This window comes from Perca fluviatilis, chromosome 1, assembly GCF_010015445.1.
Source record: "Perca fluviatilis chromosome 1, GENO_Pfluv_1.0, whole genome shotgun sequence".
Lineage (NCBI taxonomy): Eukaryota > Metazoa > Chordata > Actinopteri > Perciformes > Percidae > Perca > Perca fluviatilis.
In genome coordinates this window covers 17,685,424-17,973,781 of record NC_053112.1, presented here as the reverse complement: position 1 = coordinate 17,973,781, position 288,358 = coordinate 17,685,424, and the positions used below count along the sequence as shown (strand labels likewise).

The 288,358-nt window shown below is 39.7% G+C and overlaps 14 protein-coding genes, 4 long non-coding RNA genes and 2 pseudogenes across 22 annotated transcripts; 14 read left to right on the top strand and 6 right to left on the bottom strand.

The window, feature by feature from the left end:
* Positions 1-6,733: 6,733 nt before the first annotated feature.
* gcgrb (glucagon receptor b) lies at positions 6,734-63,832 on the bottom strand. The gene is made up of 15 exons (XM_039817623.1): positions 63,725-63,832; positions 63,481-63,638; positions 20,198-20,348; positions 19,973-20,069; positions 19,759-19,866; positions 18,626-18,714; positions 18,251-18,357; positions 17,497-17,653; positions 15,598-15,757; positions 14,539-14,599; positions 14,260-14,329; positions 11,653-11,741; positions 11,407-11,551; positions 8,810-8,851; positions 6,734-8,425 (listed from the first exon to the last, which is right to left on the bottom strand). Exons 3-15 carry the CDS (start codon positions 20,252-20,254, stop codon positions 8,003-8,005), a joined length of 1,605 nt encoding a protein of 534 aa, XP_039673557.1. The 5' UTR covers positions 20,255-20,348; positions 63,481-63,638; positions 63,725-63,832; the 3' UTR covers positions 6,734-8,002.
* A 14,251-nt stretch (positions 63,833-78,083) lies between these two features.
* On the bottom strand, positions 78,084-92,878 carry LOC120556575 (solute carrier family 25 member 10). Its single transcript, XM_039796261.1, has 11 exons — positions 92,320-92,878; positions 85,148-85,267; positions 83,114-83,228; positions 82,743-82,791; positions 82,606-82,647; positions 82,473-82,516; positions 82,320-82,390; positions 81,332-81,424; positions 81,165-81,242; positions 80,979-81,035; positions 78,084-80,285 (listed from the first exon to the last, which is right to left on the bottom strand). Exons 1-11 carry the CDS (start codon positions 92,407-92,409, stop codon positions 80,184-80,186), a joined length of 861 nt encoding a protein of 286 aa, XP_039652195.1. The 5' UTR covers positions 92,410-92,878; the 3' UTR covers positions 78,084-80,183.
* LOC120556582 lies at positions 92,665-93,758 on the top strand. Its single transcript, XR_005638874.1, has 2 exons — positions 92,665-92,801; positions 93,636-93,758. It is a non-coding gene; the product is annotated as an uncharacterized LOC120556582 (long non-coding RNA).
* Positions 93,759-94,605: 847 nt separating this feature from the next.
* Positions 94,606-96,513, bottom strand: LOC120556570 (claudin-9-like). The gene is made up of 2 exons (XM_039796250.1): positions 96,410-96,513; positions 94,606-96,271 (listed from the first exon to the last, which is right to left on the bottom strand). Exon 2 carries the CDS (start codon positions 96,073-96,075, stop codon positions 95,413-95,415), a length of 663 nt encoding a protein of 220 aa, XP_039652184.1. The 5' UTR covers positions 96,076-96,271; positions 96,410-96,513; the 3' UTR covers positions 94,606-95,412.
* A 1,017-nt stretch (positions 96,514-97,530) lies between these two features.
* On the top strand, positions 97,531-104,023 carry LOC120556564 (annotated as a pseudogene).
* Positions 104,024-105,505: 1,482 nt separating this feature from the next.
* On the bottom strand, positions 105,506-109,170 carry LOC120556565 (GTPase IMAP family member 7-like). Its single transcript, XM_039796240.1, has 3 exons — positions 109,028-109,170; positions 108,759-108,830; positions 105,506-107,461 (listed from the first exon to the last, which is right to left on the bottom strand). Exons 1-3 carry the CDS (start codon positions 109,035-109,037, stop codon positions 106,530-106,532), a joined length of 1,014 nt encoding a protein of 337 aa, XP_039652174.1. The 5' UTR covers positions 109,038-109,170; the 3' UTR covers positions 105,506-106,529.
* Positions 109,171-110,115: 945 nt separating this feature from the next.
* Positions 110,116-116,985, bottom strand: LOC120556557 (GTPase IMAP family member 9-like). Its single transcript, XM_039796211.1, has 3 exons — positions 116,864-116,985; positions 116,558-116,668; positions 110,116-111,116 (listed from the first exon to the last, which is right to left on the bottom strand). The coding sequence occupies exons 2-3, from the start codon at positions 116,649-116,651 to the stop codon at positions 110,272-110,274; spliced, it is 939 nt and encodes a 312-aa protein (XP_039652145.1). The 5' UTR covers positions 116,652-116,668; positions 116,864-116,985; the 3' UTR covers positions 110,116-110,271.
* Positions 116,986-124,227: 7,242 nt separating this feature from the next.
* si:dkey-27j5.5 (GTP-binding protein Rhes) lies at positions 124,228-125,757 on the bottom strand. Its single transcript, XM_039816376.1, has 2 exons — positions 125,077-125,757; positions 124,228-124,890 (listed from the first exon to the last, which is right to left on the bottom strand). The coding sequence occupies exons 1-2, from the start codon at positions 125,684-125,686 to the stop codon at positions 124,346-124,348; spliced, it is 1,155 nt and encodes a 384-aa protein (XP_039672310.1). The 5' UTR covers positions 125,687-125,757; the 3' UTR covers positions 124,228-124,345.
* Positions 125,745-137,878, top strand: LOC120556682 (mycbp associated protein). The gene is made up of 19 exons (XM_039796386.1): positions 125,745-126,632; positions 127,828-127,949; positions 128,084-128,240; positions 128,380-128,486; positions 128,667-128,838; positions 129,194-129,309; positions 129,451-129,601; positions 129,825-129,856; positions 131,606-131,724; positions 132,285-132,393; positions 133,029-133,221; positions 133,358-133,545; positions 133,675-133,821; positions 134,752-134,850; positions 135,058-135,185; positions 135,325-135,452; positions 135,530-135,669; positions 137,043-137,222; positions 137,663-137,878. The coding sequence occupies exons 1-19, from the start codon at positions 126,581-126,583 to the stop codon at positions 137,735-137,737; spliced, it is 2,415 nt and encodes an 804-aa protein (XP_039652320.1). The 5' UTR covers positions 125,745-126,580; the 3' UTR covers positions 137,738-137,878.
* A 195-nt stretch (positions 137,879-138,073) lies between these two features.
* Positions 138,074-156,275, top strand: epn3b (epsin 3b). 2 transcript variants are annotated; one of them, XM_039817081.1, is made up of 12 exons: positions 138,074-138,405; positions 142,424-142,653; positions 142,931-143,089; positions 144,805-144,888; positions 145,140-145,461; positions 147,072-147,190; positions 148,947-149,033; positions 153,172-153,295; positions 153,392-153,562; positions 153,678-153,773; positions 154,258-154,545; positions 154,645-156,275. In XM_039817081.1, exons 2-12 carry the CDS (start codon positions 142,585-142,587, stop codon positions 154,935-154,937), a joined length of 1,812 nt encoding a protein of 603 aa, XP_039673015.1. In that variant the 5' UTR covers positions 138,074-138,405; positions 142,424-142,584; the 3' UTR covers positions 154,938-156,275. The 2 variants fall into 2 exon arrangements, with proteins under 2 accessions (XP_039673015.1, XP_039673008.1); XM_039817074.1 differs by having other exon boundaries at positions 153,675-153,773.
* A 4,931-nt stretch (positions 156,276-161,206) lies between these two features.
* Positions 161,207-179,430, top strand: b3gntl1 (UDP-GlcNAc:betaGal beta-1,3-N-acetylglucosaminyltransferase-like 1). The gene is made up of 13 exons (XM_039796273.1): positions 161,207-161,614; positions 161,768-161,884; positions 162,932-163,031; positions 164,247-164,311; positions 166,248-166,313; positions 168,138-168,233; positions 172,303-172,398; positions 173,846-173,901; positions 176,406-176,485; positions 176,967-177,121; positions 177,236-177,304; positions 177,491-177,565; positions 178,449-179,430. Exons 1-13 carry the CDS (start codon positions 161,549-161,551, stop codon positions 178,527-178,529), a joined length of 1,122 nt encoding a protein of 373 aa, XP_039652207.1. The 5' UTR covers positions 161,207-161,548; the 3' UTR covers positions 178,530-179,430.
* A 5,371-nt stretch (positions 179,431-184,801) lies between these two features.
* On the top strand, positions 184,802-191,193 carry LOC120563097 (meteorin-like protein). Its single transcript, XM_039807194.1, has 5 exons — positions 184,802-185,209; positions 186,410-186,593; positions 186,694-186,919; positions 189,402-189,461; positions 190,304-191,193. The coding sequence occupies exons 1-5, from the start codon at positions 185,115-185,117 to the stop codon at positions 190,618-190,620; spliced, it is 882 nt and encodes a 293-aa protein (XP_039663128.1). The 5' UTR covers positions 184,802-185,114; the 3' UTR covers positions 190,621-191,193.
* Positions 191,194-194,504: 3,311 nt separating this feature from the next.
* On the top strand, positions 194,505-200,498 carry LOC120560193 (polymeric immunoglobulin receptor-like). Of its 2 annotated transcripts, XM_039802441.1 has the most exons (8): positions 194,505-195,172; positions 195,479-195,805; positions 196,459-196,779; positions 197,024-197,323; positions 198,652-198,762; positions 198,894-198,998; positions 199,105-199,175; positions 199,893-200,498. In XM_039802441.1, the coding sequence occupies exons 1-8, from the start codon at positions 195,130-195,132 to the stop codon at positions 200,064-200,066; spliced, it is 1,452 nt and encodes a 483-aa protein (XP_039658375.1). In that variant the 5' UTR covers positions 194,505-195,129; the 3' UTR covers positions 200,067-200,498. The 2 variants fall into 2 exon arrangements, with proteins under 2 accessions (XP_039658375.1, XP_039658385.1); XM_039802451.1 differs by lacking the exon at positions 197,024-197,323.
* A 5,108-nt stretch (positions 200,499-205,606) lies between these two features.
* LOC120560200 (polymeric immunoglobulin receptor-like) lies at positions 205,607-206,859 on the top strand (the record flags this gene model as incomplete). The annotated part of the gene is made up of 2 exons (XM_039802464.1): positions 205,607-205,853; positions 206,402-206,859. Coding segments are annotated over 2 exons (705 nt in total), but the record flags the coding sequence as incomplete, so codon positions are not given.
* Positions 206,860-209,972: 3,113 nt separating this feature from the next.
* LOC120556506 (polymeric immunoglobulin receptor-like) lies at positions 209,973-216,113 on the top strand. The gene is made up of 9 exons (XM_039796182.1): positions 209,973-209,998; positions 210,537-210,628; positions 210,733-210,803; positions 211,571-211,900; positions 212,456-212,776; positions 214,294-214,389; positions 214,590-214,694; positions 215,350-215,420; positions 216,030-216,113. Exons 2-9 carry the CDS (start codon positions 210,612-210,614, stop codon positions 216,111-216,113), a joined length of 1,095 nt encoding a protein of 364 aa, XP_039652116.1. The 5' UTR covers positions 209,973-209,998; positions 210,537-210,611.
* Positions 216,114-219,299: 3,186 nt separating this feature from the next.
* LOC120560159 (polymeric immunoglobulin receptor-like) lies at positions 219,300-280,225 on the top strand. Of its 3 annotated transcripts, XM_039802377.1 has the most exons (13): positions 219,300-219,440; positions 219,749-220,075; positions 221,642-221,962; positions 243,055-243,095; positions 252,575-252,644; positions 263,476-263,546; positions 264,263-264,344; positions 275,279-275,608; positions 276,170-276,490; positions 277,792-277,902; positions 278,168-278,272; positions 278,382-278,452; positions 279,635-280,219. In XM_039802377.1, the coding sequence occupies exons 1-13, from the start codon at positions 219,398-219,400 to the stop codon at positions 279,773-279,775; spliced, it is 2,034 nt and encodes a 677-aa protein (XP_039658311.1). In that variant the 5' UTR covers positions 219,300-219,397; the 3' UTR covers positions 279,776-280,219. The 3 variants fall into 3 exon arrangements, with proteins under 3 accessions (XP_039658311.1, XP_039658321.1, XP_039658329.1); XM_039802387.1 differs by lacking the exons at positions 219,300-219,440; positions 219,749-220,075; positions 221,642-221,962; positions 243,055-243,095 and adding exons at positions 250,385-250,738; positions 250,981-251,280 and having other exon boundaries at positions 252,534-252,644; positions 279,635-280,222; XM_039802395.1 differs by lacking the exons at positions 219,300-219,440; positions 219,749-220,075; positions 221,642-221,962; positions 243,055-243,095 and adding an exon at positions 250,385-250,738 and having other exon boundaries at positions 252,534-252,644; positions 279,635-280,225.
* Positions 233,935-235,710, top strand: LOC120560178. Its single transcript, XR_005639433.1, has 3 exons — positions 233,935-233,999; positions 234,978-235,048; positions 235,658-235,710. It is a non-coding gene; the product is annotated as an uncharacterized LOC120560178 (long non-coding RNA).
* On the top strand, positions 261,594-263,143 carry LOC120560175. Its single transcript, XR_005639432.1, has 2 exons — positions 261,594-261,704; positions 263,037-263,143. It is a non-coding gene; the product is annotated as an uncharacterized LOC120560175 (long non-coding RNA).
* Positions 273,393-274,522, top strand: LOC120560186. The gene is made up of 3 exons (XR_005639436.1): positions 273,393-273,433; positions 274,255-274,346; positions 274,453-274,522. It is a non-coding gene; the product is annotated as an uncharacterized LOC120560186 (long non-coding RNA).
* An 817-nt stretch (positions 280,226-281,042) lies between the features above and the next one.
* LOC120562246 lies at positions 281,043-285,974 on the top strand (annotated as a pseudogene).
* The last annotated feature ends 2,384 nt before the right edge of the window (positions 285,975-288,358 follow it).

Below are 288,358 nucleotides of genomic sequence, written 5' to 3'. Positions count from 1 at the left end.
TCAAACTAAAACCCACATATCAAAAAATTGGCTGATTATTACAGACAACTAGTTTTTATTTAGTACTGAAAATGTTTTTTTTTTTAAACATAAACAAAAATGAGTAGTGGCCAAATAAAAGTTTAATTACAAATAAATCTGGGTTTACAGTGCCTTAGCCTGAGCTATATGTTATGTTTTGTGCTATTTAGCAAATGCAAGCATGCTAAACTAAGATGGTGAACATCATCATCCTAGCATTGTCACTAAAGGCAAGCTAACATGCTGATGTTAGCATTTAGCATCACTGTGCTTTAGTCTTGTTAGATGTTTAATTTTGTTACTTGAATGATGAGTTGACTAAGTGTCAACTAACTTATTAAATTTAGTTATAAAAAACATTGTATGCTTATTAATATATACTTCCCAGCATGCATTGCAGTTGGGTTGACATTCAACAGGATGGAGGCAGAAATCTGTCAGTACAGTTACAGTATCCTGATGTTGATGCTTTAAAGAAGTACAAGCAAACATTATCATAATGTCTGAAATTGTTCTGAGTACAGTATGTACCACTGCGAAGTATTGCAGTGGGAAAAGTATTCGATTCGTATTGCAGACCAAATTGCATTGTGCCCCTGAGGTGATTTTTATGCAATATCAACACTGCACCCACACCAACACCCACTATTCACACAGATGTTACACAGTGTTTTTTCCTCTTACTTCACTTTTGTTGGACTTTTAAGCCTCACCCAGTCTTTGCCTGTTCTTGGACTCAAGTGCTGTCCACAATAGACCTGTCACAGCTGATTGATTTCTACAACATGCTCCTCCTTTGTCATTACTATGTCATTGTTCTGAGGTGTTTTTGTCCTGATTCAAAAATAACTTCTTCTGGCTTTGTGCGGCGTGTGTTTACGACTTTCTTGCCTTTTATATCTCACAGGAAGTCGGGATTTCCAGCGACAGACTGCATGCGATTGCAACACACACACACACAAACACACACACACACACACACACACACACACACAAGCACAGGTGATGATGAAGCTGGTGATTTCAAACCAAATCCCAGTCACTAAAGGTCAGGGAACCATTGTGGGTAATTGGATTCAGCTATTCATTCAATATTAAATAAGTTATTCAATCATTCATCCAGTAATTCTAGTGGCCAATGGATTGAAGATGGCACCCAGTAATGATGATCTGCTCCATCTCTTAGAAGTGAAACTGAGAGAGAGAATCGGGACTGGATGGACTGTCAGGAACTCAAATCGACCAGAATTGAGAAAAAGCAGACACAACTCATTCTGTATATTTTCCATTGTGGTAGAGATTTAATACATACCTGGATTTTAAAATCCAGTTGGCTGTGGGTCTGGGCAGAAATTTACAATATTGCTGTAAACTGTTTCCCCAATTAGCTGAATCTACTACTCACAGATGGCTTTAACAGAGTGATCCTGAGGGGCAGTTTTACAGCGGATGTATGGAAGATTTTGACCACTGTAATATGTTTTGAGTGGCCCTCTGTTTACATAATGTATTTCCCACAATCCTCCCTGTAGACCTGCAACATCACAACTGCTCATCAGGAGCATTAGCTGGTCCCAGTAGTTAGAATAATAGGACAGTCCTTAAAATAGATGCTCCCTGCAAGGGCAGAGTCAACACAAAATCCACTATTTGTTCTGTTTTTGTAATAGCTTGGATTGGGTTTGTAATTTTGAGTCTTTTTCTTGTCTGAATATGAGGAAATTAGCTTCTGATTGCTCATTAAACATTAATCAGCTTCGGTAAGAATTAAAGGTCCAATATGTAATATATTTACTGTAATAAATCAAAAATGACACCAATGCCTCATCAGATATTAAGGAAACATGTTAAGCTGAAATACTATGTTTTCTTACAACAATGCTAATTTCAGTATTTTTTCTTTTTGAAATGTACATTCCGTAACGGAATTTCTGTTTGTGTTTTAGCCTGTGTGTTGTTATCAACTGCACAGTTTGACAGCCAGGCCGGGTTGCCAGATATACTTATAAAAAGGTAAACCCAGCGTGCTACAGCTGTAATGTTAGTACAGCCGTGAAAGCAGCAAACAAACGAACGGGATCAACGGAGATAGATTGTACCGGACTTAAAAAACAAACAAACGGCATGTTTCTAACAGTTGCGTGACTAGAGACATAACAAACCCTGGGTAAATATTGGAGATGTATTTGAAAGATGGAGACAGCTTAGAGCCCAAAAGGACGCAGAGTTGGCTAATTTCCTCCTGAACAGGTAAGCATTAGCTTCAGGCTAATTTATCACGGCTTCAAGGGAAGGGCATTTTATGCTTTGATTTTGTTAATTCAACATTTGTGTACTCACATTGAATTATATAGCTAGAGTACCCGAGTTGGTTACTCGCAAAAACAATTGAGACACAGCCAGTAAAGTGATCCTGGCTAGTCCTGGCTAACGCCGCCATACTAACCCTGCTAACTGCTAACGTCGGAGGACCAGGCAAGCAGCCCATGGCTGTTTACAACGTGTAGTTCAGCGGCTGGAGCCGACAACGGTAAGTTATTTTAAGCCACGAGAGGGGGCCTGTATATCGGGAAGAGAGGACTGTGAGTTTGCAGTGTGTTTAGCGATTGTTGCTGTAATTCAACGTCTGTCAGTTGGGTACAGAGCCCCGCTGAGAACGGGCTTCTATGACCGTCAATATAGCCAGCATCTAACGTTAGCTACTCCGCTGTGCTGTGAAGTAATGTCTGTCTATGTGAGACAAGCGTCTAGCAACATTGTTGTGAATGCTGTGGTCTCAGCCTGGCAACCTCCGTGAACTTCAAGTCTGGGCAGGAGGGGGCGGGGGAGACGACTCTCCAGTATTTTGAATTTGTATTGCAGTAACGTTTTTAAACACTAGCTGTCAGTATTACATATTGGACCTTTAATACACAACTCCTCTGGCTTTCAAAATTCCAGTGCTGCTAAAAGCAAGGAGGAAAATTGAGTTTCATTTGCCAAATAGTGTGGCAAAAATGTGCATGGCAACAAATTTAACTTAAATATACAGGCCAAGGGTTAAAATTGCATTTAGTGTCAACGCTGTGGGTTGCTGTTGTAGTTTTTTCCTGTTTTATTTTGTTTATTTATTCTCTGTTTCCTTGTTATTTTACATATCTTGTTTCTGTCTTCTGTGTTTTACCTTGCAGTGTATGTTTCATGCTTAGTTTCCTGTTTTATTTTGCAGTCTCTCTGTTTCTCCCATGTCATGTCTTGTTATACTTCCTGTCTTGTGTTTTCCCGCCTTTGAGATTTCCCCGCCCTGATGTCTTTCACTTGTTCCCCTGTCCCTTGTTTCACCCTCATTTACACGTGTATTTAGTCTGTGTGCTTTCTCTGTCTGTTGTTGGTTTGTCGTCATCTGTCTTTTGTGAAGAGTTCAGTCCTGTGAGTGTTTTTGTGCTCCTGGATTTTTCCCCATTCCTTCCGTGTTCCTGTTTCTTTTGGATTATTTTCTCCTGTTTACAAGTTTGTAAGTCTCTTTGTGCTTCATTAAATTATTATTTATTCAAACTTCTGCTCACTCCTCTTCTTCTTGCACTTGGGTCCAAGCCTCCGACCTGACATTTAGAGAACCCCCGCATGAAGTTATTAACTTAATTTGAACTAATTTAATTTCACATAGTCAAAGGGCTTAGTCATTCATGTCAATAACAGAGTCACACAAGTTCTATTGTAAAAATTAAGGAATAGCCTTAATTCACTTTGAAGACGTCACAAGACATAAACCATCATGATACATTTTATGTGAGTTTATTCGAGGGGCTGAGCGCTCTCTGCAATATAGGTCGTTCGACTTTGTGGAAAAACTCCAAAAAGCAAGTGCAAAACAACAGCAGAAGCTCTGTCTAAGGGGCCTCTAAGGGGTGGTGATAGACAACGACCGAATTATGCTTCTGGCAGTAGTAGGACAGTGGTACGGTACCTTCCCTGCCACGTCCAGGGTCCCATTGTCTCATAATCCACCTATGCATGCATACTGGACTGGAAATGTAGGGGCTATATGAGCAAAAGCAAGCTCATGAAAATAGTTAACACGAACCCAAGATTATGCAAACCCCCAAATAGCTGGTGGAGCTGAACACCACACAAACCAGGAGGAAAGCGACATTAATAGTTCAGGACCCTTCACATGCTTTGTTTAATGACAACAGTATTATGCCATGCACACTGATTATACACTTAGCCCTGAAATCCTTGTGATTTTAAGATAAAATAAGATAGACTTTATTAATCCCACACTGGGGATTGTTGGATCCAACTGCTTTTGTACAGTTTTTTTCATTTCATTTCTATTCTTTTTTTGTTATTCTTATTTCTTACCCTTTGTCTATTTATCTGTACTTGTAATCGGCACTTTAATCTGGGTTGCTGCAACAACTGGATTTCCTCCCTGGGGATCAATAAATTATATGATTGGTTATGATGCATTTGCAAACTATTTACATTAGCCTTTTGACTCCTATGAAGTCAAAAAGGTTGATGTTAGCTTTTGATACCAGAATTAAATCAGTTTAAAAGTAAAAGTTTGTTGTTACACTTTATCAGTTTTCACCTTTAAAAAACAAAAACAAAAAACATTTATATATTCATTAATTTGTATACTGGTGTATTTATTTTTATGTAATGAATGAATCCATTTTTTATTTATTTGTCTTGTTACAGACTTTCTAGATTTAATTTCCCCATTTAGCTTGGTGAGGGTATATTGGACCATAACACAAAAGAGACCAAACACAGTCATACAAGGAACTCCATAATTAAATACCGGCACAGAATCTTAACATTATGAATAATCACTCATGAATCTTGAATGAATCACACACTAATTTATTTCAAAATGGTTATTCTAGAAACAAAAATGTGCCAGAGACAAACTCCTGTCTATACTCTTACATTATGTCTCCGTTGCATACCAATCTCATTCTGTAGTCTCTACATATTGTGAAAGTCAGGCGATTCCCCTGAGAGACATTGGGAGCCGTGCTTAATAATATTCTCTGTGGGGTTTATCCTGCCACGCAGAGAGCTGCCTCCAGTGGTTTATGTTCTCTGTTATATGTAAATAAAAGGATAGGGAGGGAGGTGTTTTCAGCTAGATTTCTAGATCAATCACACACATGAACACACATGCACACACATTATTGGACATGTGTGCGCAACCAATACATAATTCATCCACTGACAACCTATTACCCGCTGCGCAACAAGACACAGAGGAGTTATTATAATTTCATGTTGCAGTCATCTCCAATGGAAACATGCGTTGATTGATAGTAAGTCCACTGATTGGCTTTGCAGTCAACCATGATGTGGAATAACTGCACTATGATATGCATGCACATGCAGAGAGGAGTTATTAATGTCTATCAAATTGAAGCCAATGTGAAACATGTTTTTCTACTCAGAAACATTTCTGCTGTGACAGCAGCCACAAAATGTCATTTAGGTATGCATTGTTACTCTACTTACTTTACTCTACTACACATTTGTCAAAAGTGCCAGCTCGTGTCATCTCATGATCAGCAGACAGTAAACTCACTGCGGAGGAATGACATGTCTCTCTCTCATATGTTGAATTCACACAATACACTGACACTTGATTGCTGACATAATTCAGTTTAATTGGATCCACAGAGACAAATGAGACACAACAATTTGGCTTTAATATAAAACTTTTTTTGCATCCTGTCATGACATTGTTTGCTTTGGGCCCCCACTTACAATTGCAACATCTAAATAAAAGGCAGGTACAATCATGTTTTGTGTCTTTATTCAATATAATTCTTCATGTCTATTCTCATTCTCAGCTGAACTGTTCCCTCCACCCACGTCTTTGTCTTTAGAATACCGGCATTCACATTTATCAATATTTACAGTGCTTACTTGTCGCTTTTACATTTCAAACTATATATTTGTTTACCATCCTTGATGAAAAGTTCATCAGAAATCCCTTTGTGAAAATCCTTGTTGGCTCTCGAGTGACTGAACTTGATCATATTTGGAAAATACCAAAATTTAAAAGTTTAAAAATGCCAATCCATTAATTTACCCATTTTCTTACTCCAAAATTATGAAAGTGGTTCTGTGTGTAGTATGAGCCCTGATCCGATCTGCAGAAGAAAATAACTAAATATATAATAAGAAATAAATATCAGGTGGTTACTCTTTTGTTAGTCTATATCATTGACGTTCCACTTCAGGAATTCGCTGATGTCCGTCTCCTTCCGCTTTCTTTGTGTTGGAATTTTAAACTCCGGTGGATTTATGAGGACTATGGTTAACTGCTCCTCAGATCTCTGCAGGGTAAATTGAGACAGCTAGCTAGACTTCTGTCCAATCTGAGTTTTCACTAGCACAACAATTTTGCACCGGCTCCGTGCGGAGCTTAGCACCACCCATGACGATTGTGATTGGTTTAAAGAAATGCCAATAAACCAGAACACGTTTTTCTCTCCCATCCCGGAATGCTGTGTGGACTAGCCAGACCTTCCTCCACAGCACTGTGGAGGAAGGTCTGGCAAAGCGAGACTAACATCAAAGTAGTCTCGCTTTGCCAGACCATCCACACGCTGCAGGGAGACAAACATGCTCTGGTTTATTGGCTTTTCTTTAAACCAATCACAATCGTCATGGGTGGCGCTAAGCTCCTCACGGAGCAACTGCAAAATAGCCTTGAAAATTAAAAATTCCAACACAAAGAAAGCAGAAGGAAACGGACATGAATCATCGTGAATATAGACTACTTTGTTGTAAACGTGGTGCTTGTTTCAGAATTTTTTTTTTTCATTCATAATGAAATGAAAAACCTTTCTGGCACATAAAATGAATTTTTTCTATTGTGTAGAAAATCACTTTATGTTCTGTGTTTGCCATATTCTACTGTATGATGTTATGAAATAATGTGAGGCTGTAAGGACAATGATTGGAGCAGTATGATGACCATGCTCTGGAGGTACTTCGGTTTATGTACAGCACTAAAAATCACATAAGCCAAATTGCTTTTCATCCAATAAACTATAGAATTTTCTGCATGAAGACAAATGCAAATGCAAATTAAGTCTCCTAAATGCAGGTGCTATGGGCATATTTCTTATTACATATATACACTTAAATATTGTTCCACCCTATATTTCTCCATTGTTCATATACATTCAGTCAGGAAAATCTGTTTCAAAAGGCGAAGGATGGGGTTATTATAGACAAAAAGGGAAGAAGGAATGTGCATGAAAAGGTAGATTGGATGCCTGGTTCGATCCAACTGATTTACTGTAAATCCTATCATGGCTTCTTAGTATTTCCTCGTTTGGCATTGGTCATTTAAAACCCAAATAACTTAAACATTATAGTCTCTCTGAAGATCAAAGCATCAATCCTCTGTCTCAACATTGCAAGCACTGCATGATGACAGTCAGTAATGTTCAATGAATCTTCTTTCATCTTGATATGAGAGACAAGACATCTCGAGTCATGCTTGCTGAAGTCCACATTCTTCTATTTCCTAAAACCACCCAAAAAAAATTCATCATTCAATCATCAAATTCGTCCATTGCTGATGCAAACTTACAAACAACACAAGCACAGCTCACAACGGCAGTAGCAGTACAGATGGAAAGATGTGAGCAGGGTCGGTGGCGAAATGGCAGTCCTCCATGTACGCACATACACACGCACACGCACACACACACACATATACACGCGCACATACACATACACACACGTTTCTTTTTAATTTATGTTATCATTCCTAATGTCTGAAATCAATAAGTGCTTTTTCGCTTAACGTCCCAAAACCAATAAATATTAATCTGCAGCTGGGCAGGTTAAAACATCATGTAGGCCTATGTGTGGGTTGCTCCCACTCAGGCTGTTTTGTTGGCGCATGATAAACACTGATCCGAAACATCGATAAGCACAAACAGTAAGAGTTTTCGTAAAGATGCCTCAGAGCAGTTTGTCTTCATACATTAGTCTCCTCTCCGTCCAGAGGGCATGTGCGGCACTGCACCTTCTCCTCCAGACACGCGTCCTCTGTGGTAGTGGTCACATTACTGCCAACGCCTCGGTGTGGCAGGAAAGACAACTGCAGGGTGTGTCTGCTCTTGGCGGGCCCGCCTTTCCTTGTCCCGTTGCTGTAGGAGACGACTAGTCGGCGGTTGTCCTCCAGTGTGGCGGAGCAGGAGGGGTCTCTGTCAGCCTTGTTGAGGCAAGGTGAGTCACCGCCGAGATCACTGACATTGTTGTCATGGAGATAGGGCAGATTGCCAGTGGCAATACTGCCGCTCTTGATGTGCGGAGTGTGGCTGTGGGTGTGGCGGTACTCCTCATCGATGTCCTTACCCAGCTTCCACCTCTTCCACTTTTTTAGCATCTCTGACTGCACCTGAGGGATGACGGGACAGCAGAGAGAGAGAGAGAGCAGATAGAGGACAGACACATGAAGATTTGTGATGAAGATTAAATAAGACGCTGAGCACTTACTTATGGACTTACTCTCTTGCCAAAGACTATGGCTATATGGACAGATGGATGATGTTGTGCATGTCCCACTTTGTAAACAAAAGTATAAAGTGGAACTTGAACAAAGATGGAGCTTTACGCGATATAAAAGGTCCGATAAAGGCTGGCAACAGGAACACTGATGATGAAAAATGTCTTTATTTAATGTCTTTTTATTTATTGTCTCTACAAAAGGAAAGGAAGGAACTGCCAGAAAGGCAGATATTAAATTAAGGTGGTGCTTGAAATGAAAGCACATCTGTCTCACCTCTTTGTTGACAAAGCAGTACAGGATGGCAACTAGCAAGCCCTGAAAAAGAAAGTGGATTTTAAAAATTTTAGTCACATCAGATACCGGAAAATAAAAAAAACATTTTTTTCATTATAACTCCATGCTATATAAATACTGGGAAATTATCAAAACTCACATCCACAGAGATTCACACAGCTCGTGTTTAGAAACGGTGCCTTTAAACAAGCCCTCAGGACTTCCGTATGTTGTTATCTCACAACTACTATATAGCATATAATTTTGCTAAATGATCACGTGCAGTGCATTCCCCGTCTGCAATGACGGTGCAAAAATGCAGAAAGTGCAGATGCGGAAGACCTGGAAACGTTGACCAATCAGAGCAGACTGGGCATTTTATTGGGGGCTTGAAGAGACATGTATACAGGCATAAAACAGTATGAGAAAAATAATGTTTTTGGAACATTAATGCTTTGTAAACATGTTCTAGAAGAAACCAAAAATACGAGTATAAACTAACAAAATATGAGAGCTTTAAAGGACACAGCTCTAAATATGTTTTCATTTTTTTAATATTATAAACATATATAAATATAACTTACAACCTTTGTGTCATAGAACTCCATTGTTGTCGAAAAAGCAGGTAATTAAAAACCTGTAAAAGAGCTGTACCATATTCCCCACTATGAATTTATGTTATTTGTCACCCAATGCATCAGTACGGGTCCGTTATACCTGTATGAGTTCTTTGGCACAAAGGCTAAGCAATACTTAGTAGTACTTTGTAAGATAAATGCATTGCTAGTTTAGGTCACAACTAATCTTCAGGTGGCGGTAACACACCAAAGAAGGCAGCGATGCACCAACAAAGGCAGGAAAGAAAAAGACTGGTAGCAAGTAAAAATGGATGGAAACAATTGAGGTTTCATATTTTTCTAAACAATTGGCTTTGCAGATGTTTAATGAGGAAGGACATATGTGTTAGACCTCCAGGATCAGGATACACACAGTGCATTTTGGTGAGTGACACTGGACGGTTTACAAGAAAAACTCCACAGGACACCTTTAAATATGTAAGATTTAAATATGCTACTGTTCATTCATCCATTTGTAGATTGGTTTACTCCAGGTCCATGTATTGCTTATTCTCAATGAAAAAGTGCTTTGTAAAACCTTTTACAAAAGAAGAATATGAAATGAATAAATACATTTTAACACTAAATCAGGATAAGTTTCCTTTAATGTACAATATTTCTTATAGATGAATCAAAAGAAATACTCATTTGAGTCAAAATCCCTTTTACAGTTTTTTCCGATTGCTAAACGACAGTGAGCACAACTGGAGTCACATGTGCAAAACTCTAACTACAGTCTGCACAGCAGCAGTTCATGTGGACCAAACTCTAGTTCATTTTTCATTGCTTGAACACAGTTTTCAAAACTCTACACACTTATCCCATGACTTTAACCACAACGTGCACAACACTGTAGATTTACAGCACTTTGTTCAAATGCTAACACACTGCTGTCAAAACTGTTAACCACACATTCAAAACAGAATAGATTTCAGTCTGGTGCCTATCAAACACTGCTGATTGCAATTTTAGCTGAAAGCCTAAGCAAGTGTCTTATTTTAGACTAGTTAGTGAACATATACGGTATTTATACAGAGAAAGCTCAGAAAGTCTTTTTTTGTATACAAACACCAAATAAGAATGAAACAATCATACACTGTACTGTTTGAGAGAAACAGGTAAAAGAGCAAAGATACCAATATTTCCAGGTAAGATGTCTGAGGTTATGTACGCAGCTATAAAAAAAAGTGAAAAACACTATATCTTTACAATAGTCAAACTGTGTTCTTACTGTTTTTCAGAAAGTAATGGAGGTGAAAGAAACACCACATTCATTTGTATTTAGAGATGATGCAGACATCTAATGTGATGAAGAAAACTTGCCACATGATGCTGGAGAGAGGCAGGATTAGTCACACTATTCTTTGTTACTGTTATGTACCTTTAGTTTTTTTTCCCCAGTAATTCCATAAATTACTAGAGACACTTTATTGAAGAAAACTGCTGATTTTCATTCCTTCTTGTTTACCTTATGTAAAAATTGGTATGCTATACAATCTATATTTTTTCCTTAAATAAACTGTTGAGTAGTGTCAAGTCACTCAAATTGTTCGAACTGTAAAGATGAGAAAGTTTGTAATTTCTGTATTGGTGTTTGATGCTAGTGTTTTTACCCTCAGTGTGTTCTGAGTGACAGTGTGTGTTATCTCAGTGAGGCCCGTGCATACTGTTTGAGACGGTGTGTTAAGAGTTGTGTTGCTTTGAATGAGTTTTGCAGGTGATGTGAACTGTTTAGCTCAGGTGACTGTAGGTAGTGCAGACTGTAGTTAGAGTTTTGCACATGTGACTCCAGTTGTGCCCACTGTCGTTTAGCAATCGAAAAAAACTGTAAAGAAACAACAAAAGGCTTACAATTGTTCATGTATGCCTCAGAAAAGAAAAGATAGAGGCATAAAGAGAAAAAACATGGAGAAACATACTAATATTCGAATGTTTGAGGATGTACATGTAAATAAGTTGAATGTTAAGTTGAGCTCTGACCTGGAAAGAGTTGAACAGCAGGTCACAGAAGAGGCGAATGAGGCGCAGCATGGAGCCTTTAGGGACAGACTCGTCAATGACGAAGGTGAAGAGGATGGCGTGAATCCCGAGCAGAGGAATGAGAGTCAGAGTGGATTTTGCTAATCTGGAGAGGAGGAATATTACAAGAAAGCAGAAAGGTTATCCACTGCTCATTTTAGTTACGACCTTTATCAGGTAAGATTCAAGAAACCAGTTAAGTCTCACCTGAACTTGTAGTCAGTGTATCTCATCTGATGAGCTCTGAGTTTAGACATCAGGATTTTGATAATTCGTATGAATATGAAGAAGTTAATCTAAAATGAAGAAGAGAGGGGGAGTTAAATGATCTAAAAAATGATTTTTAGATGACATAATGTGTAAGACAGAGACTCCCGAAAATGCCTTTCTGTGCCCTGTGGGATTTCAACACACACACACATACACATACACACACACACACACACACCACACACACACACACACACACACACACACACACACACACACACACACACACACACAGTGATCTAGTGCAGACCCTCTCCAGTGACAGAGAACATTAATTATTACAGCACTCAAGTTATTACCGAATATTACTTACCAAATTTGGTAACGTGTGTATGTTGTCTTGACAGATGTGTTTGTGTGAATGTGTGTGTGTGTGTGTGTGTGTGTTTGAGTGCACACAAATGCAGTTTATTTAGGTGTGAATATGTATGTGTGAACAATAGCTGAACTGCAGGGTTGTGTTTGGGATTGCTGGAGGATGACATATGAAGTTACACAACTGGAGAGCAACTATTTCAGAGATTAAGATAAAGAGATTTTTTCCACATGGAACAAACTGTGCGACTTAAACAGTCTAGGAAATGTACGGGTTTCAGAATAATTCAGTGTGTCTTTGTGTGTGTGTGTGTGTGTGTGTGTGTGTGTGTGTGTGTGTGTGTGTGTGTGTGTGTGTGTGCGCACGTGCACATGTACGCTTTTGCATGAGGTCACAAAGGTTACTACTGTTAGTGTTACTGTGCACTTGTGATCATAAGTGTTTCCATCCATAAAGTTGTTTGTATCTATGGGAACAAGAGGCAGGAAACACACACAAGGAATTCCACAACTTATTTCTGTGTGTGTGTGTGTGTGTGTGTGTGTGTGTGTGTGTGTGTGTGTGTGTGTGTGTGTGTGTGTGTGTGTGTGTGCGTGTGTGTGTGAGTGTCTGTGTGTGTGTGTCTGTGTGTGTGTGTGTTTGTAGAACACTGAAGATATAGAAATGATAGTTGACATACAATTTAGGGTGTGAATCATTGGGAATTAATTACTTCGATTTCAGTTTCTGAGGTCACATTTTCTCACTATTTTCACTATAATGAAGCTGTTACAAGTTTAAAAGTTAAAAGTTTTTTTTCATACTTTCATCTTTGTAGATTAATCTCCTCAGGCTTATAACTGTTAGTAGAACAAGAAAAACGTGCAAAAGAACAGAACAGGAACTTCAAGCACATTATTGACATAAATGTTTCACAAAAAAAGAGTGCATACTCCCAGCCCATTTTTTCTGATTTATTTGTAAATTAATCAGTGACTTTAATCACTAGGGAAAATTTTGGCTTTTTAACTTTTCAATCATTTTGGCCGTGTTAATAATATTGTCTACATTTTGACAATAACAAGTTGATAATGATTGCATAGCCAATAGACAGTTAGACCCTTAGGGACAAAAATGTCCATTGAAACTTCAAAGTTTTAGTTTTTACTATTTTCCACCAGATTGAGCCATTTTTTATGTTTCCCCTATGGGGCAACTACATGCTATTTTCCTGATTTCCACTCAGGTTATTGCTGCTGTATTATGGAGCATTGCAGTGTTTGATGCTATGCATCAAAATCAATGTTGTTGCCAAAGACATATGTGACACTGTGAAAAAATTAAACTTCCCCATAGCATTTGTACAGATAATAATTACATATTGTTGTTTTTTTTCATAAAAAAACAAACAAAAGTTGCATTATATAACCCAACTGGCATTTTAAAGGGTTACAATTCTGAAAATGGATACATTTGGCATTGGTTAAATATTTAACTTAGTGAAAGTGGAAAATAATAATATATTATTATATCAGCATCTTTTTTTTACAGGGATGCACAAGGGTTAATAGTGTGGTGGACTAAAACTATGAGTCATGTTTTGCTGTATCAGTGTATACTACACTGCAGTAGGAGCCTGAAAGAGTCACGTCACACTCCATCTTCCCCTGGAGATTTAAAATTAGACAAAACACTTGACTGAACATCTGGCTGATTTGATTTTTTTTTTTTTACTGCATAAAATCATAGTTAGATGCTACACTTGACTACACAGAGTTGCTTTCTGTCAACATCATCTAAAGTATTCAGTGGGAAGAGATCCTAATGTTGCAGATGTATAAAAAATGAAAACTTGGAAATTAGGTGTAATTTTAAGGTGAATCAATATGTTCTACATACTTTCACACATGCACCCAAACACAAGCATTTGGTATCTTTCGGTATCTCTATTCACAGCAACATCTGCAAAGACACATTTGGGGAATGTCAGCTGCTGTGTGTGTGTGTGTGTGTGTGTGTGTGTGTGTGTGTGTGTGTGTGTGTGTGTGTGTGTGTGTGTGTGTGTGTGTGTGTGTGTGTGTGTGTGTGTGTGTGTGTGTGTGTGTGTGTGTGTGTTATGTGCATCTGTAGCTCGATCACATGCCAGCACACTCTGGACTTGAACTTCCTTCATTAAATTGTTCAATTGTAGACTGCCAGACAGAGAATATGAGAGTAAGAGACAAACAGACAGATACAGACAGCCTTACCAGATAAGCAAACAGTATAGGAGAACGGATGATCCACCAATATCCCATGTTAATATTCCTCTCCCAGCACCTACACACAAACACACACACACACACACACACACACACACACACACACACACACACACACACACACACACACACACACACACATACGTTTGATTTTGATCTTTTCACTGTATCCAAAGAATCATCACACATTCATACACTATAGTATGAATGAACAGAGAAAAGCTGTTCCATCTAAACTGCCTTTCATGTGATAAAAAAGCAACTTACTCCTCGTTCTCATACAGATATTTCACTGTGATCCACGGCAACACAAATATGAGTGGTGCACCTGAGAATGACAAAGGTAAAAGAAGAAAGTGAACAGAGTCAAACTTTTTAGGACATAAAGTTGTCATTTTACCAGATTAGCGATGATATCATAGATGCTGTGCTCCTGGTAGATCAGTCACTCCAACACTTAATTACATTAATTATTTGCGCTATATATATTCTTTAACCAAGTGATTATGTTGACATGATTCTTTTGTATTATTTAGTATTATTTATGATGGTGACTTTACAATCTCATTATCTCAAGACAAAATATCTATTCTCCTTTAACACGATGACGACTTGATATGAAAATGCTTGCTGCGTGTGCAAAGCAGAATCTAATCCGTTCATGAACCTGGTCTCTTCTGCTGACATGAACTGTCCTGTCGGGCTAGAATGACTCACTAACATCCAATGGACAATCCAGTTAATATTTGTGGCAAGACCATGATTTGTTATCTCCGCTCAGTGAAGCATGAGGAAAACAATATTTACAATCTCAAGATAACTATATAATTAAATTGCTACATCAGAATAACAAGCTGAAAACTTAATATGAGCATCATAAAGTCATTCTTTATTTAGAGACAGACGTTTTCAAGAAAGCAGGTCTGAAATGATAAACCAAAGTGGCTCTTATGGGCTCATGATTGTTTTTTTTATTACATGTCCTGAAGGATTTATACATTTTGGAATTGTGCAAGATACCAATAAATGATAACTGCGCCATCTCCTACTTTTCCTGTCTCTACAATTGCCTGTCCAAACAGCTGCTCTGTATTTTATCATTAATCTGCATGTATGTACTGTACATACCTGTTAACCATATCTGAACTGCTTGACAGACTCTCTTTGCTACTAATGATTGATTTTGGGTCAGAATCCTGTTTACTCTTCTCACTAAATTGACCAATATTTGTCTGTCAGAAAAGCACAAAAAATACAGATTGTGTAATAAGTGTAGCATCATTACGATGTGATTGTCAATCACTGTGTGAGAGTTGTGGTTCTTACCCCAGCCAATGGCCAGATAAATGTAGAAGTACTTCCTCTCACTGAAGACGGTGATGACTAGCAGGCTGTGCAGGTAGATGCCCTCCACCAACAGCCAATAGTTATTGGCCATCACGCTGTACTGCATCATCACCATGGCACCACGGCACCACGTAACAGCCTGAGACACAACAATATGACAAGGGTGGTGGGGATACAAACAATAAGCCAAGGTGAAACTTTTTTTTCTGATGCAAAAGTCGAAAATGTCACCTTAAAGGAGAATTCTGTTCGATTTCAACACATAGATCTGTTGTTTGTAAATTTGGAGTGCTGTCAGTAGCGAGAAAAACGAAAACAATCTGTTTTGCCTACACCGTGTTATCCTCCAGCTAGCAAAAAATATTTTCAAAAATAGGCATATGCTTATTTTTTTAAAGTAAGTGCGGTAGTACAACTAGCAGGAGACAAGTTGTAATTGAGGTAAGTTTGGAGACACTACATTATGTAATCATTAAATTAATAAATATTTTTGTTGTATCTCTTTTCGGTGTTGTAGTTTATAGACGGTCCCTAAGTCTTTCCGTCTCAACACCAGAACTACACAGAGCTGAATTATTACAACTTTTATGCATTTCTTTCACATCTACTGCAGTCAGATTCACTGTGTTCACTCGGAAGGAATCACTTCACATGGGTAGGCACTTGTAATGACATCTCGAACATGTTAAGAGGCTAAAAGCACATTTAAAGTTTGCCCGGTTTCATTCTCCTGGGTTCTAACGCTAGCAGGAGGATAACACGGTGTAGGCAACATGTCTTTCTCGCTACTGACAGCACTCCAAATTTACAAACAACAGAGCTACGTGTTGAAATCGACCGGAATTCTCCTTTAAACCAGATCTCCAAAGGAGTCACAAGTATTCTGCTTTCAGCTCAGTTGAATTGACTCTGCGTTAGGCTGCAGCACAGTACAATGCTCAGCAGTTCAGAGGACAAGGACAGCTGTCCTTCACATGAACTTTTTGATTCTGGCATCCACATATATTTCTTTCTTTGTTCACAATCCTTCACAGCAGTTAAAGGTCCGATGACATGGTGCTCTTTGGATGCTTTTATATAGACCTTAGTGGTCCCCTAATACTGTACCTGAAGTCTCTTTCCCGAAATTCAGCCTTGGTGCAGAATTACAGCCACTAGAGCCAGTCCCACAATGAGCTTTCCTCAGAACATGCCATTTCTGTGTCTGTAGCTATTGAGGAGGAGAGAGGGAGGGGCAAGGTGGAGGGTGGGGGTGTGGCCTTGACCAACTGCCACTTTTCTCGTTTGAAAGCCATGATGTCTCTCTCTCTCATGGGTGGGCCAAATTCTCTGGGCGGGCAAAGCAGAGAAAGGGGAGGTAACCTTGCTCCTTATGACCTCATAACAAGCAAGATTCCAGAACAGCTCATCTGAGCTTTCATTTTCTCAAAGACAGAGCAGGATAACCAGGGCTCGGTTTACACCTATCACCATTTCAAGCCAATTGGGGACCATAGGCAGGCTGGGGGAACACATATTAATGTTAAAAAACCTCATAAAGTGAAATTTTCATGCCATGGGACCTTTAAAGTTTGCCACAGAAAAATACAGATATTCAAGAAATATGGAGTAGTCTTTAAATGTGTCGCAACCCTGTTCCTCATTACTGTTATTTTCATATGCACTTTTCTGCATTTACAATTTATGTTCAAGCAACAGTGCATGACGTAGTGTGATGTTTTACTGCAGTGGAAAGGAAGGGAGTTGCAGTTGAAGTATTGTATTAGAGTTTCTGTTTCCTCTTATGCAAGGAGTCACTTTGATACTTTATTATATTTAACATGTAATGAAAAAAAAATTAAATAATGTTTGTAGTGATTGTTGTGTGTTTGCTCTGACCGGTATGTTGACCCAGGCTTGTGTCTGGGTGTCACTGCTGCTCCTGGGGTCCAGTGTGAGGGTCAGCAGGGCGTCTTTGACCAGGATGGACACGGCTCTCAGGATGAAGGAGGAAAACAGGTTCATGTGGATGTTGTTCCTCATACAGTGGAGCTTCCTGGTGCAGAGGTGACAGTGTGTGATGGCTTTTGACTTGTATATGTTCTATTCATTACTTTGCATGCAGGAACATGACTAAAATGATTATTTTTTTTCCAGTCCTTGCATTTTTTTTGTCTTGCTTTCTTTTATTTTTTTTCAAACTTTTTTTCCACCTTTCATGCATGGCTTCTTTTTCTCTTCCTGTCTGTTCTCTCTTATTGACCCCCTTCCTTCTTATCTTCTTCCTTTCTTTATTTCTCCCTTCCTTCCCTCCTTATTTCCCTAGTTTCCCTCTTTTTCATTGTTCTCCCCCCTTCATTTATTTTCATTCTTCTATAATTTCTTCCTCCTTTGTTCCTTCCTTACTTTTATTATATTTTCCTCATTTCATTCATCACTATTTTTTTATTTCTTTTATTTTCTGTTATTTTTCCCATTGTCATCCCATTCATTCTCCTTTGTTCCTTTCTTCTTGCTTTCCTCAGTCATTTCCTGTATGTTATTGTTCTTCACCCCTTTATTGATAATTCATTTCTTCCTTCCTTCCTTCTTTCTTTTTTCTTCCTTCTTTTTCTTTCCACCCCCAACCGTTTACTCCTTGTACATGTTGTACCTGAAGGTGATGAGGATTCCAAGGGCCATTAGCAGAGCTCCCAGGGAGAGCGAGTAGCCCACTGTATACATGATCCGCAGCTGACTGAGGATGCGGCCATACTGGTGCTGCAGAACCAACATGAGGGGCTGAGTCAGTTACTTCCATGCATTGCCTTCATACACATCTACCTGCCTATCCACCCACACACTCAGTGTAGATTAAACCTGGCACAAAAATTTTCCTAAACAGTATTGAACAGATAGGAGGATTTTCACACGCTGAGTCACCACTCCAAGCAGCTTTCAAACATGGGAACTGTTATCTCACAAGCCAGGCCTGATCCACTTACACACACACACACACACACACAAACACTCTAATGTATACACACACCTCATCAGGGTCGGCCTCACATTCGCTGGTATTCTTTGGCGCCCATTGACCATCTTCACTGCAGACTCTGTAGACCACACCCTGCTGAACTGTTCATGCAGAGGCACAGATTATGAGATTGTATATTAGGATGACATGTGACATGGATCCTGAACTGTCCAGATACCGTATATACACAAATCTCAATCTACACACAACAATACAGTGAGAAATCTTATCCCATTTTGCTACAGTTTCCAGTTGAAACGGTGAGCCACGGGCTTTAAAGGTACTTTTTCTCTTGTTTGGTGGGTGTGTCAGAGGTGTTAAAAAGGCAGTGCGCTTGCAAACACGACAGGGTGCAGCAATGTTTCAGTTTAAATAAACATTTTGCTACGCTTTAGTTTTCACCCCAGGAAAGTCTCAAAAAGCTCCACAGGACAGGTGTGCTGCTCCCGGAGAAAGTGTGAAGTTTTGATACCACTCTTAAATTGATAGTATAGAGAGAGTGATAGCTGACTAATGACTAATATGTGGCATTCACACACAATAAATGCATCATGCACTCACTGAAACCACGGTACACACTATTCAGTACAGCATTCATCCAACAGATGGTTTCTTTCATCCCACTGAATGGCAAGGACATATACAGTATTAAGAGCTGCATTGCCATTGCAAAGCATTTTCCATTAAATCCACAACAACTTTAATGAAGCAATCTTCAAAAAAGCTCTTTCTCTGAAGTTTTACTCTCACATCATGAGGCACCGTATCCATGTATTTCTCAAACGAACTGACGTCAGTGCTTCAACTCAACAAGTGGGACGAGGCCTACCTACAGTAGCAGTTTAGAAAAACTCTAATATCCAGTACTGTACTTCTCATGAAGGTGTGTTGGAGAGGAGCTCCAATTTGGGAGAAAAAGGGATAGTTTCTGCACACAGCTCTGGGAAGTAATATCTATACTTATCGTTTACATTTCCGACATTGTGTATATTTGTTTTTTGCACCTTAACTGATAATCTTTATTGTTTAGATTTTGTTCATTTGCACTCCATATATTTGCAATCTTTCCCACTTTGTACTGACTGCTGCACAATAAGTTCCCCCTGGGATAAATACAGTTTATCTCATCTTATCATAACACACACCTTTATGGTACCATGGCAGGAACCATGGGCAGGAGACATTGACAATGGTTCCTGGGAGTCCATCAGGCCAGCAGGCGTACAGGTCAAAGGCCCTGTTACACACCAGCCCTGCAATAAAGATCAGATCTTTGAAATTTAGCTTTTGGCTTATAGTAGTTCAGGCTTCATTCTCCTGCATGCATCTCTCTTTCATCCTGGGAGAAGAGGGGCTCACCTGTGGCGGGGGGTGTGGCGTTGAGGTAGTCCAGGCATTGGTTTCTGAAGCTGCTCCACTGCTCCTTCACAAGCTCCAGGGAGTTAGTACAGGAGACCTGAAGAAGGACGAAACTTTCTGAAGCTTCATCGCAGCCCCATCATCTAGCTCAAAGACACGTGTGTGTGTGTGTGTGTGTGTGTGTGTGTGTGCATGTGAAAAAGAGAGTGAGGCCGTGAGTCGTACCTTTGTTGCAGAGTTGCAGAGCATAAGCAAGGCGAAGAGGAGACACACCTGGGACATCCCACTGATGCTGGGAGGATGGGGGTCAGTGGGGACCAAAACACAGAGGAGGTCTGACACATGAGGCGGTCTCGGCCCTATCTCACTGTGTGACCTACACACACAATATGAAGGAGCTTGTTAGTAGGAACAAAGTGTGTGTCTGTGTGTGTTGGGGATTGTTTCAACTGCAACTGAAAGAGAGATGGAGTGAAAAAATTAAGCTATAAAGAAACAATGGACAGACAAAACAAGCAACAATCAGTAATATAATGACAGCTTCTCTTTTTTTACACTCACAACACACATGTGCTTACACACATCACAGCTTTAAGATGAAAACCATGTACCTCCACAATGCCAGCCAATAATGAACAAATATCTTGAGCTCATCCAATTGGTTTAATTACTGTAACACAAGAGCCTATAGAAAAGCTCATAGGATGCCTCACAGCAATGAAAAAACAACATTGTCATTTATACAAGCTAACTGTATAGTTCACATATAGCACTTATCTCTAAACATTTACTGTGAAATTGCAGCACAAAAGCATTAATCATGTGATTGGATAATGGGATAATGGGATATGACAGCAAGGGGAAGTGGGTCAGAGGCAAAGATAGTGTCTTCCTGGAGACGAGATATGTCCTTTCAGTTACAGATGTTTGTATGTGTGCGTTTGTCTGCGCTTAGCCTTATGTCTAGAACACCTTATTGGGGGCAAAGTCCCCATAGTGATTCTACTTATTATACATCTTTCCTGTGCCATGGGAGTCTATGGCAGCCCATAGAACCATACAGTAAATAGTTGTGAAATTTGGCACATTGATTTGGGACAGTCGTTTTAGGTCTGCACCAAAGGCAGTCTAGCGCCACCAATGGGTCAAAGTTGGCTTTGCATCCATGCGATTAACACAGGTCACAGAATTTGTCCGATTTTCACGAAACTTGGCGCAGATGATCTTCAGACCGTACCTCACAAAAGTCAAACACAAAAGTGATATTCGGAAGTGTTTGCCTGTCACAGCCAATCAAAATCGACACCAAAAGGAAGTGAACTCATATCTCGGCAAGTCTTTCACGTATCAATACCAATCTTAGTACATAGGTACAGGGCCCAATTAGGAAGAGGCTCAAGACATTTGGTGACCTAGACCTATAGAGGGCGCTGTAATTAACTAAATTACGTTTTGGCCTATAACGTTTGATGTGTTTGGAATTAAAAAAGCCGCGCAAAAGTTAATCCATTGAGTATTGATATTAGAAAGTCTTTGCCCATCACAGCCAATCAAAATTGACGGCGAAGCCACTAAACAGGATGTAAACTCATATCTCGGGGAGGCTTTCACGTATCAAAACCAATCTCAATACTTGGACTCATGACCCAGGTAGGAGGAGGCTCAAAAAATTTTGTGACTTTTGACCACTATGGGGATGCTATAATTACAGGAAGTAGGCTCATATCTCAGCAACGCTTACACATATCGAAATCAAACTTGGTACAGGGACTTGGCACTTGATTGTGAGAACGCACAAGGGCACTGGTGTAATTTGGCCTCAAGGGGCACTGTAAGAAAGTAAATGAGCTGATATATCAGCCATTCTTTATCCAATTGCCATCAAAGTTGCTGTGAGTGCTTGCTCATGCGATGGCAACGCCATTCCTGCTAGTGTACTGCTTGGCCCCTTCATTGCTGCTTGCAGCTATATTTATTATTTGGAATACCTGTTAAATAATTGACAATAAAATCCACAACATTAGTGTGTGTGTGTGTGTGTGTGTGTGTGTGTGTGTGTGTGTGTGTGTGTGTGTGTGTGTGTGTGTTGGTTTTGATGGCCGGTGCATTTTGTGAGGCACCAGTTGACCGTTTTCATCCATGAAGTTGGAGAACAAAACGAAATCTGAAACGTTTCTGCAAAAAACACCTGGACAATGAAACCATTTTTGGCTAAAACGTTTCAAATTCCACTCTGTTCCAGTCTCTGTGCTTCTTTGAAGTGCTGCTGCTGCTGGTGCTGATGATGATGATGATCATGATGATGCATTTGCATCAAGCAATGTGTGTGAATGTGTTTCTGACCATGGTACTGACTTGCTGTACCTTAACAGATATCTAAGTCAAACATCAGTAGCCTGTCATGGTATCACAGCACACATTCGGACTTCACACAACAATACAGTAAGTTGCAGTTGTTTTCTCTCCCTGCTAAAGACCCTTTATCTTGTGGTGTTACAGTAACAACCATCCTCAGATCACATGCAGCTCTTATCGACTAAGCAGCAAAGCCAAGAGCAGAAGGACAGACAGACAGTTTACATGCTCCTGCAGGCAGATTTTCATGTTATCTCCATGTTTGGTACACAATCTGTAAGATTAATATTCTAAATTTTTCTTATTCTCAACAAATCCCATAAAAAGAGCACAACCAACAATGATTAGATTTAAGATTAAAGAAGTATTGTCTGTGTATCCAAAGCCTCTATTGTTGTCCAAAGTCACGTCAGTGATCCACATTGCAGGACTTTAAATGTTCTTTCATTATGATGAACACAGGCACTGCAGTTAATTTAGAGTCAATCCCACATACACCGCCACTCCTGCTGCTGTAAACACTTACTAGAGCATGTATTATGCAAGCATGTATTCATTGGCAGATAAATTCACTATTTACTTCTGTTTGAGTAACTTTTGGCAAGACCTACAGTGCCCAACTGTTTCAGGTAATTACTGAGCCTTTTTTTAAAAGTGACACTAAAAAAAATAAAAGTAGGAACTAATGGGCTTGGTGCTGAGAGCAACTACAGGCTGAAAAAGACAGAGAGTGTTGGGAGACACACATTGGCACACGACGAGGATCGGTAAGTTCCGGGGGTGAGTATTTTTTTTATAAACACTTCATTTCCTGCCTTCTGGTAAATTTGGCATTGGCATTGGTGTTTTTTTTATTTGATTTGACTAGTGCAGTGCCCATTTGGGAGCGCGAGACTGTTCGGAATGGGACGATTGCTTGCTTCCCAGTATTTATTTAAGATTTCACAAAATGCAGTTATAAAACGCTTGGTTCCCAGTATTGCTGCATGCAGCATTTTTGGATTGTTGGTTCAAAGTGTTCTCAAGAACAACTCATCCAATGGTAAATGGTAAATGTACTGCATTTATGTAAAGCCTTTCTACCTTACCGCACAAAGCGCTTTAAAATTTGCCTCTCATTCACCCATTCACATACACCGATGGTGGCGGAGCTGCCATACAAGGTGCTGGCCCACTACATGACGCACCCGTAGGCTCGCCCCTGCTTGTGACAGGGAGAGGTCCTTATGAATAAAATAATCAATTCTTAGTCGGGTCCTTTTGATCCAACATGTATTTTTGGGTTAAATAGTATCTTTGTGCTGGGCATATGAGAGCATTTGTGTGTGTGTGTGTCTGTGTGAAGATGTGTGCCGCTGGCAGCGTCTGTGTGTCGGTTTTTAGTTAACCACAATGCTGAGAAGAGGACAGCACATGATCACAGGATTGTCTCAAACTGAGCCTTATCGACCTCACAGGCAGGTTTTACATTACACACACACACACACAGAGACTCCAGCATGCTGTGGAATGAGGATATCCTTCTGCCTTTTCCAGCCTGTGTAAATCTCTGTTTCCAGGGTAGTAGCACCTCAGGTTTATAAGGCCAGTATTTAAATCCTCTTCCAAAAGTTTAGCAGTTTGCTTTTGGGTGAACTGTATCAAATGTATAAATGTAATCTTTATATGTTCAAAATGTCACCTTTGTCCAGAGGGGTTAGTAGTAGATTTTTTAAGGCCCGAGAGGCTGTGACTACGGTGGCCGACAGGGGCAAACGCACTGCAACTTAATGAAACACGCAAATAGACAAAACACAAGCAAATTAAGAAAACATTTTCATTTATTTGACAACACATGCGCAGCATTCAGCAAACACGCAGCAAATACACACAACACAACCAAATACACAAACGTGCTGCAAATACAGAAACAATGTAAAAGAAAAGCACACAATCCTGGAAAACAAATGCAACCAAAAGAAATGCTGCATATTACACAACGGAAGTTCTCCAGGCTTCTAAGGGGAGCGCTAAGTGGAACCGCTTGATTATCGACCCCACAGGGAGAGCGCGCTCTGCCTTCAGACACATCTTTGCTGATTGGGTATCACCTGTGACCTGAGCCAATAAACTAGAGACACACCCACCAAACGAGAGAAAACATATCTCACATAGACTTAATATTTAGTCTATGATCTCAAAGCAGTTGCACACCGTTTCACAACGGTGCACACCGTTCTGAGATTGAACGTGCCCCGGCTCGCTCGCTCACTCTCTCTCTCTCTCTCTCTCTCTCTCTTCTCTCTGTCTCTCTGTCTCTCTGTCTCTCTCTCAGCGGGGTCGAAAATCAAGCTGTTCCACTTAGCGCTGCCCCTAAAGGCCTGGAGAACTTCCGATGTGTAAACTGGATGCAGCGTTTTTTTTTTGTTGCATTGGTTTTCAGGGATTGTGTGCTTTTCTTTTGCATTGTTTCTGTTTTCAGAGTTTGTGTGCTTTTCTTTTTGCATAATTTCTATATTTGCAGCGCTTTCTGTATTTGGTTGTGTTGTGTGTATTTGCAGCGCGTTTGCTAAATGCTGCGCATGTGTTAAATAATGAAAATGTTTTCTTAATTTGCTTGTGTTTTGTCTATTTGCGTGTATTTCATTAAGTTGCAGTGCGTTTGCCCCTGTTGGCCACCGTATATGACACAACACAAATCTTTTGGTGGAAGTAAAAACATTACTTAAAATCGGTGTTAGTTTTTACGCCAATAGTCATGCTACAATAGTAGATGTTTCTAGTGCTTTTCAAGCTGTGGTTTGAATAATGTATAATAATAATAATAATAATAATAATATACTTTTTTATTTATACTCACCTTTCTTTGAACTTTACTGAGCCAATTCTAACATCCTTCTTCTAAATATTTTTCATGACAATTCAGTGGAAAATCCTCTGTCTCCGTGCCCTATAATCATATGATAAATATACAGAGCTGTGTATTTGTGTGTGTGTTATCAAGAAGAAACACAAAGCTAGAGATAAGTCTGTGTGAGTCACAGCTTTTTCCTTTGAAATATTACTGTATATTGCGCTGTTCATGTAAATCAAAATACATGACCGTCATACACAGGTCACTCTCTTTCTAGGTATTTTTTTTTTTTTTTTGTGTGTTGTGTTGTGTGTGTGTGTGTGTGTGTGTTTTATTTTATTTTTATTATTAATGTCACTGTAACATTTACATCTCCCAAGAGATATTTGCTTAAACGGACTGAGTGTAAGCTATTGTTTGCATTGTACATACACATACATACACACACACACACACACACACACACACACACACACACACACACACACACACACACACACACACACACACATATACATGTGTTTTCCCTTCTTTCTCTAGGGAAGAAAGAGGTGGCACTTTAAGCTCATAATGCATATTATCAACAGATGAGGCTGCGGCAGCCTTCTGCTCTCCTCCATAAACTAATGAATGAAACATTCCTGACAACAATACTGCACTTGAGTCATTAGCACCCTGCGGAGTGCATCAACAATGTCAGTCTGTCAGTCTCTTTCATTCATATTTGTCATCCTCTTCACAAGCTCAGAGTATACCTCCTTTTATTTTCTCTGGCAGCTCGTATCCGTGTGTCAGAAGTAAGACCGTGCCTCTCTCCTCCCACACATTTCATTTGCAGTAAGTGCACAATATGTATGTATGTTCTGGGGGAAAACAGGGGGACAGAGCAGGAAGGAGAGGCAGAAGGAAGTAGAGTGGAAATGTGTGACACAAAATCATTATAAGTATGTAAGTAAAACTACTTATCACACATAATGGGTCCTCAAATGATCAAATGGCCGATAATTAAGATTATCAGGAAAACAAACCTTTCCCCATTATCAGTAAGGTTATCATTAAGGTTATGATCATGCCACCCATTACGAGCGCCTCCCAATTGTGTTGTTTAAATTAATAAGCCTCTATGTGATGAGGAGTGGGTAATTAGGCAAAGTATGGAGGGTATGTAGGTGGTAACAGAGACAGGAGTGCAGTGCTGTTATGGAGCTAAACAGAGCTGTAATTATGTTGTTTCTGCCTCGGTGAGCCGCTCTACCCACATGGAGACTGACAGCCAACTGCTCTGAAGCACCAATATCATGACGTCTTCTCTCTTACTTTATTTTAATTTGTTTCTTTATTGCTTAGGCCGGCTACACACTGGCTGCGTGGCGTGAGCATGTCAGCTGCGTGGCGTGTCCGTTTATATTTCGGCTTCCATGTTAACAGGTTAGAGCTTACACACTGCCTGCGTGACACGCGCGTCTCGAGTCGTGCCGAAAACGTGTGCATGCTAGAAATAGAACGACGCCTATTTTTCACGCGACACGCAAGCGTGTTGGAAGCGTTTCCAGGCAAAATAGAATAGGAAAAGATGTTTACATGCCATTTTGACACAAATACATATTAATAAATGACATGTTGATGTTTGAAAGTCTCTAGGTTTTGATATAAATGCAGATTTACATTTAATTTAAATATTGTAATTGTAATAATGCTTTCTAATATTGCACCTGTCAATACAGAACGAAATATTCTGTAGCCTATTTTGCCGTCAATGCTGCCGACATTGTCTTTGCTGTAATCAAATCAGTATATATTCATGTTTAACATGGTATTTCATTTTATCAATGGGAAACATACATGTGTACAGACAAGGCTAGCAGCAACAGCAGGGCTGCGTCAGACATGTTTCTGGTGTGCAAAGACACAGAAAAATCCACGCAGCCGCCATGCAGCTGACACGCAACAGAAACACCACAGAAACGCCACGCAACCAGTGTGTAGCCGGTCTTACTGTTACGACCCCTCCCTTTTCTGCCTGCTGTTGGCTAATTGGTGGACACCTGGGTAGGCCTCAACCAAGACTATTTATACAAGTCATGTCTCATTGTTCCCTCTCTGCATTCTCCTTCTCTTAGGCTCCACATCTCCTGGTTTGGATTTGTTTCACCTGTTCTGTTGCAGTCTTCATTTATCTTTCACTCACCCACACACCACGCACATTACTGATACCATTGATTCCACACCTGTTATGATTCTTTTGTTATTAGTTATCTTGTTTATTTAACAATAAACAATTAATTGGCACTTTAACCTGTCTGGTCTCCACTTTTTGTCACATGCGTTGAGCCGGTTTGTTTGACACACTTTCTGGCCGCCCATTTTAAACTATATGCTGTTTGGACATAATTCAACTTTTAAAGGGTTTGTTCACCCAAATTACTTATTATACTAAATTTGTGTTTTTTTTTTATATGTTTACTAGTTGTATAGGTATTTGCCACATGGGTAAGGCTTTGCCATTATTTTTCCCTTTAGTTATTATTAAGGTTGGAGCTCTTATTTTGAAGGTGAAATGTCAATGTGTCTTCCAAGTGAAGAACATTACTGTGTTTGTTGCTAATAAAGGCACTTGATTAGTCAGTATTTAGCTTCATATTGAGTGAACTGACCCTTAAAATATATCACTCACAGACACACACACACACATTGATGAAGCCATGTACACACATATGTTTTTATGTTGTTAAAGGTCCCCCATACAGCTTTTTGTTCAGGTTTCTGTCCTCTTGATTGACAGTAGTTTAGGCAGATCAGGTGTACTTGGCTAGTGACAGTCACAAGAGTGTGCGTTTGTGTGTTCATGCATGCATGCATGCAAGCAAGCATGTGAAGCTCTGTGTTATGATTAACTGAGGTAGGTGATGGAGGTGACCCCAGAATCTGCTCCTTCAGCAGTTGTTATGCTTCACAAACTGAGCAAGAGCCATCAATTGTTTTCTTTTCATCTCTCTCTGTCTCTCTTCCTCTCATGATAGGTTCTCCTTGTCCTTTCCCCACTCTTCAATGTTATACCTCTCCAACCATTCAGAAGCAAACTGGCTTGTCAGAAGTGGAAGAAAAATACCATCAGAAAAAGCAGAGAATGCAGCCCTATTCCCTTCCTTATTTATTTTGTCTTCTCGAGGGAGAATTGTCTGACCATCTTGTTTCCTGTCTCATATGGGAAGGTCAGTTTAGTGGGAAACACACAGAGATAGTAGATGAGGGTCTGACAGAGAAAAGCTTCAGTCCTATGTCTTTTAGAAGTGCCTCAGATAGCTGATTAATAGTTCATGCAAAGCTGCTCTCCTGTTCCATACGTCCCTTGACTCTGCAAACTCATAGTGGTACTTCGGCACCATGCAAGAACTCTGTGACCTGCACTGTTTTGTGTGTCAGCCTGTAACATCCAATTGAGAGGTTTAAGTGTTTTCACTGCATGTAGAAAACACATCAGCTTGCTGCTTCATAGTTCTCATATTAAAATAGTGGAGAAAGTTTGGCTACCAGCACTGATATAATTCGCAAATCATCACCACTTTCACTTAGGAGACATCTGGGTTGGAATGAAGTTTGAATGCTGCCGAGCTGACTGGCAGATGGTCCAAGCAGTTTTGAGCTGACTACTTCCAGGCGGTATTTCTGTCCGATAAGATGAAATCATGGCAACGCTGCAACTGAAGTGTCCAGCGGTGGGTGTGGATGAACCCAGCGGCGTCCAGATGAGCGTCGTAAAAGTTGTGTGTGAACGTGAGAAGTGTGCGAAGGAAGGAGAGAGGGAGATAGAGAGAGAGAGAGGGACAGCACATGGGAAGAAGAAGGCTTGGCCAGTACATACCATTCTCAGTGTCCCATGGAGAATGCCAAGAGCCAGACCCTAAATTCTCAGCCATGTGCTCCCTGGACTCCTCCATAAAAAATGCTTCACTTATACCACTGATATCCTGCTCACTATATATTGTCCTTCAGCCTCGCATTGTCCCACACACACCCTCTCTCCTATGGAAACAAATGACACCACATTCCGCTGCCAGCTTACACTCAAACAATACTTACACAACCATCAGCAAGAAAACGAATAAGCTTGTTATCCAAAATATATTCATCAGCATCTGAGATATTGTACTTGACAATGGTGGCCAAGTTACTTGAAAAATGTAATCAATTACTCATACTTATAAAAACAAATTATGCTACTTTGGTAAGTACGCACCACAGTGACCAAACATTGAGGAAAACGGTGCACAAAACTACACGTCAGCTATTACCAAAATAAGAAAGCAAACAGCATGAAGCTAATAAAACTGTACCACTGTTCCTGATCCATAGCTCGGTTTCCATAACTCGGCTGTGCATGTGTGCACCTGCATACATACCTGCATGTGTGGTGTTTAAAGGAATAACTAAAGACAATCATGGCATCACAATTGTGGCCATTCTCTGGTTCGCCTGACCAACAGAAAGAAACTGAAAAATGCTGAGTCAATATTTGGAAAAGTGTAATCAGTAATATAATCATAGCAATTCATAATAAAGGTTCCATTTAGTGCATAGATTTTCTTTATTGTGTTTCATTAAAATGTCTGATATCCATTCAAATATGTCTTTTGGAAATTATTGTGATATTGCCATCTCAATTGTGTGCAATTATTCTGAGTTGTGAAAATTACAGTGGCCAGGGCAAACGTGATACAATGGCCCAAAACACTTTCATTAGTAAAAACATTTAGAAACCAGCTTTAGAAACCATAAAAAAATCAAAAACACATACAACTAAATTGTGCTGCAATTGAAAAAACATGCTACAGAAAGCCAAAACAAGCTGCAAATACAGAAAAAAAATGCAAAGTAAAAAACCACACAGACCACAAAAACACATGCACAAGAGAAACGCTGCAAATACAGAAATGATTCAAAGAAAACACAGTATGCAGGCATGAGTTTCTCTGTTCTGAACTCCAGCGGCTTATCATCTGCTTCTATTAGCCTACTGCTTTAATGAGGGTTGACTTAATAGCTCCTACTTATTTATTTATTTTTATTTAACCTTTATTTATTCAGGGGAGGTTCACTGAGAGGCAGCCTCTCTTTTTCAGGAACGCCCTGATCACATTCACACAGTTGCACACATTCACACCTGGAAGCTGCCCAGCACAACCACAGTCTGATCTGCTGGCCACTGAGCAGCTCCACTGGAGCGGTTGGGGTTAAGGGCCTTGCTCAAGGGCACCTCAGTGGTATTAATGAGGGAGGGACAAGCGCTGCTCTTTCACTTTCCCCACCCAGATTTGATCCTGTTGGTCTGGGGATTGAACCGACGACCTCCCGGTCACAAGCTCTCTTCTCATAAGCGCAATGTTCTATTATGTAGTCCATCTACTATTTGAAGTGATGTCTTCACTGCTGCTGCACACCCACAATCTATTCTTGACCTCATATCGCTCCATAAGTGTCAATTTATGTCTTTTTTGGCATTTCATTGCTAAGTGTTTGATATGTTCTTTCCATATATATTTCAGGTAGGCCTACTTAAATTCAGATATCCTCTCCATGGGCTGACCATATAGGCCTGTTTTTAGGGCCATCCACACCAAAACACTATAACGATGTGAGCATCCAAACTGATGAACAATTATTGGCAGCAAGCACATACATAATATACACTAAAACAGCAGACGTAAGATTACAGGAATGTCAGTAGTAATATCCTACATATTCATGAACTCTGGTCCATTTTATCAACCTAAACATAAGGTCATTATCTACTGGCAGACCTGTATGCTGCCGACACTGATGAGGGTGAATGCAACCTGCACCCTCCAATCAATCCCCTCAAAATAAACTGGCAAAAAACACACAAACAAACAGCCTAAAACAGCAGATGCATTACCCTGACTGGAAAAAAAATCGGCCAGTTTTCTTTTATTGTCATGAAGCTATAGAACATGGTTTCAAGGCAAGCTTCACATTTCTCCATGCCTTCGCAACCATGGCTTCGTTACCCTGCAGATTTGAGCTAACTGCATTCAAACTCCGGGAAATTTCACAGAAATGAAACTGAACAAAACCTTTGCCTTGAAATATAATTGTATTGTTCGAGGTTGACGTGAGTGCCTTCGCCATAGTTACCATGACTCACACACCTCTTTATGGGATTGAAAACATTCAGTGGATGACTTTGTAAGCATGTTAAAGTTCAGAATCCATTGGAAATGTTTTAAATGTGTATTCTGAGCAGTCACTGTCATATCCTGTTTCATATTGCAGTCTCTATACATACTATATTTTGATCTACTTTTACCAGTACTGTATTGCCCTTGTTTTTGTTTTGTTTTTACTTGCATTTGCTATTATTTTTATTGCTTTTTATTTTCCTTGGAAAGCACTTTGTGACTTTCTTGAAAAGTGCTATACGAATATATATGTTTTGCAATATTATTATTATTGTTATTATTATTATTACTACAATAAACAAGCTAATATTCCACATTTGAGAATCCCGATCACTATGGTACTGAAACACTGTCGCTGCAATCACTTTTATGTTTCAGGAAAGATTGTTGTTTGAGTATTTTAACTCAAACAACAATTAACATTAGTCAACATTAGGAGACCTTTTTGTTGTCATCTTAAAACAATACCACATGGTTAAAGTTAGGGAACAGCCGTGGTCTTGGTTTAAAGAAACCAATGTCAACTGTCGGAGGGAAACAGAAACCGAATAGTGGTGTACCCCAGTCCAACAGTTTTGTTTGGGATTCTTTAATAATGTCACTCAACTTCCTCCTTTACTTTTGACAATAATCATAATTCCTACAGCTGCTAGACAGCTTTGTCACTTCGATGTAAACATTTATTGTTTTGAGGTATTTGCTGAGATGACTGATGCTGACATTTTTCTCGGAAGGACAGTCTCAGATTAACATTGTTATGCAGATTAATCCAGCAACAAAAGCATTGTATAACTATAAACAAACGTCATAAATGTGTTACCACCTCACTTCACTGCACTTCACTCTACCGGCCGTCAATGGTCTTTATTCTTCTCAAACGTGTCAATATATTTGATTTACAGTTCAGATTGGTCTCTGACTGAAGCTTGACTGAATCTTTAAATCTTTCATTCTGCAAGAAATCTGTGGCAAATTTTGACTGATGCTTGGAAATGGGACTCTTGACAGTCAGGATGTTCAAAGATTATGTTATCTGCCTCAAATGTGTGGGTACCTGTGCATCACAAAACTGCTCCATGTTAGGGCTTGGGCTAAACCAGACAAATTAAATATCAGTGACTGTTAGTATCAATAGCATTTCTTACTGAGTGCCTAGGTTTGATAGAGAGTTTTTCATTTGAGACAGAGCAATCTAACTTTGCTATTTCCTGGTATAATACCGCTGCATCAGCGACTGACAGTTGAGATCTAAATTACAAAGTAGTGAAGGATTGAGGGTGCACATTGTTTTCTTCACCTTTTTCTTAATATATATAAGAGATTTACATGTTGATTTTCTCTTCCATTCTACTTCATCTTGAGTAAATACAGTAATTGCTGTAATTAACTAACTATTAAAAAGATGAATAGGAACGTATTCCTCTCTTTTCTCATTTCTGTCTGATGGGCTCTATTTGTAACAGGGAATCTGTGTAAGTATGAAAAGTAAACAGAGTAAAAAGAGGAGGGAGAATTTGGCTCCAATCTTCTCTGTCAGATGAGATACATTTCAGATTTAGTGAAGAAACATAATTAGATAATTCTGTTAAAGCTAAATAGACCCATATGTGGCCTCTGGAGACACAGAGCTTTATCTTTCTCTGTGTGTGTGTGTGTGTGTGTGAGAGAGATAGATACACAAGAGTGTGTGTACATGTGTTTGCATCCTGAAGGGCCTGGGTCATAACTCAACTGAGTAGGTTTTGCAGTATTACTCCCTTTAAATCATATCACAGATAATTACATGTATTATGCTGTCTTCAGAGAAGCTCAAAAGGGTAGAACTACATCAAGTACTCAACTATGTGTCCTATTACATTAAAGACACTAATTTAAAGATTTAATAAGTGTCCTGCAAAGAAATGATCTTTGTGTGCAAAAATGATTAAATGTAAAATTACTACAGGACACGTGGAACAACCAGTATCTAACTAAAATGGAAATAGTATGTCTGTGTGTTTGTCTGTCTTTTCTCCACAACCGCTCATGGATGGACCCAATGAAATGTTGAGCGCGAGCTCTTGAGATCTACAGGACATATTTATTAGTAGTGCACTTTTGTAGTGTATTGAGAGGGAACCCCTATTAAGTGTTATACCACCGAAAGGGAAGCTGGGTACAGCTCCATCTCCGTCACACAGATGAAGAAAAGATATTGGATATGTTACATTGTAGCAAACATCAGCGGTGTGACTTTCAGAATGAACACCTTTGTTCCCGGAAATAGCCTAGTCCCAAATAGCTAGCTAGCAAGTAAAAGTCTTGCATAACGATTTATTCTCTTAATAAAAAAAGAAAGTTGGTTAGTTAGTTACAGGGATGTCGTTAGGCCTATTTTAGAGAGGCTGAAGCTACCCCAAAATGTTCCTAAGCCCCCCTAAATAATAATAAGCACAACAATAACAATTCGATTTATCCTCATTCATATTTAGACGCAACAAATGATATATATATATATATATAAACCAATATATAAATATATTCAGACCAAAGAGTAGCGATGAGACGAGATGAATCCTCCAGTTAATCGCAACGCTCCGGTCTGCAACGCTCTGAAAGCTTCCAGTTCACACCGATGCAACGAGACGGTGCGATGCATCATCTTGGTAGCACAACTCTCTGTACTTCTGTCTAACTTCCGACTTTTCATCTATTATTTTGTAGCTGAAAATTAGGCTAACATAAATACAATGCTACATACTATCGCGTGTGAACTGGCAGCTTTCAGAGCGTTGCAGACCGGAGCGTTGCGATTAACTGGAGGATTCATCTCGTCTCATCGCTACTCTTTGGTCTGAACTCTATGCACTCTCCCCCCCACACATACACACACCGATACACACGTTAATGGTGAAAGGAAGATTGATTACACATAGTGATACAGAGTGAAATTGTAAGTTCTTTTTAATGACCTGCTTACCTTTTGCTACATTTTCTTGAGGTAAAGGAAAGGGGATATTTTGGTTTGCTATGGAAAACTATAGTCTAGCTAGAGTGAATGAGGGAAATACAAGAAATAGTTAACTTAGCAAGCTAATCAAAACTCTTTATTCATTTCCAATAATATAGCCGATCTCTATAGTAGGCATATTATAAAACAATATCAATCCCCATACAATGTTGATGTTACTGAAAACTAAAGTCATAGGGTCCCTGTTAATGCTATTGTACCATTGTATCCTTCAGTTCATTGAGCAGATGAGATGGATATTGGAAGATATTTCAGCAGAGAGAAAGAGAAGCAGGAGATTGGCAGAGCAGTTGATTCTGAGGGAGCCGGTAAGATTGAGGTCAGTAGTGGTCAATAGGTCTAAGGATTGTTTTGTTTTATTCTAACTATAAGCATTTGTACTAATACAGTGAAAGATGCGAAGATTTTGCAAACGCAAGTTACAAATACCTTGGGGCTAACAACCCCCCCCCCCCCCGTCTTTCAATCCTAGTGACGTCCCTGGTTAGTTAGTTTGCACATTGGTCACTGTGTCTAGCGACCTGTGATTTACAAAGGGGGGAGGGGGCTTCAGTTATTTTGATGCTGAGCTTCGAACAGTATCCATACTGTCCACTACCACGAACAAGGACTTGCTTTTAAAAAAAGTTCCTATCCTAACCAGCATAAAACGGAAATATGTTGTTAGAATCGCAATGCGGTTGGTTTTATTCATGGATGTATTTTGGTTTTATTTCCTTTAACCATGGGAGCGTAAGCAAATAAAGTGTGTGAAGCAGCGGGAATGGGGAGGTGGATGTGAAGAAGTCCAGCCAAATAAATAAGATATGAATGTGTCTTACGCAGCCTAGCGGAGAAGTAAACGACGCTGTGGAGACAAATTTTCATTTTCAAAAATCTTCAAATGTACGCAATGTAATTTTAATGAGCTTAAATATTTATTTTTTTACATTAAAAGCTTTAATAAAAGTAAAACGAATACATTCTATTTTGTATGCATCGAAGATTCAAGTGAAGACAAATAAGCTACCTTCTCAGATTTGCAGGTTGGAGGAATCCTAAGCAGTGTTTACAACAACCAGGTGGCTCTGCTCAGGGAAGTGACAGTGCAGCTTCACGCCTTCCCAGGCTAGAAAGGAATCAAATCTTAAAATGATTAAAGGCACTGCACACCAACCCAGGTGTTTTCAATCATTCTGGCTGACTAAAGCTGAGGTGGACAGCAGCGGGCTAAATGTGCAAAAAGCTCAAGTACCATGAGTGAGCATGGACAGTGATTTTCCGAACGTTGCTAGGAAACAGCCCCTTTTCATGTTAGAACTCTCCCAAGCTTGAAGAGCAGGGGTCCCCATCCACCAGACCACGGACCGGTAACGGGCCGCAAAGCGTTTACTACTGGGTCGAGAGAAAACGATATGATTATGCAAAAAATAAATAAAAACTGAATAATAAATATACTATTATAGACTAATTTATGTCTTGTTATAACATTGAACTTGCCTCGTTCCGTTTGTGCGGTCATCAGTCGGTCATCACCTGCTGACCTACTAAATGTGCGTGTTGCTGCAGAGATATCCTATCCACAAAAGCACTGAAAACATTGCTTGCATTTCTAACATCATATGCAAAGTGGGGTTTTCTGCAATGAATGCAACAAAGCACACATATCCAGGAAAAATGGCCAAATCCAACTAAATCTGCAAGCAAAACACTCTGAAACACTCCCGGTGTGGTATGACGCACGGCGAAGAACAGAACAAAACCATGCCACAGCTGCACTGCGGGTGGAATCCGCAGTGCTAGCCACCTCCGCCCGACTCACAGGTCAGAATTCACTTTTATTCGAAACATTGATACACTGTGTTTTGGAAATTAAAGGCCATTATTACAGTGATGTGTTATCACCGTGTTTTGTACAATATTTACACTACCAGACTACAAATGGCAGCATCCCTGCCACGGTCTGTTTACAGTCTATAATGTCTCTGCTCTATATTTATTTATTAATTACCCATGTCAGAGCTGAATGTGTGGCAATGTCGTTGGACAGAAGACTAATATGATCATACCTTGAGTTAAGGTCAATCAAGCACTGACTGAAGAGGTCTAATCAGTGAAATAATTGAAAACACCTGTGTGTGTGTGTGTGTGTGTGTGTGTGTGTGTGTGTGTGTGTGTGTGTGTGTGTGTGTGTGTGTGTGTGTGTGTGTGTGTGTGTGTGTGTGTGTGTGTGTGTGTGTGTGTGTGTGTGTGTGTGTGTGTGTGTATAAACCATAAATGTGTAGGGCCTTGGTCAATGTATTCTCCAACCATGTTACATGCTGCATTCATTTGCCATTTTTCTATTTACTGTGAAGTGCTGGCAAGTGGGTTAAGGTTAAGGAGATGTCTTACACTGAAAAATTGTATATGCCTCCACTATAGAGAAAGAAATTGTGGACACAGATATGTTGTTCCATTTGTTTGTTTTTTACTTTGAATTAGGTCTTTTACAAACCCAATTAGGAGGCTGAATGAACTGACACTGAGCCTTGAAAGCAGCTCTACAGGACATTCAGTTGTGTCATGCAATAAATGTACCTGTGGTCCAGATGCCACACACCACTGCTTTATGATGACACACAGAAGATACAGTAAAACAGGCCAAAATGATTCTATACACGTTGGCATATATGCTGCTGACTGTGTAACATCACATCCAACAGCTTTAGTGCACCAATAGGTGCCTTGTATCCCCATCCCAAAACCAAACCATTTTAAGAAATTGTGGTTCTAATATGCTTGTTACATTTACATTTGTTACAAGGTGAAGAAAGTTTAGCTAAAACTTTTTTGATAAATTAAGATGAATTTAGCCAGGGTTTGAACCCAGAATACACATCTTTATTGAACCATAAGTGATCTCATTTCCATTTTGAACATTATGGCTCATCTGACAGTAACACATGTGCCTATTGCACTAGATTACCAACTGTTATTTCTTATTACCAACTGTTATTTCTGATCTCATGCTACTGGGGGTGTCTGGAGTGGAACGACAGACGTAATTAGAAATTTAAAAAAGCATCTTTCCACCCACTGGCCAGATCAGCCAATGTATGTGGAGGCTCTCGGAGCTGCTGCTAACATGAGGTGTGTGATGATAGGATGTCACCAAAGAGAGTCAGGGCGTTCATCTGGTGTAGCCAACTGTTCATATTTCTTAATGTAATGTTTAATTTTCTCTCTGATCAACATCAGTAATGCATAAGCCCATGGACCACGGCCACACAGGCACACAATTGTGCACTCACATATTTTCCTGCAAGACCCTCTAGACATGTTCTATAGATATAAATGTAACCATGCACGCAACACAGAAATTAACAACCTGGCACAAACACAAATACAAAACCCAACTTACAGTACTGTATCAACCTTTGGAACGACCTGCCGGAGGGTATAAGGCTTGCTGAATCAGTGACTTCTTTTAAATCTCTTCTTAGAAGAAAAAACATTTTTAGACTTGCTTTTATGTAATGCCGTCCTTTTATTATCTTTCTCTTTGTCTTTTTACCCTAGCACCTGTCAATTTAATTTAGTTTATTTGTCATTTTTTTCTATCCTTTAAAGCTGCCCCATCTTTTGTTTTCACTATTACAATGATGTGTAAATATCTGTATGTGCATTGATTTGTGTGTGCTTTTGTTTCCTCTGTCTTTAAAAGGTGCTATATAAATAAAGCAATTATTATTATTATTATTATTATTATTATTATAGTATCTTTTTAATGGCATATGTAGCATTGTAATACAATGTGTGACAGCGCATATACCACAGTATATATGAGATGTGGAGAGTTGGTTGACAGGGAAATGTGGGTCTTCTGGTATGTAGAAAAGCCCCAGAGGAAGCAGGAGGGGAAGGCCATATGTTTTCTGTCATCTGAAGGAGAAAATCATTGCACAGCACACTATTGAATGAGAACTCAAAGGGAAAACCAGGTGCATTATGGGTTCCATGTTATGTGGTGTGTTGTAGAGTAGGCCTTTAGTAAACCGGTGTTCACAATGCACGTATTTTATAAAAAAATAAAATAAAATAAAAAAAGGATTGACAGTTCATTAAACCCCAGCCCCTCCCAGCGATTGTCTAGTTACAACTTAGCAACCATAACTAGGCATGGACAGTGTTACCAACTTGGCGTCTTTCTCGCTAGATTTAGCAACTTTTCAGACCCTCTAAGTCACTTTATTTCTAAAAAAGTGACTAGAAAGCCACTTTAGACCATCGGCGGTAAGAGAGATGTATAATATTGTAATTCATGCCCATGCATGCTGCTCAGAGTACTCACAGTCCACTGCTCTTCTGCCCACAGCAAAGGGTCAGTCAGGCAGTCAATTGACGCAACCACTAAGCTTTATGCAAATGATATGTGATTATGTCAGAAATATGCAAATGACCGCTGGTGACTTTTTTGTGACTTTTGAGCTAGTGCTAGCTACTTTCATTAGAAAAGAGTTGGCAATACTGGGCAGGGAAGGCCTGTCAGACTTTGGGTTTATGACATACTTCAGTGGTGTGCATGGGGCTGTAAGAGCATATAGAGTATACAAGGACTATTTACAACTCTTTTACAAGGTTTATTTTAAAATGAGTCAGACAAAGACAGTGTTTCTAACTCACATAGTTAACCCTAATTAGCTAGCTTTAGCTGATAAATTCTTCTCCCGACAGTCATTGGTTTGGTAGGCCAGAGAAATTAAATCCCTGTTTTTGTCTGTCAAAGACCCACTGTTTCAATAATTAGCAAGCGGTAAATCTGCCACCTTTATCAAACAAATTGGAATTGATGCTAGAATGGAAAGCTTGAAAATAGCAAATAGCAACAGTAAGTAGCGGGGCAGGGATTATTGGACAGTCAATGGTCTCTTTCTGTGCCTCTGCATCAGTGTTTCACAGCAAATTTATATATTTCCACCCAACTGTTTGTGTGTACACCCACATGATCGCTGAATCCCCGTCCATACAGAGTCACAGTCCATGTAACCTGAGTGTCAGAGCTGGTATGTTCAATCTTACCGTTCCTTCCATAATCCCCTCTTTGCGGCTCGCTCACTCCTGTCCTAACCCTTCATCCCACTGTCCATTATTAGTGGAGTCGACTCTGCTCTGCAGAGAGTCAGCAGCTATGACAAACCTGCTGCTACACACAAATATTTACACTCCTCAGGCTTAGTGTGTGTCTGCATGAATGTGTGCCTCAAACACCTAAGTATCAAGACAAGTGTTGGGCAAGTTACTTCCAAAAGGTAATACATTATATGTTCCTATTTACTGTCACTTTAGGAGTAATTAGTTATATAACAATATTACTGTCTCTGAATTGAAATGCTTTACATTACTTTTGCGTCACTTTTGAGTTACTTTCACCAAAATAACTGTGGAAGCATGACTTGGCAGGTAGCTTGTGAATTTAACCATGGGATCAACAAAGTCTCATCTTTATCCAATACATCATAATTTTGTATTTATAATATTTTTAATAATTAATCTGAATCTGCAAATTAACTAAATCTATAAAATAAATAGTGAAGTAAAATGTACAATACTTGACTCTGAATTGTAGTGGAGTAGAAGTATAAAGTAGGACAAAAATGGAAATACTCAATTAAAAGTAGGCTACCTAACAACTGTATTGAAGAATGGTATACAGTAGTTACCTTCCACCCCTGATAAAATGTAATATTAAAATGTACGTGTAGTAGGCCTAAATGTTAATTCACAATATGTTTATATCTGTCAGTTGCTCGGACACACTTCTGTCTGTGCTGACTTACCGTTACCTGTTGGGAGACAGATGTCCGTACCGTCTCTGGTTCTGGCTCTGACCACGGAAACAGTGACGGGACAGCAGCTCGCTTCAACGCAGCGTAATAACTCCTGAAAATGCTGGGAGTATGTCCATCTCGCAAATGTAGAATCAGAGTGCCTTTGACTTCTGAGGAAACTTACTGCTAGACAGCTAGATATTGAGATAAGTACTTACTTTATTAGGCTTCTCTGCCCACTGTCATTGGATCTGCTGCCTTAAGGTTAAATTGACTGCGTTTGTTCTGCTGATTTTGCTCATTCTGCTGCTTTTTGTTTGCTACTTGGTTTTGCTGCTTTTGTTGCTTGCCTCTTGTCTTTGCTGCTTTTACTGTGGGCTCTGCTGCTTCTTGTACTTCTGCTGTGTGTTTTGCTGGATTTGCTGTGTTTTTTGGCCAGAATTTTGTGGTCTTAGTAAAGGTGAACTGCTTAGGGTAATCAGACTAGCTTAGTGTGAAGTTGGGAAAGTGGTGCTTAATGACTGTCCAGGTGCTGTGTTGAGTGATTAGCTAGGGTGGGGCCTCTTCAGATGTAGCCAACACCAATCACCTCCTTATATTTAATATTGGCATTTGTGTGAAGCAGCAGCTTCAGCGGCAGTCTCATCAGACGAAGACTTGGAGGACAAAGACAAAGGAGTCTATGCAGGAGTCTTCATGGGAGGTTAAGTGGGCTTGATATCTTCTTGATATCTGATATCTTACTTGCACTGCACGGTGTCTTTATCTGGAAATGTGGTGCTTTTCCATTCCTGTTAGTGTATCCTAGTGTATCCTTGCATAAGTTTGCAACATTTCTGCAACCCGACCTCTCTTACCTATCCTACCCGCTCCACGAACACTCAACACCTTGTCGCAGGTGGCCTGGAACTGCCAGTCTGCCACTCGCAAGACTGAGTTCCTTGCTTTCACTGAGACCTGGATTACACCGACCAACACATCCACCCCTGCTGCTCTCTCTTCCGCCTACTCTTTCACCCACACACCCAGACCCACTGGTAGAGGTGGGGTACAGGCCTACTCATTAACCCCAAGTGGAGATTGTCTCTCTACCCACTGCCACAGTTCACTCCACTGTCTTTTGAACTTCATGCTGTTACCATAACGCATCCGGTAAAACTCATCTTTGTTGTTATCTACCGCCCACTAGGTCCTCTGGGAGAGTTTTTGAAGGAGCTGGATGTACTTCTTTCAAACATACCTGAAACTGGCCCTCCGCTGGTACTGGGCAACTTCAATATCCAGACAGACTTACATCTTCTCTCCTCTTTTGCACTCTCACTCTCACCTTCCCCACCCACTCACAAAGCTGGAAACCACCTAGATCTCATGTTCACCAGAAACTGCTCTACATCCAAACTCACTGTTACCCCACTCCATACCTCCCATACCTCCCTCCTTACCATTTCTTCATCTCTTACTCTCTCCCACTCTCCCAAGCTCACAACCATATCTCAAGAGACACTATACCTGTCCGCCGTAACATTCGTTCATTCTCTCCTTCTCTCCTTCTTCTCTGGCGTTATGTACTTTATAAACCCTCCATCTGACTCTTCCTCACTCATGCCTCCCAACGCCGCCACAGACACTCTCCTCTCTACTCTATCCTCCTCTCTTGACTCTCTCTGTCCTCTTACTTCACAGCAGGCTCGCAAGTCCTCCCCAGCTCTGTGGTCATCTGACTCAGTGCGTGCTGAAAGATCAACTATACGGACAGCGGAAAGGAAATGGCAGAAATCTAAACACCCAGATGATCTGCTTACCTGTCAGTCTCTTCTTTCCTCCTTCGCTGCCTCTATTTCTGCAGCAAAAAACTCTTTTTATCAAACCAAAATTGAATCCTCTTTCTCCAAACCCAAAACACTTTTCTCCATCTTCTCTAACCTCCTAGATTCCCCCAGTCCACCTCCTCCCTCACACTTTGTCAACTACTTTGTAAAAAAGATAGATGACATACGCTCTTCATTCTCCAGCACACTTCCTGAAATTATCTTTCCATTCATCACATCCAGTACTCTTTCCTCTTTCACCCCTCTATCTCCAAATCAAATTCTTACTTCTATTACCTCCGCCCGCCCAACCACCTGCACCCTTAATCCTAACCCTTCTCAACTTCAACAGTCTATTGCTCCAGACCTTCTTCCTTTCTTCACCCATCTAATCAACATCTCCTTGTCAACTGGCTGTTTCCCCAACGCCCTCAAAGAGGCAAGAGTGACCCCACTACTCAAAAAAACAACACTTGACGTCAAATGTGGGGGAAACCACCCCCCCCTTTTTTTTTTTTTCTTTTTTTTCCAAAACTCTTGAGGGAAAAAAAAAACAGCCGTTTTTTTTTTTTTTTTTTTTTTCAAAACTCTTGAGCATGCCATTTATAGTCAACTCTCTACTTATCTCCACCAGAACAACCTTCTTGATCCCCACCAGTTTGGCTTCAAGGCTGGCCATTTAACAGAAACTGCCCTCCTTTCTGCCACTGAGCAGCTTTACATCGCAAGAATAACCTCTCTCTCTTCCATTGTCATCCTTCTGGACCTTTCTGCTGCCTTTGACACAGTGAACCACCAGATCCTCATTTCGACACTCAGGCTCAGGCTCTGCGCTCACCTTGCTCACATCTTACCTGGCAGACCATAACTTGCAGAGGATCTATCTCAGACCTTTGCCCACTCAAACCTGGGGTTACTCAGGGATCAGTCCTGGGTCCCCTCCTCTTTTCTCTGTACACCAACTCTCTCAGGTCTGTCATTCACTCGAACAGCTTTTCTCATTACAGCTACGCAGATGACACCCAATTAATTCTCTCCTAGAAGTGACCTAGAAGGATAGGTCCCTTCTAACACAGAAGGCGGGTCAGGTTCTGCAGTGTTTCCCACACATAGACTAATGTGTGGCAGTGCGCCACACTATCAACACCGGACACCGCACATTGCGTTATACTTTCTTTTTTTTAAACGCTATTTAAAACACATTCCTCTGCATTTCTTTTCCCTGCTCTCCTCCGTCTCTCTGTTACTTGTGTCTCGCTCACATACACACACACACAAAGTTCCTCCCACCGTGCTGTGTTTGGTGTTTTTAGCCCCCAACGTCACCTTCCAGGCAGCGCGGCAATGGTTATAGTTAGGGTTAAGGTGAGGGTTAGCTGCCTGTAAGGCGACATTGGAGGCTTAAAACACCATCAAGCCCACCGTGCACACAGCGTCTGTCTCCATAAAGGAGAGAAGATGGCTGGCGAAATTCACAAGTTGACGAAAGGCTGGTATCTATCTACCTTTACACAATCCCACATTCATAATCACCGACATGACTCTTAGCAAACAAGTGATTGTGCCTGCTTTAGAAAGTCGCAAGTTTGTCGTAAAGTGCAGTTGGGTTGTCGAGGTCAAAACACTTTAAGTAGCAGCTGTGAATCAAATAAACGTATTATAAACAATGTTAGGTTATGAACCCCGAAAGCCAACGCATCTTCCGCTGAAGGCTAAAAACACATCTTCCGACTGCACCTTGGTTAAAAATATATACAGTATATATATATATATATTCTTAAAGCTGCACTTTCATATGGCTCTTTGTAGTTTTGCTTATTAAAGCTAATGTACTTGCAATTACTACTTGTTGTCTGGAGTTTGCACCTTCAAGGTTGAAAACACTTAATTGGAAGTCGCTTTGGATAAAAGTGTCAGCTAAATGACATGTAATGTAATGTAGAATCAGTCTCTGTAGTCATCTCAACCATTGAATTCCAGCAACAGGAAATAACTTTACTCTTTTACTCACAGTTTGTCTGGTGCCAAAACGTTTCGCGGTGTTGCTGAATTCTTAAAAAAACAAAACACCACTTAATTTCGGGTTAAATGCGTTGTAACTTGCGTTACTGAGATTGTAATAGGTATAATATTACAGAAATGTTAGTAATGCATTATTTTACTGTGTTATAGCGAAAAGCAAGACCAAGACTAGGTCAAAAACTAATATATGGCTAGACCGTGTATGGTCAATATGATTAATTGTTTCAGGGATAGTCAGCAGTGTTAATGTTACATGGACTTCTATAATGTGAATATAGATATTAAATGGTCATCTGTAGTAGTGCCGACCAATGGTATTTTCAAACTCATCGTGATATGAACATGCACAATGAACACATTGCAAAGGACTGTAACACAACGAATAAGGGATGGGTACCGAAACCTGGTATTAAACTGGCGCTGGGGCTTAAATTGTAGTATTTATCATCATGCTGCAGCCTCTCACCTGTTCTGTGTTGGGGCTAAGCTCCTCCACATACACACAGAGAGCAAAGTCAGCGGACAGCAGATCAGAGAGGCTGTAGTTTAGCCTAAGTAAGAGTAATAAAAACTTTGAGTATAAAAAGCCATTACTTAGCATACACATGCAAACATACACATGTAAACAATTGGAAAGCGACATTTTAATCTGCTCTGCAGCAGTCTTTCATCCACTGCCATTTTGTTTTACACAAGCACATTGCTAGCTAAGCTAATAGCAAATTGGACAAGCTAAAACAAAAGCTGTCTGTATGAAGTCTTACTGTTTATCTTAGGTTGCCACGTATCTTAAAATTTTCAAATTCTTGTAAACAGCCCCTCCTCCCTCTTTCAATAGTAATCCACATGGCTAATTATTATGCATGGTAATGACGTCATCGGACCTCAGCAGAGGGAGGAAAATAGGACAGGATGACAGGATGAATGACTGATGTCTTTGACAGATAAATCTCTAGAATTGTATTTCTCTCTAAACTTCACTCAGTATGAGTTTGTATAGTGACTTTGCTGTTTTAGTGTTGCTGAGCTACAAACATTTAGTTTTCTTGTGCTACTTGCAGATGGTTCTATTTTAGAGATGAGTCCTCCTTTGTTCATGATGTGTAGGCATACTCCTATTTATTATTTGAGTAGTTTATCTTTCAACTGTCTGCTTAAGCACTGCTCGCTTCTTTTTGGCGTGTAGTGAGTAAGTTAATCAGCTGATTGATAGGCGAAAGCGGAGGTAAAGGTTTGCAAGGGCAATAGGCAATAGCTAATAGCTAATAGTAAAAAAAAAAACACCAACGTTATCACACTCAGTCTGACCAATAGTTGAACTTCATCACTCAGTATCAGAACGACTCAGTAACAGAGCGACAGAGTTTAGAGGTTATAGGCCTCGCCCTAGGCCCTGCAAACCCGGCCCAGAAGCAGGGCTTTATGTGTGTGCATTAGAGTCCGGATCGGGCCGAATTTTTCTGTCCGAGCCCGGCCCGCGTCCGACACAGCCATGATCGAACCCGGCCCGAGACCGACAGGCATTGAGAAATTTGTGTACGAGCCCGACCCGAGCCCGACCCGAGCCCGACACAGTTAAAATCTCATTTTTTTTCTCATACTAATGACACATGTAGGCTACGTTTTTGTGTGGAAAGCCCACTTTTATTAAGCAACTGTAGGAAGGCATTCGGAAATGTTAACAGATGAGCGCATCAGCGCAAACGGCGCAACAAGCAGCGCACGTTAATAAGCTGTTAAAATGTTCAATGTGTTAGCCTTTCCTGCTCGCTTCGTTTCCGACCGTGATCAGAAAACTAGGGGAGACTCGTTACCTCCAGGGCCGACGTTATAAAATGAATAATCATTGGGGTTAAAATCCCATTTCTGGTGAGCAAATGAATGAACTTGGCTTTCAGTCTGGGGTTTATTTCGACCCCCCCCCCCCCCCCCCTCCCCCCCCTTTTGTTTTTTTTTTTTTTTTTTTTTTTTTTTTTTTTTTTTTTCCCCCCCCCCCCCCCCCCCCCCCAGGGGTCTCTTAAAGGGGGCGAGCCCCATTTTATCAATAAATACCTTATCCGTGATGTGGGAATACACGACCATAATTTCTAAATATCTGTCCGAACCCGGCCTGGCCCGTCGGGTACCGTCGGGACCCGTCTAGCTCGGGTCAGGTATCCATGCCTTAGTGTGTGTCTACGCCACAAAAAACTCAGCAGGAATATTGCATTGTCAACAACACCAATCAGGGTGGATCAAAAACACCTCTGACACCTAACAATCACCAACATTTACTGCCGTGTGTGTGTGTGTGTGTGTGTGTGTGTGTGTGTGTGTGTGTGTGTGTGTGTGTGTGTGTGTGTGTGTGTGTGTGTGTGTGTGTGTGTGTGTGTGTGTGTGAAAAAAGGAGATGTAAGATAGAAAGAAGTGTTACTGATACTGATCAGATCTGGCAGGTGTAAATAACAGTACTCTCCCTCACTGCCTTTCTGCTTCAAAGCAAAATGACAGAAAAAGGTGAAAAAGATACATTATTAAAAATGAAAAATAACCAGACTGGAGCGCTCTGCAGGGACCAGTTGGCACACTGTAATAGTTATCACTGTAAGTATGTGAGTGTGTGTGTGTGTGTGTGTGTGTGTGTGTGTGTGTGTGTGTGTGTGTGTGTGTGTGTGTGTGTGTGTGTGTGTGTGTGTGTTTGTGTGCGTGTGTGCCCAGTGTCAGTGTTAGAACAGAAGCGATTGGCTTCATTAGGATATCAACATGACGCCTCGGCCGTCAATCCAACAGCCTCAGTCTCTTCCTGTCACAAGATGAAGAAGCAAGAAAATATGAAGGAAAATCAATCATGGGGAGGTTGCTGCTGAGAGCTGAGTTTACACAAAAACATAAAATGACTGACAAAGTAAAGAGACTGACTGGCAATTTGCACCGGTTGCGGAACAGTTGCGGAACAGCTGCAGAACGGCTCCGGAACGGCTGCAGAGTCAATAGGTTTCCATTAAAGTCAATGTGTGTATTTCCACTGACTGCGGAACAGCTGCGTTCCAACTGCGTCCCAGCTCCGGCAGTCCGCAGCCCTCCGGAGCAGATACGCAGAGCTTCTATTTTTGCCCGACGCCGGAGAGCTCCACAGCAATTCAAAACAATTCAGATTGTGCGGGACAGGAAGTCGAGCACAGAAATAAAATAAAACATCCGGTTCATTTTCAAAATAAAATACACAGTTCTCACAGCAGATCATATTTCCCTGCACTACACCTTGAAAACACAGCACAGACTTGTTTCCCCTCTACTCCTATGGATGGAAACAAACTGTTGTTGGTTTTGTGGTTCTATTCTATGTGAATTCGCGAGATCTCGTGGATCCTCGTGACTTCAGCTGTCAGTCATGGCTGCAGCCATTCCGCAACAAATCCGGACCTGGTGGGTATTGACGGACGGCAGAGCACGGAGCCGTTCCGCAACCAGTGGAAATTAGGAATGATCCTCAGTCAGCAGAGGAGGTTTTTTACCCACACATTAACTGTTGAAGCATGTCTTATACACAGCAAAGTTCCAAATTGTCGCCATTAATTTTACATATAAGAAGCATGTACTCCTGTAATTTTACAATTTGATCATCTGGGTCATCTGGGAAGAAGCAAGAACTTATGGGCCTGTGGGAAAAATACTGCCTCAACCCCATCCTGTTTTTTTGTCTTATAAATGAAGAAAACAAAATAATGTATTAAGGTATTTTTATGGGCCATCAGTAGCTGTGTGCACCTTGAAACTATATTTATTTAACTTATTTAAATTGTAATATCAAGTTTTATGTCACTGTTGTCTCTATCATGGGACAAAGGGACAAAATAATGAAGAACATCCACCAAGATAAAAATACCTTCCAATTCAAAAAAGGAGACTGAAAGTGTGTGTTTGTGTGTCACATATTACTTTATGAGTCAAAGTCACACTCATGGCTGTGAATAAGTTTTACTGTGAGGACACATCCAAACTAATTTATGTTCAGACAGACAACAATGCTGCATTTATTTTAATGAGGCCCTTGTGTTGGCACAGTTAAGGTGCCGACTAAGGGGGATGGAGGGAAAAACAAACGTTGAACCTTGTTTAACATTTACAGCAACAGCACAACATCACCCAGCAAGGCCACTCAAATATGAGCAAGCAGTAAAGCAATTTGAGGGGGGATAAGGGGGAATGCCATAACTCTTGTCTTAACCTGTCGTCCCCCATCTCAATCTGCAAGTAGCAGAGAGAGTTCAGGGGCAGAGGGGTTGTTTAGTTGAAAATGTTAGTCTAGCCTGCCTGACTCATTGATTCCTTATCGGTATAAGGTTTGAGCAAGTTTGAAGCTATGGCCCCAACCATGGCTCTGAAATATCCGTAGCCCGCAACCTTTGCTGTGTCGATAAGTCCATGGCGCTGTCCGTGGTGCTGAAGAAGCAGACAGATTTGTACAGTGATTGCGCCTTTTTCTCTCAGTCCCACCCTTCTGTCAGTTTGGGCTTGGATCTATAATATTTTCTAAGCTATAGCTTCTATGGCGGCTTAATTAAAAGAACCGGTCTTCTAATCACTAGGGTGCTCCCATTGCACCACCCCCCTTTTTAACCATTAACAAATAGCCTACTGTGTGTAAAGGTGTAGACACATTTAGCCGACGGCTGACCGTTGACAGAAAACCCCGTCGATATGATCAGTCGCGTCCCCGAGGTCCAAAAAACACAGAACAGACCAAAAAGACGAGACGTAATACATCTCTATAACAGCAGGCGGCGCTAATCTGTAATGTTGCCCAAGAAATGAAAACCGGCAGCTGATTGGACGAACGCGTCACATGGGTTTGTTTTCTACGGAAATTCAAAGCCAGACTGTCATGGCGGCCGTTCTCATACTGTACTAAAATAGTTCACTGAAACATGTTTCTGAAAACATTTTAAGTGAGGAAATAGGCCGTGATGCAGTTGCTGAATTGTCTTCATTTCAGCTCAACAAAGGTCAGTTTAAAAGATTTTCGTCAGATTTTGAGAGACTGTAGTCACCTCATTCTGCTCGCCATTTCCAGGTGAGTCCCGACGGCCCTGCCGCCGACCGAACATGTCAGGTCGGCCAAAATGAACACCGACAGCCCCTCAGACGGACGACGGCACGGGACACACCGAACAGATTTGTGTCACTGACCTCGCCAGACTGTCCCACGGCCGATAATCGGCCTGATGTGTCAGCGCCCGAAGTGTACATAAATTACTTAGTGAAATGAACAGCGTCATAATTATGCTGTTTGCTGTTTTGTATGCTGTGATCGTTGTGTGGGTGTGATCACTTTAAAGTTATAAAATCCTTTTATAAACCGTGTGCAGGCATCTGATAGGCCCTATGAACTCATGAATCCGTCATTCAAATCAGCTTTTTATCTTTAGCCCTTTTCATACATTCAACGAGCTATTCTTCTAGCGTAAAATATCATTGTATGGCAGCGGTTTGTGGTATTTTACATCCATACAGCAGAATAATAGTAAATACATAAGTAGAAGAATGGCGTTGAGCTAAAAAGCAATGACACCAAAGACAAAGAGCCTTTTTTCTTTTGCTCATAGCTTGCTGTGCCTAGATGATGAGTTTTCAGACTTTTGGAATAGGATTGTTTCTTCTCATAGCTTGATGTGACCATGTGGTCTATGCTGTACGGAGGCTTCTTCTGTCCGTTTTACAGTTTTTGCAGAGTGAGAGCACCAAAGGCATTTGTTAAAACAGGCTATATTTTTTCTTAAAAAAAAAAAAAAAATAAATACAGCACATTTGTGCTGTAAATGTGTGTGATAATAAATGTCCTGGTATTGTCAGATTGGCATGGAGCCAGGGAGCTATCATGAAAAAAATAACTTATTTCCTTTCATGCTGTTTTGTCTTGTGCGCACCTTTCACGCTATCAGTATGGATAGCTATAATTTAGTACCATTTTATGTTGTTTGGATTGAGATCGGTGGATATACTTTAGGTTTTGGTTGTTGAACACAATATTGTAATATCTTTGACATCCTAAGAGCATTAATTAAGTCATTTGTGTGTATTAATTAATAAATCAGGAGCACAATTTAGTTTTTCTCCATGACACCTACTGGGCTCTGTAGGCTCTGGAAGACACATGATTTTTTTTTTTACTTTTAGATAAGTGGATTAATTGTTTGGTCACTGCGGGGTCTTGTTGGTCTTGTGTTGTCATTTTTTAGTAGGATGTTAAAACTGTAGGACGAATGTCTTGGGACGCTGTGTATGTCTGCATTTTTCTGTTGTGGTGGTTGTAGTGACAGTAGAGGTGAATGGGTCCCAGCGGTGAATGTGTGCTAAGACCCTGTGAAACATGCGGGAGGCCCTGAGAGATCTTAATCAGCCTCTTAATCCATCATGTTTAGGGTCTACAGCATATTGATCTGGGCTTGGCAGGCATTCTAAACGCTAATGTTCGACAATGGTCAGCTGTGCGGCCGAGGCTGATCGTTCGGCTGATCTGAGTGAGATAGTTTTTTAGGTTTTGACCTAGTGGGTTAAACCAACACAAATAATTCACAATAGACCTAAACTGAGATTAAGTGTTTTAATTAGATGACTTGTTGCTACTGAAGGATAGTTATCCTCGTTGCGCTTTGTGTTGCTGTCCCTGACTGCTCACTATGGACCAGGATCTGTGACGAGTGATATCATACTATGTTTACGTGATGAAAACCAAACCTGAGCACCCGGCAGCAGCTACAGTTGGGATCATAATTGAATCGGCTTAATTCTGTCAAGCTTTTGGTAGCAAGGACATTACAAATACATTTCAGGTATTCAGCAGAAACTTGAAACACTTAAGACACTTCTAAAAGGTGTATTAACTGCATCCCAAAGTATTCCACTCTGTCATCCATCCCTGTTTATCTTAACATGTGTTCCAATAGATACCAAATATAATCCACTTCCTCTAACTAATATTGGCTCTTCCTTTTTCCAACTCCCTGTCCTTGTTTGGCCCCAGTTGACTAATCCTGGAAACCATCAGGATGGATTAGAAAACAAGCCCAAATTCTGTCAAAATAACTTAAATTATGACTGAAAATCGACTGCAATTAATACAGTTGTTACAAATGCACAGCAAAAAGACACCAATGATCAGTAATTATACAAGTTTTACTGGTACATTTCAGTGATGTATGTTTGTGGTCTATAATCTTCTGAGAGCACTATAAAGAGCACTCCATTGATTACGAGATGCACTCCTAATGTATAACATTGTCGAAGCTCACAATGGACAGCTCCAAACTGATGCAGCAGAACCAGAGATATCATCGTTTGTGTTCCACACACTCTTCTTCCTTGACAAAACCCGGCTCCTACATTACCCACAATGCAACTCAACCACCCACAGTTCAGTTGGAGATTCTAGTGGGTTATGCTAGTAGCGGATAGCATTGAGATGCTAGCCTCAAGCAGAGATGAGGAGCTGGCTACAGAGGTCTGGTAAACTCAATGCTTTTTAATTCTACATTCCATTTTTTATTTTTGCAAACTTGTAGTCTTCAGACCCGACTGACACTGACTCAAGTGACATCACTTATCAGATTTTACACAGCTCTGGAGCCAAAAAAGGCTTCATACAACTTATTTCCCATAAAGATTAGTACCTTCCAAATGCTGTAAACAGACTTTGATGTGTAAAACCGGTGGGGTCATATTTTCATTTGAATTATTGTAGTCATAGTCACTGAATAACTTGTATCGCATATTTTTGATGTAAGCTTTTGTTCACACATTAGTTTGAAAAATGGTGACAAAAGTGTATATACAGCAGTCCGTAACTGAGAAATCATTCATAAATTTCCTGTAGTGCCATAGGCCTGACTGTGAACAGCACAGCCTGCCTCCACTTGCCTCAGTGTTTTCTCTCAATGTCACACTCAGAGCTGAATAAATCACAGTGTTGCCGCTTTGATGACATGCTGCATTAAATAACCCACATGTTCTTCAATCAGAGGATCACCGCAATCACCCAGAATCTTATGTTGTCTTCTTGTGATCAATATGATTTGGGTAAGACTGAAGGACAATCTGTCAATCTTAAGTGAAAAAAGCCTGTTACTATTTTAATATTACTGCTTGAGTCTACAGTCATGTTGGCAGCTTTGTGTGTCTGTACTCAAGCTCAGCGATGCTTTTATCTACATGCTATTGCAACATGCTGATATTTAGCAGGTATACAGTTTAACATTACCACCATCTTCATTTGTTGATAGCACTTCACATAAAATACAGCTGATGCTGATGGGATTGTCAATAGTTTTGCAGGTATTTGGTAATTAACCAAAGTAAAATTTTGACTTGATGATGCTAGAAAAAGTCATTATAATTCATCCTGAGAGGCTCATGAATGTATTTACAAAATGTCATTGCAATCCGCACAATAGATGTTGAGATATTGAGTTGTGGGCCAACCCACCGACAGATCGACAATGCCATCCCTAGTCATGCTGCTAACATGGCTAAAAAGTAAAATGAATCATTTCTAACTGCTGCAATTACTGGGTACTGTTTGTGTTTAGTGTTGCCACTGTATATTTCTTATGATAAAGAAAGTTTGCACCTCTCATCCTTGTTGGCTACTCAGCAGAATTCATCCATTTAAATCTAAATAAAAGTTTTAAATGATTTTTCCACATCTCCGAATTCCCTGTTGTGCTTAAAAAACAGCTGAGTGTGCAGAAAGTGTGCTGTTGTTAGACTTTATACCTTTTAAATGTATTGTTAATTCACCAATAATTTTTCCCAGCCAACATTAGCTCATTGAGACGATGGACGGGAAGTTTTTTGCGCCGGAGTGGACTAACTTCAGGATAAATTTCAGTCGTCCTGTAGAGAGCTAGGATAATGGTTGTCCCAACAACGGGAGTCATGACGACAGACGAGCAGCATGACTTCAACAATTGTTGGGTGTCACTGAAAGACATACTGTAGAGGGGTAAGTGATATCCTAGAGGGTAAATGTTCACCTGACTAATAATAATAATAAATCCTGTACCCACAAGCACTGTCTTTCCCGTAACAGCACACACACACAAGCGCTCACTACAAAGTACGCATGGACTTCCTCACCGGCCAGACAAAACCTCATTCAGTTAAGCTCAGAAGGACATCACCGGTATGCCAGTGTTGATCTCAACACTGACAAGCCTGAATGTATCCTCAGTAATGTTTTCCATTCCTTAAATTGTGGGCATGTGTGTGTGCATATAAGAGATAGAGTTAGCTAAATGTATGTACAGTAATTAATGAGTCAGTGGAGTAGCGAGTGGGTCAGTTGGGATTTATCCATGTCGATAGCAGATATGTGTTGATGGTGTCAAAATGTCGGATTTGACTGATCAGACAGACATCACAGACAAACCCTTTTTATATTACTTCTCTCTCTCTCTCTCTCTCTCTCTCTCTCTCTCTCTCTCTCTCCCTCCTCTTGCTCTGTCTCCCCTCTCAGCTGTGTATCCTAGATCACATTATATATTAGAACTTCATGTATAATAGATAGGGTTGGGTATCGTTTGTTTTTTTTCCGATACCGCTGCTCAAGCGATACTTTTAAAATGGTGCCGGTGCCTAAACAGTGCCTGAACCTGATACTTTTTAATAAAGTAAAAAAAAAGAAGGGTACTAAACAACAGACGGCGACATTAAAGAACGGCTTGTTTATTGCTAAGGCCATATGGTCAAAATTAAAGATTTAATAATAATGTAATAACTATAACTTAGCTGTCAGCATTTTAACCATGTTTTATCCAGCTGCTAGCTAAAGGTAGGCTAACGTTACCTGCTGTCAAGTGTAGTGTAAAGTCAGTCTTATTCAGTCTCGTTACAACCGTTTATGTCGGCACTGGTGCCCTATTGGCACCGCGTTTCGGTACCCAACCCTAATAATAGATCAGCTCAGAGGCAGTGGATCTCTCGCCATCTTCACTGTGCTTTGCTGGCAGCATGCCAAATGGTTCATTTGCTGCACTTAGTAAAAACCAAGAGCGCTAAGGGAAAAGCTTAGCCTAGGAACCCGACGAATCTACAAGCTCATGTTTTATTTGCTCTGGCAAATATGTCTGGTCTCCCTCCCGTTCAGACAGATTTTCAGCCGACTAGATCCTGGCCGGGCCAGTCACAACCATTTATCTCATTAGGGGCATGTTTGATACAATGACACAACTTTCTGTTAAAGTACTATTTTCAAATTCTGATGTCAAAAACGACAACACTCGTTCACAGACATATTAATGCTACACCATCACAGCTCAGCACTGCACGCTGTAGTCTGTTTACATTTCGCTCAGCACTAGGTCTCATGTTTCGTTGTAGGTCTATGCCGTTGGGTCCAGAAGCATTTTGGTCCTGGGCCGTTGCTAACGCAATCAAAAATGAGCTGAGAGGTTCTAGACTAACTTGCATTTGTGATATGGTCATGGCGATATACTCTTGCTTTCTGTCACATTTAGAGCAGGAAACAACTTTATCCTCTGTTGAATTCAAAATGTTCTCAGCCACTCTAGACTTGGGTCAAAGGTCATGTGCAGCCCAAAGGTTGTTGACACCCATAAACATTTATTTCAATGACATGTTATGATCCAGCACCCATTCTATTGGGCACAGGGATGTGCCTGTTTTATTATCATTTCACAATGCTAACATACTGATGTTAAGCAAAGTCAATGTTAATGGAAAAATAAGTTAAAATGTTCACTGGGAACATGAATGTGTGTATCAAATTTCATAGTCATCCATGTAGTTACTGAGATATTTCAACCCGTTCTCATTCCGAACTCGTAAAATAAGTATATTTGGTCAGTGGCCTTCAGCGTCTGATGCGACGAAAAAGGCACCCTTCGGCGTATTTGTGTAACGTACTGGGGAGAGCCGCAGTTGGATGAGATTTAGCGAGTGGTATGTAAGGGGAAATGGATGGGTAAAACACCGGACTTTCACTCAGGAGACTCGGGTTTGCGTCCCGCGTGTGGCGTTTTGTTTCCCCGTCTCCGGCGTGTGTTTCCCGGCTTTTGAGGCGTCCTTTCCCCGTTGTTTTTCTCCTAAACCCAACCTGCGCGATTCCGTTATTGTTGCGCTTCACCCGCAGCCGTCTCCCGGCGTGTGAGGCGTCCTCCCCCGCTTGCTGGAGTGGCTTTATAGAGTCGCTTTTTTCTTTCCTCCCGCGTGTCACAGAACCGTACGCCCACCCACGACCTTTTCCTAAACCCAACCGTCCCGACCATGCGCGTCAAAAGGGACGCCAATACTGGCGACCAAGCACGTTTACATGAGACGCTAAAGGAGACTTTTGACGTCAATAAGAATGAGAAAGGCTCCTGACCGAACGTCCTTATTTTACGAGTTGGGTGTGAGAATGTGTTGGATATTTCCCTAAAAAACTAAAATGTCAGTTTGATGGTGGCGCTCAAGTCAGGGGTGAATGAATGTCTGCACAAAATGAGAGCCATGCTGCCAGTGTGGATAAAAGTTACCTGGCTGTCTTTAAAGGTCTCATGGCATGAAAATTTCACTTTCTGAGGTTTTTTGACATTACAGTTTTTTTCGATTGCTAAACGACAGTGGGCACAACTGGAGTCACATGTGCAAAACTCAAACTACAGTCTGCACTACCTACAGTCACCTGAGCTAAACAGTTCACATCACCTGCAAAACTCATTCAAAGCAACACAACTCTTAACACACGTCTCAAACAGTATGCACAGGCCTCACTGAGTTAACACACACTGTCACTCAGAACACACTGAGAGTAAAAACACTAGCATCAAACACCAATACAGAAATTACAAACTTTCTCATCTTTACAGTTTGAACAACTTGAGTGACTTGACACTACTCAACAGTTTATTTAAGGAAAAAATATAGATTGTATAGCATACCAATTTTTACATAAGGTAAACAAGAAGGAATGAAAATCATCAGTTTTCTTCAATAAAGTATTTTGTCTCTAGTAATTTATGGAATTACTGGGGGGAAAAAACTAAAGGTACATAACAGTACCAACGAATAGTGTGACTAATCCTGCCTCTCTCCAGCATCATGTGGCAAGTTCATCACAATGGATGTATGCATTATCTCTAAATACAAATTACTGTAATGTGGTGTTTCTATTGCTTTCACCTCCATTACTTTCTGAAAAACAGTAAGAACACAGTTTTATTATTGTAAAGATATAGTGTTTTTCACTTTTTTTATAGCTCGTAACTAACCTCAGACATCTTACCTGGACATATTGGTATCTTTGCTCTTTTACCCGTTTCTCTCAAACAGTACAGTGTAGAATTGTTTCATTCTTATTTGGTGTTTGTATACAAAAAAAGACTTTCTGAGCTTTCTCTGTATAAATACCATATATGTTCACTAACTAGTCTAAAACAAGACACCTGCTTAGGCTTTCAGCTAAAATTGCAATCAGCAGTGTTTGATAGGCACCAGACTGAAATCTATTCTGTTTTGAATGTGTGGTTTACAGTTTTGACAGCAGTGTGTTAGCATTTGAACAAAGTGCTGTAGATCTACAGTGTTGTGCACGTTGTGGTTAAACTCATGGGATAAGTGTGTAGAGTTTTGAAAACTGTGTTCAAGCAATGAAAAATGAACTAGAGTTTGGTCCACATGAACTGCTGCTGTGCAGACTGTAGTTAGAGTTTTGCACATGTGACTCCAGTTGTGCCCACTGTCGTTTAGCAATCGAAAAAAACTGTAATATGCGTTCCCCCAGCCTGTCTATGGTCCCCCAGTGGCTAGAAATGGCGATAGGTGTAAACCGAGCCCTGGGTATCCTGCTCTGCCTTTGAGAAAATGAAAGCTCAGATGGGCCGATCTGGAATCTTGCTCCTTATGATGTCATAAGGGAGCAAGGTTACCTCCCCTTTCTCTGCTCTCCCCCCCGCCACACTCTCCTCCTCAATAGCTACAGACACAGAAATGGCACATACTAAGGAAAGCTCATTGTGGGACTGGCTCTAGTGGCTGTAATTCTGCCCCAAGGCTGAATTTTGGGAAAGAGACTTCAGATACAGTATTAGGGGACCACTAAGGTCTATATAAAAGCATCCAAAGAGCACCATGTCATAGGACCTTTAAATATTACGTTGATTCAACCAGATAGCTGGAGCGACTTAAAGAACTGGGAGCTTTAGCATAAATCACTCAAGATATCTGGTTACTTGCGGAACTTTGTAGCCAGTGTCAAATTAACTCACCTTTTGTTTCTGGTGGGTATATTTTTTTGTCCAGCACTTGTCTCACTTGTCTACATATTGCTCTTCTCTTTTCTGTTTTATCATTCTCCTCTCTCCTCACACATTTTTTATTCATTATGAAGCTCATCAGACATCATTTGTCTTTCAGTGTAGAAAGAATACTAATTTGTCCATACATACCTTAACGCAACATTATGCCACTGTGGAACTTCCAAGTGGGGGATCAAATGAAAGACAAGGGTGCGGGTGAGGGCTCAGGGGAGAGAAGATGAGCTGATCACACACATAGACACACACATACAATGCATTGATGGGCAGAGGTGGGAGAGTTTCAATTTTACGCTTCAAGAATGAGAGTGAGGAAATTTAGGGAGATTCATCAGACTGTGGCTATTTGAGAGCGAGCATTGCAGATGGAATGGAAGTGTTTAGGGAGTAGAGATGTCGAGGAGGATACAGCAATGGTTAATGTACAGTGTTGTGGAGATAGTAAAATAAAAGGGAAGGGTAGGGAAGGGAAGGAGGAAAGACATACAGCATAAAAACAAAGGGAGTGTGTTTAACTGACTCCCTTATTTTATTACCATTAATGGGTGAGATAAGAGATTTAGATACGGGTCAAGAACACTGAAAGCCAGAGAGAGAAAGAGGGACTGGAGGAGTGAAGGGATAATGCAGGTTTATAAATCAATGTGATGGACTGATGGTTTTCAATTTCAACTTCAGTCAGATAAACTCAAAGAGCAGCGTGATGATTAGATTCGTCCTGGGGTCCGTTTCAGAAAGCAGGTTTAGTGAAAACTCAGAGTTTGTTAACCCTGAGATGAGGGGAACTCTGGGCTTTCTGTTTCAGAAAGAGAGGTTAATCAAACCTGGGAGGGGGGGAACTCCAGCCCGAGCAGGTTTTCTTCAAGAAACCTTGAGTTTCTCTCAGTCTCCTCCCTCTGACACAGCGCTCTTTCATTTCCTCATTCATCATTCAGTCTGTATCAGGCGCATTTTAGCGCAGTTTTTTATCTGCATGAATAAAAAAATTTAAGTTTTTTTTAGTTTAATTAACCATTTTAGGCAGACTATAAAACGTTTTTCTTTTCTCAAAAAATGGCATTTTCTTTTGTTGACGATCCCGTTGATGAAGAAGCTGTATTACTTTGCAGGGAGTTAAACATACTGTACGTCGGGAGATGATATTGAGGCCCCGACTATAGATGCATTTTCATCTCCAGATACTAGCCTACCTATTTGAGCGGTATCATATTTCTTCCCTGTAGGGCTGTCCTAAACGATTATTTTTTAAACGATTAATCTAGCGATTATTTTTTCGATTAGTCGATTAATCTAACGATACATTTTTCGATTAATCTAATGATTAATTTTTCAATTAGCGATTATTTTCCCATTGCTCAATTATTAACAATTTACACATAACAAATTTCAATAAGGTTCAAATCTCTATTTATTAAAATTGTGCAATTGTTCAGATACAGTATTAGGGGACCACTAAGGTATATATAAAACATCCAAAAAGCTGCATGTCATGGGACCTTTAAAAGTTTTTGTAGTGTTCCCTGGACACAAACCAGTAAGAGCCATTTCTGTTAATGATGGTGCTGCAGCCTCAGAATGGGAATAGTAAGCCTAAGACTTTTTTGCCCACAGGATTGCACCTAAATGAAATATATTGTAGGTTAAATACCATTTCACTAGTAATATTATGCTTATGATTAAATATGATATTATTACACTATATCAGAACTTACACATTTACTCTAGCAGCAATTTTCTCCTATGCAAATTCTCTTTCTTTTGCAGCAACCGCTGTGTTGCTTTTTTGACGAAATACATGTTCAAACTCGCTGTATGTGCGCATGATCATGATATACTTCTGTGTCTAATGTATAGAAGTGTGTTTAGTGTTTTGCAGACACAGTGTGTAGTGTTTTGCAAAAAGTGTGAGGCTGACATTGTGCTTATTAGTGGTGCACATCTGGGTCAATGTTTTGCTCCTTGAGTGTAAGGTTTTGATAATTGTGTAATACTTTTGATTTCAATGTGTAAGCAATCGGCAAAAACTGTAATTAATGTGATTTTCCCTGACACATAAAATGTGTCTGTTTAACCAGGCAGGGGCAATCTGCTCCTAATGTGCTGTGTGTGTGTGTGTGTGTGTGTGTGTGTGTGTGTGTGTGTGTGTGTGTGTGTGTGTGTGTGTGTGTGTGTGTGTGTGTGTGTGTGTGTGTGTGTGTGTGTGTGTGTGTGTGTGTGTTTGTGTGACCACAGCATGCGTCAGAAACCAGTCTGGGTAAATGTTGATTAAATCAACAATTGTTTTTTTATAGAGCAGACCTTCTCTCAACACACGTGCGTGTTAATGATATGTATAGTGTGCAGGACAGAGAGACTAATGTGAGGCTTCTTGTGTAATCACTCATCCCGTACCTCAACCCACCTTAATGAATAAATAACACAGAGATCAAATGGAGGAGTCCACAAAAGAAAATACACAGAACATGAAATATGCAAGACTTTCTTTTACAAAAAGCTCCTTCTCTCACTGAGTGTGTTAACAGCGGTCCGAAACTTTGAAGTTCTTGCAAGAAGCACAAACCATTCTATTAGCGTTTTAGATGTATCATGGCTGTAGACTGTTAGGCTTGTTTCACAGTAATAGTTAAAAATGAAGAGACTAAACCAAATTCTCATGGCAATTTTTATACCCCTGCATTACAATATGACGTGGCTGTTGTTTCATTTTGTGCTTGTCTGTCTCCTACACGCACCAAGCTCCAATTCACCTACTCATTCTTGGCTCCATCGATTGCATCAATGTCAACTCCAAGAAATGGCAACATGGTAGCAATCAACAATGTCTGTAACAAAGAATCCCTGCGCTGTCATTTTTACCAGGAAGATAACAAGCACCAAATCAGTGTAACACACACCGGCTGCGTCGGCGAGCATCACATCATTTAACATGCGTCATTGACAACCATAGCACACATTGTACGTGTCATGCAGACAGAGCATATAGTCAAGATACAGCATTCCAGGGAGAAAATGTGAAAAACTGCTTCTTTTTTTTGTGGAGAGTTGGCATGTGTTGACAGTGAGAAATAGGACAATGGCGTATCTTAACAAGTTGATGTGTGCCAGCCTCCACTGTATATTGACATCTGAATTTTAGTTTGAAACTGTTTCATAATCAATATGAGGAGACACAGGAGGGGCAGGGTGTGATACTGCATCACTTACTAGCACAAGTAGTAGTAAATGTAAACAGTATGAAGTCAAATTTAAGTATATTCTAATGTATATGTTCAAGCCTCACTTTATGCCAAACACTGAAAATGTGACTCATTGAGTAAGAAGTAACTCCTAGAAGTAATCCAATATACTGCAATATGGACTCCTGAGTCAAAGCAATCACCTTCTTCCAACAATGGCCCCAACAGGCTCCATCCACAGTCCGGCTGAATTAGACTTGCCAAGTTTCACAACAACCCTCTTTGTCAGTGTATTGATTGAAAAAACGTTTACCCCGTGAAAGCTCCAGCTTTTTGACAATAGTGTCATCAGAAAGAAGTTAATGGAAAAAAGACTTCGGCCTAGTTTGTCTGCTTTGATGTTTGAAGACAATATCTATCTTTTATAAATGTTCCCTGTCTGACGAGGCAAATCAAATCTGCAGCCATCATATATACAAAAGAGTGGTCTGATATCGGAGGAAACCACGGAGCCCGCGGGCAGGACATCTTAAGATATTACTTTTTGGAGAGTAAACGCAAGCACAGAAGGGGGCAAAAGGACACAGAGGGAGAGAAAGGGCTGTGGTGCAAACACAAGCACCTTCTTGGGGCAGGTTTTGCATACCAGGTGTACCGGAGCACAATTTAATCCGGAGGGATGGGATATATTGTTCAATCACTTCAGCCTTTCTCATCCCCTTTAAAAAAAAAAAAAAAAAAAAAAATTTTTTAAAAAAAAAATTTTTTTTTTAAAAAAATTTTTTTTCGCAAAAAAAAAAAAAAATAATATATAATTTTAAAAACTCTTTTTGATTTAAAAAAAGGCATAGAAGGCATGTGTGTAACAGTTTTTTTTTTCTACATAGAGCTGCAAGTAACACTTATTTTTATTCACAAATAATCTGCTGATTTTTTACTGGATTAGTTGTTTCACAGCCGAAGGTGATATGTTTAGATCGCTTGTTTTATTTGATTGTCAGTCCAAAACTCAAATATATTCAGTGTATTATTACATTGCAGCAAAGCAGCACGTTTACAAAGTTGGAACCAGTAAATACTTGACATTTTTTCTTAAGATATGACTAAAATGATTAATTGATTATCAAATTGGTTTGTATTCATTTCCTGTCAATCAACTGAATAAATTGCTAATTGAGTAATTGTTGCAGCTCTACGATCACAGAATAATAACTGTATGTAATAAGATTTGCCTTATTACTATCACCACATGCACACAATTAGTCCCTTTATGGATATAACATTGATTTATGTCTAATGTGGCCTCTATGGGCTACCATAAACTAATGGTTGATGACTGCAGGGACACTCTCAGCCCCTAAAGGCATATAACAGGGACTCGGGTTCCAGCTGCATCAGGACATAATGATTCTTCTGTGCAGATATTGACTGTAAGCAGCAAAATAACTAGCAGAGATTGCCTAATGTCTGCTGATTAGATGATTACCCACGTCTTTACAAAATATTTGTTGCATGCAGTTTCAGATGACATCAGCGCCTGTTGTGTCATAATCACAAAATAATCATTCAGCAATCACCTTAGAATCAAGCAAAATATAATATTTACACCCATTGTGTGACCGGCTTTGTGTAGCACTTCATATCACACAACCTGCCCCTTTTTTTTGAGCCACAATAATACCAAAGTGGTATACCAATATCAATAAGCATCTGCACTTTCGTATTCATGGATTTGTAGGAAAAAACACACAGAGAGAGAATGATGGATAGAGGGGGGCAAAGAGAAAATATATTTATCATACTCTAAACTTTTCATAATTGCATTCCAAGTGACCATATGCCTCTCGTTAACCATGAGCAAAGAAGCTGCAACACGCAATAGGCCTCCGATATCCATGGATTCATATTCTGTGCTTTGTCTTTCTTATCACTTCAGCCGATGTCTCAAACAACTACAACTATAGGTTTCCAATACTTTACAATAAGGGCCACACAGTTTGAGTAGTCACCAGGGAACAAATGAGGAACAATGAGGAAGCAGGAAGCAGGAATGACTCATGAAGAAGGTGGTCAGTATTGGATTGATTCACAGATATTCATTAACTAATTATTACTTAATAATTCATTAATATAGGATCTCCCAGTCTGTTCTCTGTAACTCATCATTATTATAGTGCTCCATTAAAGTACTTATTAACGATTATTCAATTATACAGTCGTTCCTGATACGTTCATCACTTGTTTTTTAATCAACTAATCATGAACTTATTTTTAGCTACTCTATAAAATTTCATTAGGAGTTACTCATTAACTAATGGTTCACTTGAAGTTAGTTCCTCATTCGTTGCCTGGTAACTTCTCAAATTTTGTGTCCTCGACATTAAGCAAAATCCAGTCCAATCATGTTTAGGCTATTTGTCACAATCATACACTGTACAACTTGTAGCGGAATCTGTTTGTGCTATAGCTCCAGAAAACACTTACAAATAGAAACAAACAGAATAGATTATAATACTATAGAAAACCGATATATAGTTCAAAAATAAACTATAGCAGTAGGTTACGATTTAGAGTGAAACAGTATAACCTGTGCATATGCAATGACAGGTAATGGTGAATTATATGTGTAATGGTTAGTTAGATCACCAAGTCAAGATGAGGACAAGCAGATAATGAATTAAAACACATTGGACTTGGTTTGCTCTTCATACAGATTAAAATACGACAGACCAGTTGCTTGTTGAAAGAGGAAAAGGTTATTTTATCTAAGTCCTCTAATTCCCTCATTGCGATAAGAAGACCACGCACTCGCGCGCGCACAAACGCACAGACACACGCACGCACACACACACACACACACACACACACACAACACACACACACACACACACACACACACACACACACTAAAGCTCTCCTAAGGCAACCTTAAAAAGTTGAGGCCGCCCCTCTCTTCCAGAATACAACAGTTTGGACCACAGGGAGAAGCAAACGTAACCCCTAAAACCAACAAACTGAGTTTTTACCTTAGCGTCCAGACCTCCTCGTGCGCCCCTGGCACCCCCACACCGCCCGCTGCTCATCTCGCGGCCCGGCCCATCACCGCAGGTAGAGTGCAGAGAGGACAGCCAGCACGCATCACCGTGTCCAAAGGTGGAGTAACAAATAGGCTAAAACAAAGGCGCTGAGGATGAAAATAAAGAAATAAGAAAGAAAGACTGGACTTGTGAGTTCTCAACTTTTCCCTTGTCCAGTTCTGTCCAGTCTTACTTTTGTTTCTATAAATCACTTTCCTAAATGAAATCTCGCTCCTGTTGCAGTGGACCGAAGTGCATCGGACTGAAAGAGGCTGAATGGTCCGCTGTTAGTGCTCTGCGCTCCCGATATCTGTCACACAAGTCAGAATGTAGAGGGTAACTTCCGGTGAAAAGTTTCAAAATACAACTCAAAAGGATGAACGTGTTGGATCGTTTGTAGATTAAGCACTTTCAAAATGTGTGCGCGTGTGTGTGTGTGTGTGTGTGTGTTTTATTAAGAAATCAGACACAGCAAACAAAAAAATGGAGTATAGGTGATTTTTATGATTTGAGGCCATATACTGTAAAACAGAATGTTTCAAGGTTATATTGTCATGTAAATGTGAGTAATTTTTTGACAAAAGACTGCCAAAATGCAGCTGAAGAAAAAGTAGTAATGAATCAAAGAATACTGTAAAATATGTGAAATTCAATAGAGACCTAGCCTACAAGTGCAATAATGCACATAATTGTAGACGTATATATGTGTGTTTGTGTGTGTGTTTGTGTGTGTGACTGTGACTGGGTGTAGACATGCATTTTAAAAGCTCTATATGTTTAGTTAAATTGAAACTCCAAAATGAAGTAATCATTACCAGCATTGTTATAGCACATGTAGCCTATTAATGAATGAGGAAAACACACAAGCAAACAAGATATTTAACACTAGTAATGATGAAGCACAAACCAGGAAGAGAGCGAATCAGATGCTGAACAGATTAATCCAGAGCACAGGATTGGACACATCCTTGAAATGGCCTCTGAAGGCTAAATGCCACAGCATGATATGATAAAAGTTGGATCTAACGCATTAATTAACTGAAAGTAAAACTGCATCTAGTCTGTCAAATTGGTGTTTAATTTAGGAAGTTATCATGTCAGGCAGTTTCTTTTGGACCAGTGTGCGTCTATGCTTTTATTTTGAAAAGTCACCTTTTAGTTCCGGTAAGATTATTCCTAAATACGGTTAACTTTATCCAGGTCTGTTCCCGGCCGGTGTTCCTTATTGAATGTGGATCAGTCATTGTATATTTGTCCTTTCTGACTCATGGAAAAGTGTTAGCCTCCTCACAGTCCAAAGGAATTTCAAAGGAAGTGATCATAGTGTGAGCTTTTAATTTGGATATTTCTTGGTGTTTAAAAGAAATACTATATTGCTCCACGATGAACTACCACACCATAGTGTCTGTATGGGAAAAGATGAAAAGGTAGGAGGAAGGGCAGTGGGGCATTGAAAGGTTACACTCAAGCAGGTGTGGGCTGAAAAAAAGCAACAGGTAGGCACAATCCCCCTCAGAATATACATCATTAAAAAAATAACAATAATATTTCAATAATGTTTTCATTTTTCAAAACAATTTCCTTGTATAATTCTACATTATGAGGTCGAATATTAGCCTGTGGACAGAAGAGGGGTGCGTCAGAAAACCCACATTTTCACGATTGGCTGCCTTCTGTCCCTCACTTCTCACTCAGTCCTTTTGCGTGTATAAACATGCCTGTGAAACACATGCTGATGAAGCAATGAGGCTTGTGAAGGAAACGATAGTGGAGACTCTGTTCGTTATCTATTCTCTGACTAACAGTCCCATGACTTTCAGCTGCATGTCTCAGTATCATAGGATGCTCAAAAAGGAATAAAAAGGTTACAATGTATGGAAGTGCAGGGATGCCAAGATTAAAGGTGCAGTAGATAAGACTTATAAAACTAACTTTCTGTCATATTTGCCGAAACTGACCCTATGTTCGTTCGAGTAGAACTACATGAAGCAGGTAATTAAAAAAAAATCTGGCTCCTCTGGCACCACCGCCTGTAGTGCGATTTGCAAAAATCCACAGCTCCCTGTTCAGATGCACCAATCATGGCCAGGGGGGGTGTCTAACTGTATGTCAATCACTGCTCATGCACACGCATTCATTCTCCCTTGTGGGGGGAGGGGCTTAGGAGACGGTTTTGGGCTTTAGCAGAAAGGGGGGATGGACTGAGAAGTTGTTGATGTTCACATTTTTTGGCTAAATCCTGGATCTTCCCAATCCTACCTACAGCTCCTTTAAAATTAAAATCACTAAGTTAAATAGAAAACGAACTTGCCAACTTTTGTGCAACAAAATATTATTATTTAAAAAATAATGTTTATTTTATTTTTATTTCATGCTTGGAAAATGTCCTTGTATATTAAAACTCCACTGACAAGTGTTTTTTAGTATTCTATTGAAAATTAGTGGATTATTTCCATATATATTTTTTGTCATACATGATTTGCACACAAATGACAAATTAAATTTCAATTTGACAGAATAATTTTATTTTAATACTGCCAGTCCTTGACTGTCATACACACAGTTATAAACATTAATTGTACAAGAACACAGATGGCAGTAGCAGTAGTGTCTTGATATTTGACCTGTTCATTGCTTATAACTGGCATAAGTGTTTAACATGTGTGTAGGAGCCACATATTGGCTGTTGTTTATGGTCTTATTCATGTGGTTTGTTGATTATTGTGTTGTGCCCTGATGTTGTAGGTGGTGGGCGTTTTCATCGCAGTTTGAGCGGAACTGATAGTCTGTTTGTTTGCTTCACCTATGCACCTGGGTTTTTTGGGCATTGACAGAGAGGGGGTGAGCCTGGGAGCGAACACTTTCTGTTGACCGCATCACGCATCACACTGCATTAACACAATTATTCTACTCACCAGGTAAGAATTACATTTGGTAACTGCAGTGCTAAGTGTATTTTACGTGTGGAAGAAGAAGAATAAAATCATTGCAATACAATCTTGAGCGCGTCACAGTGTGTATCTCTCAGTGTTTAACCCCTCGGCAGCACTTTTTTGAACTGCTTACAGCTGCAACTATGTGCTTATTTGTATGTTATATATATATATATCTTTTTTTTTTTTGCATAACCAATTGCCATATGTCTTGTTGGTCGGTTTTTATTTTGATGAAGGAGTTGAGTTGAGTTCTTTTAATATTTAGCAAGCATCCCTGTCCCTTATGAATTTCCATTTGTTATGCTACTCTGCATTAATAAGACAATGTGATTCATCATTGCTCAGAGAGATTTCATTCAGGGTCAGTGCCCTAATTAGCAGCACAACCTCACTAATCATCAGTAATCTGAGTTGAAGTCTTAATGTTGGGTGGAGGGTAGAGGGTGGAGGTCGTATGTTGGCATCAGCAATGTTGACCAGGAGGAACTGATGGGATGAATAGAAGGATGCAGCTAAATATGAATGGATAAGAGTCATGAGGCTTGACTGGAGTAATGAATGAAGCAATAGGGGAGAGGGAATGAAGCCGTCCTCCTGAGTTAACTTACCAAACGGCTTTTTAAAGTAAAATCATTATGCAAACTGTACTGTCTTGGTCTTAGTTGACTAAGATTTCTTTAGTCGTTTAGTCATAGTTTATGCTTTTTTTCATGCTGAGTGACTTATTTCCACATCTCTGTTAAACACAAAATACAAACTAGTGCTATTGCATAATTTTGTGGAGAAACTCAGTTTTACAGTTCTGTCGATTAAATCAATCGGTAAGTCAACATATCATATGAGTGTTAGTCAATCAAGAATTTTTCTTTAGTCGAGGACAGCCCTACCAAGTAAGTGGTTCTGATTACCCATTTCGAATGTTATCACTCCATTGAATGGCTGCTATCACTTGGCATTTGAACTCTTTTGGCTTCATACACCACTGAACAACTCTATAGGAATGAACGGGGACGCTTTATATAGTTCTCTTTATACATCAATGGTTTCACACAGGACACAAACGCTGGTCTCCGGGGTGAATGTTCTGTGTTTGTTTGACCAATCCACCACCACAACCCTATGCAGAATTTCAGCCTTTTAATACTACTCCCTACCATTGTCGCTCTTTCTTATTACATTATCTTACAGCGCCACAGTCAAGCCGTTGCTCTTAGGGGTCTAATGACATGGATGGTGGATGCAGCTTACTAATAGATGATAGCAGCCTACTGAGAGTGTATGCCCTCCAGCGTCTGCAAAGCAGACAATTGCGGGCATGTTGTGGCAGCTATGTGCGCATTATGCTTAGGTTTATACACGCAGGTGCCATTCTTTGCCTCTCCCTATATTTTCTTTCACACTCACAGCTGCCTGTATAACCCTTGATTGTTGAATTGGTGCGCGAAGAGTTATGTAGCTCAGCGTAAATTCAGTCAGGTAGACTCCTCTTACGTTGTCTCTCTTCTCTTCAACTGATCAGCTGGGCCGTGGGTGTTTCGGTTCTGTATACCAATTAGAATCGGGCACTTATGTTCTAACCAATCACAGCAGTCTACCTTGTTTTAACTCTGTTCTCTCTCCTGCTTCTGTCAGTTGTGTTTTCAGACGAGTGCGACCCGCCTCCTCCCCTTCCACCTCCGGGCCTTTTCGGCCGTGTTCTCGGTCTTCTCCCGGCTGGCGGCTCGTGTTCCGTCTTTGGATTCTTCTCACCACCACTAGTGTCTAGTTTCCATTGGGGGATGTGTTTGGTTTTCCTAGATTTGTATAGATACCCCTTTACAATGGAGACTAATCTCCAAATAATTGTTTGTACCTACGTGGTTATATCTTAGTAGTAAATGTTGCATATCTGCAACGGAGTCTCTCCTGATTGAAATATCTGTGCGTGTGAAATGATATAACTTGCTCATGAGCATGTTTTATAACACTCTCAACATATGACATAATCCTGACGCCATAGAGTAGGGCCATACCACCTCATATCTACAGACTACAGCATGGTAGTGATCAACAACTGATAACGCCCATTCAATTGGCTGACAACATTCAAAGCGTGTGGATCTGATACTGGTGTTAAAGGTGGCGGTTCATTTAAAACCAGCTCAAATTGTTTGTTTGGACTCATGATGAAAGCGTGTCTAATGTTATTTCTGCATAACTGGAATGAAAGTGGTTGTGAAAACCTAGACTTGTTTGTGGAGACCCTCAACCTTGATCAGACTTGGAGAGAGTCTGACCTTAGTGAAAATAACACCTCGCACCATAATCATTATTCTGAAAAGGGTGTGACTAGTGAGGCTATTTTGCTTATAGCAAGACCATATGCAGACAATCATGGCTGGCGCACCCTTTGAATAAGAATTACAAAAAGCTTCAGGATTCTCTGAATCACATTTTTGCCAGGACCTGGAGATGTAAATGAGAATCCATTAATCTGAGTCCTGGCTCAGCATTCTCAGATGAAATTTGAACGCAGGTCTCAGTATGCATTATTGTTTTTCTACCTCTGCCTCACTCTCTGTCATATTGCAGGTGGTCTTTATGAAAAATGCAATTCAATATGAGAGTGGCCTCTGAACTTGGGCTGTTGCAGCCTCGTAGGTACTTACAGTAACACAGAACAGAGAGCCTTTAAAGGATGATCCTCTAATGTATACAGTACAGTATGACACGGAAACATGGCCACAACATTCACATGTCTACCATCATCTGAAAATGTCTTTTTCCTGTCAGCTGACAGTCCTTTGTTGAATTAATCTTTTTTAAGATTATTTTTTGGGCATTTTAGACCTTTATTTGGATATGACAGACTTAAATGTACACGTTTAAATATGTTAAATGTCAGAAAGTATAATTGGTGTACTTTATGAGCCTGAATGAGGAAAAAAAGAAAAGGCCCATTGACATCAGAGCTTTATGCCTTACAAATTGTATCAATTGTAATTTATTCATTAAGTTGTCAATCCAAAACTCTCCCACAGTTCTACACTCCCCGTGACTTCATAAAAATGTATCTGCGCAATTCATTTTTAAACATTGTGCAGATGGCAACTGCAGATCTTCATGATAATAAGACACTTTGTTACCATCTGCTCCATCCAATTAACTTCAATTCAACTTTAATTTCCCTCACTAATTGTGATTTAACATCCTTTAAATTTGTGTGTGTGTGTGTGTGTGTGTGTGTGTGTGTGTGTGTGTGTGTGTGTGTGTGTGTGTGTGTGTGTGTGTGCGTATGTGTGCGTGTGTGTGTGAGAGAGAGCGAGAAAGAGAGAGAGAGTTGGGTTAATAAAGAAAAATAAATTGTCATCTTAGTCCCGGTACTGTTTATTAAATTAAATCTTGATCAGAATTATCTGACAAATACAAATTCACAGTTTCCTCTGAAAATAGTTTTGAAACTCATTCAAAACCCATTACACACGAGAATAAAAAATTAAAAAATTAAAAAAAACTGGTTATCTGAAAAACTGACCTGCTGTAGGGTGTCCGGTAATACATTCTAAGAATCTTGATAACCTCTCTGTGCTGTACTTGAATAACAGTTCAGTGTAGCCTCACAAACAAAGATGTTTACTATGTTTCCTACAGTTAAAACCATCTCCAAATATAGATCTCGCCTCCTCCTGGCTGATCTTAAGTCATCATTGGTATTATTGTGATTATTGTCATTAAATCATCATCATTATAGTTATTTCTATATGAGTGTGCATGTGTGGATGTATTTTCGTCTAGTAGTGAACAGATATATTTTCTCAGGCAAAGAAAATGGTTAGTGCGCTTGCTTTATTGTAGCACACAATCCAATAACCTTATATCCAATATATACTAACCTTGTATGAATGACTTTCAGGTAATATGCACCTTTTAAATAGTCTGGCTATCACCAGACCAAGCTCAATCTTTTAAGACTGAACATTATTCTGGAGAGTCTGCTCTGTATTTTCTACTGCACAAGAGCTGTGATCAGCGGGCATAGTTCAAATGACTCTGTACGCAATTGGATAGTCCTTCAACCAATCAGACCAACGATCCGGGTGACGTTGCAGCGTCAGCAGCATCAAGGGGTTGCTGCGCTTCGGTGGCCGAATGTAAACAAGAAGCTGCTTGGTCGCTTCTCTATCGTCATCGTGTTAAACCTGCCAATAGCGCGCCAGGTGGATAAGCCAGTTTGTGATTGGTCCCTGCAAAATTGTAAGGGAAGCAGGATAGATAAACGTACAGGTTTCCAGCCTGAGCTGCAGGGCGAAATCAAATCGCCTAAATGTTTTGATGTTTTTCACCGCTGATGTTTTGACTCTTTCTATCGGTCATTGATAATCAGGATGGTAATGTGCAATACAAATGCAATATAACTATGCGGCAATAAGAAACCCTGATGCTATAACGCAACTTGTACACTTTTGGTTGGCTCCTATTTATATAAGGTTAGCTCTCATTCAAATATAAATCATATATACATTTTATTACTCAACTATTAATTATATTTTAGCTTATTTCATTTTATATTATTATCTTATGTTGTTATTTTATAGTATATGTTATTTTAGATACTCTTACAGATTTATTTATATTTATTTAATTGTTCCAGTACTATCGAACATGCATTTTATCACTTTTTAGTGCACCCTCGGGCTGTCACAAAGTAATCTTGTTGTGCTACACAATGACAATAAAGTCCTTGAGCTTGAACTTGATTGTTGGTTGTCTGGCTTTAAACATTGTTCTCGTATGTTGTGTGGTTATTTGAACATGAATGTCTGAATAAACAATTCATTATAGATTAATGTTATAACCACAACAGATGCCTGTGTTTACTTGTTGATTTAGGTATTTGTACACGTGTGACAATGGATGAAAGGGGGTGTAGGGGGCCCATTGAGTGTATGTACAGAGCCCAGATGTATGTGCTGCGCCACTGGATGTGGTCACAGGAGTTGGAGTTAGTGAGAAAACAGGATTCAAAAGAACTGTGATCTGCATATCAATCGATATCCCTAAAGCTTGAAAAACATCCTGCCTCCTACATCCAAGGCCTCCCCTGGGAAGTAAAATTGGGTCGTTTCAGGCTATTGCCATGACGTTCAATTTAATTTTTTTAAAGCAACTGAATATGAAACATAACAGCTATGAATGGGAATCATTTTATGCACATATGTAAATGATCCGTGCTTGTCTTTTTCCGGCTGCCGTATATTTCCCCCCTCTCCTGACATTTCTAAGACATTTGCTGTTTCCTGTAGTGCTTTAATGGCCTGAGACAATGTGGCAACAATCTGCTAGTCCAAATTTCCCAGAACACACTTGCTTTACTTTTACACCGTCAAGTAAATAATAACAAAAAGTGGAACTGCAAAGCTAAAGAAAATGTTAGTAAAATAGAGGAGGAAGGGAGAGGAAAGCATGACGTTGTTTGATGGACATTTCACAGACACATCACTTCAATTACACTTAAGACAGAAACCAAATTGAAATCAGCTTGCATTCATAGACCAGGCCTTTCACGCAACTACAGACATGTGTGCCCATATATTTAACATGCCCCCAGAGACATAAATTTGCTTTTGTTCCCAATCCCTCTAATCCTTCCTGACACTCTCCCTCACCCACACCTACAACGCACTAATTCACCACAAACAAACACACACACACTCAGGGTTAAATGTGTCACACAAGAGGAAACAGGTAATTACGCCACACAAAGGCTATATGTCTCTAAACCCCTTGTCAGTTGTTTTTGATTTGGTGACAGGCAGGGGCAATTCCAGGATTTCTTAAGTGGGGTGGCACAGGGGGGGGCCAATAATCAGTCAGGGGGGGTCGAGGGGGGGAACATTTTATCAGAATATAGCACAGAAAATCTTCTTAGAAATATAGGAAATATTGAATGAGATAAAACAACACAATTTAATTCTGCTAAATAAAACATCACATCTATCTATAAATTACAGGAATGTCTGTCTGTGTGTGTGTGTGTGTGTGTGTGTGTGTGTGTGTGTGTGTGTGTGTGTGTGTGTGTGTCTGTGTGTGTGTCTGTGTGTGTGTGTTATGCACATATCTCTCGAACCGTTTGTCCGATGGATTTCAAACTTGACAGGTGTCTTGCTACAGGCACGAGTAAGTGCGGTGCCAAGTTTATCGTTGTTTGGATTAGAAAGATATCGTTAAATATATAATTATAATAATAATTAATTATAATTAATAATAATTATAATTATACTGTTTATTGATCCCCAGTTGGGAAATTACAATTTACACTCTGTTAGAAATAACTACACACAGGTATAAGGTATATATATCGGTAAAAGAAGCTAAGAGGAAACTCAACAAAAAGCCATTCAGTATAACCAACACTAAATATCAAACAAAAGCCAGACACTATATAGTAATAAGTTGCTGTGAGCTGTAGCCTACATTCACCACTTCTAACCAGAGGCAGAATATAAAGTAATCTGGGAGATTATTCCTTCACAGCGCTGTGCAATGCGAGAAAATCTCAGAGATGAACCGGGCAAACACATCAGACTCACCCCGGATTAATTAACCCTTGTGTGGTCCTTCGGGTCCCAGTGACCCGAAGGACAACACAAGGATTATGTACTTCCCTTTACTTTGTTGAGAATTGCTCTCTAAACCCTGTTTCTTGTAAAGTAAGTAAGTAAAGTTTATTTCTAGAACACATTTAAACACAGTTTAAGCTGACCAAAATGCTGTACAAACAAGAACTAAGATGCTGTATTAACCCTTGTTTTGAGAGCAATTCTCAACAAAGTAAACGGAAGTACATAATCATTGTGTTGTCCTTCGGGTCACTGGGACCCGAAGGACAACACAAGGGTTAAGTATACTGCTAACTAATAACATTACCGTCACCAAAATACCCCGCAAATCAAATCCCCTACTTCACTGTTAACTGTCAAGCCACTAAACATGTATGGAAATTAACACCTCTGCTGAAATGTTAAATTTGTTGATGATCCAACACAAGACAACACACTCTCTCTTTCTCTCTCTCTCTCTCTCTCTCTCTCTCTCTCTCTCTCTCTGCACACACACACACGGGTGGGTAGCACAATGCCATGAGTCCATGACGGTAATGTCTGATTACTCCACATTGTCATTGTGATATTTTGTGATTACATTCTGAATCTGCAACGTTCTCTGTCAGGTAAATCATTAAGTTAGTAGTAGGCTATACAGGGGAGTTGCATATGAAGTGGTTTGGGGTCCTTCTGTAAGTAATTTTGTTTCAACGGGCACTGCACTAGTTCATTATTAATTTCACTTGTTTTCATTTGAATCAAATGTTATATCCGAATACAATACACATTTTCTATAGGCTCAGTCTGCCACTTTTTTAAAAAACAATTCATGCAAACATGAATTGGTCATGCAAGTGCTGGGAAAATTGGCGGAACAGGCAGCCAAGTGACAGTACTCTGATCCAATGGAAATCGCAATTGTCAAGTTGACAGCACTCTAGCCCAATGGAATGGGGGGCACCAGGGGGCAATCATATTTCAGGGGGTGCTTGTGCCACCCCGTGCCCCCCAGGAGAGTGTGTGTGAGGCTGCGAGTCAAGAGGGATTATCTCTCAGGTCATAAACCACAAAAGCCTGATACATCGCAGATAAGAGAAGAACTCATTCTCATTCTCATTCTGCCTGCCTGCCTACACACACACAACACACACTCTGGGTCGGCAAACATCTGCAGCTCCCCCCTTTTTTGTCCCACAGTCAGGCAGAGGGTGAGTTATGATCATTCACATATTCCTCCCAGCAGAAATGTAATGCGAGTGTGTCAGAGAGAAAAAGAATGTCCCTATTGTACTCCCAATTTATAACGCTGTTTTTTGGCAGAGGCATTAGTCTTATTGGTTCTGATGAAATCATAAAAGTGTGAGGGGATGTATGTGTTCTGGTTTGTTTTGTGTGAGAGAAAAAGAGAGAAACTCAGTCACACACTGCCCTCTGGCATTTCTCATATACTCTTTTCTAACAATTATTACCTCTGATACACCCCCATTCCAGTAGTGTTATATCTGTTATTTAGTTTTCTTCATCTGATCCTGCTCATTTCTTATCACTGTAACAAGGGTCCCACATGAATGTGCATTTTCAGTTTCGTGAATAGCGTATTCCAGCCCTCTATCATTGATAATCATAAAAGATATCATCTTATATTCAAAAATATAAAAGGCTCCAATTTGTTGCAATTGTTTTGGCAACAATTGCTAGGATTACAATTTAATTGAAGTTTTACGTCCTCTTTTCAAATTGCTGGTTGTCTAAACAATGCGCTGAGTGGGCCGCGAGGACCTGGTTGCATGAGATGAACTGACAGCAGGTATTGAACTTCCGTCTCCACAAGTGTCGTTGAGATACGTGTGTGTGTGTGTGTGTGTGTGTGGGTGGGTGGGTGGGTGGGTGGATGGGTGGTGTCTGAGTGAAAGAGAGCGAGAAAACGATCAAAAATTGATTTATTTACTCTGATGAACTAAAATAATCTACACCAATTAAACATGTTGGATGAAACTTTTGGAGCCACATTAAACATTATCAACAAAATATTTAGGATTTTACTTCTGAAAAACAAAAAAACACATCAGTTCTTAATAACAGTTGTCTACAAGGGTACCTTTGACATTTGTCAAAGTTATCCTTTGACAAATGTCACGCACACACACAGTAAACAGCGATTCAATGTTTTTTTAAAGCCACTTTTGATCTCCATAATTCTCCAAAGTCCGCTTTTTCTCTTGCTGAAAACTTGTGCTCAAGTAGTAAGTCTTTCAATCAGAACACAATAAAATCACTTACTGTGACTGATGGCTGGCAGCCGAAAGAATCAGGTCAATCATACATGACCTTTTACAGAAAATCCAGTGGACTGACAATTACATGAATAGTCTTTGCAGATGCAAATAGATTTGGGAGGTTCTCAGTGTGTGAGTCATGATATTATTTCCTCGTTGTGTCTCATTTTCACACCTGTTTTATCTAACCTTCTGCACATATGCTATAATTGATTTCTTTCTCGATTTTTGGCCACTTGGGGGGGAGCGCAACAAGCTGTGAACGCAACAATATATCATCACCTTTTAAGAAGATACAGCTGTTAGCAAACAGTTTCCTATTTACACATACAGTAGACAAATATCAACATTAGCATCTAGGTTTGGGTCGATTTCCGGGTTTGCCGGTCCGGTGTACGCTCTTAAATCGGTTTGATTTTATGCAAACCGGCTAAACCGGCATTTGTCATTATGACACTGCTGAGGATCAGTGATGCCAGGGACCAGTGGTGTAGTCTAGTTTTTTTGTAGTGAGTATACTCATTTTTTCCTTCCCAGCATTAGACTCGCCCGTCCCAGAGCGACAACCCCATAGGTTTTGTTGTAACGTTACCATGTAAAGCATCAGCCTCATCCGGCTCATTTTCTATAGTTTCTGTAGGCTAACGTAACGAAGTGGCAGTAGCTTCAGGAGCAGGCTTACCAAAACAGTGAAAGAGTGTAGTTTAAATGTGCTTTGGTTTCATATATCTACTTTAGTGATTCATATTAGTTCATTTCAAATTTGCGCTGAGAATGACCGCCAAACAACTGTGTTGTAGTTCCTAGGCTACTACTTGCAACACAGATGGGGTGAATTCATGAAAGTGTGAAAGTTCTTTCATAAAACAATCATCTTTACGTAACGTTATCCTTGCATCCTTGACCTTTCCTAGTGGGTATATTCCATATACCTGCGTATCACGTAGACTACACCAGATGCCACCATCATACACTGACTCGTATTTGTAGTGTACATGGATGTAATAAAATTAGTTTTGATGTAGTAAACCATGTTGCCACGGCTTAGATTGCTACATTTCTTTGAGAGCTAACGTACTGCAGGATACTAGACACAGAATGATAAAATGCTCACAATGACCATGCCAGCATGTTGATGTCAGCAGATATAATGTTGGTGGCCACAGCTGGGAATGAGCCATTGGTTGTGAAGTCAAATCATAACAGATGTTATCTGAGGACATTTTACAGATTACAGAGTCTAGACCACATTCTAAAATTTACAAAGACCCCAAATTCCTCCAAGAGCAAGCCTTCGGAGCGACAGCGGCAAATTATATTTGAAACCGCTAATGCCGATCAGCCAATACAAGCCTGACTTCAGTGAACTAATGCTTAATTTCTGCCGCAAATATTTTTATACAATATTTTTTTCCAGTTTTGCTTGTGTTATTTTATGCTCAAGGTAGTGGGTAATTTTAAAAACACATTCACAACTGCTCTCACCAGCACTCCATTTCACCTTTTTACACCCACTCACACAAACTGAAGGCTGAAGGCTGTGGTCAAAACCTTGAGGAGATCATTCATTTTGCTTCTTTGCTTTGTCTGTTAGTAACATGAATGGAACAAATGCTCGTGTTTGAAACTCAAAACGTTATAAAGTCGATGATTTTTACCTCTTCTTTTCACTCTTTATTCTCATTGTCTTGTTGGGTGAAGGGTGAACTGGAATTAAAACATTTGGAGATGTGATGTTCCTTTAGGCAGAACATATAGAATAAAAATGGGGACATCATAGATTAAAATAGACTTTATGAACAGAGCTTAATTAGTAATTCAACAGTCAAAATGAGGAAAACTCTTTTCTGATCCCTGCCAAGTACAAATCGCAAGCACAGTTATAATACAACCTTGACCTGAAGAAATTCAGTTTTATTTTCTAACCTTCTTTACAGATATTGAACTCAGCCTATTTGTCTGTATTTGTGCTCTTTAATATAAACATTGTACCTCCAGCATATCTTTTTTGTGTATCATTGATATGATACTGACAATGGTATTTTGTCATCCCATAAGGGAATATTTCTGTAATACTAGGTACTTGCATACATAAAAAAGCAGCAGTACAACAAATTGTGCAGATTTCAAGTCAGAAAACAAATTAGTGTTGGCATTTTTGAATATACAGCATTATTCATAATAATATGAAAAAAGTAAAGGAGAAATAGCTGTAGGAATAAACTGGTCCCTGTTAAATGTAATTGCTGCTGGTTCCTCCTTAAAGTCAAAGTATCACAATATGTCTACAGCCTGATTCTCTTTTTCCCTGCACACAAAGGCAGCATATGCCTTGACTGTGCAAAAATAGCAGTCCACACAGAGACATTAGGCTCACAAATTCCCACACATGCATGTGATGGTAGAGGTGAGTGCTCACAATCATTAACACTTTGCCTGTGATGGATAGTATTAATAAAGCATTCAACAGTAATGTTCATCTAGGTGGCGGAACAGAGTCACACTGCCACCATTCATCATTACAGCTGAATATCACCACTTAACTGTGGATGGTCCTGCCACATGGTGCATGCTGGGAGGCTGTAATTCTTCAAATTAAGAACTGACCAAAAGGTCTGCGGGCTGGTGTGAAAGACCAGCCGAGAGCTAACATTGAAGTATGTCCTTGTTCTGATGAGGGCAAATCCCAGAGGGTGAAGCTTGATTCAGCATCATCATACTACGAGCCTGTGGCAGCAGAAAACACCAAGATCACCCGGTTTGCTTTATGACGTGGATTTATGGAGAAACGACACAAATTATAATTACAAAAAATGTGGTGTGATTTAAAGCAATCTGATTTACTACTAAAAGTTCATAGAGGATGAAACAACACAAAAAACACACATTTCCCATTAGTATTTTAATTCCAAAATTATTAGTTAGTAATCTACAAAATACAAATTCACAACACCCGGAACTGTGGGTCCCTCCAGTTTAATTTCTGTGCATATGAATAAAGCTGGGCTTAACATTTCTTACTATGGCCAATAGTGTACAGTACCTCACATTATGGAGGGATTCTTGAGCATAAGAACATGCAGAATACAGTCATTATCTGAGGTTGCTCTAAGCTTGTGGCGCTACTTTTCTTTTTTATTATGCATCCTTGAATGAAAGTGCAGGGCCACACAGGATGCCCAAGAGAAGATCATTTTAAGTTGTTAGAATCAATATCATTCACACATTACTATACTGCCTCCTGGAGGACACATATTGTAAGGCAACATGACTTGACGAGGTCTGTCAACAGCGCAGGCACAGCACAGAGAATTCATTATTTCACTGACTCAAGGCCAAATGAATCATCAGACAATACCTGGCAAGAGTCTGCAGCATGTGTTTTTACGCAGCGTTTAGTCAGTATGAGTCCAGGGATTTTAATAAAGTGCCTTGTTAAACAGAGTAGCATCCTGAGTCATAAAGTCTGACATGCATTCAGCTAAACAAAACAGTAACATTACGGATGGAAATGCTACAGTACAGCAGTCCTCTACGTGCAGCTCTATTCAAACAGCAAGAACTTTTAAGAGATCAAGTGGTCATACAGAATTTCACTGGAACTGGGAAACTAAAACGAGCCACTGCCAAGAGTGTCTTCATCAGGAAGTCTGCTCTCTCCATTTCACAGTTTCCCTAAAAACTCCCTCCTTACTTAAAAACACGAAACAAACAAGCTTGGTCCTCTTCTCTAAAGATTTGACAGAGGAATGAAGGAAAGGAGAATCAGGTCAAAGTTAACAACATTTTAACCTACTAGTAGTTGATTTCCAGTTATAAAACATTAAATGAGTTAAGTAAAAGCAAACAAATGAACTGTTAAATCCAGGGTGCATCACATTTGGTCACCACTGTTGGGAATGATTACTACAGCATGTGTAATTACATAACGGTTTTGTTCATGTTTTAGTTACGGCTTTTGTGAAATATAGATTGGAAAGATTGGCACTGATGAGAAGGCTACACTGCGTTTGTTTGCATTTTGTACTTCTGCTATATCATAAACAGGGTCTAAAAGTAACTTGTTTTGTCCACTGGCCAAATGCCTAGTGAATGTTCAAATTTTACCAGCCACTAAATAGATAACCATCGTTTTTTGGCTGGTGAGCGAAGCAGATCTATCAGCCACTTGCATATTTTACCAGCATTTGGCTAGTAGATGGTGGTAATTTGGGACCCTGATCATAAACTCTGTCATGGCCTAATATGACACATCTTGCAGGAAACATCTTTTTAGGCCACAATCGTCGCACATTAGTTTGAGCTCTGAAGACACCGAACTATACTGGTAAACTGGGCTTAAGTACTGCTGAAAGTAAAAGATAAATTACAAAATCTGATCTGGAATTAGATCAAATCAACATTTAGTCGGTCTGTGAACGTCACAGATGAATTCTCAATCTCTGTACTTCTCATTCGGTCACGTAACTAACTCCGCCTGAAATTACACTAAACAACTACATTAAACATCTGCTAGAGCCAATTTGAATATTCTATGTCATTCTAATAACCCCATTTGAAGCACCATCACCATATTGATTAATCTATGCTGATAGAAGATAGTGTCCGTTAGTTCTAGGATTTGTCCCTTGTAGAAGTTGGTGCTCATGATAATCAAAGCCATTGCTAGCTGTGAGATGGAGTTAGAGCAAAAGTAAAAGGAAAACATACAGACGCCCAAAATAAACTACATGAGTCCCTTTCTCTCCTTCTTTTCTTGTAAATGCCAGGAGTAAGTAGAGTGATGCTAGGGTGTGGTGTGGCTGTGTTGGGGTGGGGGGGGGGGTCTTGAAGAGCGGCTGGTTGGTCACACAGCGTGCTCAGGAGATGATGCGGATGCCGAAGTTTTTCTTGAGCTGCTCTAGGAAGATGAAGGTGAGCACTGTGTGAGGAATCAAGCGGATCCCTGCAGGGACCAGACCCTGCAACAACAACAAACAAAAAAATCTATGTTAGATCACAGTTTGTAGTTTTGTAGTTTCCTACAATTACATCTATCAATTTAAAGCCATTATAATAAGTACTTTTGTATAAAACAGGTACTTTGTCATTAAGGTAGACTGCCAGTGAGCTTTTAATGTCAAGTACAATGTTGTACAACGTAGGAAAGCTTTTCTGCACACCTCTTTTGTCGGGCAGGTGCGTAGGATATGATCAAAAGTAGCAGATCAAAATTTTTAGGTAGTACTAAGTACAATGTTGTCAAATATCTTTTTGAAGTGATTTGACAGATTTACTGTTAATACTTTTTCATTGTTTAAAAGGAAGAATAAAGTTATTTGGAGCTACATCAGAAATGCTCCTCCTTCATGCCTCTGACTGGGAAGGTCTGAATATGTTTTGGATTAACAGCTGAGCTGGCAGAAGCATTGTAGGACAAAGTAAAGACATTTGCTCTAGCTTGCAAACCACAGGTAGACGGTTTTGTTAGCAGTGGTGTTGGAGAAAAAGGACCACATCAGTTATCATCACAAACATCCAAACCTGACCATTGCAACTAAGTTTATAAACTGCACAAAGTGCTACAGCTAACTGGCTGCTGTATAGCACAGAAGAGACGTGTCCATGCTTGTAGATATCGCTGATTAAAACGAGTGTAGGACCGGTTTTTTTACCTTGTAAAATGCCAGCGGACCAAGCTTGGCAGTTTCTCGTAAGCAATGCGTCACCCCCTAAAGAGAGAGACACCCTGGATTAGAATGAACACTTAGGACTGAAGAAGCTGGTCAACAGAACGGACAGAGGAATAAAAGGATTAAAGGAGAATATGAAGAGGGCTGGGGGGTCGGGGGTACACTCACTGTGTACTCTCCCTTTGAACTCATCAGCCTTGTCTTTAGAACATCCAGAGGTTGGCACAATAATGTGGCACAGCCTCCCTGCAGAGGAACACATCATCAGTTCACTAAAGAGTCCTATAATATTCACACCGTCTCAATCGAGCACAGAAATAAAACCTGATACTTACAGCGATGAAGCTGGAAAGAAAGTGTGTGAGTATGTTATCTCCCATGATGCCTGTTCCCAGAACGAGTTGCTTGGCCTGGTCATAACACGCCAACTAAAAAGGTAGGAAAAGATAAGGAGAGACATTTGTTTTGTTATTTTAATGACCAATCTAATCTGTGCTGATGTTACTCTTTACTACCTGAAGCCCCATTCTCAATACAGCGTGTCTTCCACATACCGGTGTGTAATGAGCTACAGAAAATAAAGCAAACAGCTGGCCTCTTATTACACATGGGGTCAGCTCTCAGACTGAATAAATTACCTCACTTTGTGGCACCCCTATGTCATAATAATTAACAATGACTCAAAAATCCACAATCCTTTACTCCTTCACGTTGCACTTGTATTGTAACTGTAAAATCATGGGAGACTCTTCAAAGTTATAGGTTTAGTGTGCAAGCAGCCTTCAACAATCTACTTCTAGTATATTTAGAGCATGCCCAGCGTTGTGCTAAGATACAATGTATTCTGTACCTTATTGTGTGGTCTACGGATAAATACTCTTTGACATTTGTGAACTAATTGGATGTGAGCAGTTGTATTAATACTACAGTCTGAAGTAAATTTCCTCCCGATATGCTTGCCAACACAGATTTTACAAAGTTAAGTGAGGCGGAGGTTATATGGATTAATGCATAATGCATTGTTTAAATAGAACCATGTGAACAAGCAGCATATTCATCTAGGAGATTGATTCAGCATTGATACATTAATCTACCTTTATTTAACTCAATTTCATTCTATTATCTTATTAAAAAGGACTTACAAATGGACTGGAGAGAGGAAATGATCTAAATTGTGATTGTGTTAGCTCAGATAGAATAAAGCACAATACAAATATAAAGTAACAGCCCCCCCACTGGCCTGATGATCCCTGGAGTCTCTTGAATACCTGCAGGCATTTAAAAGGACGTTTTAAAGTTACGCATTGTATATCTGGGACTTGCCTGTCCCACAGTGACCATCGCTCCTCTGCTGGACGCCATGGTGGCTCCTGAGAACAGTCTCCTCACACCCTCTGTGGGACAGGACACAGGTCAGACATGATGCCACTGTGTGCTTTACATTTAGTTACATACACTATATTGCTTTGGACTGACCTTCTCTGAAGACTCTGAAGAGCCCATCGATGGCATGTTTGTAGCTGAAAGGGGGGGAAAAAAAGGTTTCAATTACAATAAGATATTTACATCTAAACTGAAAGTTTTTAGCTACAGAAGTAACAACACTCACTTTCTCCTCAGTTCTGGAGGTAGTTTCATGTCATTCTGCATCCTAGAAGCAAAATCAAGTACAGATTGGTTTGCTTGTTTGAAATCATTTGAATTGTGTACATATTACTGAGAGTCTGAATTGTCAATTCATGTTACCTGACATTCACCATGTCTGCCGGCGTGCCAACAAACCCACCAGTGAAACCTGTTGGCAGAGAAACACAATCCTGTATGGGTGTCTGTGTGGGCGTTGAGAGAGAAGAAGCAGAATGTGTGTGTGTGTGTGTGTGTGTGTGTGTGTGTGTGTGTGTGTGTGTGTGTGTGTGTGTGTGTGTGTGTGTGTGTGTGTGTGTGTGTGCATTGAGAGAGAGAGAGAGAGAGAGAGAGAGAGAGAGAGAGAGAGAGAGAGAAAGAAAATGGGGAAGTAATATGAATAGGGTTTGTCTGTGATGTCTGTCTGATCAGTCAAACGCGACATTTTGACACCTTCAACACATATCAGAGAGAGTGTGTGTGTGTTTTCCCACCTCCAAAGGCTCCCAGCAGGACCTTCTGGTAAAAGGGCATGGGGCCCTGGCTTGTGCTGCCCATCATGTCCCTTACTGTCTCATAGATGGCAAATCTGGTGAGGGAATAGGACATCTGAGAGGAGAGGAAAAAAAGAATGAGTACTATTTAACATTTTCTTTTTTCAAACCACTAGGAGGAGACTTTGGCAATTAATTTATACTTTTTATTGATCCCCAGTTGGGAAATTACAATTTTACACTCTAGAACACACTACACACAGGCCTGAAATACACACACATGCTCAGGTCCTATACATGCACAAATGGAGAGATGTCAGAGTGAGGGGGCTGCGAGTGCTGGAAAGGCCCCCCCGAGCAGTCAGAGGTTCGTTGCCTTGCTCAAGAACACCTTGGCAATGCCCAGGAGGTGAACTGGCACTTCTCCAGCTACCAGTCCGCACTCCGTATTTCGGTCCGTATGGGGACTTGAAACAGCGACCCTTCGGCTCCCAACCCAAACACAACCAATATAAAAAAAGAAACTAAACCGGATGCATCGTTTACAGGATAAAACTTATCCTACTCTACTTCATCATCCAGTGGCTGTCTTTCATCTTTTCTTTCTCCCTGAAATCGTATATTGAATCTAATGCAACATTAACAGCCCTGCTGAACACACTGCTACCCTCCGATGCTTTATTCGGGTTTTATGGGTTAGCTTTATTGATTATTGATTTATTGATTATATAGCATTGACCTATTTATAGTATCCTGCAGCCACAAACCAACATTTTGGTGTGAGCCAATGGTGACGTCACACGGCCAGTATTACCACCAGGGTTGGGTATCGTTTGTTTTTTTTTCGATTCCGGTGCTAAATCGATACTTTTAAAACGGTGCCGGTGCCTAAACGGTGCCTGAACCGGTACTTTTCAATAAAGTTAAAAAAAAAGAAGAAGAAAAAAAATAAGGGTAGTAAACAACAGTCAGTTACTTGTTTATTGCTAAGGCCATGGTCAAAATTAAAGATTTAATAATAATGTAATAACTATAACAATAACTTATTTCACCAGTAAATTGCTGTTGAACCCCAGATGGGAAAGGGGTATTTTACAATTACTGTGAATGCACCACGAGGCAACCTGTTTTAAGTGAATGCACCGTCTGTGTTGTTTATATTCGGACAACGGGCAGCTGCAAGTGAACACACCGTCTGTGTTGTTTAATTCCGACAACGGCAGCTGCGAGAGTGAACGCACCGTCTGTGTTGTTTAATTCGACAACGGCAGCTGCGAGTGAACGCACCGGCTTTTGTTAGTGTGCTAATTCGACGGCGCAGCTGCAAGTGAACGCACCCTCTGTGTTGTTTAATCGACCCACCGGCGCAGCTGCAAGTGAACGCACCGTCTGTGTTGTTTAATTCCGACCATATAAACATACTGTATATCTATGAATTGCGACAACGGCAGCTGCTGCGGCTGCAGAGCGGACTGTTACATCCGCGGTTCGTTGAGTCCTCCACAGTGAATTACAGTCACACTTGACACTGTTTTAACGTTGCGGTTAGCATTTTCGGGTGTTTAATCCAGCTGCTAGCTAAAGGTAGGCTAACGTTACATGCTGTCAGGTGTAGTGTAAAGTCAAGCAACCGAAATGAGGCAACGAAACTTTCGTTCTTATTCGGTCCTGTATTACCGTCTACGTCGGCACCGGTTCCCCATTGGCACCGAAGTTCGGTACCCAACCCTATTTATAAATAAAGATTATAAAAAATTTTTTTAATTTTATATATATATATATATATAAATAACGGAGTTTCAAAACTAAAAAGAAAAGGGAAACATTTTTTCTTAAAGTGCTTATGAAACCCTCCAAATCGTTATGTCTGCAACTTTTTATTGCTAACATCTTGGCAAGGTCTCCCTTGCAAAAGAGGTTTCCACCCTCAGTGTGACTTAGATACAGTTTTAAACAACATAAAATAGAAATGACAAACTATTGAAAACATTAGCATACACAGGCTCGGGAACAGTTTTAGGCATGCACACATACCTGTCTACAAAGGGAGGCAGAGAGGCCATTGTAAAGAGCCAGCACACCATCGTTCTTCACCACATGAACGGCCATCCCCATCATCCTCTTCTTCACCTCCTGCTGTGTCTGCAGGTGTACCTGGAAAGACAGTCATGTATTAGCATTGGTGTCATTTTTAATACCAAGTTGGGCACTATCGTGACATAATAAAGAAAAAAATGCGACAGAACACAGACACATTTCTTGTGGTGTTATACCTTACCCAGCAGTTCACAGATTTGGGCAACGAAATGTGTCAAACAGCTACACGTGTCACCTCTTTAATACTGTTGTTGTGTTCATTTATAGCCTCAGAGGCCTAGTGGCAGATTGGTAGAGAGTGCACTTGGGGACAAAAAGTTTTTGTTTTAAAAGTTCAAATCTAATAATGGAGACCTTTTGATGCTGCTGCAGTGTTTATTGATGTTTATCAATAACATCTTAAGTGTTAGTGTTGTATGTTTGTACCTAACAAACGTAGCTTTATAGCAGTTATGTCTCGTAATATATGATAAAGGGTTTGGATTACCAATCCCTTCCTTATTTTAATTATTCTGTCCATTTTCTGTACAGTGAGTACAGAACGTTCCTCGTCAGAGGTGATCGGCAGCTCTCCAGCGTGGCCTTTGTCCTCTTTTCCAAATACTGTAAGTACTTGAGTTTGAAGGCCACTAGGTTTTTTTTTGTTTTTTTACATTCACATTACAAGCCTTTCTTAAATTTACATAAACTTTACCCTCACTTTGTACTGCGAGTCATAGCTCATTAAATATTTGTAACAATTATCTTTTCATAATTTTGAACATACAAACATTTGAGTGTCAAACTATAGCTTAAAATGATGCCTCAGTTCCCAGTGAATGGAAGTGATACAATATTACATTAGTTATCACATTAGTTATGAAAGGAAGACCACATAGAATAGCCAAAATGTATGTTATCTGGTCAAAGATAGTTCTGAGATACAGTAGTTTTGGGAAATTGTAGTGTTTTTCCACAGGTTCTGCCATGTAATTACTCACAAATGCTTAAAGTGCCCATATTATGAAAAAAACACTTTTTCTGGGATTTGGGGAGGTCTTTTGTGTCTCTGGTGCTTCCACACACATACAAACTTTGAAAAAAATCCATCCATGCTGTTTTGAGTGAGATACGGTTTCTGAATGTGTCCTGCTTTCAGTCTCCTAGTGAGCTGTTCAAAATCGGCCTCGGACTGTGACGTCACAGTCCGAAATGAGCTGGCTAACCACAACTGTTAGCTCGTAGCGTTAGCGTTAGCATGCTACGTTGTTCTCAATAGCAAAGCACTGCTACAACACACACAAGTTCACCATAATCTACAAAAGAACTACTTACATGTGCGCCCTCATTTAGAAGTCTCCCAGCTAATCCTGCCTTGTAACTGACCAAAGTTGGAGAAACAGCCTTTCTTTTACTGTCTCTAGAGTTAGCTAGCTGACATGCTCTACATCTGAGCTACTGCGGTGAGCGCGAAAGTGCAACCAAAGATAGTAGTGAAGAAGAAGATGAAAAGAGGTCTCAAGGCCCGTTCACATTGTGCAGCGCAAGAACGGCGCAGCGCGCGCTTATGAAACCCATTATTGTCAATTGGCTTGCGTGGCGCAAAATCATTCAGGTTTGTTTTAGCTATGTGAAATCAACATGGACATGTCTTCACTAAAAACAGTGAGTGCATTTCTTAAAACAATTGGTGTTAATGGCACCGCATAGTGACTGACCTGCAAAAGCGTGTATTTAGATTGAAATCTTTTATGTGTCCAAAGCAAGTATTTATACCCATGACCCAATCAAACTGACCAGTCCTTACGCCATCGTTTATACCAATATAGTGAAACTGCTTTGTGTTGTTGTCCATATTTAACAGTTCACTCTGTAAGAATAGTGTAATGAACAATGCACATGAAAGGGAGCACTATTCCCTATGTGACACATTATTGTCATCTCTGATCTGAGAAATGTGCCAAAGCAACTGGGAAGAAGTGTACTGTTTTGAGCTGCGAAAACCAAATACCAAGTTGATATACAGCTCCAAACAGGTATTTGTAGGATATATTTGTATGTTTATATGAAGTAAAATATGTTTGGACTGATTGACACAAGTTATGTTCGTTTTCATTGTAGTTCACATATAGGTATTTAGGTATATGGCCGTTACACAGAATAACTACCCATTTACAAGTTGTGTAAGCTCCAGTTTTGGAGGAATTAATTGCACATATGCATTAAACAGTGTTTTCCAGAGTATGAATGAATGATGATGAATGTATGAATTCAGGCTCATGGCTTACCTTTATTATACCCAACTGCAATAACTGCAGACATCTCGTATGTTAACATGCAATGACACAGTGTTGACATGCAACATTTTATTTAGAAATGAAAACCCATTCATAACCCATCCGCAAATCGTGAGGCCCGACTCTCGACCGCAGACTGTCTGCTCCCTGTTGAGCCAAAACTACCCCTGGAACCGGTCACAGCGAAAGTAGAGCTCCTGCAGTCGGATTCCCCCAAAAAGCGCTCTCTGGACCTGAGGGTCTTGCGTGCCCCACAACCTTCTTGCTGCTGCTGCTGCGGGTGCCTTCCTCTGTCTTCTCCTCACACCCAGGACAAGTGCCAAGGCTTTCTTTTGGTTCAAAGACACAAATCTCTACTGTGTATCCTACATAATGTTGCATACTGCTCATCTGATGTAAACACCGGACGCAGACGTGACGTGCATTCAAATATTGGCGCATGTATGACGTAAATTTCACGCCCGGCGGCAAGCACAACAAATATATTTGGGAATAGGACAACCTAGCAGCACATGCCGCGCATTACGTGAACGGGCCCTCACTCTGTAGCTAAAACAGAAACCAGGTGAAAAGAGGATCTGCAGCAGTGAGAGAGCTGTGCAGTACAACAAAAATATGGTGTTTTTTGAAAATTAAACCATGTAAACCTATTCTGGTAAAACCTTAAAATACAGTTATGAACCTGAAAATGAGCATAATATGGGCGCTTTAATACTACTAAACAAAGTACTCAGTGTTGATGGGAATGTCAGTTTTGCAGGTGTTGAAATATTGACCTGGATGGACTGAAAACGTTCAGTCAGTGGGATTCATCCTTGGGCGGAAAATAATAAAAATCATTTTATTTTAAAAAAAAGCTACACTTTTCAAGCATTTGGCACAAAGTGATTTCCAGATTAAAAGATTTAGAGGATATGAATTAGGGATCAGAAACCCACGTAAACACGTTGCACAATAACATCAGGGAATTTAATCCAGACGTATTGAGTGCTTTGGTATTTTCTCTAAAGCTCTGATAAAGGGAACCACAAAGTAAGTACTGCAAGCATGTAAAGCCATCAGCAAGCTAATGTGTAACAATCGCGCACACACATCGTGGAGAAATATTACACCCAGATGAGTTGATTGAGAAGTGTCTGGCTACAAGATAGTTTTTTAGGTGAGGTCAGAAAGATGCTGTTGAGGACAACAATAGAGCAGCCTATCTGGTGGTGTAATGGATGACTGGGTTTACACAAACAAGGAACATGTGATATGTGTTTGGTCAGGCCCCATTTCCCTGCTGATAACCACATTCACTTATTCTCTTCTCTATACTACATCCTGCTAAATGTAGATGCCCTGCTGTTAGCTTTAACAGGAATGTGCTAAGGGTGCATCATTATGAAGCTATTCACTTTTTAAGTTTCCATGTGTGTTTTTTACACAATGAGGGTAAAACTATTTTAAAATGTCCTTCATGAGTGAGGAAAGATCTTTGTCTTGATCATCATACATATGGTCTGTTTGCTCATAGATTCATTTCATGCTACAATGGTAGCTCTTAGGGGAATCTGAGTAAAATAGTTGCCAGGAGGAGGTGTAGTGGAAGTTTCCTTTGCAGCAGGGGGGGAAATTTCAGAGTTTAGTAAATTGAAACAAATAAGATAGACTGAGACTAAAATTAAAAAGGATATATTTGCAAATATAGGAGCAACATGATTTCACAAAATGCCGCAGCCCAGTGTGGAGTCAGTGTCTCAAATGAGTGAACAAGAACACTAGGCTTATATGAATCTTCAGAGTGACAGCACACACGCACTTGGCTTGGTATGACCCTACAATTTGTACATGCCATCTGATACACATGCAGACAATCAGAAAAAACACAAGAGACATCTCAGAGCCATTTCGCCTCCTCCTCCCTGTACGATAGTTTTAGGGTGACCTTGTAGCCCCTATCTGTTCAGACAAACAGTGCTCACATTATGTTCCAGACTGGACGTCTCAGCAGTTAGAATCAAAATCTGCATGTGGGAAATGATATCAACTCTTTCAGCATTTGTGAGAGAAGTAAAGTACGAATTAAACATAAAAATATAAGGAATTAGGCTTAAATGTAATTTTCCCATTACAGAGGTTATATTACAAAAGACTAAAAAACAAATGTGCTATTTAGTCTGCAGAGTACAACTGGGTTGAAGGGTGGGGGGATGGAGAGAAACGGCCTTCAGTGATCCCTCTATATTTCTGAAAATCCTAGACATGGTTGTGATCGTTACTGCTTTCTGATTAGCCTGTGTTTGTATTGAAATAAGAGGGTGCTGCGGCCCGTCGTACGGGTTGAGCAGAGGCTGCACAGTTTGACCAGCGGGCAGCGGCCGGGCAGCGGATGGTGTTGCTAAGAACTTGCAATGTAGAACTATTATAGACCGGCCCTCGCGGCCTCAAAACACTACCGGCCCACCGGGAAAAGTCCCGACTCTCCCGATTGCCACTCCGCCTCTGACTGACACATAAGTGCTAATAGCATCTACTTTGATCAAACATCAACTGCAGTGTTTCCCACACATAGACTCATTTCTGGCAGTGCGCCACAAGAATCAACACCAGCTGCCACATATTGCGTTTTGTTTTTCAATTTAATTTTTTATTTTATTTTTTTTTTAAACGCTATTTAAAACATACAGCGTATTCGTGATAATAGTTATACATGCTCAACCCGTACGGCGGGCCTCAGCAGCCTCTTATTTCAATACAAACAAGTAACACAAGATACTACTTTTTTTTTTTCAGTCACCAACAGAACGGACAGCTAACAGACTGTGAGGGGATATTCGTTAAATTTGACAAAAAGTGTATTGGATTAAAATCGCATAGTCCACATTAAGGTACCTTAAAAACCTTCCCACTCAAATGCCACAACTGCATCAAAAAACTGAACATGGACATGATAAACATATTCTTAAATTTAGTGTGACTTTCTGAGGATATCATTATCTCTGATGACCCAGTATTTCCCACAGATTAGAAGGCAATTTGTGGCAGGGGGAGGAGCTGTGTGTGTGTGTGTGTGTGTGTGTGTGTGTGTGTGTGTGTGTGTGTGTGTGTGTGTGTGTGTGTGTGTGTGTGTGTGTGGCAGGTGTTGATAGACCAATTTGTGGCAGTGCGCCACACTATGTGTGGGAAACACTGTGACCATCAGTAATAAACAGTCATAAATACATTTGGAAATTATAGAAAAGAGACGCTCCTTATATAAGCTGCAGTTGTCTTAATTTCAACATTTTCTATAAATCAATTTGAGTCTCTTAGATTTAAAAGAAAATCCTCAGTGTTGCAAATGAAAACTTTTCATCCCACCCAAGGATGGAAACCATAAACCAAGAGCCCCACTCAGAAACAAGATCCAAGGAATGTTAAACAGTAGGTCCACTCCACTGTCATTTAAGATGCTGACAGTGGGTTTGCATTTGTTATTGTCATGTACGGTATAAATCAGATTATGAGAATGTCCACGGACAACTTCAGAACAGTAATATTTATGAAAAGTTCACAATGGAAAATGCTTACTGCTCAGACAGGTTGTTCTTGTCGTTGAAGGATTTTACTTTTTTTATCTTTTAATAGATTTTGTCAAAACTCCAGGGAATCCACCAAGTACTGGAGGCGAAAATCAAGTTTTGTGGTTTTGTAGATAAATGAAAATGAGTCTCACCCTCGTTTTAAAGTCAGACTGTTTGACCCAGATCACGTGCACCCAATCTGGATTTCTAGTCATCTTAAAGGCCTGGTCACAATAAAGAGGTTGCTCAGTCAACATTTAACCAGAATTTACTTTCCAAATCAAGTGGGGGGGGAATTAATATGTTTAACAGCCATGATGCTGGCCTCTTTCCTCTGGATAATCAGAATATAGAAAGAAACACACTTATGTTAATTGTGCTTTACTACTACTACACGTGTAGATAAAAAATGATATATGCAGTAAATGGAAAAGAAATTACTTTACAAAAGGACTTTATGAGCATCAAAGCAACTAAATCACCAGAGGACAGTTTTACTGTAATGTAACTATTCCGGCCTTGTCCACATAATTACACATCGCATGACTGCCTGAGGAGCAGTTTGTGTTATGAGGGTCATGTGCTGCTGTCAATGCAACCGAAAGAGAGGTGCAAGTAAAGCGAAGGATTGTGGCATTAGTTAGAGATGTAGCCTACTAATTAACTCCTCTGTGCAGCACAGCGAGGCAAAGATTAACAAGACTGAACATGCATGATCCCACTGACACACAAACACATATTATGACAGGCTGCTTATGAAAGGTAAATCACATATTCCCTCTGGGTCAGTGTGACCTAACAATTACCATCTATTTACCTCAAAAAAACATGACTACTAATTGTAAAATGAAAGCTACATTGGGCCATTCCGTGTACTTTAAAATGAATCCAACAATGACTTTATATTATTTGTCCTACATCACAGGCAGTTTAATAGTTAGGCGAACCAGCTTGGACTTGTCCTAACCTGTGCCCTAGATATTTGAACAGCCTTACACATCCTGATAGACATGACAGTGATGCCATAGAAGACATGTGATACCTCAGAGCATGGCATGCCCGCTAAAAGCTCACTGCAGCTACTGCACGTACACAGGGAAATCTGATACAGTAATGTGATGAGTGGCCCGGAGATAAATAACTGTAATGTAGCCTGTCTTGTAGGACTGCTGCTGGAAACAGCTGTAGGGCTCCGGGCCTGCTCTCCTAAATTACACAACAGCGGAGGGTTACACACACACACACACACACACACACACTGCCTGCCTGTTCCCTTCAGCTCACCGACCTTGAGCAGATCCAGGGGATGTGTGCAGCATGCTGCTCCGCAAGACGCCAGCCCACCGAAATACCACCGCGACATCCGTTTCTCCGTCATGGTTCCGTTCTCTGACGTTGTCCGATGCAGCTACAGCGGTGACTTCCTTCTTCCCAGTCCGCCTTCGACACGCTGCGCGCCTGCTCTGTCCGCTTCCTGGCCCGCACGGTGTACCGCTGGCAGTAGCTTGTGGTCTACAGGACGCGGATAACCTCGTTAATCTTCAAACATTCCGATAAGAGACTGCACCACGGACCGGGGGACTTTGGGCTCCTGTAGCATCGCGCACACACACGCCACATTACGTGTGTGTGTATGTGTGTGTGTACACGTGCGTGCGCGCGCGCGCTGTCTGCTGTGTTTGGGCCACGCGGAGAAAAGCGTAGAAGAGAGCAGCCAATTGTCTCTGTGAACGGCGGAGCTGCCTACCCGCCCGCCCCGGGTTTCGAGATGTAAGGTCGAAAGCCCCGAACAGTACAAACTTACACACGGCCCACTTTCACCTCGACCAACTGTCATGCGGGTTTTAAAGTGATACGCATCCTTCCTGCAGCTGCAGAGAGTGAAAATATACACTACTGTCTCTTTAACGGGATTATAGAGTGGGCTACTTTCTCAAACGTGCAGGAACTTCAGTCAGTCAAGATTATTTTTTTAAATGTGCTCTAGAAATAAACTTCGCTTATTTCTATTCGCTGTTACAGCGAATAGAAATGATTGAAGATAATCAAGTCTACAGCGTTAATTAACACATATGGGACACCAAGTTTGTTTTATATCGCCTCAAGAAACCGCGTCATTTGAAAGATTAAAGAAGAAATTTAACACGAAAAAAATGGATCTTACATACTCATTTCAGGTTATTTAAAGAAAGTTAATAAAATCATGAAAAACAAGTTATTGGTAATAGCCTAAAACAGAGGTTTGAACATGGGCCTATTTTATTTTAGATTATTTTATCTCGTTGAAGAATAAAAACAGATTTATACAACTGGTTGTTTTATTATTGTATCTGAGGCAGATGTCATTTCTCCCATTAGCAGATTTGTTGGTAAGAAATATGTTTCACTTCATCTAAAAAAAAAAAGGAGAAAATTTCCACACCCTGAAAATATACTTAGTGTTTAAATTCCAAAGCAAGGTCTTCATCAGGAAAGTTACAGACTTGTTTGTTCTTTTCCAAGATAGAGGAACTTTTAGCACAGTCCAGAGAGCAGCAGGTCTTTTCATGCAGTCCTTTTGCCTTTAAAACAAGTCTTAATCTGTACTTCTGTGTTGTGTTTTAGCAGGGCAGCAGAGACTACATAAAGACACTGTTGGATTTATATCTTTTCTTTTTCCTGGCTGGCTGTTGGCACCATGCTGTGTCCGTTTCTGTAATAATGTCTCCAATAAAGTTGTCTATTAAATCAAGTGTATGTTTTTGAACAAAAAACAGGTTATACAACACTGTTGTAACACCTCAACCAAAGCAACTACAAAGTAAATAAGGGCTTATCTTATAGGTGTAACATTTTGTACATTTTTAGATGAGCACCGATTTTAGCAGAAAGATTAACAGTCATAATATCACATATAACAAACATACATGATAAGAGGTTGACACTAGCTGCAAACTGCAGGCGTTGCTGATTTCCAATAGCCTCGTACTTACAACTGACCTCCGTATAACTATAATTTATTGTTTTTGTTAGGGAAATTATGATACATACTTTTTCTCTAGTTATTTAGTAGACTGTTTGCATAGAATAATATTATATTGATTACTATTTCTCTCTCTCTCTCTGTTAAATTAAACTATTTGCATAGTAAGAAAACATAACACTATTTATTCCCACAAGATAACATGGAGTCATTGTCTTGACTGGGGCTCGAGGACAAAACATGCGTCTCTCTAACCAGATAGAGGGGACGCTATGGAGTCTGACCAGATAGAGGAGACAACATCTAAACTGACAAGATGGACAATTGACAACATCAAATTCTGTTATGATTGTATTTCACACATAAATAAGCTACTGTTTGAGGCTTACAGCAGTCACTTTCTGTACTTGTGCTGTGAGTACTGTAAACTGATTCTACTTGCAAGTAAACTAAACTTTATTATAACTTCAGTGGTCCCTGTCTATTCTTGATAATGTATTTATTCTAACAGTTTTCCATTTTTGTGGCAACCACTTTTCTAACCTTACAAAAAGATAGTAGGAAACACATCTCTGATATATACTGTTTTTGATATCTAAAAGAAAAACAAGGTAATAATCCTGTGTTTTATTGTCCTTGAAAACATGACAGGGGGGATTAAAATGTATAATGAAAAACAGACAACATGCACATTTATTGTGCATAAGTGGTTATAAATGATACAATGGCAGTAAATACAAAAAGATTAAAGATGGATAATGCAGTGCCACACTTACAGTATGTACTCAATAATATAAACTGTATGATGTTATTAAGTTAATTGTTGCAAAAGCTAGATAAAACATAACAATTTCTACATCTCAAGACTATGTTAGACAATGTATGAACAAGAGTAAATGTGCTCAAAACATTCATAAAAAGTAAATAAACAATCCTCGCTCTGACTGCCCACGTATTTTCACTGAACACACCAGCATACACAGATATACTACACTGGCCTTCTGTACACAGACCGCCCACACACATACACACACAAACACACACAAGCACTGGCATAGTGGAATTTGAGAAATGTAAATCACACACATTAGTAAACCTCTAAACATTCAATTCCTCCCACAGTTGCTATCAACTCCCACTCTGACAGAAAGCTATTAAATAATGTCAATTCTATTAAAACCTCTTTGCAATGTAGTTTATCGTGTACATTTATTAATAATGTAAAACAATCATTTACCAAAGTGTAATCAAATCTGCATTATAATTTAAAGAAACATGTACCAACTCTGCTTTATAAGATATAAAACACAACATAGGCTGAATATCCTCTAATAGATGAACTTGTAGTTTCCAAAAGGTTGCCTGACGAGGTTGTGACCTCTGTGTTCGTTCGTACCTCACATGTCCAATAAAATCATCTCATACAAACGATTTTTCCTGTTGCTTCACGTCTCTTGCTGGATGTGGGTTGTCCTTAGCTGCTCCTCCAAAAATAGGCAGCGCTCTTCCGCCCGGTGGAGAGGAGCCCACATTCAGCAGGGAGCCCCCCACCAGGAGTAGCACACTGGCCCCCCAGCCCAGGTACAGCGCGGGCCCCAGCTCTCTCTTAAAAGGTGCTGCAACATTCGGATCATAGAAGTCCCTGATGGTTGTATAGGCAGTCCAACAGATGGGTATCAAGAAGGCCAAGCCAGACACGAGGAAGAGCAGCCCTGCTATCCTACCCAGCCGAGCCTTGGCGGCCTGGTTTCCGTCACCCATGCAGTGAGTACCTTTGGCCCCTGCCACCCCGAGCATGAGGGCCAGAAGGCAGAGGAGCAGAGAGAGAACAGTGAGGCCCCGGGCGGCTTGGGCAGACGTAGGCAGGGCCAGGGTGGAGTCATAGGTCTTGCACTGGATCTGGCCTGTGGTCTGAGACAGGCAGTTCATCCACAGTCCCTCCCACAACACCTGGGCAATCACCAGCTCTCCACCCACGAAGGCAGACACACGCCACAGAGGAGCCGCACACACCAGCGCCCCGCACACCCAACCCACCACAGCCAGCACCAAACCCAGCAGCTGAAGACCTGATGATGCCATGGCCGCTGAAGAAACTTTATAGCACTCTCAATGTAAGAAAAATTCTCCTTAGAACAGTCTCAGTCCAGATTATTTGCTGTCTTTCTCACGTCGCTGAGCACTCAGTAGACTAAAGTCAACTCTTCCCACAATTTATTCTCAGTCATTCAGTGATTGTGAGTTTTTCTTCTCCTCAGAACCCTTTCTTGTTTAACACCTGCAGTTAAATGAGTGAGAAAATGAGTTTTCAACAAATTTACATAGAAGTAAATTTTAAATGAACTTGTTATTTAAAATTATTTTAGATCTGAGCTAATGGTATGATAATTACTTTAAAAAACTCTATAAAACTTACCTTTTAATCACCAATCAAGCAAAGATGTCCACAGCCAACGTGATTATGAGCCCTTGTGTGTTTCTTGGTGGTATAGTCGTGTGATGTGAGTAGTTGGTGTCTTTCTTCTGTAATGACTGGCCAGCTTGTCTCTCTGGATCTCATACACGGGGGTGGGAGGGCAGCAGTGTGTAATTCTGCATACTAAATATACACACACACACACGGCTAGTTATGCAAAAAAATGACAGCACAAGGACCCTTTGTTACAGATATTGTTGTATGCTACCATGTTCTCATTTCTTGGAGTTGGAGTGGCCATATTGAGGCAATGGATGGAGCTGAGGAGGGGGAGATGAAAGCAGATTGGACCCTGAGGCATTTAGGAGACCTGACAAACATGATAAAAGAACTGGAAATGGCCTCCCAGATTCTAACTCACAGATTTTTTGGGGGGTGAAAAAATGCAGTGAATATAATGATAATTGTAGTGACACTTGAGTCGTTCGGACATGTTGACAGCATGCAAGTGTCTAAATTAAAATGTTGCTCTGTAGAGCCACTAGATGGCAATAGAGTGACTGCCACCATTCCCACACAGGCTTCAGCATCCCCTCGTTTCAGGCGCTGGGGTGCAGGGTGCTCATTATTTGCATTTTGCAGAAAGATGCGTGCTGGTAAATAGCTGCCTGGTAAGATGCCTGACAGTACTGAAGCTCGCAGCCGAGTTTGGAATCAAAGTGCATTTAGCTTTGATTGTTGCAATGCATGTCATCGGGCCAAATTTGTTGACATTTTTTGCATGCCATGTTTGTTTCCCCTTACCCCAAGGTGACCAAAAAAACAGTTATTTGCAGGTTTGATTCTTTTCTATTCCATTGTCTCTGTCTCATTTATACAATTTCTCTATGTTACACGGAGGGGTGAAAACTGCATTTCATTGTGCATTTCGGTATTGTGTAATGCCAATAAAGATGAACCTTGAACTGTTATTATCAATGAACGGGGCTCAATTGAAAAATAAGTAGATTAGATCTCTGGTTTCTTTCTACAAAAAGGCGATGCCACGTCTCCTTTAAGAGTTTGTGCCAAAGCTGAGATGTGGGCGTAACCTGCTTCAGCATGTAAGAAGTTTCCATCTAAGCTTTCTGGAATTTTGAGTTTCACTTTCTGCGAAACCCCTGATGTGGAGACAGAGAGATAAAGGGAGGGAGAGAGGGAGGAATAACTAGCACACAGAAGTGCAGATGTACTTTGATCTGGAAAAAAAAGGTTAATGAAAACACAGACCAATTTTGTTGTTCGAAGGCAGGTTTGACTTGTGTTTTTTTCTCTGCAACAAGATGGGTTTAAACTCAACTGCAGGTTAGTGTCTTTACTTGTGTGTAGGCATATTTGCAGGCTTTTTGCACTCCTTAAATGAGCTGACACAAAACCCAAGAATTCAAATGAACTGTGTCTGTATTTTTGTCCACAGACTCCTCCATTGCTCCAGTTGTCAGAGAGCTGAGGATTGTCCTGCTGGGGAAGACTGGATCAGGAAAGAGTGCAACAGGGAACACCATCCTGGGACGACAAGCTTTTACCTCAGTGATATCTCCGTCTTCTGTGACAGAGACATGTCAAAAAGAAACCGCCCACTTTGATAAAAGAACCGTGAGTGTGGTCGACACCCCTGGTGTCTTTGACACATTGATTAAAGAAACCAGTGAAAAGTAGACCAGTGAAAAATAGAGAAATGTATCACGCTGTCTGACCCAGGACCCCACATATTACTGCTAGTGCTCAGACTGGATGCACGGTTCACAGAGGAGGAGAAGAATGCCGTCAAATGGATCAAGGACAACTTTGGTGAAGAAGCCTCCAGTTATACACTGGTGCTTTTCACTAGAGGAGATGAGCTCAAAGAGATGTCCATTGAGGATTATATAAACAGAAGTCCTGAACTCAAGGAGTTCATCTGTGACTGTAAAGCTGGGTACATTGTGTTTGAAAACACATGCAGGGGAAATCGCACTCAGGTGGCTGATCTTTTTGAAAAGATAGACAAGACAGTGCAGTTAAATGGTAACCATTATATCAGAAGTATGTATGAAGAGGCCCAGAGAAAGAAGATTTCGAAGGAACGGTGGAGCAAGTTGGGAGGCTATGTGAACACTGCAGGTAATAACTTGATTGGGGCAGCAGTATTCACAGCTGCCCCTGCTGCTGGTACTGCTATAATGGCAGAGGAAGTAGGTGTAGCTACTGCTGTTGTTGCAGCAGCTACATCCATAAGAGTGATTTCAATGGTTGCAGGTGCAGGGATTTCTAAAGCCATCGGGTGGTGGATGAAACGTAAAGGCCCTGACACTCCAAGTTCGGCCGACGGTGAGTAGGTTAGGGTTAAATCAGAAGACAGCCCGGGAGAGGGACAGTCTAGTTAGCCATCTCCCGGTGTCCGCTGTCATCCTTCGGGTAGTGAAGCAGAGGGACCGTAGGCTCTGTTCCCTTCTGCTGCTGCTGATTCGACAACCCGTTCTCACTCCAAACTCGTAAAATACGGATGCTTGGGCAGTGGATGTCAGATACAATTCAAAAAGCACCCTTCAGCGTGTGTGTAGATCTCACCAGGCAGAGCAGCAGCTATGCAGTGCTTGAAGATGACGTAGTATTAAGAGATGGTAGCGAGTAGTATGAAAGCCTGAAATTCTGCATAGGGAGGTTGGTTGGGGTGGTGGATGGGTCAAACAACACATGACTTTCCCCCTGGAGACAGGGGTTCGTGTCCCGCGTGTCACTTTTCCTAAACCCAACTGTCGTGTCACGGAAACGTACCTTTTCTAAGCCAACCCACAATCTTTTCCTTAACCTAACTGCGTCAAAAGTGACGGCAATAGTCCCGACCAAGTGCATTTAGATAAAGCGCATTTAGATAAAGCGCATTTAGATATGACGCTAAAGGAGATTTTTAGTGTCAATAACAACGCAAGAGGCACCTGACCAAGCGTCCGTATTTTACACAATGGGAGTGAGAATGTGTTGAATTCGAGCAAACGCTGTTTGTTGTGGGTATCATAGCAACATTTTTATCCGGTTTCCCTTTTTGAATGGCGAATAGATTACCACCGCCTTCTGGTATGGAGAGTTATTTCTCTCATGCAGGCGCAGAACATGCGTGGTACTTGGCCGTCGGCTTTAGTCTGTGTGGTGTGTTCCAGTGCTAATTTTTGACCAAGACAAAGGCGACGTGGGCCAACGTGAGGCCAGGGGCGGGGCTAGAAGGGCTGCACGGGCACCAGCCCCCCCTGAAATATGATTGTCCCCTCCTTGTGGGACAACTTTATTGCATTCCTTCATTTCATTAAAGCGCCCATATTATGCTCATTTTCAGCTTCATAACTGTATTTTAAGGTTGTACCAGAATAGGTTTACATGGTTTAATTTTCAAAAAACACCATATTTTTGTTGTACTGCACAGCTCTCTCTCACTGCTGCAGCTCTTCTTTTCACCTTGTCTCTGTTTTAGCTACAGAGTTAGACCTCTTTTCTTCTGTACTCTCTTTGATTGCACTCGCACATGCGCAGTAGCTCAGATTGTAGATCATGTCAGCTAGCTAGCTCCATAGACAGTAAAAGAAAGCCTGTTTCTCCAACTTCGGTCAGTTACAAGGCAGGATTAGCTGCAAGACTTCTAAACGAGGGCGCACACACGTAAGTAGTTCTTTGGTAGATTATGGTGAACTTGTGTGTGTTGTAGCAGTGCTTTGCCATTGAGAACGAGGTAGCATGCTCGCGTTAGCATGCTAGTGCTCGGCTAGTGACGTAGAAAGCCGTGCACATTTTGAAGAGCTCACCCGGAGACTGAAGGCAGGACACATTCAGAAACCGTATCTCACTCAAAACAGCATGGATGGATTTTTTTCAAAGTTTGTATGCCTGTGGAAGCACCAGAGACACAAAATAACAAGAATCCCAAATCCCAGAAAAAGTGTTTTTTTCATAATATGGGCACTTTAATGTACATTTATACATATTAATCACAATTTGCATACCATGAATGATTGTTGATCCTTTTATTACAAATCTTTTAAATGTTGATGCTGTAAACTCTTATCCTGAATATCATTTTGTGTGGAGAACACCATTGTAACATCTTTGTTTGATTTGTAAGAATGAAATAAAACAATGTGACAGCAATTTCAGAAAGTGTTGTTTGATGTTGTACCAAAATCTGCATTTCATGAAAATCCCAGTTAAAAAAGCAAGAATTCCAACAAGTTTCCAGGGCTCCACACTTTAGCTCATTACAAGCAGTTTATAATACTTTAACAGGTTTGTTTTACATGACAGGTCATATGGGTTTCTGAACATCATGGTACTCTCTGTAAGCTTCATTGGAAATTAGCTATAGCTGCCAAAATGCCTGAATGATGGCTCATAGTTTGATTCAAGCAAAGGGAACATTCAGATCACAGTTGATCTTGGAACCACATCTACATTCAATACACTTTGTATGTAAAGATATCTAAAAATAGAGATGTTTAGCAAAGAGGAAACAGATCCACAGCCTTGTTAAAAGAAAATATCAAAGTGGGAAACTGGTTCTACGGTAACACAGGCTGCAGTCACTTCCTGTATACTTTTTTTTTTTAAATAGAGCTTTATTCAAGTTTTACAAAATACAAGTAATAACTAGACAAACAGCAGGCTACATATCATACCAGAAAAACAAACAAACAAAAATAATTAATAAAACAATAACAAACTTAACTAATGAACAAACCAGTGCTAATGTGCAAAATGAGCTAATAAAGTGCATCCAGTGCATAGAGTGCTGTAGATCACAAGATCAGTATGTTCCACTTCCTGACCACCACAACTGTCATTCTAATCACATCTCATACTCAACTCTTTTCATGGAGACGATTACTTAAGTAGAAAGTAGTTCCATAGAAAACTGTTAACAGAACATTGTGTTAAAGTGCTCATATTATGCTTTTTGGCTTTTACCCTCTCCTTTATAGTGTTATATATCTTTTTTGTGCATGTTATAGGTTTACAAAGTGAAAAAGCCCAAAGTCCACCCCAAAGAAATCTCCAACAGAAAACACTGTTCACAAACTGCTCCAAACAGCTCTATTGTAGTCCAGCCTTTACTTCCGTGACGAACGTGCGTCACTTTGTAACGCACACGTTATAATGCTCGCCTAGCTGCTAGCATGGCACGCCCTCATACTTTGCTTCTGATTAGCTAGTAGTCCTTACCTAGCTACTGCGCATGTGCGACTCCCAACAAAGATGGAACAGAAGTGCGATGCCTCACTCGGTAGCTAAAACATAGAGCTCAACACACAGGGTGAAAAGAGGAGCTGCAGCAATGTGCAGTACAACTAAAATATGTTTTTTGAAAATGTAACCATATAAACCGATTCGGGGACAACCTCTAAATACAATTATGAACCTGAAAATGAGCATAATATGAGCACTTTAACTAGACGCAGAAACTACAACGTTGTTTACAAAGAAAAGACACCCAATGGTGCAGCATTTGTTTAAATGTCTTGTTTTCAATGCAGGGAGCATTATGCATAACATTACAGATATTACAATATTTCATAATAATTACATCTTTCTTTGGCACATCCTCATATGACTCCCTTTGCACTAATACCTCACTTCACTACTACCTTGTTTATTTGCATTATAATTTTACAGTTTACAGTAAATATAGTAAAGTTTGTGTTGTATCTTTGTATTACTTTATTCCACCTTATTCTGTTTCTTTTTATACTTATCTTTTCAAATGTTATCCTAATTTAATGTCTGTCGCTTATTTACACAATTTCTCTGCATGCAACTTGGTGGGGCAACAATTGTTTTTCATTGTGCCATCCTGTATTGTGTATTGTCAATAAAGCTGTTGAACATTGCACCTTGATTATCAGTGAAAGGGGCATATCTGAGGCCCTTTCCTGCATGTCCTTCCCCCTCTCTATCCCCTTAAAATCTAAATTGTCACAAAAGTAAAGACCTAAATGCTACAAAAGGGCAATGCAAATGAGTTATGATGCCACATCTCCTTTAAGAGTGTGTGCCAAAACTGAGATGAGAGAGTAACCTGCTTCAGCATGTAAGAAGTCTCTATCTAAACTATTTTAATAACGTTATAAACCTCATAACAACTAATAACTCTAACTAATAACAGCTTTCTGAAAGTTGTTGTTTCACTTTCCGAGAAACCACTGAGGTGGAGAGAGAAAGGGAGAGAGTTTCACTTTCCGAGAAACTACTGATGTGGAGGCAGAGAGATAAACGGAGGGAGGGAGGGAGGAATAACTTGCACAGAGAAGTGTAGAAGTACTTTGATCTGAAAGAAAAGATTTGAAAACGCACAGACAGATTTGCTTGTTCAAAGTCAGGTTTGACTTGTGTTTCCCTGGTATTTCTTCTCTGCAACAATATGAGTTTAAGCTCAACTGAAGGTGATATATGCAGACTTTTTGTACTACTTATGTGAGCTGACCCAAACACAAGAATTCAAATGAACTGTCTATCTGTCTTTTTGTCCACAGACTCCTCCATTGCTCCAGTTGTCAGAGAGCTGAGGATTGTCCTGCTGGGGAAGACTGGATCAGGAAAGAGTGCAACAGGGAACACCATCCTGGGACGACAAGCTTTTACCTCAGCGATATCTCCATCTTCTGTGACAGAGACATGTCAAAAAGAAACCGCCCACTTTGATAAAAGAACCGTGAGTGTGGTCGACACCCCTGGTGTCTTTGACACATTGATTAAAGAAGACCAGTTGAAAAGTGAAATAGAGAAATGTATCACGCTGTCTGACCCAGGACCCCACATATTACTGCTAGTGCTCAGACTGGATGCACGGTTCACAGAGGAGGAGAAGAATGCCGTCAAATGGATCAAGGACAACTTTGGTGAAGAAGCCTCCAGTTATACACTGGTGCTTTTCACTAGAGGAGATGAGCTCAAAGGGATGTCCATCGAGGATTATTTAGACCAACGTTCTGAATTCAGGGAGTTCATCAGTGGTTATACAGCTGGGTACATTGTGTTTGACAACACATGCAGGGGAAATCGCACGCAGGTGGCTGATCTGTTTAAAAAGATAGACAAGACAGTGCAGTTAAATGGTAACCATTATACCAGAAGTATGTACGAAGAGGCCCAGAGAAAGAAGAATTCGAAGGAATGGTGGAGCAAGTGGGGAGACACTATGAACACTGTAGGTAATCACTTGATTGTGGCAGCAGTAGTCACAGCTGCAGTTAACGCCCCTGTAGCTGCTGGTGCTGCTGCGGCAGCTACAGCCATGAGACCCATTTTAATAGTTGTAGGTGCCGGGATTTCGAAAGCCATCGGAAGGTGGATGAAACCTAAAACAAACAGCTGAGTAAAGCCATGGTCCTTTGAGCAAACTTGTGAAGTCATTCTGTTATTTTTCTTTTGACACATTTATTTTTTGGCAAGATGTTATTGCACTTCATCAATGTACATTCATCACAGTTTGACTTATTTGAACGATAAAGTGGCTCGATGGTGTTTTAATACATTTTTTAAATGTTGATGCTGTACACCTATCCTGAATACGTTTTTGTGTGAACACTATTGTAATGTTCCTCTTTGATTTGTAAGAATAAAACAAAACAATATGACAACAACCTCAAAAAAGTTTCATTTGGTATTGTACCATATTCTTTCTTTATTAACTGAAAATCCCAGTTATGAGAGCAGGAATTCCCATGAAAGCTTCCTTCACATTGTTGCTTGTTTGGCATTACAGTAAGCGCACCCACATTCAAAATACTTAATATGTTAAGATATTTAAAAAGAGATATGCTGCAAAGAGGAAACAGAACCACAGGCAACACATCAGAAAAGTATTCTTTTGTCTACCACCCTGTCACACTGTCATTATCTCTGCATGGTTAACCCAATATGAAAACATGAAAAAATGTGTTGTTTTGGAATTTGTCTGAACTCACGTTTGACGTCACATTTTTTTAGCAACTGAGATGGCATATATGGTGTACATATGGTGTATCTTTTGCATTGAATTTAAAAATCCTAAATCGTACAGTGACAATATAGATGAATTATAATCCTTTATGCATTTGACAGTTGCAGTTAATTTGCTCAAGGGCACCTCAGGGGTTGTAATATAGGAGGAACAAGCCACTTCCTATCCTGTCAGTCTGGGTATTGAACCAATGACCTATAGGTCACAAGCTCGCTTTACTTTGGGCCTTTGGGCCACCACTGCCCACAGCCTGTAGGCATCAAGAAATTAACCTGAGGTGGGTTTTTTTTCTTTTAGATATGAAGCCACAAAGAGGAAACATTGTCTGTCTTGGGTTAAAATCTTGATGTGGTGGATGCAAATCTGAATATTTTTTTTACATAAAGAAAATATACTACTTAACTTGTACAGAAAAGCTTAGAATGGACAGCTTGAAACTATGTGGAAACTTTAAATCTTAGTTTTCTAATTAATTTTTCATTTTAAAATGTGTTAATGCATGAAGACTTAATATGACAGACCTGCAAAATGTCTGCAACAAACATAGCAAGCAAACCACTGATTAGTGCATTTTAAGTGCTACACTCATTTCACTGAACAACTATTTCACATTATTGAAAGGCATCAGCGGTTAAGTTTTGAAACTAGGTAAGTCTTGAAATCAGCAAATGGAAGTCTGTCATAGTTTTTTCATTGTACAGTTTGTGAAGAAATGGGATTCAGCTCATCACTACATTTAAAAGCTAAAAGTACCCTTACTTTGATAAATGTGTGGCTGACGTTGACTGGGCTACAGTTCACTATTTTAAGGCCTTTCTTGGTCATGTGGCTGCAGATGGAATGGGCTGGCAGGGATGTGGTGGCTGTATAGTGAGGGTTTGCTCTGTTAAGAATGCTTCCTCACTGAAATGTGATTGGCCGGGCAGATGTTTACCATTGTCTCTCATTTCCTTCAGGGAAGTGAGCTCGTAATGTTACTAATAATAAATCAGGAGGGACAGCATATCAGTTTAAAAAGGGAACAGTTAAACTTCTATGAACATTTTATTTGAGCAATTATCACAAAAGTTATGAAAGTAGAAATTGTGCAAAAATGTATTTACAAACTTTATTAGTTCTATAGCTCAACATGTCAATATGTTCTAACAGTATCTGTTATGATTCAGGTTGTGTTTCTCATAAGCCAGAAAATATCTGTTCAAGTATAACTCATGATGCGAGTTTCATCTGAACGGTAAGCTCCAAACTAAGGATGCACTGAGACTGATACCAGTATAGCTTAAACACTCTAAAGTGTGGATATATTTCACTGGAAAGGAATCCAGCAACATGTGTTTCAAATTGAGCACGTCCGTACTTACACTTGATAATTTGAGTACATAGTGCATTCACTCTGACAAACTACCCGGAGGCTGCACTCAAACCGGCAAAACGTTAAATGTAAAACGTGCAAAAGTGAAAATCAATCGCCATCATTGCTACAGAGCGGAAGGCATGGGACCAACAACATATTTTCAAACTTGTGAAAATGACGCGTGAGGAAGGTGCAGCGGTTGTGATTAAAACAGTGAGCGCCGAACTATAACATTTTTATTTATACACAGCACAGGAGTCCCAGTCCAGGACATGAAACAGCCTGTAGAAGTAGCATGAAGCTTCACTTTTACAGACACCATGGCTGCTGCCGGGGTCGGAGATGCCATATTTTGCCTTCCCTGTGAGTTATGTAAACTAACCACACACAGTAAAGCCTAAGGGCTCCCCACGGCAAGGACCCAAATCAATGTAAGTAGCCCATTTTTACTTGTAGCCTACTTGTACTTGAAAGTATGTGCATCCCTACTCCAAACAATAAATGAGAAGGAAAGGAAACAAACAAAAAGAAAACAAGTATTGCATTTCATACCGTTTGTTTACTGTTTTCATTCAATTCACATACTTTTGTTATTGCAAAGTCGTGTCAAAACTTAATAATTCTGGAAGCAGAATGCAGCAAAGGCCAAGACAAGCTCATTCACTAACAAGTCCCGAACAGTAAATAGTAAGGTGTGCAATACTTCTACTGATTGGTGTCACATGCTGCAGATGGATCAACATGTCCTTGTCACTAAACCCTAGTTATACTGGAACATTTGCTTTGGCTTTGCATCTTATACCCTTCCACATGACGAAGGCAGCTAGACCACACAGCACTCCCAGGACGAGCGCCGGACCTCCGAGGGCCAAAGCCACCGTGGTGTTGGCTCCCACTGCTATAACCACCCCAGCTATCACCAACACAACAGCCGCGGCCGACACGACGCGTATAGTCTTTCTTTTCACCTTTTTCTCCTTTTCTCTCTCTTTCTCTTTCTTCTCCCTCTCGGCATCCCACATCTTCCTCTCCTCCTCTTTCTTCTCTTCCTCCTCTTGTTTCTTCCGCTCCTCCTCCTCTCTCAGCCTCCTCTGGGCTTTCTCGTACATCTCATTGGTGTAGTGTTTCCCCCCGTTATCCTGTATCATTTCCTTGATCATGGTGATTAGCTCCTTGACCTGTACTTGGTCCTCGGCGTCGTTGTTGTTGAAGGCATGGTACCTGCGTCCAAATGTTATAGAGAGTCTCCGCAGCTCCTTGCACTCCTTCAGAGCATTGTCAGCTTTGGCCTGATCTTTGCATGTAAACAGCATGATAGTGTACATGGAGGCATCATCTCCAAAGTTATCCTGGATCCACTTCACAGCGTTTCTTTCCTCCTCCGTGAACCTTACTCCGAGCCTGATCACCAGCAGGAAGGCGTGAGGGCCGGGCACCGACATCTTAACGCACTCCTCTATTCTGGTTTTTAATTCTTCCTCTGTGATGGCTGTATCAAACAGACCTGGAGTGTCAATCACCTGGACCACAGTCCCGTCCACTTCCCCGCTCTGTGTCTCACAGTGTTTGGTCACAGACACAGGGCTTGGGTCCTCTTTAAAGGCAGCTCTCCCAAGGATGGTGTTTCCTGTCGCACTCTTCCCTGATCCAGTCTTGCCCACCAGGACTATCCTCAACCCTCCAGACAAATCCACAGCTGCAACAGCAGAAGCAAAATTAATGTTGAGCACAAGGCAAAAGTGAATCCATTGTTGTTGTTTTTTGCCATGTTAGTATGTGAGTAGGTTCATGAGAACCTTCCGATTCTGTATATAACCTTCAATTATAACTTTCTTTATCTATTTAGTTCTCTTTAAAAGGCAACCTGTTAAGTTTTTGACCACTAGTATCACTATAAAGCAACGTTTTACAAGTGTTAATTCTTTTTGCATTGCATTGCATATACTTCTTGCATACAGCCAAAAGAGGCAGAGAAAAGAATGCTACATGTATGTAGCCAACATGGATGTAGTAAGAGAGATGGATATGGTGCATGTAGTCAGCTTTAATGCCAATTTGCCCCTGATGGCCAACGGATATTGCAAAATAAGAAAAAAAAACCTGTGCCCCCCAATATTATGACACCTCAAACAGCAAATAAAGTTGATTAGTACTCTATTCCCGATTTTACTTTAGCCTAGAAAAGGTATTTTTATGTTTGTGACATCATCCAAAGTCTATTGGTGGAGTAATCCAATGCAGGCGGGGCCAGCAGTTGAAAAACTAAAGCACATATGCTTGGCTTAGTGATTCTCATTCAAATGACTAGGTGCCATCCTGCAGCCTGGTATTCAGTTCTTATAATACATGTATTGCGTAAACATTGCACAATTAAAAAATATTATAAAAATCAGCATTGCGAGTGATTTATGAGTAAGGAAAAATATTCAACACATCTGTTGGACCTCAAGGATACATACAGTGTGTTTTGGTGAGAAACACTGAATGTAGATAGAGCATGCAACCACTCACAGAGCAACTGGACCTGAAATCATTTATTTACAATCGCAGACTCTTACTGTATGTTTCATTGTAGTGGAAGAACACTTTTATTGACTTGGTAACATTGATGACTCCACTCCGATTAATAGGTGCAAAACTCATAAGTTGTTAATAAGTGATTAATAAGAAATTACGTCTATACAGTTGTAGATAGTTAAAAAGTCATTAATAAAAGATTGCGCATTTTTCCTGATAGCCATCAAAATAGAGAAGCTACAAAGATGGAGCTAGTAATACTCAAGAAGAATTAACACCAGACAAAGGGATTTTTCACAACCTGGCAATCCCAAATATGTAACTGATCTGAAAGCAATAATAAACCATACATTAATAAAGCCATTTGTTTAAGCCATTATAAAGTGATCCTTGTTAGAAGGCAGTATACAGATATATGTAGGCCTATGTCTAATCATACTAAGAGGTTTCATGAGAAAGACAATGAATGAGCATACCGTCAAAGTTATTCAGACCACACCCATCTGTCCGAGGTAGAGTTTTCTGCTTCTTTTCTCGCAGTGGTATTGCTGTGATATTGAATTATTCCATTGAGACAAAAAGAAAATAGACTATTACTCACTGACATCATTATCAAGGTCTTTGTTTTTACGATTTCCCTTCTGTGCTCCATATCACAGTATCACAGTAAGTGTTACATCTTACAGTAATCAAAAGATCAACGCTGTTTTGTGTTTGTTTATATAAGTCAGATAGATTGTCTTACCTTCAGCCATTATTTCAGAATTACAATTTCTAGTTCCCAGGTGGCCAAATGCGTTGTTTCAGGCCTGAGTTGTGATCTCAGACAAACTCTGTGGCTTGACTTTAGACATTGGTTTTCTGGGAAACTTCTGGAAGCCTGGCCTATGCACTGGGGGCTTCCTATTTCCTTGTATTGTCTTTAGTTTACATCTGAAAACGTGCATCCCCAAAGAGGCTGTCCACAGCTCTGTGAATATGCTGAACAGGTTTGAGTATGGGCATGGCTAGTATGTTTAAGAAAGTGTAACCACAATACAAGAATAGCATTCAAGCTCTTAAATTGACCAACATTAGGTTATCTTACTATAACTAATATTGTGGCCTAGTTTGTTAAAACCTCTGAGGAAAACCATCACATCCTTCCATTCATCTCCCATGAAACCTAAATATTGTAAATATACCTGTACAGTTCCAACTATGCCTGTAAAAGTATTACATAATTGTCTAAATGTCAATTTCTCTACAAAATCACTGTTTCTTTGTTTAATCGCAATTAATTGCTAACATTATCCAAGGTCTTAAGGCGTATTCATTGTTGATTTTGTTTGGATATGCCAAATTGTAATTATATAAGTAATTATTGGTGACAAGGGATACAGTTAGAATTTTTTTTATGATAATAAGGAGGCGTGGTTTACTTCATAAGCTGTGTACTTGAGTTATTACATCATCTGGGTCACATAACGGTGATATATAACCAAAAGATGTATCCTGAAATTCAATCAAAACTTTAATTTGTTTTAAAAGTATAAACAAATAAATATTTTTAAATTTGACGAAAAGAGACAATTATATTGTTAATCGTCAATTATTTCTCAGACAATTAATTGTACAGGGAAATTTGGAACTGTTACAGCTCTAGTTCCAACAAACATGGAAAGCCTTTTAAACTAGGTGGGCATATTTTCCATCACTAATACAGATGTGTATTTCTCTGTCTAAAACACAGATGTTTCTAATGTGGTTAATACTTGGTGTTCTAAGTGAGTCCTGCATACAGTATAGCTGCAAACAGAAAATGAAATGAAGGATCAGCAGTGAATGCAGGGAGAAGTAAACTGACAATCAGACTTTATTGAGAAATGTTTTTAGCCCGCACAATCACATAAAGCACGGACACTGATATTTCAATGTAAGATTTAGTTAACAGGATTTATAATCATTAATTCCCTCTTCAATGTTTTCTTTTGGTCACAGGTCACACAGCTAAAAAATCACATCTGTGCAATTATAACCCTGAGTCATAACTGCTCCACCTAGTGACATAAGAACATTTGATGACATTAACATTCCTCGGAGAAACGATGTCAGGGAAGCCATAGCCGTCATTTTACACCAAGCAATCTTTTTCTCCTCCTCTCTGATCCGCTCTTCCTCTTCCTTTATTCTTCGTTTTTCCTCCTCTTCCCTCTTTTTCCTCTCTTCTTCAAGTTTCTTCTGTGCTCTCTGGTACATCTCATTGGTGTAGTGTTTTCCTCCATTGGAATTCACCATTGTCTCTATCTTACCTAGAAGTTCTTTGACCTGGATTCTGCTTTGTCTCTTGTCATTGATGAGTGAATGGTATCTTCCTCCACACTGGTTTATCAGTCTTCGTAGATTTTCGCTCTCTGCCACATAGTTAGCCACAGATTTACCTTCCAGTAAGTCAGCATGTGTGAACAGGACAATGGTATACATGGAAGAATCAAAGCCAAAATTATCCTGGATCCACTTCACAGCCTCCTTCTCCTCATCAGTGAATCTTGCCTTCAGACTGATCACTAACAGAAAAGCATGGGGCCCAGGAACTGACAGGTCAATACACTCCTCAATTTTTACTTTCACTTCTTCTGGTGTTTTGTTAGTGTCAAACAGCCCTGGGGTGTCAATGACAACAATGTTCCTCTCACCATCCTTTACCTCTTCTCTGTGACAGCCTCTAGTCACAGATTCAGGTGACATTTCCTTTTTAAAGGCATTTTCTCTCCTCAGGATGGTGTTTCGAGAAGCACTCTTTCCTGATCCAGTTTTTCCAACCAGAATGAGTCTCAGGTCTTCCACATGTGCGTCTGTGGATAATGAATAAAACATGGTGTCAATAATTATTATAGTATTATATCAAATTCACGGAGTGCGCTATGCATGTATAAAGGTGTGTTTGTTTTATGTTAAAATATTTCGTCATGCGTTTGTTGTTTGAGTTTGAAACATCTTATTAAGAAGTATTGATAAAATCACACTTAATAACATTAAATGTGTGGTTGCATCCAGAAACTCTGGGACAATATATTCCCATTCACAGTCATGAGGAGCCCTGAGACATTGCTAGCTTTAAATGTTCAAACACTGGTTACTAGAATACCAGCCTAGCTGAAGCTAACTTCTACACTACACCAGCCAGGGAATGTTATTCATACATAATTATCTGCATAGACTACTGCTGTAGCATCCAAAGTATGGTAACAGTAGCCTATCTAAAGCATTTTAGCTGGCAATCAAAGGCTAACAAAGTTAGTAAGCTAACATAGCTGTGGAGATAGGTCTGGCAATGTGAGACTATGAGAAACGTGAGATTAAATCACACATACCCAGGGAATGTTACAAAGCTAACTTTGTTTGTGTTGGTGGTGTTAGTGCTTTACTGTAACATTAGTTTATCCAGTGATGCTACAGCAGTAGGACTAGGTATGCAGTAGCCTACATGGGCGGCTGTGGTTTAGGAGGTAGCATGGGTCTCTGGTTCATTATTTTCCTTCTATGATTAAGATTGTGCATTAAATGAGTAGCTTGCAATGCACTTTCTGCAATAAAATTGTCTGCAATTATAGGTATTTTCCTTTGTGGAGGTGAGAAAAACCTGGTCTCTTGAATTTACAGGGATCAGACGGGATTTAAGGCCGCTCACGCTCACACAGACAGCCTTTCAGCAATTGTTTCAAGTGGCCCAAAAAAGGATTTTCCCCAAAAGCCACCATTGTAAATGAGATGCTGTAAAACTGTTGAAAGGACACCTCAAACTGCAAACAAGAGTTAATAATGACTCTTTCTATTTCTATGGACTTTTTATTTTCTTTAAACTTTCCTCAAGCCAAGAAAAGTGATTTTCAAAACCTGTGACATCCTTAAAATGTAAAGTCTATAGGCGGAGCTGGAATGAGCTTTTGCTATTGCTTTTATCCTCTATTTATTCTTGTTGTGAAAAATTTTACCTTTTATAGTGTGATTATCTGTGTGTCCTGTTATATAATTGTATTTTTTGACAGTATGATTTTGTTTTTATCCCTCATGTATTTTTCTACAATTATTTAATATTTTTTTACCAGCCTATCTGATAGGATCAGAAATAATGTTTGTATATTTTTGATTTTTATGTGTATCCCACAATATTTACTATATATTATGTGTATCCCACAATATAATATATACTGTTCATGACTGTCAAATCTCTCAAACAAATCTGTTTGAGGAAAGATCAGATAAGCTTGTTGTCAAACAACTTGGACCGGATCAGCATGACGTTACAAATGACAGAGTAAAGAATCCAATTTATCGTTTTGGTTTGTAAAAATGTCATAGCTAACTGTGTTATGGTTGTGTATGTGTTTCAGTTTCCTGTTTTATTTTGTAGTCTGTTTTTTTCTCCCTTGTCATGTCTTGTTTTACTTCCTGCCTTGTGTTTTACCGCCTTTGTTATTGTCTGCCCCACCCATTGACATATATATAGTGGACCAACAGATCCCGTTGCTCTGGACGGAGACCAGTGAAGGATATTAGAAGCACTTTTCCGGTGATGGCCAGCTTTACTGCGCAGCCTCCAACTGAGCTTGAAGACGTAAATGTGACGTGAGCAACGTGTCTGAAAGTTGTAAGTCTTCTGGTAGCTGTGCCAAGAGAAATCTCAATCATTCCCAATCTTACAGAGACGGAGAGCGTAGGTATATGTAAGGAGATAACATAAGCACAGGCTAATTATTGCTAACTAAAATGCTAGTTAACATTAGTAATTAAACTTAAACAGCTCATGTAAGTCCAAACTGCCTGTGAGCTTCTCCTGTACTATACAGTAATTCCTCTACTGTGAGACAGTAAGTCTCGTGGTTATGACACAATCGTTAGCCTATTTTTACAAAAACGGCTGCTACGGAGCCATAACGTGAGGTACAAGGTAATGGAGCCTTTTATACATTGTCGTGTTAGAAATAAACAATGGACAAATAGAGTCTTTAAACGCTTCAGATGTAAAGTTATTCGCTGTCCAAGTGACGTCAAAATGAATGGCAGTCAATGGAATGCTAACGGCGGGTGATCACTTGTTAGCATCAAAATGGCGCCATAGGAGCTACGCATTACAGACGCTCGCTTACCCCCTTGGCCCCACCCTGATGTGTTTCACCTGTTCCTGAGTCCTCGTGTCACCTGTTCCTTGTTTTACCTCGTTACCTCTTGTATTTGTGTTGTCTTTTGCTACGTTTACACGTGGCCGGCTATTTTCTTAACCCTTGTGTGGTCCTTTGGGTCACCGGGACCCGAAGGACCACACAAGGATGATGTACTTCCGTTTATTTTGTTGAGAATTGCTCTCTAAACCCTGTCTCTTGTAAAGTAAGTAAGTAAAGTTTGTTTCCTAGCACATTTAAACACAGTTTAAGCTGACCAAAATGCTGTACAAACGAGCACCAAGGTGCTGCATTAACCTTTGTTTTGTCCTTCGGGTCCCGGTGACCCGAAGGACAAAACAAGGGTTAAACAGAAATTTCAACCTCTCCGTTTTCAAAAATAACATCGTGCACAACTGTCAGTTTTCAGAAAAGTGTTTGTTTACATGTACCGGTGTATATATGCCATCAATGCCGTCAAGAGCATGCCAAACCTGTAGGTGGCAGTGTAATGTAGAGTTTTTACGTGTTTCTGAATCTCTGAAGAAGGAGAGGCTTGGTCCAATTGAAAGGTTAACACAAAGATTTATTAATAAAAATGATAAGTCAAAATACAGAGAATTACGCTGCAGCGGGCCTGGAAAATAGTTGCTTAACCCTAAAGTTCCCGCATCTATTTCGCCCCGAATCACGGTTGCCCCCCTGCTTTATTCCTCCAATCCCAGGGGCGGTTACTTTTCTCCTTCGTGAGTAAGAGCCTTCCTCATAGGCTCTTTGTTGGCATGGTGACAGGTTAGACGCATCTCGTTGGTTTCTTCGCTGTCCAATTAGGAAGAACATGCTCTAAATTCTGCCCCCTAGGGGTCATTTGCACCCACAGATCAATAGGCTCTATCATGCAGATGTAAAGTCTTTACAAGTTTACAGGAATTAACATTCTATTGTCCTAACCCAGACTAAAGTACCAGGGGGTTGGAGACTGATACAGGCAGACGATTATTTCCTGCTGTGTGGCAAAAGGTTTCTCTTTATATGATAATGGTTGCTTTTAACCTAATCTATGCATCCAAAGACAGGAAGAGAGGGGTGAGGAAGGGTCTGTCTTTACCTATTGTTTACAGTGACAAAAGGTGGTGATTGTGATAACCAGATCAGTCTGGAACTATTCTTTACAGTCAAATACATTCATTCCTATTTTCATAACCCGGTTGCAGCATACAACTTATTACTGAAAACATAAAACAAACATGGTTATAAAAAGCAGCACTGTTACAACTTTATTTTACTCAACAGTAACGAGAAGCTCAAGCCCACGTAAGCCAATCAGAATCCCGAAAATAGCAACAACAGCAACAAATCTTTCTCTCTCTCAGCTGCCTAAACCTCCATTTGTCTCAGTTTACATGCAAACGTGCAAACGAAGTTTTCCAAAATATCCACTCTGGCCGGAGGTTTTAGAAAGAATCCTTTTCAGAGGCGAATTCTGTCTAATGTCAGATCATTGTACTGTATTGGATTTTGTGTGTGTGTGTGTGTGTGTGTGTGTGTGTGTGTGTGTGTGTGTGTGTGTGTGTGTGTGTGTGTGTGTGTGTGTGTGTGTGTGTTTTGACTTCCACTACGTTTTGGACTACTTTTGCCTGCTGTATCCAAGACTCCTTTGTTGTATGGATTTTATTCACCACTGCCTGCTGTCTCTGCATTTGGGTCCGCCATTCTCTGAATCCTGTTACAAACTGCCTGCTTTCCTTGCCTCATCCAAATCAAAGGTACAGACCAAGACTTAATACATACTGTTAAATGGCCTTATGCACCTTTCTGAAATAATAATGTATTAAAAACAAAAACAAAAAAAACATGAAAAAACTGAATCCCAAATTGAAAATATAGGCCATTATTTAAAGGGTGAGGCTATTTGCACCCCTGGTACAATTAGCAGTGTATGCTATTTGCACCCTGGTGCAATTAGAAGTGCTATTCGTACCCTGGTGCAATTAGAAATGAATGCTATTCGTACCCGCCGGTGCACACAGCAATGTGTTCTATTAATACCCCATCTGGTACAAATATCAATGTATGCTATTTGCACCCCTGTGCATTTACAGTACCTTGGCATATAGTTACACACAGTTATCCATACTACTCATGTATTACACCTTTTTGGAATATTATCGCCCTGACATTCTTACCCTAACCATAACCAATCCCACTCCTGTTGCCTAAACCTAACCAACCCAACCAGAGCAGGCATATTCATGAGTCTTCCCCTACCACCCTGCAAAAAAAACAAAAACAATTCGCGTTCGCGGGCCCTGACTTGCGCAATTGCATGCAAATTATCCAATCCAAAATTAAAAAAACAAGATCGCCTCACAGTGGATTCGAACTCCAAACTCCCATACCAAAAGTAAGCGCACTAACCACTCACCTAGCAGTTCTTACGGTAGGTTGTATAACTGTTTACCACTTGGTTTCTTCAAGCCTCGGTTGCTAGGTAACGGTACTGTATACAAAAAATAGGTACTAGCTAACAAACTAACGTTTGTATGCTTTCACTGAAGACAGAAAGCGCAACTGTAGTATCCATTTTCCGCTAGAAATTAAATTGTTATAAACTTTAGGGACAAAACTTTGCCAGTTTCTGCGGTCATGGAAGATGAACGTCCGCCATGATTTCGGTGCACGCGAGCAACGTGTTTTTGTTGTTACGTCACAGGGTGTGAATAGCTCAGCTGTGTGGCCGAGGCTATTCGTACCGGGGGTGCAAATAGACACTCCGTTATTTTAATTATTGTATACAATACACAAATACAACCATTAGATAGATAGATAGATAGATAGATAGATAGATAGATAGATAGATAGATAGATAGATAGATAGATAGATAGATAGATAGATAGATAGATAGATAGAGATAGGGAAGGAGAGAGAGAGAGAGAGCTAGATAGATCTGAATTGTACTGTCTGTCCCAAAGCAGTGACAATGACAGAAATTCTCCTTCGACAAGGCTCATTAAAAAAAGATTTATAGATGTGTTCAGTAATATTTATGACTTTTCTTTTACTATATGTTAACAGTTTAAGGGCTCCCTTTTACCTGCAGTGCACTGACACAGTTTCATTTTCGATCACATACCTTTGTGTTCATGTTGACAGTGAGCAGTTTCACAACATAATGTGACCAGCACTAGCAGAGTGAAACCTGGGATCCAAGCTTTTCCTCGCAACATATCTGTAACTGTGATCCCTGGCAAAAACCCAACAAAATAATAAAAAAAGTTTAAAAGTAAATCTATCAAAGCAAGTTTAATTGAATGTTTTCATTACAGTAAAACAGAAATGATGAATAAATGGTGGCCTAAATGGTTTGGTTTTATTATCAACCAATGTAGGCAAAGCGCTCTTCTTACATTACAAAAAATATATTTTTAACATAGCCTACCTGTTCAAAGAGTGTCTCCTCAGTTGTCTAATAGTTGACATATAGAGAGGTGGAGAGATTATTTTGTAGCACGACAATGAGATTACACCCACTTTTCAAACGTCATGCTGAACCAGTTAAACCGCCCTCGGCTGAGGTCAAATAGTAAAAAAAAATAGGTTCAGGTTACAAGTGTGTGTGTGTGTGTGTGTGTGTGTGTGTGTATGCTCAGTGGCGATTTCTTTAAGACTGCAAGGGAAGCTCAGCTTCCCCTAAAATGTCTAAAATTTAAATGGTCAAATATGTACTATTGTGTTAACATTTTATTAACTAAAATGCGTTAGAATACGTTCATCTCGAAGACGAGTTGGTTCAGAATTGGCTGACTCGATTTCCTTCTCATGCATTCCGTAGCGTCTCAGTGCATTTCCCCGTTTCAGTGCTTCGAAACTAGACGGTCATTGGATAAATGCTGCGATTATGTCCTGCCCACGGACGCTCAGCGTCTCTGGGGGTCAATGGAGCAGGGGGCTGGCCTGGACGCTGGGCTTCTGCGTGATGATTGGAGGGTCTGTCGAAGGACTGTATCTCCTTTTGATTGACAGCGATTTTGTAGTAACCTATAAAAAGTCGCCGAAGCTGTTCAACTTCAAGCAGAGCTCAGCTCATCAGACCCAGAGCCATGAGCCATAGAGATATAAGAGTTGCGACACTCGTTGATCTCGCTAGCGGGGTGGTCACGTCAGGATGGGTTTTTGAAAATAGAAGCTTTGTGCAATGTGTAGGGGGGTTAGCTGAGTTCACCAAAAGTGGTTTGACATGAATGGGTCAAAAGGACAGGCCACATAATAGATTTATGGCATTTTTTAATATTTCAAAAATATTTAAAAATTAAAGGATGGGTTTTTTTGAAAAAGGAAGCTTTGTGCAGTGTGTATGGGGATTAGCTGAGTTCATCACAAGTGGTTTGACATGAATAGGTTGAAAGGGTAAGCTGCATAATAGATTTTTCGAATGTGTCGAATATCCAACGTCCAGTATAAAACCAACTTTACCACGGTGGGTTAGAGCAACACTTAAGATTGATTTAGTGCAAAAGTAGGTCAGGGTACAGGTCTGTTCAGCTCTCCTGGTATGACAAAGTTAGCTGGCTGTGCTGTGACAAAGAAAATGTACTGCTGGCCATTCCTCTTGATGAAACCTTCCCATGGATATTATAAATTATTATAATAATTATATTATTATTTATTATTATATAATTAAATTATTGCATTACTATTATATATATATATATATATATATATATATATATATATATATATATATATATATATATAATATTAACATAAATAAATGGACAATTTGTATGATGTAGGCCAAAAATGAGCTTCCCCTCTTTGAATGACCAGCAGCCGCCACTGTGTGTGTTGCTTTGGTGCTTAGGCTACTAGCTTTTTTCTCTTCATTAGCCTACATAACACAACCAATAAACAACTAATAGGCCTACATATAGTACTACAACTGAATGTTAAACGCAACACATTCTCACGCCCAACTCGTAAAACGCTTGGTCAGGTGCCTTTGTCGTTGTTATTGACGCTAAAAGTCTCCTTTAGCGTCCGCTGCACGGTGTGGTAGGATCCCCTGCCTCTCCCCGTTGCTGGCAGCCCCTCGACCGGCTGCGGGTCGGCTTGGAAACAACGGGATGGTTGGGTTCAGGAAAACAAAAACTGGGTTGGGTTTAGGAAAAGAACAACGGGATGGTAAACATTAAACATAACGGGGTTTTCAAACATTACACGCAGAAAACAAGCCCTGGTCTCCTGGGTGGAAGTCATGGTTTTGACCCGTCCACCACCCCGACCAACGTCCCACGCGGCCCTTCGGGCTTTCATACTACTCGCGACCACGTCATCTTCAAATCCCGTGTAGCTGCTGCTCTCCCCGGTACGTTCTACAAACACGCTGAAGGTCGCTTTTTTCGTCTCTTCAGACGCTGACAGCCACTGTCCAAACGTCAGTATTTTACGAGTGAGAACGGGTTAAACCAGGACTTTTCTGGACTCTTTTAATGCATCTCAAAGATTTGTGGAATGTACCATTTGCATTAGCCTAATAAGTAGTCCTAAGAGAATAATACATTTAATTTAATAATACAAATTATAATAAAAAATGAAATTGTTTATATGAAATTCATCAAAACATCACTATTCTTAAAAAGCAATGGAAACTTTACATTTTCTACTTGGCGGTTTTAGTTAGGAAACACATTCATAGTAGGCCTAGGCCTACAAGGAGATGATGATGTTGATGATGAATGATTTTTTTGGGCTATTTGTCCATTATTTACATGATAGATCAAGCCATAAAGATCACAATGTTAGGGGGAACTGTGTGTGTGTGTGTGTGTGTGTGTGTGTGTGTGTGTGTGTGTGTGTGTGTGCGCGTGCTTGTTCCATCTCTATCATTTAATTTCCCTGTCATCTTTGCGTGACAAGCCGACTGCCTCCCTACATTTTATCTCTGTGGCATGATCTTGCACCAGCGGCTGTGAACTAGTGACTGATTGGACTGTTGACAAACACAGCTCTCCATACACTACGTGTAGACATGCTTCCATTCGCACCTCATGTTTGAAGTCATAGAAAGTCAGGGATTGATGTGATGACGACAGCAGTAGTGGATGTTATGCGCATCAGGAGATCATAGTAGAGGCCTTGACCCCACGTGAGCCAGACAACTCAGGGATATGTGTCTCACTTTCCAACCCAGTCCAAGGAAAATACCTTAGAACATCTGTGAAAAGGAAAGATAAGAGAAATATAGATGTAGATTATTTCACATTTACAAAAACTGAACAGAAATATATAACATAGTAAAAAATGCAATAGCCGGTCATTTAATCTTCCCCCTGATCCAAACTCTGCTGTCAGACCAACTTGCAATGGATCGGGATTATAGAACTGGGGGCTTGCGATTGTAAACTGCCTCAGCAGAACAACAATTTTTCCAGTGAAGGCCGAGTAAAAAAACAGAACGTTTAAGTACTCCATGCTTAGAAGCAAGCCTGTTATTCTGTGTGTAGCCTACCTGTATAGTATGTGTCATGAAACCGACAGACAGACCTACGTGCAGTCAAAAACAGGAGTGTGTGTGTGGGGGACTGTGTGTGTGTGTGTGTGTGTGTGTGTGTGTGTGTGTGTGTGTGTGTGTGTGTGTGTGTGTGTGTGTGTGTGCAATGATTGCTCTAACTTAAGCTTCAGTTGTTTGCATGTTTAGCTAAATAGCCATATGCTTAGGTTATTATATTATTATTATTGGGACATCCACTGTCAAAACAGCCAAACATTTTCCTTAATTCGCAGCACTAGCTATAGCCTATACAGTGCAATGTATCAACTAATGCTCTTACTGTATTCCCATGTTTTCTATATGGATTGTTAACTGGTGAGGATGCTAACTTTTGGCCTTGGATATGTAGTTTTTAGCCTCAGTGTTTTAGCACGATATCATGCATGAAGCCATCAAGAGCATATTTTAGACCACTTTAAGAGTTTTCTCATTTTAAAACAGCGTTTTAACCATTTCATGCAGCTAACATTAGCATAATTAGCTTATATATATCCGAAATAATAAGCACTATCAGTTATCATCTCAGCCGTCAAAATTAAGGGCGTCCTGATAGTAGTGTAACGTGACGGTTCGATATGTGGTGGTTGTAGCCTATCACTCTAAATAAGAAGGAACAGCTGGATGGAGACGGACAACTTAAAGGTCCCATGGCATGAAAATTTCACTTTATGAGGTTTTTTAACATTAATATGAGTTCCCCCAGCCTGTCTATGGTCCCCCAGTGGCTAGAAATGGTGATAGGTGTAAACCGAACCCTGGGTATCCTGCTCTGCCTTTGAGAAAATGAAAGCTCAGATGAGCCGTTTTGTAATCTGCTTGTTATGAGGTCATAACAAGCAAGGTTACCTCCCCTTTCTCTGCTTTGCCCGCCCAGAGAATTTGGCCAACCCATGAGAGAGAGACATCATGGCTTTCAAATGAGAAAAGTGGCAGTTGGTCAAGGCCACACCCCCACCCTCCACCTTGCCCCCCCTCTCTCCTCCTCAATAGCTTCAGACACAGAAATGGCACATACTAAGGAAAGCTCATTGTGGGACTGGCTCTAGTGGCTGTAATTCTGCACCAAAGCTGAATTTCGGGAAAGAGACTTCAGATACAGTATTAGGGGACCACTAAGGTCTATATAAAAGCATCCAAAGAGCACCATGTCATCGGACCTTTAAGCAGCACTTTACTGCTCTTCTTAACACTTCATCAGCTCCACAACAACCACACTTCCTCGTTTTTATTTAATCACATGTAGCTGAACTAACCAATCAGATGCTTGCAGAACTTAGGCTATGTTTACACTGAAACGATCTGAAGAGAAAACGCAAAAGTGGCGTTGCGTTATCACTTTTTATTCTGCGTTTAGACGAGCGTTATGGAGGGGAAATCTGCGTGCATAACGCAGGTAGTGTGTGAAATTCGATGTAGTATGCACTCCAGGTGACTAGGTGGCACTGCCACGCAACACCACCAAGGCACCCACCTGCGTAGAACATTCATTCTACTTCTCTCCTTAGTAGCACGAAACCAAAACATGCTGAAGCGAACAACAAAAGCTCGTCTGGAAAGACGAGGAGGTGGAGTTGCATGTTTGTCTGATAATGACCGGCACAATTGACCGTGATAAGCCACAACACAGCACCCACGGGAGCACTACCAATACCCTGAGCCTCGCGGCCCTTCAGCCGCTGCTTGAGAGCGAGAGGCAGCGGCCTGAGGAGGCTGAAGCAGACCCTCCTCTGCCCGCTGACCTCTGACCGCTGCCACTCGCTCGCTCGCTCTCTCTCTCTCTTCATCCGTAACGTTGTCGCCTGCTCTGGCTCAAATGAATAGCCTGCATATCGTCATCGAACTATAACAACCTTATCCACATTGTTGAAATCATTTAAATATTGAGCCATTACATTGAAATTCTAACAGGAGCCTATAATTTCTGTAGCCTACTCCGTAACAACAGACGCATTTTTCTCGTCTCTCTCCACACCTCTGTCTTCAAACTTTTGCGTTTTTACCCTTTAGACGGTAACGCGACGGTGGAGCGTTTTTAAGATTTCCACTCTGGAGGGTGCACTTTTTTGCGTTTTTAAGCCCCAAAAACGCCGTCGCTGTATAAACGAAAGGCACATCCGATAAAATATTTTTTCGTTTTCACCCGAGAGCGTCATCGTGTAAACAGGGCCTTAGACTCAGGTGTGAGGAAATCCACAGAGGTAGATTCTTACTGCTGATGTAAATAATGAAACAAGTATTGCCTGTTTAAAAACAAATATGTAAATAGTTAGGTGTATTAACATTTTAAATACCTTTTAGTAAATTAACTATAATAGATAGAATAAATAGAATAGATTAAACCTGTAAAACGTACAGAACCAAGAAACCTATTTTTTTCTATCTTGGTCTTAAATCAAGAACTACAAGTTGTAAATCATTGTTATATGCTGCTTAGCCAGAGCGCTTGATAGGCATAGCAGTAACTGTATGGGGCCAGGGCCTGGAAATACATGTTTTTTGGAGCAGATGATGAGTGAGTTGCAACCAATACTACTGCTCATCCATTGAATGGCATAGAGGGGAGGAAATTGTCACAGGTCTTAAGGTGATTATACATTTCACCAGTCTACTACATATGACATTTTAGTGAATAACAGCCTGATTCTTCCCTACATGCGTTATCAGGAACAATTCTTTTAACTAAAAAAAATAATTTTGTGTGTGGTCCCCAAATCTCTCTGAGCCTTTGCCTCACCTTGGAAGAGCCAATATTATTCTGTGGCTTTCAGACATCACCACTATCTATACAGACCACGCATCAATGGCACCCAATTAGAGCGCTATGGGTAAAGAAACTGCTCTCACTGATTTTCTTTTTTTGAGTAAAATACATATTGTATCTCGGTGACATGGTGTGATTATAGCTTGGTGTTAATGACAAATACACCTTACACACATGTATGCCTTTGTAGTTGTGAACAAGCTGGATGTTTTTGCTGTGTGCTGCACTAAGTGAAGGTTGTTCGCTCCAAGCGCCGGAGGTACAGGAGATGTGTTTCCATGGCCACTGCTTTCAAGTTCATGTTCAGAATCATTTGTGCAGCAGACAATAGCCGACTCAGGGTTTATACATTTACAACAGACCTCACGATTCTTATGAGCAGCATTTGTAACAAGCACATAACACAGCGCAGTGATAAATAAATTAATAACAACACACACCCACTCCATCACCTAAAAATAAGTTTTAAATCTCTTCTTTACGCGTTAAACCTGATCGTTCAATGGATGAGCAGTAGTATTGGTTTCTGCTCACTCATCATCTGCTCCAAATTTTTTTATTTCCAGCTATCATTCATCAGTGTGTTATCATCTTGATGAACCTGATTAAACTGTATTGCGGCAACAGTCATTACAATGCAACTTTGTAGCTTTTATTTCTTACACAATATCTCATGGAGTTGGAGTTGCATCCTAGTTGTCATGTGTTGGTGCGACAATGCTTCACTTTGGGAGATGATATGTAAGCAGACCAAAACCCTGTCTCACATCCAATAATAATCTTGTTAAATGCCTTTTACAGAGGCCTCTTAAGCTTTCTAAAATTAAAAGTAAGCTGGCAGTTAAGAGGCAGCCATTAAGGGCCCAGTGAATAACTGAGTGGTCATTTATAGTGTGTAGAGTAGGATGGAAAAGTATAGCCTACGCCAACTGGAAACCTCGGCTTTAATCTGATTGTTCAAGATGTGTGGGATTCGGGGTTGTGGACCTTTGGCAATCATGACTCCACGATAACACACACACACGCACGCACGCACGCACACACACACACAAACACAAATGCACACAGGAAGATAAAAGGAAGAGTGGGCGAGAGAAAGAGTTGCTATCTAATAGGTTTCTGAATATTATGCAATAGTCATACATTAATAATCAAGTTCCTGACTCAACATCCTCCTACCCTCTCCTCCATGGGTAGCACGTATACATGCAGATAGATAGATATATAGATAGATAGATATATAGATAGATAGATAGATAGATAGATAGATAGATAGATAGATAGATAGATAGATAGATAGATAGATAGATAGATTGATAGATAGATAGATAGATAGATAGATAGATAGATAGATAAGCAATTTAAGAAGTAAATATATAAATAAAACGTATTGCATTTCACACACGTGATAATTGCTTTTACTGAAGTTAGACCAAATGAACCGCAGCGAGTCATCGAAGGAGCTAAGCAATTAAAAATAATTTATTTTGAAAACATCATCTCAAGTGCGTGTTACTAAACAACAACAACAATGCATTATAGAATCGCAGTGCTTAATTCGTTGTTTTATTCGCTCTGTAACACTTCCTCTCATAGTTATCTTATTGTCCTTACTGAATCGGACATTTGTCCAGTGCTTTGCCGGGCTTTCTTGCCGTACTTGGCCCAATGACTTGTCGAAGATCTGTATTAAAACTCGGCCTACGGGCTAGTGGGTACAGGGCGCCGCAGGCATCATCGCGCCCCTGGGTCTGTCTGCCCCTCTCCGGCACACGGCTTACCCGCATTGCCTGGTACGAACAGAGGGAGACTTTGCGGTGCTGAGACGGGCTAGTTTCAGTCGGAAGCCCGCCTCGCTTTGCCAAAGTCTCGAAGACTTTCTCTAGATTCGTGCTTTCCTTTGCAGACGTTTCAAAATAGGCACAGTCATCACTGAAGGCTTGGAGCACCTCTGCATTAGATATTTCTCTCTCAGTCTCCAGGAGATCAACCTTGTTGGCGCAGACCACTAGGGGAACTTGCAGCTGTGCGCACTGCCCTGGCACAGAGGATTTGGTAAGCTTGGATTTAGCGGCCAGAATCTCCTTTCGCAGGGCGCACACCTCTTCGAAAGAGCTCCGGTCATCTAGACTGAATACTAGAAGAAAAATGTCTCCTGCAAAAAAAAAGAAAATCAATTATTTTCCTTTAATAGTTGCACAGCATTAAGAGATATAGTTAAGCATTTACGCATGTAGGCCTACCTAACTTACAATTATTTTTCTGTCATGAACAAATACAGAAACTGACAAACAATTCTTAGTATTTGCAGGACCGAGATTATAACTGATCCAACACGCACCAGTGAGGATAGAGAGCCTGCGCTTGGCTGGGAAATCCCGTTCCCTGGACGCGTCCAGGACGTCAATTTGGTAGGTCTCTCCGCGGATACGAAACAGTTTCCTGAGGAAATCCTCGGAGGTGGGATTGTACTCCTCCACAAATCCGTCCCGGAGGTATCTTCTTAGGATGGAGGTCTTGCCGACCCGTGGCGCACCAAGAACCACGATGCGTTTACAGTTCTGCGGTTTGGTCGGTGCTTGCTCCTGGCCAATCTGGCGCTGCCGGGTTTGACCGTGGAGAAACAGAGATGCCAGCTGATCCAGTGGGGATCCCTTGCAGAGATGGCTGCTGTTGGGAGTGGATAGTTGCCTTACGGCTGCCCCTGAGAACGTCTTTTTTTCCTGTTTCCACTGAGACGAGGCCACTTTAAGTATCCCCAAGCCCGCTTTAATTCCCGATGAACTAAGGTGCTGCGACGCGTTTTTGTAAGCCAGTAGGACTTTGGAGGACCCGGCGCACTGTCCGTCCATATCACCATGAAACTGGGGAACATCCATGTTGGAGCTGAGCTGGTGCGCAACAGGGATGGATGTGGTCTGTGAGCCGGTGGAGATGCTGCCTCTTTCCATCGTTTATTTGGGGATGGCCCGTGGTAACGCGCCACAAAGGGCAAAATCTGTGATGTGACGTTTATGCCTGCTCACGCTAGTCTGTGTAGTCTGATGTCAGTTTTCTTTATATAAGCCTCAACCCCCTGATTCATCCACGTCATGCTGACTGACAGAAAGGGTTGTTCTTCAGGAGAACACCGTGTGTTGAGGAAAACATAATGGGGGCTATGCAGCTGAGCATAGGTCATATTTTGACATGATTTCAATCGATCGATCAAGCAATCAATAAATCAATCAATCAGTCAATTAGCCTGTTTGTCACATATGAAATCGTACAAGATGGTGAAATGTAATCCCACCAGGCCCTTTCAACTTGTGCATTATCCCTCGACATGGTTGAAACTGATAACAATTGAAGTGTGCATCCAATAAGATCCGTATCTGCAATACATTATTTTCATTATTACTTATAGCCATATAAGCCTACATTTAGTAAACTATTAGGCCTACATATGCATGTTTTTATTCCCAATACTCGCACACTTTTGCTTTGATATAGAGCCTAAAAGAAAGAATGAAAGAAAGGAAGGACATAGCCTGTGTTTTCTTTCTGTCATGTTATCGATGACCCTAAATATAGCAAGACATTTTGGACTTGGGCCAAGTCCAAATTTCTTTTTAACTGTCTCTTGCTCTTGTTAACCTTTATTTTTACTTTTCAGCAACGTTATACGCTCATGCCTCATTTTGTCTTTTTGCTGTTGTTCCATTTCTCACTGTCCGTGGTGTTGAGTCTTTCGTTGCCATGGTTACCACTTGACGCCGAAGTACAGCGCTAGCTTGATTAGCACTGCTAGCCACCATTAGTTGTCCGTGACAATTGCTTTTACTGTAGTTAGCTAGCTAGACCAAATGAACCGCAGCGAGACACCGAAGATGGAGTTAAGACCTCTAAGTCACTCAGGTCAGCCAACAGCTTTCTGTCTCTCCTTCGCCTCTGTCCGTCTCTTTGCTCCCATTCTTTTGTAGGCTAACGTTAGCTAGCGTTACCTGTGACCTCTTCACCTGTTTTAAGAGCTTCACTGATTACAATGAACAGAATACGCTAGCTAGCTACCCCTGCGTGTACGAAACCCGACCTGTTCTTATGCAGTGTTGGAAGAAGTAGGACTCAGACCTTTTACTTCAGTGTTAACGTTAAAGGTAAACAGTCCTCCCTTCATAAATGTAACGTTACTCAAGTGAAAGTACAACTAGCGTCAAAATATAGCCCACGTAAAGTTTCCAACTCAGACTCTTGTTTGTTTTATAACGGCCCATGTTTGGCAAATTATGGAATTATGATCATTGATGCATTAACGTCACTTTAATGCTGCAACCATAGACTATAAAATAGGCTGCAGGCTACTTGTAACTTATTCATATGCTCCTGGGTAGCTCGTTGTAGTATAGTATAGTCATAGTTGTATCTGACCTAATCAAAACGCATTTCTGATTATATTTCGTTTTAATCTTAATCTGCAAAGTAACTAGTTAAATCATAATGGTATCACATGCAGCATTTGTGGAGTATTTGGGAAAAGGTAACGTTGGAATTTCCCCACTGTTTTTATTGAGTTACATTGCAGTCTGCAGATCTGATGCCTTAAATAAGAGGAAAAATACATGGGTCAGTTTCATTGGCTTTTGTACGTCCATACTTTAGATAGATTATTTGCAAAAAACAAATAAAAGCACTGGAAAAATTGCTTTACTTAAGGGCCAAGGGCATCTTTAGCAAAGCAACGCTTTCATTCGAAAACCTGTACTGAGTCTGTGACGGACAACATGGAGGAAGCAAAGTGAAACACTTGCAAAAACGAAGGATTAATCATTGTTGTTGTGGCCATGGAAACTATAATCAGGCATAGCTGGATAAAGAGAAATTAACAGAATTACATAATCATGTCATTGTTCCAGAGTAATCTCTTTATGTGTGTGTGTGTGTGTGTGTGTGTGTGTGTGTGTGTGTGTGTGTGTGTGTGTGTGTGTGTGTGTGTTGATATTACAGAGGGACTTTTAAGTATTGTAGCACCCACTTTCAGCTAACATGGCATTACTCAAACACACACAAACTGTTGCCATTTTACAGTCTATTTCTTTACTCTCCTTTCCTCCAGAGAACAAGAAGCTAAGAACATCAGAAGAGTTGGACATCTTGGGTGATGACCAGTCCAGGAGCTCTACTCTTTCAGGCAGTGATATCCAGGCTCTGGCCATTCACCCACGGGACCTCAATAAAGTAAACCTGCCCCCCACCCCATATAAAGTTTTAGCATTAGTTGGACATTAAAATACAAATCATGTGTGTGTGACACCAATGTACTTTTATTTTAAAGCACTTATATGTAACTGAGAATGTGATCATGACTGCAGCTTCATACACCAAAGCCACCCAAGAGCCGTCAACAACCAGTGCTCATGGCTTATGTGCGTAAGACACAGTCAGCTGATGAAGTTAGAAATGCTGTGCGAGGGCCGGTGGCTCATCTAGTGAATCTGGACCCTGGTTCTCAAAATCTGGACTACACAGGTTAGTTGTATTCCTTTGCCCTCATGGACAATAACATACCGTGCAGTAGCCGGTAGTTCATAAGAAATGTTATCAGAATCATAATATGCATTCATAAGGCTAAAATTATGTTTTTCTGTCCATTTATTTTTCGTTTCAGGACCGGAAGGGCTTCGGTTTGATGAACAGGGAAGGGTTCTACCACACAGCATCTTGGGTAGTTTAGAGGATTTCAGAAGTTATCTGGAGGCCAAAGGGGAGACAGAGGTAAATTCAGAACAAATATAATGCGAACACAAGAAACAAAAATCTTTCTTTACATACAGTATTTAAAACCTGCCAACCAAAAGCAGCTTGCATTCTTTTAAACTACTATTAAATGCAATAGAAATATGTTGACTGTCACTGTAAGTCATGTCTTCTTTCTATCCTCCCTCCACCATCCAGTTGGTGAAGCGAATACCAAAATCCCAGAGATATGCTCCATCTGAGGCCCCAGAGAGGCATCACTCTGAGCCTGTGGAGAATGGGCATGGCAACAAAAACATCCAGAGTAATGCCCTGCAGCATTGGCATACACATATGACGCAGCGCAGACAGCAGCAGGACTTCTTATCTGGTGAGCTGATCAGAGAGTACAGCAGTCTGGACCAAAAAGACATCAATTTTGCATCATCATTATTTACAGCCTTAACTTGTATACAACTACAGGGACGTGAGGGGAGCCACAATAAACTCACTTACCTGCATTTTTATTAACATTAACTAAAGACCAGTACGACAGGCATTTTATAATGGAAGAGAACATACTTTATGCATAATCTCAAATGAGGTTTCTCATTGTAAGCAAATTAAGGAGCAAGATATTTGCTCATTTAAAAACAACTATTTGATATCATAAGTATGCATTCATTTCTTATCTCTGTCTCTGTCTATTTCTCTATTCATCTGCTGCTCTTTTCAACTCTTTAAAGAGTTGCTCTACCGGCCAGTCGGAAACCTGCTGATGAACCAAGCTAACCGTTTCAGAGAAACTCAGGAGCAGAGGGAGCTTCTAAACCAAGTGATGCCACTCATCCACTCTGGATATGTATGACACATATTTGCTTTCTCTGTTCTACTGTGTTTTTAGTTGGCTGTCAGAATCATGTCTTATATTTGTTATATTTCTACAGTAAAAATGTTCTCTGTAGCTTCGTCATTCATGTGTTTCTTTACTTCTATGTCTTAGGGTTACCGTGTGGGAAGTGAGTTTTGGAGTGTCCCCCAGCGTTATGGAGATGAAATGAGTGGCATCACAGCCACTCTGACTCAGACAGAGCAGGGCAGACGGGAGCCTGTCACACATGTAGGACAACCAGGCAGCATACTCCAGGAATCAGGTACACGCTGTGTTCCAATTTTACCTCTCCGCCTTGTTCTCGAAACCTTGTCCTTCTCATTGTGTTTTCTTTTTTTTTTAGTTCACCTGAAACCCAGTGGTCTCCCAAATAAAAAAAAAAAGCTCTTTGACATTTAAACTATCCACTTTTCCATCTATTTAGGGGGACTACAATATACCGAGTGTAACTGTATTCTTTCTGTGGGAACTTTTTCTTCCTCTAGGAATAACTTTTACTGAGACTCTCGCGTCCACAGCATGTACTTGGTGACCACCCGGGGGGGGGGGGGGGGGGGTGTAGGGGGGAAAAAAAATATTTATTATTGTGCCATTGCTGTCCCAGGCCCGCAGTCTGATTTGCTGTTTTTTTCCACATAACATTTCCTTATGAGGAAAATATGACAGGTTGAAAAGATCAAATGTTTTTAACTACAGCTAGACCAATACATGGGCCCAGCCAATCGCAGATACATCAGTATCAGAGTATATGTTGGATGATAAGTAACAAGAAATTGCTGTACAGAATTGCGACAGATAATGTATGTTTAAGGTAAGTCCACCAGAGACACTTTTCAATTTTGTTTTTCAATTGTCTTTCATCAGGCAACATAACACAATCCAAATTATTCACATTACACTTTCATTTTGTTCTCTAACAATACACAAGAACCTAATTTCATGTACACACCACAGATCTAGATTGCGCATCAACCACTTGTCCAACCACGCAGCCCACTGAAGCTGCTCATGTCCACAGGACATTCTGTCTCTGGCTGCTAGAGCTGCTCGCTGCTCCTGATCACTCTGTATCTTTACAAACAGCCTGTGATCATCCAGCCATGGGCACACTGTTCTGGGTTTTATGTACAAATACTGCCAATATGTGATTTATTTTATTAAAATGTACATTCAGTACACACATGTGTAATGAGATCAATGAGGCACTGAGCCCTTCCATAAACATTCATGTTCACATAAATTACAGTTGTGAAATCTGGAGCGTGTCCAGTCATAGAGTAGCAGTGTTGAGATCTGTGAGGTAACAGAGCCCAAGGAAATTGACTAAACTTGCCTTTCTGCTCTCTCTCTGCATTACAATGATTATCAGCAGGGGCAGGAGGTTCTGGGATAAACACTTTGCACACCCAGTTTTCATTAAAACCTATTAACTCCCTAAGTAACAGGTGCTGATTTTGGGAAGGTTTAGTCAAATTATATTTTGTTATCTGGTTGCATTTAGTATCCTCTTTCTCACACACACACACACACACACACACACACACACACACACACACACACACACACACACACACACGCGTCTGTGACATAAAAGAAAATGGTAGCAGCGGGTTCTCTCGTGCTGGTGGCTAATGTGATGCTGAGGTGATTTGGGGTCTGAAGTACCTCCTGACCAACACACAGACAGTAACAAACCGTCCTGCCAGCAGCTGACTTGTCCATGCCTTTGTGAGATCTGTGTAACAGTAGAGAGAGAGATGGTGGGGACAGGGAGCGGTTATTAAGTGAGAAAAGAAGAGAGAGGAAGGCTCAAGTCTCCAGTGTTACTTAAAATGTGTAAAGGTTTGAACTACGGGGGGGGGGGGACAATAGATTGCATTTGTATTTGTTTGTTTTACTCTGACTATCACGCAATGTAGTGGTAGAGCTAAGTTCATGTCAACATTCAGATGTGTAATGAAGGGAGGTAAAGCAAAAACAATATAGTATAAAGCAAATATCAATATGTAATATTGAAGGTCTATCTATTGTGCGAGTGGACAGGACATACGTACGACGGAGCATTAGGGCCACATCAAGGAGGATTTTGCATTTCGAGAATAAAGTCGAAATGTCGAGAAAAAACTTGATATTTCAACAATCAAGTCATACGTATCCTGAAAAAGACTTTTACTTTTCAAAAGTAGGAATCAGACTATTGAATGGACATACAGAGCTGACCACTTCCTTCATAACCACCACTATGTGTCACTTTGATTACTTACAGGATATCAATGCACTGGAGGTTATTGGCTCTGGCAAGCCATTTACTTTTGTCACAGTGTGTCGTAGTCCCTTACTGGAGAAGGAAGAAGAGGAGACAGAGGAGATAAAGAAGGAGAACCTGTAAGTTGTGCTAATTTATTAGATATTTGCAATCCTTCCAAACCAAAGTCCAACTTTTTCTAGGCTGAATATGTCAATATCAGGCCAACGATGCTGCCCTATTTCACTTTAAAACACAATTGTGTATTCACAAGCCATTCATTCAGTGGTGATGGGAAATGCCATGAGACCACGTTGATGTATTTGCGCACTGCTAAATATGTCATTCAAACTATAATGGAAATAATAAAAACAAAGCACAAAATATTTGTTCTTATAAGCAACCTCGATATTTATATACTGTATATAAAGACTATTATATGGGTCTATTTTCCATTAATGTGGGATTCAGTTGTATTGTAGTGTTGAGGTTAAATGTCCCAGTATGTACTACTACGTGTCATAAAAATAGTTTCTGTTTATCCCGTTTGAGGACAGCTTTCTGATGCAACGCTTTAAAAATTAAAGTTAAACAGAAACAATTGAATGCATCATGGAATCTAACGGCCAGACCGACTCATTCACTAATTGTCCAACTCATGGACTAAGTGGTACTACTGCTGTGTCACTATCTTCCACAGTGATCCTCTGGCACAGTATGATGATGTTCGGTCAGATGCTCTGCTCATTCCTGCCTTGAGGTTCTGTGGTCAGCTTGCTAGCTGGACTGGAAACTCCACCACTAACCAGGTACAGAATGGCCTTTACACAGTAGGTTGGTTGGCATCGAACTAGGACTTAGGTAAATTCTCAAATGGTATTACCTACCTCAGAGAAAACCAGGCCTATAGTAGAGACATGCTTTTATTTTTTTCATCCCGAGTTAATGCAACCTCCTTGTTTACCTGTCATCTTGATAAATTAATTATGTAATCAATTTCCACAACATCAGTACTTTCCCCCCCGAACAACATTAAGCTACCATGAATGAAACCTGCAGCCGTCCCATTTTAGGTAGGCTTTTAATGTGAAAAGACATCGGTCGGTTTGTTGACCGTAGCTTAACATTGATCAGGAGTACGCCAATAAAGAAACGACTGGAATTAATTATTGAAAACATTATTTGTATAAACAAAATTGAAACTGAGAGCAGCAGAGTGCTGAATATAACATGACTCTGCTGTTGTATTCATTGAATTAGTGCTGTAGAGACATTATTCTACCTTTTACCATGTGAGCAGTTGTAGTAGGCTACAGGTCATTTAAATCTCAATCTTTTCTACCTGCTTTTACAGTATTAGCGGCAAGCCTTCATTTGCACGTCCTGGCTATTATTTGAAATTATTTAGAAAACACTTTCTCACTCTCCAACACTCATTGATAAGGGAGAAGTAGGAATCAGTGCCACGGTAATCTTTGAAGCTCCGACTGGAGAAAGAGCCTCTTCCCACCTGGAGCTGCACAATGAAGGCAGCACAGCCATCTTCTACAGCTGGCAGCAGCTTCCCGTGCCGCACAGCTTTCCTAACCTGCGGTCACGAACAAAGAAGCTGCACTTCTACTTCAACTCCTCCTCTGGTACACACAAACATAATCAGACACCTGCTGCCACGTCATACGCTGTTTGTCCCTGTGTCGACCTTATCATACTGTGTCTTTCAATCAGTACTCAGTGCGCCTTACTGCTTTCAATTTTGCTTCCCCTCCCGTCTAGGTGTGATCCGTCCAGGTGACACCCAGCGGGTGGAGTTCATATTTAAGTCAGAGGAGCCAGGCATCAGTACTGAACGATGGCAGCTCAACACCCACCCTGTGCTGCTGCAAGGAGCCTCCATGCAGGTCACATTAAGGGGAGTGGCTCTGTACCAGGACAAAACCGCAGACCAGAGGCTTTTCATAGAGGTGATGTACAATTAAACTGTGTGTCGTAAAATGTGAGACACAAAAACCTGATGGCACTAAGGTTTTCACGAACAGAAACCAATATGTTGTTTTTTTTTGTCTGTGTTTCTGTTGTCTGTGCACGAGCAGACAAAGCTGGAAAAGATAGTGAAGGTAAAAATGTGTCTGTCGATTGTGCACGAGGTGGTGCTGGGGGTCCGCACCCCAGAGAGACCCAGCTCTCCTGCAGAACTTTACGTCACTGAAGAGCAAGAGTTTTTCAGGAAAAACCCCAATGTAAGTCCTACAAGTGGAAGAATGTTACTTAACACATCTCACACGTTTCTTAGTCACCAGTGAAGTTGATCTTTTTGTACAAACCTTAAACCTCCTTAGGATTCAGTGTTGCCTACAGAGAATGGTGACTTGTTATTTTTCTTTCATATATAGTTTGAGACACATTGGTCATCATACATAAGGGTGGCCTGAGTCTGTGTATCATTTTTATTTTTCAGAGTGTTTTTTTTTTTTAGTCTGAGCCTTAGTCACACCACCTCATGCACTGTGAGATGACCCGTTAATGGGCCTATTCATTGCGTTGTTTTTTACATTTCACTGGCTGTAGGCAAGAGTGTGATCAGCCCATTATGGCTGCCCTTTCCTAACCTGGATTTTGTGTTAGTCCACAATTATAGTATTGCCATCACATTTCATGGTAGCTCATTAACTAATAATTAGGGCTGGGACGATATGCTTTTGTCCCGATTCGATTCTTTCATGATACATGGGTGCAGATTCGATTTGTATTGCAATTTTCATGTATTGCGATTCTAGGAGTATCGCAATTCGATAGTATTGAGAATTGTGATTTTCTTTTCCTTCTTTAACAAAAACAAAAGTAAAATAATACACTTCTAGAGACAATATACAGGTATCATGAGATATTTCTAATATATATACAGTGGCACTCATAAGTTTATGAACCCATGCTAAAGTTGACTAAAAAGAGGAATAAAAAAATAAAAATCATCTCTCAATGCAAATCAAACCAGCTATTAGGCTAACTGAAATAAAACCATGCCAATCTCTAGGTATGGTGAAGGGTATGTGACGATGTGGGGCTATTTTAATTCCAAAGTTTCAATTCATTTTCATTCATTTTTCTTAATAGGAGTCTTGTGGTTGCATGTTTACTCATGTAAATTACTGCTCCATACATTGTTTTAGTTGCAGTACCTTCATGAGCCAGTGGAGGACCTAAAGAGACTGTGGCAAGAAGTGCATCCAGGACGCACCTGGGACTTCTCTGTCGATACACTCCGACAGGTAGAGCCATTCTGTGCTGTTATAGAGCATGAGAACACTTGGTTGGTACAAAGAAAGTACATGTAGCAGTATATATAGCAGGTTGGTCTAAGGTTATAGTTCCAAGGGTCTCTTTGAATGCACTGTGCACCCTTCTGTAAAATGTTATACCATGATGATGCATCAAAAACATAACATATTGGTCCATTCACCTGTTCTCAACTTCAGGTTGTGCTGTCTCTGCCTGAGCTAGAAGCAGATCAGGAAAAGAGCCTGGCCCAGCTCAACTCCCTGTTTCTGCAGCTTTCTGAGCCTTCTCAACTGAAACACAACCAGCTAACAGTAGAAGCTATAGGGTGAGGCATGAACACACATGATTCACATAGCATCTCTATCAAAGCACCCTGGCTCTGTCATACAAACACCCATGAGCCACACCTGCACACTCGGTGTAGTAAGCCTACAGGTTACAGTGGTGTGTGGTGCCCCCTGCAGGCAGCAGCTGTGGATGAAACTGCTGGACACTATGGCTGGTGAGGCCATGTGGCTCAGAAACCTGCTGGGCCTTCCAGAGAGAGACACAAGGATCGATAAAAAGGAGGAATCCCCCATCTTGGAAGCTGGTGAGACTCACAGACTTTCATTTGGACATAGATTGGTGACGATTCACGCTGCCTACTATTCTGTTATCACATTGCAGATATAGCTGATAACAAAAATGAGAAGAGTGAGAAAAAGGGAGGAGCAGCTGCTAAAGAGGAGAGAAGTGGGGCAAGGTCCAAAATTAAAGATGACAACAAAGGGGAGTCCAAGTCAGCAACTACTGAAAAATCATTGGAGGTGAGGGAAACAAAAAGTAAATGTGTTTGTGGAGCTGATGGGCTGTTTTGCCACTGAGTGGCAGCAGATTCAAACGTGTTTTAATTATTAGCGTGAATAAAGTATCAAGACACATCACTTCAGCAGACTTTCAGCTGATCCAATCACGAGTCACCTTCTGCACTTCAAACAAGCTGTCAGTTCATCATTCTTTCATTCATTTTCTTGTTTCTACTGACTGCCTCCACACAACCCGGCCACCTACTGCCTGGTTCTCAGTAATGCATATACCTGCAACATTATGTTCTGTTGGCTAGTTTTCTAATACACTGTATTATATGTCATGTTGTGTGCATGCTGGGTTCTGTTCTCCATAACACTAAAGGGTTGGTTTACTTTATAGGAGGAGCACCTGTGCCACCAAATACAACTGTATAACCATTTGTGTAATAATACATGTTTGTGTTCTTGACTAATTTAAGCCTCTGTATGTCTGCACGTTTGTGGGCACATGTTTTTGTTCCTTTATGTGTGTGTACAGGAAGCTAATGCTCTCCATCATTCTCTTTTGTCCACCAGAGATGTTGTTATAGTAGCTTAGCAATAGAATATGGTCATGGCCATCATGTTTTTACATTGTGACTGGTCGGGTGAGATAACGAGCTAAACAGTTCACTTAGTTCCCATCCATTTTAATGTAATTTTTTGTTCTCCTGCCCCCATCCTCATTAGGCCCCACCACTTTGCATCGTCCTATTCACAAATCTGGATTTCAGAAACTTTTCTTCGTCAGCACTGGGATTGAGAGCCTTAATGAGGACGCTGACATGTTTTTCAAATATAAACGAGATGCTGCGTCATTGTTGCTCAGACTCGTCACTTAAACGATGTTCTGGGTGTGAATCTGCCCTGGGACCTGTTACATCTCTCTCCTAATGGTTTGTGTCTCCATTATCAGCCATCAAAGGCACAAAAAAAGACGTAATATTAAAATTAGAAGTTGACTAAAGATGCAGTCTGGTCTGAATGTCTCTGTGTGATTTCTCCTCTGTGTGATGGTTGAGTCATAGGTAAGGTACAGCCTATTACTTACAGGGTACCATGGTAACAGGACATTGCGCGCAAATGTGCACCTGCTTTCCAACTGTGTGCCCAGGCTGTGAATTAATAGCACCTGGACCAGTTCAAGCCATCTGTGGCGCACGCACACAGCTAAACGTTAACCTTAAACAGTGCACATCCAATGTTAAACACCATGACTATGTGGGAGGTGGTTTTTCAGGATGCAAGATGCACACAACCACTTACCAGCCAACTCGTTGTGGAAATTCATTCACATCAAATCATTCATCACTAACTTGTGTCTGTCTTTTATGTGTCCGCCCTGTGTGCAGGACAGCAAAAAGAAGGGGAAAAAAAAGGAGGAAACGGTGAAACGCACAATGGAAAAGCAAGGGAAGGAATCGGCTCCACTGACAGATACCCCTCCAGACAGCGTCAGTCAACAACCTCCTGGTGACCAAAATGTAGAGGCAGAGGTGATGGACATTTACAGGAGGCTCCTGCACAAAAAGGCAAGTATTTTAATTGTCAAGTTCAGTCATGAGGAATTCTACTCAACCTGTGAAAATACTTGTATAATATCGGCTATGGCTCTGGAGGACTTTTCTTAAGTTTTGAAAAAGTAACCCTGATTAGGTCGTCAAGGTTCTCTCAGGTCTCAGGTGTGGCTTTTAAAGAAGTGGACATTTAGGAGGGGGGTTTCTAATGAAAGGTGCAATCCGGTTGCATTATGGGAAATGTAGGAACTTGTGTGCCCTCCTGTGGAGCTTCCTAGAATTTAAAAAGTCAGGTTGTCTCGGGCTCTGCTTCTTACATGTTTACCTCTCTTGTTCAAAAATCTATTTCTCATGAGCCCCCCAACTTTAAGGAAGTGCAACACCAAATCACTTGAGTAGCCTTTTAGAGTCTTATACCCTATGAATACATTCGTCTATGTGTATCTATCTGTCAGGTGTATGCTCTGATGGAAGACCTGGTGGACAACCTGTGTGACCTGATGGATGATCTTAATGAGGGAGATGAATAGGAGGAACACACTACTAACACGTGAGAGGCAGGCACAGGAGCCCACTGAACATATGCAACCAAATGTGATAAAACATATCACATATTCTGAAACTGTTTTTCTACCTTAATTTGTTGTGAAAATGAATAAACTTTTTGGCGTTCTGGCACAGCAGATGTGGAGTAATATTCATTCTGTCTCATTCACTTATTAACACTCACATAAGCGGATGATAGTAGGTTAACAGTACCGCTGACTCTGCAAACGGCGCGCCCCCGTCCCTGCCTCTCTTTCTCTCGCCGCTGTGATTGTGTATGCTGTGCGTGCGTGGCCTGCCGGTGCTGTATGCGTGTGTGGGGCTGCCTGAGTGAGAGAGCAGAGAGGGAGTGAGTGAGCCGTGTGCTCTGGCTTATCCTTGTCCTATGCGGATTTCACCACTGACTGCCGGCCCCGAGCGACTCGCATCATCCAGGTTAGGCCTGGGTTTAGACGCGTTTAGACAACATTCCCATTCAAGGGAACACTCACTGTTCGGCTCCTCTCTAGGAGCGGAGGGAGATCATTGTGGTTGCACTGCTGCTTAGCCGATCCCAGCGGTGGGCATAGCATATTATCGGGACTTGGAGAGAGGAGATAGCGGAGAGGCGAGGATGCTCAGTGGACAAGGCGAGAGATGAGTAATGGGCAAGGTAAGCGACATGTAGAAATGACCGTTGGAGGATGGGGGCGGGGTTGGGGGGTCTTTTGGCTTTTTTTTGTGCAAATAATTCTCATTTTAAGTGAGTATGTAGTATATACAGTGTAGCCTATTGAGCTGCCGACCTACATGTAACAGACAACTCCAGTGGCAATTGGCCTTGCACAGGAATCTGTGCTACACATGGCAGCCTGCACAGGGAATCCACCGCAAGAGTGTGTGTGTGTGTGTATGCGTGTGTGTGTGAATGTATGGGGGTGTCGGTGGGGCGGTTGGGTAATGCATTATGCAGACCCAGCATGAGCGCCATCCTCCTCTCCATCGCCACCTGAAATACACAGTTCACCTGCTGTCACAGCACGCATGCGCATCTATAAATGTGGACGACGGGATGACGTAGGTTCTCTGAGTTTGAGCATTTTGGCGCATCAGACAGACCATATCAGTTAAAAAAACTTAATCACTTGTATGTATTGTTGTAGTAGTATATGTAGTATTTGAAGCGAAAGCATATCATTTGCATTATTCAATTGGGCCTAGAGACAACTGTCCCTGGAGTTGAGCATCACGCTTCAGTTAATAATTTAATCAAGTGACTCTTCCTGGAGGTGGTCCATCTTGACGTAGTGACTGTGGCTCAGAGTGAATGTTTTAAAGTTAGTACACCCAGATGAGTCATTTGAATAGAGCAGCTCATAGCTGTGAATCAGAAAATATTCCAGTACAACCACCATGGGTTGTACCATTCATTCGTTGCATTACTCACAGAGCAGCTCCACTGTCTGTCTCTGTGTTGCATGAGACTTTATGAAATACACAATGGAGCTGTACAATATTTCATATTTCAGGATGGATTTTACTCCTGTACTTCTGGTTAAAGAACACATGTTGGTGTTTGTGGAACTGTGCACATTCATCTTTGAACGCCGATAATTTATCATAATATCTTAACCTTTCCTAAGTAACTTATTGGCATCTCAAATATTCTTATTAAAATTATAAATATGTAAATATGATTTATAATTTGTAGTGTGGATCCTGATGGCATGTGGCGTGGACATTCTGTTGCCAGTTCTTCTACACTAAATTCTATAAGTAAACTTTTGTAATATATGGGGCTGGGTATCGCTCAAAAATATTTGATACTGATACCAATACTGTGACCTCGATACCGGTTCCTAACCTTTTTTCCAATACCAATTTTATAAAATGAAAATGAATTACAACATTACACAATATAGTATAAATCTCTTTTATTTTAATTTTCAGCCCTACGTGATCCCCATCTTTGTGCACAACTTAGTTTTTCCTGCGTGCCTCTACGACATGTAACGTTAGACAGCCAATCACAAACATAATTAGATGTTGGTAAAAGTATGCTGCCTAATTATAGGCTCACTGACACTCATGAGATTTACTCCTAAGGTATTGAAATTTTGTATTGAATGACGAGGCATTTTTCGATACTCGATACTTTAGAGGCAATTCGGTCGGTGCCTAAAAAGTATTGAATTGTCAATTTGATTTGTATTGCGATTTTCATTTATTGTGATTCTAGAAGTATTGTGATTCCAAAGTATTTAGTATTGCGATTTTCTTTTCCTTCTTTAACAAAAACAAAAGTTGAATAATACACTTCTAGAAACAATATATCATGAGACATTTCTAAAAACTAATTTTCTTCTAAGAAGAATGCATATCACGTCAGTCAGTCAGTCTGACATTTAAACGGATAACGGAAACGGATATGATGTAGTCGCCGTCGGCGGTAGTGTATCAACTCCAAAATATTTAGGTGAATCATTGGTAAAAAATAAATAAATAGAAAATATTGATTCTAGGGAAAAGAATCAATTTTAAAAATAGTTGCAAGAGAATCACGATACATACAATTTTCAGATTTTTTCCGCACCCCTAGTAGACATAGTGTGGGATTGCTTTTACTGAGATAGATGATTTGAATCTGTTGTGGTGTGAGGGTCAGACAAAGGAATGAAAAGAGCAATAGTTTCAAACACCTCATGCAGTAGACCACACTAGCCTTTGATTACCTTTGTGCACGTGTGTGTGTGTGTGTGTGTGTGTGTGTGTGTGTGTGTGTGTGTGTGTGTGTGTGTGTGTGTGTGTGTGTGTGTGTGTGTGTGTGTGTGTGTCAGAACACAAAGCTAAAGATGATTTTGCAGAAAAGTGATACTGGTTGAAGTTGCTGAGCTTCACTTTCTTCTTTATGCCCTTCATTCTCTCTCTCTCTCTCTTTCTCTCTTTCTCTCTATCTCTATCTCTCTTGCACATGTACAAACACTCTCAGGCTCGTCCTCAGACATTTCTGTCTCCGTGTCCCTGCTGTGTGCATCTCAGTTCCTCTGTGCTTCTGCTGATGTTTGCTTTTCAGCAGGATGAGGCATCCTATGACTTGTTTCATTGTGACAGTCTTTGCGAACTGTTGTGGGGCAGCAGTGGACAGTGGCCTTAATGAAATCAATTAAAAAATAATGCAAAATAATAGGTCTTTTAAAAAGTCAATAATTAATATAATAATTATTGTAAGTTGTCGTGAGCCAAATGCATGGTCAAGTTACTGAACGGGCTTACTGGGCTGACAAAAAGCCTCCTGTGGACAGGTGTTGTACATTAGCGTTTCACACGTTTAACACGAAACACAGTGAATCTGGTATGAAATATTGATTTGTATAAAAAAAACTGTCTACTACTAGTACTATGTCATCAGTACTCAACCCATGTAGAGATGTTTCATTGTCTGGTAGAAATTATAACCAGACCAGTGCTGATTTAAGTGTATGTTTTTATTCGTATGCCTAATTGAAAAAATAATTATAATTCATACAGTAATTCGTACATACTGTAGGAAATGATCAGCAACACAGAAACAAGTGACTAATAGTATGTCCGTTTAAAAAAATCTCCTTGGTAATTTTGTTAGCTGCAGTTGTTTCCCTGAAGCACTGCAAGAAAAAAATCTAAGAAATGGAACACATCAGCTTTACTTTGTGATTCAAAATGTAACTTTGTTTAGTGAGCTGATGACTGATGAGGTCACCCTGGTTCAGCTTTTGGTTTAGTGAGTAAAGTGTGTTCTGTCAGTGAAGGCTTAGTCGCAGGCAGAGGGAAAAGTATCACAGGAACCCTTAATGATCGATTCCCTTGTGTCCTCTCTGAAATATGAATTTGGAAGAGAAAATTGAGGTGTGTGTGTGTGTGTGTGTGTGTGTGTGCGTGCGTGCGTGCGCACACAGACAGCTGCATGTGTGTGTTGGCCTAAATAAATTAAGCCGCCAAGAAGCTTCATCAGACACCTGAGTGCCAGAGCTTTTTTATGACCTACTTCCTGAGCGGGCACCAATTGTGAGCCGCTCATTCAGTCATCAGTCATTGCTCTATTTGCTCAGTGTTTTCACATTGACATGAATAGCAAAGAAATAAATAAAGTGCAGACTTTAACTTGACGTGATGTTTTTCGCCATGCTATTGAGACGGCCCTGCAGATGGCAATGTCTTTGAAATTTAATAATGTAGCATCTATCAGCTGTGGTAGCATCAGGTCTTTGGTTTATAACCAATACCTGCAAAACTGTCATAGTATACCTGCTAAAAATCAGCATATTAGCAGTGTCATTATGAGTCACAGAAAAACAGATGTCCCTAATGGCTCCAGGTTTTCTTTATTATCAAATAATCTGGTGATCGTTGTCTTTACAAACAAGAACTGCCAATAGATAAATTGTTAGACTTTTAATGGTGCCAGTTTGCCAAAATGTAAATGTGTCAATATAGAGTAAAAAAACAGGGCTTAAGCTGTAGCCAACAGCATTACTCCATGAATCCATGGCAACATTATACTAACTTTTTACATCCCATAGCATTGAACTGTAGGTTCAGAATGTCTCATTAACGGGGTGGGGATTTGCTCATTAGATCAACCCTACAAGGGTGAGAATGACATAACGTACTAGATTTTATTTTTAGGCATTTATTGTGTCTGTTTCTTACAGGGGCGTCCTATAACTCCTGACAGAGAAGAGGAGCCTTCAATGCCATATACCTCTCCTCTCCTCCTCCAGTCCACGTTCCCCCTTTCACCCCTTCTCTTCACTTGTTGAGTGGTTTTTCTCCCCCACTTTCTATCCCTCCACATCCTCCATCACCCGTCACCATGACAACCTCAGCCCTGCGTCGGCAGGTGAAGAATATTGTGCACAACTATTCAGAAGCGGAGATCAAGGTATTATAAATGAGCTGCGTTCTCCTCAAGTGGCATTGTGCAGTAGCTTTCATGTGTCAGACTTTGAGGAAGGGTAAACTCCTTTAAATTAACACTGTTCTTGTCATGTCAGAACAAAACTCTCTACTGCCTGTTATTTTTTTCTTTGTTATAAATATGCTTTGACACTTTGTAATCTTCTTATTATATTGTTGTTGCTTTGGATGAGAAAGAACATTATATGCGTGCAAATATGAGAAGAAATGTACATCATTGTTCCTCTGATGGTGGCGGGTAGGTTCGCGAGGCCACCTCGAACGACCCCTGGGGCCCATCTTCGTCTCTCATGTCAGAGATCGCTGACTTGACATTCAATGTGGTGGCGTTTGCTGAGGTCATGGGCATGGTGTGGAAACGCCTCAATGACAGCGGCAAGAACTGGAGGCACGTCTACAAGGTGAACTCATGAAAGATTTCTGTCAGACTGCTCAGTTTAATCAGCTCAGCTCTCTGTTTGTGTCTCTCTTCCTTTCTGCTGGCTTACTTTAGCTTTACTGTTTCTTTAGCTTCCCTCTGACTGCTCACCATGACTTTCCTCCCTCCACCTTTTCCTTCTTTAATATTTGTTTTTAACTTTCTTCCTACATTTGTGGTTCAGAGAGAAATATAAACTTAACACAAAAAAAGTAAGGAAATTTGTGTTTGGTAGATTATTTCTCTGTGGTAACAATGCTTTTTGGCAATAAATCGTATACCGTTGGAAAGCCTGTTTAGTTCCCCCATTTGTAAGGAACATGCATTTGTGGAATGAGCAGCAGCGCTGAGTATGTAGGTTGCGCCCATGAAAAATTTGCCAAATCTTATCTGCCAGTGCCAAACAGTTTATTCTGCCATTGACTCGTTTGGTGAGGGAGATGCCGCCCCGCACCATCACACTGCCTCCACCAAAAGGTGTTACTCTATCGGTGCAGCAATCACCATAGCGTTCTCCGCATCTTCTCCACACTCACGTCACCAATATAGCAACCCCTTGGGTGCTCAAAAGACAAGTGTCAGTAGCAACAGCAAAGCGCTGCTGCTCATCCCACAAATGCATGGTCCTTACAAATCAGGCACCATTTGAAAGGGAACTAAACAGGCTTTCCAACGGTATAAGATTTATTGCCAAAAAGCATTAACACAGAGAAATAACTACCAAACACAAATTTCCTTATTTTTTGTGCTAAGTTTTGACAACTATTAGATGGATTGCCTTGAAATTTAGGCTACAGCAGATGTTCAAGGTCTTTAGAGGATATATTCTAATCAATGTGCTGATCCTCTGACCTTTCCTCTAGCGCCACCAGCATGTTAAAGTTTTCACACTGTCAAATATCTTATACTCTATGGGTTGGCACACAATTTGGTACCGATATCCATGGTGCTCAGAAGATGTATCTTGCTAATTTTTGTGATCCTCTGACTTTTCCTCTTGGGCCACCATTGTTAGGATTATTAGAATTTTTCTAACAACCAAGAAGTTGACTATTTAGTTTCATGAACAAACATCATTTTGAAATATAGTGGCAGTAAATTATTGCATGTCAAATTCATGACGAGAGATGAGGATCTTTGTTTTATCCATGTTGGTTTTTAAAAAGCAGCGTTTTCAGAATATAACAAATCACTTTTTAGATGCAAGGTTGACTATGTAAGGTTGACTATGTTATGTTGTATATCCTGAACAGCAGATGCTGTATGTGTATGTGTCCAAGACAAATTCCCTTCAGGACAATAAAGTCTATCTTATCTTATCTCAGTTCTGAATGACGTCCCTATCAACCTCAGCTGTACTTTGTTTTAAGTGCTAATTAGCAATTGTTAGAATGCTAACATGCTAAACCAACACATTGAACATGGTAAACATTATACCTGCTAAACATTGTCATCCTAGCATTTCCATTGTAAGCATGTTAGCATGCTGACATTAGCATTTAGCTGAAGTAAGCCCTCACAGAGCTGCTAGCATGGCTGTAGTGTCTTAGTCTTGTTATACTATTATTTCCTCTATCCATCTCATTGCACATATCCCTATACAGTAGATGCATTTAATAATAGTTATGTATTTTTTCTACAGTGTGTAGAATAGATTAATTTTGGAGTAGCAGTGTGATAATCAGCATTTGATTCCAGGCCCTGACTCTGTTGGATTACCTGCTGAAGACAGGATCAGAGAGAGTGGCCCAACAGTGCCGTGAAAATGCATTCACTATTCAGGTACTGGACTGCAACAACAGGAGAACCTCAGCAATCTGAACGCCTCAGGAACAGAGCTTCTTTATTGTTTATGTGGATTGTGTGTTTAATGTTTTTTTGCAATTTCTGACTAAACTGGAATCGTCACATTCCTGAGGATGAGATTATTGAAGTTTTCCAGCATCTTCTTAACCATAACTTGAATTGTACTACAAAAAGCTGTTCATCTTTAAAACATCATGAAAATGTATTTTTGTCCGTGTGGTGTCCAGACGCTACGCGACTTCCAGTACATGGACCGTGACGGCAGAGATCAGGGGGCCAACGTGAGAGAAAAGGCACGCCAACTGGTGTGTCTCCTCCGGGACGAGGAGCGGCTCCGCCAGGAGAGGAGTCAAGCCCTAAAGACCAAGGAGCGAATGGCTGGGGGAGGCAGTGGAGGGGGTGGGGGTGGCAGTGGGGGTGGGGGTGTGAGTGTGTACGGAGGTATACCCCCTTCTTACCACCCAGGCAGGCGAACAAGCCAGCCCAGCATGGCTGTGCTGTACGGGGAGGAGTTCAGCCGATCCAGAGGCTCTCCGTCCTCCTTCAACTGTGAGTATTAAAACGGGCAACAACTGATTTTTTTGGCCACTTGGGGGCAGCGGAAACAAGCTGTGAACACAACATCGACAGATCATCACCTTTTAAGTTGAAATAGCAAACTTGTTAGCAAACAGTTGCTTATTTACACACTTACACAGTTACTGTACAAAGCAACATTATCATTCATTTGGAGTTGTGTTTTTGTCCACCTGATGAAGGCTAGCGTTTTTAGGGCTTTTTCGTTGAAAACAGCAGCCTGCTGCGGCTGAAAACAACTCTATGAAAGAGGTGAAAATTAGTGCTGTCAAACAATTAAAATATTTAATCGCGATTAATCACATTAACTCGCAATTAATCGCAATTAATCGCATATTTTTATCTATTCTAAATGTCCCTTGATTTCTTTTTGTCCAATAATTTTTTCTCATTTTAATGCTCTTATCAACATGGAAAAGTGGATCAGCTTGCTTTGTGCTTTTGTCACCTGGCTTTGACAAAGTGGCAGAGAATTCGCATCAGCTGTGTGCTTGGCCATCAAGTGGTATTTCAGACTGGACGTGCTGCGATGATAGCTCAGTTCACAACGACAAAACACACAGATCACTTTGGTCTTGTCAGTGGAACCATTTGGCAACTTTTTAAAAGTAAACTTTCCATTCAGAATCTTATTGGCATCCATTTCCGCGTCTCGCGCTCAACATCCACTCAAAATGTAACGTTAGCCTACTACTCTTTGGCCGGTTCGCAAGCCCAAACAAGTGTGTGCGGCGTGCCTGTTGTTTTGTTTCCGGTCTAGCTAGATCCGTTGTGGTGTTGTAGTTTTTCTAATGTTACTAGTTGTTGCAACAGCATGTGAAAAAAACTACAAAGTTTGCTAGGCCAAAAAGAACATTAATTGCTAATAAAGTAAATGTTAACGCTGAGTATGCCAGCACTAGTGAAAATGAATCAAAACAGTAAAGTTTCCAGACAGCTTAACAATAGACCTTTTTCACGGCAGACATGTTGACATGTCATAGTAGGAAAAGCACAGGTGTATTCCAAACCATTAATGATGGGCTGCATTCCACTTAGGACCCTGGTATTGTGCATGCTGACTCACTGAAATAGCTTCCTGGGACACTTGATGGAACTGAGCCATTGTTAAGGTTATCAATTTCAGCTGTGCTTTTCCTACTATGACAAGTCAAAATGTCTGCTGTGAAAAAGGTCTATAAGCTGAAACTTGATATAAAGCTCTGTAAAGCTGAGGGGAGCTGAAGATTCTGGTGATAATTCTCTGTAGGTGTATCACTACCAGCTTATAGCCGCTTTAAAGTCTAAACTTACCTGGAGCACTAAACAGCTTATTTTGTGAGTTGGCAATTAATAAATAGATGAAGCAGTAAAAATATGCACTTCTTCATTGTATTAAGGCTGATCCCTGATGAAATGCATGTTGTGCTGTAGCCCAGCACTTTGGACAATCCACCACATAGATTATCAATACTGCAGCATAAGCCTAAAAATATTCAAATCAGCCAAGCACTTCCTGTGCTCCACGTCTCTATGCGTCTGCTCATGCATCCCCCGCGTCAATTGCACCCTCCCTCAAACTCCCTCACTTGTTCCCTCTGCAGCCTCGTCATCGTCGCCTCGCGCCGCCTCGGACCTGGAGCAGGCTCGGCCTCAGACCAGCGGCGAGGAGGAGCTGCAGCTCCAGCTGGCTTTAGCCATGAGCAGGGAGGAGAGTCAGAAGGTAAAACAACACATGCACACGTAATTGTGATAATGTGTAATCGCCTTAAGCTCCTCGAGTGTGACAGTACCCTTCCTCTAAACACACACACACACACACACACTCTGCATTCGAGCCACATGTCTCATTGCTAGGGGTGGGACGAGACACCCAGCTCACGAGACGAGACACGAGATTAGGTTCACAAGATCAAGACAAGATTTTTAAACTACTTTACAGAAAACTTCAATGAAGAAATAAGTCTGGAAAAATAGTCCTTCAATCCAAAGTCACAAAATGAAAACCGAGCACTGAATGGTTTTGCCACAAACTCAAGTAACTGGCTTCTCTCCTGTATAACTAAAAGTTACACCGTTACTTATTCCATATGTATGGTGCAGAGAGAGTCTCTTCACTCAGAGAACCAAGGTTACAACATAACCAAGCGTTTTCTGGCACTAGTTGAGACCAAATTTTTTGTACTTGAATTTGTCAGAGAAATAAGGCTCATTTTACTATTGTTTAACATTGATTATGTTCTAAAGCACAAATAAATGATCATCAAACACACAAAAGATGATTTTTGTGAAGACAGATGCTCTTTTCTCCTCATATTAATTGCAGCAGTAAACAAGGAAGTAGGCTACTCGTCTCTAGTATCAATTTATGACCATTACAGGACGAAAGGAGAACATTTCTCTTTGTTTATTATCATTAAAAGTAAAGTTAGGTTTTGCTGTCCGCTTCCCGACTCATTTTAACAGAGAAAGAGAGTTGTCTGCGCGAGACTGCAGCCGTTTGAACTGCACGCGCGCGGATGCATGTGGCCCGGGCCAAAGAGAGAGATGGAGAGAGAGAGATAGACAGGGAGGGAGAGAGAGGGAGAGACTGGGAGAGAGAGGGAGAGCAGCAGTACTCTCCTTCTAAAGCTGGGTTTTACAGGCAGTTTTTTTCTTCCGCTCACTCTGCAAAGTAAACTCAGAGTCAACTTTGGAGAACGGGCTGGGGGATTTTCTATGCTCATTATTTCAAGGCTGCTGCTCTGCACCTGTGTACTGATATCGCGAGACATGTTTTACCTTGACTAGAAACACATTTTAATCTCATGAGAGATCTCGTCACACCTCTACTCATTGCCTCTTGATGATTCCAATAATGAAAATGATGTTACAAATGTTCGGAACATTCGCCCACCTTCATCTAGCTAGCCCTTCCTTCCCCTGTTACCATAGAGATGGATGAAGACACACAACTACAGATTGCTTTGAGCCTTAGCCGAAAGGAATATGAGCAGATACACACACACACACACACACACACACACAGAAACAAAAACACACCTCATTTCTTACCATTTTAGCTGTGTGATATGGCTCTTATAGCTTAACTAAAATGCTTTTCTGTGGCCAGCCAATCACTTTACTTCCTAACTTTTTCCTTCCTCAGCCAGCTTAGGCCTACTCCTTTCCAGGACATCGGCTGTATCTCCCACTGGATCTCAAACATACATCTCCCTTTTCTCACACAAGAAATGTTTAAACATCTACATATAAAACATCCTCTACATTCTTCCTCTCCGTGTTGCTCTAAACCAGCCTCTGCTCTTCGTCAGCTAAATATTTCAACAGCGCTGCATTCGTTTTGCTGGGCTAAACCAAAGGCTGTTTCACTAACGCTGGTGTGTATGTGCCCGTGTGTGTGTGTGTGTGTGTGTGTGTGCGTCCACGCTCATGGCCGTGGCGATAATGTTGATGATGTCACGATGCCGCCCCTGCAGGAGCAGTGCTGTCGCCAAGGAGACGAGTCTCTGTTACAGAAGGCTCTGGATGAGAGCAGGAGAGAGAGTCAGTCGGGTACGCAGGAGGTGAGTTTTTAAAAATGTGTGTGCGCTGTACAGTGTGTGCATGCTTGCTACATGAGTGTGTGTTTGCATGGAGAGGTGGGCGGGTGCATTTGTAGGTGGTTTTTTGGCAGGCATAGAAAATGAAGTGGAGTTTAAAGTGCCTACTGTGGGATAGGGAGGGAAACGAGACAAAAAGACATAGATCAGCATAATGAGAGAGGTTTAAGAGAGAAACGGTAGAGAACTGAGAGAGAGAAGAAAGAATGACAATGACTTTGTCTTGTCTAACCTTGAGCTCAGCATGACATTTCCCTGAAAGCATACTTCTTATCTTGTAGCACACCAGCTCATTTATTCATTGGCCTGTCAACAAGCCAATCAGAGTCACCAGCTGTCTTATGTAAAGGTCCACATGGCTTGTAATTGCTCATATTATGCTGCTTATCATAGAAATACTGGTACTTTCATGTGCCCATATAGAAAAAGCAGCATGGCAATAAAGACATGGGGGGAAAACAGTGAAGTGAGCTTCCCAATGATTTTCTGACTGATGTAATTCCTGACATATTCACAAGGTCAGATACATGTCATACATCATCATGTCTTTCATCATCACACATCAAAATATGACATTTCATTTATGCCCTTTTATCTGAAGCTTTAATGTACAATTTGCAACAGGTGTAGCCAGATTAAGCTCTTAAAGATCCCTTTCAGATATGGTTTAAGAGCTATGAATAGAAATAAAAACTATATACTGTACATAAAAAATACTCCACTTTAAATAATAATATCTGTGTCAATTACATCTACTACTTTTCCCTCATTGAAACCCGAATTTTATGTATGAGCAAATATTCTTAGTTTCAAAAGTTTAACGGCTGGACACAAGATGTCTCGTACCTCAAAGAGAAGTCCATTCTTAGTGTATGAGACCTGGAGTCTTCAGGTTTCCACATCACACTTGCGTAAGCTGCATAGTAAACCACGATTGGCTTCCAGACTAGTAGTGATGTCATAAAATCTTGCTGATACGTGATATGTTAAACTCCGATTTAAGGTGAGCACAGAGAAACTTTCCCCTGTCAGCTGGATGTGAAAACGAACTCTACACATGCATCATTCTGCACAGTGAAGCTCAAACATCGGGAACAATAAGCAAAATACATTTTTGACTAGAGGGGGGCTTTAAATTGCTAACATTTACCACAATGTTGAGGAAAACTATTTTCACATGAGCAATTTTTATGCTATCACGTTTCCAAATACACACTTAACTCATTATAATGCACATACTGTAGTTTGTAGTATTGGGTTATATTTTTTTAGGATCACGTGATAATGTCAACACAACATAGTCAACAAATCATGCGATATTTGATAGATATTTTCTCATGTGAATGTTCTGGTTTGCTTTTAAATCACCGAAAGGCTTGTAATTTATAAGTTAAGGCTGCATGCCATTTCAAATGTTTTTAGTTATATCAACATTTTGTCTATACTGCACTTTACGTCAAAGTGTTGTTACAATGATACCATATATGCAGGGTATTTTAAAAGTGCCCAGTAAACAACATGTCAGCAGGCTGCACTGCTGCCTACTCTGCTGTGAGATGCTGCTCTGCCAACTGCTGCAGGGTAATCTAAACAGTGGAGTCCAGATGCAGCCTTACAAACTGTTTGTGAATCCCCTCAAGCTTTGCACTCTTTTCACTGCATTATGTCTTGTAGTCTCATTTCCAATATACACACAATACTAAACAAAACATAAAGTATATACAGTGCCTTGCGAAAGTATTCGGCCCCCTTGAACGTTTCGACCTTTTGCCACATTTCAGGCCTCAAACATAAAGATATAAAACTGTAATTTTTTGTGAAGAATCAACAACAAGTGGGTCCCAATTATGAAGTGGAACGAAATTCATTGGCTATTTCAAACTTTTTAACAAATAAAAACTGAAAAAGTGGTTGCAAAATTATTCAGCCCCTTTACTTTCAGTGCAGCAAACTCTCTCAGAAGTTCAGTGAGGATCTCTGAATGATCCAATGTTGACCTAAATGACTAATAATGATAAATAGAATCCACCTGTGTGTAATCAAGTCTCCTTATAAATGCACCTGCTCTGTGATAGTCTCAGAGGTCCGTGTAAAGCAGAGAGCATCATGAAGAACAAGGAACACACCAGGCTGGTCCGAGATACTGTTGTGGAAGTTTAAAGCGGTTGGTGACAAAAAGATTTCCCAAGCTTTAAACATCCCAAGGAGCACTGTGCAAGCGATAATATTGAAATGGAAGGAGTATCAGACCACTACAAATCTACGAAGACCCGCCGTCCCTCTAAACTTTCAGCTCATACAATGAGAAGACTGATCAGAGATGCAGCCAAGAGGCCCATGATCACTCTGGATGAACTGCAGAGATCTACAGCTGAGGTGGGAGACTCTGTCCATAGGACAACAATCAGTCGTATACTGCACAAATCTGGCCTTTATGGAAGAGTGGCAAGAAGAAAGCCATTTCTTAAGATATCCATAAAAGTGTCGTTTAAAGTTTGCCAAAAGCCACCTGGGAGACACACCAAACATGTGGAAGAAGGTGCTGTGGTCAGATGAAACCAAAATCGAACTTTTTGGCAACAATGCAAAACGTTATGTTTGGCGTAAAAGCAACACAGCTCATCACCCTGAACCCACCATCCCCACTGTCAAACATGGTGGTGGCAGCATCATGGTTTGGGCCTGCTTTTCTTCAGCAGGGACAGGGAAGATGGTTAAAATTGATGGGAAGATGGATGGAGCCAAATACAGGACCATTCTGGAAAGAAAACCTGATGGAGTCTGCAAAGACCTGAGACTGGGACGGAGATTTGTCTTCCAACAAGACAATGATCCAAAACATAAAGCAAAATCTACAATGGAATGGTTCACAAATAAACATATCCAGGTGTTAGAATGGCCAAGTCAAAGTCCAGACCTGAATCAATCGAGAATCTGTGGAAAGAACTGAAAACTGCTGTTCACAAACGCTCCATCCAACCTCACTGAGCTCGAGCTGTTTTGCAAGGGAGGAATGGGCAAAAATGTCAGTCTCCGATGTGCAAAACTGATAGAGACATACCAAGCGACTTACAGCTGTAATGCGCAGCAAAGGTGGCTACAAAGTATTAACTTAAGGGGCTGAATAATTTTGCACGCCAATATTTCAGTTTTTATTTGTTTAAAAGGTTTGAAATATCCAATAAATTTCGTTCCACTTCATGATTGTGTCCCACTTGTTGTTGATTCTTCACAAAAAATTACAGTTTATATCTTTATGTTTGAGGCCTGAAATGTGGCAAAAGGTCAAAAAGTTCAAGGGGGCCGAATACTTTCGTAAGGCACTGTATATGTTTACAAAGCATATCTGATGTCTGGTATTGACCTTCTAATAAATTAATCAGACTCTACAATAACGGACCAGTGAATAATTATAAAACTCACAATGACACTTAAACTGCTCTGCTGTTCTAAATGTGTTTTCACTACATTGGCTCTAAAACATTGTGCATATTCATGCTCAAAGGAAACAACTTACATTTTCCTAGGTAAGTGCACAAAGACAGCACTGTCAGTGTGACTTAAGTAGATTGTCGCTGTCAAAACCATGTACCTCCAAATCATCCACTTTTCGTGAGTTGGGACAATGCCTTTTTTCAGGAAATCATTTGGATTTTTTAAATGATTCATTTAGCTTAAGAAGTATGATAATTTCCTAAACCTATATAGAAACACTATCCATCAGGGTATCTGAAAAATTCAAATGTATCAAGATACATGGTTTTAATTAAACAGTGATACAGTTTTAACTGACACAGCATGAGGAAAACATTCCAGCATAGTTTCCTCATTTACACCACAAAGTCTGTCTCAGCTACTTCATTTAACTCAGATCTGCCAAGCTGAACGCCTCAATAGCGTTTTAAAGTAATTGTTGTGTTTAAATCACACAATCACAGTAACTGTATCAGCATCTGGATTCTCTCCTCCACAGATCTCAACAGGGTTGGATACATTTCGTCCTGCTCTTATTAAGAGTATTGCTGCTTCAAAAACCCATCCAGGAACACCGGCATGAGAATGTTTGGCACAGATTTAAGAAAGATTTTGTCTCCCTCTGCAGTCGGCTATGCTGGACTTGGTGGACATATTTGGCCCCTCATCTGAGGCCCCACCTCAGCCTAGAGACCCTTGGAACTCTGCCCAACCCCCCGGTGACATCACCTCTGACCCCTGGGACTCTGTAGGTGGGTGGCTCAGACACACCCATTCTGTGAGTTTGGATGTTTTTAACGCTTCACAATGAGTTTTGTGTTGTTGTTTTTTTTTATCTCTCGTTACAGCGGTTCACTCCAGCACTCCTGTGATTGGTAGCCCGTGGACGGCCCCTCCCTTATCCTCCAACGCGTCCAATCCTTGGGCTCCATGTGCGGACTCACGCATAGACCCCTGGGAAGCAGCGCCTCTCTCCCCCAGTCCTATCAATCATGACTGGGACAGCCCAACAGATGGAGGTGCCTTTTTAAGAACGCCAGCCTCATCAAAAATGCCTATACATTGTAATATATGTCAAAAGATGTAAGCACTGCACTCTGCCTAAGATTGTAATGTTTTCAATTTGACAAGCAGGTGGGGAAGAGACAGATCAGTTTGCTGCACAGGAAGAAGATAATCCTAAACAGGATGTCCCTCAAGTGTCCTCCCCTCAACCTGCTAGTCCCACAGGTAGTTCAGTACAAGGCAATCAGAAGTACTTTGGATTTTACTTTACATTTGTATCTTACCGAAGCAATAAGTCTCCTGCATTGACAGTGGTTGGAAAGTAAAAAAAATCTTCTTCCAGCATGAGCCCATTGACAGCAGGTAGACTGATAGTACACACAATATATGATGTACTTCACATACACAGTACAGTAAGAACAAAGGTAGCCTACTGTGTTTGATTATTTCACATGTAGCATCACATAGTATTGTACTGCAATGCATTAAACGTCCCAGGTAAGGTAACAGCAACAGGAACACTTGTATAATTTTAATGTAATCTAATACAATAGTGCAGTAACAAATCACCTTTGTGAAATTTATATTACATTATTGAAATTGGAGTATTGTGCGCAAGACACTTCATGTTAACTTCCTTTAATTGATCATCTATGCATCATATTGCATAATATCCCCTCAATAATAATTTTTTCTGTTCCTGATGCAGATGCAGAGCTGTTTGGGGTAATGGCAGACACTGACCCATTTGCAGATTCTAAGCCAAATCCATTTGGGGCTGACACTCCGGTAAAACCCCTGGTAAATGGACGAGAGTCGGCCAGCCCGGAGATGTTTGATCTGTCCCGGCTGGCACCCCCGCTCAGCGCCCCAACTCCACGTATGTGTCGAACCCCAGAGGCCTTCCTAGGAGCTACGGGGGCCTCGCTGGTCAATTTAGACGCTCTCATACCCTCCAACCCATCTAGCAAGATGCACAGCAATCCCTTCCTCTCAGGTAACAAACTACTATTACAGAGCTCATGTTCTGTACTTACAAAAACATAATTATGATATTATTAAAAGGTCTCCCACACATACAATTCTGTCTTCTCAGGTCTGAGTGCTCCGTCTCCCACCAACCCCTTCCACTGCGACCAGCCTCGCCTCACCCTCAACCAAATGCGACCATGCTCTACATCCCCACTGCCCCCACACATGCTCTCCTACAGCCCGTCGCTGCCCCTCCCTCTGCCCCACCAGCCACCCATCCTCCCCTCCTCTCTCACACAACCTCCCGCTGGACTCCTGGACCTTCCCTCCAACCTCCCACAGCCCCTGCTCCCCCTTTCTCCGCGACCACCGCAGCGCACTCAGTCACAGACACACAGCCACAACCCCTTCCTCTGAGACCTTCTGCATCTTTCCAGCTCTGGTCTGCAGAGGGAGACAACAGAATGAACTCTATTTGGATTAATCTATGCCGACTACAATAAAACTAGTTTAAATGAGCCTGAACTGGACTGCGGATCCTGGTCTGATGTCATCGTGCACACTTGAAGCGGATACAACTCGGACTGGATGTATTTGTGTCTGTCTGAAGACACATCAGCTGCTATATAACCTGAACTCTTGATTAAAAGCTAACTCACAGAAAAACACACACACGCACTCAGGCGCACTTAAAGGTGCATAGACACAAACATGCACACACCACCAAACTAACAGGGTGTGCCTCCACTGTCCCTTCGATGCCTTTTCCCCATCAACAGTGACAACTCCGAGCACCCTTTGACCACAGAGCCAGAACTGTTTCTTTAGGAGATCAGGATGAGGCCACATACTTTGATTTTCCACCAAGATTCACCAGGATCCTTACCCCTGCTGCTTCACCGACAAAAGCATGAATGCATCCCACCCCCAAGACTCGAAACTATTCTATTCTGCTGAGCACCTGAGACCAGTTCTTCAAACAAGTCCTCTTTTTCTGATGAGTCAAATATCTTGAGCTTTGTTGGCACAATTGAATCACCGGAGAAAGCCCAAAAGTGTGTTACTGTTAGGTTCAAGACAGCATTCAGCACTGTTCAAGAACAAATTGACTCAGGTATTCCTTCCCACATTTAAGTCATGACATATTTTGCATTGCCTTGTTACCTTGCAAGCTCAACAGCATCTGGTCCTAAGTTACTTATGTTATTTGTCCTAGTGGCCCCTAAAGAATCTAGGTGGATTCAAAACTGGATTAAACCAGCCTAAGCCAAACCTCATTGTCTCAATCTGGACCTAAACTGATCACTGATTGTACCCTATCGGACCCGTGTGCCTGACTCTACAGCTGACCCACAATGCATTCCCAGCTGGTTTATATTGATTGATATGAAGGAGGACCTCAGGAAGACCGCTCTGTCCCTCCTCCGGTGAAATTCAACCTTAGTCAATGGAAAAGCATTAGTCTACAGAAAAAAGAGGTGGGAGGAGTAAAAGAAATATGAATAGAAATAAGGTGAAAAGATTACAAAAGATAAAGTGATGTGTTGAGCAGTAGCTCCTCTATTGTGCTAAATATTTACTTCTGTGTTTGGAACAAGAGAGGAGTTGTTTGGTCGTCACTGCACTGAACCTGGACTGAATGTGAAATCCCTGCCTATAGATACACACAGGCTTAGTACATATGTATTTAACAGAAAGATACCTATAAAGTATTATAAAACATATACCAATAAATGAATGGTGTTTGCATTATAATTTTGAAAGTGTTCATATGATTGATTGATGAGTTATTCCTTAAAGGTCCCATATTATGCTAATTTTCAGCTCATATTTATATATATATATATATATATATATATATATATATATTCTATATACTTACATGCTTTAATGTTCAAAAAACAATATTTTTCTCTTACTGTCTGTGTGAATATACTTGTATTCCCCCCTCTGAAACACTCAGTTTTAGCACCTGTCTCTTTAAGCCCCCCTCCTGAAAAGCTCAGTCTGCTCTGATTGGTCAGCATTTCTGGGTCTTCCTCATCTGCACTTTCTGCATCTCTGCAGTACGCCTGGCAAACTCGATTCCTTTTAAGGATTCGGGTTATTCTGAGTCACTCACTAAACTGATCCGGGTTGTGCGAGTCACATGAGTCAGTATTGAGCTATAGGTGAGCCGAGGCGAGGTTGCAATGTTTCGGACTGTCTGCTCAACTTAATGCTCGCTTTACCCTGACTCGAATGAAGTTCACTCACTCGTCTGCTACAAATCCACCCACTCATGACAATGAAGCTGGCTGATTCGCACGACGCACTTCGTGACTGATTCGGGCGACTGACTGGGTCGTGGAGGACTCGTGAGTCATCGAGTGCTCTGCGACCTTGCAATGTTTCTGCTCACTCAGTCACTTGAGTTGACTTGTGGAGTGGTTGTCTACGAAATTGTAAGTTATACAGCTTTTGGCAGCTAAGATGGCTAGGACTAGTAGTAGCTAATGCTGCAAGAGGTTTGTGTGTGGCGCTGTTATCATTTTAGATTGAATTGTAGTAGGACTCAACTGATCCAAGTTAATGATACTCGTGACTCATGAGTTAATTTAAAGACTTGGGTTAAAGATCCGAGCGAGTCACGACTCAAACAGGTTTACTCTGCACTGCATTGCAGCCAGGGAATGACTGTAACAGCACTGTAGCAGCTCTTTCTACCTATATATAGGTAATGATCACACTGGCCGCTGTTCAGCAAAAGTTACATAGTCTCACTTTAAGGCCTAGTTAAAAGTTAGAATTGAACATCAGTTCAATTAAAGCATTAAAGCATTGTTTACCTGAAAGTGTCAGGTATGTATAAAGGAAAATAAAATGATTTAGGATTATTTTATTAACAATACAAAGTCATCACCTGTTGTCACCTGCTGTGGCCGAAAACGACATTATGAAAGCGGAGCGAGTGAACCAAAACACTAAAGTTTTAGGCTTAAACCACTATAAAGCGAAGAGGAGCTGCAGCTTCAGGTGATAATTCTGTGTAGGTTCATCACTACAAGCAATCCCTTTTCACATTGTCATTTGATACATTGTTATTAGCCGCTTTACATTTTCAATTTTCTGAGGGACATATTCATAATGCCACCCATGGTCAACATCTCTGTAAGGTTGGGACTGGAAGGGCTACTCTCTTTCTTTGACGACACACTAAACAACATCACAGGTCGAATGAACTTAAATTGCTATTAAATGTAGAGATCCACCACCATTTATCAAGAAAGCCACACACATGCACAGGAACCAAGGCAAAGGTTTTAATTGACACTGTTTGGTGCTGAAGAGAAGATGGAGTTGAAATGATAAATTTCACTCATTGGCCACTAGATGGTAGCATTGACACAATGTAAAACTGCTTTTGCAAGTTTCCTTTCTAGCTATTCAGTCATAAGTGATCATTTTACACCTGGGATACAAAATAGATACAATTACAAGTATGTTAGCGTAGCAGTCAGCACACTTTAGTTTCAAATAAGTTGTACTGTAAACAACAGCTGTACCACAGTAATTACTGTTGAGGTGTTGGACAGTAACAGTTGATATCCAGCCAAACACTACAGCAGCTGCTTTCACTTACGATGGCTACACCTAACATTCTCTAAAGAAAGGTGCATGATGAACTATGCTCATATTTTCACATCTAGCATTTCTGCAGTTACACCGAAGAGAAGCCCAGTGTCTTGTGTAAAAAAAAAAAAGGAAAAGAGAGTTACCTTACATTGCTCTTAAAACATATATTAAATCAACACATCAAACTAATGTTTCGGTCCCTGAAATCATGGTAATAGGGCTTGTGTTTTTCTAGATACCTTGTCATGGACTAAATGATGGCAGTATTGCCAGTTGCTGTGGAGTTTCCTGACAAATTATTGAAATTAAAGAAAAACTGATATTGCCATCCTTAGGCCCTGCTGCTGGTAAAACATGGCATCTCCATTTTTTTTATAATGGCCCCTTTCAACTTACTGTGTTTCCTATCTGTGAGTGTCAGCATGTGTTGCTGCACAGGATGAATTAAAACAACCACCAATTCTCTCAAAAGGTTAAATACGCACAATTCCTGATGCGAAACTAAATGAATCAAGGAAATCCAATCATGCCCGTACCCCCAGACACTCTCACACACTTCCTTTTCTCTTTAATGTCTGGCTTTTCTGTCCAAACAAAATCAAGTGCAGTCTGATCACAGATCTAAACAGCTGCAGTCTCGACCTCCAGATAGTACAGTAACTCAACTCGTGTGCACATTTGTTTTCCAACATGGCCATGTGGTGTTGATTTGCTGGAGAAAAGGATTGAATGATTGTGAGAACAGTTGTGCGAGTGAGAGCAGAATATGTTCTATTGCAAAAGTATATCAGAGACCCAGTGGACCTGCTGTGCAAGGAACTTGGCAAACTTTACATCCACCGTCAGAACAGACTCAGAGGGACTCATAACCTCAACCTGAACCTCTAAGAGTGAAACATATGAGTAGTATGATTGTCTTTTAGTTAATCATGCATGGCTGTCTGCAACAATCAATCTCTATTAGTCAGTGTTATGAAAGAAAGTAACACAGTTAAAGTTAGCTACTTCCATACAGTACAGCATTTCTCCTAACTACCCTGTTAACAGGTGTACACGCGCTGTTGCATCAGTACAAGTCAAGCCACATTTTCTCTTGATCCCATTTATCATGCGCTCAAGCATGAGAGAATAATTCCTGATCTTGGCCCTGGTCTGTTGCCCCCCTGGAGCTGTTGTTCCTGGCCTGCAGTGAGGCGTTCATCCAGTTTAAAGAAGCATTCAAAGTAATAAATTAAGCTTTAGTCCGTTCAAGATGCTGCTGCAATGTGGGAGCGATTACTCTCAAGCGTAATCTCTAAACTACATCCTGCCTGAGTGGTGCCCTAATTAAAGAGGATTGTGTGTCTGTGTGTAGTAAAATTCAGGACTTCATTAAAAATAACGTAGAAGTTAAGCAGCTTTTGTTCCTTCAGGCTTTTTATTGCCCATGAATCGATTTATCAGGACACAAACAAAAACAACAAATGAGGATTAATATGACAATAATAGGGGGCCATCTGTACTCTGAAAGTACTATCGATCTAATGGGTAACAGAGTTTGGAAATTTCATCATCCAGGGCTGATGTTGTTTGATTCCTGACTCAGATCATCCCTGCTTCAGTGCTGTGATGTTTATTCATTTTGTTGTTACAGTAACTATGGTTATAATTTAAATACATCTTAATCACTCAGAATGACTCACACAAATTGATATAACACCTGGAGCTGGTACAATAGTACAAAACATACTGTTAAACACATTGCACTGAATCTGCTGCTATTGGTTGGAAACGCACGCGCACACACACACACACACACACACACACACACACACACACACACACACACACACAAACAAAAGCCTCTCACTCATTATCAATTTACTTTCCTGAGAGAAAATGAAAACGATGTTCAAAAATAATATTTCAACCCATCCTGTTTTTCTGTCTGCTCACCAAGACAAACCTCCCATGCTGCAGCTGCCAACATTGGCATAAAGAAAACATAAAGCATAAAGAACCGATCTGGTTCCCTATTCAACACTCTATTCAAGCTGGAGAGAGCTGCTCTGTTACATGTTATCAAAAATGAGTCTGACCAAACAAAACAAGGGAAGACAGAAATAGATAAGTCTTTACTTCAATGAGCATTCATTTTTAAAATCCCAGCTGATCTGAATTTTACTTTTTTTCTTTTAAATACTACAAACATTACATCAGTGATGTTTGCAGATGAATTGACTCTCATCACAATGTAGTTGTCCTGTGTTTTGTAACTGTAGTTGCTTTTTACATGTGTTAAACTACAGTGAAAGCAATTTGTTTCTATATTTCATATAATACATTTCATACTTACTTTATTATGTTGTAAAAAGGCAAATGTTTTTTTTTTTTTCAATTTAATGAATTAAACCAATAATAATGAAAAAATAAGCATGAACGTTACTGATCTTGAAAATAACAGTTGTCGTGTTCGACCACCAGTTATCAGGTGAAAGAAATGCCATAAATAGGTCTTATAACAACTGAACAATTTCCTTGAGAGCTGAGCAAACTCCATGCACTGTTGAAGGCCAAAAGATGTGGATGAAAGCTGTGCAAAATCTCAGGTTGGTGGACCTTGTGCTAAGAATGACTTACAATTGAATACTGACTGATCAAAATACAAATGAAAGGATACATAATGGCCACACAAGGGGCCAGGGACACTTTCACGAAATTCACAACATAATATAAATAATGTTAAGCAATATATACAGTACCAGTCCAAAATTTGAATAGAGAAGACGTCTCCAAACTTGTGACTGGTACTGTAAATATATAAATTAATAAACATTAGTCAGTTTTGAAATGAGAATACTCCACATTCTGCTTGTTTGTCTTTTAAATGTCCCGTTTACACATATTTTAGGAGAAAATGTATTTGTAAAAGTAAGAGTTAATTTGGAGTTTCCCCTCCAGCTATTTATCTAACACACTACCGGTACGTCACTGTTCCAAATGATTGACAGTGAGTTACAGCGAATCAGGACTCTGTCCGTGTATTCCACGAGCCAATGAGCGTCTAGAAGTCATTGTTTGCGGAAGTTGTGAAGCTGTAACGCGCGCTGCGAATTAGGACTGCACGTTTTGCTAAAAGCGTTACTTTGAGCGTGTACAGAATGTACAGAACACTTTCAAGATATGTCATTTGTGGATGTGGATACATTTTACATTGAGAACAGTTACAAAATGAGTGCTTACGGACATTTGTATTCACGTGTAGCCCGCGTGGGTCACTCCTCTTCACCGTGACACGTCTTTCTAAAGGTCCGTTGACCACATTGTTTCCAGCCATTTCTTACATCCCACATTCAATCAGCTAAAACCGAGGTTTCGTTGCCAAGATAAGTAGCGGACTCTCCGGGCAGAGGGACGCGGGTTCAGAGGTTGACATGAACCCGCCGAAGAGGCTCCGCACCACAGACAATGAAGCAGAGGACAGGGGAGCAGTAGATGTGGTGGGTGATAGACTGGCACTCATACACTACTAAGCTAGGGGGGATGTGGCTGCTGCAGATTACGCCTAAAAGTGTGTAATTAGGACTTCTTAGGTGTTCATGCATTTATTAGTTGCATTGACTGTATAATATCTATGTGTTTTCTGTGCTCAGAGTGTTGTCGTGCCAATGTACAATGCATCCTGTTGGCTGGACGAATGTCTGCAGGCCATATTACACCAAGACTTCACTGGAACCATGGAGCTCTCTGTCTTTGACGACGCAAGCACTGTACGTGTGTTTGTTTGTTTGCATATTTACACCAGTGTTGCCAACTCCTCAGTAAGGAAAGTCGCTATTGGCTGTCCTAAAAGTCGCTAGAAGTCGCTAGATGACGTCATACGCTCATTTGCATACAGCTTAGTGGTTGTGTCAGCAAGGTAGATAGAAAAAAAATAGAAATCTTTAGCCAAATAATCACAAATTCAATACAGGAATTTATTTTACCTTATAATTATTACTTAGGTAGCCTATCTTTGAAGTGAAAAAAGAAAAAGAAAAAAAGAAATTCTACAATGGGATGGAGAAAGATTGATAAATAATTCTCAAAAAAGGCTGGGTTGCCCAGGGCCAGGCCAGCTCAGCGGCGACTTTCTCCCGTCACGTCCCGCTGTCTCTCCTACCTACACCGGCACCCGCACGCTGTCCCTTCTCCCCTTTTAATGCGCGCACTGTGCTGCTGCACAATGTGCACATGAGGAGAGAGCACAGAGGGGAGGGGCTGCTCCTCTGCTCCTCAGTCACAGAACAGAAGAGAGGTGAATGTTTTGGCGGCTACAGGGGAGAAATACCTTGCGTGCTCGCTGGACAATACTGGCGACTTTTTCTACCTAAAGTCGCCAGATTTGTCGCTAGTCGCTTTTGGGAAAAAAAGTCGCTAAGGGGGTCTGAAAAGTCGCTAAATCTAGCGACAAAGTCGCTAAGTTGGCAACACTGATTTACACTAGGGCTGGGCGATATGGAGAAAATCAAATATCACGATAATTTTTTTAATAGAACAGTTACAACAGGCTGGAAAGTTCAGAAAATGACATAACTTTACTGTAATGTAGCCTTAACAACCAGGAAAAGACAACACGTGTATATATATATATATAATATATATACATACATATCATGATATTACGATATCCAAAATCTAAGACGATATCTAGTCTCACATCATGATATCAATATAATATCGATATATATTGCCCAGCTCTAATTTACACATAGATATGTAATTTGTTTCAAAATATAAGATAATGTTCAATTTCTCTCTGTGTTTGTGTCCATTAGGATGACTCCAGGAACGTGGTGGAGCGTTGGAGGGAGAGGTTGGAGGCGAGGGGCATCTCAGTAGTGGTCTCCGGCCACAACTTTGCCCAACCCAGAGGAGGTCAGTAGTATTTTAGGTTATTGATCAGCAATCAATCCCTGTCAGTCATTGTATTTTCTTGTCAAACTATGACTATGAAGTTATTTTTTTAGGTGAAGCCAGATAGGCTGAATGAAGGAAAATAATTGATCAGACAGTTATTTTTAGGGAGGAATGTCCATAAAATCTGCCGATCTCTGTGAAACATGTCTATAATTTGATATGAAAGTTCATTCTACTAAAAATAACTCAAAAGTCCACTTAATAGCTTTTTCTGGAGCTTTCTCACGTTCTTCGGCTGATGACTCTCCACTACACCTTCCCAGTAGATCCTGTGACATCTGGTGTTCAGTTCACAGCTTTTGTCTGTTATTAGAGTTGATTTAGTATCTTGCTGTGAATGCAGTTAAATGAGGTTGAGAGCTCAATAAAAAGTAAGTGGATCTTGAGTCGTCTATATTGTCAAAAATACAGTGATTTGGTGAGGGAAATGATTAGTGTAGATAGGTGTCATGTGGCATGTTTGCATTGTCTTTTTGCAATGACTTCCAGTTGATTTTAGAATAGATTTGAAGGTTTTTCTCATTACTTTCAAAGCACACTTTAGTCTGGCTCCAGCATCCACTTGTGAGCTTTTGTGCACATACATACCTGGACCCAACCTCAAATCCTGCAACAAAACTCTGCTATCAGTCCGCCGATCTACACTTCAAACTAAAGAAGGTTGTGTGTTTGCTGTCAGCGCTCCCAAACTCTGGATTAGCATTCATGTTGAAATTCAACTCGCAAAATTCTACTAAAAACGTCTTCTTTTTTTACTTGCATTTCTACATCAATTGGTCCTTCTGTGTCATAACACCTTAAACCTTTTCTTTGTATTCTGCTATTTTTAATTTTAATCTTTAATCTATTTTTTTCTGTGAAGAAATTGGTAACTTTGTTGAAGTGAAGAAGCTTGCTGTTTAGCTTTAGTAGTTTACACTTTAGTTTTATACTCTTCTGATTAATCAGAGAACAGTAATGTTTGCCAGAAATGAAACAGCATGGTGGTCTCTGTGACGGACTACTGATCTCATGCATAATGTTTTGAAAATGTCACATTTAATGGTTGAACATGATAATTACTTACACATGGCAAAAATGAAAATAGTTAACACACAGAGGCATACACGTGCAAGAGCATACGCATGCACAGACACACAAAACATAAACATACACTGTTCTTTTGTCTTTAAGTGGGATATGCAAAGAATAAGGCAATATCCCAGAGTTGTGGACATTACTTCTGCTTTCAAGATGCGGTAAGTGTTAGTGTGTGTGTGTGTGTGTGTGTGTGTGTGTGTGTGTGTGTGTGTGTGTGTGTGTGTGTGTGTGTGTGTGTGTGTGTGTGTGTGTGTGTGTGTGTGTGTGTGTGTGTGTGTGTGTGTGTGTGTGTGTCAGACAGATCATGTTTTATTTCACTGTCCAGAGGTCTTCCATAACACATACAGTAATGAGTCAAAACTAATTAGATGATATTGGTTTGTCCAAAAATACACACTGTACTAGGGCTGCACGATATGACCTAAAATTAAAATCACAATTAATTGCACATTTTACCTCGATAACGATAAATGAACGATAATTAATCACGTTGTTCTAAATCATCTTTTCTGAAGCCAAAATGTATCCAGACGACAGACACAAGTTGCTCAGTTGACTCGGACTCGGTGTTTGAGCTGTCCTCCATTATGCTTTCCATGCGGCTGACTGGTCCGGGCGAAGTCACGTGACTACACACGCGGTAGAATGTTTTTAAGGAGAAAGTAGGCCTGTTAACAGGAATACATTATCGAAATTATCGTCATGGAAAAAATAGGTCGGTAACAGCTTGAGAATTTCGATGGCGATACGTTTTCGATTAATCGTCCAGCCCTACGCTGTACATAGACACATTTACACACAGACCCAGTGTTTCCTCTATGCTGACCCTGCAGTGGCGGCACAATGCAGTCGCGGCTGCGGTTGTAAGTGCACTAGGGTTGGGTACCGAAGTCTGTACGTTTTTGGGTACCGACCGAATTACGTTGGTACTACCGAGGACCGATTCACGCTAAATCAAACTGTACCAAATTTCGGTAGCTGAGAGTGCGTAAGCGCAAGCTTATCTGTCCTCTCTGCATATTGACAGAGAGCGGGCTCCGGCACACATGCTCGCACGCAGGGGTGTGTACGGAGTAAACTCCTAACGTTGGCTCTGCAGTTTTGTTGAAGTCACAGTGAGTCACAGCAATGCCGATAAAGTGGTTACAGTTTATCAAACTTCACGCAGACACCGTTCAGTGCGATATGATATTAATGGCGAGCTGAAAGCTGTTGCGGTGCTGTTGACGTTACACTTCCTCTGAGACAAGCAGGCACAGCAGTGGTTTCTATGCCCTGGTGACTGACTGACAGGCTGAGGTTGTAAGGGAAGGCAAGGCGGGCAGACCTCTTTGACTGTTTGACAGTGAGAACACAAGACTAATGTGCTCAGAGCAGCGTTTGATACTGTATATGTGTTTTATATGTTTATGTTTATATAATTGGCAGCTCTGTCTTTGAAACAGTGCTTTGTAGTCACTCTGAAGGCAGAATTGTCAGAACTACAAATTAAAGGCTACACCATCTGAATTTGCGATGTCTGATCGAATTTAATTTTGAACTGCTTAAGTCTTACAGTATATCAAAGACTCTTTGCTGCATGTAGAGTAAAAGATTCAATGACAATAAGGTTGCGTTCTCAGAAGACATCCACCTTGTTTCCGCTCTACTGCTGGACACTGTTCATATCCTGGTTTGCCTTTTGCTCTTCAACCCCTTTTGTCTTCTATGTATGTATTTATATTGTATATAGTCGTATTGTATATTGTTTTAGTTATTGTATTACTGTTGTATTACTCTAATAGTTTCATGTAAACCTTTTTTTGACAAATCCTCAGATCTGTTCAAGTGTGCTCATAGAGCACAGTCACATACATAACCAATTTCAAAGTGATTTTAAAAATAATAAAAGGTATTCAGAGAGCTAGCGCACATACTGTACAATAAGCGAAAGAAGCCAAAGTAAATCCTGAACTAAACAGATATGATTTTAATTGTACACTTAAAGGGACCTAGTGTGTAGGCTACGTGTTACATGATGCTGAATACTTTCCTAATTTTTGCTTTCATTAACATGTATGTGTTTGAATTGATATTTTTTGTTTTGTTTTCCAGGATGACGTTATGTTACCGCAAAGAGTTCGTCTGCAGTATGAGGCATCCACCCTCCACCCAAACTCTGTAAGTTCTCCCTCAAGTATTTGCTTCCTCTTCCTCTCACTTCCTTCCCTCTCTGTCGCACTCTGCCTTCACCCTTTCTCCCCTTCTTTTCTCCTCACTTCTTTTCCTCCCCTTCCCTGTCCCTCTCTGACCAATCCCTTCCCTTCAAATAAAAACTATTCATGTTGTTTGTGAGTGCGTGTGCGTGTGCGTGTGTGTGTGTGTGTGTGTGGACTTTCATGCAGTTGGCATGCAGAACAGTGTGAGTATCCGGTGTTGATGCTTTATGTGGCCTACCAGGTCAGAGATCAGAGGTCGTGTGTGTGAGGGAAGTGAGGGAGACAGCATGGAGACAGCAGGCTTGCCGCCCTGCACAAACAACCTGCCTCTTTCTGTTATGGCTGTAATATGTTCTGGACCTGGATAAAAAAAATGTGGTCCTCTGTTTTGTTTTTCAGTTTTGTATAACCTCTCCCTTTTTTATGTCAACCCTCTTTACTTCTCATTGAGCTCCCTCTTCTGAGATTTGGCCTGTCTGTCACAATAAGCGTACAACACCTATGATATAGATAGGTAAAGTCTTAAAAAAGTTTTGTCAGGAAAACTGTTCAAAACCTAAAGATATTCAGATTACTGTCATACAAGATAAAGAGATGAAGATTGATTATAGTTGCAAATGAGTTTTCTGTCAGTCAACTAATTGATCAAGTGTTTAAGCATCATACAGACTTTTTAAAATGTTGAACAAGTTAAAAACTTGAATCCTAAATGTGTCTTTATTCTGAAGGCTGCATTCCCACCAGATCAGGCGTTCTTGCGATTAGCGCAGGGTTGTACGGCGGTGGGGGAGTGTCACTTAAATGACCCATGGTGCTAGCATGTATCCATGTTGCTAGTATACCGGTTAGGGCTGGGCAATATATCAACATTGATAAATGAGGCTACATATCGTCTTACATTTTGGATATTGTAATATCGTGATATGACACACGTGTCGTCTTTTCCTGGTTTTAAAGGCTGCATTACAGTAAAGTGATGTCATTTTCTGGACTTACCGGACTTACTGTTTTTATTATTTGCCTTTACCCACCTAGTCATGGTATCCACATTATTGATGATTATTTATCAAAAAATCTCTCTGTGTAAATATTTTGTGAAAGCACCAGTAGTCAACCCTTCAATATTGCCACAATATCGCCATTGAAGTATTTGCTCAAAAATATCGTGATATTTGAGTTTCTCCATATTGCCCAGTTCTAATACCAGGTCCTACGAGTGATTGTCTGTCCACATCGACAGAATAAACAGACGCATAAACACATTTACTTTGAATAACTTACCATTATGTGAGGCCTTTTATTACGGTGGGGTTTTAAACTGGTAATAAAAAGGCCAAATTAAGTGATGTATTTCAAAAATAACATTACACTCCATTGTGTTTTGTCTGATCCGCAGTTAAGTAATTGGCGACCGCAGTGTGACGTTGAGTTGCGTTTCTTAAAAAGTTGATTGTGTTTCAGCTTTTCGCGGCTGCAAACGCACTACCTACATTCAAATGACTGGGAAGACTGGTGTTTTCACCACAACGCCTGATTTGGTGCGAATGCAGCCTTACTACTGAAACCAGAAGGAATCTTTGCAGCCTAACACTAATCTATAACAACCAATCTATTTCCAAAATTGCTGAAAATGTTTTCAGTGGCTTCTGAAAGAAAAATATTTGTGTGTGTGTGTGTGTGTGTGTGTGTGTGTGTGTGTGTGTGTGTGTGTGTGTGTGTGTGTGTGTGTGTGTGTGTGTGTGTGTGTGTGTGTGTGTGTGTGTGTCTGCGCACGTTTCCATGATAGCTGATTGGTTGTAAAGTTCAGAGGGTTCCAGAGGGATCTACGGAGCGTTACACTCGCTGGATCAACACAATCACTCAGGATCAGCTCATCACACAGGTAAATACCATCAGCTTGGTACAGCATGTGCGTTTGGGTGCACATACTGTGTGTGTGTGTGTGTGTGTGTGTGTGTGTGTGTGTGTGTGTGTGTGTGTGTGTGTGTGTGTGTGTGTGTGTGTGTGTGTGTGTGTGTAAAAGAGGTCATGTGCCAGGCAGCAGCCAGGTCAGACAGAAACAGGATATGTACCTGCCGCCCGCTGTTTCCACGGAAATGTGGCAGTGGACTGGACGGAGGACGCAGCATTGCTCCTGACCTCTCTGCCCATCTCAGTCCCACCAAAGGAAACGGGTCACACTGCCAGCTGTCTGCTGAGGGTAGTCCATAGTGGAAACTGTTGGCAGTGGAAAAAAACAAAAGTACCATAATAGAAATGGTCCGATACAATTTTTTGCTTCCCGATACCTGAACTTGTGTATCGGCCGATACCGAGTACCGATCCGATACCAGTGTGTCATATATTTTATTATGTTTTAACAGCTGTATACTACCATCCCTGTATGGATGGGATATGATTTCTATCTTTGTTGTCTGTCTGGCTCAGGTTAAACTCTTTGTGAAACATGAACTAACACAAACAGTGAATGCCACAGAACTTTCTTTTGTTATCCAGTTTGACAGTCAGTTATAACGGGAAAAAGAACATAAATAAACTACTCTAACGTAGATTTTCTTTAGGGCTTTATTACTTGGTATCAGATCGTGCATAAACTCCAGTACTTCCCAATACCGATACCAGCGTTTTAGGCAGTATCGGAGGCGATACCGATACTGGTATCAGTATCAGAACATCTCTAAACCATAAGCTTACTATGCACAATGTTTCTGTTTCAACCGCTCCTGAAGTAGATGTTTTGAAATATAGTACTTTTTATACTATACTGTGTGAAAGTTGCCGCATAATAACATCACTAAAGACAACACCGGTCTTTAAAAGCTCACTATCAGCTTCTGCATTCCACCATTGGATTTCATAAGACATTCTTTTATGGTCAAAAACAGAAATATGACTGCTGTTCCTCCAGAGCATGTGGAGCTAAAGTTTCCTGCTGTGGCAGATGTTGAAATGAATAAAGGTGAAAAGTTGTGAACGGTCAGGATCCAGTGTGTCATTTGCCAAGTAACAGCAAACATTTTTGACTCTGTTAATGCCTAATCAAGACCATCTCGAATGGCGAACATAATGGCAGCATGACCCAGCACAAGCCATCCAAACTGATAACATTGTCCCTACATTGGCATAGTATTGGCTTGCTAACTTGGAACAATAACATTTTTGCAGTAATTGCACTGCAGTAACACAATGCATTTAGCAGTACTAGTGTTCGTTAAGGAAAAACTCAGGAGCAGCATAACTCGTCCGTAAAAATATCCGCAAGACTTTGATTAATTACACAGGAGCATTTAATGAACACTCAATTGAGGAGAATTTTGGATCACATAGTGCAGTATGGTGTCATCCCAACTCTCTGAAGGTCCTTTCTTCCGTAAGGTGTGTTTAAACTCATGCTGGAGGCGTTAAAGTTAGCTGAACTTTTAAGGTAAACAAAGATATTGCATCCACCTAAACCAAGATGCTGAAGCCTAGTTCATCTCTCTCTGGGAAGTATGCTAAAGTGTGGCGGGCCCACCAACCTCCAAAAGAAGACACAATGCATTCCCTTACGATGCAGCTGCCTAGACTCCCTGAATCTGTAGAGAGACAAACATAATTATACATGAATGGGTTTGGTTATTAAAGACTGAATATTCTTGTCCCCTGACCTGTGACCTATGAAGGACCTGATGTTGTCTAAGCCTTCCCTTTGTCTCATCATACCACAACATGGTGTTTCTGGAAATTCCACCACAGTGTTGATGACATTTTACACATCAGAAAAACCTAGATAAAAACTGGCAGGTTAGTGGCTACATAAAGATGGTATTGAGTTAAAAATATTTTCAACCAATACTTTCACCCTGTTAAATAGTCACATGAATCACTAAATGATAAGTGATATAAATGTGACACCACCAGCAGTATTTCTATTTATGTAGAGATCGAAGTCTGCTGTTGCTGTCTGAACAAAACACACTGTCACCTAGGCTACGAGACAACCTGGACCCACTCTCCTTCTAAAACACACACACACACACACACACACACACACACACAGTCTGCATAACTCCTTAGCAGGCATTCCTGGATATTTATGTGATATTAAGTTTCATGGAGCATGAGAATGAGCTCATACATTGATTCTGCAGGCTTAGAGGCAGCTCATTTTCCTTCCCATTTTCTTTATTCACTTTATCTGCCTTAACTTCCAGTTTCTGGGTGAAGAAACAGAATCTAACTGAGTTAAACCAGAGATTTACTCGGGGTGGGGCTCAATTTAACTTGATCCAGAGGCGAACCCAGAGTGTTCATCTGTAGGACATTAGGTATGGTTATCCCAAACCTTCCCTACCCCACTGACTTCTCACATCCACACCGACTCTCACTCTCTCTCACTCTCTCTCTCTCTCTCTCTCTCTCTCTCTCTCTCTCTCTCCTTCTCTCTCCTCTCTCTCTCTCTCTCTCTCTCTCCTTCTCTCTCACTCTCTCTCTCTCTCTCTCTCTCTCCTCTCTCTCTCTCTCTCTCTCTCTCTCTCTCTCTCTCTCTCCCTCTCTCTCTCTCTCTCTCTCTCCTTCTCTCTCTCTCTCTCTCTCTCTCTCACTCTCTCTCTCTCTCTCTCTCTCTCTCTCTCTCCTTCTCTCTCTGTCCCCTGATTTCCCAGAACTCATTCTTATTCCTCTTATTCATGCTTTTGGCCACAGCTTACATCTGCAAAATGTTGCAATATTACAACAGAAGGGAGAAAAGATGTACGTAGGTGGACATACGCACACACACACATTTTATTATTCTGTCCAGCTGTTCAACTGGCTGAATCCAGATGTTTTCACCAATTTTCTTTATCTGTGATGCATTTCAGCATGTGAAACACAGTGACATAGTTGGAGGAAGAAACAGCTCAACCTGGAATGACCCTCAGATTCAACACACAACAACACTACTCCACAAAACACATTCAGACGAAGGGACGAACAAGAAGTGGTGGGGGTCTGAAGGGAGGGGCGGGCAGCAGTGGAACAAATGGGTTGGGTAAATAGAGAAAGAAATATAGGTGCTGTAATGTGGTTCTGGTGTATGAAACAGGTTGTGGTTAGAAAGAGAAGGAGAGGCCAAAACAAAGTCAATAGTCAAAGGTCATGTGTGAGAGGATGGAAGTGTGTATCCTTCCCCTGCACACTTCAGGAAGCACATATTTCTGTAAGAGAGCATGCGACTGCACTCTAACCTATTTTGTTTGCAGGATGAGAAGTTTTACAGAGTCCTCTATTTGACTGTTTGTTCCTAAAAGCCAAATGGGAAATTTCCCCGAGCCATCCGCCAAATCCTCGTCAGGTTGCATCTGATATGGATGTTATGTTCTCTAACCACGACAAGAAGTTCCTTTATTTATGAAGTTGAGCTGAAACAAAATGCTGTTTCCTGCACTGCGTGTGCATTTGTGTGTGCGTGCGTACGTGCGTGTGTGTGACAGAGACAGCTTGTTGAGAGACAAACTGCAGGGGATGAATCTAATTATCCTGGTAACTCTTGCATTATGTGATTGTGGAAGCCCGGGTGCAGACTTGTTTGTATGTTTACATTAAACATGAAGAGATATTCATATAAATATAATAAAACTATATATATACTTCCAGCTACCAGTAGGTATTCAGGTTTACTGCTCACGCTGTTGTTTCACTTTATTCTCACTTCTACAACCTCATTTTAGAGTGGTGCATGCCATGTTTTTTGTTTCTAAGTGCACTTCTCAAAATTCACTGTAGAATCGCATATTGACTTTTATTCAACATCAGATCAGTTGCATAGTTTTCTAAATACATTTTCTTCTATCACTCATCTTCATCACTGATGGATAGACACTTACTGTGTGTCCACAAGTGACAGTATTATATGACCTACACTATGTGCTTTTTGAACTGTATATGCCCAAATGTACTTTGTTATAGTCTGAACTTTTCTTGTGTCTAAGGTGTACACGTCTCATGGGCCCACAGTCGTCATGCCGACATGGTTCTGCTCAAGGAACTGGTACCTAAAGGTGGGACCGTTTGATGAGGGAGGCAAGGTGAGAGTTCACACCCAAATATTTCCCTAAAGCCTTCTCCCTCTGCGTTTGTCTTTCTTTCTTGTGTCTCCCTGTCCTTATTTTATAGAATAGAATAGATTTTTATTGTCATTGGTGAGGTGATGCGTTATACAGTACATATGGGGTTATTGCACTTTCAGTTTTACTTTATTTCCACTCGAAATAAACATCCATCCATCCTTATTTCGGCTCCATTTTCTGTTCATGTTCTTAAATATTACTTTGAATATCTTAAATGGTAGCCTGGCTCCACACCTCAGATTTGTTTAGCAATTCAAACCGGTCTGCTGTTGTGTCCATTCATTGGCAGCTGTACCCCTCAGTTACATAAACAATTTACCGATCAGAGCTTGGTATGAATGTTTAAGAATGGTTACCTTATCTATCTACATAGATAGCTAGCTATAAAGCAAAAAAATGGCAACACATGGATTAGATCGATGCAGCTATTACAAGTTGCGATAAGTCGATTTAAAGTCAATTTTTGCTGCTTTTAATGTCTTTTGTATTCCTGTACAGTGTCCTTGAGTGCCGAGAAAGGCGCCTTTAAATAAAATGTATTATTATTATTATCCAGCACTCACCTGATCAAGAATTACACTCCTATAACTAGGGCTGGGCAATATATCGATATTATATCGATATTGTGATATGAGACTAGATATCATCTTAGATTTTGGATATTGTAATATCGTGATATGACAAGTGTTATCTTTTACTGGTTTTAAAAGCTGCATTACAGTAAAGTGTTGTACTTTTCTGAACTTGCCAGCCTGCTCTAGCTGTTCTGTTATTTGCCTTTTCCCCACTTAGGCATTATGTCCACATTACTGATGATTATTTATCTAAAATCTAAGTGTGAAGATATTTTGTTAAAGCACCAATAGTCAACCCTAGAATATCGCCACAATATCGATATCGAGGTATTTGGTCAAGAATATCGTGATATCTGATTTACTCCATATCGCCCAGCCCTACCTATAACATTGTCAGATCCACAGTGGACAGTGAAAAAACTGGTTCAAAAATTTATGCTGCAGAAGCATTGATATTGTCCTTTTTACTCCATGGATTCTTCTTCTTGTCAAAATCTGGCTCCTACAGTATGTTACCCACATTGCAACGCGACTGCCGACAGTTCTGTCGGAAATTTGGGTGTGTTATGCCTGTAGCGGCTAATGTAGCATTGAGCTGCTTCCTCTGGAGCCACAAAAGCCTTTATACACATTTTTGCAGATATGAAGTAGTTCTCCCCAAGACTTTGAAACCCCCTGCAAATTGTAAAATTGGTGGAGTTCCCCTTTAAAGCAACAACATTTTGATTTCCCTTCATTTATATCATGTCCTTGCCTAAATGGACCCAGCCACCATCACTGCATACAGTAGATCTTTAACCAGTATTTACACTCTGCTTCCACCTCTCCAGGGAGTCCCGGAGGACTTGCTCTTCTTCTACCAGAGTCTTCGTCAAGGCACTGAGTCGTACCCACACACACACACACACACACACACACACACACGCTCACTCACTCACTCACTCACTCGCTCGCTCACTGACTCACTCACTGTTGATCCTCCACTTACTCACAGCTGCCCTCTGGCATCCCAGATTTTCTCAAGGCTTGGTGCTCTCACACACAAATGTTTGTGATGCATGTTTTTTGAATTTGTCCATGGAATTTCAGACACTTTCCCAGGAATCAGGAATCTCAACCTGTTTTCTTCTCTCTGTGGAATGTTCAGTATCTCTGAGACAAGACGGGAGGGAATCGGATCTCTTCGTGAACCATGTTTGTGTGTGTGTGTGTGTGTGTGTGTGTGTGTGTGTGTGTGTGTGTGTGTGTGTGTGTGTGTGTGTGTGTGTGTGTGTGTGTGTGTGTGTTAGACACTCCTGCGCTTCAGCAAGGTCATGTAGTGTCTGCAGGTGATTGGGAGTGCCTCAAATGGTCAAACATACCAAAGGGGAAGGTCTTTCCTGCCTTCCCTCCCCCCACAACTCCCTCCCTTTCATCCACTCTCCTTCCTTCCTTCCTCCCCTTCATCTATCCACTGCTTGTATATCTGACCATGTTGACGCACTCCTTCACAGATCATCCTCCTCTCTGTCTTCATCTATCATCTGTCTATTTTTGGATGCCTATTTCAAGCTTGCCTTGCCTACTTTCCACTTTACCCCACTTCTTGTCGCCCCTTCCCATCCACATCCTACCTACTTCCTCTCTTAAGTTAAATGAAACCATCATCTTCTTTCTTTTTGTCTCTCTCTCTCTCTCTCTCTCTCTCTCTCTCTCTCTCACACACACACACACACACACACACACACACACTTCACAGACACACATTCACACACACACACACACACATGTAATTGCTCTGTCAGTGAGGTGGTGAAGTGTGTTTAAAAAAAAGTTCAGATAGTGCTAAAGAGTAAGTGAGATGAGAAGCTTCTTAACACAGAAAGGCTGTGTTTATAGATGTGAGTGCGTGTACCAGAGTGCATGAAAGTGTTTGCCTTTTGATCTGCAGGGTATTAGGAGGATGAGGGCTTCAGTATGTGTATACAGATACAGTTTAAAGTAAAGCTCTGCCATGTTACTGCCATGTCTTAGAATCCAAGCCCGTATAGAGAATGTATAGAAAAGAAAGCTGGAGACCACCCGCACTCCACAATGACGGTGGGTTTGTTTGTCAAATGAGGCCCACTGTTAGACCCAGTAAGACGCTCACATACTTTGTGCGTTACTTTTACTGCTCACATAAGGAGATGAGAGTGGATTACCTCCTGTGAATGTGTCCATACAATTACTCAACATCAGTGCATGCCTGTGTGTGTGAGAAAGTGAGTGAAGAGAAAGAGGTCAAGAACATGAATAGAGTGTGAAGACGCATATCTTAGTGTAAAGGGGTGTGTGTGTGTGTGTGTGTGTGTGTGTGTGTGTGTGTGTGTGTGTGTGTGTGTGTGTGTGACATGTGCACAGCTGTGCATATCAGTCAAAGTGCAGGCAACAGGAAAACAACAAATTTAAAACAGGCACACTTTTTCCATCCACTTGAAAAATCTGATGAATCTAATGCAGTGAAGGCTTTTGGAAATTAGTGTATTTGTTGTGAATGGTGAAAATGATTCAGATGTGTTACTGTAGTTTACTTTTTCATTTCTTACAGCAGTGACAACAACCTGCTGTAAACAAACCAACAATTTAACCAAATTATCTAAACCACTTAATTTGAACGACAAAGTTAAGTAAGTAAGTAAAGTTTATTGGTAAAGCACTTATCACAGACAGAGTCACAAAGTGCTTCACAGGCTAAATAAATACATACACTAAAACAGATCAATAGCCATAAAAAGCACAATAAATCACAATAAATCGTAGTAAAACACAAAAGCGTAAATACAAAATAATCATCAGTCAGTAATGTGGCTAAATGAACGCCTGACTAAAAAGATGTCTTTATCTGCTTTTTTTAAAGATCTCAACAGATGCAGTCATTCTTTAAACATGTGGCATGTAAAGTTAAGCTAAATTGAGTGCACCTAAAATGTCGATAATAAAAATGTATTGCAAGGAACAGTGTGTCCATACAACTATACCAAATATACTCAACGTTAAGACACAAATTTGGCAAAGTAAACTGATAAATGTTTAAAATTGACAGTTTGGGTAGTCATTTTAATGTTTGGCTTAATTTTCTCATCCAAATAAGTGTCTCTAACCTTTACTTAAAACTTGTCTTGGCATTTCACCACTCATGTTCCTTGCCTCATCAGACATCTTTTTAGCGATGCCATGTTCTCAGATTTCAGCTAATTCACTTGCTAAATTATTACTTTAAGAAAAAAGAAAATAATTTAATAAACTGCAATTATCCTTAAAGAAATAGTTTCACATGTTATTAAATTCGCTATTTACATTTTTGCAGAGAGTTAGATGAGAAGACACTACCAGATATTACCCGTTTCTGTACGCAGTAAGTCCCTGTAGTCTTGTTACCAACGAGAGGTTGCCAGGCAACCAGCAAAGACTCGAGGAACTCCCTGCTCCCATCCAAGAAACTGTCCAGGGTACAAGCCCTGTACTAGCCAGGCTAACTGTTTCTCCATTCTTTGCGGTCTTCATGCTAAGCTAAGGTAACTGGCTGCAGCTACACATTCACTGTGACAGGCATAGATGGTGACAAGCGTGTCAAGCTTCTTATCTAACTCTCGGCAACAAACAGCGAATATACTTATTTCCCAAAATGTCAAACAATTTAATCTTTATAAGTGTGCAGGACTTTTCTTCAATACCCCCATACAGTATGTGTTTATTTGATTAGTTTTAGACCCTTTGTAAATCCAAGTCACCTCAAAAAGCTGTTTATGATCTGGGGATGATTGCATGTTATACAGCACATACAGTATATCTATCAGTGTATCCCTTTTCAGACAAAATAAAACATTGTTTTCACACTAAATTAAACAATCTTGACTTAGGCCTACAGACAGCATCTCTAATTTTAAGCTTGTACGCTACCTGCTTCTGTGTCCATCCCTTAATCCTCAGTCATCTCCTCTGTTTCCAGGGAAACCATTTGGAAGCTGCGAGTGGACTTCCTGCAGGAGAGAGTTCTCAACCAGTGGGAGAGCTTCACCATATGGAACGCAGGGAAACAGGGCCGGAAGCTGTACCGAAGCTTGAGCCCGACCAATCAGAAGAAGGTATGCTACCTTCAGCTATGCAGTCGAATGTGAGACACATAGAACTGTTAGAAAAAGTCTTGGTGTGGGATGTGAGTGGGCCAGCTTTCATCGCCGTTCTGATTCATTTATCAGGTCAAGGCTTTCTGTGATGTCGATGATAACAAGATCCAGAAAGGCTTTTACACATACGAGGAATCCAAGGTGAGATCAGCCACTGTGGATCCTACGTACAACAGGTTTATTGTGATACAATGTCAGCAAGGCCAGGATATAAGCTATGATTCAAATGAATGGGCACCCAACCACTTTATTAGTGAATTAACTTAAAGCTGTGACCGACAATGATACGCCCTTTGTGTGTCTCTCTTTCTCTTGATATCCCTCCAGCAAAGACCTAAGCCAAAAATCCCAGTTCTACACTACAAAGACGCCTCCGCCCCCTTCATTATCTGTGTTAAACTGGTGAGTAGAAAACATGTTAGTGTGTTGTATGTTTGCTGTTTCTGACCGCCTGTCCCTCAGGTCTGTAATCTAAGTTAACAACATAATGATCAAGGGCGTGTGCTCAGCACAGGACATAACACACACACACACACACACACACACACACACACACACACACACACACACACAGAAGGCAGTCAGGAAATGGGTAGAGACACCAGCCTGATCTTTGATCACATGACGCTTACTCAAACATCTGATGTTTTTGCCACCATTTAATTTTGTACATTTTGTCCTCCAAGATTTTGCCAATATGTATAACTATTGCTTAGCCTTTTCCTGAAATAATGGCATTCTCTTTTTTTGGATTAATATACAATAACACACACATACACATAATGCTGTTTATGCAGCCAAATCACTGATTACCTATATATTACCTAATGACATTCAGACGCCAAATCTAAAGTGACCCCACCTACAGGGGCTACTAATTGCTCAATTATGGGAAATTTGGAGAAGTAATTATAGTCAGGGGACAACAAGAACTGGACTCAATCATTCTCCCTCACTCGTTCTCTATGAGACACACACAAACACACACACACATAAACACCTGGACTCAATCATACAATTTATTTTATACCCAGATGTCAAATAACCCTAATCAACAAATATACAAGTCATTTGAACTTTGAACATTTTCCACGGTTAAACCTAAGTTACTGTTGGTGAGTCTCAATCTCTTAAGCCTGTATCTAACCTTTGCCATTAGTTCAGTTCAGTTAACACACTGAAGACAGCAAGGGCCTTCATAATAAGACAAAGCAAACAATATTTTTTCTTATAAAGCTTATTTTGTGTTCCTGATGTTTCTCTCATTTTGTTGTTTCATGTGTAGGACATGACAGGAGGCGTTCTGGAGGAAAACCTTAACTCTCTGCAGCTAAAGGAAGGAAAGGATTACTACCATTTCAACTGACGCCTCAGTGTGACGGAGATAACAAAAGGAGCCCTGCAGCTTCAACAGGCTCAGAGGAACTGAGTAATAGGCAGGTGACAACAAGAGAAAAGCGAACTGAACACTGTAACAGAGTCAATGACAATACCGAAACCACAGAAAGATATGTTATAATGTATTTTAAGTGTTTGATGAAATTGAACATACTCAAAGGTTTGACTTGGCAAAGTTGACAAAACTGCACAACAGTACATCCCAGCCCTGTTTCCTCTGCCTCACAAAACAGCCCTGGGATAGTTATTAGCTATTGTTGTTAGATGAGAAAAACAATACCACTTCCATATCTGTTCATTAAATATGAAGCTACAGCCAGATTAGTTTAGCACAAAGACTGGAAACAGGGGGAAACAGCCAGCTTGACTCTGTCCAAAGGTAACAAAATGTGCTAGCACCTCTTAAGATCACATATCAACATGTTAAATCTTAATCTGTACAGAAAACATAGTGTATAAATTACTTTTTGAATTTGCTGATTTTCTTCAATGGTCTTTATGCTAAGCTAAGCTAACCTTCTCCTGGCTTTAGCTACATATTTAACTGACATATACATCATAAGAGGGGCATTGATCTTCTTCTCAAATACAGGCAAGAAAACTAATATGCTTATTTCCCAAAATGTCAAACTATTCCTTTGAAAGGTTTGAACATGGGTGTTTAGGCTCATACTGTAGAGTTAACTATAACCTGACCTAGAGTTAAAAGAGATGGAAAGAAAGAAAACATGTAGGGGTAATTTGGTAATTGAATTACAAAGAAGAGGCCCTTATGTATTTCTCTTCGGGGGACAGCTATTTATCGTGCAAGAGGAAATGACGATTGCCAGTGTTGACCATTGGAGGAATAAAATGTTGTCGTTTTTTAATTGGTGTGGATTGAGATTGGTATTTGCCAGCCTGTACACTTGAACTGGTGTTGAAGTTAAGGGAAGAGATCTGAGTCAGCACGTCATCCCAGAAGGTTTAACTTATAAAGGGTGGGATGTTTTATGACCGGATCCACACGGATTTCTCAACAGCTTTCTCTGATGCAAGCATGTCAAATCAGATACACACACACACACACACACACACAGCTGCTATAAATGTACAAAGATGGATACTGCACGTATTTGTTTTTTTGTCCCTCGGTCTCTTATGAAATCTAAAGAACAATAACCTCTTTATGAGGGCACAATTCTGATACATAAACACGCACAAAACGTTTATTTTACCTCACAGAGTGCAGAGTTTTTCTGCCCAAAGGTAAACAGACCTTTCCCCACAAAATCTCCCCCGGTGTTTCCTGGGTCGGCGACGTGGTCTGCCTTACTGTAAATCTGGCCACAGCAGTTTGTGGGGAGTGGTGGTAAAAACAGGGCTCTTCAACTCTGCCAAAAGTTTTGATTGCGCTGCCTTTGTTTATCATAAACTGAACATACAGTTACACAGTGGTGTGAATGCACAGACTCACTTTGTCATATTAGAAAGTAGGTTTGAATTCATTGGGTTTGATAAATTGCAGGACTATTTTGGCCTGATTCAGCCTGGGGTTAGAGGTGGAAACCCCAGGCCTCTGCTACCCACAGTATAGTGCTGTGTATGGGCTGAGAAAAATATCTCATCCATTTAGCACTCAGTGTCCACCTAGACTCCTCTTCCCTCCTTGCGTTTCTGCACACAAACACTTAAACATAAAGGTGCCTTCCTTTTATAGATGGGATTCTTTACATTAGGGCTGCAACTAGAGCTGCACGATATGAGGAAAACGTGCATTATGCGATAAGGTTGAATATCGCAATAACGATATTACTTGCGATAAATAAACAGATAACCACCCTGTATAAACACTTCAAGTGTACTCCGTTCTGCCTTTCTGCTGCTTTGAGTATTCTGCTAAAATACAACAAAATTAAAAAAACTGAAGGAAAATAATTGCCAACATTCTTTTATCAAACAAATTGAACATTGAATTGAATGTAAAATGCAGTATTAAAAAAAATAACAGTTACATTTTAAAGTGTAGTTTTCTCAACTAACTCAAAATCTCGAAGTGTCTTTCGCGATATATGTCTCAGCCTTTCGCAATGCCTGCTAAACTATTGACATTCCCATCAGCCTCCGCTGTACTGTGCTTGGTACTAATGAGCAAATGTTAGCATGTCAGCATATTAATTGGGATGCGAGATATGATCATAAAATGTACTTAAACAAAATGAACAGCCAACTCTTAAGAGTGTCTTTTAGTACAACCAAACACTGAACAAGATATATTTAGGCACACATTTTTTTACAATAAACTTTCATGCACAAAGTTCTAAGACAAACTTGTGGATATTTAAATGTACACAGTGCCATGAATACATATAGCTAAGCCTCTTATCATGATTAACAGGTCGCCGTAGTAGCGACTTCTCAATCACAAGGTAGCCGCGCCCTAAAACATCCTACACTTTAAACTAAATGGGACCATAATTTACAAAATGAACATCCTGCTGTATTGAAGAAGACTTGAAACTCGCGATTGAGACTATAAACTCATTCAAATGTTGGCTTCACTTTTCAGGGCCAGAATTTGCAGCTTAATGAAATGAAACGAAAATAAGATGGTAAACATGATAAACATAAAACATCAACACGTTAACATTGTCAATGTGAGCATGCTGACATTAGAATTGATCTCAAAGCACTACTGTCTTTTTACACACACTAAATACATTTATCACCTCTGCTCACCATGCCTGTGGGCAAATATTTGAGTGCAACAGAAGGCTTTACAGCTCTTAGCAACCACTAATATTCAAAGTGTATGCAGTGCATGGAGCTCTACGGTGCTTTGGATGAATGGACACCATATATTTTATAATGTAATGAACCAAAGTGATATGTTTAAGTAAGACCACGCTCTGTCTAAATACATCCTGTCTCCTTCACCCACTCTGCTGTCATGATAAAGTACTTGGTAGATGATCAGAGTGAGCTCTAATGGAGAATCTCTATAAGAGACTCGGAAAGAGAGTAAACAGAGCTTTACTCAGGGTTTACTCTCCATCTCTCTGCAGACATCAGACCTGATAACACAAACACACACACAATGAATGACCCTGACCCTGGAGCCTGCTTGCCCTTGCTGGTCAAATAAACCTGCACATGTGTAGACTAAATGCACACACACACATATGCACTTACACAGCTGTGTGTTCTCTGGCAGTGTAGCTGATAAGAGAAAGAGATAAAGAGTCGGTGTGTTTGGGTGAAGAGAGCTCACAGAGGTCTGACACTGAAGGCTTTTTTATTCACCTGGAACTTTACCACATTCCTTTGTTTCAACATCTCTCCCTTTTATAGTGGTGTGTGTGTGTGTGTGTGTGTGTATGTGTGCATGTGTGCATGCGTGCGTGTCAGACAAAGCATGTTTTATTTCACTGTCCAGATGTCTTCCATAACACATACAGTAGTGTGTCAAAACTAATTAGATGATATTGGTTTGTCCAAATATACACGTTGTACTAGGGAAGAACATTAATGGAGTGTGAAGACGCATATCTGAATAAAGGGGTGTGTGTGTGTGTGTGTGTGTGTGTGTGTGTGTGTGTGTGTGTGTGTGTGTGTGTGTGTGTGTGTGTGTGTGTGTGTGTGTGTGTGTGTGTATAATCTTGAAGATTTTCCTTTAAATGTCTGTTAAAGGGGCGCTATGCAGTTTTGGCAATTTTTTTGCTGGTTCGCCGGTCAGCCTGAAAACTGCCAACTATTTTTCTAAGTTTCTCTGCGTTTGCAGTCACTGATCTCTTCATGGTAGGACATTGTAAAGTTGTCAGTGCTGCGAGCTGAATGAGTGATGTTCTTCCCCTTTTTTTCAAGCTGCTCTTGAGCAAGGCACTCAACCTTCCAACAGATCCAGTGAAGCTGCTCAGTTGGCCCCCATGGGTAAATACAGTTTTTTTTGTAAAAAGTGTGTGTGCGAACAATGAGTAAATGAAGGCCATGAAGATTGTAACCAGAGATGCAGGAATGTGTGTGTGGCTCTGCGAGGAAGCAGTGTGTGGACAGACGGAGCGTTCCTTCTGTCAGGCCGCTTGAGAGGAGCCAGGTGACGGCAGGGGGGTAAGGGGAGCAGGTCAGAGGCTCTGCTGCTCTGTAAATACTTCACATGGTGAAGGAGCACATGAGGTCAAACAGCAAATCGGCAGCTCAGACTTCCTTTGCTGTGGTGACAGGATTAGACTAAGGTCAGACTCCCTCTGCAGCTCCCAGCTCTTTGGACTTCAGTCGTGTTTATGGTTGCATGTTTTTAAAATCCAGTCACTGGAGGGAAATGTGTTGGTGGTACAGTGATACCGTTGTGATTTGCTTTATGCAGAGTCAGAGGGGAAGTGTAGAAAATCAACCGTGGGGTCATTCAGTACAGGGATTGTTAGCACACCTGAGCTAGTAAAGTTGTCCTTCAGTCCATATTATTATTTTTTTAGTGGCACACATAGTAATCGTGTCATTGATTGAATTGCAGTAATGTACACTTGATGCATTTAAACAACATCCTTTTGGGTACCACTTTCGAAGATATCACATTTTATGATGGATTTATAAAAGAGTAATGGCTTTATTAATGGTTAATAAATTGTGTGTGTGTGTGTGGGGGGGTGGGGGGGGGGTTGGGGGGGATTAGTGATAGAGTTAGGTTATGGTTAGGGTAAGGGTTAAGTTTAGACATTTAGTTGTGATGGTTAAGGTTAGGGTAAGGGGCTAGGGAATGCATTATGTCAATGACGGGTCCCCACAAAGATAGTGCCACAAACTTGTGTGTGTGTGTGTGTGTGTGTGTGTGTGTGTGTGTGTGTGTGTGTGTGTGTGTGTGTGTGTGTGTGTGTGTGTGTGTGTGTGTGTGTGTGTGTGTGTGTGTGTGTGTGTGTGTGTGTCTGTGTGTGTGTTGCCATTAACTGCCAGCTTGTGACAAATCTCTTTTGCTGGTGTTCATCCTTTATGTGGTAGTGAAGCAGTATGACATGTTGGTAATCCATTTAAACGCTAAAGATTTATAGTTTGGTCCATTAACTCCAAGGGATTTAACCCAAATGTTGACCTAATTGCTTAAAACGTATCTATAACGCATTAGGAAATGGTTCATTAAATATGAATAAAGTAATTCTAAACCCTTGATAAATGGTTCCCTGTTAGAAAGTGGTACCTAATTTGACTCTGTAATTCCGTTTCCATTTATTCAGTTAAGTTTAAATGGCTTCTTGAATGAGTAGCTACAACTGCACTCTAGTAATATTGAAATTTTCCATTTCCACAGAGACAGAATGAAAGTTGGTTTGTGAGGGGAGTGGAGATGGCTGCGAGTCTGTGTTTCGGTATTTCTCGAAATGCGTTACATAGCTCTGGCTGTGTGGGGGAATGTGACGAGTCAGTAATATGCTTGCAGTTCCGACTGTTTTCTCACGGGAAAACCGCCCGAGAACCAAACAGGCGTTTAGAGCACATGTGTGACTTCTTGTTACGTCAGGGCCTTTCTTTTTCCAAGGAGGTCGACCAATGAAAGAACACAATAAGGATACATCAATATTAGTTATACTACCATTAAAATATGCTATGAAAGACAAGAGTCACACTTAAAGGTTATGTCGAAAAAAACATATTTCTACAATTAAATATCTTTAAAGTGTTAAAGAGTTTTTGCACACATTTGGTGGATGTTAGGGGAAGTCATTCTGTATGCTGCTGTTCCAGACCTGCATGCTGATCTAATTTTCACTGCGATAATATGATCCATCTGTTTAATAAAGCCAACATGCACACAACTCACACGGGTTTGTACTGGCATCTTAAGATTTGACGGACTACACGGAGCTGACATGCTGAAATTAGCCTATCCAAGAAAGCTTGGCAAAAAAAATGTGGACTTGGCTAAAAGGAATAAAACATTACTTAAAAGCAGGCAATTAGCTATTGTCTTTTGTGTTTGAATAGCATTATATTTGTGCATTTTGCAATTGTATACATCCATGGCCATTTGTGGGCCAAGAGTTTTTTTTTTGTTTAGTTTTTTTTTTTCTTTCTACGTTTAAAAACATGATGCTATTCCCTCACAACCAGTATCACGAGCTCTGGTGAATATATCAGTAGACTATATGTCCAATTTAATTTGTTTAAAAGTTCGATGGTATTGTTCATGCTAAAGTGAGAGCTCTGGGGCTTCTCTCTACACACATCTTTCAGGGGAATGTGTGGGAGTGGTTTGGAGCGAGCGCTCGCGTGTCACTCAAAGCAGAGTCAGCAGCTGGCACGCGCCCCCGGTGACGCGAAGCGGAGGGCAACAGAGCAAACGGTTTTTAAACAGTCTCTGGTCCTGCTGCGCGCGCTCACTGCTTCTTTTAAAAAACCTCTTGTCAAAATGTTTTTCTGCCACAGACGCGACCTCAGCCTCTACTGAACCCGCCATGTAGCGTGCGCGCGCGCCGAACGGAGCTCTGGGGGATATTTTACGGGATCTTGCGGTTCGGGAGCAGCAGAGCGCGCGGTGCTGGTCTGGTGTGCGGGATTCGGTGACCGCGGGGGCGGACAGGCCACCATGCACCGGCCGTGGGCTACGCATTGGATCACAGCTGTACTCCTGTGTCGGACGGTGGCACAGTACTCCAGCGACCAGTGTAGCTGGAGAGGAAGGTGAGGATGAAGCTGGGTAAAAATGACTTGTGGTCATCTCAGGAGCAAATTTCATACTCGATTTTAGCTAGCGATTGTTCTGTTATTATAGGCGACAAAACACACCTAGCACACAACTCAGTGAATGCCACCAGCATAAAAGTCCTAACTTATGAGGAAAAATAATTATTATTGTTTTGATCCTCCACTCTTATGTACTTTTGACTTTAATCCATGGAGATTACATTCTGGAAATGCAGGGGAGTCATGGAAGGAACTTCAGTCGTGTGTGAGAGGGAGGTTGTGTCTTTGAAGTGGCTCTGCTGTGCATACTTGGGCTTTAGAAGTAATCAGACGCAGGGATGTTTGATTAAGATTTAATGTAGTCCAGTGTTATTTGACCTTCCAGTAAATAACACTGGAAGGCCAGAGTCATATACGTGACTTTTATATTCTGCTGGAGATCCGCAATGGAAACCAGTAAAGGATGTTTTTAGCCTGTGAGCCGTTAGTTATGGGTACTACTCTGACACTTTGTGACTCAGATCTCAGTAATTCATATGAATATCTTGATTAAAATCGTTTACCACAATCACTCTTCTCAGAGAGGAAAATTACTCACGAGGACTACTAAAACCAATTATATGTGGACAGGAGGTGCTTTTTTTTATATAAAGTTTTCCATATAGTACATCTATAATATGCTCCCTTTAAGATTTTGGAAAAGTACTTAAGATTAGAGGAATGTCTCTGCTTCAGTTCCTATCTTAAGTAAATACAGCTATATGGCCCCTTTGATCACTCCTCCAAGTCCCCAAGTCATAAAATATGAAAGCCTGTGTTCCGCACTCTGTGTCGTAAAGTTCACTGGCATCAAGCTTCTAACAACCTAATGGCCCAATCAGTTCCTGGTGTTGAGGTAGCTTATGCACATCAGAGACAAGCAGCCACATCCGTCCAAAGTGAAAGATTTGTTGGCAGACAGCTGCACCAGAGTTGCAATTAATGAATGTTGCGATATCATTAAAAACCTTCCATATGTTTCTTTAACTCTGTTTCTCTAGCATGTCATTATAGATTGTTTTATTCGTTCACAGTCCCGAATCCCAAGGTTCCTTACTGTTGGTCATTTTGATGTTTTTAGGCGTTTTATCTTGTTCCTCACTCTGGATAAGAGAGTAAACTACATGCCTTATATGAAAGATGTCTTCTCATCTGCAGTGGTTTGAGCCATGAGTCTCATCGCAGAGATGTGGAGCAGGTCTACCTGCGCTGCTCTCAGGGGTCTCTGGAGTGGCTCTACCCCACAGGAGCCATCATTGTCAACCTGCGGCCAAACACAGAGCCCTCGTCACAGCACATGGCAGGTCTCCATGTGTGCATCAAACCCCACACTTACTCCCAGGTAGAGTATATACGACACCAGCATATTAAACACTGCAGCGTGATGGAATAGATGGAAAGGAGCTTACTGTACATGTGTCCCCCTCGCCGTCCGTGTTCAGGGTTCTCATGTGTTTCTGGAGCATAGCGGGGATCTGAGGATGCTGCTGGCAGAGAAGGACCAGGCTCAGAGCACAGTGCATTGTTTCAGCCTGGCAGAGGGAGCTCTCTTTGTGGAGGCTGTCCCTCAGATGGACATCAGCCGGAGGATCACAGCTTTCCAATATGAGCTGGTGTCCAGTCAGGGGCCCGGGGCACACATGTACCCATACTTGCACCCTGGTTTAGGTGAGAGAATGCATGCACCCATTCTTCAATATATGTTTTCTTACATGTAGGATAAAGAGATTTAAGTATTGAAGTATTGTACTTAACTTATACCACTATATTCCAGAGGTCAAGTATTGTACTTTGTATTCCATTACATTTATCTGACAGCATTTCTAGTTACTTTTCAGATAAAGATTTTACGCTCAAAACATATGATGAGTTTATAATGCGCTGGTATAGATTAAACTGCCACACAGTATGTGTGAAATAGTTCATATAAGCTCCACTTTGACCAACTACAGCATGAAAATACAGCTTACATATTAAGACATCAATAATAATGATTAAACTTATTAGGGGCCATTCTGCATAATGAGTACTTTTACGTTTGATATTTAAAGAACATTTTGTTGCTAATACTTATGTACTTTGATTCAAGTTAAATTATGAATGCAGGACTTTTACCTTTAACACTGAGGGCTAGATTTATCAAGCCGTTTGAGCCTGTTTCCAGGCGCATATATCGCAGTCTGCACTCAGCCATATCATAGCACAAGTACCGCTTTGCTACAACGCAATTTACGGTCTAGTGGGCGGGGAAAGACGCTGATTGCCTGATGGATGTCAGGGTTGATAAATACTACGCAAAATGTGGAAGCATAGCGTGCGCTATTACCGAACTCGCATAAACAGACGCAGCGCAAACTGCGCTAGTGTTAGTAAATCAGGCCCACAGTGTGGTATTGCTCCTTTCATGTAAGTAAATGATTTGAACACACCAACAAGCAAATGTTTCCACAACTGCTCAAGCTTACAACTTCATTATAACAAAAAGGACTAAAAGCATTGTAGAAAAGTCTAAGGCCCCGTCCACACGTACCAAAACGATCTTTTTTTTTACCCGTCTTCCCTGGATTCGTTTCAAGAAAAGTTGCATCCAAACGAATCCACTTGTAAATGACTCAACACGCTGTTTCTGCTACAGAAATTCACCAAAAACGGAGAAGAAGAGCATAGTCACTTCCACTTCCCATCATAACATGACTAGATTATAACGTTCTCTTAATACATCCGTGGACTATAATCACTTTCACCACTGCTCATTTTATAAAAGCTGCCGCAAGAAAACGTGTCTTTGTTTACATTGTATAATGTGCTGTTGGATTGCTTTTTATTTTGCATGATTGCAGCACCGGATAAGCGGACGAAGATGGATGCAGCGCGCTAGTAGCGCGCTAGTAGCGAGCTAACGTTAGCGCGCTAACGTTAGCTAGCTCTAACATCGGCAGTCAAACAAACATCAATGATCCATGAATGACGTTGGCTACATAACGTTAGCAATATATCTTGTGTAGAATCCAGAGGGAAGGGTCAGGGAGCAGAGACACAGTATTTAGATGAAGTGAGCTGGTTTGACCATGGAGATGGGATGTGCGCGCGCTTAACTGCGCGAGTTGTTGGCGTCAGCGGCTGTGGGAGAGGGTGTAAAAGAGGGGTGTGGCGATGACATCATCGATACGGATCCGTATTCACCATCCATACGAAGCCAAACGAGAGCCGTTTTCGGATTTTTTCACCCTGAGACCAGGTTTCAAAAAAGTGCGTTTTCAGGCAGTGCGTTTGCAGGATTCGTCTGGACGGTCGGCCCAAACGATGCAAAACATGTGCGTTTGCACAAAAAAACGTTTCCTTGTGGATGGCCCCTAAATATTCATGGCAATGGATTTTTTTTTTTGTGAAGTTGTTTTCAAACTTTTTTTTCTGTTTTTGTGTAAATTGATGTAATTAGTTTAAATGGTCTGTTAAACTCCTCATACCTGACATAGGCCGTCCTCTCACTGATATAAAGTGAAGGTGACAAAAGGCCACGTAAATGTTTCACCCCCGTTTCTTCATCTCTACATGCTGCTCCTCTCTGACACCCTGTCCTCCCCCACTTCCTCACTCCTATGTCTGAGTCAGACTTATGAAAACAAGCAGGCCAATCAAAAGGTCACGTTAGGGTCAAACACAAGGATCAGCCAATCGTCTCTAAAGTGTCAATCAAGAACAGGCCCCCCCCCCGCTCCCAAATCAGGGATTTTGGGTAGCCCACCAGTACGATTAAAGTGGTCTGGTAGAGTAAAGGGGACGGTGGGTGGAGAGGAGGGCTGGACTGCTCTCCTAATGAGACAGAATAAAAGCCTGTCCAAGCCTGTCTGTGTGTCTGGGCATTTTATAGCTGTTTTTATAGCTGACGGGGTCAAGGGGTAATTCTGTAATTACGTCTCTTCCCTCACCTGCTGTTCTCATTCAAATACTCTCTCGATGTCTCTTTCGACTCGTAAACACCCACCAATGCAGAGAAAAAGAGAGAACAGGAAACAGACACGAGGTGTAACAACTCTCAGGATGATTCAAAAGCTAACGAGGAAAGAAAGTGAATCCTGTAAGTAAGAACTTCTGTGGTTTCTAATGTTAAAGTATTTGTGTTTTCTTTTTTTCCTGTTTTCCATTTTAGTCACCTGTAAACCCTGTTCAGATGAAGAGGTCCTTATGGCTGTGTGTACCAGTGACTTTGGTAAATACGTACACACTAACGCACACGTCTCCATTGAAGGAGTAGTTTTACGCTTTGGAAAATACGCTTATTCTTGCCGAAGAGTTAGACGAGAAGATCGATACCACTCTCGCATCTGTGCGGTAAATATGAAGCTATAACCAGCAGCTTGTTAGCTTAGCTCATGATAAAGACTGGAAACAACTCGCCTGGCTCTGTCCCGAGGAAACAAAACCGCCCAACATGCAACTCTAAAGATCACTAATCAACACAATATATCTCGTTTGTTTAATGAAACCAAAGTGTAACAACAATATTCCATTTTGCAGGGGGTTATGTGCCAGACTATTTCTACTTTTTCCTTTGTCGATTTTCGGGACCAGTTGCCAGACAACCAGCAGAGACTTCAGGAAGTTACTGTTTTCAGTCTTTATACTAAAGCTAAGCTAACTGGTTCCAGCTACATATTTACCGTACAGACAAGAGAATGGTATCTTCTTGTCTAACTCTCGACAAGAAAGCAAATGTACTTTTAACAGTGGCCATTAGGGCAACAATTGGCAACAACAGGATAATGGAACATCTAATATTTCTACATTCCCAAATATTCTCTTGAGTCAGTTTTCTTTAAAGACATCATCATAATGTAATCTGAATGAGCTAAAACGTAGTATAACAGTTACACAAGTAGAGTTACACTGTCTTCGTTGCCCAACAGTAGCTATCTTAAGTTTGCTAACATTAGCATGTTATGTCCATTTTCTACAGTAAAACCGCCCCACGTTAATCCACACACTTTTATCTATCCTTGATTCATTGATGTAATGTCCTTCTCTTTATCTCTCCTGTTCCTGTCTCTCTAGCTGGCAGGGGCATCTTTCGAGGTGTGGCATCCGGTACTGTCGGCCACTCCCCTGTCGTGGTGACTCTGAGTCGGCTGTTTCGTCAGAAGAGCAGAGTGTTTGCTTGGGGTGGAGCCAGAGGGCGGGGTTGGGCTGGACGTATCAGTGTTCCCGCACAGTGCAGCGTGCATACTGGAGGGGATGAGTACCTTTTGACTGGCTCTGTCCATTTTGGCGAAGCCTGGCTTGGCTGCGCGCCTCGCTACAAGGACTTCCTGAAGCTGTACATCAGAGCACAGAAAGTGGAAACTAACCCCTGTGAAATAGACACAGATTGAGAGATCGCTTCATGGTTCTGGGTGAAACAGGGTGGAGTGCTACTCCAAAAAATGTCAGTGAGGAAGACGCAAAGAGGAACAGGCTAAGGCTTGGAACGTTATCTTTGACTCTGTCTGACAGATAAAGCATTATTACAGACCCCGCCCCCGGCCAGCATTCTTTTTAATGCTGTGCAATTTAGAGTTGCCTTGCAGCAGAAAGGCCTGTTGAACATTTTAGTAGCCAATCCCCATTTGACTGTACTTGTATATTGTGTGTGTAAATATGTTTGTGCATGAGTGAGACAGCGAATGATTGAATGATGAGCATAAATTCATTTTGTGCAGAACAGGTTAACGTTTTTATTCTCATGACGATACCGCTTGTGTGATCATTCTTGAAATGAATGTTTGCTTTGTAAAAAGCTTTCTGTAAAATGTAGGAGTCTTCTGACAGAAGTGTACAGTATGCAGCTCTGTGAGTCTTTATGTACCAAGTGTGTGAGTGTGTTTTTGCTAATGAGTTCAGAGGGTCTATATATTTACAAAAAAAATAAAAAGCAATCCTTTAGCTTCTCTTTCTGTTGAAAGGTATACATTTCATATTTCCATTCCTCCGTTTGTGAGTGAGCCTGTATGTCCTGATCTTGCATTATACTTTATTAACAAACCTGTCCCTATGCATCACTTGCTGTATGGCACACTGAGGCTGAGTGGGGTTGAGGTGCAGATAATTAAAAACAGATGGCAAGGGAAGTTGATAATAGGACCAAAAAAATGGTAACCGTTTCCAGTCTCTGCTGCAAACAAAAAGATATTATCCCCGAAAGTAAAAACCATTATGAGTGTGACTGTTATGACTGTGGAGCTTTGAGGAGCCACTGTTCTGGTTGGCATCCTCTTTGCCTGTGTGTGTGGGTGTGTGTGTATTTTCCAAGATAGCTAAGCGTGTCCTATTCAATAGCTAATCTTGTTTTTTTTTCCTTGAGTTTCATGAAAGCTGACTCCTGTGGCCTGAATTATCCTACAAGCTTAAATTATGAGCACAACTGAACTCAGACCGACATCCCACATTTATTTATTTTACTGAGGCATTTACAGCTGTCAAAATGAAAACTACTGTCAGATGTATGGATGTTTGAGACTAAGAGCTTGATGGGTGGAGAGACGAAAGAAGAGGCGGATGTGTGAATGACCTCAGTGTGCACCTCTCCCTCCGCCTGCTGTCAGCAGTTGTGTGTGTGTGATGCTTTCCCTCCTTACTCAGGAAGAGCAAGAATGGATGGAATGTCCCCTCCCACACACACACACACACACACACACACCTCCATCCCAAGAGTCAAACCATGTGTGGTGTACTACTGAGTAAAAAACAACCGTAAATGTTTTATGCCTGACAAGCATAATTTTTAGCAGGTGTTTTTGTCTCCAGTTTGTATTAATGCTACCACTAGCACAGGGAGTTAAAGTCAGACCGATTACGTAAAGAATGGTCAACATGGAAGCAGCAAAGGCTGAGATTTTACTGACTTTAAAGGTGTGTTCAGACAGAGCGCTTCCCATAATGCAACTAATTTGCAAATGTTATTAGACCCTCCCTGCCTGGTTAATATCTAACATCTTTCAAACTCCATGCGTCCAGTTTGTATCACAGGCTTTGTTAAAAAAAGAAAGAAAAAAAAGTGTAGCCGTAGATGTGGTCGTGAATTTGGTGAGGTAAAATGGTTTTCTCTTGTGCAAAATAAAGCTTTTGCAGATTGAATGAGAAAGAGAAGGCAGTAGATAAGACGTAGGGAGACATTAACACATAGCTTTAAGGTTTAAGATAGACCCTAAAGACTTGTGAGGGTCACCTATATATAACAGTCCCCTCTTCATACTGTGTGTGTGTGTGTGTGTGTGTGTGTGTGTGTGTGTGTGTGTGTGTGTGTGTGTGTGTGTGTGTGTGTGTGTGTGTGTGTGTGTGTGTGTGTGTGTGTGTGTGTGTGTGTGTGAGAGAGAGTCTTGGGTAGTTTGAGAAGACCACAACACACGCGTCCTGCGCGCTGCCGACATGCAAACAGGCCACACGGCAGAAACCCAACCCACCATAGCAGCACCCAACACCCCTTGGCAACCTAACCTGGCAACAGCTCAGCTTGCCTTGGCATCTTTGCTAATTCGGGACACACTTATCCCTCCGCACAGGGGTCTTAATGTTAACCTTTCGGTGTGAGAGTGTGTGAGATATGGAAACGGTTTGTGCTGCAGTATGGTAGAGGCACAGCTGAGTGGTCAGCTGGAGTCGAGGGAATGGCTGAGGTCAGGGAAAATATATGCATGCTTTCACCCACATATAGACCACCAATGGCACTTTATAATGCACTGGCCAGGGTGGGGTTGGTAGTTTTAAATGGTGGCACAATATTTTAGGTTGTAAGTATCTCTGGTTTCTACAGGGGGTCCAAAGTAAAAAAAAAAAAAAAATGATCAAGATGTCTTGACAGAGATTGATACACTCAATTAAGTTGACATATAAACATAAAATTAAAATAGATATTTTAATGGCAGATCAATTTTTATTGTATACTACTAGAATGACAACTATGTGCCACTGTAATAATTATTGTGTGTGTGTGTGTGTGTGTGTGTGTGTGTGTGTGTGTGTGTGTGTGTGTGTGTGTGTGTGTGTGTGTGTGTGTGTGTGTAGAGGGGGAGGAGGGGGGGGCAATTTCCCATAAACGGGAGTTTCAAAAACCTATTGTCTTCTTCACAAAGATGTTTGGTGAGACGTCACGTGAGTTATTTGGCCAATCACAATCACTGCCATTAGTTTTGAGGTAAGTGCTGTTATCTGCCAACTGTGATTTCCCTAACGTGTTAACATGTTTAACGTTAACATTATAATGGAAAGCAAGCTTGTCGGCTAGTCGGCTTGTCAGCTAAGATCAGCGAATTGTGTTATAGCCTATATACAATGTTAGTTCAATGTCAATGCTACCACGGCATCGGTATCTACCGGACCGAATAGCAAAGTGGATTCCGGTGCACTTCTCTTTGATGCTCCGAAACATAGAGGCAACCGAAACATCGCCGCATGTCACGCTGGTTAACACTACACTTAGCAGCAGGTAACGTTAGTTTACCGTTATCTAGCAGCTGGATTTTTAACACGGTTAAAATGCTGACCGCTAAACGGTGTAAAAGTTTGGTCACCTTTTTCAGCCCTTCTGAGTTTGCAGGTATGAAATATAAGTTTAGTTTTCAGTGCTACTGTAATTTCAGGAACACTATTTAAAAAAAAAAACAGATAAAAATCATCATTAGAGGTGCCATTTAATAATTGTAATCCATGATGGACATAACATTGTAAATGGATTTATAAAATTATATTTAAAGTTGACTTTTATTGCCACATTAATAAATTGAATAACACAATTTATATATGTATAAAGGAGTAACTTTACAAAACCATTGGCTGCGTGTTATGAAATATTAAAGAGAGTGTAATGAAAAATATGAATTTCCTTTGTCTCCTGCTTGGGGGTTAAAGAGGCACTCCACTGATTAGATCAGGTTACTCATTAAAAGGAGTCCTACTCAAGTATCGGCAGGTTTCTTGGAGAATGTGTGTTATTGACTTTTGTAGTTAATATTTGAATAAATCTGTTTTACGGTTGGTGTGATGTAATGATATATTAGTTAGTAGTTGATTTCAGAAATTAAAGGTGTACAACCCTAGAGAAGAGTGTTACTGCCACAAATAAGAATTAGTTAGTTATTTTAATATTAGTATATATTTGATTAATTAAAAAAAAAAAATTTTTTTTTATTAAAAATTAAAAAAAATTTTTAAAACGATATTTTTACCATTTTAATTTTTTTTTTTTTTTTTTTTTTTTTTTTTTTTTTTTTTTTTATTTATTTATGTGTACTATAATGCAGACTGATGTGTGCGGAATCTCTTTTATTTTGAAAGCGACATGCCTGTTATAGGAGTAAATGCTCAAAAAAGAACCAAGCGTCTCAAGCACCGTGAAAATTGTATCGGCCAACCAAGAAAATATATTGAATTATTTAATCACAGGGCATATTTCATATTATGAGTAATGTTAAATGTGGTGAACATTCATTAACTGTCCAATTGCACTCATGTACCATGTACCTTTATTAGTATATTGAGGTATGAGGTTGGATAAAGTGCCCCTTTGTGATTGAAATGATTGCACGTCTAATTTACTTTTGTGAATAACTATAAACTAAAGGGAACCGTTTGTACTTCATACAAATATTAAATCATACCCACCTAATTGGAGTGCAAGTGAATTTGTTTTCTTTGTACCCTCTTTTATAGATTCATAGCAGTTCATTGCAAGTTTGTACAAGACAGGAAATTCATTTGTGATAGTTCAAGGTTGATAAACATGTGATCTTAATGCAGAAGTGAAAGGGTTTGCATGGTATGCTGACACATAATGTGGGTGTAACATTTTCTATATTGGCAACATTGGTTTTGCAGTTTCTATTTCTTTGAAACTGTAATGCAATAAAATGAGGCGGTGGAGACTTCAAAACCTGCTGTTCACCCTGTGCAGTAAGTTCTTTCTTATTTCATTAGTAAATATATCTTTTTATTTTTCTAATTCAACATGGCAGATTACTACACCTTGATACTGGTGGTCTTTGCAATTTCATTATACAGCTATAACACAGCTAGCATTGATTTATGTCTACATGAAACAATAAAAATTATATCATAGACTTCTCATCACATTAAAATGCATGTTATATGTTCAGTGAAGCTGCCTAAGCCTAAAATGAAAAAAACAAACATGAAAAGTTGTAATGACGTCACGTTTCCAGGTTGTTGTTTTCATTTCATGTTGTCTTCTCTTTACAGTTGCTCTCAGCTGTGTGAGGAGTGCAGCAGAGTTAATCCGTGTGTCTGGGTATGAAGGGAGAGAAGTTCAAGTTTCTTGTCCCTATGGAGAGGGTTATGAGTCTTATGAGAAGTACCTGTGCAAGAATGACTGTGGGAGTGATGATGTTCTTATTAAGACGACAGAAGCAAAAAAGAACAGATACTCCATCCATGATGACGAACAGAATCGGGTCTTTACTGTGACCATCTCTGATTTGAGGCGTACGGATGCTGGGAAATACTGGTGTGGGGTGACCAGAACTGGAAAGGATCTCTACACTGAAGTCATGCTGGAAGTAGGAAGAGGTACGCCTCATTGCTAAATAGTAAAAAATGTATTATTGCATTACTTAGCTAGACCTTATTGTTGTTTAGTTACTAAGAGTTGTCACCATGTATTATGGCAGAACAAACAATTGGACACATTTACAGTAGTGGACTGTGGCAAAGTACAATTACCTAAGTACTGTACATTTAGAATTTTCAAGGTACTTATAATTTACTTGAGTATTTCCATTTTCTCGTACTTTACTCTTCTACTTAATTTCACTTCAGAGGCAAATATATTACTTTTGCTCTACTATATTTATCTGACAGAATGAGTTACTTTATTTTCATTTTTGTATACAAAACATAACAAAACATATGACATTCTATAAAATTGATTCAGGGTTTTAGTAATTTTGAGTAAATACAATATTTTTCAATAGCTCCATATTAACCACCTATGCTGCTTACACCTACATGAGAGGGGCAGTTCTGCCTTCATAATGAGCACTTTTACTTTTGATGCTTTCACTATGTTTAGCGAACCAGAGCTACCTTTCCATTTTACTTTAATACATTTTTTATAGCCAATACTTTTACATTGTGATATTACTTCTTTGACTCAAGTAAAACATCTGAATACTTATGTCTGTGCTGCTAAGAGTCTGTGATTTTGTTCATTTTACTGACAGACAGCTGCTGTGATCATTCCACCAAAGTCCAACGTTATGAGGAGAGTTCAGTGTCCTTCAGTTGTCCGTATGAGTCTGAGTACCAGAACAGCCTCAAGTACATCTGCAGAGGAAACCAGCCCTCCACATGTCTGCAGCACGCACTAATCTCCTCTGACACCAAACAAAAGGGACAGTTCACACTTACAGATGACATGGAATCCAGGAAATTCACAGTGACCATTACCAGTTTGACCCAAAACAATTCTGGGTCGTACCTTTGTGGTGTCCATGGAAACACTGGCCTGGATGTTTTCTCTGCTTTTGAGCTAGAAGTCAAAGGTAAAAGATCTACCTCATCATATTGTAGTAAACAGTTATTTTCACAGAATGTAAATGAGCTAGAATACACTTTCTGTAAATAGGTATTGAGAAAAAATTACAAAAGGTTTAAGAAACAAAGGTTTGATTTGACTCTTGGATGATTTGTCAAAATGTAACAAACAGTTAAAAGGAAAGCGGAAAAATTTCTATTCTGAGCTGAATACAGGCTGCAATGTTGGCTGATCTTCTTTCTGTTTGACAGAGTGGTGCTGTGTGATGTCACACAAACTGAGCGGCTTTGTGGGACGCCCAGTAACTATGCAGTGTCCCTATCCACCACATCACAAGGATAACAGGAAGTTCCTCTGTAAGGGAGATCACCGCAAAAACTGTAAAGACATGATGACGAGTCAAAGCAGGTTCATGCTGCAAGAAGATGTTGCATCCAGCTCTTTCTCAGTGACGATCACAGAGCTGAAAGCAGGGGATGCTGGGACATACTGGTGTGGTTCAGACTCACAGTGGAGTGCTGGTAATTACACCAAGATTCAGCTGTCACTAGGTAAGATATTGAAGAGTAAGAGAGACGGAGAACACAGCTCAATATATGACAGTGAAAATGACTCTAGCTGTAAGTTCTATCGAGGTTTGAGCTCCGCTTCATAAACTTGGTTCAGCTTAGGTATGCATCATGACACTATGGCATAATGGATTTAATCCCTCCTCCTTCCTTCTTGATTCCTGAAACTATAGACTATCAAATAATAGCAAACTTTATAGCCTTAAGCTTTTATATTCCATCAAAGAAAGGGTATATAGTCTTTTAAACATAGTTTGATGACTCAAAGCCTGATTTGCAGAGTGTGTAGTTCGCAGGTGTAATCTTTACATAGTTTACCACCATGTCAGCATGCTAATATTCACTAATTAACACTAAACATAAAATATGCTGCTTAAGTTTTGCAGTTATTTGGTCATACAATAAAGGATAATTGGAAAATTATACCTATTAATGGCACTGGATGAAAAGTCAGGGGTTTGCATTATTGAATTTTTATTCTCTGGGGAATATTAATCTCTATAGAAGAAAAAATGTAATCGTGATCCTTCCAACAGTTGTTGAGACAACCTCAAGGTGGGGAAGTTTCAGAAACAAACCTTTAATTTTACACTTTTTTGATTTGTCAAAATATATCAAATCCGTGAGCTACTCTGAGCTGAATGAATGTCTTTCTGTTGGTCTGTTTTTGACTTTCTTTGCCAACAAGAGATTTTCTTACACAAACTGCTTCTCTTTGAACTGAAAGTGTGATATATATACAGCATGTATTTCACATATGTAATATTAATGTTTATCACCATAGTTTAGCATGTCAGCAGGCTAATATCCGTTAATTAGCACTGACCATGAAATACGCTGAGGGACTCTGGAATCGGGAATTTGTTTTGCTAGAATCTGGAAAAATTGGACTTAATGATTAAGCTTGATGAAAAGTCAGGAGATAACATTATTATACACATACATTGTTTCCTCTGGGGAACATCAATGTCTTTATAAAAATGTATAGTGATCCTTCCAACAGTTGTTGAGACAAATTAAAGGTGGGCTGGAGGAAAAGTCAGGGAGATCACTAAAATCATTAGAATACATCATCTGAGAACCTGTATAGTTTGTGGTTTGTGCCAATCCATGCAGTAGTTTTTCATCCTCTGCTTGGGGAAAGTGAACATATGTACCAAGTTTCATGTCAATTTCCTTTTGTTGAGATATTTCACTTTGGACCATTTCACTTTGGACCAACTGACTGACAAACATTGCTATCCCCAGAGCCCCACTGCTACTAAAAGTAAGAATATATCCCAAGTGTAATAAGAACCTTTCTCTAACAGACTTTCAGCAGACCAGCACTGTGATGTCTACTATCAATGTGGTTCCTACCTTCACTGTGGTGGAACCTGTCAGATCACAAGCAACACCTATCCCTGGAAAAGAGATCAAAGGTGTGTGTGTGTGTGTGTGTGTGTGTGCATGCGTGCGTGCGTGCGTGCGTAGGTCATGTGCGTGTGCGTGTGTGTGGCTGTGTGTTTTCAGGAAGTGTATATTTTTACTCTGTTCTTTTTTTTTCCCCCAGATGCAACACTCTTTTACTCTGTGGTTTTCATTGTGCCCGCTCTGCTGCTCATACTGACATTTGCCCTGGTCATAATTTATAAATACAAATGTTACAAAGTGCGAGGTATGTTTCAACAAATGTATACACAGAACCGTGCACACAGACATACACATACACATATGCATGCACACAACTTGTTTAACCAGTTCTTATGCTGTGTGTTTTCAAGGAGCTGGAGGCAACATGAACAGAAACAAAACCAAGACAGCAGAAACAGAGGAAGTGATAAGTGTATCGGATGTAAGAAAACTAAAATTTAATAAAGTCTTGCTAATAGACACAAGAGGCTACAATATTCATTATGGTCCACATTAGAAACGTGTGGGACACAAAAAAGTAATGATTTGTTCTATTAGTGGGGCTCAATATGTAAAGTTAGTTTTTAGGGTGGGAAAGAAGTGGGATCATCAAAATCAAAAGGTGTATGTCCAAAAAAAAAAAATTACTCATTGTGTCTAAATAGTACACATGATAGTCTAATGATCTGACTATCTTAATACTGCTTAGACAAAATTGGCTCATGGGGTTGGTTGAGAAAAGATCGGGATCTAAAACTGAAGGGGTTCATCCTCTTGAGAGCATGAACGTGCTCTGAGAATTTGAGGATAATATGCCCATTAGATTTTGATATTTTTTGGGGCGCAAGTGGACATTCTGGCCGCATGACGGCATCAGAAGAAAGGTCAGGATGTGAAAATCATTTCTCTGGTTGTCATTTACAGGAAAATGAATACCCAAAATTATTAGTAATCATTTGGCCAATGAAAATTCACACCAAATTCCATAACAATCTGACCTTTAAATGGAAGTGTGTTTTGCTCTGAAACAAGTAACCTATTGAGCCAAAGCAATGACCAGCTTGCTGATTATTCAGCCATTTTCATGTGCATATTTTTTTTACTTTAATCTGAGTAACCTCACCCTCTTTTCTGTTTATTTTTGCTGATTCTCTTTTAGATTTATCAAAATCAAGACGTAGTGTACTCAAAGCAGCGGACCTCCGAACCACAGAGCGCCTGTCAACACCACGATGACGCAGGTGAAGCCGAACAAGATTCTGTGTACCAAAACGACACCACAACAGATGATATCTACTGTAATCAAATTTCCATTATAGCCAATAGGAGATGAACAGCATGCACATGTGTGATCAAACCTTGCATTTTCGGGTCACATCTGTACCCAAATGATCCTGTTTGTATCTCAATTAACAGTTGACCAGCAAATATTCACGTACCGCTATGGTCCAACCTTTCCATTGTCTTACTGAAAACTACAGTAACATAATTATTTGTACAGATTTGTTTTATAATTACCATCAGTTATATTAAGTACTTATTGTCATTGCTTATTTAATTTCTTCAACTTAGATTTTACATTTTAGCTTTTACTTTTATATTCATTATGATTGCTTATTGTTAATATAACTGTTGCACAACTGCAATATAAGAATTGTAGGCATGATAACCAGTTCACCTACAAGGTAAATACCCCAAATGTAAGTTACCTTCATGAATGCACCTTTACTTAAAGTGAATAAATAAACAAAATGAAACAACTGACCACTATTGGTTTTTTTTGCACTCTATAAATAGGATATAAAAACAACATCGACACATAGTTCCAAACATTTGATGAACTGAAATATTTAAGTGAGTCATTGTAGTAAATTAGAGCATGACACTATATTTCCAGTAATATTCACAGAGAGACAACCCAGTCTCACGGCAGTTCGTGAAATGTTCACCTAATTTAATCACCTAATTTAATCTATTGATTCGTATACAAGGACACGTTTATCTCTTTTTTTTGTGATGGTCAGCACGTTTTTTAAACTAATGTATTTCAATGGGAAGCATCTTTCGTGATCACAGCGCGATTCTTTCTGCCAGTCTGGCTGCGGCAGATTGGTATTTTTAGCCCTATAACCGCTGTTTTAATCAATGTTTTTAGTTTTTTTTAATAAACAGAATTTGACACTCACTTGATCTTACTGACAACCTGAGCTGTAGTTTTCTTCAGATTAACTCACAGATCAAGTCCATTTCCTATTACTAAACTCACAGTCAAACACTTCTGGTTAGTGTGTGTCACAGTGAGCCCTCTGCTGGTGCTGTTTGATTGTTACACTGAATTTACTATTAGACTTGATCCTACAGATGGAAGAACCAATCGGCAATATATTCCAGATTGCATAGCCCATCAATAACTATTTATCAGTCCATACATGCTGTTGACTTCATCTGTATTAATATTAGAATTTGAGAAAGAGAATTTCCCTTTGATGGTTGGTGGTTGAAGAGAATTTCCCTTTTTATCACTGCAGGATGTAGTACACCAAATAATAATGTATAGGCATATTAGTAAGAACAAATGCAAATTGTCATTTAGAGAATACATTATTTGAAGTAGTTAGGTTTCACCCTGTGATTGACTGCCGACCTGTCCAGGGTGTACCCCGCCTCTTGCCCAATGTCCACTGATGCCTTTATGGCCGTTTTTGACTTTCTTTGCCAACAAGATATTGCCTTAGACAAACTGTTTCTCTTTTTAGTAAATACATGTTTGCTTGATATTTTTAATCTAGTTGCATGTTTAAGACATTTTTCAACAACATTTGAAAGTAGTTGAAAAGTGGCAAAACAAACCTTAGGAGATGCAAATTGTAAAATATAAAATCATATTTAGAAAGTAATCACGGGGCGACCTCTAGCTCACTCAGTAAGAGCGTGCGCCCCATGTAGGCTGAGTCCTTTGCAGCGCCCTGGGTTGGGATACGACCCTGCGGCCCTTTGCTGTGTGTCATCCCCCATCTCTCTCCCACCTTTCATGTCTATCCACTGTCAATATAAAATAAAGGGAAAAGCCCAAAAAAAATAATCTTGAAAAAAAAAAAAAATGAAATGAAAGAATAGAACAAATGAACAATTTAAGTTAAAAAAGAAATCATGGAATCAATTTATAAACCAAAATGTATTCTACATTTTCTCATCAAAGTAGCCCCCTTTGGCAGATATAACAGCTGAACACACTCCTGGCATTCTTTCTACAATGGAAATCAAATATTCTTCAGAAAGTTCTTCCCAACTCTGTTGCAGAAGTTCCCATAAATGTGTGGCACTTGTAGGTTGCTTTGCTTTCACTTTTCTGTCCAGTTCATCCCAAACCAGCTCAATGGGGTTTAAGTCTGGTGACTGTGCTGGCCACTCCTTGTTTTTAAGCTTACCATCTTGTTCTTTTTTGCTAAGGTAGTTCTGGCATAGCTTGGACTTATGTTTTGGGTCATTATCTTGCTGTAGGATGAACCCCTGACCAACTAGGCGCATACCAGAGGGTACTGCATGGCGCTTCAGGGTGCCTTTCACTCTGTACAAATCACCGACCCTGGATCCAGCAAAACAGCCCCAGACCATCACGCTTCCTCCTCCATGTTTGACAGTTGATGTCACACACTGAGGAACCATCCTTTCGCCTACTCGACGACGTACAAAAATCCTGCGTTATGAACCGAAGATTTCAAATTTTGATTCATCAGTCCATAGCATCTTCTTCTAGTCTTCAGTAGTCCAGTGACAATGTTTCTTGGCCCAGGCAAGCCTCTTTTTCTTATTCTGACGTCTTAGAAATGGCTTTCTTGCTGCAACTCGACCTATCAAACCTGCAGCTCGAAGTCTTCTCTTTACAGTTGAAACTGAGACTTGCTTATTACGACCACTATTAAGCTGTGCTTGAAGCTAGTCCTGTGAGCCGCCTATCACGCAAGCTGTTGACAATCAGAAACTTGTCTTCTGATTCTGTTGTGGCTTTGGGTCTGCCAGACCTCTTCCTGTCAGAGTTTCCCCCAGTTTCTAAGTGCCTTTTGAGGGTGAAGAATACTGTACTCACTGACACTTTGACTTTCTTTGCAATTTCTCTGTAGGAAAGAACAACATTCTTAAGTGTTATTGAAGAAACTCTTATTCACTGATGGTGTTGGTTCACTGAACATCTGATGTGGTGTGCACATTCAAACACAGGATCCAGTGCCGTTCCAAGGTTTTATTTTTGTCAAGGCAGGGAAAGATTTACATTGGTTGCAGGTGAATAATGGATGGATGGATGCATGGATGAATGGATGAATGGATGTTTTTGTCTAAACAAATAAGCACATAAAGGAAATGTCACAGATCTAAACAGCCTTGAACAATCAATCATTACTAATTAGGTTGGATTCAGCTTGACTTACATCAGTAATGCATCCACAGTCTGCACTGCATCCACAATCTGTACTACGGTTTTCTCTTAACGTTAAGCAGGATGTCACCCTGAAATCTAGCATAAATCAGACAAGATACATTCAACTTCAAGGCATAACATTCAATGTGACCAAATAGTAAGTGTTATACAATGAAAAGGTCCATCAAACTCACATCACTCCTCTCTTTGTTCTGCCTGGTTTGTTTGGAGGGAAAAGAGGGCCACAGGCCTGAAGGGCGGAGTTATATAAGTTTGGAAACTTGATATTTAACCGTTATGATGGTCTGTCTCTTTTCCATTGTTAATTGCCTTTTTCCCATCATTTTTAAGGCAACACACTACTTTCTGCAGTACAATAATGTTCATATAATGCTAACGAGCGTATGGTACCACAGTGTATTCCAACAATACTTTTATACAAACAGAGGGGGTTGTAAGTAATCCAGACAAGTTGGAACACCTGTGGGAATTGGTAGCACCAACTTTCGAAGCTTGATCAACCTCCATTGCTGTAGAACAGCTTTACATTGTTAAGCCATTTCTTGTTCCCTGAAAAAGGCCTTTTTGTAAAATTCTGAAATGTACATGTACATGTACTGAGGTGTTCTAAAACTTTTGACCGGTAGTGTATGTAATAGGGGGTCCCTGTTTCGCTCTTTCAGTTAAGGGGTTCTAGGCTTAAAAAAGTGTTGAAGACCCTGTGCACTAGGCACACATGGATTAAGGATTCATCGGAAAAGGGCTGGGGTGGACAGGGAGAAAAAGACCCAAGGCAGGCAGCAGGAGAACATTCCAACTGAAATGAACACCTCTGTTGAAGTGTTAAATTTGTTAATGATAATAGGAGACGAGACAACACAGCCATCATTAAACGCTGACGATATCAACATGCAATACTGTGTTATCCTGCATAACGGGCAGGATTGGTAAGGCACTGCATGAGTCCATGAGGCAAATGTCTAATTATATCACATTATAATTGTGATATTTTATGATTAAATTCTCAATTTGCAATGTTATCTGTCAGGTAAATGTAGTACAATGTCTTCCTCTGATGTTGAAGTACACTGTAAGTCAGTAGTAGGCTATCCTTCTGTAAGTCATTTTGGGGTAGATTTTGGTTCTGGAGAATTCTACAAGCAGCAATACCACAGACCAAGCAATTGGTCCGTTCCAAACAGGCACATTTTGATCGGGCACTGTACTAGTTTAGACAATAATTATTACACGTTTTCTGAACTTTAATGTTTAATTTTGCAAATTAGGCATTGTCTAATTAAATATGTGCTAATTTGCCTAAATAATGCTGTTTCAAATGTGAAGCAAAATCTTTTGAAATCTTTTATAATCTGTAGTCCAGTATTGAGTGAGAACCCCGTAACCAGCAGCCATGAACCAGGCTGCAATGTAAAAGGCACACGGTCAATTTGCATCCACTAAAAGTGCTGGTTTTGCCACTGAAGGGCTCAGATTATTATTCTAATTAATTAAGTGTCTGACAACATTATGGAAAGGATCCCCACAGAGATAGACGTTTTTGTTAAAGAGTAAGATCCTTTTCGTTGAACATAAAACAGCCCCAAAATCACTATCACCAAACCCACCAGAATCCATGTATGTAAATTTCCTGATAATAGTCAGAATTTCTGTTGCAATTTGTGGGAGATTCACCTCTTTTTTTCTCACTAAATGCTTGTACTCCTATGCAGCATGTGTGCGTGCGAGTGTGTCTTGCTGTTATACAAGCCACAGCTAACCTCGTGACAGGGTTTGCAGGGTGTAAGAAACCTTTCCAATGATTGTTGATGTGAAATAGTTCATTGCAAAGTTTTCTGACACATTGTGGGTGTGACATTTACCCATATGATATTTTCAACACGTTATAAACTGCTGTTTGACACAAACAGTTCACACATTCACACAGTTTTCAACCCCATATGCTGTAGTTTATGTTTCTTTGCAATTGCATAAAGATGTTGAGCCTTAAAAACCTGCTGTTCATCCACTGCAATAAGTTTATTTGTTTTATGAAAATCATTTAAATGCTAATACAAGTGGTCGAGATTGCCTTGACTTGGCAATTCTCTATTATGATTAATTTCATTAACACAACTGGTGTTAATGTCTACATGTAAAAATAACAATAACAAACTTGCTATGAGAATGAAATGTAACTTATCTTATAAGTCAAACTCAAAAATAGTGAAAATCATCATGAATATAGACAACAGATGTGCTCCAACCATTAAACAAACATATCTGTGCACTCGGTTTAACTTAAAACAACTGCAAGATATATTACATAAAGATCTTTTTCAGCACTGTTTTTCATTTTATGTTGTCTTCTCTTTGCAGGTATCCTAAGCTGTGTGAAGAGTGCAGCAGGGTTAATCCGTGTGTCTGGGTATGAAGGGAGAGAAGTTCAAGTTTCTTGACCCTATGGAGAGGGTTATGAGTCTTATGAGAAGTACCTGTGCAAGAATGACTGTGAGAATGATGATGATGTTCTTATTACGACGACAGAAGCAAAGAAGAACAGATACTCCATCCATGATGACAGACAGGTATTTACTGTGACCATCTCTGATTTGAGGCGTATGGATGCTGGGAAATACCTGTGTGGGATTACCAGAACTGGTTATGATACCTACCCTGCGGAAGTAAACCTGGAAGTAAAACAAGGTAGGTGAATACATTAATAAACCCCAGTGCTGAATTTCCACATCGTCAAGTAACGTTAATTATTTCATGACTCATCTAGACCTTCTTCTTTAGTTGCTACAGGTTGTCACGATAATGTGTTCTGGGTATGACGCCAGAACATTAAACAATTGACACATTTACAGTGGTGGAATATGACTAAGCACAATTACTGAAGTACAGTTTTTGAGGTACTTATACGTTACTTGAAGATTTTCATTTTCTCCTACTTTACACTTTACACTTCTACTTTACTTCAGAAACACTTATTGTACTTGTTTCCACATAAATCAGCTATGCTGCTCCTACACCTACATGAGAGGGGTAGGTCTGCCTGCATAATGAGCACTTTTACTTTTGATGCTTTCACTACGTTTAGCGAACCAGAGCTACCTTTCCATTTTACTTTAATACATTTTTTATAGCCAATACTTTTTCATTGTGATATTACTTCTTTAACTAGAGTAAAACATCTGAATTCTCATATCTGTGCTTCTAACAGTCTGTGATTTTGTTCATTTTACTGACAGACAGCTGCTGTGATCATTCCACCAAAGTCCAACGTTATGAGGAGAGTTCAGTGTCCTTCAGTTGTCCGTATGAGTCTGAGTACCAGAACAGCCTCAAGTACATCTGCAGAGGAAACCAGCCCTCCACATGTCTGCAGCACGCACTAATCTCCTCTGACAACAAACAAAAGGGACAGTTCACACTTACAGATGACATGGCATCCAGGAAATTCACAGTGACCATTACCAGTTTGACCCAAAACAATTCTTGGTCGTACCTTTGTGGTGTCCATGGAAACACTGGCCTGGATGTTTTCTCTGCTTTTGAGCTAGAAGTCAAAGGTAAAAGATCTACCTCATCATATTGTAGTAAACTGTTATTTTCCACAGAATGTAAATCAGCCCAAAAACACGTTTCTGTAAAATTGATATTAAGAAAAAATGACAAAAGGTTTCAGAAGCAAACCTTTTATTTATGATTTGTCAACATATATCAAACAAGTTGAAAGAAAGCTGAATCATGTGATCCATTTCTAATCTAAGCTTAATACAGGCTGCAATGTTGGCTGAACGTATTCCCTTTGAACTGAAAGCTTGATTTGTAGAACATGTAGTTAGGCGTAATGTTTACATTGTTTGCCACCATAGTTTAGCATGCTAACATGCTAATATTCGCTAATAAACTCTAAACATAAAGGACGCTGAGGGAATCTCGTTTGTTTAGCTGGTATTTGTTCATAAAGCAAAAGACTGGAAAAATTGGACCTAATGATGGAGCTAGATGAAAAGACAGGAGATTACATTGTTATATACATATTATTATATACATTGTTTCTCCTGGGGAACATCAATAGCTATATATAAAAAAATGCATAGTGAGCTATCCAACAGTTGTTGCGACATGCTCAAGGTACAACAGTTTGTGTCATCCATGCAGTAGTTTTTTTTCCTCTGCATGGGGGCCGTGAACGTTTGTACCAAATTTCATGTGGATTCCTTAAATAGTTGTTGAGATATTTCATTCTAGACCAAGTTGGTGGACCGACCAACTGACCGACAAACATTGCTATCCCCAGAGCCCCACTGCTACTAAAAGTAAGAATATGTCCCAAGTGTATGTAAGATGTCAGATCACAAGAACAACCCCTTCCCTGGAAAAAGAGATTAAAGGTGTGTGTGTGTGTGTGTGTGTGTGTGTTTTGTGTGTGTGTGTGTGTGTGTGTGTGTGTGTGTGTGTCTGTGTGTGTGTGTGTGTGTGTGTGTGTCTGTAATGAACCAACAGTTATGTTTTAACACCAAATGGTGTGATGGCCATAGTTCTGATAGTTGGTGCCAATTCAAGGTGTGTGTGTGTGTGTGTGTGTGTGTGTGTGTGTGTGTGTGTGTGTGTGTGTGTGTGTGTGTGTGTGTGTGTGTGTGTGTGTGTGTGTGTGTGTGTGTGTGTGTGTGTGTGTCTGTAATGAACCAACAGTTATGTTTTAACACCAAATGGTGTGATGGCCATAGTTCTGATAGTTGGTGCCAATTCAAGGTGTGTGTGTGTGTGTGTGTGTGTGTGTGTGTGTGTGTGTGTGTGTGTGTGTGTGTGTGTCTGTAATGAACCAACAGTTATGTTTTAACACCAAATGGTGTGATGGCCATAGTTCTGATAGTTGGTGCCAATTCAAGGTGTGTGTGTGTGTGTGTGTCTGTAATGAACCAACAGTTATGTTTTAACACCAAATGGTGTGATGGCCATAGTTCTGATAGTTGGTGCCAATTCTGATGTTTTGTGCTTGAGATTACATCAGATACATGTATGTGAAGAGTGGGTGTATATTTATGAAGGTAAATATGGTGCAAAACGCGAGAGCTTGTAGAATACAATGTGAGAACTTGCAGAACAAAAAAATTTAACTTGTATGTTAAAATTTGCACTTGTAAAATAAAAATTTGCACTTGTAAAAATTTGCACTTGTAAAATAAAAATTTGCACTTGTAAAATAAAAATTTGCACTTGTAAAAATTATTCACATTTGAAGTCACAAAAAGAAAAAAAACATGAGAGCTTGTAAAAAAAATCTGAACTTGTAAATTGAAATTTGCACTTGTAGAAAAAATATTCACAAATGTGTAGATTGATATTTGCATGAACACAATGACAGCTGCAAACTTGTAATGCAACATTTACTCATGTACTTTTTTTTTTTACTCAGGTTGATTTTCCATCACAACCACAACTCAGTGATTACAACCTCTCGAATCTGTCACTGTATGCGCTCTCTCGCATCACAAAGAGGCGAATCTGCGCCTCGACTTTTGCAACACTTGTTGCGATACATTTGGTGCAAAACTAATTTGTACCTGTGGACTTAGGCTGTGGAGCTCTGATCCAACAGAACGGGGAAAGCAGGGTTTCTATCGCCAGATGAGGGACAACTCTGTCCGGCTTATTTAGCTATGTCGCATGGAAGCCTGGTTGAATAGCAAGCTAGCGTTAGCTAACTAACCAACCAGCCTGATTCTAAATAAATACCTTTTAATTATCTTAACACTTTTAACAGTCAAACTGAAACACTGGCGGTGAGCTCCAGGTCCTGCAGACGGACCGTCACCAGCGGGTATCGGCCAGCGGAGCAACATCGCTATTATTGCCAGAAAGCTTCGCTGCCGACCTCGACCTGCAGTCGGAGCTCCAGCGGGACACGGAGAGCCCCGCACCCGGTAGCAGCTCACCGCTAGTGTTGGTGGAATAGCAAGCTAGCGTTAGCTAACTAACCAGCTTCTAAATAAATACCTTTTAGTTATCTAAACACTTTAACAGTCAAACTGAAACACTGGCGGTGAGCTCCAGGTCCTGCAGCCGCGCAGACGGACCGTCATGCGGGTAACACGTGCCAAGTTCTGCATCCCTGCCAAGACTTCCATCCATAAGGGGAAATAATGATTTTATAAGGCAAAGTAGCTACTGTTTAATTAAAATGTAGGCTATATACATTCCTTTGTCATGTTCATCAATGATGATTATAATTTTACAACGTTTAGAGACATCAATGTTTTATCAGACTATCATTTCCTTGCTACCTGGGTGCAAATCTCGGCAGCAACGAGGGTTAAGAGATGACGCATTATTCGGCAAAAATAATTGCTGCTGCCCGCGAGGTGGATGTAATTCTGCAGAAGCTATTGTTGCTGCCCAAGCGGGTGCAATGATTGGCAGTGAGGCACAACATCAGCAAAGCAAGCTGTGGTCATGGCCGGGGATGTGCCGATGCTACCGGGTGCGGGGCTCTCCGTGTCCCGCTGGAGCTCCGACTGCAGGTCGAGGTCGGCAGCGAAGCTTTCTGGCAATAATAGCGATGTTGCTCCGCTGGCCGATACCCGCTGGTGACGGTCCGTCTGCAGGACCTGGAGCTCACCGCCAGTGTTTCAGTTTGACTGTTAAAAAGTGTTAAGATAATTAAAAGGTATTTATTTAGAATCAGGCTGGTTGGTTAGTTAGCTAACGCTAGCTTGCTATTCAACCAGGCTTCCATGCGACATAGCTAAATAAGCCGGACAGAGTTGTCCCTCATCTGGCGATAGAAACCCTGCTTTCCCCGTTCTGTTGGATCAGAGCTCCACAGCCTAAGTCCACAGGTACAAATTAGTTTTGCACCAAATGTATCGCAACAAGTGTTGCAAAAGTCGAGGCGCAGATTCGCCTCTTTGTGATGCGAGAGAGCGCATACAGTGACAGATTCGAGAGGTTGTAATCACTGAGTTGTGGTTGTGATGGAAAATCAACCTGAGTAAAAAAAAAAAGTACATGAGTAAATGTTGCATTACAAGTTTGCAGCTGTCATTGTGTTCATGCAAATATCAATCTACACATTTGTGAATATTTTTTCTACAAGTGCAAATTTCAATTTACAAGTTCAGATTTTTTTTACAAGCTCTCATGTTTTTTTTCTTTTTGTGACTTCAAATGTGAATAATTTTTACAAGTGCAAATTTTTATTTTACAAGTGCAAATTTTTATTTTACAAGTGCAAATTTTTATTTTACAAGTGCAAATTTTAACATACAAGTTAAATTTTTTTGTTCTGCAAGTTCTCACATTGTATTCTACAAGCTCTCACGTTTTGCACCATATTTACCTTCATATATATTTTTACTCTGTTGTTTTTTCCCCCAGATGCAACACTCTTTTACTCTGTGGTTTTCATTGTGCTGCTCATACTGACACCTGCCCTGGTCACGGTTTATACAAATGTTACAAAGTGTGAGGTATGTTTCAACAAATGCATGCACTGAACCATGCACACAAACATACACATACACATATGCATGCACACAAATTGTTTAACCAGTTCTTATCCTGTGTTTTCAAGGAGCTGGAGGCAACATGAAGAGAAAAAAAACCAAGACAGCAGAAACAGAGGAAGTGGCAGGTGTAGCACATGTAAGAAAACTAAAATACAAAGCCTGCTAATAGACACAAGAGGCTGCAATGTTCATTATGGTCCACATTAGAAACGTGTGGGACACAAAAAGTGATGATTTTTTTCTATTAGTGGGGCTCAATATGTAAAGTTTGTTTTTAGGGTGGGAAAGAAGTGGGATCATCAAAATCAAAAGGTGTATGTCCACAAAAAATGTGCTTAACAAATTTCACAGCAGACTGCAGTGAAATTTGCTAAGCACATTGTGTCTAAAGAGCACACATGATAGTCTAGTGATCTGAACATCTCAATACTGCTTAGACAAAATTGGCTCATGGTGGGCGGAGAAGAAGAAGACTCCTGTAGTTTCTGTTTCTTTGCAATTGAATGAAGATGTTGAGCCTTAAAAACCTGCTGTTCATCCACTGCAGTAAGTTTATTTGATTTATAAAAAATCATTTAGATGTTAATACAAGTGGTCTAGATTGCCTTGACTTGGCAATACTCTATTATGATTCATTTCATTAACACAGCTGGCGTTAATGTCTACATGTAAAAATAACAACAATAACAAACTTGCTATGAGAATCAAATGTAACTTATCTTATAAGTCAAACTCAAAGAATAGTGATAGTAATAGTAATCATCATGAATATAGACAGATGTGCTCCAAACATTAAATGCACATATCTGTGCACTTGGTTTAACTTAAAACAACTGCAAGATATATTACATAAAGATCTTTTATCAGCACTGTTTTTCATTTTATGTTGTCTTCTCTTTGCAGGTATCCTAAGCTGTGTGAAGAGTGCAGCAGGGTTAATCCGTGTGTCTGGGTATGAAGGGAGAGAAGTTAAAGTTTCTTGTCCCTACGGAAAGGGTTATGAGTCTTATAAGAAGTACCTGTGCAAGAATGACTGTGGGAGTGATGATGTTCTTATTAAGACGACAGAAGCAAAAAAGAACAGATACTCCATCCATGATGACAAACAGAATTGGGTCTTTACTGTGACAATCTCTGATTTGAGGCATATGGATGCTGGGAAATACTGGTGTGGGATTACCAGAACTGGTTATGATACCTACCCTGCGGAAGTAAATCTGGAAGTAAAACAAGGTAGGTGAATACATTAATAAACCCCAGTGCTGAATTTCCACATCGTCAAGTAATGTTAATTATTTCATGACTCATCTAGACCTTCTTCTTTAGTTGCTACAGGTTGTCACGATAATGTGTTCTGGGTATGAGGCCAGAACATTAAACAATTGACACATTTACAGTGGTGGAATGTGACTAAGCACAATTACTGAAGTACTGTACATAAGTACAGTTTTTGAGGTACTTAAGGTTAAGATTTTCATTTTCTCCTACTTTACATTTTACACTTCTACTTTACTTCAGAAACACATATTGTACTTGGTTCCACATAAATCAGCTATGCTGCTCCTACACCTAAATGAGAGGGGTAGTTCTGCCTGCATAATGAGCACTTTTACTTTTGATGCTTTCACTACGTTTAGCGAACCAGAGCTACCTTTCCATTTTACTTCAATACATTTTTTATAGCCAATACTTTTTCATTGTGATATTAATTCTTTAACTAGAGTAAAACATCTGAATACTTATGTCTGTGCTTCTCACAGTCTGTGATTTTGTTCATTTTACTGACAGACAGCTGCTGTGATCATTCCACCAAAGTCCAACGTTATGAGGAGAGTTCAGTGTCCTTCAGTTGTCCGTATGAGTCTGAGTACCAGAACAGCCTCAAGTACATCTGCAGAGGAAACCAGCCCTCCACATGTCTGCAGCACGCACTCATCTCCTCTGACAACAAACAAAAGGGACAGTTCACACTTACAGATGACATGGAATCCAGGAAATTCACAGTGACCATTACCAGCTTGACCCAAAACAATTCTGGGTCGTACCTTTGTGGTGTCCATGGAAACACTGGCCTGGATGTTTTCTCTGCTTTTGAGCTAGAAGTCAAAGGTAAAAGATCTACCTCATCATATTGTAGTAAACAGTTATTTTTCGAAGAATGTAAATGAGCTAGAAAACACTTTCTGTAAAATAGGTATTGAGAAAAAATTACAAAAGGTTTAAGAAACAAAGGTTTGATTTGACTCTTGGATGATTTGTCAAAATTTAACAAACAGTTGAAGGAAAGCGGAAAAATTTCTATTCTGAGCTGAATACAGGCTGCAATGTTGGCTGATCTTCTTTCTGTTTGACAGAGTGGTGCTGTGTGATGTCACATAATCTGAGCGGCATTGTGTGACTATACATAGTTTACCATCATGTCAGCATGCTAATATTCACTAACCAGCACTAAACATAAAATATGCTGCTTAAGTTTTGCAGTTATTTGGTCATACAATAAAGGATAATTGGAAAATTATACCTATTAATGGCACTGGATGAAAAAACAGGGGTTTGCATTATTGAATTTTTATTCTCTAGGGAACATTAATCTCTGTGGAAGAAAAAATTTAATTGGGGGTGGCAGTAGCTCTGGCAGTTCACTTCCTGGGCACTGCCAGGTGCTCTTGAGCAGGGCACCGTACCCCCCCCCCACCGCTCAGGGCGCTGGTCCAACACTGGCAGCCCACTCACTCTGACATCTCTCCATTTGTGCATGAATAGGTCCTGAGCATGTCTGTGTGTATTTCAGGTCTGTGTAGTGATTTCTAACAAACAGAGTGTAAATTTCCGCACTGGGGAACAATAAACATTATAAATTGTTAAATTATTAATTGTGAGCCTTCCAACAGTTGTTGAGACAACCTCAATGTATGGAAGTTTCAGAAACAAACTTTACACTTATTTGATTTGTCAAAATATATCAAATCCGTGAGCTACTCTGAGCTGAATGAATGTCTTTCTGTTGGTCTGTTTTTGACTTTCTTTGCCAACAAGAGATTTTCTTAAAAAACTGCTTCTCTTTGAACTGAAAGTGTGATATATATACAGCATGTATTTCACATATGTAATATTAATGTTGTTTACAACCATAGTTTAGCATGTCAGCAAGCTAATATCCGTTAATTAGCACTGACTATGAAATACGCTGAGGGACTCTGGAATCGGGAATTTGTTTTGCTAGAATCTGGAAAAATTGAAAATTGGACTTAATGATTAAGCTTGATGAAAAGTCAGGAGATGACATTATTATACACATACATTGTTTCCTCTGGGGAACATCAATGTCTATATAAAAATGCATAGTGATCCATCCAACAGTTGTTGAGACAAACTAAAGGTGGGCTGGAGGAAAAGTCAGGGAGATCACTAAAATCATTAGAATACATCATCTGAGAACCTGTATAGTATATGGTTTGTGCCAATCCATGCAGTAGTTTTTCATCATCTGCTTGGGGAAAGTGAACATATGTACCAAGTTTCATGTCAATTCCTTTTGTTGATATATTTCATTGCTATCCCAAGAGCCCCACTGCTACTAAAAGTAAGAATATGTCCCAAGTGTAATAAGAAACTTTCTCTAACAGACTTTCAGCAGACCAGCACTGTGATGTCTACTATCAATGTGGTTCCTATCTTCACTATGGTGGAGGCAACACCTATCCCTGGAAAAGAGATCAAAGGTGTGTAGGTGTGTAGGTGTGTGTGTGTGTGTGTGTGTGTGTGTGTGTGTGTGTGTGTGTGTGTGTGTGTGTGTGTGTGTGTGTGTGTGTGTGTGTGTGTGTGTGTGTGTGCGTGCGCGTGTGTGCGCGCGGGTCTGCGTGTGTGTGGCTGTGTGTTTTCAGGAAGTGTATATTTTTACTCTGTTCTGTTTTTTTCCCAGATTCAACACTCGTTTACTCTGTGATTTTAATCGTGCCCGCTGTGCTGCTCATACTGACATTTGCCCAGGTCATAGTTTATAAATACAAAGGTTACAAAGTGCGAGGTATGATTCAACAAATGCATGCACAGAACCATGCATACACAGGGAAACACATACACATATGCATGCACACAACTTGTTTTTTTTGGAATATTTTATTTTCAGTTTCATATATAATGCGTACAAACATGTCAGTACACCAACAGTATAGCGACATAACACAGGGCAAAACATGGCGGATAAACCCCCGTACCTTATAGCCCTCCCTGTAAAATTAAAGAAAAGAAAAGAAAGGAACAAAAAAAAAGAAAAAAAAGGGTCAGTGAGCAAGCTCAATACAAACGACTACATCATGTGCTTGGAGTAAGAGATGTACTGATATGGTCCAAATATGGCTGCCAAATTTTCAAAAAGGTGTCATATCGTTTCCTGAGACAGTAAGTGATTTTTTCCAGGGGAATGCAGCTATTCATCTCAACAGTCCATCTATCAATAAGAAGAGGGGAGTCAGATTTCCATGACACTGCAATACACTTCTTAGCCACACATAGAGCAATTTCAATGAATTTGAGTTGTGTATTGTTTAGAGAGCGGTGAATACTTGTAAAGTTCCCCAATAGACAAAATTCAGGGTCCACAGGAACATCAACTCCTATGATCCTGGTTAAAGTGGAGCACACAACTTGTTTAACCAGTTCTTATGCTGTGTGTTTTCAAGGAGATGGAGGCAACATGAACAGAAACAAAACCAAGACAGCAGAAACAGAGGAAGTGATAAGTGTATCAGATGTAAGAAAACTAAAATACAAAGCCTGCTAATAGACACAAGAGGCTGCAATGTTCATTATGGTCCACATTACAAATGTGTGGGACACAAAAAAAGTGATGATTTTTTCTATTAGTGGGGCTCAATATGTAAAGTTTGTTTTAGGGTGGGAAAGAAGTGGGATCATCGAAATCAAAAGAAATGTGACTAAATTGTACACATAATAACCTAATCTCATGGGGTTGGTTGAGAAAAGATCGGGATCTAAAACTGAAGGGGTTCATCCTCTTGAGAGCATGAACGTGCTCTGAGAATTTGAGGATAATATGCCCATTAGATTTTGATATTTCTTGGGTGCAAGTGGACATTCTGGCCGCATGACGGCATCAGAAGAAAGGTCAGGATGTGAAAATGATTTCTCTGGTTGTCATTTACAGGAAAATTAATACCCAAAATTACTAGTAATCTGACCTTTAAATGGAAGTGGGTTTTCCTCTGAAACAAGTAACCTATTGAGCCAAAGCAATGACCAGCTTGCTGATTATTCAGCCATTTTCATGTGCATATTTTTTTTACTTTAATCTGAGTAACCTCACCCTCTTTTCTGTTTATTTTTGCTGATTCTCTTTTAGATTTATCAAAATCAAGACTTAGTGTACTCAAAGCAGCGGACCTCCGAACCACAGAGCCTGTCAACACCACGACGATCGAGGTGAAGCCGAACAAGATTCTGTGTACCAAAACGACACCACAACAGATGATATCTACTGTAATCAAATTTCCATTATAGCCAATAGGAGATGAACAGCATGCACATCTGTGATCAAACCTTGCATTTTCGGGTCACATCTGTACCCAAATGATCCTGTTTGTATCTCAATTAACAGTTGACCAGCAAATATTCACGTACCGCTATGGTCCAACCTTTCCATTGTCTTACTGAAAACTACAGTAACATAATTATTTGTACAGATTTGTTTTATAATTACCATCAGTTATATTAAGTACTTATTGTCATTGCTTATTTAATTTCTTCAACTTAGATTTTACATTTTAGCTTTTACTTTTACATTCATTATGATTGCTTATTGTTAATATAACTGTTGCACAACTGCAATATAAGAATTGTAGGCATGATAACCAGTTCACCTACAAGGTAAATACACCAAATGTAAGTTACCTTCATGAATGCACCTTTACTTAAAGTGAATAAATAAACAAAATGAAACAACTGACCACTATTGGTTTTTGCACTTTATAAATAGGATATAAAAACAACATCGACACATAGTTCCAAACATTTGATGAACTGAAATATTCAAGTGAGTCATTTTAGTAAATTAGAGCATGACACTATATTCCAGTAATATTCACAGAGAGACAACCCAGTCTCACAGCAGTTTTTGAAATGTTCACCTAATTTAATCTATTGATTCATATACAAGGACACGTTTATCTCGTTTTTTTCGTGATGGTCAGCACGTTTTTTAAACTAATTTATTTCAATGGGAAACATCTTTCCTGAATACAGCGCGATTCTTTCTGCCAGTCGGGCTGCAGCAGATTGGTATTTTTTGTATTTTTAGCCCTATAACCGCTGTTTTAATCAACATTTATTCACCAGATCTTATCGTGGTTGATGGGCTATGTATTTCTTTTAATGTTATTATTTCTGTCTTATTACCAGGGACGCTGGATTGCTTTGTTGTTTATTGATATTTTTAAAACTATAATGCTATTCATTTCTTTATTTTAATAATATTATTTTTGTCTTATTACCGGTGAAATATTACAATAGGCCTATGCTGTAAGACAGAACACTACGATATGATCCGAGCTGTGGCGCATTCAAAGCCGATATCCCACAATGCAATGCGGGCATTCATATCAGATAATCGGACAGCGATCAACAGGTCTTTAACACGTTGCTCAGTTTTGTTCCAGTAAGTTATGCACCGTAATAACGAGAAACACACACACACACACACACACACAAAATTGTCCATGGTGGCTGAGCTCTAATGTTTTCTTGAATGTCTCTTATTTATCCTGACACACATAAAGACAAACTCACAATTCAGTGGATTCAGTTTTCTGAAGTTGTTGCATTAAACTCAATATGTTTTTTGTTTTATACTACAATGTAGTTTTAATAAACAGAATTTGACACTCACTTGATCTAACTGACAACCTGAGCTGTAGTTTTCTTCAGATTAACTCACAGATCAAGTCCATTTCCTATTACTAAACTCACAGTCAAACACTTCTGGTTAGTGTGTGTCACAGTGAGCCCTCTGCTGGTGCTGTTTGATTGTTACACTGAATTTACTATTAGACTTGATCCTACAGATTGAAGAACCAATCGGCAATATATTCCAGATTGCATTGCCCATCAATAACTATTTATCAGTCCATACATACTGTTGACTTCATCTGTATTAATTTGAAGAGAATTTCCCTTTGATGGTTGAAGAGAATTTCCCTTTTTATCACTGCAGGATGTAGTACACCAAATAATAATGTATAGGCATATTAGTAAGAACAAATGCAAATTGTTATTTAGAAAATACATTATTTGAAGTAGTTAGGTTTCACCCTGTTATTGACTGGCGACCTGTCCACGGTGTACCCCGCCTCTTGCCCAATCTCCACTGATGTCAGATAATGGATGGATGGATGGATAGTTATAGGTTTCACTCGCCTTTATGGCCGTTTTTGACTTTCTTTGCCAACAAGATATTGGCTTAGACAAACTGTTTCTCTTTTTAGTAAATAAATGTTTGCTTGACATGTTGAATCTACTTGCATGTTTAAGATATTTTTCAACAACATTTGAAAGTAGTTGAAAAGTGGCAAAACATACCTTAGGAGATGCAAATTGTAAAATATATAATCATATTTAGAAAGTAATCACGGGGCGACCTCTAGCTCACCCAGTAAGAGCGTGCGCCCCATGTAGGCTGAGTCCTTTGCAGCGCCCTGGGTTGGAGTACGACCTGCGGCCCTTTGCTGTGTGTCATCCCCCATCTCTCTCCCACCTTTCATGTCTATCCGCTGTCAATATAAAATAAAGGGAAAAGCCCCAAAAAAAAATCTTGAAAAAAGAAAAATCACATAATTAGTTTATTTAAGCCCCACAATTCTAATAAGTTTTCTCTGTTCTTGCCCAGTGAAAAGCTAAATAACACTAGGCCCCCTAATTAACATTAAAGATGATTTATAAAATCCTGCCAACAATTCACATTTTAATAGCTTATTATTCTATGCAAAAAAAATGTATAAAGGCTTTAGGCCGCCCTACACATTATTGTAGGCCCAGTTTATTATGCATCTTCATTTTATACAATATACACTACCCGTCAAAAGTTTTAGAACACCCCAATTTTTCCAGGTTTTTATTGAAATTCATGCAGTTCAATGTCTTATTGTACTCTGAAATGAAAGAATAGAACAAATGAACAATTTAAGTTAAAAAAGAAATCATGGAATCAATTTATAAACCAAAATGTATTCTACATTTTTTGACTCATCAAAGTAGCCCCCTTTGGCAGATATAACAGCTGAACACACTCCTGGCATTCTTTCTACAATGGAAATCAAATATTCTTCAGAACGTTCTTCCCAACTCTGTTGCAGAAGTTCCCATGAATGTGTTGCACTTGTCGGTTGCTTTGCTTTCACGTTTCTGTCCAGTTCAGTAACTATAAACTAAAGGGAACCGTTTGTACTTCATACAAATATTAAATCATACCCACCTAATTGGAGTGCAAGTGAATTTGTTTTCTTTGTACCCTCTTTTACAGATTCATAGCAGTTCATTGCAAGTTTGTACAAGACAGGAAATTCATTTGTGATAGTTCAAGGTTGATAAACATGTGATCTTAATGCAGAAGTGAAAGGGTTTGCATGGTATGCTGAAACATAATGTGGGTGTAACATTTTCTATATTGGCAACATTGCTTTTGCAGTTTCTATTTCTTTGAAACTGTAATGCAATAAAATGAGGCGGTGGAGACTTCAAAGCCTGCTGTTCACCCTGTGCAGTAAGTTCTTTCTTATTTCATTAGTAAATATATCAGTTTTTTTTCTAATTCAACATGGCAGATTACTACACCTTGATACTGGTGGTCTTTGCAATTTCATTTAACAGCTGTAACACAGCTAGCATTGATTTATGTCTACATGGAAATATACAAATTATATCATAGACTTCTCATCACATTAAAATGCATGTTATATGTTCAGTGAAGCTGCCTAACTCTAAAATTTAAAAAAAACAAAACATGAAAAGTTGTAATGACGGTCTTTGCCCAGGTTGTTGTTTTCATTTCATGTTGTCTTCTCTTTACAGTTGCTCTCAGCTGTGTGAGGAGTGCAGCAGGGTTAATCCGTGTGTCTGGGTATGAAGGGAGAGAAGTTCAAGTTTCTTGTCCCTATGGAGAGGGTTATGAGTCTTATGAGAAGTACCTGTGCAAGAATGACTGTGGGAGTGATGATGTTCTTATTACGACGACAGAAGCAAAGAAGAACAGATACTCCATCCATGATGACGAACAGAATCGGGTCTTTACTGTGACCATCTCTGATTTGAGGCGTACGGATGCTGGGAAATACTGGTGTGGGGTGACCAGAACTGGAAAGGATATCTACACTGAAGTCATGCTGGAAGTAGGAAGAGGTACGCCTCATTGCTAAATAGTAAAAAATGTATTATTGCATTACTTAGCTATACCTTATTGTTGTTTAGTTACTAAGAGTTGTCACCATGTATTATGGCAGAACAAACAATTGGACGCATTTACAGTAGTGGACTGTGGCAAAGTACAATTACCTAAGTACTGTACATAAGTAGAATTTTCAAGGTACTTATAATTTACTTGAGTATTTCCATTTTCTCGTACTTTACTCTTCTACTTAAAGTGATGGTTCGGAGTAATTTCACCCTAGGGTCCTTTGCACCATGACCTCGAGCCAAACACCCCCCCAGAAGCTTTTTTCACCTGGGTCGAACATTGGGAGAGTTAGCGTAGAGTAGCGTTAGCCGCTGAATAGCTTAGCGCAGAGGCTAATGGATCCGAAGTGTCTCTTAACATTACCCCACTAATAATGCCCGAAATGATACCAAAGGTCTACACTAGTATATATAGGTTATGCACTCATAAAACGATGGATTGTAAAGATTGTAAGTACACCAGAAGTTTATGTAAATAACACTTGCCTGCTGGCTTCTGCTCTCTGCTGTTGTTGTTGCTGCTGTAAGACGAGTGCTTAGGGACATCTACAAATTACAACACCGAAAAGAGATGCAACAAAAATATTTTTTAATTTAACTTATTTTTTAAAGTAAGTGCTGTAGTATAACTAGCAGGAGACAAGTAATAATTGAGGTAAGTTTGGAGACATTACCTTATTTAATCATTAAATTAATAAATATGTTTGTTGCATCTCTTTTCGGTGTTGTAATTTGTAGATGTCCCTAAGCGCTCTTACTGCCCGGTAGTAACAGCAGCAGCAGCAGCAGAGAGCAGAAGCCAGCAGGCAAGTGTTATTTACATAAACTTCTGGTGTACTTACAAATTTTACAATCCATCGTTTTATGAGTGCATAACCCATTTGTACTACTGTAGACGTTTGGTATCATTTCGGGCATTATTAGTGGGGTAATGTTAAGAGACACTTCGGATCCATTAGCCTCTGCGCCAAGCTATTCAGCTGATAACGCTACTCTACGCTAACGCTCCCAATGTTCGACCCAGGTGAAAAAAGCTTCTGGGGGGGTGTTTGGCTCGAGATCATGGTGCAAAGGACCCTAGGGTGAAATTACTCCGAACCATCACTTTAATTTCACTTCAGAGGCAAATATATTACTTTTACTCTACTGCATTTATCTGACAGAATTAGTTACTTCATTTTCATTTTTGTATACAAAACATATGACATTCCAAAAAATTGATTCAGGGTTTTAGTAATTTTGAGTAAATACAATATTTTTCAATAGCTCCATATTAACCAACTATGCTGCTTACACCTACATGAGAGGGGCAGTTCTGCCTGCATAATGAGCACTTATTCTTTTGATGCTTTCACTACATTTAGCAAACAATACTTCTCCATTTTACTTTAGTCAATGTTTTAAAAGCCAATGCTTTTATGTTGTGATATTGCATCTTTGACTCAAGTAAAGAATCTGAATTCTCATATCTGGGCTTCTAACAGTCTGTGATGTTGTTCATTTTACTGACAGACAGCTGCTGTGATCATTCCACCAAAGTCCAACGTTATGAGGAGAGTTCAGTGTCCTTCAGTTGTCCGTATGAGTCTGAGTACCAGAACAGCCTCAAGTACATCTGCAGAGGAAACCAGCCCTCCACATGTCTGCAGCACGCACTAATCTCCTCTGACAACAAACAAAAGGGACAGTTCACACTTACAGATGACATGGAATCCAGGAAATTCACAGTGACCATTACCAGCTTGACCCAAAACAATTCTGGGTCGTACCTTTGTGGTGTCCATGGAAACGCTGGCCTGGATGTTTTCTCTGCTTTTGAGCTAGAAGTCAAAGGTAAAAGATCTACCTCATCATATTGTAGTAAACAGTTATTTTTCACAGAATGTAAATGAGCTAGAAAACACTTTCTGTAAAATAGGTATTGAGAAAAAATTACAAAAGGTTTAAGAAACAAAGGTTTGATTTGACTCTTGGATGATTTGTCAAAATTTAACAAACAGTTGAAGGAAAGCGGAAAAATTTCTATTCTGAGCTGAATACAGGCTGCAATGTTGGCTGATCTTCTTTCTGTTTGACAGAGTGGTGCTGTGTGATGTCACATAATCTGAGCGGCATTGTGTGACTATACATAGTTTACCATCATGTCAGCATGCTAATATTCACTAACCAGCACTAAACATAAAATATGCTGCTTAAGTTTTGCAGTTATTTGGTCATACAATAAAGGATAATTGGAAAATTATACCTATTAATGGCACTGGATGAAAAAACAGGGGTTTGCATTATTGAATTTTTATTCTCTAGGGAACATTAATCTCTGTGGAAGAAAAAATTTAATTGGGGTGGCAGTAGCTCTGGCAGTTCACTTCCTGGGCACTGCCAGGTGCTCTTGAGCAGGGCACCGTACCCCCTACCGCTCAGGGCTTGGTCCAACACTGGCAGCCCACTCACTCTGACATCTCTCCATTTGTGCATGAATAGGTCCTGAGCATGTCTGTGTGTATTTCAGGTCTGTGTAGTGATTTCTAACAAACAGAGTGTAAATTTCCGCACTGGGGAACAATAAACATTATAAATGGTTAAATTATTAATTGTGAGCCTTCCAACAGTTGTTGAGACAACCTCAATGTATGGAAGTTTCAGAAACAAACTTTACACTTATTTGATTTGTCAAAATATATCAAATCCGTGAGCTACTCTGAGCTGAATGAATGTCTTTCTGTTGGTCTGTTTTTGACTTTCTTTGCCAACAAGAGATTTTCTTACACAAACTGCTTCTCTTTGAACTGAAAGTGTGATATATATACAGCATGTATTTCACATATGTAATATTAATGTTGTTTACAACCATAGTTTAGCATGTCAGCAAGCTAATATCCGTTAATTAGCACTGACTATGAAATACGCTGAGGGACTCTGAACTCGGGAATTTGTTTTGCTAGAATCTGTAAAAATTGAAAATTGGACTTAATGATTAGTTTAAAAAAAAAGAAGAAAATTTTTTTACACATACATTGTTTTCCTAAAAAAAAAAGGGATTATTTTTTTTTTTTTTTTTTTTTTTTTTTTCTGGGGAAAAAGGGACATCAATGTCTATATAAAAATGCATAGTGATCCATCCAACAGTTGTTGAGACAAACTAAAGGTGGGCTGGAGGAAAAGTCAGGGAGATCACTAAAATCATTAGAATACATCATCTGAGAACCTGTATAGTATATGGTTTGTGCCAATCCATGCAGTAGTTTTTCATCATCTGCTTGGGGAAAGTGAACATATGTACCAAGTTTCATGTCAATTCCTTTTGTTGATATATTTCATTGCTATCCCAAGAGCCCCACTGCTACTAAAAGTAAGAATATGTCCCAAGTGTAATAAGAAACTTTCTCTAACAGACTTTCAGCAGACCAGCGCTGTTATGTCTACTATCAATGTGGTTCCTACCTTCACTATGGTAGAGGCAACACCTATCCCTGGAAAAGAGATCAAAGGTGTGTAGGTGTGTAGGTGTGTGTGTGTGTGTGTGTGTGTGTGTGTGTGTGTGCTGCGTGTGTGTTTTGCGGGTCCTTGCGTGTGTGTGTTGTGGTGGTGTTTTTCAGGAAGTGTATATTTTTACTCTGTTCTGTTTTTTTCCCCAAAAGATACATCGCGTTTTACTCTGTGATTTTAATCGTGTCCGCTGTGCTGCTCATACTGACATTTGCCCAGGTCATAGTTTATAAATACAAAGGTTACAAAGCGAGGTATGATTCAACAAATGCATGCACAGAACCATGCATACACAGGGAAACACATACACATATGCATGCACACAACTTGTTTTTTGGAATATTTTATTTTCAGTTTCATATATACGCGTAAAACATATAACAAACATGTCAGTACACCAACAGTTAGCGACATAAGCGCAATATAAGGGCAAAACAAAATAGGGCGGATAAACCCCCGCACCTTATAGCCCTCCCTGTAAAATTAAAGAAAAAGAAAGGAAACAAAAAAAAAAAAAAAAAGGGTCAGTGGGCAAGCTCAATACAAACGACTACATCATGTGCTTGGAGTAAGAGATGTACTGATATGGTCCAAATATGGCTGCCAAATTTTCAAAAAGGTGTCATATCGTTTCCTGAGACAGTAAGTGATTTTTTCCAGGGGAATGCAGCTATTCATCTCAACAGTCCATCTATCAATAAGAAGAGGGGAGTCAGATTTCCGACACTGCAATACACTTCTTAGCCACACATAGAGCAATTTCAATGAATTTGAGTTGTGTATTGTTTAGAGAGCGGAAAATACTTGTAAAGTTCCCCAATAGACAAAATTCAGGGTCCACAGGAACATCAACTCCTATGATCCTGGTTAAAGTGGAGCACACAACTTGTTTAACCAGTTCTTATGCTGTGTGTTTTTAAGGAGATGGAGGCAACATGAACAGAAACAAAACCAAGACAGCAGAAACAGAGGAAGTGATAAGTGTATCAGATGTAAGAAAACTAAAATACAAAGCCTGCTAATAGACACAAGAGGCTGCAATGTTCATTATGGTCCACATTACAAATGTGTGGGACACAAAAAAAGTGATGATTTTTTTCTATTAGTGGGGCTCAATATGTAAAGTTTGTTTTTAGGGTGGGAAAGAAGTGGGATCATCGAAATCAAAAGAAATGTGACTAAATTGTACACATAATAATCTAATCTCATGGGGTTGGTTGAGAAAAGATCGGGATCTAAAACTGAAGGGGTTCATCCTCTTGAGAGCATGAACGTGCTCTGAGAATTTGAGGATAATATGCCCATTAGATTTTGATATTTCTTGGGTGCAAGTGGACATTCTGGCCGCATGTCGGCATCAGAAGAAAGGTCAGGATGTGAAAATGATTTCTCTGGTTGTCATTTACAGGAAAATTAATACCCAAAATTACTAGTAATCTGACCTTTAAATGGAAGTGTGTTTTGCTCTGAAACAAGTAACCTATTGAGCCAAAGCAATGACCAGCTTGCTGATTATTCAGCCATTTTCATGTGCATATTTTTTTTACTTTAATCTGAGTAACCTCACCCTCTTTTCTGTTTATTTTTGCTGATTCTCTTTTAGATTTATCAAAATCAAGACGTAGTGTACTCAAAGCAGTGGACCTCCAAACCACAGAGCGCCTGTCAACACCACGATGACGCAGGTGAAGCCGAACAAGATTCTGTGTACCAAAATGACACCACAACAGATGATATCTACTGTAATCAAATTTCCATTATAGCCAATAGGAGATGAACACATGTGTGATCAAACCTTGCATTTTCGGGTCACATCTATACCCAAATGATCCTGTTTGTATCTCAATTAACAGTTGATCAGCAAATATTCACGTACCGCTATGGTCCAACCTTTCCATTGTCTTACTGAAAACTACAGTAACATAATTATTTGTACATATTTGTTTTATAATTACCATCAGTTATATTAAGTACTTATTGTCATTGCTTATTTAATTACATTTTACATTTTTGCTTTTACTTTTACATTCATTATGATTGCTTATTGTTAATATAACTGTTGCACAACTGCAATATAAGAATTGTAGGCATGATAACCAGTTCACCTACAAGGTAAATACCCCAAATGTAAGTTACCTTCATGAATGCACCTTTACTTAAAGTGAATAAATAAACAAAATGAAACAACTGACCACTATTGTTTTTTTTTGCACTATATAAATGGATATAAAAACAACATCGACAAATAGTTCCAAACATTTGATGAACTGAAATATTCAAGTGAGTCATTGTAGTAAATTAGAGCATGACACTATATTTCCAGTAATATTCACAGAGAGACAACCCAGTCTCACAGCAGTTTGTGAAATGTTCACCTAATTTAATCTATTGATTCATATACAAGGACACCTTTATCTCTTTTTTTTGTGATGGTCACCATGTTTTTTAAACTGATGTATTTCAGTGGGAAGCATCTTTCGTGATCACAGCGCGATTCTTTCTGCCAGTCTGGCTGCAGCAGATTGGTATTTTTAGCCCTATAACCGCTGTTTTAATCAATGTTTTTTGTTTTTTTTAATAAACAGAATTTGACACTCACTTTATCTAACTGACAACCTGAGCTGTAGTTTTCTTCAGATTAACTCACTGATCAAGTCCATTTCCTATTACTAAACTCACAGTCAAACACTTCTGGTTAGTGTGTGTCACAGTGAGCCCTCTGCTGGTGCTGTTTGATTGTTACACTGAATTTACTATTAGACTTGATCCTACAGATGGAAGAACCAATCGGCAATATATTCCAGATTGCATAGCCCATCAATAACTATTTATCAGTCCATACATACTGTTGACTTCATCTGTATTAATATTAGAATTTGAGAAAGAGAATTTCCCTTTGATGGTTGGTGGTTGAAGAGAATTTCCCTTTTTATCACTGCAGGATGTAGTACACCAAATAATAATGTATAGGCATATTAGTAAGAACAAATGCAAATTGTTATTTAGAGAATAAATTATTTGAAGTAGTTAGGTTTCACCCTGTGATTGACTGGCGACCTGTCCAGGGTGTACCCCGCCTCTTGCCCAATGTCCACTGATGTCAGATAATGGATGGATGGATAGTTATAGGTTTCACTCGCCTTTATGGCAAGATATTGGCTTAGACAAACTGTTTCTCTTTTTAGTAAATAAATGTTTGCTTGACATTTTTAATCTAGTTGCATGTTTAAGACATTTTTCAACAACATTTGAAAGTAGTTGAAAAGTGGCAAAACAAACCTTAGGAGATGCAAATTGTAAAATATAAAATCATATTTAGAAAGTAATCACGGGGCGACCTCTAGCTCACTCAGTAAGAGCGTGCGCCCCATGTAGGCTGAGTCCTTTGCAGCGCCATGGGTTGGAGTACGACCTGCGGCCCTTTGCTGTGTGTCATCCCCCATCTCTCTCCCACCTTTCATGTCTATCCACTGTCAATATAAAATAAAGGGAAAAGCCCCAAAAAAATAATCTTGAAAAAAAAAAAAATGAAATGAAAGAATAGAACAAATGAACAATTTAAGTTAAAAAAGAAATCATGGAATCAATTTATAAACCAAAATGTATTCTACATTTTCTGACTCATCAAAGTAGCCCCCTTTGGCAGATATAACAGCTGAACAAACTCCTGGCATTCTTTCTACAATGGAAATCAAATATTCTTCAGAAAGTTCTTCCCAACTCTGTTGCAGAAGTTCCCATAAATGTGTGGCACTTGTAGGTTGCTTTGCTTTCACTTTTCTGTCCAGTTCATCCCAAACCTGCTCAATGGGGTTTAAGTCTGGTGACTGTGCTGGCCACTCCTTGTTTTTAAGCTTACCATCTTGTTCTTTTTTGCTAAGGTAGTTCTGGCATAGCTTGGACTTATGTTTTGGGTCATTATCTTGCTGTAGGATGAACCCCTGACCAACTAGGTGAATACCAGAGGGTACTGCATGGCGCTGCAAAATGCTGTGGTAGCCGTTTTGGTTTCACTCTGTACAAATCACCGACCCTGGATCCAGCAAAACAGCCCCAGACCATCACGCTTCCTCCTCCATGTTTGACAGTTGATGTCACACACTGAGGAACCATCCTTTCGCCTACTCGACGGCGTACAAAAATCCTGCGTTATGAACCGAAGATTTCAAATTTTGATTCATCAGTCCATAGCACCTTCTTCCAGTCTTCAGTGGTCCATTGACGATGTTTATTGGCCCAGGCAAGCCTCTTTTTCTTATTCTGACGTCTTAGAAATGGCTTTCTTGCTGCAACTCGACCTATCAAACCTGCAGCTCGAAGTCTTCTCTTTACAGTTGAAACTGAGACTTGCTTATTACGACCACTATTAAGCTGTGCTTGAAGCTGTTGTCCTGTGAGCCGCCTATCACGCAAGCTGTTGACAATCAGAAACTTGTCTTCTGATTCTGTTGTGGCTTTGGGTCTGCCAGACCTCTTCCTGTCAGAGTTTCCCCCAGTTTCTAAGTGCCTTTTGAGGGTGAAGAATACTGTACTCACTGACACTTTGACTTTCTTTGCAATTTCTCTGTAGGAAAGACCAACATTCTTAAGTGTTATTGAAGAAACTCTTATTCACTGCTGATGGTGTTGGTTCAGTGTGACATCTCATACAATCAACACAGGATCCAGTGCCGTTCCAAGGTTTTTATTTTTTCAAGGCAGGGAAAGATTTACATTGGTTGCGGGTGAATAATGGATGGATGCATGCATGGATGAATGGATGAATGGATGTTTTTGTCTAAACAAATAAGCACATAAAGGAAATTGTCTAAACAAATAAGCACATAAAGGAAATGTCACAGATCTAAACAGCCTTGAACAATCAATCATTATTAATTAGGTTGGATTCAGCTTGACTTACATCAGTAATGCATCCACAGTCTGCACTGCATCCACAATCTGTACACGGTTTTCTCTTAACGTTAAGCAGGATGTCACCCTGAAATCTAGCATAAATCAGACAAGATACATTCAACTTCAAGGCATAACATTCAATGTGACCAAATAGTAAGTGTTATACAATGAAAAGGTCCATCAAACTCACATCACTCTCTTTGTTCTGCCTGGTTTGTTTGGAAAGAAAGAGGGCCACAGGCCTGAAGGGCGGAGTTATATAAGTTTGGAAACTTGATATTTAACCGTTATGATGGTCTGTCTCTTTTCCATTGTTAATTGCCTTTTCCCCCCCGCCATTTTAAGCAGCACACACACACTACTTCCGCAATAATGTTCATATAATACTGCTCACGAGCGTATGGTACCACAGTGTGTTCCAACAATACTTTTATACAAACAGAGGGGGTTGTAAGTAATCCAGACAAGTTGGAACACCTGTGGGAATTGGTAGCACCAACTTTCGAAGCTTGATCAACCTTCATTGCTGCAGAACAGCTTTACATTGTTAAGCCATTTCTTGTTCCCTGAAAAAGGCCTTTTTGTAAAATTCTGAAATGTACATGTACATGTACTGAGGTGTTCTAAAACTTTTGACCGGTAGTGTATGTAATAGGGGGTCCCTGCTTCGTCTCTCTTTCAGTTAAGGGGTTCTAGGCTTAAAAAGCGTTGAAGACCCCTGCACTAGGCACACATGGATTAAGGATTCATCTGGACTAAAATTGGACTGGGGGAGGACAAAACCCAAGCAGGCACAGGAGAACATTCCAACTGAAATGAACACCTCTGTTGAAGTGTTAAATTTGTTAATGATAATAGGAGACGAGACCACACAGCCATCATTAAACGCTGACGATATCAACATGCAATACTGTGTTATCCTGCATAACGGGCAGGAAGGGTAGGGCACTGCATGAGTCCATGAGGCAAATGTCTAATTATTTGAAATTATAATTGTGATATTTTATGATTAAATTCTCTGTCAGGTAAATGTAGTACAATGTCTTCCTCTGATGTTGAAGTACACTGTAAGTCAGTAGTAGGCTATCCTTCTGTAAGTCATTTTGGGGTAGATTTTGGTTCTGGAGAATTCTACAAGCAGCAATACCACAGACCAAGCAATTGGTCCGTTCCAAACAGGCACATTTTAATTGGGCACTGTACTAGTTTAGACAATAATTATTACACGTTTTCTGGACTTTAATGTTTAATTTTGCAAATTAGGCATTGTCTAATTAAATATGTGCTAATTTGCCTAAATAATGCTGTTTCAGTATTTTTCAACTTCAATCCTATTTTCTCATGCATTGGTGTCTAAGTGACAAATGTGAAGCAAAATCTTTTGAAATCTTTTATCATCTGTAGTCCAGTATTGAGTGAGAACCCCGTAACCAGCAGCCATGAACCAGGCTGCAATGTAAAAGGCACACGGTCAGTTTGCATCCTATAAAAGTGCTGGTTTTGCCACTGATGGGCTCAGATTATTATTCTAATTAAGTGTCTGACAACATTATGGAAAGGATCCCCACAGAGATAGACCTTTTTGTTAAAGAGTAAGATCCTTTTCGTTGAACATAAAACAGACCCAAAATCACTATCACCAAACCCACCAGATTCCATGTACGTAAATTTCCTGATAATAGTCAGAATTTCTGTTGCAATTTGTGGGAGATTCACCTCTTTTTTTCTCACTAAATGCTTGTACTCCTATGCAGCATGTGTGCGTGCGAGTGTGTCTTGCTGTTATACAAGCCACAGCTAACCTCGTGATAGGGTTTGCAGGGTGTAGAAACCTTTCCAATGATTGTTGATGTGAAATAGTTTAATTCAAAGTTTGCTGACACATTGTGGGTGTGACATTTACCCATATGATATTCTCAACACTCTATAAACTGCTGTTTGAAACAAACAGTTCACACATTCACACAGTTTACAACCCCAAATGCTGTAGTTTCTGTTTCTTTGAAATTGCATGAAGATGTTGAGCCTTGAAAACCTGCTGTTCATCCTCTGCAGTAAGTTTGTTGTGTTTTTTTTTTATTATTTATTATTTATGTTTTATGAAAATCCTTTAAATGCTAATACAAGTGGTCGAGATTGCCTTGACTTGGCAATTCTCTATTATGATTCATTTCATTAACACAACTAGCGTTAATGTCTACATGTAAAAATAACCATAACAAACTTGCTATGAGAATGAAATGTAACTTATCTTATAAGTCAAACTCAAAAATAGTGAAAATCATCATGAATATAGACAGATGTGCTCCAAACATTAAACGAACATATCTGTGCACTCAGTTTAACAAGATATATTACATAAAGATCTTTTATCAGCACTGTTTTTCATTTTATGTTGTCTTCTCTTTGCAGAAGTTAAAGTTTCTTACATACTATGGAGAGGGGTTATGGAGTCTTATGAAGTACCGCAATGCAAGAATGACTGCGAGAATGATAGTGATGTTCTTATTAAGGCGACAACAGAAGCAAGAGAACAGATACTCCATCTGTGATGACAGACAGGTATTTACTGTGACCATCTCGAGGATTTGAAGTATGGATGCTGGGAAATACGCAATGTGGGATGGGAACTGGTTATGATACCTACCCTGCGAGTAAACCTAGGTAAAACAAGGTAGATTGAATACATTAATAAACCAGTGCTGAATTTCCACATGCGTCAAGTAACATTAATTATTTCATGACTCTCTCTAGACCTTCTTCTTTAGTTGCTACAGGTTGTCACGATAATGTGTTCTGGGTATGGCCTTAGAACATTAAACAATCGACATTTACAGTGGTGGAGATGTGACTAAGCACAGATACTGAAGTACTGTACATATGTAAAATTTTTGGGGAATTGCCTCGTTGGGGTTCACCATTTTTTCTCCTACTTTACTTTACACTTCTCTGGAGTAAAACAAAGGTAGGTGAATACATTAATAAACCCCAATGCTTTCCGAATTTCCACATAGTCAGGAGTAATGTTAATTATTTCATGACTCATCTGGATTTTCTTCTTTAGTTGCTACAGGTTGATCCGCGATAATGTGTGTTCTGGGTATCCAGGGGCCAGAACATTAGAAACAATTGACACATTTACAGTGGTGGAGTGTGACTAAGCGCAATTACTGGAAGTACTGTATAAGTACAGTTTTTGAAGTACTTAAGGTTAAGATTTTCATTTTTCTCCTACTTTACATTTTACACTTCTACTTTACTTCAAGAAACACATATTTGTACTTGGTTCCCACATACAAATCAGCTATGCTTCTTACACCTACATGAGAGGGGTAGTTCTGCCTGCATAATGAGCACTTTTTACTTTTGATGCTTTCACTACATTTAGCAAACAAGACTACCTTCCATTTTACTTTAGTATCATTGTTTTTAAAGCCAATGCTTTTTCATTGTGATATTGCTTCTTTAACTCAAGTAAAACATCTGAATTCTTATATCTGTGCTTCACAGTCTGTGATGTTGTTCATTTTACTGACAGACAGCTAGCTTGATCATTCCACCAAGGGTCCAACGTTATGAGGAGTTCAGTGTCCTTCAGTTGTCCGTATGAGTCTGAGTACCAGAACAGCCTCAAAGTTATTCATCTGCAGAGGAAACCAGCCCTCCCACATATCTTCGCACGCACTCATCTCCTCTGACAACAAAACAAAAGGGACAGTTCACACTTACAGATGACATGGAATCCAGGAAATTCACAGTGACCATTACCAGCTTGACCCAAAACAATTCTGGTGCATTACCTTTGTGGTGTCCATGGAAACGCTATCTGGCCTGGATGTTTTCTCTGCTTTTTGAGCTAGAAGTCAAAGGTTCAAAAGATCTACCTCATCATATTGTAGTAAACAGTTATTTTTTCGGCAGAATGTAAATGAGCTGAAACACTTTCTGTAAATATATGTATTGAGAAAAAATTACAAAAGGTTTAAGAAACAAAGGTTTGATTTGATGTTTGTCAAAATTTAACAAACAGTTGAAGGAAACCGCAAAAAAAATTTCTGTCACTTGAGCTGAATACAGGCTGCAATGTTGGCTGATCTTCTTTCTGTTTTGACAGAGGTGGTGCTGTGTGATGTCACATAATCTGGAGCGGCTGTGTGCTGCATAAAATAGTTTACCATCATGTCAGCATGCTAATATTCACTAACCAGCACTAAACATAAAATATGCTGCTTAAGTTTTGCAGTTATTTGGTCATACAATAAAGGATAATTGGAAAATTGTACCTATTAATGGCACTGGAAAAAACAGGGGGTTTGCATTATTGAATTTTTATTCTCAAGGGAACATTAATCTCTGTGGAAGAAAAAAATTTAATTGGGGTGGCAGTAGCTCTGGCAATTCCCACTTCCTGGGCACTGCCAGGTGCTCTTGAGCAGGGCACCGCTACCCCCGTCAGGAAGCTGGTCCAACACTGGCAGCCCACTCACTCTGACATCTCTCCATTTGTGCATGAATAGGTCCTGAGCATGTCTGTGTGTATTTCAGGTGTGTCTTTGAGTGATTTCTAACAAACAGAGTGTAAATTTCGCACTGGGGAACAATAAACATTATAAATTGTTAAATTATTAATTGTGAGCCTTCCAACAGTTGTTTGAGACAACCTCAATGTATGGAAGTTTCAGAAACAAACTTTACACTTATTTGATTTGTCAAAATATATCAAATCATTGAGCTACTCTGAGCCTGAATGAATGTCTTTCTGTTGGTCTGTTTTGACTTTCTTTGCCAACAAGAGATTTTCTTAAAAACTGCTTCTCTTTGAACTGAAAGTGTGATATATATACAGCATGTATTTCACATATGTAATATTAATGTTGTTTACAACCATAGTTTAGCATGTCAGCAAGCTAATATCCGTTAATTAGCACTGACTATGAAATCACCTTTGAGGGACTCTGGAATCGGGAATTTGTTTTGCTAGAATCTGGAAAAATTGAAAAATTGGACTTAATGATTAAGCTTGATGAAAAGTCAGAGGAGATGACATTATTATACACATACATTGTTTCCTCTGGGAACATCAATGTCTATATAAAAATGCATAGTGATCCATCCAACAGTTGTTGAGACAAACTAAAGGTGGGCTGGAGGAAAAGTCAGGTAGGTCACTAAAATCATTAGAATACATCATTCAGAGAACCTGTATAGTATATGGTTTGTGCCGAAATCCATGCGTTTTTATTTTTTTTCATCATCTGCTTGGGGAAAGTGAACATATGTACCAAGTTTCATGTCCAATTCCTTTTGTTGATATATTTCATTGCTATCCCAAGAGCCCACTGCTACTTAAAGTAAGAATATATCCCAAGTGTAATAAGAAACTTTTCTCTCTTGACATTTCAGCAGACCAGCACTGTGATGTCTACTATCAATGTGGTTCCTATCTTCACTATGGTGGAGGCAACATCTATCCCTGGAAAAGAGATCAAAGGTGTTGTAGGTGTGTAGGTGTGTGTGTGTGTGTGTGTGTGTGTGTGTGTGTGTGTGTGTGTGTGTGTGTGTGTGTGTGTGTGTGTGTGTGTGTGTGTGTGTGTGTGTGTGTGTGTGTGTGTGTGTGGTGATGCTGTGTCTTGTTTGGGTCTATGCGTGTGTGTGGCTGTGTGTTTTCAGGAAGTGTATATTTTTACTCTGTTCTGTGTGTTTTTTCCCACGATTCAACATTCGTTTACTCTGTGATTTTTATCGGCCCGCTGTGCTGCTCATGTCTGACATTTGCTCAGAGTCATAGTTTATAAATACAAAGGTTACAAAGTGCACGGTATGATTCAACAAATGCATGCACAGAACCATGCATACACAGGGAAACTTATACACATAACGCACACACTTGTTTTTGGGAATATTTTATTTTTGTTTCATATATAATGCGTACACTGTTCAATGTGTACCTAAATTATAAGGCGACATAACACAGGGCAAAACATGGGTATGGACCCCCGCCCCTTTATAGCCCTCCTGTAAAATTAAAGAAAAGAAAAAAAAAAAAAGAAAAAAAAAAGGGTCAGTGAGCAAGCTCAATACAAACGACTACATCATGTGCTTGGAGTAAGAGATGTACTGATATGGTCCAAATATGGCTGCCGAAATTTTTCAAAAAGGTGTCATATCGTTTCCTGAGACAGTAAGTGATTTTTTTTCAGGGAATGCAGCTATTCATCTCAACAGTCCATCTATCAATAAGAAGAGGAGTCAGATTTCCATGACACTGCAATACACTTCTTAGCCACACATAGAGCAATTTCAATGAATTTGAGTTGTGTATTGTTTAGAGAGCGGTGAATACTTGTAAAGTTCCCCAATAGACAAAATTTCAGGGTCCACAGGAACATCAACTCCTATGATCCTGGTTAAAGTGGAGCACACAACTTTTTTTTACTTGTTTCAGTTCTTATGCTGTGTGTTTTTCAAGGAGATGGAGGCAACATGAACAGAAACAAAACCAAGACAGCAGAAACAGAGGAAGTGATAAGTGTATCAGATGTAAGAAAACTAAAATACAAAGCCTGCTAATAGACACAAGAGGCTGCAATGTTCATTATGGTCCACATTACAAATGTGTGGGACACAAAAAAAGTGATGATTTTTTCTATTAGTGGGGCTCAATATGTAAAGTTTGTTTTAGGGTGGGAAAAGAAGTGGGATCATCGAAATCAAAAGAAATGTGACTAAATTGTACACATAATAACCTAATCTCATGGGGTTGGTTGAGAAAAGATCGGGATCTAAAACTGAAGGGGTTCATCCTCTTGAGAGCATGAACGTGCTCTGAGAATTTGAGGATAATATGCCCATTAGATTTTGATATTTCTTGGGTGCAAGTGGACATTCTGGCCGCATGACGGCATCAGAAGAAAGGTCAGGATGTGAAAATGATTTCTCTGGTTGTCATTTACAGGAAAATTAATACCCAAAATTACTAGTAATCTGACCTTTAAATGGAAGTGGGTTTTCTCTGAAACAAGTAACCTATTGAGCCAAAGCAATGACCAGCTTGCTGATTATTCAGCCATTTTTCATGTGCATATTTTTTTACTTTAATCTGAGTAACCTCACCCTCTTTTCTGTTTATTTTTGCTGATTCTCTTTTAGATTTATCAAAATCAAGACTTAGTGTACTCAAAGCAGCGGACCTCCGAACCACACAAGCCACCTGTCAACACCACGATGACGCTTAGGTGAAGCCCGAACAAGATTCTGTGTACCAAAACGACACCACAACAGATGATATCTACTGTAATCAAATTTCCATTATAGCCAATAGGAGATGAACAGCATGCACATCTGTGATCAAACCTTGCATTTTCGGGTCACATCTGTACCCAAATGATCCTGTTTGTATCTCAATTAACAGTTGACCAGCAAATATTCACGCACGCTATGGTCCAACCCTTTTCATTGTCTTACTGAAAACTACAGTAACATAATTATTTGTACAGATTTGTTTTATAATTACCATCAGTTATATTAAGTACTTATTGTCATTGCTTATTTAATTTCTTCAACTTAGATTTTACTTTTTAGCTTTTACTTTTACATTCATTATGATTGCTTATTGTTAATATAACTGTTGCACAACTGCAATATAAGAATTGTAGGCATGATAACCAGTTCACCTACAAGGTAAATACACCAAATGTAAGTTACCTTCATGAATGCACCTTTACTTAAAGTGAATAAATAAACAAAATGAAACAACTGACCACTATTGGTTTTGCACTTTATAAATAGGATATAAAAACAACATCGACACATAGTTCCAAACATTTGATGAACTGAAATATTCAAGTGAGTCATTTTAGTAAAATAGAGCATGACACTATATTTCCAGTAATATTCACAGAGGACAACCCAGTCTCACAGCAGTTTTGAAATGTTCACCTAATTTAATCTATTGATTCATATACAAGGAAACGTTTATCTCGTTTTTTTTTGATGGTCAGCACGCTTTTTAAACTAATTTATTTCAATGGGAAACATCTTTCCTGAATACAGCGCCAATTCTTTCTGCCAGTCGGGCTGCAGCAGATTGGTATTTTTGTATTTTTAGCCCTATAACCGCTGTTTTTAATCAACATTTATTCACCAGATCTTATCGTGGTTGATGGGCTATGTATTTCTTTTAATGTTATTATTTCTGTCTTATTACCAGGGACGCTGGATTGCTTTGTTGTTTATTGATATTTTTAAAACTATAATGCTATTCATTTCTTTATTTTAATAATATTATTTTTTGTCTTATTACCGGTGAAATATTACAATAGGCCGATGCTGTAAGACAGAACACTACGATATGATCCGAGCTGTAGGCATTCAAAGCCGATATCCCACAATGCAATGCGGGCATTCATATCAGATAATCGGACAGCGATCAACAGGTCTTTAACACGTTGCCCAGTTTTGTTCCAGTAAGTTATGCACCGTAATAACGAGAAACACACACACACACACACACACACAAACAAAATTGTCCATGGTGGCTGAGCTCTAATGTTTTCTTGAATGTCTCTTATTTATCCTGACACACATAAAGACAAACTCACAATTCAGTGGATTCAGTTTTCTGAAGTTGTTGCATTAAACTCAATATGTTTTTGTTTTATACTACAATGTAGTTTTAATAAACAGAATTTGACACTCACTTGATCTAACTGACAACCTGAGCTGTAGTTTTCTTCAGATTAACTCACAGATCAAGTCCATTTCCTATTACTAAACTCACAGTCAAACACTTCTGGTTAGTGTGTGTCACAGGAAGCCCTCTGCTGGTGCTGTTTGATTGTTACACTGAATTTACTATTAGACTTGATCCTACAGATTGAAGAACCAATCGGCAATATATTCCAGATTGCATTGCCCATCAATAACTATTTATCAGTCCATACATACTGTTGACTTCATCTGTATTAATTTGAAGAGAATTTCCCTTTGATGGTTGAAGAGAATTTCCCTTTTATCACTGCAGGATGCTAGTACACCAAATAATAATGTATAGGCATATTAGTAAGAACAAATGCAAATTGTTATTTAGAAAATACATTATTTGAAGTAGTTAGGTTTCACCCTGTTATTGACTGGCGACCTGTCCACGGTGTACCCCGCCTCTTGCCCAATCTCCACTGATGTCAGATAATGGATGGATGGATGGATAGTTATAGGTTTCACTCGCCTTTATGGCCATTTTTGACTTTCTTTGCCAACAAGATATTGGCTTAGACAAACTGTTTCTCTTTTTAGTAAATAAATGTTTGCTTGACATGTTGAATCTACTTGCATGTTTAAGATATTTTTCAACAACATTTGAAAGTAGTTGAAAAGTGGCAAACATACATAGGAGATGCAAATTGTAAAATATATAATCATATTTAGAAAGTAATCACGGGCTGACCTCTAGCTCACCCAGTAAGAGCCGCGCCCATGTAGGCTGAGTCCTTTGCAGCCCTGGGTTGGAGTACGACCTGGGGCCCTTTGCTGTGTGTCATCCCCATCTCTCTCCCACCTTTCATGTCTATCCGCTGTCAATATAAAATAAAGGGAAAAGCCCCAAAAAAAATCTTGAAAAAAGAAAAATCACATAATTAGTTTATTTAAGCCCCACAATTCTAATACGTTTTCTCTGTTCTTGCCCAGTGAAAAGCTAAATAACACTAGGCCCCCTAATTAACATTAAAGATGATTTATAAAATCCTGCCAACAATTCACATTTTAATAGCTTATTATTCTATGCAAAAAAAATGTATAAAGGCTTTAGGCCGCCCTACACATTATTGTAGGCCCAGTTTAATATGCATCTTCATTTTATACAATATACACTACCCGGTCAAAAGTTTTAGAACACCCCAATTTTTCCAGGTTTTTATTGAAATTCATGCAGTTCAATGTCTTATTGTACTCTGAAATGAAAGAATAGAACAAATGAACAATTTAAGTTAAAAAAGAAATCATGGAATCAATTTATAAACCAAAATGTATTCTACATTTTTTGACTCATCAAAGTAGCCCCCTTTGGCAGATATAACAGCTGAACACACTCCTGGCATTCTTTCTACAATGGAAATCAAATATTCTTCAGAACGTTCTTCCCAACTCTGTTGCAGAAGTTCCCATGAATGTGTTGCACTTGTCGGTTGCTTTGCTTTCACGTTTCTGTCCAGTTCAGTAACTATAAACTAAAGGGAACCGTTTGTACTTCATACAAATATTAAATCATACCCACCTAATTGGAGTGCAAGTGAATTTGTTTTCTTTGTACCCTCTTTTACAGATTCATAGCAGTTCATTGCAAGTTTGTACAAGACAGGAAATTCATTTGTGATAGTTCAAGGTTGATAAACATGTGATCTTAATGCAGAAGTGAAAGGGTTTGCATGGTATGCTGAAACATAATGTGGGTGTAACATTTTCTATATTGGCAACATTGCTTTTGCTGTTTCTATTTTCTTTGAAACTGTAATGCAATAAAATGGGCGGTGGAGACTTCAAAGCCTGCTGTTCACCCTGTGCAGTAAGTTCTTTCTTATTTCATTAGTAAATATATCAGTTTTTTTTCTAATTCAACATGGCAGATTACTACACCTTGATACTGGTGGTCTTTGCAATTTCATTTAACAGCTGTAACACAGCTAGCATTGATTTATGTCTACATGGAAATATACAAATTATATCATAGACTTCTCATCACATTAAAATGCATGTTATATGTTCAGTGAAGCTGCCTAACTCTAAAATTTAAAAAAAACAAAACATGAAAAGTTGTAATGACGTCGCGTTTCCAGGTTGTTGTTTTCATTTCATGTTGTCTTCTCTTTACAGTTGCTCTCAGCTGTGTGAGGAGTGCAGCAGGGTTAATCCGTGTGTCTGGGTATGAAGGGAGAGAAGTTCAAGTTTCTTGTCCCTATGGAGAGGGTTATGAGTCTTATGAGAAGTACCTGTGCAAGAATGACTGTGGGAGTGATGATGTTCTTATTACGACGACACAAGAAGAACAGATACTCCATCCATGATGGCCGAACAGAATCGGTCTTTACTGTGACCATCTCTGATTTGAGGCGCACGGATGCTGGGAAATACTGGTGTGGGGTGACCAGAACTGGAAAGGATATCTACACTGAAGTCATGCTGGAAGTAGGAAGAGTGCACGCCTCATTGCTAAATAGTTAAAAATGTATTATTGCATTACTTAGCTATACCTTATTGTTGTTTAGTTACTAAGAGTTGTCACCATGTATTATGGCAGAACAAACAATTGGACGGTTTTACAGTAGTGGACTGTGGCAAAGTACAATTACCTAAGTACTGTACATAAGTAGAATTTTCAAGGTACTTATAATTTACGTGTGTATTTCCATTTTTTCGTGCTTTACTCTTCTACTTAAAGTGATGGTTCGAGTAATTTCACTCTAGGGTCCTTTGCACCATGACCTCGGGCCAAACACCCCAGAAGCTTTTTTCACCTGGGTCGAACATTGGGAGAGTTAAGCGTGAAGTAGCGTTAGCCGCTGAATAGCTTAAGCGCAGGCTAATGGATCAGTGTCTCTTAACATTACCCCACTAATAATGCCCGAAATGATACCAAAGGTCTACACTAGTATATATAGGTTATGCACTCATAAAGCGATGGATTGTAAAGATTGTAAATTGACACCAGAAGTTTATGTAAATAACACTTGCCTGCTGGCTTCTGCTCTCTGCTGTTGCTGTTGCTGGTAAGAGCCGAGTGCTTAGGGACATCTACAAATTACAACACCGAAAAGAGATGCAACAAAAATATTTTTTATTTAACTTATTTTTAAAGTAAGTGCTGTAGTATAACTAGCAGGGAGACAAGTAATAATTGAGGTAAGTTTGGAGACATTACCTTATTTAATCATTAAATTAATAAATATGTTTGTTGCATCTCTTTCGGTGTTGTAATTTGTAGATGTCCCTAAGCGCTCTTACTGGTAGTAACAGCAGCAGCAGGCGCAGAGCAGAAGCCAGCAGGCAAGTGTTATTTACATAATTTGGTTAACTTGTACAAATTTTACAATCCATCGTTTTATGAGTGCTTAACTCTTTGTACTACTGTAGACGTTTGGTATCATTTGGGGAGGTGGGGTATGTAGTGGGGTTATTTTCAGATTAACCTCGATCAATGTATCAGCTGATAACGCTACTCTGCACGCTAAACTCCAATGTTCGACAAGGTGAAGAAGCTCGGTGTTTGTCGAGATCATGGTGCAAAGGACCCTAGGGTAAAATTACTCGAACCATCACTTTAATTTCACTTCAGAGGCAAATATATTACTTTTACTCTGCATTTATCTGACAGAATTAGTTACTTCATTTTCATTTTTGTATACAAAACATATGACATTCCAAAAATTGATTCAGGGTTTTAGTAATTTTGAGTAAATACAATATTTTTATAGCTCCATATTAACCAACTATGCCCTTACACCTACATGAGAGGGGCAGTTCTGCCTGCATAATGAGCACTTATTCTTTTGATGCTTTCACTACATTTAGCAAACAATACTTCTCCATTTTACTTTAGTCAATGTTTTAAAAGCCAATGCTTTTATGTTGTGATATTGCATCTTTGACTCCAAGTAAAGAATCTGAATTCTCATATCTGGGCTTCTAACAGTCTGTGATGTTGTTCATTTTACTGACAGACAGCTGCTGTGATCATTCCACCAAAGTCCAACGTTATGAGGAGAGTTCAGTGTCCTTCAGTTGTCCGTATGAGTCTGAGTACCAGAACAGCCTCAAGTACATCTGCAGAGGAAACCAGCCCTCCACATGTCTGCAGCACGCACTAATCTCCTCTGACAACAAACAAAAGGGACAGTTCACACTTACAGATGACATGGAATCCAGGAAATTCACAGTGACCATTACCAGCTTGACCCAAAACAATTCTGGGTCGTACCTTTGTGGTGTCCATGGAAAGCGCCGGCTGCCTGGATGTTTTCTCTGCTTTTGAGCTAGAAGTCAAAGGTAAAAGATCTACCTCATCATATTGTAGTAAACAGTTATTTTTCACAGAATGTAAATGAGCTAGAAAACACTTTCTGTAAAATAGGTATTGAGAAAAAATTACAAAAGGTTTAAGAAACAAAGGTTTGATTTGACTCTTCTCAAAATTTAACAAACAGTTGAAGGAAAGCGGAAAAATTTCTATTCTGAGCTGAATACAGGCTGCAATGTTGGCTGATCTTCTTTCTGTTTGACAGAGTGGTGCTGTGTGATGTCACATAATCTGAGCGGCATTGTGTGACTATACATAGTTTACCATCATGTCAGCATGCTAATATTCACTAACCAGCACTAAACATAAAATATGCTGCTTAAGTTTTGCAGTTATTTGGTCATACAATAAAGGATAATTGGAAAATTATACCTATTAATGGCACTGGATGAAAAAACAGGGGTTTGCATTATTGAATTTTTATTCTCTAGGGAACATTAATCTCTGTGGAAGAAAAAATTTAATTGGGGGTGGCAGTAGCTCTGGCAGTTCACTTCCTGGGCACTGCCAGGTGCTCTTGAGCAGGGCACCGTACCCCCCCCTACCGCTCAGGGCGCTGGTCCAACACTGGCAGCCCACTCACTCTGACATCTCTCCATTTGTGCATGAATAGGTCCTGAGCATGTCTGTGTGTATTTCAGGTCTGTGTAGTGATTTCTAACAAACAGAGTGTAAATTTCCGCACTGGGGAACAATAAACATTATAAATTGTTAAATTATTAATTGTGAGCCTTCCAACAGTTGTTGAGACAACCTCAATGTATGGAAGTTTCAGAAACAAACTTTACACTTATTTGATTTGTCAAAATATATCAAATCCGTGAGCTACTCTGAGCTGAATGAATGTCTTTCTGTTGGTCTGTTTTTGACTTTCTTTGCCAACAAGAGATTTTCTTACACAAACTGCTTCTCTTTGAACTGAAAGTGTGATATATATACAGCATGTATTTCACATATGTAATATTAATGTTGTTTACAACCATAGTTTAGCATGTCAGCAAGCTAATATCCGTTAATTAGCACTGACTATGAAATACGCTGAGGGATTCTGGAATCGGGAATTTGTTTTGCTAGAATCTGGAAAAATTGAAAATTGGACTTAATGATTAAGCTTGATGAAAAGTCAGGAGATGACATTATTATACACATACATTGTTTCCTCTGGGGAACATCAATGTCTATATAAAAATGCATAGTGATCCATCCAACAGTTGTTGAGACAAACTAAAGGTGGGCTGGAGGAAAAGTCAGGGAGATCACTAAAATCATTAGAATACATCATCTGAGAACCTGTATAGTATATGGTTTGTGCCAATCCATGCAGTAGTTTTTCATCATCTGCTTGGGGAAAGTGAACATATGTACCAAGTTTCATGTCAATTCCTTTTGTTGATATATTTCATTGCTATCCCAAGAGCCCCACTGCTACTAAAAGTAAGAATATGTCCCAAGTGTAATAAGAAACTTTCTCTAACAGACTTTCAGCAGACCAGCACTGTGATGTCTACTATCAATGTGGTTCCTATCTTCACTATGGTGGAGGCAACACCTATCCCTGGAAAAGAGATCAAAGGTGTGTAGGTGTGTGTGTGTGTGTGTGTGTGTGTGTGTGTGTGCGTGCGCGTGTGTGCGCGCGGGTCCTTGCGTGTGTGTGGCTGTGTGTTTTCAGGAAGTGTATATTTTTACTCTGTTCTGTTTTTTTCCCCAGATTCAACACTCGTTTACTCTGTGATTTTAATCGTGCCCGCTGTGCTGCTCATACTGACATTTGCCCAGGTCATAGTTTATAAATACAAAGGTTACAAAGTGCGAGGTATGATTCAACAAATGCATGCACAGAACCATGCATACACAGGGAAACACATACACATATGCATGCACACAACTTGTTTTTTTGGAATATTTTATTTTCAGTTTCATATATAATGCGTACAAACATGTCAGTACACCAACAGTATAGCGACATAACACAGGGCAAAACATGGCGGATAAACCCCCGTACCTTATAGCCCTCCCTGTAAAATTAAAGAAAAGAAAAGAAAGGAAGAAAAAAAAAAGGAAAAAAAAAAGGGTCAGTGAGCAAGCTCAATACAAACGACTACATCATGTGCTTGGAGTAAGAGATGTACTGATATGGTCCAAATATGGCTGCCAAATTTTCAAAAAGGTGTCATATCGTTTCCTGAGACAGTAAGTGATTTTTTCCAGGGGAATGCAGCTATTCATCTCAACAGTCCATCTATCAATATGAAGAGGGGAGTCAGATTTCCATGACACTGCAATACACTTCTTAGCCACACATAGAGCAATTTCAATGAATTTGAGTTGTGTATTGTTTAGAGAGCGGTGAATACTTGTAAAGTTCCCCAATAGACAAAATTCAGGGTCCACAGGAACATCAACTCCTATGATCCTGGTTAAAGTGGAGCACACAACTTGTTTAACCAGTTCTTATGCTGTGTGTTTTCAAGGAGATGGAGGCAACATGAACAGAAACAAAACCAAGACAGCAGAAACAGAGGAAGTGATAAGTGTATCAGATGTAAGAAAACAAAAATACAAAGCCTGCTAATAGACACAAGAGGCTGCAATGTTCATTATGGTCCACATTACAAATGTGTGGGACACAAAAAAAGTGATGATTTTTTTCTATTAGTGGGGCTCAATATGTAAAGTTTGTTTTTAGGGTGGGAAAGAAGTGGGATCATCGAAATCAAAAGAAATGTGACTAAATTGTACACATAATAACCTAATCTCATGGGGTTGGTTGAGAAAAGATCGGGATCTAAAACTGAAGGGGTTCATCCTCTTGAGAGCATGAACGTGCTCTGAGAATTTGAGGATAATATGCCCATTAGATTTTGATATTTCTTGGGTGCAAGTGGACATTCTGGCCGCATGACGGCATCAGAAGAAAGGTCAGGATGTGAAAATGATTTCTCTGGTTGTCATTTACAGGAAAATTAATACCCAAAATTACTAGTAATCTGACCTTTAAATGGAAGTGGGTTTTCCTCTGAAACAAGTAACCTATTGAGCCAAAGCAATGACCAGCTTGCTGATTATTCAGCCATTTTCATGTGCATATTTTTTTTACTTTAATCTGAGTAACCTCACCCTCTTTTCTGTTTATTTTTGCTGATTCTCTTTTAGATTTATCAAAATCAAGACTTAGTGTACTCAAAGCAGTGGACCTCCGAACCACAGAGCGCCTGTCAACACCACGATGACGCAGGTGAAGCCGAACAAGATTCTGTGTACCAAAACGACACCACAACAGATGATATCTACTGTAATCAAATTTCCATTATAGCCAATAGGAGATGAACAGCATGCACATCTGTGATCAAACCTTGCATTTTCGGGTCACATCTGTACCCAAATGATCCTGTTTGTATCTCAATTAACAGTTGACCAGCAAATATTCACGTACCGCTATGGTTCAACCTTTCTTTCCATTGTCTTACTGAAAACTACAGTAACATAATTATTTGTACAGATTTGTTTTATAATTACCATCAGTTATATTAAGTACTTATTGTCATTGCTTATTTAATTTCTTCAACTTAGATTTTACATTTTAGCTTTTACTTTTACATTCATTATGATTGCTTATTGTTAATATAACTGTTGCACAACTGCAATATAAGAATTGTAGGCATGATAACCAGTTCACCTACAAGGTAAATACACCAAATGTAAGTTACCTTCATGAATGCACCTTTACTTAAAGTGAATAAATAAACAAAATGAAACAACTGACCACTATTGGTTTTTGCACTTTATAAATAGGATATAAAAACAACATCGACACATAGTTCCAAACATTTGATGAACTGAAATATTCAAGTGAGTCATTTTAGTAAATTAGAGCATGACACTATATTTCCAGTAATATTCACAGAGAGACAACCCAGTCTCACAGCAGTTTTTGAAATGTTCACCTAATTTAATCTATTGATTCATATACAAGGACACGTTTATCTCGTTTTTTTCGTGATGGTCAGCACGTTTTTTAAACTAATTTATTTCAATGGGAAACATCTTTCCTGAATACAGCGCAATTCTTTCTGCCAGTCGGGCTGCAGCAGATTGGTATTTTTTGTATTTTTAGCCCTATAACCGCTGTTTTAATCAACATTTATTCACCAGATCTTATCGTGGTTGATGGGCTATGTATTTCTTTTAATGTTATTATTTCTGTCTTATTACCAGGGACGCTGGATTGCTTTGTTGTTTATTGATATTTTTAAAACTATAATGCTATTCATTTCTTTATTTTAATAATATTATTTTTGTCTTATTACCGGTGAAATATTACAATAGGCCTATGCTGTAAGACAGAACACTACGATATGACCGAGCTGTGGCGCATTCAAAGCCGATATCCCACAATGCAATGCGGGCATTCATATCAGATAATCGGACAGCGATCAACAGGTCTTTAACACGTTGCAGTTTTGTTCCAGTAAGTTATGCAACGTAATAACGAGAAACACACACACACACACACACACACAAAATTGTCCATGGTGGCTGAGCTCTAATGTTTTCTTGAATGTCTCTTATTTATCCTGACACACATAAAGACAAACTCACAATTCAGTGGATTCGTTTTCTGAAGTTGTTGCATTAAACTCAATATGTTTTTGTTTTATACTACAATGTAGTTTTAATAAACAGAATTTGACACTCACTTGATCTAACTGACAACCTGAGCTGTAGTTTTCTTCAGATTAACTCACTGATCAAGTCCATTTCCTATTACTAAACTCACAGTCAAACACTTCTGGTTAGTGTGTGTCACGTGAGCCCTCTGCTGGTGCTGTTTGATTGTTACACTGAATTTACTATTAGACTTGATCCTAAACAAATGAACTCACCAATACTTCAGATGCATTCCAGATTGCATAACCCATTTAATAACTATTTATCAGTCCATACATACTGTTGACTTCATCTGTATTAATTTGAAGAGAATTTCCCTTTGATGGTTGAAGAGAATTTCCCTTTTATCACTGCAGGATGTAGTACACCAAATAATAATGTATAGGCATATTAGTAAGAACAAATGCAAATTGTTATTTAGAAAATACATTATTTGAAGTAGTTAGGTTTCACCCTGTTATTGCGCGACGGCGACATGACGGTGTACCCGCCTCTTGCCCCATCTCCACTGATGTCAGATAATGGATGGATGGATGGATAGTTATAGGTTTCACTCGCCTTTATGGCCGTTTTTGACTTTCTTTGCCAACAAGATATTGCCTTAGACAAACTGTTTCTCTTTTAGTAAATAAATGTTTGCTTGACATGTTGAATCTACTTGCATGTTTAAGATATATTTCCAACAACATTTGAAAGTAGTTGAAAAGTGGCAAAACATACCTTAGGAGATGCAAATTGTAAAATATATAATCATATTTAGAAAGTAATCACAGGGGACCTCTAGCTCACCCAGTAAGAGCGTGCCCCCCATGTAGGCTGAGTCCTTTGCAGCGCCCTGGGTTGGAGTACGACATGCCCCTTTGCTGTGTGTCATCCCCCATCTCTCTCCCACCTTTCATGTCTATCCGCTGTCAATATAAAATAAAGGGAAAAGCCCCAAAAAAATCTTGAAAAAGAAAAATCACATAATTAGTTTATTTAAGCCCCACAATTCTAATAAGTTTTCTCTGTTCTTGCCCAGTGAAAGCTAAATAACACTAGGCCCCTAATTAACATTAAAGATGATTTATAAAATCCTGCCAACAATTCACATTTTAATAGCTTATTATTCTATGCAAAAAAATGTATATAAAAAGGCTGGCCCGCCCTACACATTATTGTAGGCCCAGTTTATTATGCATCTTCATTTTATACAATATACACTACCGGTCAAAAGTTTTAGAACACCCCAATTTTTCCAGGTTTTTATTGAAATTCATGCAGTTCAACGTCTTATTGTACTCTGAAATGAAAGAATAGAACAAATGAACAATTTAAGTTAAAAAAGAAATCATGGAATCAATTTATAAACCAAAATGTATTCTACATTTTTTGACTCATCAAAGTAGCCCCCTTTGGCAGATATAACAGCTGAACACACTCCTGGCATTCTTTCTACAATGGAAATCAAATATTCTTCAGAACGTTCTTCCCAACTCTGTTGCAGAAGTTCCCATGAATGTGTTGCACTTGTCGGTTGCTTTGCTTTCACGTTTCTGTCCAGTTCAGTAACTATAAACTAAAGGGAACCGTTTGTACTTCATACAAATATTAAATCATACCCACCTAATTGGAGTGCAAGTGAATTTGTTTTCTTTGTACCCTCTTTTCACGATTCATAGCAGTTCATTGCAAGTTTGTACAAGACAGGAAATTCATTTGTGATAGTTCAAGGTTGATAAACATGTGATCTTAATGCAGAAGTGAAAGGGTTTGCATGGTATGCTGAAACATAATGTGGGTGTAACATTTTCTATATTGGCAACATTGCTTTTGCAGTTTCTATTTCTTTGAAACTGTAATGCAATAAAATGAGGCGGTGGAGACTTCAAAGCCTGCTGTTCACCCTGTGCAGTAAGTTCTTTCTTATTTCATTAGTAAATATATCAGTTTTTTTTCTAATTCAACATGGCAGATTACTACACCTTGATACTGGTGGTCTTTGCAATTTCATTTAACAGCTGTAACACAGCTAGCATTGATTTATGTCTACATGGAAATATACAAATTATATCATAGACTTCTCATCACATTAAAATGCATGTTATATGTTCAGTGAAGCTGCCTAACTCTAAAATAAAAAAAACAAAACATGAAAAGTTGTAATGACGTCGCGTTTCCAGGTTGTTGTTTTCATTTCATGTTGTCTTCTCTTTACAGTTGCTCTCAGCTGTGTGAGGAGTGCAGCAGGGTTAATCCGTGTGTCTGGGTATGAAGGGAGAGAAGTTCAAGTTTCTTGTCCCTATGGAGAGGGTTATGAGTCTTATGAGAAGTACCTGTGCAAGAATGACTGTGGGAGTGATGATGTTCTTATTACGACGACAGAAGCAAAGAAGAACAGATACTCCATCCGTGATGACAGACAGGTATTTACTGTGACAATCTCTGATTTGAGGCGTATGGATGCTGGGAAATACTGGTGTGGGATTACCAGAACTGGTTATGATATCCCTCCCGGCCCCTAAGGGAATGGGTAAAACAAGAGTAGGTGAATAAATTGCGAGATACACCCCAGTGCTAAATTTCCACTCGTCAAGTAACGTTAATTATTTCATGACTCATCTAGACCTTCTTCTTTAGTTGCTACAGGTTGTCACGATAATGTGTTCTGGGTATGACGCCAGAACATTAAACAATTGACACATTTACAGTGGTGGAATATGACTAAGCACAATTACTGAAGTACAGTTTTTGAGGTACTTAAGGTTACTTGAAGATTTTCATTTTCTCCTACTTTACACTTTATACTTCTACTTCACTTCAGAAACACTTATTGTACTTGTTTCCACATAAATCAGCTATGCTGCTCCTACACCTACATGAGAGGGGTAGTTCTGCCTGCATAATGAGCACTTTTACTTTTGATGCTTTCACTATGTTTAGCGAACCAGAGCCAGGCCAGCTGACAGTCTTGCCTGGGCCCGGGACGAGATAAGCTTAGATGGCCCCCCCCCCCACGCCCAGATCTCTCCTTTTTCCTTGCTCTTCCTCTCCCCTGCTCTTCCTCTCCTGTTCCTCTCCTCTCCTGTTCATCTCCTGTACCTCTCCTCTGCTCTTCCTCTCCTGGTCCTCTCCTCTTCCTCTCCTGCTCCTCTCCTATGCTCTTCCTCTCCTATGCTCTTCCTCTCATCTTCTCTAATCTGATCTTCCTCTCCTCTCCTCACATCTCTCACTGAAATTAATGTGATCAGTCTCTGATCCATCCTGCTCAGACTCTCCGACAGGGCAGCGGGCCCCTCCCGCATCTCTCTTTTTTTTTTTTTTTTCTTTTTTTTTTTTTTTTCTCTCTCTCACCCGGTAGCCTGACTCTGTCCCTCCGTTGCGAGGCAGCGGGCCCCTCCCGCATCACTATCTCTGTCACCTGACAGCAGCTGGATCTCTCTCCTCTCTGTCTCATCCTCTCTGACGGAGCTACCAAACTCAACTCTTTCTGTCAGAGAGAACGTGTTGTCTCAGGCTTTTATACAAGCTAATGGACGTTAACATTAGAGCTGGCCTGTTAACTTACGTTACAAGGCTCGTAAACGTTGGCTGCGCTGTTTCTTACCTTGCTCTACGTTGACAGTTCCAGCTTCACCGTCACCACCTTTTTTTTAAAATATTTGTTTAGAAAATCTCTAAGGCCTCTATTTTCTTCTTCTCTTTTCCTTCCTTTTCTGAGCACCGGACTTGTGCTGACCGGACATTTTGAGTATACTGAACTTCAAATCTACTGAAAACAACATCAACTTTTGATCAGTGGCCAAACCATTTTTGTGTTGGGGGTCGGGGGGTTCTTGACCACTATTTCAAGGACAATTAGGAAGAAAACAAATAAAAAGCTTTTATGTAACTCAAATATTACATATTTTTTTCCACAAATAGGCCTATTTAAAAAAATGTTTTTCAATTATTCCATAATTTAATGAGGGCCCAGTTCTGGGCCCCCAGTTCTGGGCCCCCCCTACTGTGGGCCCGGGACAACAGACCCGTTTGTCCCCCCCTATCGGCGGGCGTGCCAGAGCTACCTTTCCATTATACTTCAATACATTTTTTATAGCCAATGTGATATTGCATCTTTGACTCAAGTAAAGAATCTGAATTCTCATATCTGGGCTTCTAACAGTCTGTGATGTTGTTCATTTTACTGACAGACAGCTGCTGTGATCATTCCACCAAAGTCCAACGTTATGAGGAGAGTTCAGTGTCCTTCAGTTGTCCGTATGAGTCTGAGTACCAGAACAGCCTCAAGTACATCTGTAGAGGAAACCAGCCCTCCACATGTCTGCAGCACGCACTAATCTCCTCTGACAACAAACAAAAGGGACAGTTCACACTTACAGATGACATGGAATCCAGGAAATTCACAGTGACCATTACCAGTTTGACCCAAAATAATTCTGGGTCGTACCTTTGTGGTGTCCATGGAAACACTGGCCTGGATGTTTTCTCTGCTTTTGAGCTAGAAGTCAAAGGTAAAAGATCTACCTCATATTGTGGTAAACAGTTATTTTTCACAGAATGTAAATGAGCTAGGAAGCACTTTTTATAAAATAGGTATTGAGAAAAAATTACAAAAGGTTTAAGAAACAAAGGTTTGATTTGACTCTTGGATGATTTGTCAAAATTTACCAAACAGTTAAAAGGAAGCGGAAAAATGTCTATTCTGAGCTGAATACAGGCTGCAATGTTGGCTGATCTTCTTTCTGTTTGACAGAGTGGTGCTGTGTGATGTCACACAAACTGAGCGGCTTTGTGGGACGCCCAGTAACTATGCAGTGTCCCTATCCACCACATCACAAGGATAACAGGAAGTTCCTCTGTAAGGGAGACCACCACAAAAACTGTAAAGACATGATGACGAGTCAAAGCAGGTTCATGCTGCAAGAAGATGTTGCATCCAGCTCTTTCTCAGTGACGATCACAGAGCTGAAAGCAGGGGATGCTGGGACATACTGGTGTGGTTCAGACTCACAGTGGAGTGCTGGTAATTACACCAAGATTCAGCTGTCACTAGGTAAGATATTGAAGAGTAAGAGAGACGGAGAATACAGCTCAATATATGACAGTGAAAATGACTCTAGCTGTAAGTTCTATCGAGGTTTGAGCTCCGCTTCATAAACTTGGTTCAGCTTAGGTATGCATCATGACACCATGGCATAACGGATTTAATCCCTCCTCCTTCCTTCTTGATTCCTGAAACTATAGACTATCAAATAATTGCAAACGTTATAGCCTTTAGCTTTTATATTCCATCAAAGAAAGGGTATAGTCTTTTAAACATAGTTTGATGACTCAAAGCCTGATTTGCAGAGTGTGTAGTTCGCAGGTGTAATCTTTACATAGTTTACCACCATGTCAGCATGCTAATATTCACTAATTAGCACTAAACATAAAATATGCTGCTTAAGTTTTGAAGTTACTTGTTCATACAATAAAGGATAATTGGAAAATTATACCTATTAATGGCACTGGATGAAAAGTCAGGGGTTTGCATTATTGAATTTTTATTCTCTGGGGAATATTAATCTCTATAGAAGAAAAAATTTAATCGTGATCCTTCCAACAATTGTTGAGACAACCTCAAGGTAGGGAAAACAAAACATATCAAATCCGTGAGCTACTCTGAGCTGAATGCAGGCTGCAATGTTGGCTGAATATCTTTCTGTTGGTCTGTTTTTGACTTTCTTTGCCAACAAGAGATTTTCTTACTCAAACTGCTTCTCTTTGAACTGAAAGTGTGATATATACAGCATGTATTTCACATATGTAATATTAGTGTTGTTTATCACCATAGTTTAGCATGTCAGCAGGCTAATATCCATTAATTAGCACTGACTATGAAATACGCTGAGGGACTCTGGAATCGGGAATTTGTTTTGCTAGAATCTGGAAAAATAGAAAATTGGACTTAATGATTAAGCTTGATGAAAAGTCAGGAGATGACATTATTATACACATACATTGTTTCCTCTGGGGAACATCAATGTCTATATAGAAATGCATAGTGATCCATCCAACAGTTGTTGAGACAAATTAAAGGTGGGCTAGAGGAAAAGTCAGGGAGATCACTAAAATCATTAGAATACATCATCTGAGAACCTGTATAGTTTATGGTTTGGCCAATCCATGCAGTAGTTTTTCATCCTCTGCTTGGGGAAAGTGAACATATGTACCAAGTTTCATGTCAATTCCTTTTGTTGAGATATTTCACTTTGGACCATTTCACTTTGGACCAACTGACTGACAAACATTGCCTTTCTCTAACAGACTTTCAGCAGACCAGCACTGTGATGTCTACTATCAATGTGGTTCCTACCTTCACTGTGGTGGAACCTGTCAGATCACAAGCAACACCTATCCCTGGAAAAGAGATCAAAGGTGTGTGCATGCGTGCGTGCGTGCGTGCGTGCATAGGTAATGTGCGTGTGTGTGGCTGTGTGTTTTCAGGAAGTGTATATATTTTTATTCTGTTCTGTTTTTTTTCCCCAGATGCAGCACTCTTTTACTCTGTGGTTCAGGATGTGAAAATTATTTCTCTGGTTGTCATTTACAGGAAAATTAATACCCAAAATTATTAGTAATCATTTGGCCAATGAAAATTCACACCAAATTCCATAACAATCTGACCTTTAAATGGAAGTGGGTTTTCCTCTGAAACAAGTAACCTATTGAGCCAAAGCAATGACCAGCTTGCTGATTATTCAGCCATTTTCATGTGCATATTTTTTTTACTTTAATCTGAGTAACCTCACCCTCTTTTCTGTTTATTTTTGCTGATTCTCTTTTAGATTTATCAAAATCAAGATGTAGTGTACTCAAAGCAGCGGACCTCCAAACCACAGAGCGCCTGTCAACACCACGATGACGCAGGTGAAGCCGAACAAGATTCTGTGTACCAAAACAACACCACAACAGATGATATCTACTGTAATCAAATTTCCATTATAGCCAATAGGAGATGAACAGCATGCACATCTGTGATCAAACCTTGCATTTTCGGGTCACATCTGTACCCAAATGATCCTGTTTGTATCTCAATTAACAGTTCACCAGCAAATATTCACGTACCGCTATGGTTAACCTTTCCATTGTCTTACTGAAAACTACAGTAACATAATTATTTGTACAGATTTGTTTTATAATTACCATCAGTTATATTAAGTACTTATTGTCATTGCTTATTTAATTTCTTCAACTTAGATTTTACATTTTTGCTTTTACATTCATTATGATTGCTTATTGTTAATATAACTGTTGCACAACTGCAATATAAGAATTGTAGGCATGATAACCAGTTCACCTACAAGGTAAATACACCAAATGTAAGTTACCTTCATGAATGCACCTTTACTTAAAGTGAATAAATAAACAAAATGAAACAACTGACCACTATTGTTTTTTTTGCACTATATAAATAGGATATAAAAACAACATCGACACATAGTTTCAAACATTTGATGAACTGAAATATTCAAGTGAGTCATTGTAGTAAATTAGAGCATGACACTATATTTCCAGTAATATTCACAGAGAGACAACCCAGTCTCACAGCAGTTCATGAAATGTTCACCTAATTTAATCTATTGATTCATATACAAGGACACGTTTATCTCTTTTTTTCGTGATGGTCAGCACGTTTTTTAAACTAATGTATTTCAGTGGGAAGCATCTTTCGTGATCACAGCGCGATTCTTTCTGCCAGTCGGGCTGCAGCAGATTGGTATTTTTTGTATTTTTAGCCCTATAACAGCTGTTTTAATCAACATTTATTCACCAGATCTTATCGTGGTTGATGGGCTCTGTATTTCTTTTAATGTTATTATTTCTGTCTTATTACCAGGGACGCTGGATTGCGTTGTTGTTTATTGATATTTTTAAAACTATAATGCTATTCATTTCTTTATTTTAATAATATTATTTCGGTCTTCTTACCGGTGAAATATTACAGTAGGCCTATGCTGTAAGACAGAACACTACGATATGATACGAGCTGTGGCGCATTCAAAGCCGGTATCCCACAATGCAATGCGGGCATTCATATCAGAGAATCGGACAGCGATCAGCAGGTCTTTAACGCCAGTATCGCTTCAATGTACATATTTAATCAGTGGTCACCAGCAACAACATGTTGCTCAGTATTGTTCCAGTATGTTATGCACCGTAATAACGAGAAACACACACACACACACAAACTTGTCCATGGTGGCTGAGCTCTGTTTGCTTGCTTGTCTCTCTGTTTATCCTGACACACATAAAGACACACTCACAATTTTATTTATTTTTTTACTACAATACGGTTTTAATAAACAGAATTTGACACTCACTTGATCTAACTGACAACCTGAGCTGTAGTTTTCTTCAGATTAACTCACTGATCAAGTCCATTTCCTATTACTAAACTCACAGTCAAACACTTCTGGTTAGTGTGTGTCACAGTGAGCCCTCTGCTGGTGCTGTTTGATTGTTACACTGAATTTACTATTAGACTTGATCCTACAGATGGAAGAACCAATCGGCAATATATTCCAGATTGCACAGCCCATCAATAATTCATCTGTATTAATTTGAAGAGAAAAAAACGTTTTGTTTGTTTGATTCATTTTCCTATTACTTTTTTCAGATTTTACTTTGTCTATTTCCCTTTTTATCACTGCAGGATATAGTACACCAAATAATAATGTATAGGCATATTAGTAAGAACAAATGCAAATTGTTATTTAGAGAATAAATTATTTGAAGTAGTTAGGTTTCACCCTGTGATTGACTGGCGATCTTTCCAGGGTGTACCGCGCCTCTTGCCCAATGTCCACTGATGTCAGATGTTGGATGGATGGATGGATAGTTATAGGTTTCACTCGCCTTTATGTCCGTTTTTGATTTTCATTGTCAACAAGATATTGGCTTAGACAAACTGTTTCTCTTTTTAGTAAATAAATGTTTGCTTGATATTTTGAATCTAGTTGCATGTTTAAGACATTTTTCAACAACATTTTAAAGTAGTTGAAAGGTGGGAAAACATACCTTAGGAGATGCAAATTGTAAAATATATAATCATATTTAGAAAGAAATCACAGGGCGACCTCTAGCTCACTCAGTAAGAGCGTGCACCCCATGTAGGCTGAGTCCTCTGCAGCGGCTCGGGTTCGAGTCCGACCTGAGGCCCTTTGCTGTGTGTCATCCCCCATCTCCCCAAAAAAAAAAGCACATAATTAGTTTATTTAAGCCCCACAATTCTAATAAGATTTCTCTGTTCTTGCCCAGTGAAAAGCTAAATAACACTAGGCCCCCTTGGGGGTCCTCAGAGTCAATGCAGGGGGGCCTCCAAATTATTGTCAATTTTTAAAAGTTAAAAAAAAAAAATGAAAATGTCAAAACATAATTCCAACATATTATCAGCAAAATTAAATCCCCACTGATGATAGCCTTACTGGCCTATAGGTAAGGTAGTCGCTAAGGTAGCCATCCACGGACTTACTGTGCCGCATCTATGTAACATTAAAGATGATTTATAAAATCCTGCCAACAATTCATCAAATTATAAAGGCTTTATGCCGCCCTACACATTATTATAGGCCCAGTTTAATATGCAACTTCATTTTATACAATATATGTAATAGGGGGTCCCTGCACCATCTCTCTTTCAGTTAAGGGGTCCTTGACTTAAAAAAACATTGAAGACCCCTGCACTAGGCACACATGGATTAAGGATTCATCTGGACTAAAATTGGACAGGGGGAGGACAAAACCCAAGCAGGCACAGGGAGAACATTCAAACTCCATTAAGAAAGGCCCTGGCCGGCAGGTTTGAACCCAGAACCGTCTTGCTGTGAGGTATTGAACTGATGAACTATTGTTCCCAAATAAGAGAGCCACATTTATTGGAAGCAATAATATAGCCATACTGAAGCTTTTTGATAAAACCCTGCTGGTTTGAGAGATTTCAACATGTGTGCAAGATTCAATAATTTATTCCATTATCAACTGCGCCTGCAACCATGGTTGATTTGAAATGTTGGTATACCAATAAGACATAAAATCACATAGTACACACAACAAGGAGTGTCCTCAAAAACACTGTCACAATTACAATACAATTACAGTAACAATTAAATAAATACAATTGTGCAAGCCATATGGCTTAAACCTCTCACTCAAAGAGCAAGACTACTCACCAAATCTCCAAAATCATAAGCTATTTCTGAGACTTTCATTCAGTTTTCAATTGCATAAAACACTTTTTTGAAAACACTACGCACAATTCTAAAATCTAAAATCTAACAGCAAGTGACTTGCTTTCCTTTTACAAACACAACCGACCTAAATGCTACACTTTCACACAGACACACACACACACACACACACACACACACACACACACACACACACACACACACACACACACACACACACACTCCTCACATGTGCAAACGTTAATTGCTTAACTGATCACAACCCATTGCTGCTTTACTACAGGCCTATAAATAGGTCATAGGTCAAATTACCATATTGGATTTGTTTTGTACAATAAATATTTTATGTTTCAACATTGCATTAGTGTTTACAGTGTACTTTTCAAGCCCTCTCAGCAGCTAACTTTTACTCCAGAACATTGAATGGAAATTCAGATTGTTATGGAATTTGGTGTGACTTTTCATTGGCCAAATGATTACTAATAATTTTGGGTATTAATTTTCCTGTAAATGACAACCAGAGAAATCATCTTCACATCCTGACCTTTCTTCTGATGCCGTCATGCCGCCAGAATGTCCACTTGCGCCCAAGAAATATCAAAAACTAATGGGCATATTATCCTCAATTTCTCAGAGCACGTTCATGCTCTCAAGAGGATGAACCCCTTCAGTTTTAGATCCCGATCTTTTCTCAACCAACCCCATGAGCCAATTTTGTCTAAGCAGTATTAAGATAGTCAGATCATTAGACTATCATGTGTACTATTTAGACACAATGAGTAATTTTTTTATTTTGGACATACACCTTTTGATTTTGATGATCCCACTTCTTTCCCGCCCTAAAAACAAACTTTACATATTGAACCCCACTAATAGAAAAAATCATCACTTTTTTGTGTCCCACACGTTTCTAATGTGGACCATAATGAACATTGTAGCCTCTTGTGTCTATTAGCAAGACTTTATTAAATTTTAGTTTTCTTACATCTGATACACTTATCACTTCCTCTGTTTCTGCTGTCTTGGTTTTGTTTCTGTTCATGTTGCCTCCAGCTCCTTGAAAACACACAGCATAAGAACTGGTTAAACAATTAGTTTGCATGCATATGTGTATGTGTATGTCTGTGTGCATGGTTCTGTGCATGCATTTGTATATGAAACATACCTCGCACTTTGTAACATTTGTATTTATAAACTATGACCAGGGCAAATGTCAGTATGAGCAGCACAGCGGGCACGATGAAAATCACAGAGTAAAAGAGTGCTGCATCTGGGGGAAAAAACTGAACGGAGTAAAAACAGACACTTCTTGAAAACACACACTCTTCACATACATGTATCTGATGTAATCTCAAGCACAAAACATCATAATTGGCACCAACTATCAGAACTATGGCCTCACAACATTTGGTGTTAAAACATAACTGTTGGTTCACTTCACACAGATACACACACACACACACACGCTTTGTTTTGTACAATAAATATTTTATGTTTCAACATTGCATTAGTGTTTACAGTGTACTTTTCAAGCCCTCTCAGCAGCTAACTTTTACTCCAGAACATTGAATGGAAATGTAGATATAGGGCTATTAAAGACAAAAGAGCTTTAGATTTAGAACAACAGTGTGTACATGGTGTATCCAAACATTTACTTTTATGAAAGAAGTGTTTGACAATTGGTGCAAATGCTTCATTCTGAGAGGTGTTCATGACATTTTGAATGCAGTGTTTTATTTCGAAGGTCATAAGAATCCATACTTCAATGTTAACCGTCAAGCCACTAAACCTGTTTTGGAAATGAACACCTCTGTTGAAGTGTTAAATTTGTTAATGATAATAAGAGACGAGACAACACAGCCATCATTAAACGCTGATGATATCAACATGCAATACTGTGTTATCCTGCATAACGGGTAGGATGGGTAGGGCGCTGCATGAATCCATGAGGCAAATGTCTAATTATATCACATTATAATTGTGATATTTTATGATTAAATTCTCAATCTGCAACATTCTCTGTCAGGTAAATGTAGTACAATGTCTTCCTCTGATGTTGAAGTACACTGTAAGTCAGTAGTAGGCTATCCTTCTGTAAGTCATTTTGGGGTAGATTTTGGTTCTGAAGAATTCTACAAGCAGCAATACCACAGACCAAGCAATTGGTCCGTTCCAAACAGGCACTGTACTAGTTTAGACAATAATTATTACAAGTTTTCTGAACTTTGATGTTTAATATTGCAAATTAGGCATTGTCTAATTAAATATGTGCTAATTTGCCTAAATAATGGTTTTTCAGTATTTTTCAACTTCAATCCTATTTTCTCATGCATTGGTGTCTAAGTGACAAATGTGAAGCAAAATCTTTTGAAATCTTTTGAAATCTTTTTGAAATATTTTATCATCTGTAGTCCAGTATTGAGTGAGAACCTCATAACCAGCAGCCATGAACCAGGCTGCAATGTAAAAGGCACACGGTCAGTTTGCATCCTCTAAAAGTGCTGGTTTTGCCACTGATGGGCTCAGATTATTATTCTAATTAAGTGTCTGACAACATTATGGAAAGGATCCCCACAGAGATAGACCTTTTTGTTAAAGAGTAAGATCCTTTTCGTTGAACATAAAACAGCCCCAAAATCACTATCACCAAACCCACCAGAATCCATGTGCAAATTGCCTGAAAATAGTCAGAATTTCTGTTGCAATTTGTGGGAGATTCACCTCTTTTTTTCTCACTAAATGCTTGTACTCCTATGCAGCATGTGTGCGTGCGAGTGTGTCTTGCTGTTATACAAGCCACAGCTAACCTCGTGACAGGGTTTGCAGGGTGTAAGAAACCTTTCCAATGATTGTTGATGTGAAATAGTTCGATGCAAAGTTTGCTGACACATTGTGGGTGTAACATTTACCCATATGATATTCTCAACACTCTATAAACTGCTGTTTGAAACAAACAGTTCACACATTCACACAGTTTAAAACCCCATCTGCTGTAGTTTCTGTTTCTTTGCAATTGCATGAAGATGTTGAGCCTTAAAAACCTGCTGTTCATCCTCTGCAGTAAGTTTATTTGTTTCATAAAAAAATCATTTAAATGCTAATACAAGTGGTCGAGATTGCCTTGACTTGGCAATGCTCTATTATGATTAATTTCATTAACACAGCTGGCGTTAATGTCTACATGAAAAAATAACAACAATAACAAACTTGCTATGAGAATGAAATGTAACTTATCTTATAAATCAAACTCAAAAATAGTGAAAATGATCATGAATATAGACAACAGATGTGTTCCAAACATTAAACGCACATATCTGTGCACTCGGTTTAACTTAAAACAACTGCAAGATATATTACATGAAGAGCTTTTTCAGCACTGTTTTTCATTTTATGTTGTCTTTTCTTTACAGTTGCTCTAAGCTGTGTGAGGAGTGCAGCAGAGTTAATCCGTGTGTCTGGGTATGAAGGGAGAGAAGTTCAAGTTTCTTGTCCCTATGGAGAGGGTTATGAGTCTTATGAGAAGTACCTGTGCAAGAATGACTGTGGGAGTGATGATGTTCTTATTACGATGACAGAAGCAAAGAAGAACAGATACTCCATCCATGATGACGAACAGAATCGGGTCTTTACTGTGACCATCTCTGATTTGAGGCGTACGGATGCTGGGAAATACTGGTGTGGGGTGACCAGAACTGGAAAGGATCTCTACACTGAAGTCATGCTGGAAGTAGGAAGAGGTACGCCTCATTGCTAAATAGTAAAAAATGTATTATTGCATTACTTAGCTAGACCTTATTGTTGTTTAGTTACTAAGAGTTGTCACCATGTATTATGGCAGAACAAACAATTGGACACATTTACAGTAGTGGACTGTGGCAAAGTACAATTACCTAAGTACTGTACATTTAGAATTTTCAAGGTACTTATAATTTACTTGAGTATTTCCATTTTCTCGTACTTTACTCTTCTACTTAATTTCACTTCAGAGGCAAATATATTACTTTTGCTCTACTATATTTATCTGACAGAATGAGTTACTTATTTTTGTATACAAAACATAACAAAACATATGACATTCTATAAAATTGATTCAGGGTTTTAGTAATTTTGAGTAAATACAATATTTTTCAATAGCTCCATATTAACCACCTATGCTGCTTACACCTACATGAGAGGGGCAGTTCTGCCTTCATAATGAGCACTTTTACTTTTGATGCTTTCACTATGTTTAGCGAACCAGAGCTACCTTTCCATTTTACTTTAATACATTTTTTATAGCCAATACTTTTACATTGTGATATTGCGTCTTTGACTCAAGTAAAGAATCTGACTTCTCATATCTGTGCTGCTAAGAGTCTGTGATTTTGTTCATTTTACTGACAGACAGCTGCTGTGATCATTCCACCAAAGTCCAACGTTATGAGGAGAGTTCAGTGTCCTTCAGTTGTCCGTATGAGTCTGAGTACCAGAACAGCCTCAAGTACATCTGCAGAGGAAACCAGCCCTCCACATGTCTGCAGCACGCACTAATCTCCTCTGACAACAAACAAAAGGGACAGTTCACACTTACAGATGACATGGAATCCAGGAAATTCACAGTGACCATTACCAGTTTGACCCAAAACAATTCTGGGTCGTACCTTTGTGGTGTCCATGGAAACACTGGCCTGGATGTTTTCTCTGCTTTTGAGCTAGAAGTCAAAGGTAAAAGATCTACCTCATCATATTGTAGTAAACAGTTATTTTTCACAGAATGTAAATGAGCTAGGAAACACTTTTTATAAAATAGGTATTGAGAAAAAATTACAAAAGATTGAAGAAAAAAAGGTTTGATTTAACTCTTGGATGATTTGTAAAATTTAACAAACAGTTGAAGGAAAGCGGAACAATTTCTATTCTGAGCTGAATATAGGCTGCAATGTTGGCTGATCTTCTTTCTGTTTGACAGAGTGGTGCTGTGTGATGTCACACAAACTGAGCGGCTTTGTGGGACGCCCAGTAACTATGCAGTGTCCCTATCCACCACATCACAAGGATAACAGGAAGTTCCTCTGTAAGGGAGATCACCGCAAAAACTGTAAAGACATGATGACGAGTCAAAGCAGGTTCATGCTGCAAGAAGATGTTGCATCCAGGTCTTTCTCAGTGACGATCACAGAGCTGAAAGCAGGGGATGCTGGGACATACTGGTGTGGTTCAGACTCACAGTGGAGTGCTGGTAATTACACCAAGATTCAGCTGTCACTAGGTAAGATATTGAAGAGTAAGAGAGACGGAGAACACAGCTCAATATATGACAGTGAAAATGACTCTAGCTGTAAGTTCTATCGAGGTATGATCTCCGCTTCATAAACTTGGTTCAGTTTAGGTATGCATCATGACACCATGGCATAATGGATTTAATCCCTCCTCCTTCCTTCTTGATTCCTGAAACTATAGACTATCAAATAATAGCAAACTTTATAGCCTTTAGCTTTTATATTCCATCAATGAAAGGGTATATAGTCTTTTAAACATAGTTTGATGACTCAAAGCCTGATTTGCAGAGTGTGTAGTTCGCAGGTGTAATCTTTACATAGTTTACCACCATGTCAGCATGCTAATATTCACTAATTAACACTAAACATAAAATATGCTGCTTAAGTTTTGAAGTTATTTGGTCATACAATAAAGGATAATTGGAAAATTATACATATTAATGGCACTGGATGAAAAGTCAGGGGTTTGCATTATTGAATTTTTATTCTCTGGGGAATATTAATCTCTATAGAAGAAAAAATGTAATCGTGATCCTTCCAACAGTTGTTGAGACAACCTCAAGGTGGGGAAGTTTCAGAAACAAACCTTTAATTTTACACTTCTTTGATTTGTCAAAACATATCAAATCTGTGACAGGCTGCAATGTTGGCTGAATGTCTTTCTGTTGGTCTGTTTTTGACTTTCTTTGCCAACAAGAGATTTTCTTACACAAACTGCTTCTCTTTGAACTGAAAGTGTGATATATATACAGCATGTATTTCACATATGTAATATTAATGTTTATCACCATAGTTTAGCATGTCAGCAGGCTAATATCCGTTAATTAGCACTAACCATAAAATACGCTGAGGGACTCTGGAATCGGGAAATTTTTTTGCTAGAATCTGGAAAAATAGAGCTTATAAGCTTAATAAGCTTGATGAAAAGTCAGGAGATAACATTATTATACACATACATTGTTTCCTCTGGGGAACATCAATGTCTATATAAAAATGCATAGTGATCCATCCAACAGTTGTTGAGACAAACTAAAGGTGGTCTAGAGGAAAAGTCAGAGAGATCACTAATATCATTAGAATACATCATCTGAGAACCTGTATAGTTTATGGTTTGTGCCAATCCATGCAGTAGTTTTTCATCCTCTGCTTGGGGAAAGTGAACATATGTACCAAGTTTCATGTCAATTCCTTTTGTTAAGATATTTCACTTTGGACCATTTCACTTTGGACCAACTGACCGACAAACATTGCTATCCCCAGAGCCCCACTGCTACTAAAAGTAAGAATATATCCCAAGTGTAATAAGAAACTTTCTCTAACAGACTTTCAGCAGACCAGCACTGTGATGTCTACTATCAATGTGGTTCCTACCTTCACTGTGGTGGAACCTGTCAGATCACAAGCAACACCTATCCCTGGAAAACAGATCGGTATGTTTTGTGTGTGTGTGTATGTAGCGTCCACGTGGCGTACGTGCTGGGTAATGTGCGGTGTGTGTGCTGTGTGTTTTCAGGAAGTGTATATTCTTACCTCCTTCCTTTTTCCCCCAGATGCAACACTCTTTTACTCTGTGATTTTCATTGTGCCCGCTGTGCTGCTCATACTGACATCTGCCCTGGTCATAGTTTGTAAATACAAATGTTACAACGTGCGAGGTATGTTTCAACAAATGTATGCACAGAACCGTGCACACAGACATACACATACACATATGCATGCACACAACTTGTTTAACCAGTTCTTATGCTGTGTGTTTTCAAGGAGATGGAGGCAACATGAACAGAAACAAAACCAAGACAGCAGAAACAGAGGAAGTGATAAGTGTATCGGATGTAAGAAAACTAAAATTTAATAAAGTCTTGCTAATAGACACAAGAGGCTGCAATGTTCATTATGGTCCACATTAGAAACGTGTGGGACACAAAAAAGTGATGATTTTTTCTATTAGTGGGGCTCAATATGTAAAATTTGTTTTTAGGGTGGGAAAGAAGTGGGATCATCAAAATCAAAAGGTGTATGTCCAAAATAAAAAAATTACTCATTGTGTCTAAATAGTACACATGATAGTCTAATGATCTGACTATCTTAATACTGCTTAGACAAAATTGGCTCATGGGGTTGGTTGAGAAAAGATCGGGATCTAAAACTGAAGGGGTTCATCCTCTTGAGAGCATGAATGTGCTCTGAGAATTTGAGGATAATATGCCCATTAGATTTTGATATTTCTTGGGCGCAAGTGGACATTCTGGCCGCATGACGGCATCAGAAGAAAGGTCAGGATGTGAAAATCATTTCTCTGGTTGTCATTTACAAGAAAATTAATACCCAAAATTATTAGTAATCATTTGGCCAATGAAAATTCACACCAAATACCATAACAATCTGACCTTTAAATGGAAGTGTGTTTTGTTCTGAAACAAGTAACCTATTGAGCCAAAGCAATGACCAGCTTGCTGATTATTCAGCCATTTTCATGTGCATATTTTTTTTACTTTAATCTGAGTAACCTCACCCTCTTTTCTGTTTATTTTTGCTGATTCTCTTTTAGATTTATCAAAATCAAGATGTAGTGTACTCAAAGCAGCGGACCTCCAAACCACAGAGCGCCTGTCAACACCACGATGACGCAGGTGAAGCTGAACAAGATTCTGTGTACCAAAACGACACCACAACAGATGATATCTACTGTAATCAAATTTCCATTATAGCCAATAGGAGATGAACACATGTGTGATCAAACCTTGCATTTTCGGGTCACATCTATACCCAAATGATCCTGTTTGTATCTCAATTAACAGTTGACCAGCAAATATTCACGTACCGCTATGGTCCAACCTTTCCATTGTCTTACTGAAAACTACAGTAACATAATTATTTGTACATATTTGTTTTATAATTACCATCAGTTATATTAAGTACTTATTGTCATTGCTTATTTAATTACATTTTACATTTTTGCTTTTACTTTTACATTCATTATGATTGCTTATTGTTAATATAACTGTTGCACAACTGCAATATAAGAATTGTAGGCATGATAACCAGTTCACCTACAAGGTAAATACCCCAAATGTAAGTTACCTTCATGAATGCACCTTTACTTAAAGTGAATAAATAAACAAAATGAAACAACTGACCACTATTGGTTTTTTTTTGCACTATATAAATGGATATAAAAACAACATCGACAAATAGTTCCAAACATTTGATGAACTGAAATATTCAAGTGAGTCATTGTAGTAAATTAGAGCATGACACTATATTTCCAATAATATTCACAGAGAGACAACCCAGTCTCACAGCAGTTTGTGAAATGTTCACCTAATTTAATCACCTAATTTAATCTATTGATTCTTATACAAGGACACCTTTATCTCTTTTTTTTGTGATGGTCAGCACGTTTTTTAAACTGATGTATTTCAGTGGGAAGCATCTTTCGTGATCACAGCGCGATTCTTTCTGCCAGTCTGGCTGCAGCAGATTGGTATTTTTAGCCCTATAACCGCTGTTTTAATCAATGTTTTTGTTTTTTTTAATAAACAGAATTTGACACTCACTTTATCTAACTGACAACCTGAGCTGTAGTTTTCTTCAGATTAACTCACTGATCAAGTCCATTTCCTATTACTAAACTCACAGTCAAACACTTCTGGTTAGTGTGTGTCACAGTGAGCCCTCTGCTGGTGCTGTTTGATTGTTACACTGAATTTACTATTAGACTTGATCCTACAGATGGAAGAACCAATCGGCAATATATTCCAGATTGCATAGCCCATCAATAACTATTTATCAGTCCATACATACTGTTGACTTCATCTGTATTAATTTGAAGAGAATTTCCCTTTGATGGTTGATGGTTGAAGAGAATTTCCCTTTTTATCACTGCAAGATATAGTACACCAAATAATAATGTATAGGCATATTAGTAAGAACAAATGCAAATTGTTATTTAGAGAATAAATTATTTGAAGTAGTTAGGTTTCACCCTGTGATTGACTGCCTTTATGGCAAGATATTGGCTTAGACAAACTGTTTCTCTTTTTAGTAAATAAATGTTTGCTTGACATTTTTAATCTAGTTGCATGTTTAAGACATTTTTCAACAACATTTGAAAGTAGTTGAAAAGTGGCAAAACAAACCTTAGGAGATGCAAATTGTAAAATATAAAATCATATTTAGAAAGTAATCACGGGCGACCTCTCCGCTCTCAGTAAGAGCGTTTGCCCCATGTAGGCTCAGTCCTTTGCGCGCCCTGGGTTGGAGTACGACCTGCGGCCCTTTGCTGTGTGTCATCCCCAATCTCTCTCCCACCTTTCATGTCTATCCACTCTCAATATAAAATAAAGGGAAAAGCCCCAAAAAAATAATCTTGAAAAAAAAGAAAATGAAATGAAAGAATAGAACAAATGAACAATTTAAGTTAAAAAGAAATCATGGAATCAATTTATAAACCAAAATGTATTCTACATTTTCTGACTCATCAAAGTAGCCCCCTTTGGCAGATATAACAGCTGAACACACTCGTGGCATTCTTTCTACAATGGAAATCAAATATTCTTCAGACAGTTCTTCCCAACTCTGTTGCAGAAGTTCCCATAATGTGTGGCACTTGTAGGTTGCTTTGCTTTCACTTTTCTGTCCAGTTCATCCCAAACCGGCTCAATGGGGTTTAAGTCATGTTTTTAAGCTTACCATCTTGTTCTTTTTTGCTAAGGTAGTTCTGGCATAGCTTGGACTTATGTTTTGGGTCATTATCTTGCTGTAGGATGAACCCCTGACCAACTAGGTGAATACCAGAGGGTACTGCATGGCGCTGCAAAATGCTGTGGTAGCCGTTTTGGTTCAGGGTGCCTTTCACTCTGTACAAATCACCGACCCTGGATCCAGCAAAACAGCCCCAGACCATCACGCTTCCTCTTCCATGTTTGACAGTTGATGTCACACACTGAGGAACCATCCTTTCGCCTACTCGACGACGTACAAAAATCCTGCGTTATGAACCGAAGATTTCAAATTTTGATTCATCAGTCCATAGCACCTTCTTCCAGTCTTCAGTGGTCCATTGACGATGTTTCTTGGCCCAGGCAAGCCTCTTTTTCTTATTCTGACGTCTTAGAAATGGCTTTCTTGCTGCAACTCGACCTATCAAACCTGCAGCTCGAAGTCTTCTCTTTACAATTGAAACTGAGACTTGCTTATTACGACCACTATTAAGCTGTGCTTGAAGCTGTTGTCCTGTGAGCCGCCTATCACGCAAGCTGTTGACAATCAGAAACTTCTGTCATTCAGTCTTCTGATTCTGTTGTGGCTTTGGGTCTGCCAGACCTATTCCTGTCAGAGTTTCCCCCAGTTTCTAAGTGCCTTTTGAGGGTGAAGAATACTGTACTCACTGACACTTTGACTTTCTTTGCAATTTCTCTGTAGGAAAGACCAACATTCTTAAGTGTTATTGAAGAAACTCTTATTCACTGATGGTGTTGGTTCACTGAACATCTGATGTGGTGTGCACATTCAAACACAGGATCCAGTGCCGTTCCAAGGTTTTATTTTTGTCAAGGCAGGGAAAGATTTACATTGGTTGCAGGTGAATAATGGATGGATGCATGGATGAATGGATGAATGGATGTTTTTGTCTAAACAAATAAGCACATAAAGGAAATGTCACAGATCTAAACAGCCTTGAACAATCAATCATTACTAATTAGGTTGGATTCAGCTTGACTTACATCAGTAATGCATCCACAGTCTGCACTGCATCCACAATCTGTACTACGGTTTTCTCTTAACGTTAAGCAGGATGTCACCCTGAAATCTAGCATAAATCAGACAACATACATTCAACTTCAAGGCATAACATTCAATGTGACCAAATAGTAAGTGTTATACAATGAAAAGGTCCATCAAACTCACATCACTCCTCTCTTTGTTCTGCCTGGTTTGTTTGGAGGGAAAAAAGGGCCACAGGCCTGAAGGGCGGAGTTATATAAGTTTGGAAACTTGATATTTAACCGTTATGATGGTCTGTCTCTTTTCCATTGTTAATTGCCTTTTTCCCGCCATTTTTAAGGCAACACACTACTTTCTGCAGTACAATAATGTTCATATAATGCTCACGAGCGTATGGTACCACAGTGTGTTCCAACAATACTTTTATACAAACAGAGGGGGTTGTAAGTAATCCAGACAAGTTGGAACACCTGTGGGAATTGGTAGCACCAACTTTCGAAGCTTGATCAACCTCCATTGCTGTAGAACAGCTTTACATTGTTAAGCCATTTCTTGTTCCCTGAAAAAGGCCTTTTTGTAAAATTCTGAAATGTACATGTACATGTACTGAGGTGTTCTAAAACTTTTGACCGGTAGTGTATGTAATAGAGGGTCCCTGCTTCGTCTCTCTTTCAGTTAAGGGGTTCTAGGCTTAAAAAACGTTGAAGACCCCTGCACTAGGCACACATGGATTAAGGATTCATCTGGACTAAATTGGACTGGGGAGGACAAAACCCAAGCAGGCACAGGAGAACATTCCAACTGAAATGAACACCTCTGTTGAAGTGTTAAATTTGTTAATGATAATAGGAGACGAGACAACACAGCCATCATTAAACGCTGACGATATCAACATGCAATACTGTGTTATCCTGCATAACGGGCAGGATGGGTAGGGCACTGCATGAGTCCATGAGGCAAATGTCTAATTATTTGAAATTATAATTGTGATATTTTATGATTAAATTCTCAATCTGCAATGTTCTCTGTCAGGTAAATGTAGTACAATGTCTTCCTCTGATGTTGAAGTACACTGTAAGTCAGTAGTAGGCTATCCTTCTGTAAGTCATTTTGGGGTAGATTTTGGTTCTGGAGAATTCTACAAGCAGCAATACCACAGACCAAGCAATTGGTCCGTTCCAAACAGGCACATTTTAATCGGGCACTGTACTAGTTTAGACAATAATTATTACACGTTTTCTGGACTTTAATGTTTAATTTTGTAAATTAGGCATTGTCTAATTAAATATGTGCTAATTTGCCTAAATAATGCTGTTTCAGTATTTTTCAACTTCAATCCTATTTTCTCATGCATTGGTGTCTAAGTGACAAATGTGAAGCAAAATCTTTTGAAATCTTTTTGAAATATTTTATCATCTGTAGTCCAGTATTGAGTGAGAACCCCGTAACCAGCAGCCATGAACCAGGCTGCAATGTAAAAGGCACACGGTCAGTTTGCATTAGAGATGTTCCGATACCGATACCAGTATTGGTATCGGCTCCGATACTGCCTAAAACGCTGGTATCGGTATCGGGAAGTACTGGAGTTTATGCACCGATCCGATACCACGTAATGAAGCCCTAAAGAAAATCTACGTTAAAGTAGTTTATTTATGTTTTTTCATTATAACTATAAAGAAGTTCTGGGGCATTCCTTGTTTGCGTTTGTTCATGTTTCACAAAGAGTTTAATCTAAGCCAGACCGACAACAAAGAAAGAAATCATATCACATCCATACAGAGATAGTAGTATACAGATGTTAAAACATAATGAAATATATGACTCACTGGTATCGGATCGGTAATCGGTATCGGCCGATACGCAAGTTCAGGTATCGGAATCGGTATCGGGAAGCAAAAAAGTGGTATCGGACCATCTCTAGTTTGCATCCTCTAAAAGTGCTGGTTTTGCCACTGATGGGCTCAGATTATTATTCTAATTAAGTGTCTGACAACATTATGGAAAGGATCCCCACAGAGATAGACCTTTTTGTTAAAGAGTAAGATCCTTTTCGTTGAACATAAAACAGCCCCAAAATCACTATCACCAAACCCACCAGAATCCATGTACGTAAATTGCCTGATAATAGTCAGAATTTCTGTTGCAATTTGTGGGAGATTCACCTCTTTTTTTCTCACTAAATGCTTGTACTCCTGTGCAGCATGTGTGCGTGCGAGTGTGTCTTGCTGTTATACAAGCCACAGCTAACCTCGTGATAGGGTTTGCAGGGTGTAGAAACCTTTCCAATGATTGTTGATGTGAAATAGTTTAATTCAAAGTTTGCTGACACATTGTGGGTGTGACATTTACCCATATGATATTCTCAACACTCTATAAACTGCTGTTTGAAACAAACAGTTCACACATTCACACAGTTTACAACCCCAAATGCTGTAGTTTCTGTTTCTTTGCAATTGCATGAATATGTTGAGCCTTAAAAACCTGCTGTTTATCCTCTGCAGTAAGTTTATTGTGTTTTTTTTTATTATTTATTATTTATGTTTTATGAAAATCATTTAAATGCTAATACAAGTGGTCGAGATTGCCTTGACTTGGCAATGCTCTATTATGATTCATTTCATTAACACAACTGGTGTTAATGTCTACATGTAAAAATAACCATAACAAACTTGCTATGAGAATGAAATGTAACTTATCTTATAAGTCAAACTCAAAAATAGTGAAAATCATCATGAATATAGACAACAGATGTGCTCCAAACATTAAACAAACATATCTGTGCACTCAGTTTAACAAGATATATTACATAAAGATCTTTTATCAGCACTGTTTTTCATTTTATGTTGTCTTCTCTTTGCAGAAGTTAAAGTTTCTTGTCCCTATGGAGAGGGTTATGAGTCTTATGAGAAGTACCTGTGCAAGAATGACTGCGAGAATGATGATGATGTTCTTATTAAGACGACAGAAGCAAAGAAGAACAGATACTCCATCCGAGATGACAGACAGGTATTTACTGTGACCATCTCTGATTTGAGGCATATGGATGCTGGGAAATACCTGTGTGGGATTACCAGAACTGGTTATGATACCTACCCTGCGGAAGTAAACCTGGAAGTAAAACAAGGTAGGTGAATACATTAATAAACCCCAGTGCTGAATTTCCACATCGTCAAGTAACGTTAATTATTTCATGACTCATCTAGACCTTCTTCTTTAGTTGCTACAGGTTGTCACGATAATGTGTTCTGGGTATGACGCCAGAACATTAAACAATTGACACATTTACAGTGGTGGAATGTGACTAAGCACAATTACTGAAGTACAGTTTTTGAGGTACTTAAGGATACTTGAAGATTTTCATTTTCTCCTACTTTACACTTTAAACTTCTACTTTACTTCAGAAACACTTATTGTACTTGGTTCCACATAAATCAGCTATGCTACTCCTACACCTACATGAGAGGGGTAGTTCTTCCTGCATAATGAGCACTTTTACTTTTGATGCTTTCACTTCGTTTAGCGAACCAGAGCTACCTTTCCATTTTACTTTAATACATTTTTTATAGCCAATACTTTTTCATTGTGATATTACTTCTTTAACTAGAGTAAAACATCTGAATTCTCATATCTGTGCTTCTAACAGTCTGTGATGTTGTTCATTTTACTGACAGACAGCTGCTGTGATCATTCCACCAAAGTCCAACGTTATTAGGAGAGTTCAGTGTCCTTCAGTTGTCCGTATGAGTCTGAGTACCAGAACAGCCTCAAGTACATCTGCAGAGGAAACCAGCCCTCCACATGTCTGCAGCACGCACTAATCTCCTCTGACAACAAACAAAAGGGACAGTTCACACTTACAGATGACATGGCATCCAGGAAATTCACAGTGACCATTACCAGTTTGACCCAAAACAATTCTGGGTAGTACCTTTGTGGTGTCCATGGAAACACTGGCCTGGATGTTTTCTCTGCTTTTGAGCTAGAAGTCAAAGGTAAAAGATATACCTCATCATATTGTAGTAAACTGTTATTTTCCACAGAATGTAAATCAGCCCAAAAACGTTTCGTGTCAAATTGATATTAAGGAAAATGACAAAAGGTTTCAGAAGCAAACCTTTTATTTATGATTTGTCAACATATATCAAACAAGTTGAAAGAAAGCTGAATCATGTGATCCATTTCTAATCTAAGCTGAATACAGGCTGCAATGTTGGCTGAACGTATTCCCTTTGAACTGAAAGCTTGATTTGTAGAACATGTAGTTAGGCGTAATGTTTACATTGTTTGCCACCATAGTTTAGCATGCTAACATGCTAATATTCGCTAATAAACTCTAAACATAAAGGACGCTGAGGGAATCTCTTTTGTTTAGCTGGTATTTGTTCATAAAGCAAAAGACTGGAAAAATTGGACCTAATGATGGAGCTAGATGAAAAGACAGGAGATTAAATTGTTATATACATATTATTATATACATTGTTTCTCCTGGGGAACATCAATAGCTATATATAAAAAAATGCATAGTGAGCTATCCAACAGTTGTTGCGACATCCTCAAGGTACAACCGTTTGTGTCATCCATGCAGTAGTTTTTTATCCTCTGCATGGGGGCCGTGAACGTTTGTACCAAATTTCATGTGGATTCCTTAAATAGTTGTTGAGATATTTCATTCTAGACCAAGTTGGTGGACCGACCAACTGACCGACAAACATTGCTATCCCCAGAGCCCCACTGCTACTAAAAGTAAGAATATGTCCCAAGTGTACTAAGATGTCAGATCACAAGCAACACCTATCCCTGGAAAAGAGATTAAAGGTGTGTGTATATGTATGTGTGTGTGTGTGTGTGTGTGTGTGTGTGTGTGTGTGTGTGTGTGTGTGTGTGTGTGTGTTGTGTGTGTGTGTGTGTCTGTCTCTGTGTGTCTGTGGTGAACCAACAGTTATGTTTTAACACCAAATGTTGTGAGGCCATAGTTCTGATAGTTGGTGCCAATTCTGATGTTTTGTGCTTGAGATTACATGAGATACATGCAGGGTTCGAAATGACTTAGGACTCTTGGGGGGTCCCCTAAAATGTAATTATAAAAAATACTGAAGACTACCTTGCTACACTATATACTGCAGGCAAAATTATATTGACATATTTTGAAGGTGGGATAATGGTCTTGGGATGTTTTTCATGGTTTGGGCTAGTCCCAGTATTGTAGTGGTGTCTGGAGAAGTGGATTGGCTATAATCTAACAGGTAACCCTCTAATTCTGGAGCAACAAAGTTACAGCACCTTATATAAATCCCTGACATGACAAAGTGGATAACAGGTCATTCTTTCCTTGAGCAAGGAAGTTAACTAAGTTACCTAAATCCACCAGGTGTACTCATTATGGCAGCACCATGCACCTTCAAAGGGTTTGATCAAATACAAATGGCATTTCTCATCCCTTATGTTAATGGTATTTGTAAAACAACTAGCCGCTGGATTGAATAATAATGATGTCTATAAAGACAGTACCTACATTAGATGGTTTACTTTGTTTTAAAGTAGTCAATCTATAACCTGAACTAAAATGTAATAATAATGTAATAACTATAACAATAACAATAACTTATTTCACCAGTAAATTGCTGTTGAACCCCAGATGGGAAAAGGGTATTTTACAAATTCTGTGAATGCACCACGAGGCTACCTGTTTTAAGTGAATGCACCGTCTGTGTTGTTTAATTCCGACAACGGCAGCTGCGAGTGAACGCACCGTCTGTGTTGTTTAATTCCGACAACGGCAGCTGCAAGTGAACGCACCGTCTGTGTTGTTTAATTCCGACCATATAAACATACTGTATATCTATGAATTGCGACAACGGCAGCTGCTGCGCTGCAGTGCAGACTGTTACATCCCGCTGTTGAAGTCCTCCACAGTGAAATACAGTCACACTTTACACTGTTTAACGTTAGCTGTCAGCATTTTACCGGTGTTTAATCCAGCTGCTAGCTAAAGGTAGGCTAACGTTACATGCTGTCAGGTGTAGTGTAAAGTCAAGCAACCGAAAATGAGGCAACCGAAACTTTCGTTCTTATTCGGTCTCGTTACTACCGTTTACGTCGGCACCGGTTCCCTATTGGCACCGAGTTTCGGTACCCAACCCTACTGGACAGTTAGGTTGTTATGCTAGCTTTGAATAACTAGTCTAACTGCTATATGTCTGCTGTTAGCTGGCAGATTATTTGGCTTCATACCTATGCTTCATACACATACAGCTAGCAAGAAACGTTGACAAACGCACTCTTCTAATCATCACGTTACACTGGGTATCTAAGTTAGTTAATGCAACTTTTGATATAGGAACACCAACTCCAAATATTTTACTATAATAAGCAATTATTATGGAGATGTAAACATAATCGAAGCACTTACAGGATTTTCATTAGGGATTTCACTCTTTGTGAGGCTTCGTTTTTGCCGCGTTCAACAATAAAATACGGGCCCTGCGCCATAGACTGTACTGTATGCGCCGGAGGACCACAACAACAATCTGTGATGCTATTAGCTGCCCTGATTGCTGCCCAATCGCGCTAGGAAATAAATAAATTATAGTTATAAATATAAAACGTCACTAAAGACCTATAATTTTCACAATCATTTTTAATGTTAAAAATATTTGTCGGGGACCCCCCAAAATCTAAAAATAAATTCTTATAGGGGGTCCCTAATGACTTATGGGGGGTCCGGGACCCCCCCAGACCTCCCTCATTTCGAACCCTGGATACATGTATGTGAAGAGTGGGTGTATATTTTTACTCTGTTGTTTTTTCCCCCAGATGCAACACTCTTTTACTCTGTGGTTTTCATTGTGCTGCTCATACTGACACCTGCCCTGGACACGGTTTATACAAATATTACAAAGTGCGAGGTATGTTTCAACAAATGCATGCACAGAACCATGCACACAGACATACACATACACATATGCATGCACACAACTTGTTTAACCAGTTCTTATGCTGTGTGTTTTCAAGGAGCTGGAGGCAACATGAAGAGAAACAAAACCAAGACAGCAGAAACAGAGGAAGTGGCAGGTGTAGCACATGTAAGAAAACTAAAATACAAAGCCTGCTAATAGACACAAGAGGCTGCAATGTTCATTATGGTCCACATTAGAAACGTGTGGGACACAAAAAAGTGATGATTTTTTCTATTAGTGGGGCTCAATATGTAAAGTTTGTTTTTAGGGTGGGAAAGAAGTGGGATCATCAAAATCAAAAGGTGTATGTCCACAAAAAATGTGCTTAAATTTCACAGCAGACTGCAGTGAAATTTGCTAAGCACATTGTGTCTAAATAGTACACATGATAGTCTAGTGATCTGAACATCTCAATACTGCTTAGACAAAATTGGCTCATGGTGGGCGGAGAAGAAGAATACTGCTGTAGTTTCTGTTTCTTTGCAATTGCATGAAGATGTTGAGCCTTAAAAACCTGCTGTTCATCCACTGCAGTAAGTTTATTTGTTTTATGAAAATCATTTAAACGCTAATACAAGTGGTCGAGATTGCCTTAACTTGGCAATGCTCTATTATGATTAATTTCATTAACACAGCTGGCGTTAATGTCTACATGTAAGAATAACAACAGTAACAAACTTGCTATGAGAATCAAATGTAACTTATCTTATGAATCAAACTCAAAAATAGTGAAAATCATCATGAATATAGACAACAGATGTGCTCCAAACATTAAACGCACATATCTGTGCACTCGGTTTAACTTAGAACAACTGCAAGATATATTACATAAAGACCTTTTTCAGCACTGTTTTTCATTGTATGTTGTCTTCTCTTTGCAGGTATCCTAAGCTGTGTGAGGAGTGCAGCAGGGTTAATCCGTGTGTCTGGGTATGAAGGGAGAGAAGTTCAAGTTTCTTGTCCCTACGGAGAGGGTTATGAGTCTTATGAGAAGTACCTGTGCAAGAATGACTGTGGGAGTGATGATGTTCTTATTAAGACGACAGAAGCAAAAAAGAACAGATACTCCATCCATGATGACAAACAGAATTGGGTCTTTACTGTGACAATCTCTGATTTGAGGTTTATGGATGCTGGGAAATACTGGTGTGGGATTACCAGAACTGGTTATGATACCTACCCTGCAGAAGTAAAACTGGAAGTAAAACAAGGTAGGTGAATACATTAATAAACCCCAGTGCTGAATTTCCACATCGTCAAGTAACGTTAATTATTTCATGACTCATCTAGACCTTCTTCTTTAGTTGCTACAGGTTGTCACGATAATGTTTTCTGGGTATGAGGCCAGAACATTAAACAATTGACACATTTACAGTGGTGGAATGTGACTAAGCACAATTACTGAAGTACTGTACATATGTAAAATTTTTGAGGTACTTATACGTTGCTTGAAGATTTTCATTTTCTCCTACTTTACACTTTACACTTCTACTTCACTTCAGAAACACTTATTGTACTTGGTTCCACATAAATCAGCTATGCTGCTCCTACACCTACATGAGAGGGGTAGTTCTGCCTGCATAATGAGTACTTTTACTTTTGATGCTTTCACTACATTTAGCGAACCAGAGCTACCTTTCCATTATACTTCAATACATTTTTTATAGCCAATACTTTTTCATTGTGATATTACTTCGTTGACTCAAGTAAAACATCTGAATTCTCATATCTGTGCTTCTAACAGTCTGTGATGTTGTTCATTTTACTGACAGACAGCTGCTGTGATCATTCCACCAAAGTCCAACGTTATGAGGAGAGTTCAGTGTCCTTCAGTTGTCCGTATGAGTCTGAGTACCAGAACAGCCTCAAGTACATCTGCAGAGGAAACCAGCCCTCCACATGTCTGCAGCACGCACTCATCTCCTCTGACAACAAACAAAAGGGACAGTTCACACTTACAGATGACATGGCATCCAGGAAATTCACAGTGACCATTACCAGTTTGACCCAAAAGAATTCTGGGTCGTACCTTTGTGGTGTCCATGGAAACACTGGCCTGGATGTTTTCTCTGCTTTTGAGCTAGAAGTCAAAGGTAAAAGATCTACCTCATCATATTGTAGTAAACAGTTATTTTTCGAAGAATGTAAATGAGCTAGAAAACACTTTTTATGAAATAGGTATTGAGAAAAAATTACAAAAGGTTTAAGAAACAAAGGTTTGATTTGACTCTTGGATGATTTGTCAAAATTTAACAAACAGTTGAAGGAAAGCGGATCAATTTCTATTCTGAGCTGAATACAGGCTGCAATGTTGGCTGATCTTCTTTCTGTTTGACAGAGTGGTGCTGTGTGATGTCACACAAACTGAGCGGCTTTGTGTGACTATACATAGTTTACCACCATGTCAGCATGCTAATATTCACTAATTAGCACTAAACATAAAATATGCTGCTTAAGTTTTGCAGTTATTTGGTCATACAATAAAGGATAATTGGAAAATTATACCTATTAATGGCGCTGGATGAAAAGTCACGGGTTTGCATTATTGAATTTTTATTCTCTGGGGAACATTAATCTCTATAGAAGAAAAAATGTAATCGTGATCCTTCCAACAATTGTTGAGACAACCTCAAGGTGGGGAAGTTTCAGAAACAAACTTTACACTTCTTTGATTTGTCAAAACATATCAAATCCGTGAGCTACTCTGAGCAGAATACAGGCTGCAATGTTGGCTGAATGTCTTTCTGTTGGTCTGTTTTTGACTTTCTTTGCCAACAAGAGATTTTCTTACACAAACTAGTTCTTTTTGAACTGAAAGTGTGATATGCACAGCATGTATTTCACATATGTAATATTAATGTTGTTTACAACCATAGTTTAGCATGTCAGCAAGCTAATATCCATTAATTAGCACTGACCATGAAATACGCTGAAGGACTCTGGAATTTGTTTTGCTAGAATCTGGAAAAATTGGACTTAATGATTAAGCTTGATGAAAAGTCAGGAGATAACATTATTATACACATACATTGTTTCCTCTGGGAAACATCAATGTCTTTATAAAAATGCATAGTGATCCATCCAACAGTTGTTGAGACAAATTAAAGGTGGGCTGGAGGAAAAGTCAGGGAGATCACTAAAATCATTAGAATACATCATCTGAGAACCTGTATAGTTTGTGGTTTGTGCCAATCCATGCAGTAGTTTTTCATCCTCTGCTTGGGGAAAGTGAACATATGTACCAAGTTTCATGTCAATTCCTTTTGTTAAGATATTTCACTTTGGACCATTTCACTTTGGACCAACTGACCGACAAACATTGCTATCCCCAGAGCCCCACTGCTACTAAAAGTAAGAATATATCCCAAGTGTAATAAGAACCTTTCTCTAACAGACTTTCAGCAGACCAGCACTGTGATGTCTACTATCAATGTGGTTCCTACCTTCACTGTGGTGGAACCTGTCAGATCACAAGCAACACCTATCCCTGGAAAAGAGATCAAAGGTGTGTGTGTGTGTGTGTGTGTGTGTGTGTGTGTGTGTGTGTGTGTGTGTGTGTGTGAGGGCTTGCGTGCGTGCAATCGTGTGTGTGTGTGTGTATGTGTGAACAAACAGTTATGTTTTAACACCAAATGTTGTGAGGCCATAGTTCTGATAGTTGGTGCCAATTCTGATGTTTTGTGCTTGAGATTACATCAGATACATGTATGTGAAGAGTGTGTGTTTTCAAGAAGTGTCTGTTTTTACTCTGTTCTGTTTTTTTCCCCCAGATGCAGCACTCTTTTACTCTGTGATTTTCATCGTGCCCGCTGTGCTGCTCATACTGACATTTGCCCTGGTCATTGTTTATAAATACAAAGGTTACAAAGTGCGAGGTAAGTTTCATATACAAATGCATGCACAGAACCATGCACACAGACATACACATACACATATGCATGCAAACTAATTGTTTAACCAGTTCTTATGCTGTGTGTTTTCAAGGAGCTGGAGGCAACATGAACAGAAACAAAACCAAGACAGCAGAAACAGAGGAAGTGATAAGTGTAGCACATGTAAGAAAACTAAAATACAAAGCCTGCTAATAGACACAAGAGGCTGCAATGTTCATTATGGTCCACATTAGAAAACATGTGGGGCATAACAATTTATGATTTTACTATTAGTGGCTCAATATGTAAAGTTTGTTTTTAGGGTGGCACTACTGAATGACACTTCTGTTAATTATACAAAGTTAGTATTGTTTGAGATGTTTGTGTAACCAAGCCAACAATGTCTTTGTTATGACAATTTTACATTAACATAGACAACATAATACATCATATACATGTCATAGCAGGCCTAATTATCAAACTTAGTATACATTAAACTGTCATGGTGTTTTTTACATTGATTGTCATGAGACCATTATGTGTCATGAATTTTTCCTTGACCTCAAGTAAGTGTGAAACCATGTGGACTTGTCATTAAGATGTCATAAAAGATAAAAGACCAGTTTGACGATAGTGAATACAGTACAGAGGTGATTTAGGAGTACCGTACTTGTTGCTAACCGCTAACTTTAGTTAGCTGAGAGACAGAGCTCCTAAATCACCTCGGTCGTCAAACTGATCTTATAACTTTTATGACATCTTAATGAAAAGTCCGAATTGTTCCACTTTACTTGAGGTCAAAGAAAATATTCATGACGCAATGAAATCCAATGTAAAAACCCAACACTTATGACAGTATAAATACATATACACACCCACACACATATATATATATATATATATATATATGGTATATATAAATTATGTTGTCTTGCTTAATGTCAAGTTATCATAACACAAACATCTCAAACAATGCTAACTTTGAATTAAAGGCGTCATAATTTATGGAATGACACAACAGTCATAAACATTCATAAAGACTCCTTCATGTTCATGTTACCGCATTTATTTTAATGCACAACTGTGCACAAGACTCCCACTCTGATTACATGACCATGGTGCTAGATGAAAGGTTGGGGGTTCACCAAAATTATTAGTAATTATTTTCCTTGGCCAATGAATAGTCACACCAAATTTCACAGCAATCTGACCTGTAAATGGAAAGAAGTCTTGCTCTGGAGCAAAGTATTAAGGCAATTAAATGACCAACAACCTGATTATTTGGCCATTTTCATGTGTACAATTATAGGAATTCTCATCTGAGTAACATTGCCTTTTTGTCTGTTTTTGTTGATCCTTTTTTAGATTTATGAAATCGAAGACGTAGCGTACTCAAAGCAGCGTACCTCCAAACCACAGAGCAGCTGTCAACACCATGATGACGAACAAGATCCTGTGTACCAAAACTTCATCACAACAGATGATATCTACTGTAATCAGATTTAAAGCCAATAGGAGATGAACAGCATGCACATCTGTGATCAAACCTTGCATTTTCCGGTCATATCTGTACCCAAATGATCCTGTTTGTATCTCAATTAACAGTTATCCAGCACATATTCACCTACCGTTATGGTCCAGCCTTTTAATTGTCTTACTGAAAACTACAGTGAAATAATTACATGTACAGATTTGTTTAATAATTACCATCAGGTATTTTAAGTACTTATATTCATTGCCTAAGTAATAGCTTTAACTTCAATTTTACACTATTGCTTTTACCTTTGCACTCATTATGATTGCTCACTGGTAATAACATTGTTTCACACCTGCACTGCTCATAAGAAATTGTGGATAAACATTTCACCTAAATACCCCAAATGTGAGTTACCTTCATGTATGTACCTTTAGTAAAAGTGAATAAATAAACAAAACCAAGAAAAGCCAGTCTATGTTGAAACGACTCATCACATTACAACATTTCAAAGTTGTTGAAAAGTGGGAAAATATTCCCTAGGAGATACAAATTGTAAAATACATTAAACATATTTTGAAAGAAAAAAAAATTAGATTATTTAAGCCCCAATTTTTTTTTTTTATTGATTTGTTTTCTGTTTCTGTGTTCTGTGGGAGAACATTCAAACTCCCCTCAGAAAGGCCCTAGCTGGCAGATATGAACCCCGAACTTTCTTGCTGTGAGGTGACATAATAACTGATAAACTATTGTTCCCAAATTAGAGAGCCACATTTATTTAAAGCAATCATATAGTCATTTGGAAGCTTTCACACATTGGAATCAATTATCTCATGTTGATAAAAACCCTGCTGGTTTGAGAGATTTAATAATGTATTCAATATCAACCGCGCCTGCAACCAGTTGATTTTAAATTTGTCTTGGTATAACAACAAAACATAAAATGACATAGTACACCCAACAAAGAGTGTCCTCAACAGAGATGGGAAGTAACGAAGTACAAATACTTCGTTACTGTACTTAAGTAGATATTTCGGATATTTCTACTTTACTTTACTATTTTTTTTGTGGCGACTTTTTACTTTTACTCCTTACATTTTAACACGAATATCGGTACTTTCTACTCCTTACATTTTTAAAATTGGCTCGTTACTTTAGTTTTGTACAAGAGGTCGTAATGTCGGAGAATAGCGCGGACACGCGCCTCACCAGCGCGAGCGGGCGCGTGCGCCACACAGAAAAAAGTGAGAAAAAAGAAAGAGAATCTGCTGTCCGGAGGATAATCAGTTGAGATCGTGTGTGTGCGTCCTTGAGAACTGTAAGTAGTATAACTTATGTTGTCAGTTAATGTAAGCCTGTTGTTGTATTGGTCTATAGTTCCTGCACAGTTAAAGTAGGTTAGCTAGTGATTTAGTTGTTTGTGTTCTTCACCTGTTAGCTAGGTTTCACATTGCTTGTAATGCATCAAAAGAAAGAAGTTGTCTCTGTCCGTGTTTTACAGACACACCTGGGGGCGAAGTTTGAAACCAGCATCAGCTTTAAATACGGTCCTAATCTAATCCTCACTAGCAAGTTTCAAATAATTTCACTGGAGTTACCGTTATTATTTTTCACGTGATCAATACCGAATTCAATCTAATTGGATGGGAATATACTGTAGGCTACGTTGCATGTAACGCACCACTACAAGACGACTCGACAGATTCGGCCGCATTCTGCATTCATTTGCAGCAAATAATTGCAGCATGATGGTGGTAACGTTAGCACTAGTAGTATGGACGGCCACATGATTGAAAATGAAGAAAACAGAGATCCCAGAGATTAGGCAGACAAGCAGCAAGACATTCCCAATCATCCCTGGCCTTATCTGAGAGAGATGTTTGAGATAGGCTAGGAGGCATCAAGTATGACTCCTGGCCAATGTGCTGTGTAACTCTAAAAGTATGGGGAACTTCTTAATTAATCTATGTTTAGTAATTCATATTGTATCCTTTATTTTCTTTCTATATTTGAGCACACACACATACATGTAGATTCCTTTAAATGTTAAGGGGACGATTAAAAAGAGAAACTGGATCTGTGAATTCTCACAGAATCACAATTGAATTTTTTTTTTTTTTAGAAAATATTTTTGGGGGGGGGTCGTTTTTTTTTATTTTTTTTGTTTTTTGGACTTTAATGTAGACAATGGCATATAAAGAGCCTGGTTTTTATGTCCACTGAAGTTTCTCATCTTTCTGTATCTGTACTTCTACTTAAGTACGGGAAGTGAGTACTTTTGCCATCTCTGGTCCTCAAAAACACTATCACAATTACAATACAGTAACAATACAATAATAATAATGAAACCGTATAGCTCATATGTCCTACTGTGTTTTTTACAATAAATGAATGACTGAAATTGCCATTTAATCCCTATCAGCTTTGATATAGTCACCTGAGCCAGAGCTGCTGCTGGAGCTGCTCCTGCCAACATAACCAGGCAACACCAAACAAACATACAGCTCGGTTTGCTTCAGGACTGTGGAAACTGTGCATAGCCTACCTGTAGGCCTAGACTAATTTAATTGTCAAAAAAAAAAAAAATGAGCTCTGAGGTTTTAGTGTCAAGACCTCACTATGACAGCAGAGCAGTGGCTCAGGGAGTCCCGGCGAGAGACCCTCATGTAGAGCCGGATGTCCCGCAGCCGTCCTCGGGCTCAGCCACAGCGGGGTACAGGTCCGCTAAATACCATCCGGCTGAATGGTTCTCAAACTACCGCACCGTGCTTCAGCAGGCGGGACCCACCGCCACGGAGCCCAGAGCATCCAGCGAGAGTCCAAAACTCTGCACCAGGACACCGAGGCTGCCACTTTGAAGACCCAGGCCGTGGGAACACGTCTTCTGGGAGAGAGACTACAAGAGACCCACTACTGGAAGTCTGAGCTGAAGCGGCACGTCGACAAGCTGCTGGCCGACACAGAGTCGCTGCTGGCGCTGAAAACCAGGCTGGAGAAGGCGCTGGACGCCACCGAGATTCCGTTTGCCATCGCCACCGACAATCTCAACTGCAGGACCAGGAGACCTGGAGCAGACCTAGTCCGAGACACTGTGGAGGAGGAGCTGGTGAAGGTTACCACATGCTTTATAATAAAGTTTATGAAGCTGTTTGTGAGACAGGACATCGCTAAGGATTTTTTTTTGCATGGAAAAATATAAAATATAGGCCTACTTGTGAAATTGAAGCTGTAATATGAGCAATATATTATTGATCAACAAATAAAAAAGAATAGAAGGCTACATGAAATAATAGTTAGATATAAGTAATAGGACACATGTAGAATACAGCAAATATTTCCCAGAATAAATGAAATGAATAGGCCTACTTACTGTATGTGACTGTATGTTAGTATGTGGTGAACATTAGTTAACAATGTTGACTCATTGTTACTCATTAATGGGATACTTTGGGAATGGACACGTTTATACTTATTATTGGGAAACATAAATTTTTCTAATTAAAATTAAAGCTGCAACATTAATGAAGTGAAAATTATTATTTTTAACATTTGCTAATCAATTCAAGTCCATTTTCATGCAACATGCCAACTCCTAAAATGTGAGAATTTGCTGCTTTTCTTTTTCCTAAATTCTATTAAATATGTATACATATACATGTATATATTTTGCTTTTAGGCTGTTGGTCGGAGAAAAATAACAGAGAATTGAGATGAGCGGTTTTATTGACTAAATGACTGAACGAATAATCCAAAAAATAATCTGTAGGTAGATCCCAATAAAATAACTCAGTTGTTGTGAGTTCTGTGCTCCTGCTAGTTTGAGTGTCATTTGTCTAGTAGTTAACTAGGTGTAACAGTAAAACCTCACCAGCAGAGGGCTCACTGTTACACACACTAACAAGAAGTGTGATGGTGTGTTTTACAGGAAGTGGACTTGATCAGGAGCATCCAGGCTCTTCTGAAGAGAACTACAGCTCAGGTTGTCACTCAGATCAAGTGAGTGTCAAAACCTGTTTCCTGAAGGTTAAGCAACCTGTCATGCAAACCCACATAATGTCTTCTTTTTTTGAAGCTAAATTATCATCCTTCGGTTTGTGTCTTTGTGTGTGTCAGGATGAACAGAGAGAGAGGTGTGTGTGTGTGTGTGTGTGTGTGTGTGTGTGTGTGTGTGTGTGTGTGTGTGTGTGTGCGTGCGTGCGTGCGTGCGTGCGTGCGTGCGTGCGTGCGTGCGCTGCGTGTGTGTGCGGCGTGTAACATCATTTTCTAAACTTAGAAACACATAAAAAAAACAAAAAAATGTGCATAACTTCCATGCAATTTGTCATGTTGTCTGCTGCAGGGTGTGTAACTGCACATTGTGGACAAAGTTTACACAGGACAACCTGTCCAAGGCCTTGCAGGAAGAACAGGCCACCAACAGTCTCAGGTCAGGTGTTGTTTAGACATTAGAGCTTAAAGCTCTGTGTTACAGAGGCTACTGTAAAGGTAACAATGTGAAACATTATTTCAATTTTTTTAGTAAATATAGTGATGCTGTGTGTGTCAGAGTGCTGGTGGAGCGACTGCTGCGGGACACCACTGACGATCTGAGAGTCCAGTGCTCTAGTGTGGACAGAGCCTTCAGCCAGCGCTGTGCAGAGCTGATAGAGGCCAAAACCCAGCTGGAGATGAAGCACGCACAGGTAGAAAAGCCGAGTGACAAACAGACTGACAGAGTGGCTGATTGATTGGCTACTTGTTAATTCATTGTATGATTGTGTGTGTAGGTCTTGGAGCAGATTGGGGCCCAGGAGAGGAACATTGTGGCTCTGCAGCAGGCCATCCACAACAAAGAGGCTCCACTGAGAGTAGCTCAGTCCAGACTTTACCTCCGCTCCCTCAGACCCAACATGGAGCTCTGCAGAGATGAGCCCCAGTTCAGGTACACACACATACACACACACACACGCACACACACATACACGCACACACAGCGCACTGGCACCATCCCATGCCCACAGTTAGTGCTGTCATGAAATAAATACTATGTGCTCCACAGTAGGAATGGAGCTGCCTGTCTGAACTCTTTCTCTTTGCATAAAGTTCAGTTTCATATCATCCTCAGTCGTGGCACCTTCTCACAGGAAGAGGAAGTTCTCTTTAAGAATAGAGATGGACGGTTGCTTCATATTTTACAGTAAATAAAGAAGAGCAGATATCTCTAAAGATGAGGTTACAATGCTTTAACACTTAATGAATTAATTAATTAATGTATGCAATTTGTAGAAATTGCAGGATTGTCTTTACTGTAAAAGTTGTGAAGGTCCTTATTTTGATGAATACATTGAGCATTTTATGGTTTATTTAATTCATTTCCACATTTTTATTTAAAAGTATTTTTGCTGTTAATACTGGGAGTTTTGTTAGTCATGTATGTATGTGCAGTCCGTGCCAGACTAGCTGAGAGGAGGAGCTTGAGAGGAGCCTGTGTGCTATGTAGAGGAGACTGCATGTTACAGAGAAACTTGATTTGTACAGACAAATCCACCGTTCTGCCTTCATTAAAAGAGAAACCAGCAGCTGGTCTTCCTCCGGGTTCATCCTTCACTCACTCAGCACAGCATAGAACACAACGCAGAATAACGCAGGTTAATGGACGTGCATCCAGCATGATTTAAAACTGTTGAAGACAATGCACGCCCGTTACATTTGCAAGTGCATGAAGATGTTGAGCCTTAAAAACCTGCTGTTCATCCACTGCAGTAAGTTTATTTGTTTTATAAAAAATCATTTAAATGCTAATACAAGTGGTCGAGATTGCCTTGACTTGGCAATGATCTATTATGATTCATTTCATTAACACAACTAGCGTTAATGTCTACATGTAAAAATAACATCAATAACAAACTTGCTATGAGAATGAAATGTAACTTATCTTATGAATCAAACTCAAAAATAGTGAAAATCATCATGAATATAGACAACAGATGTGCTCCAAACATTAAACGCACATTAACTTAGAACAACTGCAAGTTATATTACATAAAGATCTTTTTCAGCACTGTTTTTCATTTTATGTTGTCTTCTCTTTGCAGGTATCCTAAGCTGTGTGAGGAGTGCAGCATGGTTAATCCGTGTGTCTGGGTATGAAGGGAGAAAAGTTAAAGTTTCTTGTCCCTATAAAAAGGGTTTTGAGTCTTATGAGAAGTACCTGTGCAAGAATGACTGTGAGAATGATGATGTTCTTATTACGACGACAGAAGCAAAAAAGAACAGATACTCCATCCATGATGACAAACAGAATTGGGTCTTTACTGTGACAATCTCTGATTTGAGGTTTATGGATGCTGGGAAATACTGGTGTGGGATTACCAGAACTGGTTATGATACCTACCCTGCGGAAGTAAACCTGGAAGTAAAACAAGGTAGGTGAATACATTAATAAACCCCAGTGCTGAATTTCCACATCGTCAAGTAACGTTAATTATTTCATGACTCATCTAGACCTTCTTCTTTAGTTGCTACAGGTTGTCTCGATAATGTGTTCTGGGTATGAGGCCAGAACATTAAACAATTGACACATTTACAGTGGTGGAATGTGACTAAGCACAATTACTGCAGTACTGTACATAAGTACAGTTTTTGAGGTACTTAAGGTTACTTGAAGATTTTCATTTTCTCCTACTTTATACTTCTACTTTACTTCAGAAACACATATTGTACTTGGTTCCACATAAATCAGCTATGCTGCTCCTACACCTACATGAGAGGGGTAGTTCTGCCTGCATAATGAGCACTTTTACTTTTGATGCTTTCACTACGTTTAGCGAACCAGAGCTACCTTTCCATTATACTTCAATACATTTGTTAAAGCCAATCCTTTTTCATTGTGATATTGCGTGTTTGACTCAAGTAAAGAATCTGAATTCTCATATCTGGGCTTCTAACAGTCTGTGATTTTGTTCATTTTACTGACAGACAGCTGCTGTGATCATTCCACCAAAGTCCAACGTTATGAGGAGAGTTCAGTGTCCTTCAGTTGTCCGTATGAGTCTGAGTACCAGAACAGCCTCAAGTACATCTGCAGAGGAAACCAGCCCTCCACATGTCTGCAGCACGCACTAATCTCCTCTGACAACAAACAAAAGGGACAGTTCACACTTACAGATGACATGGAATCCAGGAAATTCACAGTGACCATTACCAGTTTGACCCAAAACAATTCTGGGTCGTACCTTTGTGGTGTCCATGGAAACACTGGCCTGGATGTTTTCTCTGCTTTTGAGCTAGAAGTCAAAGGTAAAAGATCTACCTCATCATATTGTAGTAAACAGTTATTTTCACAGAATGTAAATGAGCTAGAAAACACTTTTTATAAAATAGGTATTGAGAAAAAATGACAAAAGGTTTAAGAAACAAAGGTTTGATTTGACTCTTGGATGATTTGTCAAAATATAACAAACAGTTAAAAAGAAAGCGGAACAATTTCTATTCTGAGCTGAATACAGGCTGCAATGTTGGCTGATCTTCTTTCTGTTTGACAGAGTGGTGCTGTGTGATGTCACACAAACTGAGCAGCATTGTGTGACTATACATAGTTTACCATCATGTCAGCATGCTAATATTCACTAACTAGCACTAAACATAAAATATGCTGCTTAAGGTTTGAAGTTATTTGGTCATACAATAAAGGATAATTGGAAAATTATACATATTAATGAATATGAAAAGTCAGGCGTTTGCATTATTGAATTTGTATTCTCTGGGGAATATTAATCTCTATAGAAGAAAAAATGTAATCGTGATCCTTCCAACAGTTGTTGAGACAACCTCAAGGTATGGAAGTTTCAGAAACAAACTTTACACTTCTTTGATTTGTCAAAATATATCAAATCCGTGAGCTACTCTGAGCAGAATACAGGCTGCAATGTTGGCTGAATGTCTTTCTGTTGGTCTGTTTTTGACTTTCTTTGCCAACAAGAGATTTTCTTACACAAACTGCTTCTCTTTGAACTGAAAGTGTGATATATACAGCATGTATTTCACATATGTAATATTAATGTTGTTTACCACCATAGTTTAGCATGTCAGCATGCTAATATCCGTTAATTAGCACTGACCATGAAATACGCTGAGGGACTCTGGAATCGGGAATTTGTTTTGCTAGAATCTGGAAAAATTGGACTTAATGATTAAGCTTGATGAAAAGTCAGGAGATGACATTATTATACACATACATTGTTTCCTCTGGGGAACATCAATGTCTATATAAAAATGCATAGTGATCCATCCAACAGTTGTTGAGACAAATTAAAGGTGGGCTGGAGGAAAAGTCAGGGAGATCACTAAAATCATTAGAATACATCATCTGAGAACCTGTATAGTTTATGGTTTGTGCCAATCCATGCAGTAGTTTTTCATCCTCTGCTTTGGGAAAGTGAACATATGTACCAAGTTTCATGTCAATTCCTTTTGTTGAGATATTTCACTTTGGACCATTTCACTTTGGACCAACTGACCGACAAACATTGCTATCCCCAGAGCCCCACTGCTACTAAAAGTAAGAATATATCCCAAGTGTAATAAGAACCTTTCTCTAACAGACTTTCAGCAGACCAGCACTGTGATGTCTACTA

Coding starts and splice junctions, on each gene's coding strand:
- gcgrb (XM_039817623.1), bottom strand. CDS start 20,254: ATGTCCCAGGTGTGTCTCCTCTTCGCCTTGCTTATGCTCTGCAACTCT. Junction 11,552..11,652: donor TACACTGACTACAAGTTCAG/GTGAGACTTAAC, acceptor CCTCCTCTCCAG/ATTAGCAAAATCCACTCTGA. Junction 8,426..8,809: donor ACTGCTTTGTCAACAAAGAG/GTGAGACAGATG, acceptor GTCATCCCTCAG/GTGCAGTCAGAGATGCTAAA.
- LOC120556575 (XM_039796261.1), bottom strand. CDS start 92,409: ATGACGGAGAAACGGATGTCGCGGTGGTATTTCGGTGGGCTGGCGTCT. Junction 83,229..85,147: donor CTGCCTCCCTTTGTAGACAG/GTATGTGTGCAT, acceptor CTCTCCTCTCAG/ATGTCCTATTCCCTCACCAG. Junction 82,792..83,113: donor CCTGCTGGGAGCCTTTGGAG/GTGGGAAAACAC, acceptor CTCTGCCAACAG/GTTTCACTGGTGGGTTTGTT.
- LOC120556570 (XM_039796250.1), bottom strand. CDS start 96,075: ATGGCATCATCAGGTCTTCAGCTGCTGGGTTTGGTGCTGGCTGTGGTG.
- LOC120556565 (XM_039796240.1), bottom strand. Junction 107,462..108,758: donor TGGTCTGAATAACTTTGACG/GTATGCTCATTC, acceptor CTGCTGTTGCAG/CTGTGGATTTGTCTGGAGGG.
- LOC120556557 (XM_039796211.1), bottom strand. CDS start 116,651: ATGTTGCGAGGAAAAGCTTGGATCCCAGGTTTCACTCTGCTAGTGCTG. Junction 111,117..116,557: donor CTGTCAACATGAACACAAAG/GTATGTGATCGA, acceptor CATTATCCACAG/ACGCACATGTGGAAGACCTG.
- si:dkey-27j5.5 (XM_039816376.1), bottom strand. CDS start 125,686: ATGGAAAGAGGCAGCATCTCCACCGGCTCACAGACCACATCCATCCCT. Junction 124,891..125,076: donor CAGGCTCTCTATCCTCACTG/GTGCGTGTTGGA, acceptor TTTTTTTTGCAG/GAGACATTTTTCTTCTAGTA.
- LOC120556682 (XM_039796386.1), top strand. CDS start 126,581: ATGAACCGCAGCGAGACACCGAAGATGGAGTTAAGACCTCTAAGTCAC. Junction 129,602..129,824: donor CAGCATACTCCAGGAATCAG/GTACACGCTGTG, acceptor TTCTTCCTCTAG/GAATAACTTTTACTGAGACT. Junction 135,186..135,324: donor CTAACAGTAGAAGCTATAGG/GTGAGGCATGAA, acceptor TGCCCCCTGCAG/GCAGCAGCTGTGGATGAAAC.
- epn3b (XM_039817074.1), top strand. CDS start 142,585: ATGACAACCTCAGCCCTGCGTCGGCAGGTGAAGAATATTGTGCACAAC. Junction 145,462..147,071: donor CTCTCCGTCCTCCTTCAACT/GTGAGTATTAAA, acceptor TTCCCTCTGCAG/CCTCGTCATCGTCGCCTCGC. Junction 147,191..148,946: donor GCAGGGAGGAGAGTCAGAAG/GTAAAACAACAC, acceptor CCGCCCCTGCAG/GAGCAGTGCTGTCGCCAAGG.
- b3gntl1 (XM_039796273.1), top strand. CDS start 161,549: ATGAACCCGCCGAAGAGGCTCCGCACCACAGACAATGAAGCAGAGGAC. Junction 166,314..168,137: donor CCACCCTCCACCCAAACTCT/GTAAGTTCTCCC, acceptor TTTCCATGATAG/CTGATTGGTTGTAAAGTTCA. Junction 172,399..173,845: donor CGTTTGATGAGGGAGGCAAG/GTGAGAGTTCAC, acceptor CCACCTCTCCAG/GGAGTCCCGGAGGACTTGCT.
- LOC120563097 (XM_039807194.1), top strand. CDS start 185,115: ATGCACCGGCCGTGGGCTACGCATTGGATCACAGCTGTACTCCTGTGT. Junction 185,210..186,409: donor CAGTGTAGCTGGAGAGGAAG/GTGAGGATGAAG, acceptor TCTCATCTGCAG/TGGTTTGAGCCATGAGTCTC. Junction 186,920..189,401: donor ATACTTGCACCCTGGTTTAG/GTGAGAGAATGC, acceptor TTTCCATTTTAG/TCACCTGTAAACCCTGTTCA.
- LOC120560193 (XM_039802441.1), top strand. CDS start 195,130: ATGAGGCGGTGGAGACTTCAAAACCTGCTGTTCACCCTGTGCA. Junction 195,173..195,478: donor CCTGCTGTTCACCCTGTGCA/GTAAGTTCTTTC, acceptor TTCTCTTTACAG/TTGCTCTCAGCTGTGTGAGG. Junction 196,780..197,023: donor TTTTGAGCTAGAAGTCAAAG/GTAAAAGATCTA, acceptor TCTGTTTGACAG/AGTGGTGCTGTGTGATGTCA.
- LOC120556506 (XM_039796182.1), top strand. Junction 210,804..211,570: donor AAGTGGCAGGTGTAGCACAT/GTAAGAAAACTA, acceptor TTCTCTTTGCAG/GTATCCTAAGCTGTGTGAAG. Junction 211,901..212,455: donor AAATCTGGAAGTAAAACAAG/GTAGGTGAATAC, acceptor TTTTACTGACAG/ACAGCTGCTGTGATCATTCC.
- LOC120560159 (XM_039802377.1), top strand. CDS start 219,398: ATGAGGCGGTGGAGACTTCAAAGCCTGCTGTTCACCCTGTGCA. Junction 243,096..252,574: donor TGATGTCTACTATCAATGTG/GTTCCTATCTTC, acceptor ACTATCAATGTG/GTTCCTACCTTCACTGTGGT. Junction 275,609..276,169: donor AAAACTGGAAGTAAAACAAG/GTAGGTGAATAC, acceptor TTTTACTGACAG/ACAGCTGCTGTGATCATTCC.